Genomic DNA, 264,398 nt, shown 5'->3' on the forward strand with positions numbered 1-264,398 from the left:
AAAACTTTTAATTTAGACTTAATTGGTTAGTTTACTAAGGTCTCAAATGAGGAAGATAACACTGAAATGTATGGACACTATTTCTTCATATTGGAAGTTAGAAGGAAAACTTTGCCTCTCCTACCACTTGACTTTTTGGCTGTTAATGAAAAGTGGTTTAAGAACTAGACATTCTTATTCTAGAAACTGTACTTTTCAGAAGGGTTGAATGGCACTGTACTTTAGTCATGCTGAAATCATTAGAACTTTTTTTTTCTGTGCTCCTGTAATATAATTTTTCCATTCAGTGTATACGTAATTCTGAACAGGAGATTAAAAACATACACAAGAGGCACTTACATTAGTTTTAATGCTAAGTATTTGTTTTTAAGATGAAGGGAACAAATAGGTAAAGAAACTCTTACAGAAGACAAACTAGCTCGCAGGATATTTGTGCCTGTGTATCCTTTGTGCCAATATTTTAAAGGCATTTCTAGGAAATTGCCGAATAGTGTGATGATTTTAGTGTACTAGACTGAAAAATGCCTGTGAAAAGAGGAATTATGCTGTTGCAGGTAAAGTACAGATTGGGAATTGAAACAGGAGTTCTGTTCCTGTCTGTGCCACAGACTTCCTATATGGGATCTTGGGCTAGTCACCTATGCCCAAACTTCAAGTGACTATTAACTTTTTGTTTTTGTTCTTGAGTGACCCACCTGCAGGTCAGATGTGCTGAGCAACTGACTCTGCCTTTGACTTGCAAAATATATTTACAACATTTGATACTTTATATAAACTGTCCTAATTTGAGAGTGACCTATATTTAGCCTTACTCTCACACAGGGATTGCCTCAGGTGGCATCCTCATTTCTCAAGCATATATTGTGATTACTAAATTTTAAAAAGAGAAAACAATAACTGCATTTCAACATGACTATGAGTCTCGGAAAGAGTACAACACCCATGAGTGCCATGACTCAGTGAGCCAAAATTAACAGCTGGGAAACTTCAGGTTGATAATGGAAAAGGGACAATATGTCTGTGCAGTTTTTTTCTTGGCCTATCTTTTAAAGAGACTGTTTGCTTTTGCTCTCTCCACATAGATTTGAAAGGAGTTATGGGCCTATGTTTAAGGCTGCGTCTACATTTGACTTTGTTTCCTTCAGTTTGCCCATCACTGCTACCATTGGGTGTTCAGCTATTATTACCAAATTATCAGCATATGAATAACCATCTCAGCACAGGTCTAGCAACCTGATGGCTAAAAGCTTTGTGAATGCTGGCACCTACCTAATTTATGCTAACAACTGAGTCACTATTACCATTGAGGATAGCTATATAGACCAGTGCTTATTCTGATTTCTTTATTTAAAGGCTCCATGGTGACAGAGCCTTGGTCACATTCTCAACCTTTTCCCAGTCCTTTTTTAAAAAGAAGAGTTGTGAGTCTTTCATAGTCACTTGAGTCCAGGAGCTGTGACTTTAGAAAAACACCTATTGGCATGAAATAAAAGGGAAAGAGCTGGCAGGTGGCTAGCCTAGACAACACCATCCTAAGGTCTGGGCATGTTGTCCACATGTGGGGCTCTAGTTCTAGCTGGGCCTGCAATGAGTGGAAGTAGCACTAGGCCCAGAGTGCAGTGCGGAGTCCCAAGCTACGTCTACCCAACAGTGTTATTTTGAAATAACTGACATTATTCCGAAATAACAAAGCGCACAGCTACGTTACAAGCCTTTATTTCGAAATAATGGCGGGCTGGAGGCCGTCTTATAGCGAGGGCTGTACCCCTCAGTCAGCAGGAGTAAGGAAGTGGAGGGATGAGAGCTCTTCCTTCCACTCCTGCTGTGGGGACAGCGCCAAAGCCCCGTTAAGCTATTTCCACTTAAGCTGGGCAGTTGAGGTGGCTGAAGTTGTGTAACTTAATTGGACTTTAGCCCTGCTCTGCACAGGTACCATGGAGACCACGCCCCCGAGGCCCCACAGCAGCTACTGCTGCTAAAGCCACCACTTTCCCCCAGGCCAGCCGTGGGACCCCCTCTGCGTTCACCCCACCCGACTGCGCTGCGCTCAGCCAATCAGCGGCCGCCTTTGCCCCAGCGCGCTTTCTCTTCCTGCCTTTGCCTCCCCCCGCCCCTTTGCAGCCGGTGACAGCTCCGAGCGAAGTCTCGCGAGAGCAAAGCAGCGGGGGGGCCCCCACCCCCTCGCCCGCCCTCCCCGCCGAGCTCCTCCCCGCGCCCCTCCTGCCGCCGCGGCCGGATCTGTCTGTGGGGTGGGGGGGCGCTTGGCCCTGCGCACTGAGCGATGTTTGTCCGCCATCGCGGCGGAGGAGGGTGAAGGAAACGCCGCCGCCGCCGGAGACAGGGGCCTGCGCCGCCGCCGCCCGGAACCTCCCGTCGCCGCCTCTCTCCTCCCCGCCCCGCCGCCCCCGGGGCCGCCGCTCGGAGTGAAGGTCGCCTGGGGCCCCCGCCCGGGGTCTCCCCGCAGTCCCCCCCCCCCACCCCGCAGCAGGCTCCGCTCGAGCCGGGTCCGAAGATGTCGAACCTGAGCAAGGGGACGGGCAGCCGGAAGGACACCAAGATGCGGATCCGAGCCTTCCCCGTGAGTCCCCGGCCACCGGCTGCGCGCCAGGCCCCGGCCTCCGTCCGCCCGCAGGCCCCGCGGCCGCCCGGTCTGTCACCCGGCTGCCCGCGGGAGGCGGGCTGGGGAGCAGGGCTAGAAACTCCGGGCACGGGGTTGGGCTGGGGACGGGGGTGGGGGCTGGCGGGCGGGGGACACGCTCCGTGCCCCCATCTGTTACCAGCACAATGAAACCTGTCACCGCGGCCGAGCGGGGGAGGAAGCACCGGCGCGGGGGGCGGCGGCGCGGGCCCTTGCTGGGGTCTGGGACCGGCACTGGGGGGTGAGGGGGTGGCGTCGCCGGCGCGGGCACTGGCAGGCGGCTGGGTGAAGGGGAGGCAGTTTGGGCACTGACCGCGGTTTTGGGGGGATGGTTTACAGACACTGGGAACGGTGAGGGAACAGCTCGGGCACTTACTGTGGATCGGTACTGGGGAGGGTGCATTACAGCGAGTGGGGACCCTCCACAGCATGAAGCATGTGGAGGAACCCATACTGGTGGTAATTCTTCCCCCTCAGAAGCTGTGTGTTTATTATAGTCATATGTTCCGAAAATATATTTAATGCCATTTCCAATTAAAGGCTTTCAGACAAGAAGCTACAAATGCACATAAACAAAAAAAAAGGAGTCTTATAACTCTATCTCTAAGCTAGTTTTCCTGCATATGGGAGACTTTATTTTGCAGGTATTGTTGGTCAGATGGTAAAACGTCAGGTGACAGTGTAACTTTTCATAGGACTGCTAGGATATATCCAACTCTGAGATTGCCAGTCACTTTAGTTATTGAGCAAATAAGACAGATTATTAATTTACACTGCTGTAAAACTGTGCTGTGCTTTGACAGTTTCTTCAGTTGAAGCTTAGAACAAATGAATGTGAAGACTGCTGTTAATGGTTTCCAGTATTACAAGATGTGTGGAAACTTCAGTCATTTTTAGTGATTTCCTGCAAAAGTGTGTGTGTGTGTATATATATATAATATGTATATAATAAAAAGGAAATGCTCTATTGAGTCACTAGCCTTTAGTATTTATCTTAACTTTTTGTTACACCTGACCCAGCTAGCCAGTGGCAAACAATTATAATAGGTTGCTTTCATGAATAAACTGGACATACCTGTTCACATCTGTTCACCAGGACATAATATCAGGGAAGACCTGCTTAGCCAAAGCTCTTACCAATGAAGTTGAAAACTTTAACACTTCTTTAAATTGTTGGAAGTTATCTGTAGGTATTTGATTCAGCTGGATAGCTTCCCTCTTAAACTCTACTTCTAGTCAACAATAATTATTTATGTTGAAGGGAAAAAAAAAGTGTACTGTGAAGTAAAAGACTAGAAAGTTTTAAGTCAGGGTGGGTATCCAGTACATGGTTTGTTAGGGTTAGCTGCTGGTGGACTGCCAGATGCTTCGTTTACCTGAGTGTCCGCAGGCATAGAGCCCCCTGGCCCACTCCCAGTGGCCGCTGTTCCTGCTGTTCGCATTGGCAAGGAATAGTGAACTGCTGCCACTGGGAGCTGCCTGGCTTCATGATTGTGGATGCTCAGGTAAACAAAGCATCTGGCAACCTTCCAGTGGCTAACCCTGATGCACCTCATGTGGCCCAAAGGCTGGAGGTTCACCACCCCTGTTTTAAGTGGTGTGTGGCTGGTGATCTCCAACAGACATTATTGATTGTTAATAATACTCTTGTTCACAGCATAAACCTCATATTATTAGAACTTTTGGAGGGCAGTATAGCAAAAGAATAACTGATAACTTGTGTACTATAGTGGATTATCATAAACATTAACAATGACAAAAATGGTGTATCTGTTTTACAGCAAACTTCTTTTCTTATTAAATCTAAATTCTGGCAGTCTTTTAAATTTGGCTAATAGGATCCATGCAAAATCTCTTTACGTATGTAGATGATAAACTAAGAAGGGTTAAACAATGACTAGAATAAGTATTATTTTGCTTTTTATTTTTTGAAAGTTCTTGTAACTAAGCATATAAAATGCGGTTCGTGGGTGAAGAATGTTCATGTGGAGCTCTGCTTTCATAAGTGCTGAGAATGCTTGTTATTTTTTCACCCCTCAAAATGCTTCTTGTTAGCATTGTTTTAGTTTTTCCTTTTTTGGGTTGTTTAAAGAATGGATTACAATTATCTAATTTATCTAATTATCTTCCTTTAAAAAGTAACACTTTTAAGTATATATTGACATCAAGGCCTCTAAATGCCAAATAGAACCTAACATCTGTTTATAGTATTTTTTTTAAGTTTTGCGATTTTAAAATAAATGTCCTTTTTTGCAACCAAACACAGTAAAAAGTTCACAAAGGATTTTTAACTGAAAAAGGGCATGTTAATGAATGACAATTTTTCTCTCTCATAATTATTTGCATGATAGTAAAATCTTAAAAACTATCACTCTCTCCGAAACCTATAAACATTTAGGCACGTGTGTAATTTGATTGGTTCATTTCAATGGACTCTTCATGAAGCTATATTTGTTTGCAAGACTGGGACCTGTATTTAGTATTTCCACCTTTTTTTGGCTACTGTTTTCTCTTTTCACTTTCTCCAATTCTGATGCATTGTTCTGAGTTTTGAATTGTTGATGTTGCTAGTGTTATGTCATTTCTGTGCTGTCTGTTGAATGTCATCAGCTGTATTACATTTCCATTTCCTTCATTTTGTTTCAGTTTTTCATGTGGGAATACATATTTACTATTGGATTATCTGGAAAGGGGTAACCTTTTTGGACAAGTAAGATTCCTGAAATCTAACAATGTCATGATTAATTTCTAATGATGGCCATGGCCATTTCATATTTTGTATTTATCGATAACATTTTTGGCATTTTTCTAATAGAAATATGTACAATAGTTACTTTTTACAAATTATTTTGTTTTTGCTGTTCATGTATTAAGTGAAAAAGAGTGTGAACACAGTGTTAAATTGTTTCTCAATTCCAAATACTCTACCCATGAACTGTAATTTTATTGTAAAATTACTTTTCTCAGTGTGTTTTTTTTTTTTTTTTTTTTTTTAAAGTTTCTTTTAATTAAGGCCTGTAGAATCTAGGGATGTGAAAGTGTAACTGTGTACACTTGGGCTCATTGGTTAATCTTCACAGTTACACACATCCTCCTGGTACATGAGGGGAGGGTGAACCTGCTTAAAAGCTGGCATTCTGCACGCAGCAACTTCCAAGGAACCACTGGCCCCCTCTGCACTGCTGCCTATGTTTCAGAGGCAACAGAGCTGCATGCACCAACTCCAGGGAGCAACATGATTCTTCCCTCCCGCCTCCATGTGTAACCGCTGACATTTTGAATGGTTACATGGTTAATTAAATGTATTTTAACATCCCTAGTAGAAACACGCATAGGTGGTAAATGCCCCGCCAAAGAAATGTCCTTTAATACTATCTAGCTGCTGGTATACAGAATCTCACTGAGTGCTTTTTCTTCCCTCAAGGGCAGTGGCAGAGAATATGTCTACACTTCAATTAGAAACATACAGCTGGCCTGTGCCAGCAGATGTGGGCTTGGGTAAGGGTCTGTTTAATTGTCCTGTAGAGCCTAGGCTCCAGCGGAGCCCAGAAGTATAGGATTCTGTGAAGTGTGAATGTTCCAGAGCCCAGGCTGCAACCCCAACCTCTGTAATGCAATTAAACAGTCCCTATGTTTGCATTGCAGTTAGGTACTTATGACTGGCCTGAGTCAGCCTCACGGGGGTGTCCAAGGGGCTTTTTAATTGCAGCGTAGATACTCAGGCTGCAGCTTGAGTTCTGGGACCCGCCCTCTTCGAAGGGTCCTTGAATTTCCGCCCAAGCCCAAATGTCTACACAAAGGCCTGCTGGGAGTGTCTAATTGCAGGATAGAGTATCCTTAGAATACTTTAGAATTTACAATAGAAAGAAATGGGTTTGTGTGTCTGGTTTAACCCTACTATATTAAAAAAGGTGTTTATGCAACATTGTCTTGTTAAATATATATTAAAGTAGATGAGTGCGGCTAGATCGAGGGATTAGGCCAAAGAACAGATAGCGTAAATATTTTTTTAAGTATTATTCAAATAATACTTTCAAAGTTACTTGTCTAAAAAGGGTATTTAAATTAACTTCTTATCTTGTTACTAAAGTTTTGCCTATTTGCATTAGGTATGCAATGGTTACTTTAAGGTTGTGTAACAAAATTACCTTGTGTATGAACTTTCAGGAGTACAGAGTCTATCTAGAATAATGCCATTTTTATAAATATCACAAGAGAGTCTTAACACTTAAAATAAGTACTCATATATTCATTTCTAAATTTTTATAGGACAGTTACTTAAGCTGAAACAGGTGTAACTTGGCAGAGGGTTTAAACCAGAGGTGGGCAAATACTGACTTGGGGGCTAGATCCGGTTTGCCAAGGTTAGCCCCTGGCAGGCTGCTGCCACTATATTTACCTGTGCCTCTGCAGGTTTGGGCGACCACAGGTCTTGTGGGCCACGGCGCATCATTCCCAGCCAGTGAGGGCAGTGTCAGAACATAGGGTATAAGACAAATTATCCATACTATATGAAATTCTACAGCTTTCTTGTGAAAATACACGGTGGCTACGTCTACACTGGCACCTTTTTCCGGAAATGCTTAAAACGGAATACTATTCCGTTTTCAGTTTTTCCGGAAAAGGAGCGTCTACATTGGCAGGCTGCTTTTCCGGAAAAGCGTCTGTGGCCAATGTAGACGCACTTTTCCGGAAAAGAGCCTCGAGCGTCATTTTCGCGATCGGGGCTTTTTTCCGGAAAAGATTACTAGGCTGTCTACACTGGCCCTTTTCCGGAACAGTGTTCTGGAATAAGGACTTATGCCCGAGCGGGAGCAGAATAGTTTTTCCAGAGTAGCGGCTGATTTTGTACAGTAGATCGTCGTTGCTTTTCCAGAAAAGCAAGCGGCCAGTGTAGACAGTTCGCAGCTTATTCCGGAAAAGCGGCTGCTTTTCCGGAATAAGTGGCCCAGTGTAGACACAGCCGGTATGTGTAAATCAAGCTACCAAGAAGTTTTGTAAATTTACACAAATAACATGACTTTTAAGAACTGTTAGATGGACTCTCTCCGAGAATTCTTACTACTTTTATGAAAGGAATTTACAAGAAATTAGTTGGTTAGATCACTTTAATTTGAAGTGAGCTACTGTTATTTGTTAATGCATTATATTTTGTTGATGTTTTAGATCATCTTAGTTTCCTGTAGCCCCTACAAAATATTTTCCTGCTAACCCCAGAATGTAACCAGTTATTCCTGTCCACTTTTATTGCAACAGTAGATACAGGGTCAGAACTAGTGGCTACGTCTAGACTGGCATGATTTTCCGCAAATGCTTTTAACGGAAAACTTTTCCATTAAAAGCATTTGCGGAAAAGAGCGTCTAGATTGGCACGGACGCTTTTCCGCAAAAGCACTTTTTGTTGAAAAGCGTCTGTGCCAATCTAGACACGGTTTTGCGCAAGAAAGCCCCGATCACCATTTTCGCGATCGGGGCTTTTTTGCGCAAAACAATACCGCGTTGTCTACACTGGCCCTCTTGCACAAAAGCATTTGCGCAAGTGGGCTTTTGTCCGAATGGGAGCAGCATAGTATTTCCGCAAGAACACTGACAATCTTACATGAGATCGTCAGTGTTCTTGCGGAAATTCAAGTGGCCAGTGTAGACAGTTGGAAAGTTTTTCCGCAAAAGCAGTTGCTTTTGCGGAAAAACTTGCCAGTCTAGACACAGACAGTGTATTTTGGTGAGGATTAGTGTGATCCCGTACATTTATGCTATGTAAAATGAGTCTGTTTAAATATACATAAAATCATAAATTGATGCTTTTTATGTAGAATGGATAGGATAGTTATGTTAAACAAAAGGAGGCTGGACAAAGTGTAAGCCTAGCTGCTTGTTCCTTTCAATTCCGTAATCAGTTTACATTAGTTTACTCAGCATCAATAGTTTTGAAAACTTTAAAGAGAGAGTGATTTAATTTTTGTATTTTTTTTTCTTAAACAAGGCTGATGGTCTCGTTGCCACTCCTACATTCTCTAAATCAGAGTGGCTGGTAGTGGTGACCTTTAAATTCCTGAAAGAAACTTCTTCTTGAAGCATTTGGTGCTTTTTGTGCCATGTTTTGATCCTGGGAGTGGGGTGTACATGATATACCCTGAGGTAAAATTAAAATGGATACATGCATTATGCACTTTAATATACATCAACCATTAACAAAGTTGCTTTAACTTTTGTAGATTCACATGGATCATTCTGAGCAGAGATTTCAGAAAGAACCTGGAGAATGTGTTTGAACTACACTAAAGCTGAGAGTATTCAGGTGGTAGAAGCTGTTACTGACCTATTAACATTTAGGGTGCAGCAGTGTGTCTCCTATCAGCATAATAATACCTCCTCCATGAGGGGCAATAGTTAAGTCAGTGGGAGAAGTTCTCCTCTTGACATAGTGCCTGCTTGCACAGTACTTACATTAGTGTAACTTACGTAGCTCGGAAGGGTAGTTAATTTATGTTGCTCAGCATGCGTGAATAATGACGACGTATGTTGTAGAGTAAATGTAGCCTGATTAGATTCGTAGTACGTGTTCTGTGGTGTATATTTTGGGGTAAGATGAGGAGATAAAGGGAAAATAGTTTGTCACATGTTTATTCAGTTCCAAGTAAACCTTACTATGTATTTTAGAAATGTGTGTCTGTCCATCCGTCTGTAAGTCTGTTCAAATACTCCTAAATAGTAAGAGCTAGGACCACCAAGTTTGGTATACAGTTTCCTTATTTCATAACTTAAAGGAAGGTAAAGATTTGATTGTGCTTGGACAATGGGATATGCTGGTATTCGATTTTCTCATAAAATGGAAAGGGAGGAGACTAATAGCAGGAACGATTATGCTGTAGAATAACCACAGGGAGCAGCAAGTGGCCAGAGATAGGAATTGGGACAGCTATAACCCCACGGGGCCTAACATTTAAAAAGAATGTTAAATTTTGATTAATCAGCTAATCGAATAGTCTATGGAATTTCCATCTATTACTCGCATTAGTTGATAAGGAGAGTGCTTGCTATTGTGCTGTACCTCTCTTTGAAATGTACAAGAGCCACCGCAGCTCTTGTACATTTTAAAAGAGGTGCAGAGGGATTGTTTATGTACCTGGTCCTGTGCTTCTCCCTTTGAAATGTACAAGATCTGCAGGTCGCTCTTGTACATTTCAAAGAGAAAGGTGCAGCAGGAGGAATGTCTCTGCTTCCCCTGCACTCCTGTGAAGATAGTGCTGGGAGGAAACAGATTTTAAATGGTTCCCTTCTAGCACTTGCTCCTCCTCCCCTTTGCTGCCTCTTTCAGAGAGAGGCAGCTAGGGTTGAGGGGAAGTGACTAGTCGAGTTACTACTTAACTAGCTGATAAACTTATGCCTATTGGGTAGTTGACTAGTTGCTTACTTCCCTAATTGGGCCAATAGAGGGCAGGTATGAGAAAAGGACAGCTATCTATTATATATTTCAGAGTATTTGTGCGTCTTCCCCCCCTCCCCCTACCAAGGGACGTTCACCCCTCTCCATCTGTGCCTGCTGTAGTGACCAGGGACAGACACTTTTCATCTTAGCTCCAAGCTGCTTTGGTGAGAGAGGCCTGGGTTGTCCTCTTTCCTGGGAGCAGCCTGCATATTGAACTCCTTATCCCCAACCCCAACCTAGGACAATGATTTAAGTGAAGAAAAACAAAACTTATTTAAGTTTTCTAGTGAATTAATATAAACAGAATGTTTGGTAGTGTTCACTTCAGATCATATGGATAAATAAATATATTACATCAGTGCTTTTGTGAATATATATGCTGTATTTCACATTTCCAAGTAATATTTTTATAAAAGCAAATTAGCGTTGGGTCCATAAGATTTATTAATGAATGTGGCAATAAGTAGAATATTCCTCAGTAAAGTTCTATTATAATACATTTAGGGCTTTGAAATTTAAAAAAAGAGAAAGAAATGAGCATTTTAAATGGAAGTTTTCCAAAACAATGCTTTAAAATCTTTAATGTGAAAATGCACTTAAATTGTATCTAATTGTGAACATTTGAAGAACATGGCTGGATTTCAGATTAATGCTGTTAGAGTTGAACAGGTTGGACTCAAACTAGACTTTGGTTCATTTTCACCATGTTCTAGGTGTTTGAGTTAATAAAGTTGGTAAATTTTAGCAGAAGTTTTACAAGGAATTTCTTTCTAATTTTGTGACCATATTATGTCTGTCTATGTTGTCATCAGATCTTTCAAGCGAGGTAGTACTGAATGAAATGCCACAGCATGGTATTGGAAAGCACTTTGCTGCTAGAGATTACTACCATCTTTTAAGTGAGATGGAAAAACAAGTAATCTTGGTCACTTGTCATCGGTAAAAATTCATTGGGAGTCTTTGCGAGAGGAGACAACACTAGTGTTCAGATCAAATTCTAATTTTTCCAGTGGATTCGGTGGGATTTGATTTCTATTAAACTGTTTTGTAACTTCACTAATGTTAAGCAATGACCCCCTGTTTGTCCTAGGTATATTTGCATAAATGATGGGTGAATGAGTTAAAATAGCTTTACAACTTATGCAGGATAGAAGATACTATATACATTTCAAGACCTTTTAGGTGAAGGTAGCATATATTATTGGGTTCTCTGAAAAAATACTATTTTGTATGATCTATTAATTGCTTTCTTCCTATGATGCAGCCTAAAACATGTGCAGTAGTAATCTGTACATGCAAGAGTGTACGTTTCTAATTAGTTGAAGTGTCCATCTATGCTTTCTCAAAAGAGAGCAGGTGCCCTTTAGTAGTTTAAAATTCTATTTGCTTGAGGGACTTAATTTTTTTTTTAATAAAGTACAGTCAGTAGAGTAAAGACTGTCTTTACCTTTTTGAGTTTTGAAGATACAGGCAAGGAAGTGCTTGTTAAAACTGCAGTTTGGACCTGCTTTCCATGTTTTATCAGATTGTTAGTGACAGTCCTCCAGATTTTTTTTAATGGGAAAAGGATCTACAAATAGATGTAACTTTGGAGAATTTGAATATGTCTGGAAGAGGACCAAAGCCTCCTCTCTCTCTCTCTCAAAACTATATCAATAGTACCTTAATACATTTACGCTATAAAGGAGGCATGAACGCTGGAGAGAATGTGGAGGAATAGAGTCCTTCTGAATATGTGGCAGGGATTAAGCATGTTAATGGTTAACTCATAAGCCTCACTCTTAAGAGTTGAGACTTATCGATTATGGTTAACTGTTGGAGGCTGGAGCGGGGCCAGGCTGTAGTTCCTCCTGCCACCCTGTCCAATCAGTTAATCGCTTAAATGTAACAGTTAACCCATCAACTAATTAAATGGGAGTTGCCTAAAATAATCAAGCCTTTTTGGTACTTTGAGGGTAAAATAAGGTGAAATTAGTAGAGATGAAAGATGTAAATTGTTTATAGCTATGGTTAAGATTTATTATACTTATGTGGAAATATGTGTTTATGTGAATGTTAATAACAAACATCTGCATAATTTAAGTCTATATTAATGTGTGTTAAAGATATTCTTTAATTACATGAACTTCAGCTTTTTCATGAAAATATAACTATAGAATGAAGAGTGAAGCTTTACTGTTTGTAATCTTAGTTAAGATATGTCCAGTACAGAACCAAGAGCCTACTTTATGCCCCACATTGGTTTGAACCTAAAAGGGAGTTAATATAAGTCAGGGGTGGGGAACCTAATGCCCATCAACTTGTGAAGCTCCAGCTCCTGAGCTAGGAGCTCCCTCTGTATTGGGTAGCACGTGCTGGCTCTCCAGCCTCCCTACTGTCCATCCCACTGTGGGACTGGAGCACACACAATCTACTAGCCTGGGCTCCCCGAGGCTCTAGTGTGCAAAGGGAATGTGGGGAGTGTCTTTCTCCTTTTCAGTCAGGGCTTACGTCAAGGGGTTGGTTATTCTTTTTTGTTTCTCACTTGTGTGCAGCCCCAATTGATTTTTCTGTGGGTCAGTGGCCCCCTATCCAAAAAAGGTTACCCACCCATTGTTTAAGTACAGGAGGCCCCCGACTTGTGACGTGATTGGTTCCGGGGGAAGCGTTGCAAGTTGGGAGCATTATAACTCAAACCCTCATTTATAATAGGTGCTGTGCACTGTCGTAAATGCGGGCCAAGGACATATATCAGGGATTTTCGGCCCCTTCCACACTTACAAAAATGGTTGTAAGTGCGGGGGGTTGCAAGTCGGGGCCTGCTGTAATCCATTGCAGCTGTTCACATTCGCTCTTCCAATCCAGAGTGTTGAAATGCTAGACTTCTCTTCCCCCTTGCTATCGGTGCTTCCCCTCTCCCCCCAATTTTTTTCTTGTGGGCAGGCACTGGAGAAACAATGCTTGTGAATTTGGGGAAAAATAGGAACTCTGTTCAGTGAGTTTAGTGGTGGAAGATGCTCTGTAGACTTCCTTGTACAGCTGTTAATTCATTGCTTTCTTCCCGTGTTGTTCCAGTGTCAGGATTTTCCAGGCAATGGTTCCTTGTGTCCCAAAAATTATGGTAAAGATGTTAAATATATAAGAGAAAATAGAAGAAGTCTTTTACATCGTGCCCCAATATAGATTACCCATAAAATTTTAAATGCATTATAAGTTTCTTCAAACAGATTGGAAAAGTAGGCCTTTTTGTTCCTTTCTGGCCTCTTCAATAAAAATTCCATGCAATGGTGTGGCGGTATCACTAGGGGGAAAAAGTACCTTCAAGCCCAGAATGGGTTTAAAACCTTTCTTTTCCCTTATGTTTCTTCTTTTGCAACAAGTTCTAGAAAATCTCTTAACTCTTAAGTTTCTGAACACTTTATTTTGATGAATAATCTTAGAATCATCGAATCCTAGAACAGGAAAGGGCCTCGATAGGTCATCGAGTCCAGTCCCCGCCCTCACAGCAGGAATAAGCACTATCTAGATCAGGGCTACTCAATTTTGGAAGCTTTGGGGGACACAATGATACTCACAGCATGTTCCGAGGGCTGCAACTTAAGTGTGGTTGCATATATGTGCAAAAAGCTTCTTTCACAAAGTTTCATGTGAGACTATACAACATGCAGGCCCCATTTAAGTCAATTCTGCTAATATTAATAAAATGTAATATTTACCCGATTTTCACGCATATGACAGTACTCCTAATGAGCAATGACAGTTCAGGAATTTAAATACTAAAATGCATATCAACCATTATATTGACTTGCCATTGTGTAGCATATTCCCAGTGGAGGCCAAGTTCAAAGGATTCCTCCCTGCACCGCAGTCCGCAAACAAATGGGTAGCCTTGGTCTAGATCATTCCTGGTACATGTCTGTCCAATCTGCTCTTAAATATTTTCCAGTGCTGGCAATTCTACAACATCTCTAGGCAATTTATTCCAGTGTTGAACCACCCTGACAGGAAGTTTTTCCTAATGTCCAACTTAAACCTCCCTTGCTGCAATTTAAGCCCATTGCTTCTTGTCCTATCATCAAAGGCCAAGGAGAAAACCTTTTTCTTCCTCCTCCACTGGGGACTCTTGTACATTTCAGAGCTGGCATGCGGTGTGCAGCCCAGAGTCAGTGGGACTTCCTGCTGGCCCCAGGCTGCACACAGAATTCCTCATTGCTCCTTTGAAATGTATAAGGAGCCCCAGTGGGGGCTCTTGTACATTTCAAAGGAGGAATGCTGAAGTGCCTATCAACTAGTCGAGTAGTCAATGGAAATTCCGTTGACTACTCAACTAGTAAATTAACCATTACTTAACATCCTTTATATGGGATCGTTTCTGGTGGGGTTTAGATCAACATTGATATTGGGAAGGTATTGAGTATTATTGCTTAAGGAAACTGAATCAGAGCTGAAAGGCTAATGAATTAACAGATTGGTTTACATTGGGAAGATGGTACCTCTGAGTAGACCTTAGTGCCTTCCAGAGAAATTGGGGCATGAGAAGTAATTTTTCCTTTTCTTACTAGTTCAAACTAAGACTTTGGTAATAGAGCATCTGCATCATGCTCTAATGTGAGGGTTTTTTTGTTTTTGTTTTAATTCTGAGCTTTTTAGTAATCAATAGATATGAGCTGGCAAAAAGGAGAAATTAATGATCTCTGCCTTCTGTGTATAAAATCAGTTAGCTGTTTTTTTCTTAGTGGCTATTGTCTTTAAACATCTTTTAAAGAAAATTTGTCAGAACAGATCTTGAAATGTACAGAATCGTTTTATTTTAGGTTTGGATTCTTGCATAGGTTTGGGAAGCCCTACATCAGTGGCTTTCAACCCTTCTAAACTCCCCTTTTAGAACTATACTTTATCTCTTGTAATCCCAAGTTATACCTCATTTAAAAACTAGTTCCTTACAGAATTACACAAATGCAAGTGTCACAGCAGACTATTATTGAAAAATTGCTTATTTTCTCATTTTACTGTGTAATTATAAAATTAATTAATTAGAACTTGAGGTGAAAGTAAGTGGGTGCGCCCTGGTGCGCAGCTCCCGCAAGAGCTAACCTGTGGTGTGGCACAAGTTAGCATGGAGCTTTAAAGAGCCAGCAGGGACCTGGGTTGCAATAAGAAATTTTAAGCTACTGTCATCACTGATTGGAATATAAATATTGTACTTACATTTCAGTGTATAGTATAAACAGCAATATAAACAAGATGCCTGTATGAAATTTTAGTTTGTACTGACTTCACTAGTGCTTTTTATATAGTCTGTTGCAAAACTAGGCAAATATCTAGATACATTTATGTAACCCCCTCCCCCTGAACACATTTCTATGCCTGCAGGGGTATGTGTACCCTCATTGAGAAATACTGCTCTGCACAACCCTGTTGTATCAGCTAATTTCATTACATTATTTATTAAAAACATTGATTCTACAGCAGTTCTCCATCAGTGGCTCCCAGACTGACTTAGTATACTGCATCTACAACTCAAAAGTACTTTGTGTACCACCATCATAACTTTAATCAGTGTACTTATAATAGATTCCCATTTTAATATTATATTCAAGTGGGGATATATGGAAAGAGAAAACTACTGTTTTGTATATTTAGCATTAAATGGTATTACAGCTTGACTCTCTAGTCCGACATACTCTGGTTCAGCAACATCAATGGTCCAGCTTGATTTTAGCTAGCAGGATGTCCACTTACAGACAAAAAGTTTGTTTACAGCCATCAGCCCTAGTTTTCAGAGTTCTGTACTGCTGTTGAGCTTTAATTTACCCCTAAATGTCTTCTAACAGAGCAGTAAACAGTGGAAGTGTTGGTAATGCTGCTAGACAATATTGACCTCCCATGGTCAGGGTCTGAAGGTGTTGACTAGCGAGGTTCAACCTGTGGAAATATTTACCAAAGCTAGGATGGGGAGACACAGGTTCAGGTCCCCACTCTGCCTGATTCAGAGCACGTTGCTCCTCCCACCCCCTCAGTTGGCCTAAAGGCTGAAATGTAATGCCACTTATGTGAACAAACACACTTTATTTGTTATAATAATCACAGGAGAAGCTGTTGTATGAAATGTTATTTGAAACACTTTGAATCCTACACAAGGATTTTTGAAGGAGCCTAGGGGATTTAGGTATGCATACCCCATTGAGGTTGATGAATAATTCCAATAAGTAATTATTTTATATTAATGATTATTTATCATTAGGCTCTGATTGTCGTACAACACCTTACTCCATGAATAGTTCAAGTGACTTCAGTATAGCATAACATGGCACTGAGTGTAAGGTAAAGGTTATAATCCTTACTACTTATAATTAGTCAAAGGAATTCATAAATATCAGTAGTAAAAATAATCTTCAAAGCAGCTCATAAAATACTGTGCCTGTCACTGTTGCATAATATTTTTAGTGTATGAGGTTGATATTATCAGGTGGGGTTGACTTAACAACTGCACATAACGCTTATTTTGGAATTAGGGCTGTTAAATTTAAGTTTCCAGCAACCCAAAATCTCAATCGGATAAAAAAAACAGCGAAGTACATACAAACCGTATTGCAAGTACTTACTCTTATGTGCATATTGAATCTTGTTCCTATTGACTTCAGTGGCACAGGATCATGTCCTAACTCCGATTCATCCTGTCTGCCACCTCTGCCAGAATGACCAGTAATCTGTGACGACGTATTACGCATGTAAACATGTTTCAACATGTAAATGAACATGGACAGGAATCTTAATTTGTGATTGCAAATAAAATGAAATTAACCCTCTTTCCCATTAAAACATATTGAAGATGATTTTCAACATTATAAGGTGCATATATTAAAAATATTTAATGGGTTGTTTAAAAAGGTAAGATCAGTGTTAAGTTGTTTAAATGTAAAAATCTAAGTTACAAGCAACTTTGAAATTCACATTTCTAAGCTAATAGGAAAACTTTTTTATAAAAAGAGTCCTTGGTATCACTGAATCACCAAGGTGATGATTTTCCAGTTTGAGTGTATTATTATATTAAAGGTAAATCATTAAAATACTTAATTTGTAATTAGAAACTGTTTTTGGAACTGATGTTGGTGGCATGTGACAAAAGGACTTCCTTGCATGCTTTGTGTCAAATCTGAACTAGATTTCTCTTTCATAAATTAGTGTGCTGCAGTTTTTATTGTTTCTTGATGCCATTTTGTTCTATTTTGAGTGGAGGATGTGTAAGAGGAGTTAGATATCAGTGTTTGCATTTGTTCTCCCATTTCATTCAAGATGGATTAATTTTTTTACTCTGTAAATATGAGCTTTTGGTAAACTATTTGCTGTCACTTTAACAGATCATAAACAAGGCAATTTACTTGAATAGAAGAGGGAGGCATTGAGATGTGGCTCGTATATTAGCTAATTTACATTTGTATTGTAGATTGTAAGTTGGACCAGACAAAACAGACAGCTCTCCTTCCTGGATACAAAATATTTAATTCATCTCACACAGCTTTTTGTTAAGCAAGAATCCAAGGATAGTTTCTGATTGTTCATTCTTCCCAGCCCAAATTACCGTGAATACTAATACACCATTCACCAGCCTGACTGGATCGCTCTGTGCAGAGAAGTTTTCTAACCTGTTTTGAAACCAGTTTTATAAAACTGCTTAGGCTGTTTTAAACACCTGAATCTAGGTCTCTCAGCTTTGGCTCTAACCAAGTTTAAAATTAGGTAAGGTTGAGCTAGTTTTAAAATCAGTTAGAAAAAATTCTTCTATGTAGCCAGCTCTCTCTCTCTCTCTCTCTCTTTCTCTCTCTTGCCTAAAATGTTAGGGTCAGATGTTTTTGAAATAAGCACTTTCATTATGACCTCTCTGTAATATCTGCTAATCTTTTATGTCCCGAGACACTATGGAGGTGGAAATAGAAATGTGTCTAAATATTTTCAGCAATCTTTGGTTAATGTTATAGACAATGTCTGTATTTGGGTTGTATATGTTGTGAGCAAGACACACGAAGTCATTCTTCTGCTCTACTCTGCGCTGGTTAGGCCTCAGTTGGAATATTGTGTCCAGTTCTGGGCACCGCATTTCAAGAAAGATGTGGAGAAATTGGAGAGGCTCCAGAGAAGAGCAACAAGAATGATTAAAGGTCTAGAGAACATGACCTATGAAGGAAGGCTGAAAGAATTGGGTTCTTTTAGTTTAGAAAAGAGAAAATTGAGGGGGGACATGATAGCCGTTTTCAGGTATCTAAAAGGGTGTCATAAGGAGGAGGGAGAAAACTTGTTCATCTTGGCCTCTGAGGATAGAACAAGAAGCAATGGGCTTAAGCTACAGCAAGGGAGGCTTAGGTTGGACATTAGGAAAAAGTTCCTAACTGTCAGGGTAGTCAAACACTGGAATAAATTGCCCCGGGAGGTTGTGGAATCCCCCATCTCTGGAGATATTTAAGAGTAGGTTAGATAAATGTCTATCAGGGATGATCTAGACAGTATTTGGTCCTGCCATGGGGACTTGATGACCTCTCGAGGTCCCTTCCAGTCCTAGTATTCTATGATTCTATGCTGGTCTCAATCTTTCCGTACCTGGCTAGGGACCTTTTAGTTTACAATGATATTTCTGTTGGTCACAAATTTTTATTTTAAATATAAATTTAGTGATTGGAAAAGGAATTAATAGATGTGTACAGAAGTTGTCTTTATACACAGAACCAGGAAAACGTGGATAGTAGCATTCTGTGATTAGCTATTATTTATCAGAGCCTAAGAGCCAGCTAAAAATAGGGCCCCACTGTACTTCAGTAGTACAGAGTAGAAGACAGTCCCTGCCCTGAAGAGCTTACAGTCTAAATAGACAAGATAGAAGTGAGGCTGATGACAGCGGGGAGGGCGAGGGAGAAGGAGGAGATATGTAGAACACACAAGCAGAGTGAACAATGGGATGGCAGCAATTACTAGGAATTTTGGATGTCATTTTAAATATAAAGTTTAGGGATGTTAAGTAATGGTTAATAAGCTAATTGACTTAAGGGAGCGGGGGAGGGCTTGCTACTGCTGCTGCAACTCTGCATTTTAAATGTAGTAAGAGCTGCTGGGCTTTGCTCTTGGGGGCGGTGTGAGTCGGGGCTCTGGTACTGCTGCGGCTCTGTTTGGAACTGGCTTTTAAACTGCCCTCGCCCCCCCCCCCCCCAGCACCAGCTCCCCCTCCCTTTGCTGTCTCTGTATCAGAGCCAGTGGAGGGGGAAGCAAGTAGTTGAGTAGTCATTCTCAGCTACCCGATAAGCTTATGCCTGTTGGGTAGTCAACTACTCAACTAGTTGCTTACATCCCTAATAAAGTTATTAATTTTCAAGAATAAATTTTAAATTTATAAAGAGCTTTTATATAACTTTTATAGCTTTTATGTTAACTCTTTTTGTTTCTTAATTGCTCAAGAACCTGTGGCTGCTCTTGTGTACAGTCACAATTGAAACAAATCTGTGAAAACAGTTACTTTCCTAGGAATTCATAAGATGTGAAAATTGTGAGGGGCTGGGTGGTGAACACAGAAAAGCATAAAAATAAAACCTGAAATCCAGAATAACTAATTTCTTTATGAATGTGTGTCAATCTTATTCTGCTGGAGCAATTTCTAGAAGAGAAAGGATAGTTAAATTTGTGGTCATTGTTTAAATTTCTCAATCTCCAAAAATGGTCAAACACTGCTGGATCAAGATAAAGATAGTTTAAAGTCTATTTTATTTTAATAGTGCACTGAGTATTGTTAGGTGATGAAACTCCAGCAAGTCTGCATGTTATGGTCAGGGAAAGCAATTCTATATCTTGTTGCTGTTGCCCTTAATCGAGAGAGGACAGTTCTTCCCAATTTAGATTTATTAAAATATTACATTGTCATTGCAAATTGTTTTTGCAACGCAGCCTAGCCTTTTAATTTAAAAACTCATCTTCTTTCTGTCTTCCATCCTCCACCTGTGTCTAAGAATTGAGCTCTGAAATAGGTATGTAAAATCCTGTTTGATTAACCGATTAACAGATTAAAGTGGAGGGCGAGGGGGTCACACCAGCCCAAATAGTGGCCCACCTGCGACTGGGCTCGAGGAACCCCTCTCTGCCCCGGCAAAGGCTCCAGCAGCTGGACTGCTTTGATCTGTGGTGCCTGCCATGGACAGACTGCTCAAGCGGGCCAGGGTGTTGTGTAGACAGAGGCTGGTCAGAGCAATCAGGGTCCCTGCCCATGACAGGTGGGGAGCTATTCCAGCCCCTACTGGTTGAGGTTAACTGGTAAGCCCTCACTCTTTACTATTTAAACATTCACATCCCTACTCTGAAAAGCCCATGAATGCAGCAATGATTAATTTTTAATTTTTATTTTGGAAGTTAATATAGTGCAAGAATTGAACTCTACAAATGAACAGAAATTCATTATTTTAAAACATTTACAGCAGGTCTAAGTAAATCAGTAGCTACAACTCAAGAAATGAGCAAGGAAGAACATTTGGGAACTGACTATTCACCCAGAATTGCTAATATAGATCACTGAGCATCCTTTTTTTTGGTCCAGGGTGTTCTCATTGGTGCAGGGGTCCACTTTAGTGGCTCATACAGCAGAAACAGAGCTTTATTTTTGTAATAATACTTATGTCAACTGTTATCCAAGGATCTCAGTCTAGATCTCAGAAGTACATAAATGTTCTTATGACATCACAAACTAATTTTTGTGTCTTTTCATTATGATATTGGAATGTTCAGTATGTTTGTGTTTTTATGGCGACAGTTTTTGTTACAGCTATCTTCAGAAAAACATTTTAATTTTAAATATTTTCATTTGTGACTACATTACAAGCTAAACAATCCAGAGGTAACAGTTCATTGACATTCTTCCTTAATTTTGGCCAGGATAAGGTCCTACATATTTTGAGCAAATGTTTAAACAGACCTTTTTAAAAGAAGGGGATTAGGGGAAGAGACTAAAGGACTCTTGCAAGAGTGTATACTGTATAGGAGACTTATTTACTCCTGCAATACACATAGTCGTTTAAGTTTTATTAGAAAGCTTTGGCTTGCTAGAAAACAATTGCTGCAAAACAAGTAAACTATTTTTGATGTTTGAACAGGAGACAATGTTCCCTTAATTTGTCATGATAAAACTTCAGCAAACCCATTTCCTACAATTCATTTAAAAAAAAATTGAGTACCAACAGTGTTGCTGCTACTTGAGAGATAATTAATTGAAGGAGAATAGTGATATAAGTGACTAATTGACTAGTCGACTATACGATAAGCAAAACCTTATCAGATAGTCGACACGCTAGTCGACTAGTTGCTCCCCCGCCCCTTGCTGCCTCTATCCTAAAGAGGCAGCAAAGCGGGGGTGGGGGGGAGGAGGGAGGGTGCCGGAGGGAGCTGGCTTAAAAGCATTCCCCCCAGCTCCAAGTCCATGAGAGGGGGCAGAGGTGCAGTGGGGACTCTTGTATGTTTTAAAGTTGGAACACTGTGTGGAGCCCGGAGCCAGCGGGGAGTCCTTCTCTTTGAAATGTACAAGAACCCCAGTGGGAGTACTTGTGCATATCAAAGATTGAAACACCTGGTAAAACCTGGGGCCTGCTCAGGACTCTGAGTTCCCCCCTGGCCCCAGGCTCCACACAGCCTTTCAGTCTTTGAAATGCACAAGAACTCCTCCTGGGGCTCTTGTACATATCAAAGGTGGAACGTGGAAGTTCTTATTGACTAGTCAAATTGTTGATGGAAATCCCAGAATATGAAGCTACACTGAAAGATCAAATATTTAATATTAAAATATTAAAAGATAATATATTTCAAATATTCTTTGATAGCTTTGTAAAGTTGTTTTCTATAGCTTGGAATTTCCCTTTTGTTGTTTTTCTTCAGTTCTCTGAAGTTTACTTCATTGCCACTAGACTGTGTGTGTAGGGGTGGGTGGGTGGTTGGTCCTTAACTCAATTTTCGTTTTTTGGAAATGAAAATGTACATGCTTAATTAAAATCATTGTCCTGGGGTGGAGCTGGGGATTTGAGGTACAGTAGGCAGGCTGCCCTGGGGAGAGAGGACTATCTCAGCCCTCTCACTGCAGCAACTTGGGGCCAGGTGAGAAGAGTCTCGCCATAGCTGCTGCTGTGCCTGATGGAGCTGCAAGGAAGGGATGCGTGTCCCAGGCTGGGGCAGGTCCAGGTTAGGCTGGTTGGGTCCCCTGGAAAGACCATCTGTCCCCTGGCACTGGGAGCTGTTGGGCAGCTTTAGGTTGGGTGCCAAGCCTGGGGATGAGGTGCCCCCTCTTCTGGCCATAGTATGGAACAGATGCGTCTGGGGGTGCTAAGCACCCACTCTCACAGCCCCAGCACAGAGCTGCTACAGCTGGAGGGGACTGGCCCAATAAAGAATGGCTGTGCTTGGGCTGGTGGGGAAAAGATTACACCTGCAGTATTCACTCAGTTATGTCAATTTTGAGGACCGTATTTGATTTGGTGAGTCTGTCTTTTGTGTCTGGTTATTATGAGAAGCAATCCATTCCAAGTACATCTTCTTTTTTCTGGCAAAACCAAACCCCTTACTTTGCTTTGTTATGATAAGAGGAAGCTGAGCATCACATTAGATGGTCCTAGCTGTTACTGTTTAGGAGGAGTTCTTGAACAAACAGGCTCACTGAAGGACGGACAGTCAGATGGACGCACATTTCTAAAATATATAATATTAACATTTTGAAGATGGTGATGGAATCATAGCATTGGAAGAGACCTCAGGAGGTCATTGAGTACACTCCCCTGCTAAAAGCAGGACAAATCTCAATAAATTCATCCCAGCCAGGGCAGCATCAGTCCAGGTCTTAAAAAGCTTTAGGGATGGAGATTCCACCACCACCTACCTAGGTAACCCATTCCAGTGCTTTACCACCTTCCAACTGAAATAGTTTTTTCCTAATATTTAACCTAGACCTTCCCCACTGCAACTTGAGACTACTGCTTCTCTTTCTGTCATGTCAATCCTGAAAACTCCTTCAGGTAGTTGAAGGCTGCTACCAAATATCTCCCTCCCGCCCCTCCCCCCCTTCTTTAAAATACTGCCAGCTCTCCTGGACTCCTTTCCCTTTCATGTTAGCATCCCAGGGGATTCTGCTCATCAGGTCTCTGAGGGAGTCAAAGTCTGCTTTTCTAAAGTCCAGGGTGTGTATTTTACTACTCTTTTATTCTTTTGGTCAGGATCCTGAAATCTACCATCTCATGATCACTGCTTCCGAGTTTGTCACCCACCTCTACTTCCCCTATTAGTTCCTCCCTGTTTGTGAGCAGAAGGTCAAGCTGTGCATGGTCCCTGGTCAGATCCTTCAGCACTTGTACCAAGAAGTTATCCCCAACATTCTCCAAAAATTTCCTGGGTTGCCTGTGCACTGCCATATTGGTCTCATGGCTTTATCATCCTTGAGTTCTCCTTTATCATCTTATCGTCCAGTGGCCCCACAGATTATTTAGAGAGGTTCCTGCTTCTGATGTACTTTTTTTTTTTTTTTTTTTTTTTTTTTTTGGCTACAGCTTTTTGAGTTTTTGGCTAATTGTTCACATTCTTTTTTGACCTTCCTAATGATATTTTTACACTTAATTTCCCAGAGTTTATGCTCTTTTCCGTTCTCCAAACTAGGATTTAACTGCCACTTTTTAAATGATGCTTTTTTGTCTCCCACTGTTTCTTTTACTTGGTTAAGCCAAGCCATCATGGCACTTTTTTTAGTTCTTACCGTGTTTTTAAATTTGGGATATATATTTAAATTGAGCCTCTATAATGGTGTCTCTAAGTTTCCATACAGCTTATGGGAATTTCTGTACTTTTTTTTTCTTTTCTCATTTTTTGTGTAGTTCACCCTTTGGAATTAAATTCAACAGTGTTGAACTGCTCTGTTGTTTTTCCCTCCACAAGGATGTTACATTTATTTATATTATGATCACTGTTTCCAAGTAGTCCAGCTATATTCATCACTATATAGTCGCTCCTTGAGTTATGAACAAGTTATGGACCAACACGTGGTCCGTAACTCGAAGTGTTCATAACTCGGATCCCATAGAGTTACATGGCAACCATGCTGTTCATAAGCACGGCTCGCTGTTTGTAACTCGGATCCACATTTACGACAGCTTTGGTCATAAGTGCGGATGGTTGTAAGTGGAGGTGGTCGTATCTCAGGGAGCGGCTGTATTCACCTCTTGGACGTGGTGCTGCGTTCCCCCTAGGACTAAATCAAAAATTGCCTCTCTACGTGTGGGTTCCAGAATCAGGCTGCTCCAAGATGCTGCAGTCATTGATGGTGTCAAGGAACTTGATCTCTACATCCTGTCCTGAGGTGACATGTATCCAGTCAGTGTGGGATTCTTATAGCCTCTCAAATCTGCTTTAGCACTTCAGTCACTGTTACCATCCTGCGAGGTGGTTGGTGATACATTCCTCTAGGGATGTAAAATCCCAATTAATCCGTTAACCAGTTATACATTATGTTAACCAAATGTTTAACTTTTTAACCAATTAAGTGGGATCCCAGTCTCAGGGCTGTTGCTGCTGCCACCACTGCCAGCAGGAGTTCTCTCAGTCCTGGGGCTGCCACTACTGCCAGCAGGAGGCCCCTGGACCTAGTCCTGGGGCTGCCACTGGCTCCCAGTCCCACTACTGCAAGTGGGGGGAGGGGTCTGCTCTTGAGCACTGGTTAACTAGTGTAGCCAGTAAGTATCACCCAGTAACCGGTTACCCGTTCGCATCCCTAATTCTATATTTTTATTCTTATAACATGGAATGAATATCCATAGACATTCTGTGATACCGTTTGGTTTATTAAAGATTTTTATTTCATTTGATTCTACACTTTCTTTCACACGTAGTGCCACTCCCCCACTGGCATGACCTGTTCTGTCCTTCTGCTGTATTTTGTATGGTGGTATTACTGTGTCCCATTGATTACCCTAATTTCACCAAGTTTCTGTGATTCCTATTTTATTGATTTTTTTTTTTTTGTTTAATTCAAGGCACTCTGGTTAACCTACCTTATTTGGACTTCTGGGGTTCATATATATAAACACTTAAACTTTTCACCTGTCTGCCACTGATGTGAGTGAATGAGACTCTTTTTCATTTGACTGTTTCTCATCAGATTTTACCTGTATTTTATCATCTTCCAGCCTCTCTTCTTTATTAGCATATAGAGAATCTCTAATTATAGACCCTCTCCTAAGAGATGGCTCTGTCTGATCCATACCTGTCAGCTTTCACCCAGTACTTAGTTTAAAAACTGCTCTGCAGCCTTTTTCAATTTTAAATGCCAGAAATCTGGTTCCATTTTGGTTTAGTTGGAGCCTATCCTTCCTGTATAGGCTCCCCCTTTCACAATACTTTCCCAGTTCCTATTAAATCTGAATCTTCTCCTTCCTATACAGTTGTGTCATCTACACATTGAAACCGTGCAGCTTTGCCTGCCTGGCGCTGCATGTGAACTAGGAAGCATTTTGGATAATGCTACCAGGAGATCCTGGATTTAATCTCTTACCTAGCAGCCTAAGTTTGGCCTTTAAGACTTTTTTGTGGCTCCAGATCATTCCCTCATCTCATGAAAAGCTAAAGAAGAAACCTCATTTTAAAAGTTCGCTTTCTTCTGCTCTCTCTCCAGCTGCACTTGCCAAATATTGTTCTCTCTTAAAAGAAATTACTTGTTCTCTCTTACATGTGGACACCTCCAAGATTAAGGAGTCAGTTCAGCTGGAGAAGATTTCAGTACACCTAGGGCAGGAGGAACAGTCTCCTTCACAGTGAGGAAACTGCCTCCTCCTGGCAGCTGACAGTGATTCATCCCTACTTCTAACATAGCATCCATAAGGAGTAGGGATATAAAATCCCATTTAATTGGTTAACTGGTTAAACATTGTTTAACTGGTTAACCAATTAAATGGAGGCAGGCAGGGCTCCTCCCACCCGCTGTGGCTGAGCTGGAGCACCCCCTTTTGTGGCAGGCCCTTTGTGGCTGGAGTAGCCCCCTCCCCATGGCAGGCAGGGAACTTCTCCAGCCCCCACTGTTTAACTGTAATCAGTAAGCATCACTCAGTAAGGTAAATCAATTAACCATTCACATAGAGAAAAATAGTATGTTGCCTCATCAATGAAAAAGGAGGAATCTTCTCCCAAAGATGGAAGAGGAGAAGCCATATACCTCCAAGGCTGGGAGGAGTGTGGCCACCTTTCGCAAGAGGAAAGGAAACAAAACAAAACAAGTACAGTGACTCATTTCTAAGGGGAGCAGAGACATCTAACTGCAGGCCTCACATAGCCTCTCAAGAGGTGTGCTGTCTGCCAGGGCACCAATGTGACAAGGTACAGAGTGATTGCCAAGCACCATCTGGCCCTGTATCCCATATGATTGTGAGATAGGACCCTGAGTAGATCAGAAATGACAGCAGTGTTCTCAGGGTAAGGGGAAGGAGCTGGCGCACAGGTGTGTGTTCTCATCTGTCCTTCCCTTCAGTGCTAGGGGACCAGACAGAGACAGACATATGCTGCAAGTGAATGCCTGGCTGAATGGATGGTATTGCCGGGAGGGCTTCGGCATCTTGACTACACAATGTTTTTCAGGAAGGACTGCTGAGTAGAAGTGAGGTCCAGATATTTTCTTGATATTACTTTGTCTAGAAAAAATAATAAAATACTTGGTAGTATTAGAGTATCCCTACACCTTTAATAGGACTGATGGCTCCTGGAAACTGAGTTGCAACCCAGTTTACCATATGCTAACTTCAAGACAGAAGTCATCTACTGCAGTCTTTATTATTTAGTTAAACTACAGAACTTTGCTGCCCTCTCTCCTCTGGTCATTTTAGTGAAGTCTTTAAATAAACATTGTACCAAAAATATTTAAAATGTATTGTACTGTGTAGTTTGAACAGAAGACTGAATCAGTACCAGCTCTGCTGCTAACTCACTCTGTAGCCTTTGGCAAATCATGAAAGCTCTATTTCCTAATTGTGCAATGATTACATGTTCTGTAGCATTGCTGACCGTATTTAATGGTGGTTTGCAAAAAAAGTACTTCATCTGTTCTAAATACTTGTTCGTATAAATAAGTATTTCTTCAACACTCACCACTATTGCCCTAGGTGTGTTATACTAAATTAGAAACAAGTCTGCTTCTTCAAGACCGGTCCAACAATGAAAGTACACCATCGTCATCCCCTACAATAGCAGGGCCGCATGGGCCCGCAAAGGAGACGGGAGTGCCTGCACTGCCAACAGCTGCTCCCCCCTGCCCGTGAGGCCATTTTTGCCAGTGGTGGCACTAGGACTGAGGCGGCGGCAGGAGGAGGAGGTGCCTCGCTCCCTCCTTTCCTCTTGATAATAGCATCTCAGACGGGGCTCTGCACTCTGCCCACATGGCCACTTTTGCCAGCAGCAGTGCTGGAGCTGAGGTGGCAGCAGGAAGAGGCGCTTTCCTCCCTCCCTCCCTCCCTCCCTTGGTAATGATGGCCCGGCTGGGGCTCCACGCTTCTTCCTCTTAACCCATGGGGGCACAAGAAGCGCTTGGGGAAGGAGGGGGCGCAAAGGAGGAGAGAGCGTATGTGCTACCAACGGCTGCTCTCCTGTCTGCGTGGCAGTATCAGGCACACTTCCTAGAGGCAGCCTCACTCTGGGGAGTGTTGGGGTAGGGGGAGCAAAGGGGTGTTGAGTGAGGGTGTGGTGGGGTCACAAGGCAAGAGGATGCTGTCATGGGCTATAGGGGGAAGAGGTTAAAGGGTCAAAGCGCATGGGGCGTAAGGGTAGGGGTCAAAGGATGTTAGGCACTGGGGAGCAAGGGGCTGGGTTGAGGCTAGGTGGCCAAGTAATGTATTTATATATTTTCATATTTCTTATTTACATAAGGAATATGCAGATATTCAAATAACATGTTACAGGTCTGCTGAAACTTTGGGTTTGACTGGTCCCTGGCATAAAAAGGTTAGGAACCACTGACCTACAGTCCCCAGCTTAAAGCCCTCCAGTGCATCATTGACCATCTACAACCTATCCTGGAAAACAGTCCTTCATACTCACAAGCCTTGGGAGACAGGCCAGTCCTTGCCTACAGACAACCCCATAAGCTGAAGCAAATTCTTTCCAGCAGCCGCACATCACATCTCAGACATATACATCCAGGAACCTACCCCTGCAATGAACCCCATTACCAACTCTGTCCACACATCTATACAAGCAGCACCATCACAGAGCCTGACCACGTAAGCCACAACATCAGGGGCTTATATAACTGCTCATCCTCTAATGTGATCTATGCCATCAAGTGTCAGCAATGCCCCTCTGGCATGTATATTAGCCAAACTGGACAGTTTCTGCTGCAAAGAATAAGTAGTCACAAATCAGATATCAGAAATGGTAACGCACACAAACCTGTATCGGAACATTTTAACCTACTTGGGCACTCAGTCATGGATTTAAAAGTTGCCATTATTCTGCAAAAGAATTTCACAAGCCAACTACAGAGAGAGAGAGTGCAGAACTGACTTTCATTAGCAAATTTGACACTGTTTCCCTGGGCCTGAACAAAGACATTTACTGGATGGCCCATTATAAAACTAGCTTTCTTTACATTTAACACATCATTGCCATCAAAAACGTAAGTATAGTGCACTTCCAGCCCATTCAGTTTGACTCCTCAGCACTGGTACTACTTTTTTCCCCTCTCCCTTCTTTTTCTGTCATAAATTCTGAGCATTCCCCCTCCTTTTTTTCCACTCAAGGTCACCTGAAGACATGGGTTTTGCCTACAAAAGCCCATGATACTATATATGTTTTTGTTAGTCTCTAAGCTGTCACTGGATTACTCATGTTTAGAAACAACTTCTTTGGATCACTTCAGTAAAATCACTGCTTCTTATTTGTCACATGTGAAACCTGTACCTTTTTATGATGTATGTCAATTAAAATCTTAATTAAACAGGTGGGGTTTATACTATGACCTAAAATTTGACTGGGTGTTTGTTAGCATGGGTCAAAACAAGAGATTGGTGGTTATGTTTAGGGGGAAAACAAGAATTTTCTTCCTGTGAAATCAGGGTTGAATTCTATGAAAACTGTTTGTTTTGTTTTTGTTTTTGTTTTAAAGACCTTTTTCCTTCAAAAATACAAGCAATGCCATTGACTTGAAAAATCGTAGCAAATGCTGTCTTTGACCTAATGGAGTTCATCCTTATGAATCTTACCAAATCTGTTGTTCTGAGATGCTAATAAATGCCATATGTTTTGAATCAGAAAACAGAAGCCATCACTGCTGTTTTCAAATTCTAGTGGTTTCTAGCTAATTTTCTGGGAGAGACCGTTCTTAATTCAGCAAAATATTAATCTCTTTTCTTCAATATTGCAGATGACCATGGATGAGAAATATGTAAACAGCATTTGGGATCTCCTGAAAAATGCAATCCAAGAGATCCAGCGTAAGAACAACAGTGGTCTCAGCTTTGAGGAACTGTATAGGAATGCATATACCATGGTGTTACATAAACATGGAGAAAAATTGTACACCGGACTAAGAGAAGTTGTCACTGAGCATCTCATAAACAAGGTATGTAATTAAATGAAATTTAAGTCCGTATCCTCCTTATTGGTATGTAAGATGAACACCATATATGTGTGACTTGTGACAAAAATCCAAATTTTGATACATTGCTTTAAAACTAATGTTTTTACTTGGGATGTTGGAGTGTACATGACAAACTGTTTAATTGATAAAGAGATGCTTATTGATTAATGCAGTTGATTGCACTCAGCCTTCCAGGGAGGCGGCTTCACTGTGGCAGGGCAGCAAAGGCTCCTCCCCTGAAGTTGGGCAAGCCAGGGCCACTAGCTCTGCTCCCAGGGAGATTTCCCCGTGGGCTAGGGATGTAAAATTTTTATGATTTGGCTAATTGAATAGTCAATGCAATTTGCATTGACTAGTCGATTAGTCAGTAAAGGTGCTTCCATCTTTGAAGTGCAGCAACAGCCCCAGGGCTGTTGCTACACTTCAAAAGTGAAAATGCTGCGGGGAGCACATGGCCAGCGGGAGACTCAAGCAGTCCCCCACTGGCCCTGAACTCCCCATAGCGTTACAAAGCAGCAGCCCCATGCGGCGCCCAGGGTTGGACCCCAGGCTCCACATGGCACTGCCACTTTGAAGCACTCCCTCCTCATCCCCCCCTTCTCCCTGCTGCCTCTTTGTGATAGAGGCAGCGGTGGCGGGGAAAGCAACTAGTCGACTAGTCATTCATATCCCTACTGTGGGCTCTAAACTTTACACTGCAGAGCCCGCAGTGCATGTAACTACTGAAATTTTCAGTGGTTACAAGGTTACCATATTACACAGCTTTTAACTTTGTGTATATTTTACATTTTACTTGTATATAATCTCAGTGTAGGACCATAGGCGTGCGCAGCACATTTCATTAGAGTGTGCACCCATGGCATTTTTATTTTAAAGGCAGTCATTTATTGAATACTCAATCATAAAGGACATTATTTTTATTCATCAAACTAGAGAAACTAAAACTTAACTTTCTTTTTTTTTTAAATTAACAACTAAACTTTACTTAAAAAATGCAAACTTTTGCTTCACCCCCAGAATCACCTGGCACCTACACCTTCCCTTGGCCCTGCACCCTCCTGGTGCCTTCCCTTTGCCCTCTTTTTCCCTGATGCCCACCCCCACCATCCTCTGCCCCATTCCCCTCATGCCCCTGTGCCCTCACACATACCTTGCTCCATCCCCGCCTTCCTCATGCCCACCCCTTCTTTCAAGCCTTCTCCCAGCACCGCCTTCCCTCCCTCCCTCCCTCCCCCTAATCCCCAATGCCCTTACCCTCTCCTCTCCCAGCATTACCCTGTCCCCCCTCCCACTGACATGTCCCCTCCTGCCCTTTTCCTCATTGTCTCCACTTGGCCCCCTGGCATTTGTCTCCCTCCGCCACCCTGTCCCTTGGTGCCTTCCCTTTCTTCTCCCGACTTTCCCCCATGCCCTCAGCACAAGTCCCTTCCTCTCCCACCTTTTCCCCCTATCTTTCCCCTTCTCCTCCCCTACCTTACCTTTACCTTCGGCTTCTGCCTTCCAGTTTCCAGGGCTGGAGTCTGTGGTTGAACCCCAGAAGTCCCTGCAGCCCTGGCCCCAGCTGCTTCCGGGGCTCCAGACCACGTGCTGAGTCTGGAGCCGGGCCGCGAGGTGCCACGCTCGGGCATCTCCCCTCTCACCTGTTGCGCGGCGTTTGAGCACTCTACACACGCACTCCCTCGGCCCTGTAGTGGTTCGTAGATGGCCGGTGCGCGGCGCCAGGGAATTTAAAGTGCGGGGCTGTGGTGTTCCGTCACAAATCCCCCTCCTCCTCCAGCAGCCGCCAGCCAGCCCTTTGAGACATTACGGTGTGCCTGGGCACACCCAGCACACCCTGTGTGCACGTCTGTGTAGGGCTAATGTTGAGCATAAGATTCTCATATTAGAGGTACTGTTTGTTTAAACTACTAATGAATAATGAAAAATACAAATTTAAATGCTTATGAATTCAAGTTTGTGGCTGTTTGACAGCATTGAGTAGCTTTCTTGGATGAGCTCTGTTTCACTCACTAATATTGGTAACCCCATTTTTTAAATTGAGGATCTAACTACATCCCAGAATAATAATTTGCTTGTTATGGGGGGCTGTTCATGAACTAATGAAACATAGCAGAGCTGGGATTATATTATGTAGAAAGAATAAGGAGAGTATCATTCAATGCAGAAAATCAATTTGACAAAAAACATCCTGAACTGTCTGAGTCCTTAAATTTCAGTTTTTAAAATACACCTATTTAATTTAGCCGAAAATTGAAATTAACAATCCTTTTGATTCTGAAGAGAAGATGTAGGCATCACGTCTTGCCCCAAACCACTGACTGGATCTGTGTGGCTTTGTCTTGTGAGGAAAAGCAGTCACATTTAAATTTGGTATAGCTAGCTCATGTTAGCTAAGCCCAGGTTTGACTTGACTTTTTTCAGAGTTGAAATAAGACTTATTACTCTAAAGAGATCCAGAAATTGTGAGAGAATCTAAGATGCAGCTTGGAAAAAAATCTGTTTTCCCACTATGTCCATAATATGTAGTGACCCAGGCCCTCTAGTAGAATCATAGCATATCATGCCTTTACTTCACTCAAACTGTGCAGTAATCAGTGGACTGCTTCCCATTTTTGGTGGTCATTTCAGGTGAAGAAGTCTTAAAAACTGTGCTCCAGACCCCTTAAGTCTACAGTATGCTTTAGATACAGTATATATTTCTTACACTAAGTGACTGCAAGGACAGGTTGAGTGTAAAGTGACTAAAAGATTTTGCACATATGTCCTTTTATTTATCATATTAACATCTTAGGGACATTAATTGTCTAGACTAGTAACGATGTGGTAAATGTCTGAGACTTAGAACCATGTGCCTGTAAACACCTCTGCTGGATTAGCATCTGCTTAGTGGTGTTTACAGTCTACAATAGGAGCTTGTTTTTGCTACAGAGGGATTTACTAGGTCTATTGAAGACCTGCTAAATGGATCACAGATCACTCTCCTGTTAATTCCAGCCCTCCCTCATAAGGTAAGGTAAGTTGACAGGAAAATTTCTCTTTCTGGTTTCTCCTGTCAGCCCAGCACTGTGTAGTTACCTCCGTAACTTGACGTAAGCTACATTGACTCAAGCTACATTGTTTGTGTAGCTGAAATTGGTAACTTAGGTTGACTTAACCTCATCATGTAGATTTGCCCTTAGTAATGAAAGATTACTGTGCAGATGTGCACCTGGTTAGATAAGAGGTCAAAATAATTTTATTGTGGCAGTTCCATCTTTTCTGCTTATCATTTATATGTTGCTTAATATGAGTGGTTTTTGAAAAAGGAAACAAAAAACCTATACATGTTTAGGAAGGGCCAGTTGTGATAACTGCAAGTGACTCTAAATGGCAAAAGTTGAGTAGGGCTTAGGTATTATAGTGCAGCTATAAACTGTATAAACACACCGTTTTTACCTTGATATTTTTTCATACAATTAGTTTTTTAATCTGGTGCTTATGAGAGCTTTATACAAACTCACTTATGTCTGGTAGATTCATATTTTAAACAAGTAATGAAAAGGCCCCTGTATGGGCATGTGCTTGTGCTCACAGAAAAGTGTAAAGGTGATTTGAAAATTATCAATATTTGAGTCTGTATATACAATTGAAATACCTTCATAAAAAGTTGCTGAATTTTAATCTTTTTAAATTAGTTGGTTTTAAAATGGTCAAATATAGAAAACTAATAGGTGAGCCCCATTGTTGACCGGGAAAAGTCATTTCGCATAGATTACAATTATAGGAAAGTTCAAGAAATTAAATATATGTCATAGAATTTGTTAATTGCTTGCATAAGGGAAGTAAAAGAACAGCTTTAAATTTGTAGGATTTCAACTTGAAACTTTCTTCTTTTTATTGCATAATTATGATACATAGTAAATTTGAGTCACTCAAAGCTTCCAATACTCTTTCTGTAACTAATTTGAATTATTTTTTGATTTATAACAGTAAACATTTTCTTTGCACTAAAATGACAGTTGAATAGGTGACTTAATTTTAATTTTGTTGGCAAATCTTTTTTATGAACTCTAATCCTAATAGTCATGACTTTTTTCTGATGAAAACCAAAAATAACTATTTAAACTTTTCACCCAGCTGTTTTCTGGTATCATAAGTAGTGCATTTAGTGGCAGGATTGTTTACAAAGTTTGGTATCTATAGGTAATCACAAAGTATGACTTTATTTTCCACAGACAAATCACAAACAAACTCTTCAAAATATCTAATTTTTGTACACAAACTAGTTTCCCTATACTTAAAACCATTCACATGAAAAGTTGACTTCCCAGTAAAAGTGCAGAAAAATAACAATTGAATGCTAAGTCTTCTTGGTTGGCTTTGGGTCTCCTCCTCCCTCGCCCCCCGCCCCCCAGGTCTTCAATTTCAAAACCAATTCCTGTATTCCTTTATCTCTGACTTCCAGCTTCAGGATGTGACAGTGTGGTTATGTCCAGAAAATTGATTGTATGAAATGGAACTATCTTAGTAACTGAAATAAAAAATAGTATTTCAGGAACAGGTAGTAGATATAGGTTCAATTCTGAAATTAGAAATCTTTTTCATATACTTGTTGCAAGAACATGAAACAATTAATTAATTTTATCTGTGTAACAGCATTTTCATCAACTGAAAATGTAATGACAAAAAAATCTTCATTGGCTCCTTCCAATCCTCCTCCTTATGTTAGCATTTTAAACCTTAAGCATATACTTAAACACTCACTAGAATGAATTCTAGCCACATGTCGTCGCTTATCTACATATTCGAAGAACAAAGGGTGGATTCTAGGGCTGGTTGGAATAAATCTGATGAAATTTTTTTGCTAATTTGTCAAAATCAAAACGTTGTGTCTTGATTTGATGAAGTCCTAGAGAAACCTGCCTGGTTTCCTGCCAGCTCATCAGCTAGACTGCATTGGACAGAGGGATTACAGGGTCTGTGGATCTACGGCAGCCCCACTGAGTAGATGGCTTTGGAATTGGAATTCCATTCTTTTCTGCAAGACCTCAATTTTTTGATAATTTGAAATTGGAACAAAATTGTGGTTAATAGACACTGGCGATTAGTGAACTGCTACTCAGCTATTTGAAAACATTTTTTGTGGTTACCAGTTTGGGGGGCAAGTTTATTTTTCTTATGTGGTTAGGAACTTTTGCTCTGCTATATTTAATTGCTTATTGAAAGTTGTGTTAAAAAAAGTTTTTAGGAAAAAGTTACATAACTTTTTAAAAAGCAAAACCAACCTAACAAACAAAAAAGCCCCAAAACCAAACAAGAAACAAACCACCAGTAGGTGATGTATTTTTGCAATATATTTACAATCATTAATATTTGGACCTGTCACCTGCTGACCCCAATGCCACTTGTGAAGACTAGCACAAAAATTAAAATGTAACAAGTATAAAATTTAAATGGGATAAAATTAAACATAAAACCAGGTAGCGCCTAAAACCAGGTGGTATATTAACTTTAATACTTTTATCTAGCTATGCCACTCACACAGTTCATATATGACATAGGTCTGAATTGTTGTAGGCAGGGGAACCCTAGTTTTTTGTGTGTATTGAGTAGTTAATGAGATTGAAAATAGCTACTTGCAGTTACAGGCAGTCCCGGGGTTACGTACAAGATAGGGACTGTAGGTTTATTCTTAAGTTGAATTTGTATGTAAGTCGGAACTGGCGTCCAGATTCAGCCGCTGCTGAAACTGACCAGCGGCTGACTACAGGAAGCCCGAGGCAGAGCTGCTCTGCCCCGGGCTTCCTGGAATCAGACGCTGATCAGTTTCAACAGTGACTGAATCTGAACGCCTGGAACAGAGCAGCTGGGGCGCTGCCTGGTAGGTCCCCACAGCGTCGCACCTCGGTGCTGCGGGGACCAACCCGGCAGCACCCCAACTGCTCTACCCCAGGTGTTCCCAAGTCAGCTGCTGCTGAAACTGATCGACGACTGATTCCAGGAAGCCCAGGAGCGGCGTTGTGGGACCAACCCGGGAGCGCCCCAGCTGCTCTACCCCAGGCGTCCGCGCGAAAAGCCTGGTCTGCTGGGGGGGGCCCGCGTCATGCCGCCCGCGTCCTCCGCGGCGAGAAAAGCCGCGCACCCCAGCAGACCAGGGAGACGTGGAGCAAAGCCGCGGAGGACGCGAGCGGCGGGTAGAGCATACTAGAATGTGAATTCTAGTATGTGAATAATATAAAAGGCCGTAAATGTCTGCATTTCTAATCTGTTAGTTTGCAGATGACAGCAAGTTAACTTACTTTTGGGTGATGTTGGTTAATTATCATTTATCATATATATAGTAGCCCATTGTCTGTCACTCTGTAATGCTGAAACCCTGGCTGTTCCCTCTGGACAGCGCTGTTGCCTCCTGCCGTGGTGCTCAGCTGACTTCTGCGCCGCTTAGCTGGGCCGCTGCACGGGAGCAAGTGGTGCAAGCTGCTGTTTGGGCCCCACGTGCTCCCCATGCAGCCAGCTGAGCGGCGCAGAAGTTGGCCGAGCGCCATGGCGGGAGGCAACAGCACCACCCAGAGGGGACAGAGAGGGGGCGGGGCCTGGACGAGCGTGTGTCCCTGACGTCAGGAAAGGGTGCCGGATTCAAAAGGAGGAAAGTGGAGGAAACCGAGAGGAGAGGAGGCAGAGGACAGCGAGAGAGAGAGAGATGCAGGAGGAGGAGGAGGAGGAGAAGAGAAACTTAGTGAGAGGCGGGAGGGGGAGAAGAGAGAGAGAGAGAGAGAGGGCGAGGCAGTAGGAGGAGAAGAGAGAGGGAGGCCGTTTGCACTGCTTGCTCCCGCGCAGTGGCCCAGCTGAGTGGCGCAGAAGTCAGCCGAGCGCTACAGTGGGAGGCAAAGGGGGGGCGGGACGGTGATGTACGCGCCCGGGGGGGGCCTGGACAAGCATGCATCCCCGACGGAGACAGAGGAGAACGGAGAGAGAGTGAGAGGCAGGAGGGAGAGAAGAGAGAGAGACGGAGCGAGAGACCAAAGGCTCCGGAGAGAAGACCAACATGGAGAGACCTGAAAATTCCGTCTTATGATGGGCTAATTGGCTAGTTATGTAAGAAATAACAAGTAGTGTTCTTTATTCTATATTATTATGGTGTTGAGTGTGAATGGTTTGCATGTTGCAGGGTCACTGACATATATGCATCCAAGGTGAAACTCACCATAGAGTTAAAGATGCCATGCAGTGACTTCTGTCTCAGTTGTAAAGGGTATTGTATGGATTCATCCACTGTCCTTTGTCTAACAATGAGTAGTAACTCCTACATGTCTCAGGATACTACAACTCCAGTACCCTCAACTCACCTAACAACATTGTCAACCTATCCAACCACACTCTTGGCCCAGAAGAAGAATCTGTCCTATCTCTGGGACTCTCCTTCTGCCCCACCATCCCCACACACGTGATTCAGTTCTCAAATGACCTGGAAGCTTTTTTTTGCCTCCTCTGTTTGAAGGAATATTTCTAACACGCCACCGAACATCACACTACACCACAGGATCCTCCCTACCTACACCTCTATGTGGACCCCTCCTAATGGTCATAACAGGAGTCTGGACTTCTACATTGATTGCTTCCACAAACGTGCACAGACTGATGTTAACAAACAACATTGTGACACATAATCTCAGCCATGGAGAATGCAATACTATCCACAGCCTCCAACTCTAACATTATCATTAAGAGGCTGACAAAGGAGATGTTGTAGTCATCATGAACAGGGCAGATTACGAACAGGAGGCTGCCAGACAACTCACCAACACCACATTATACAAGGCTCTTCCCTCTGATCCAGCTGAGTAATACCAAAAGAAACTACACCATCTGCTCATGAAACTCCCTCCTACAACTCAAGATGAAATCTATACAAATACATCCTCAATGCTTCAACCTGGAGTATTCTATCTGCTATCCAAAATCCATAAACCTGGAAATCCCGGACATCCCATCATCTCAGGCATCAGCACATTTACAAGCAGCACACTTACAGCAGGATTATCCAGTTATGTTGACTCTCTCCTCAGTCCCTACGCTATCAGCACATCTAGCTATCTTTGAGACACCTCAGATTATGATGGATTATTAGCTGTCAGGAACATGATCCCTGATGATGCCACAGCACACCTGGTGACTAAGCTATGTGATTTTGTCCTCACTCACAGCTATTTCCAATTTGGGGACAATATATACCTTCAAGTCAGCAGCACTGCTATGAGAACCTGCGTAACCCCAGAATATGCCAACATTTTTATGGCTGGCCTCAAACAGCATTTCCTCAGCTCTCGTCCACTAGAACGCTTCCTCTGTTTACGCTATATTGACAACATCATCATCATGTTGGCCCCCTGGGAAGGAGATTCTTGAAGAATTCCACAGGGATTTTAACAACTTCCATTCCACCATCAACCTCAGTCTGGACCAGTCCACATGAGATCCACTTTCTTGACACTTCAGTACAATTAAATGATGGACACATTACTGTCATTCTATATGGAAACCTACTGACTGTTATTCATACCTATGTGTCTCTTGATTTCATCCAGGGCACATCACACAATCCATTGTTTATAGCCAGGCCCTAAGATACAACCGGATTTGCTCTAGTCCCACAGACAGAGACAAACACCTAAAAGATCTTTATAGGGCATTTTTGAAACTTAAATACCACTGGGGGAAGTGAAGAAACAAATTGACAGAGCCAGACGAGTACCCAGGAATCTGCTTTTTCAAGACGGGCCTAACAAGGAAAATAACATAACACCACCAGCCATCGCCTATTAACACATCTACCCTTTGAGGCTCTACTTTGCCTAGGCAGTTAGACCAGGAGCTGGCAGGCTTCTGGATGACCAAGAATGTTAAAACAGTCCCATGTGGAGATACGTGTTATGGGACTCTGAAACTGAGAAACAAAGACATCTACTGCTCTTTTGTTTAGTAATTTCAATTAAACTGTAAGTGATGATAAATTGAAGGGAAATTGTGCTGTATGGTGACTTTCAGCATATTCTGTATGGAACTGGATTGTTATTGGAACACAACAGCATTAGATGGTTTTGTTTTTCTCTTTTATAGTCCCATAACATTTATTGCTACTGCTAAAAGCAGGAGATTGACAGTTTTACTTAAAACTTTTTCCAATCTAAGTACCAGAGCCTTAATAAGAGAGCAAACTCTAAATAGCCTTAATTAGACACTGTGAATTTTTGAGTAATTGAATTATTCACACTGCCCTTGTGATTACAGAGATCTGAAATAGAACAGATTTCATCCCCTCCCACTTCTCACTGTCCCAAACCTTGCAACTCCTGTATAATTAGAAAATCCAATCATATGTTAACAGATGTTCAGGTTAACAGATCCTGGAACTGCAGCTCTGTAGAAGTACAAAACTTTTAAGAAAATTCACCCTTCACTACCTTCCTAAACACATGTACAAAATTTACAAATAGAAAATCCTCATTTTTGTAACAGTTTGTCTCTTCTGTTTCTCACTTCACAGGCTTAGCTTCTATTTTTAATTATATTTACTTTCTAACAAAGTGTTGCTGTTACATGAAATGGTGGTTATTACAAGTTGATTCTCCCTGGTCCAGCACCCCCGGGATCTGATTGGTTGGATTTTGCCGGACTAGGGGAGGTCATTTCTGGCCCTGTTGTTATAGGCCCCACCCTCTGTGCTGCCCCTCCCACCAGGATTCCCAACTGCAGTGGGCAGCCCAAGTGAGTCATACACGGGGCTTCCGGTCCCCCTTACCCTTTTGCAGCCCAGCTGAGACAAGCACTGGGCTTCCCTACCCCCACCTTGCTTCGCATCAGGCTCCTGCTCCCCCATTTCTCCACAGTGTGCTGGGACTCTCTGATCCTGGAACATCTGTGGTCCTGACAGACCAAGGGTGTTGCCGGATGAGAGAGTTCCAGTTTATAGAGGTGTAACCTGTAGATGTTCTAAGAAATGCTTATATTGTTTTATAACATTCACTGAATTATCCACTTTGTAGACTTAAAGTTGGAATTCTAGCTGCTTTTAAACAAGCATCAATTTTTCTTTCAGTTTGTATTGACCTTATTTTAATCATCACTCTTTTATGATTAAGCTTTTCTCATGATTTCTGCCCGAGGCTGTGTATAGATTCTAGGAATGCAGTTAATTCCTAGTCAGTGGTTAAGGTGTTCTGGACCATCTCCAGCTCTTGTTAGCTTTCCTCCTAGTGGTGGTGGAAGGAGGAATTCTGGCAGATCATAGGAAAGAAGTAATGGGAAGAAAGTGCACAGCAAGACCTGGAAGAGAAGAAAGCAGGGTTATGGAACAACATGCTTTATGAAAGTAAATGTTTTGCAAAACTGTATAAATAAACTGAGTCATTACTAACATTCCAATAATTAATTATTATTTAAACATTCAAACATTGCAACACAGTTGGTAGCTCATGAGAATTGGAACCTAAGATTGGCTAGTCTTGTTTGACTGGGTAAGCTTGAGTGCAACCATAGACAAACAGAATTTATGGTTAAAAATGAATTAATATCATAGGCAATGTTCCCTCTAGAATAACTTTTTTCCTGTACACTGAGGCATATGTGAATGTGCACCACTAATAGAAACACAAAACACATGTGTGGACTCTCTGCTAATCAGCTGGGGGGCACTAGAATTTCTCCTGAGTGGCTGCAAAAGCACACAGCTTACAGGGAACACTGATCATAGTTGGGAATTTGTTCATAAAATTTGTCATTCTTAACTTCTTTACTATACATTTCTGCCTACCAGCTCCCTAATCCTTTCTCTCTGCTGGAGTTCTGTTATTAGTGACTGCACAGCTACAATCTGGAGGAATCTGTCTTACTAGATGAATGCTTCTTTTAAAAATTCTTCTTTTGTAGCCAATTTCTCGGACTATCCCTTACTTTTTAAACTTTTCCATGTACAGTGACCCACCTAAACTCACTTCTGATTGTAGCACTTTACAGTGTATTTATTGTTTTGAATTGTTATGCAGTAGGAGTCATAATATTAATTCATTTCATAGAAGTCTTGTTTTCATTTTGATTTACCCTTTCCTTACAAAGGTACTGTACCGGCTATATGCAGCTAATACTCTTGCAGTATTAGCTAATCCTTTCCTTCGTATCTGTGACTAGTATATCTTCCTCTTCCTAGCTGTTTAATATTTGTATGATTAGTCCAAAACGTATGTGCCTGTGTGCTTTTTGTTTGTCTTAAAGATTAATCTTTTTCACAAATGAAACAATGCTTTTTATTTAAAGTACATGTAGTGAATGTCACCAGGACAAAATGAATTAAAATCTCCAAGAGTATTCATGTACTCTTGTTAAATGTATTAATTTAACACTGTATATTAGGCAAGCAAAGTAATAATACAGTAAACTTCCGATAATCTGGCACCTTTAGGATCCAGGGGGTGCCGGATTATCAGATATGCTGGACTATTGGAAGGAGGGACTATAAGGGGTGTGGGGTGGGAGGGATGTGGGGTGGGAGGGATGTATCCCCCCACCCCAGACCCCTCATAGCTCCCCCTTCCGATAGTCCTGCTCTTCCCCAGACGTCCCTGATTCAGCCGCTGTTGGTCAGTTTCAGCAGCGGCTGAATCGGGGACACCTAGGGCAGAGCAGCTGGCGTGCTGCCGGATTGGTCTGGTAACAGACCCTTGGCGTGGCGAGACCAACCTGGCAGCACCCCAGCTGCTCTTGGGGACGCCTGGATCAGAGCAGCTGGAGTGCTGCCGGGTTGGTCCCGCAGTGCCGCTCCTCGGCGCTACTGGACCAACCCGGCAGCACCCCAGCTGCTCTGCCCCAGGTGTCCTTAAGTCAGCCGCTGCTGATACTCATCAGCGGCTGACTCCAGGAAGCCCAAGGCAGAGCTGCTCTGCCCCTGGCTTCCTGGAGTCAGCCGCTGGTCAGTTTCAGCAGCGGCTGAATCAGGACGCCTGGGGCAGAGCAGCTGGGGGGCTGCCGGATTGGTCTCACAGTGCCGAGGAGCGGCTCTACTGGACCAACCCAGCAGCACTCCAGCTGCTCTGCCCCAGGTGTCCCCAAGTTTAAAAAAAAAAATGTTGAGCACCTCCAATTTCAGTTGAATTTGAATGGGAGCTGTTGGTCAACATTTAGGAAATTCAAGCCTGTAGTAGTTGACACTCTTGCCATAGTAGCACAGCAAATATGTATGTAGTAGCAGGCTTCAGACTTTAAGCAGAACTTTCTAAAAGCCAGGACCATCTGGTCCAGCAACATCTGTGGTCCAGCAGGGCCATGAATATTTCTGGACCAGAGAACTCTGGCTGTCAAGGGTCAGGAGGGTAGCCCAGTCAGGCTGTCTGCAGTGGGGCTTGTGTGGTGGAGAGCACAGTGGCAGCGAGGAGCGGAGCCCCAGCCCAATGGCCAGGTTGGCACCCTAGGGACGGGATAGATAGTTGGAAGGGGAGGCTTGACCTTCCCTGATCCAGCAAACTCCCTGGTTCAGGACTGTTGAGGCCCCAAGGGTGCCAGATCAGGGAGATTCAACATGTAATGACAAAACGAATTTTGGTAGTATGTCATTATCTTCCTATTTTGTTACAGGTGCGAGAAGATGTGTTAAATTCATTGAATAACAACTTTCTTCAAACATTAAACCAAGCATGGAATGATCATCAGACAGCAATGGTGATGATTAGAGACATTCTAATGTACATGGTAAGTAAAGGGGGTATTCCACTTTTCATCATTTACAGCCCTATCTTCAGAAATGTAAGCTGCTTTCCTTTTAGAACATCGCAGGGGAAGGAGGAATAATTAAGTTTTCATACATTACTTCTCTTGGAAAGCAGACTATTATCTCAAAAGTAAACTACCAGGAATCCATGAACAAGAAAATAGTGAGTTGGTCAGTGTATCATCTCATTATTTGGTAGACAGAACAGAGGTTATTGAAAGTGTTCATTTCTTTGTTTCTTGCTGTCACTCGTGCTTCAGGGATGGAAAATACTTTCGAAAGCAAAGTGAAAAGGGTATGGGTAATTGAATCAGAATATATGGTCTGTTTTGTTTTTCTTTGGGTAGTTCTGAATTGTTTCTCTCTCAATTGAAGGAGCTTTCACTTTCCTCAGACTTGTACCAATCTGATGTAGTAATCTGAAGCTGCCCATACGTTTACGTTGGCAGATTTCTGAGAGGTGCAATGAGGTTCCACTCTGATGTCCTAGATTAGGACATCTGTTATCACCTCCAAATTTGGCTTGGAGATTTACAAGCATACTGTGTAAATGCACAGCAAGTCCTGAAGATTATATAATCAGGGTGCTGTAAAATTACAGGCAGAATTTCTAAGTAATACTCATCATTTGTGTGATCTTCTGGCAACTAGCTGTGTAATAATGCATAAATCCAAAATGGCAGAGAGGCTTGAATTTTGTGTTGAGCAATATTTTTTTAGTCTTATTCTTTATTTTTATTTTTCTAAAGTTCACCTTTACAAATTTTAACAATATGCTTTTAACATCAAACAGAACTGCGAAAAGATATTTGGAGGGAAACAATTTAACTTTTTTTTAAAACAGAAGCAGCAGCACAGGAGGAAAGGGGATGAAGCGGCTCTGCAAGAGCCAGTATGCACCTCCAGATACAGCAGCACAGGGGAGGGGCTACGTATAACAGTGTACATGGATGGGTACATGTTCACATCCGTAGTAGGCATGTGCACTAGTCACTGAAAATCAGTTCGTATTCAAGGTATGAAGCCTTATGCCAGGGGTAGGGAACCTTTTTTGGTTTGGGGGACTGTTGACCAACAGAAAAGTCAGCTGGGGACTGCACACAAGTGAGAAGCAAGAAACAAAACAAAACACCCACCCACACACAAAAGTGAAGTGGCCCCCAACTGAGAAGCAGAAAGACACTCCCCACGTTCACCCTGCACACTAGAGCCTAGGTTGTGTGCTCCAGCCCTGTGAGGGAGCGGGGGGCAGGCTAGAGAGCCAGCGTTGGCTTTCCGATGCTGGTGGGGTTAACTCTGAGACTTGGGGGCCAGATCCAGGCATTCCGGGGGCTACATTTCGTCCCCGGGCCTTAGGTTCCCCACCCCTGCCTTAGGCCTTGCTTATACTACGAAGGGTTTGCTGGTGTATAGACAAGCACTCCTGGTGTAGATACAGTTTTTTATATTGGCAAGAGTTCTTTTGCTGGCATAGCTTATTATCTGTTCCCCCAATGAAATAAGATAAAGAGCAAAATGAATGTTTTGAGGATGTAACTATATTTACAGTAAGGCTTTTGGTGGCCTAGCTATTAGGGCACGTCTAAACTACATTCCTCTTTCGAAAAAGGAATATAAATGAAGCCGATTGAAAATTCAAATGAAGCACAGTTTTACAAATCTCACGTTTCATTTGCATAATCGCAGGAGCGCTTTTTCGAAAAAGGTTTTTCAAAAAAGAAACCGCAGTCTAGACGGGGCTCTTTTGGGGGGGGGGGGAGTAGAACCCTTTTTTGAAAGGGTTCTTTCGAAAGGATTTTTTCCCCAAAAGAACGCCTTCTGGACTGTGGTTTCTTTTTCAAAAAACCCTTTTTCAAAAAAGTGCTCTCAGGTGATTATGCAAATGAAGTGTGAAATTTGTAAATCCACACTTCATTTGAATTTTCGACTGGCCTCATTTACATTCCTCTTTTGAAAGAGGGAATGTAGTTTAGACATAGCCTTAGGGATCTGAAGGGTTAATTGGTGGAAGCTGGAGCAGCCTACCACCCACTGTGGTGCCAGATGTGGGCGAGGAGCTGCTCCAGCTCTGTGGTGCCAGATGTGGGCGAGGGGTGCTTCTGCCCAGCCACAAGAGCCCCATCCGCAGTGGGCCTGTCTCAGCATGCCACAAGCAGAGGTGCTTCAGTCTAGCTGTAACAGCCCTTGCTCACAGTGACAGGAGGGAGGGGCACTTCAGCCAACCCCTGTTGTTGAGTCAGGTGACCAACTATACATAAAAAAAGTGTTCCTTTTTTTGGGAGCACTTACCGCTTTCCCCTAGCCCTGGGAGCACTTGTGCTTCACCGGACGGAAGCCTTCTTGGGACACGCAGCAATTAAAGGGGCCATAACCACATTTTGGACTTTCAGCCCTGACCTCCCGTGTCTCCCCGGTTACTCCCCAGCGCGTTTTTTTTTTTTTTTTTTTTTTTTTACAAAAAATGCACTGGTTATAGGTATGATTTTTCACACTGACTGACATAACTATGCTGCCAAAATCTTAGTGTATATTAGAACTTTAATTCTGAATTTAAAACTTTAAACAGTCGGTTGGTGAAAAACACAAGGTGTAAAAGACCAAGTCAACCCCTTGTTTCTCCAGACATTGTAATTTAAGTACTTAGTGTTTTATTTACAAATTGCTATATAAACATTGTGGGTACGTCTATACAGCACGGCTAAAATCGAATTAAGCTATCCAATTTCGGCTACGTCAGTTGTGTAGCTGAAGTCGAAATAGCTTAATTCGGGTTTTGGTTCTGTCTACACAGCAGGAATCCGGAGGAAGAACACTCTTCCTTCGACTTCCCTTACTCCTCGTGAAATGAGAGTTACAGGAGTAAGATGTCCTCCAGCTCGACATTATTTTGAAGTTAGAGGCTTATAGTGTAGACGTGCTCTTTGTTATTTTGGAATAATGTCAGTTATTCTGAAATAATGTTGCTGTGTAGACACACCCTATAACTGATCTCCAAGACCGCTTCAGAAAAGTTAAGAAAAAATACTTTTTTTTACAGATTAGGCAGCGAGACCAAGGTTGTGATTCATATACTTCAGAGTTCATAAGGCTGAGATCCAGCACATTCTGCTAGACTGTGCTGTAATCTAACAGTGAAAGAACCACCATACCATACCCTCTAAGCCAAAGTATTGAGATATAAAGGAAGATGTCACAAAGCAACATGGATTTTAGAAAAATTTATTAATGTAAATGTGGGTTTAACACAATAAGTATATGGGTATACAGCTAAATTGGATCAGAAGTGACCAAAAAGCTTCTGTTTTGAGATATACGCTAATTCAACAAAACTAGTAATTGGACAGTGAAGCAAAATGGATTGTTTTTCATGTATTAAGTGTAACTCATAATGAACAATAATAAGATCAATGTCTTATATGTTCCTAAAGGGAGATGATTATGTCCAAATTTGTTAGCGATTATAACCAAATATTATGGACCAATGCAATGTGATCTACACAGTTGTCTCCACCACAACAGTAAAACCATGTGACTGATAGAAAAGACTGCCCCCAAGAAATTGCAGTTTCAACTGTGTGTTCATCAACTTCAAGTCAGAGATCTCTGACATGGCTATGTCAGATTACTGAAGAGTAATCAAGACTGCCAAGTGCAAACTAAACTAATAAGTCACTTTTTTGATGACCCCAGGCTCCACGTTGGGTGCCAGCATGGAAATGTACAAGAGTCCCCAGCAGGTGCTCTTGTGCATTTCAAAGCAGAAGTGCCTGCATGGAGCTCGGGGTCAGCTCTGGACTCCCCAGCTGATCCTGGGCTCCACATGGCATTTCCTCAAAACCTGGAATCAGCTGAGGAGTCCCAGCTGACTCCGGGTTGTGCGGAAGTGGCACATGGAACCTGGGGTCAGTTTGAGAATGCCCAGCTGATCCTGGGCTCTAGGCAGTGCTGTCGCTTTGAAGTATCTGATAGAAGCAGCAAAGATGGGGGGGGGGGGGGGAGAGGGAGCGACCTAGTCATTTGCTTATCAGATAGTTGACTATTCTTTAACATCCATAGTTCAGTCAAGAATCAAAGAATGTTTTCTGCATTCTAAATGAGGGGTATCCCTTGTACCATGTGCTCTGACTCACTCTGTTGGATAATTATTAAACATTTCAGAATTGCCAACAATGCGTACTGTGGCTTTCTTATTGTTGATGCTTCAGTGAATGTATTACTCTTATTAATATCCTCTTTATATGTTAGTTTTCTTCATTACACATGTATAGCTCACCACAGTCTAACAGTATGAGTCCTAAATTCAGCTGCTTCCTTGTGGAGTTTCTGATGTTTATGAACTCATTTGAATAGGAGACTCATTATTTGCTGAATTCAGATTTCTGTGGTTAATCAGCAGAAATGTATGCAGACTGCTGGTGAATAAATATTAAGGCATAAACTTTAACATATGATAAATTCCTTTGGGTAAAATGTTCATCCCTTGGAATGGTCAGATGGACAATGCCAAAAATGAAGAATCCTTATTTTTCAAAAAATCGGGTATTTATAATCCCACCATGCTGTGCCCCCAAGATGCCTCCAAGGCTCAGATCTACTCAGTTCTTTCAAACCATATTAGCCCCTTTTATTTTGAAAGAGCATTCTTATTAAAATGTGTATCAGAGTGGATTACTTGGTAGGTGCTCTTATACTCCATGAATGCAAGATCTGGACTGGATCTTTGCCCTGTGCTTCAAAGGACAGGACAGTCGTGATTCCTCCCTCATTTTCCCATTTATCACCTGTAGTGGTGAAATGGGACCTGGTATATGTGTGAAACTTATTAATTCATAGTTATAGCTAGATCTAAAAAAAAATCTTCAGAACTCCTCTAATCTATATTCAATTACTATACATGCAACCTGGCTGATTACCAATGAACAGTCCTTCTTTTGCAGCCTTCTTCCCAGTACAGAGCTTATCATTGTGGTGGATTTACTCTCAAAAAACAGTTCATTCTTGCTTGGCCGGTGCTAAAAATGTTCAAAAACCATATATGCATAGCTTGTTTACAGAATAACTTACAAAAGTCTTCCTAGTTTACCATGCAGTTTAATTGTTTTGTTATGGGTTTGAATCTATTCAAATCTTTCTCACATATAGATTAACACATTCCAAGAGCTGTTTTAATGTGAGCTGAAAGATAAATATGTAAAGTTGAAGGTTGTAGGGTAGATCAGTCTCTTATTTGTTATCCACCTAAGTGAAGAAAATAAGTAAAGGGTGCCAACTATGGCGATGGTTTTTATCAAATGTACTCAGTTCCACTAAAAACTGGAGCAAAGTTACTAATTTATTTCCTATAAGCCATTGGATATTGGTAATTCAGTTTCACTCCAAATTTGTTTTATAAAAATGCCTATTGAGATTATAGATAATTATATTTATATCCATTTGAGAAAAAACCCTTGGTGAATCTAAAGGTTGTACTTAACTGCATAGGCCACTTGTGGAACTCTGCATCCAAAGCATTGATAATCACCACCTTTCATTTTAAGCTAGGGGGTTGGTTGTTGGGCTGGCCAGAAGAAGAGAGAAATTCCTGATGGCTTGAGGGAGAGAGAATGTAAAATTGCTGGAGAAGGGACTAGGAATGAGAGGGTTTAAAAGATCAACCTGTGTTAGGACCCTCCCTTCTGATTCAAGGAGCAAGTTTGACAGTACTCACGCTACCTCCCCATTTTGGTGGTAAATATTCTAGGTTATTGGCTGTGTCTGCAGTGGGCATTATACTAGCAACCCCATTGAGGGGGGATATGAAGGATTTTTTCCTTTTCACCATATTGACTCAGGTGTAGTTGGGGTTTTTCGCCTTTCTCGCAGCAGGTTCAAGTGGGCCCTGTCCATGTGGAACATGACAAACGGGAAGCCATATGTTGCAACTCATTTACGTTGCAACCTATAGGGCTAATCTGCTTTGTTGGCTGTTAAGGATATGTTTGATTAACCATTTAAACGTGTATACTATGTGCCTGAGTCATTAACTTTCACAGTTACATGCAAGGTCCTCTCCTCATGCTGCTGCGTCTGTATCAGAGGTAGCAGCATGGTGAAGTGGGAAGCAGGTGGGAGTCAGTGCTCACAGGAGAGAGGCAGGGAGATAGAGGTAGCAGCATAGGTGTGGGGGAACAGGTGGCTCCTGTGAAGCCTGCGTGTAAACATGTAACTGCTGAATATTTCAGTGGTTATTGTCCTCCCGTCCTCCCCCGGCATACTCTTCCCCCCCCCCTCAAAAAAGAGCTTTTAATTATCTCTGTTGTCTATAGATAATTTGACCTCCTGAGGTCTCTTCCAGCCCTAGGATTCTATGACTCTATGGAAGATGTTGTAGTGAGTCACGTTTATGGTTTCAGTTGCCTGATCTGATCTTAAACACTTTCTGTCAATTATAGGACTTTGATAGTTTCGAGTTACAGCTGCTTTAAAGCAGAACTGCACTACCTTGGCCCGACCCTTCCCTTTGGTTCTGTCTTGCTTGAATGTTCCCTGACATCAATCTGAGTTTCATGTAGGGGTCCATTGTATAATAGTGCATGGGTCCGTGCCCTGTAATTGTTTCAAAGGCAGCATTGTCACTTGACATATTTCAGCTTTAGAATTGAATTTCTCTCATGTTTAGCTATGTCGTCTCTTGTATGTAAACAAGCTTTACTACTTTTGCATTATGCACTGTGTATATCACAGCAAGTGCCATATTGCATATAAGCAGAGATTCTTTCTAAATCTGAATGGAAAGGGAGATTTAATTAATGAGGGGATAGCTTATGACAGTAAGCTAGGAACCTACATTGAGTGTGGAGCTCTAACAAGTAGAGAACAGCACCTGTCAGATCTTCCCTGGAATGCATGTTCTCTGCTACCTTTTAAAGTGTGGTTTGTATGTGTTTCTATGCTGACTTGGGCATAGAGTGGAGGCTCATGGCCCTTCATCTTTCATTGGCATTAGTCTGCACTAATTCATAGAACTGTAAACTCCACCTCCCTGAGTACAGGGAACTCCCAGTATACCTGGCTCATGTGTGAGTGCAGGGAGAAGAAGCTCATTACTATTTACTTTTTATTATGGTATCAAGCCTCATTGGGTATGTGTCTACACTGCATTTTAAAACTCATAGCAGCAAGTCTCAGGGCTTGTCTTCTCTATAGGCTAAATCAGTGCTGCTGTGATCAGTGCAGCAGGCATCGATTTAGTGGGTCTGGTGAAGATGTTAAGTCAACAGAGGAGTGCCTCTCATCGACTTAGCATGGTGTAGATGGCACTATAAGTTACATTGACTTAAATTACATAACTTAAGTAACTTAAATCAACTTACAGGACCTCAGAGCCCAAGTCTACAAATACATGCTTACACAGCTCATGCAACAGCTTTAAAAACATCTATGTAGACTTTCAGGCTCAGGCTGGAGCTTGGGATCGAAAATTAGAAAGATAAGTGGTTTTGCTCCAGCCTAAGCCCGGGCATCTATACAGTTGTTTCTAGCATGATATCAAAACTCCAAATCTGGGTGACCAGGCTCTGATTCTCTCTGCCTTTGGTTTTAAAATGCAGTGCAGTCGTACCCATTGTGTTAAGCACGATACGAAAACATGACTGAAGACAGATCCAGCCCCCAGAGATCTCATCTTTATATCCGTCCATGTGTACCCATGGAGAGACAGGGAAAGTAGAATTAAAGGTTTTGGAAGGGACCTTGAGTGGCTATCTAGCCCAGTCTCCTAAACTCATGGCAGGACACAGTATTATCTAGACCGTCCCTAAAGGTGTATGTCTAACCTGATCTTAAATCTCCAGTGATGGAGATTGCACAACGCCCCTAAGCAATTTATTCCAGTGGTTACTGACAGGAAGTTTTCTTAATGTTCAACCTAAGCCTCTCTGGCTTCAATTTAAGCCCATTGCTGCTTTCCTATCCTCAGAAGTTAAGAAGAAAAATTCTTCTCCTTCCTGTTATTGTGTCCTCTCTCACTCTTCTCTTTTCCAGACTAAACAAACGCATTTTTGTTTCAGTATTCTCTCATAGGTCAGGTTTTCTAGACTTTTAATAATTTTTGTTGCACTTCTCTGGACTTTCTCCAGATTTCCCCCATCTTTACTGAACTGTGGCACCCAGAAATGGGCACAATACAGTAGCTGACTTAGAGTAGGTAATTTATTTTAGGTTATGTCCATAATCACTTCAGGAACTTCTTCTTGCTAACCCAGTCCTAGCTCCTGGGAGTCTGTTATCCTTTCAAGCACTTGGTGTTCTTCTTGGCAAAGTAAATGCTGCTCCCAGGCCTATAACCTTTATGTATTAAACCTGGTCCACATGGTCTTCAGTCCCACAGTTATTTCTAGTTTTTGAAAGCATCAAATAAAAAAAAAGTAATTTGTCTTCATTGGGTAAGCATATCTGCATCTTCAGAAGCAACATTATTGCTGTTCTAACAATGTAGCCTCACAGTTTCCCTGGAGTCTCCCCAATGCTAGCAGGGTGTCACAAGCCTCTGGATCCAGGCAAGCTGAGGGGCACCTCTGGCCCCTGAACCTTAGGTTTCCCACCCCTGTTACACAGATTACTCTCTTCCCTGCTTTTAATCTAATCAGTTGATACTTTATTTAAACTCTGTTTAAACTCTGTTGCTCGTACATTTTCTTTGGAGGTAGTATGCTCTATTTTCCCTCAAAGTTGCTTAGAATATTGGTTTTTTCGTTGCCCCCACTTTGCTAATTTTTTTTCCACAAAGTACACTTTATCTTGGTTTTATTCTAGCATCACAAGATAAGGACTAGAGTATATAAACAAGGCGGTGAAATAGATCACAGAATATCTCAAACTATCAGGAAAATCTGGTTAATGATAGTATCTTCTAATAACTGTTTTCATTCTGTGACATCAGGAGGGTGAGTTTGTTAGGCCAATTAGTATCAGTTGTTGCTCTGAGGAAAAACTGTGAAATGATTGATGTAAGTGCCATAGAGTGTTTCCCACCTGTTTGCATTTTAGTTTTTTATTTCTCTTCGTGAAGTTAGTACCTGTTAGTGCTATGCTGAATGTGAATTTCCTGAAAAAAATCTTATTCTCAATGAATTGAGTATAAAATGTTTCCATTCTGTTCTTCTGTCATGTAGAGGAAAGTCAAAGTAAAATAACTTACTTTGAGTCACTTTCCTCATTTCTACTTAAAAATGTTAAAAATAATCTTCTGAGTGTATGGAACTAGTTCCTCCTCAGTTTTTTCTAGTCACTTTTTACTTGTGGGAAAGCATGTTGTGAAATAATAATTTTAATCCGTTGTTTCCACGGAATGAAACATGAATTTATCCATGATCTGATTTCTAGGTGTTCATGATACAATAATTGTACACTTTAACTCCATGTAAAGTGAGGTGTTATAGAGTATCTAATATTAACACAATTAAGTGTTTGTATCACCAGTTCAGATGTTGACTTTCTCCTTCAGTTAATTTGTATGCACTGTGACATAAATAGCTATTCACGTCTCCATAATTTTTATATTGTACAAGCTAATAGGTATCAACTAGTACATTTTGAAACTAATATTAAAATTAATGAATATCCTGAGACCTTAAAAATGTCAGCATAGGAATGTTTTCAGTAAGTAACTGATTTACCATTTGGACTTGTGTAGCATAAAGGCAAAAACTGTTCCATTTTACAACAGAGCTACAGGTTGTACTTTCCTGAACCAGGACTCTGTGGTCCAGCAATATCCGTGGTACAGCAGAACCCCAGATGTTCCTGGACCAGAGAGCCCCCAGTAGTTAGGAGTCTGGCAGCTGGGAGTTTGGTGGGGCTAGCAGATGCCTGATGGGAGTTGTGGCTGGGGCCATGCAGGAGCCCGGCATGGGAGGCATGGCTGGGTCAAAAGTGAAGCCGGTGGGAAGGAGACTTCCCTTGGTCTGGACTAGGGATAATAGATAAAAGGGAAATAGAATAGTTGACTAACTGCATGAATTCTTAGTGATTAGTTGACTATTCTATAGTCCCCAAGGGAGGGGCCAGCAGCCAGTACAATCCAGCCCCACTCCTGGTGAGCCCCCTGCCACCCTGAACTTCTGCCTCTGTATCAGAGGCAGCATGAGGAGCCAGAGGGGAGCTGGTCCACAAGGGGAAACAGCTTAAAAACCAACTCCCCTTACAGATCAGCAGCCTGCTGGCCCGCGCTGCTACCTCTGATACAGAGTAAGCACCACAGGGTGGTGGCAGCCTATGTCCGCGGAAAGGAGCATCCGTCAGTGGGGAGCTTGGACCCCCACATAGAGGGGCTGCTGCCATGAAGCTGCCTCTGCCCGTGGCAGCCCAGGCTTGCTGCCTACAGAGGCTGCTCCATGGGATGCAGTAGGTGGAAGAATGTTTTGTAAGGATTTGTTGCCCATAATTGCAGTACATATTAGATAGTGGTATTGAATATGAGTTTGGTGGCCATTGTTTCAGATTGAACTGAAGCAAAGAGCTAGTAGGGAAATAAGATTTAGTGCTCACATTAAAGAAAATGTCGTAGCCATGTTGGGTCCACAATATAAGAGCAACAAAGCAAGAAATGTAATATTTTTATTAGACCGTTTTCTGTTTGTGGAAGGGACAAGATTTTGAGCTTCCAGAGCTCTTCTCTAGCTCACTTGCTATCAGCCCTTGTTCTCAAAGGAAATCTTCAAAGTTGTGCTTAGGAACTTAAATTCATAACTCTGGGGCACTAAAAATTGTGGTCTCAACAAAGAGGCTAGTTTTATGACTTATTTCAGCAATTTGTAACCTGCCAATCTTCCTTTGTCCTCTGAATGTAGAGGTGCTAATTGCTTACTTTATCATAGCTGGTTGCCACATGTGTTAACCCCTCGTGCTTAACAAACTGTCTCAACTTGTATTTTTAGCTTCAGCCATCTGGCTTCTACTCTGAACGTAGAAAGATTCTTTATTCTACCAACAGCAGTCGGTACAATAAAAGATATTACTTCACCCACCTTGTCTTCCGTAAAAAACAATTTGAAACTTTCATTTCCAGCTCTATTTTGATTCAGTAGATCTTTGTTACAGAATTAAAGTTGAAAATAAAGGTTTTATTATCGGGGAATTAAGGTTCAGATTTGAAATGTGCAGATTTGTGCAGTACTGAGCTTTTTTTCTTAGGGGAAACAGTTAAATTGGTTTGTTCCCTCTAGAAATAAAAAATGGTGCTGGAGAGAGTTCAGATCATAGAATTTGGGCATTTCTACGTATTATGGTGATTTTTTTCACCTATAAACAGCTGAAAAGTATAAAGGATACAGATTTGTCTTTACCAGGATTTTCTTCATACATTGTGTTGAGTAGTCTAGCCTTTTCTTTAAATCTGGGTAAACGACAATTTTGAAAGCTAAATATTGTGCTTATAAATATTAGCAATCTATGTTTATGTGGTAGGGTGGTGTAATTCAGTTTAATCTGTTTGCATGCAGTTTAAAACCATGAACAATCTCTTAAATACGTTTTGAATTATACAGGTGTGTGAGATAGACCTTGTATTGACATTTTATGTATTTTTGCCTTGTAGGATCGTGTATACGTACAGCAAAATAATGTGGAGAATGTCTATAACTTGGGGTTAATAATTTTTCGAGATCAAGTTGTACGTTATGGCTGTATAAGAGATCACCTACGACAAACTCTGTTGGATATGATCGCAAGAGAGCGGAAAGGAGAAGTTGTAGACAGGTATGATGGCTCTAACAGATTACTGTTGTATTTAATCTTTAAACATAGAGTGGTAAGTAGTATTTGCAACATAAAATATGTATTGCTCACTTGCTTTGAAAACCACCAATCAGTGTGTACTTTTGATCACAAGTATGCTGGAGAGTTGTTCTTTTGGGTAGATGTATCATGAAATGTTAAATGAACATGTCTGGATAACATAAAAGGTGTACTGCTAACAACACTGTTAAATAAGTATTTGATTTAACTACAATGGTTCAGTGATACATCTTGTAATATTCTTTCATATTTACTCCCTGATTTTTGTTGTTTTTTGTTTCAAGTCTTGCCCATTACTTTGCTGTCTAGGTTGCTCTGAAATTTGTGGTTGGGGTAGTTCCTTACCCATTGCTTCTCCTTTTTTCTTCTTTTGTTTGGACACTCCTAGTATGACTTCTTTGGACAGGAGAAGTTTTATTTTTCTCTCTTGTACTTTTCCCAAGTTTTAACTTAAATCTCTGTTAATTTGTTCCACTACAAATTCATTTCATACTCTTTTACAATTTTATCAGATGCTGAGTGCCATGCCAAATGCATGTTGCTGCACCTGAAGTAATTTGAAATTTGCAAGTTTTTTGAGCTTTTCCATTTTCAGGTCCTCTGTTATGCGTGAAGGCATGTAAACTGCATGCTGTTTTAATTTCAATAATGTCAATGGGATTGCCAAACAGGTATTTTAGGAAGAGATAATATCTGTCAGGAGCTATACACTGTCCCCTAGTGCCATACAGTGCGATTTTCCCCAACCTAACATCCTTTTCACTCTTCCATTAGCTTTATTGACATGTCTATGTGCTTAACAATGTTTTGACTTGTCTTTTGTCAATAATAAAAAAATTTGTATATTTTCACTGAGCTAGACCAGTGCTGCAATTTCAATTGTGGGACTCGTCTCGCTGAAATAAATGGTGCTCAGTTGGTCTCTTTCAACTTAGCCTTATTTAAAGCAAAAATACTTTTGGCTGTCCATTGTACTGTGGCTCTCCATTGTACAATATAAACAGAAATGGATTTAAAATCTATTTACACTTCTTGTCAGGCTACTTTCTTGCAGACGGGGCGGAGGGGAGAGACACAGACAGGTTTTCCTGCTTGGCGATAGAATATCAATCATGCTCTCTTGCTGCAAAAGCGGCTAGGACGGGGCGGTGAGCATAGTAAGCACGGGGTGCAGTCCGCTAGTTGTTTTTTGCTGATAGTGGACTTTTTTTTTCCCCCCAAAAACATTTGAGATTTGGGACATTGAGAGAAATCATCTTAACAATATTCATACTGTTTTATTAACGTACATTTTTCTTTTTTGCTCTGTGCCTTAAAAGCATGTATGAATCTCTAAATTGTTAATATCTTTTGGCAGAGGCGCAATAAGAAATGCTTGCCAGATGTTAATGATTTTAGGTCTTGAAGGAAGATCAGTCTATGAAGAAGACTTTGAGGCTCCATTTTTGGAGATGTCTGCAGAATTCTTTCAGGTACAGCAATGTTGCCACTTAAATTTGTATTTTAACTGGATGTGAATTAGAGCTAGTACACTTACAATTATGGATAAAATTTTGCCATGGTAAAATAAGCAAAATTCACAGACCAGTCTTGGAGGGAAGGGGGGCAGGAAAGGAGCCCTGCCGCCTGAAGCTGAAGAATTCACGGAAATTCATTAAAATCATAGAATTCATGACCAAATTGTATCCTTATTTATATTTTCCTGGATAGTGTAAGGAAAGAATAGGTAAGAATCCAAGCATATCATTCAATAATTGAATCTGGATGGATAAGGTTGGTGTTTTTGAGTGTGACTGTATAACAAAAGTTTTCAATTAATGTTAAGTCATATACTTTTATTGTGTCAGTACAAAAGTAAAGTTGTTTAGTGAGTTGTAGCTTATGGACTAATACCCAAATAAATTTGTCAGTCTTTAAAGTGCCACCGGACTTGTTATTTTTGCCTTATATGAGTGATTGAGTATTATAGAATTAATAATTTTGCAGGTCTAATTGTATAAAATTTAGATGGGGCCCTTGAATAATGAATTAGGAAAGTTTAACAAATTTCCTAGTTAAAACTTGGGTTGGGGAAAAATGAATTTTGTATCCTGAGAAATTACTAGAAATCAGCAACCATACCCATTATTATTTTTAAAAAGTTATTTTTTGAAAGTTTAAAAAGGAGTACAGGCAGTCCCCAAGATATGTGGATCCGACTTATGTCGGATCCGCAGTTACGAACGGGGATTTTCTCGCCCCGGAGGACTGGAGCGGCGGGACGCCTGGTCCCGCCACCCACCTCCTCCGGGGCGAGAAAAGCTGCTCCCCGTCTCCCTGGTCTGCTGGGGGAGCCAGCAGACCAGGGAGACGCTGAGCAAAGCGGCGGAGGACCCGGGCCGGACCACGGCGCTGATCTGGAAGCGCCGCGGTCCGGCCCGGGTCCTCCGCCGCTTTGCTCCGCGTCTCCCTGGTCTGCTGGGGGGGGACGCAGCTAGTGCCCCCCTCCCCCAGCAGACCAGGGAGACGTGGAGCAAAGCCCGGGGCCTGTGGTAGAGCAGGTAGGGCGCTGCCGGTTGGTCCCGCAGCACTGCTCCATGGCGCTACTGGACCAACCCGGCAGCACCCCAGCTGCTCTGCCCCAGGAGTCCTGATTCAGCTGTTGCTGATCAGTTTCAGCAGCGGCTGAATCAGGACGCCTGGGGCAGAGCAGCTGGGGTGCTGCTGGGTTGGTCCAGTAGCGCCGAGGAGCGGCCGCGCTACTGGACCAACCCAGCAGCACCCGAGCTGCTCTGCCCCAGTCGTCCCCAAGTCAGCCGCTGCTGAAACTGACCAGTGGCTGACTACAGGAAGCCCGAGGCAGAGTTGCTCTGCCCCGAGCTTCCTGGGATCAGCTGCTGATCAGTTTCAGCAGCAGCTGAATCTGGACGCCAGTTCCGACTTACATACAGATTCAACTTAAGAACAAACCTACAGTCCCTATCTTGTACGTAACCCGGGGACTGCCTGTATGTATCTCTGTATTATTAATATGTAGGTGTCCAAAATAGTCCAGAAAAATTCCAATAACCGAGTTTCCCTAATCTGAGAGAACTAAAGATGAGGTGCTAACAAATGTCAGAGGCAAAAATGTTTCATCATTGGTGAACTGCATGGTGAACCTATGTTGACTTCTTAAAACCTAATTGCCAAAAATAATTTTGGAAAGTAGACTGGAGAGCCTTAGTTCAATATTAGATATGTTTGTTAAAGAAAAATTATCAATGTAGGATTTCTGAGTTTTAAACTGCTAAAAAAGTTAGAAGTGGGCTATTTTCAAGAGTGAGAATTATTTATTTGAGGAAAAAAATTAGCAACATAGATAAAATAATGAAGAACTTTCTTTCAAAGGATTCTGGTAAAATTTCTTACTAGAAACTACTAAAGAAATTTTTCAGCTGTTTAAGAGTTACGTCTTTTAAGATCTTGTAGAGATAGAGGGGAGAAATAAATAGCCAATTCTCAATGTATCTGAGTTAAATAAAATGTGTTTAACGTGGTGTGGTTTTTTGCCTGTTTTCTGTTGTGATAAGTACAGTTATCTGCGCTGCATACACACTTTTATCTCATTATATGGCCCTGCGCATGTCCCATGGGCCACAGTTGTGTGCTGATTAAGCCAGTGGTTCTCAACCTGCAGCCCAAGTGATCAACACTAGGACTGGTGATGCTCACTGTACTAACTTTCTGGAAGTAGGGAATACAGCACAATGTGCTAGCAGTAATTTAGGCTAGTCAGTTCCCAAAATTGAATTCCATTAAAAGACCTATATTAATAAAATTAGGCAATTTCAGCATCATAGTGGCAAACAGAATTTAGCATAAGTTCAAGGTAAACTTTGTTGGAAGATTAAATTGAAATAAATCAGTGGAACAATTTGATTCCAATTCTTGTTTTCCATATGAATTCTAAATACCTCAGAGTAACTGTGCGCAACAGATTGAAGACGTTTGTTCGATGTGCATTTATGGTTATATGGTTTAAAGATGTTGGCAGTCTAACAAGAGAAACAAAAATATAATAATGACCAATTGAGATGAAAAAACAATTTGATATGAATTAGAATCCTAGAACTGGAAGCAAAGGAATCTTGAGAGGTCATCCAGTCTAGTCCCCTACACTCAGGCAGGATCAAATAGTACACTCTACAGTAAAATTAACTGGAATAATAAAGGCTGTGAATCCTCATCTCAAGTTTATCACCAGCAGCAGTTAAGACATTTCCATTGTTCTTTCCTTTCCTCTTTTGCCCCCATAGTTATAGTACTTTTACAGCTAGGTACACTATATTGGGGAAAGGGTTATGTTTTCCTCTGGATCATATGGCTATGGCTATTATTGGAAACTAGACACAGGATTTGCCAAGCCAAAAGAAACCTGTGTTGTTTTGTGTGCACCAGGCATGATCTTAACTTTGAGCTTATATAGTTTGAATTAAGTACATGTGCAAGTCTTTGTAGGTTCATAGGTATAGGGATTTCATATTTTTGTCATTTTTTCTATGTAATTAGCCCCTATTTATAAATGTGATTAATGCAGAATAAATTTCATAGAACTTTCCCATTTTTAATCACAGATGGAAAGTCAGAAATTTTTAGCTGAAAATAGTGCTTCCGTATATATAAAAAAAGTAGAAGCTAGAATTAATGAAGAAATAGAACGGGTGATGCACTGCCTTGATAAATCTACAGAAGAGCCAATTGTGAAAGTTGTTGAAAGGGAGCTTATATCTAAGCACATGAAGACAATAGTGGAAATGGAGAACTCTGGGCTTGTTCATATGCTGAAAAATGGAAAGACAGAAGGTAAGACACATCTCACTGGAATCAGACATGCTTGGAATGCTGCTGTAATTCTTGTAATCTTGTTTCTAAGTCTTAAAAGGGATTCTCTTTACATATTAATTCTGATGCTCCTTTGGACATCTAAATTAAACCCATTTTTTGTGAGTGTATTTGGGAAAGTTGCAACAACTTTAAAGGCATCTTAAGTTAATTAGGTCACAGTCACCTCAGGGAAGGGGACTGTAGCATACATGTCGCATACTTCTCCTTCGTACCAGATGTGCTGCTTTTCAGTGAAATATGAAAGCACCTTTTGAAAAAGATTGTGTATTATATTGTCATTATAGTGTTCCCTCCCTTTTGTGAATGACTGTAATGGTAACCTGCCACTTTTCTGATGCATTGATCTAAAGTGCATCTTTCTATGTCAGTGTCAGAAAGATTCCATGAACTAATTTTGACCAACAAACCACAGTTTGAGAACTGCTGGAGCAAGCCTTAGCTTAACAGTAGATTACCATGATGAGCACACTGAGGGAAGAGACTGAAAACTGCTTTGAAGAGAAGAATTATCTCAGTTCTCTTATTGAAATAAAACGCACGCGCACAATTTTTTATTTCCTCAATGTATCAATTTAAAAGGTGAAAAGAGACAGAAAATATTAGTTATAATTTCCTGCAGCAAGAGAGAACCTGAGTTTTCAGGATAGCTAAGGACACATCTGCATAGCAGGGCAAAAGTCAAATTGAGCCATGCAACTTCAGCTACGTCAGTGGCGAAGCTCAAGTCAAAATAGTTTAATTTGACTTTTGACACTATCTACACAGCAGGAAGTTGAAGGAAGAAGCTAGTGTGGTGTGAGTGGCTCTATTAGTATTCAGTACATATGCACTCATCCTCAGTCTTCTGAATTCTAGTACATTCAGGAATTGATACTTTTTGAAAGGGTGTGGGGGGGGACTAAAACTTTTATGACTTCAAAATTGTAATGTTAAAAGAATAGTCAATAAAAGAACCTTAGACCACTCACAGTGGAAACAGACCTTCAGTCATGTGGCTAAAGCACTATTTTAAAGTAGAGAAACTTAGAAGAATAAGGAAAGTGAGGAGAAAATGAAAAAGGAGGAAATCAAGAAAGTGAGTCAAATTCAGAGACTCGTATTAGAAAGAATATTAGTCACACAAGTTCTGTATTGATTTCTTCATCTGTTTAAAAAACATCTCATCATTTAATGGGGTTTTGCATTTACATTAAGGTAGAGCTTTTCAGAGGAGAAATGTTATAGAAATGCTAAGTAATGTATTAATTATTTCTCTGCAATAAACTGTATAGCTGTGTTCATACCACAACAGTAAGAACAGGAAGGCAATTGAGCTGTCTCATATGCAAGTGGTCCTTGTTCCGAAAGCAACTGTAGAAATTCTAGGAAGTCAGATAAAAGGTAACACACTAGATATTGACAGAAAGCCAAGGAGTAAGTACATAAGAGTATTAGCAGTGTGGAAAGAGACTATGCTTTAGAGGATATGGATGTATAAAGTAAAGTGGCTCTGAGGTTTCAGGCTGGTGAGATGAGTAGCTGAGTGCTCAGTGAAGGAGTATATGGAAATTTATCCTCCGATTTGGAAGCACATCTAGTTGGGGATAAGCAGGGATTCAAAGCTATATGAGTGATAACTCAAGGTAAGACTGAATAGAAGGGAAATATTTGGAGATGAAGTACTATGTTAGAAAATCATCTGCATAACTGGTGACTGAACTTATGGAAACGTGATGTCAAGAGTATGTGGAGAAAGGTATCTGGAACAGACACCAAAAACATGACACCAACAGAAAGGACAAAGTAGGAGTAGATGGTTGGTAAGAAGAGAGCCAATAGAAGGCTAAAGATGAAAGATTAGTCAGCAGAATCAAAAGCAGTGGGCAAAGAAGGGAGGGACAGAGATCAATGTTCCCTCCTAGCTGCACAGGAGCACAACCCCATAGCTGCTGGAGCCCTGCTCAGCCAGGGGCTCAGGGCTCTGGGCACAGAGTTGGTTGGCTGGGGGAGAACATGTCCTGGTAGGAACATGTCCCCTCCCTATGGCTGGGAGGGACTTGCTGCCCTGTCCTCAGTAGGGAGTTGCTGCCTTAGCTGAGGGAGAAGTGCCTCTCCCACAAATAGGTAGCTCCATGCGTGGAGCCTTAAGTCCTGCATTAAGCAGCTGCAGGCCATGCTGCATGCAGCTTACAGGAAACCTTGCAGAAGATTCTCATTAATTTAATAGTTTTTCCAGATCTAGAGAAGAAGAAGCCAAAGAAATAGGTGGCAAATACTAAGATTTTTTTTGGAGGCAAAGATAAGGAGGAAAAGAAGATGATAGTGAGAAAGGCAAGTGGGATAAGTGACTTTTTTCCCCAATATAAGAGCTTGCTTAAATGCAGAAGAAGCTAAAGATGGGAGAACCATTAAAGGTAAGCGGGGTGGGTAGGAACAAAATAGAGGGCTCATGACGATAGAGCAAGCACAAATCTAATGGCATAGGCACTGGTTAGAGGCAAGACCTCTGACACAGGAACAAGAGACAATGATGGACACACAGGCGCACAGAGAACCGAAGAAGGATGAGGTATAAGGGACTCAAGATAGGCATGGAGGCTAGAGCTGAAAATTGTTGTGCAGTTACAAAGATTAAGATTTTTATGTCCAGGATTAATTTGGGTCTGTTTTTAGCTAAAAATAACACATTTTTGATGGAACCTTACCAAATATTAGCAAAAACTATGAAGTTAATTAATTCATTTTTATTTTTAAGTATTTTCTTATACCCTTAAATAATGTGTGAGATCTTTGGGATGGCAATTTTGAAGACTACATTGTTAAGTAAAATGTATAGCGCATCCCCACTAATATGTATCTACAGAATTGTGATGCTGTATTGTTTTGTTCTGTTAGCAGAGAGGGTTTTTTTTTTAATCAGAGAGTCTGCTGCATGTGATTTTTCTAAGACAGAACTTTGCCCTCTTCATACCTTTGCTTATCTACTGAATGAGATGCATGCAAGTACAATACATGTTGGCTGTAGTTAACGATATTTCACTGTTTTGTTTTCAGACCTTGCTTGCATGTACAAGTTATTTAGCCGTGTGCCCAATGGCCTGAAGACAATGTGTGAATGTATGAGTTCGTATCTGAGGGAGCAAGGTAAAGCTCTAGTATCTGAAGAGGGAGAAGGAAAAAACCCCGTTGACTATATACAGGTAGATAAATCTTCTGATTGTCTTCTTTTCTGTCTCACAGGATAGCAAAGATGTTTGAGCAATGCCTTATTTGGGGGTTAAACCCCTAAACTGATGCAAAAATGGTTAACCTAAAATTTATATAGTTTTATTATTATTACAAACCTGTCTCTGGGGAATTTGGGAAATATTTTAATTACTTTCATATGTGTGATGCTTGGAGAATAATAGCTCAAATGTTTGTTTTTCATTGAATGAAATATATTCAGGCTAATTAAAGAGATTTCTAGAAATCTCTTTTTTTCTCCCAATAATTGACAGGCTCTAAAAATTTCAAGGAGAATACTTCCTTTTGACCAGAAAACTACACTTAGCGACTCCAGGTATATTGACTAGCAGATGTAGGTGGATGGACAGCACACCACATGGATGATTTATACTTTTAGACCACAACTTTATTCATTTTAACATAGAGGAAAGGAAGAGTATGGACTCCATACTATTCCTCTCCTCGGTGTTAAAATTAATAAAGTTGTGGTCTAAAATAGGGATGTTAAATATCGTTTAATTGAATAGTCAAGTAACCTCAAGAATTCGTATGATTAGTTGACTGTTGTATAGTCCCTGGGGGTGGGGCTGGCAGGCAGTGTGCTCCAGCCTCACCCCTGTATCAGAGGCAGCAGTGCAGGGTGCCAGGCAGGAGCTGGTCCACGAGGGGAGCCAGTTTTAAAAACAGCTCCCCTCGCGGACCGTCTGCTTGTTGCCCTGTGCTGCTACCTCTGATAAAGAGGCAGCAATGTGGGGTGGCAGCAGACTCTGTCTAGGGGCGGGAAGGTCTGAGCTCCCAGACCTGGTGCGACCCAGAACAGCCAGGCTGCCTGCCTGCCTAGCTCCTAATACACTTTAAATGCAGAACTGCAGGAGGAGTAGGTCCTGGACCTGTTTTAAGCCAGGACTGAGCCGGAATGCTGGCCAGCCTGCTAAAAAATGTACTGGCAAGCGTGTGTGGGGGAATGCATGTCGTCTATAGCATTAACCTATAAGCTTTTGCTTATCGGTTAATCGACTACACTATTGCATGGCAAGTATGGATCCATGCCCTGCTCCCATATATTAGGAGTGCAGAGTTACAAGACCACCACCATAAAACTAGCACTTGTGGGCTTACTCCTGAGACTTGCATCTGAATTCTCTTTGCCTGCTCTCCACCACATGAATGGGAAAGAGGCTGCCAAGAGGATTACCTTAGTACACAGATGTCAGATCCTACTTTCTCATTTAGATGCAGACTCCACCAGTTAAATCTCAGGTCTCCTTTATTTCAGGAGCTGGCCATCTTAATTTTTTCCTTGCTGGACAGTAGCCATAAATTGCAACAATGTAAACAGTCTTACCTTTCTTAATATTAAACTTTCACTTACTATTTCTTACCATTCAACTGTGTCACCATTAGTATACCTACACTGCACTTGGGAAGTGTGATTGCAGTATGTGTAGACTGACTTGAACTACATCAAAGCTAGCTTGAGGAACAATGGCAGTGAAGCTATGGCAGCGGGGACAGTTGCATAAGCAAGCCCCGCCCACCTGGGACCCTGACTATATGCTAGGGCAGCAATTGCTTTAATCTGCAGAGTAGAACCTTAGCGTTACAAACACCACAGTTGTTCATAACTGTGAAATGTTCCTACTTGACAGGGCTCGACAAATAATACAATCTACTCTCCCATGGGCGAGTAGATTGTAACCTGGAAGAGCCGGGTTCGGGCGATCTGCACATATGCAGAACCATCTGTGCATGCGCAGATCACCAGACAGCGTGGCTGGTGAGCGGGGATTGCCGTAGTTCAGCGAGCCCTGCTAATTGAACAAAACATAACGATTATGTTTTTTCAAAAGTTTACAATGGAATAATGATTTAAAACATCTTTGAAACTTTACTCTGCAGAAGAAAAATGCTGCTTTTAACTATCTTAATTGAAATTAAACAAGCACAAACATAGTTTTTTTATATTGCCCAATCTTTCTAAAACTTTTCCTTTTTATTTTTTTAGGGGTTTACATTTTAGCACAGCACTGTACTATAATTTCTTTGGGGGGGGGAGGGGGAGATTCTCTGCTGCTGCCCAACTGCATACTTCTGATTCTGAATGAGGTGTATGATTGATCGGTCAGTACACAATGCTGTCTTGGTTCCACTGTTGTTGTTACTCCAGTTAGCTTTGATTTAGTAGATGGAAGCTAGCTCAAGTATGATCAAAAGTGTTAGTCATGCCTCCCAATTGCAGTTTAGGCATACCCTATGACAAAGGTGAAAAAATCCACCAGACCTCTGCGAGTTTGATTTTTGGAAGGAAAAAATTCCTTCCTGATCCCAAAAATGACTATTGGTCTAATAACAGTATCCTAAAATCATAGTTTGTAAAGCAACATACTAAATATTCTTTGAGTAGTGACCCTGTGGGTGCTCCACTCTAGGTGAAGGGTTGCTCTGAGCCGCAGATCGGAGCTTTGTACAGCAGTTTCCCCCCGTTGAGCCACGCGTGCCCAGGAGGCGTCTCGAGCCCTTCCCGCCTCCTGAGGAGCACAGCTCAACCCCCTCCCTTTCAGTTCCTCTTTAACTGCCCTCATCAGCGGACGGAGCAAACAGGAGCTCCCTGTCAGACTCTCTGACTACTCTCCCTCTAGCTAGTTTAGGCATAATTGTTTCCCCTGTTATATTCCAAGTTAGCTTTTCCTTGTTTCTTTCTCCCCCTCAAAAAAAAAAAAAACCACACCCAACCCCTAGTAATAGGAATAATAGACTTAACAAAATCCCCCCTCAGGGGGGCTTGAACCTGCTTCAAACCGGGACTCTGATGAACCAGTGTTCTCCTGGCTGTTCAACACAGGAAAGAAAGAAAAGAGATTTAAAAACAAAAAAAACCAACACACGGAGACAGACGACAACAACAATAACAGATAAATAAATAAATAGAACAAGCTCAAGGAGGAGAGAACCAGCCATGTCCAGCTCCTCAGGCTTTAAAAAATGCGATCAATGCTGGGATCCTATGCCGGCTTCAGATGGCCATTCAAAGTGCATTCACTGTTTGGGGGAAACTCACTCTCCCCACAGCTGCACTCATTGCAATTCACTCACGGCGAGAACCAGAAAGGACCGAGAGCTCCGCCTGAGAATGATTTTATTCGAAAAGGCTTTACAGCCCGCTGGGGAACAGGCTACAGCGCGGCAAGAGCCTCCCCACCCTCCAGGAGTGAACTGAGAGGCAGACCCTCACCATGCCGCTGCCTTCCAGCCTCTTCCTCTCCAAAATATAGAGGAGACGCACACCACAGTGGGAGGACCCCCGCCACGAAGGCTTCAGGGCGATCCTCTCACTCCGCACCGGCATTGGGGCGCACTACAGCTGAGCGGCCCTGGGAGTGCTACAGGCAGCCGGCACAGCAAGAAAAGCTGGCGCCGATTCAAACCGTGGCGCTGCTTCAAGCCTCAGCAGCGCCGAAAGCCTCAGCACAGCTTAAAGCTGTGGTGCCGATTAAATCCACGGCGCCGCAGCAAAATGAGGTCCAGCCCGCTAAGCGGCTGGCACCAGCTACAGCTAAGCAGCATGATGCTGCACTGACGCTGCCAGCACAGCCAGACAAGCAGCCAGATGAGGCTGCTAGTGATCAGCCCTAGCAGGAAACTGACTAACACAGCAGGCATCACTGTCGGTGCCTGCCTTCTACGTCTTACTCCCCTGAGAGGTCTCCATCAAGGCAATCCCCTCCCAGGTCTATGTCACCTTTATCCTTTCAAGACACTCCTCTTCCTGAGGATGACCGTCACACGGTCTATTCCTCGCGACATGCATCACCTAGGAAGTCTCGCTCCCATCATTACAGGGCTCCACTACAACAAAGCCCATGGCACCCATACGGCCTTACCCACCCCCACCTTATTCACCACAATGGGGACCCTGGGAACACTGGGAGCCATACGGATGCTGCTCCACAGCTCGCTTCACTCCATCCCGGAGAAGCTTGCCTCGGCCACAGCCCCTACCTCCAGCAAGTCTTTCGGAGGAAGAGGCGGAACGAATCTCAGACAATGAATCAGACATTCATTCAATAAATGTCACACATCTGATGCCCTCGATGCACAACCAGATGATGCTGTAGTACCATCAGACTCTGGAGCAATTGACAATCTAAAACAGTTCCAGGAACTATTCAAGAGAGTATCGACAAGCCAGAACGTCTCCCTGCAAGAGGTGCAGAAGAAACAATACCAATTGCTAAAAAATCTCCATCCTACACTACATATCAAGATTGCCCTGCCTATAGATGAGGCAATAATGGAGACCTCGGAAGACCTGTGGAAAACACCCGCATCCATTCAACCAACTAATAAGAAAATCGACAGAAAGTACTTTGTCCCCTCAAAAGACGACGACTTTCTCTTCACACACCCACAACCTAATTCATTAGTCGTAGACTCAGCACAACAACGTGCAAAGCTCCCACAATACAGGATGGGCAACGCAGACAAAGACCACAAAAAGTTGGACTCCTTTGGCAAGAAAGTATACTACTCTTCCACCCTACAACTCAGAATATCGAATTACTCTGCTCTCTTAACAAATCATGACTTTGACAATTACTTGAAACTGGGAGAACTGATGCCACATCTCCCTGAGTCCAAAAGTTCCATTTTGAAAGCAATTGTTCATGAGGGCCATATGATTGCCCGCAGCGCTCTCCGAACCGCAATGGATGTTGCTGACACCGCAGCCTGAGTTACAACTACAGCGGTGGTGAAGTGTAGAGCTTCTTGGCTCCAGTTGTCTGGAGTTCCCCGCGAACTCCAGCCCAAAGTGGAAGACTTGCCATTTGACAAGCAAAAGCTATTTGCAGCTACTACGGACGAAATGCTCCATAACAGCAAAAATTTTAAGTCCACACTTCGCACGTTGGGCATGTACATGCCGCCCTACAAACGCACACGATACACCCCATATAACTCATTCAACCGATACCGATATGGGCAATACAATCAACCACAGAGGCCCTATAAGGACATCAGACCAAGACAATGAGGTCCCAGAAGGCGCCCCAACCAGGCCTGCCCACCAACTACCTAACCATCTAAGCAACAAATTTGAAGATTTGGTCGAGGGCCTGCAACACCTCTCTTACGATCTAGCACCAGTTCAACATGGCCATCTATTCACCCACCGTTTGCGGCCATTCCTTCCGCAATGGGAATCCATAACATCGGATCGCTGGGTTCTAGAGATAATTTGAGTGGGCTATTCCATCCCATTTACCTCTATTCCCCCTATCCTTCCCCCTATCCCGTCCCTCTTCAGGGACCACTCTCACGATACCCTTCTAAAACAAAAGATCGATCGACTTCTCATCATCGGAGCTATAGAAAGGGTATCCTGAGAGTTCCACAGGAGAGGGTTTTACTCAAACTATTTCTTAACCGAGAAACGAACAGGGAGTTGGAGACCTGTATTGGACCTCTGCAAACTGAACAAGTTTCTCAAGAAACAGCATTTCAAGATGGTCACTCTCTCCGCAGTCATTCCTGCGCTAGATCAAGGGGACTGGTTTGCAGCCCTCGACCTCCAAGATGCCTATTTCCATATAACCATCCACCCCTCCCACAGACGCTACCTACGCTTTGTGCTCGGACCAGACCACTTCCAGTACAAGGTTCTCCCTTTGTCTCATCAGCTCCGAGGGTATTTTTGAAGGTGGTACTGGCGATCGTAGCTGTGTATCTCAGATGGCAGAATGTCATCATATTCCCCTATCTGGATGACTGCCTTCTAAAGGGATCCTTTAGAAACCACCTCTATGATACATACGACCACAGCCCTCCTCAGTCATCTAGGCCTTCTAATCAACCAAGACAAATCAACTTTGCACCCGGTTCAAGATATAGAGATCATTGGCACACACCTGGACTCAGTTACAGCCCGAGCATACCTACCTCAGCAACGTTTTGCAACTATATAGGAAATAAGCGGGATGCTCAATTCCTACCACCACAGTACTTACTTGCCTCCGACTAATGGGATACATGACTTCCACCACCTACGTAGTCCACCATGCTTGCCTGCACTTTCGATGCTTTCAGCTCTGGGTGGCAACTGTTTACATCCCATCACGACACCCTCGAAACAAAACGGTTACTATCCCAACAAACGTGCTCGCATCCTTACGATGGTGGACAGTGCCAAACAATCTTCTGGCGGGGGTTCCATTCCAACAAATCGAACTCACTATCCAAATCACCACAGATGCTTCCCTGCTCAGCTGGGGGGCGCACATGGATGGTCGCGAAGTTCAAGGCAGATGGTCCCCAAATGAGACACTCTTACATATCAATCTCCTCGCACTGAGGGCAGTAAGGAATGCCTGTGCACGCTTTGCCTCTGACATCGCCAATCATACGGTCTGCATCCTAACGGACAACATCTGCACGATGTTCTACATAAACAGATAGGGCGGTGCCCACTCCCACTCTTTATGCCCGGAGGCTATTCGCCTGTGGAACTCGTGCATCCGCAACCAAGTCACCTTATAGCATCCTACCTGCCCAGGGTGAACAACACCAAAGCGAACTTCCTCAGTCGAAACTTCACCTTAGACCACGAATGGGAGTTACATACGGAGGTCACAAACTCAATTTTCCACCAATGGGGATGGCCATCTATAGACCTCTTTGCTTCTACCCAGAACACCAAATGTCCCCAATTTTGCTCACATGCGGGACTTGGCAAACACTCTCTGGGGGATGCTTTCCTAATCAAATGGACAGCCCCCCCCCCACACACACTATGCCTTTCCCGCCATACCGCTCATCCCAAGAGTTCTACGCAAGGTCCTGAGAGACAAAGCCCTAGTCATCTTGATTGTTCCATCATTGTCTCGCCAAACCTGGTACCCATACCTTCACAGGCTAGCGGTCCAGCCTCCCTACCCGCAACCATACCGGATAGACCTACTATCTCAAGATGATGGCGGAATACTGCATCCACAACTCAGTACCCTGCATCTTCAGGCATGGCTTCTCTCTGGTTCTCAGAGATAGAAGATCGCTGCTCCCAGCGAGTAAAAGACATCCTATCCTCCATAGCAGGAGGCAGTCTACTCAGAAAACTTACCAACAGAAATGGACACGATTCTGTCACTGCTGTCAGCGAGCCAAAGTGGAGCCCCGTGCCTCCCCACTAAATACCATCCTAGACTACATTCTGGACCTTAAAGCATCAGGACTGTCAATCTCCTCTCTAAGAGTACACCTCTCTGCAATAGCAGCATTTCATACCTCGGTGGATGGCTTCTCCATTTTTAACCATCCTAGCATGAAGAGATTCCTCAAGGGACTCCAGAATGTGTACCCACCATATAAGGCCCCACCCCCCTTTGTGAGACCTAAATCAGATTTTGGACTACCTCACCAGACCTCCTTTTGAACCATTGGCAACAGTACCACTTCCTTTCCTTTTTATGAAAGTCTGTTTCCTCTTAGCCATCACCTCCGTCAGGAGGGTGAGCAAACTCGGAGCATTAATGTCAGAACCTCCTTACACGGTTTTCACGAATGATAGGGTCATGCTTAGACCCCACCCGACGTTTTTGCCGAAGATTTGTACAGAATTCCATCTCAACAAACTGATTGTATTGCCTACCTTTTTCCCAAAACCGCATTCTTCACAGACGCCAGACTGTATACTCTGGACATCCGGAGGGCTCTGGCCTTCTTCCGAGAAAGAACAAAACTATTTTGTAAATCTGAAAGACTTTTTATCTCCATTGCTGAATGAGCCAAAGGGACACCAATATCATCTTAACGAATCTCAAAGTGGATATCAACATGCATAATTAAGTGCCACTCTCTGGACAATAGACCGCTACAGCGCCCACCACAAGCGCATTCCACTCGAGCCACGGCTGCTTCTACAGCCTTTCTGGGCAACGTCCCCTTAAGATACATTTACCGGGCAGCAACATGGTCTTCAGATCATACCTTTGCTAAACATTACGCTATCCTTCCACAGCTCAAGAGCGATTCAGCAGTTGCCACAGCAGAGCTCTCCACTGCCAAACACTGACTCCGGTTCCTTTCAGCCATATATTGAATACTGCTTTGTAGTCACCTAGAGTGGAGCACCCGCGGGGACACTACTCGAAGAAGAAAAGGAGTTACTCACCTCGTGCAGTAATGAGTGTTCTTCGAGATGTGTGTCCCCGTGGGTGCTCCACAACCCTCCCTGCTTCCCCTCTGCTCGGAGTCAAAATTACTCTGGAGGAGATGAGGAACTGAAAGGGAGGGGGTTGAGCCGTGCGCTTCAAGAGGAGGGAAAGGCTCGAGAGGCCTTCTGGGCATGCGTGGCTCAATGGGGGAAACTGCTGTACAAAGCTCCGATCTGCGGCTCAGGGCGACCCTTCACCTAGAGTGGAGCACCCACGGGGGGACACATCTCGAAGAACACTCGTTACTGCATGAGGTGAGTAACTCCCTTTTCATCTTAAACTAGAGGAAAGATAGGAAGTAATTGTAAATATCTGAGCCAGTGGGAAGGTGGCAGATCTGAATAGACATGTGGTAGCAATGCATGCATTTTCACTTCCTTGTCTGCCCAAAATACCCCTTCCATGAAGTGTTGCATCTCCCTATTAAGTGCAGGGGCTAAGGAAAGCAATTGCAAATGACTGAAATGCAGCTTTGTAACTTCAGTTTAGCTTTAATACCCCCTAGTTTTATGGGGTATTTGAAAGAGGACCTGAATGTTTATAATTACAACGTTTATCTTGTGTAGAGTTTTCAGTGGTAATTTTAAATGTGCGTTACAGGTGAAGCTACTTTGTCAAACGTAACAACTAACAAAAAAGCAGGACACATCACTCTGTTAAGGGATAAAATACTTTTTTTCCCTTCTAGGAGTTAAAGGAAAATTATGGGTAGCACTTACTTTAACAAGGCCTCACAAACTGAGCCAGAAGCATATTGTTACCCTTTCGTCTTTCTGTCCTCTCTTCATAGAGGAATAAAACCTCAATTTTAAATCCATACAAGTTATGGAAATGTTCGCATGAAAACTGATTTATTTTCTTTTATAAACCATCATTTATCTTTTTAAGGAAAATCTGTATTTGAGAGAGAGTAATGATTTACTACTTACCCCATGCTTTTGCTTTGAGTGAAAATTGAATTATTAAATTTGTGGATGTGGGAGGGATGATCGTTTGCAACTGTCTTCTATCTAAATGTTTACATTTAGATATAACTTTCTAATTATTGTTATACCTGCTTTACTTATCAACGTGGAATCAAATGGCCTTATTCCTGATTACTAGTAAAAGAAGCCATTTGAGTATAAAAATATTGATATTAATTGTGGAATTAGTTACATGGCAATGCTTCAGCAACTTCTTTACCAGATTCAAAGATAAGAGCCACTTTTCAAAGGTTTCAGAAGAAAATGCACTATTTGACAAGATGAGTTTAAAACTCTAAGAATTATTTTAAATTGTAAAGAAAAACAAAGCATATATTTAAAAAAAATACTTAAAGTAGGATTTTTTCAGAATTTCAGCTATTAAAACCCGATGGAACTAAAAGGATGTCTCAGAAAATGAACTGAATAAAAAGAGTTGAGACTGACTTTAATACCCTAAGAATTTCTTGGTACTAAGACAAAAGCAGTATAACCATAAAGTTGAATATTTACAGCTCAGTTGGGATATGCATTAGCAGATAGCATTTTCAGCTCATGAATATGCAACCAAAACCATCCCATGAAGGTGTTAAGCCAATAAAAGTGTGACAGCAGTTCATATTTGCGTTCTGCCATATCCCTGAAAGTGATGCCTCTTCCACCTTAAATGACAGGAGAAGAGTATCTGAACTGAGATGCCAACTCAGTATTCATCTCAACACACTTAAATATGCCTTAGTTGAATCATCTTGTATTTTTCAAGCATGCAAACAGCAACAAGACAAAGAAGCTGCAATATAACATCTAGAAGAAACAACTTAGTCCACCACTGCTTCTGCAACATGATACATCACTAGGATTCAGCATCATTGGTGAGATCTTTGCTAAAGCATTGCCAAAGGGTTAGACTTAAACTGTTGTTGTAATTGTAATGGGATCCTGAAATACTATTGTAATTTAACAACCCCGCCTGTTAATACTAGTTTTTCAGACTATGTACTCCTGAAAAGGAGACACAAATGAACATGGGTAAATAGAGAAATAGCATGATTTACTTTGTATTCAAAACTCTTAATATTCATTAATTTGCCTGTCTCAAGCCCGGTATTTAAATTAAATTGGTGGATTCATCAGAAATGTGCAATTTCATTTAGTTCATAAATGGCTTCTTTTAAGTAATTTAGTTTTAATACTGTCTTCAGTTTCAAAGGAATTTATTTATAATGGGCAACGGTAAGTCATAGAAGAGATGGCAGCTGAAGTTGTTGGTTTTTGTTTTTGTTTTCCCATCTTTTCCCTTTATCAATATATATTTGTAATTAGTGAGTTGCTTATTTGTGTGGGTTGTAGTGTTTCCTATGGCATGAGAACAAAATCATGTGACTAAAATAGTGTGTCACATCTCTGGACTGGCATTAAGAGAAACAGTTCAGATATATCTTATAATTTTTTCCTGTGTAGAATATATTCTTTCTTTGTAATTCTAAGGATAAAAGTACTTAGTGCCTGACATTTTATAACACTGTTTCCTGCCTAAGATATTGCTCTAGAGTGTTCCACTTTGGAGAATGAACAGGCAGTAGTATTAAAAAGCCACACTCCCCTAAAACAAGCAGCTCAATTTTAGAGAAAACTAGATTAAATCTATAATAATACTACTTTATTCAACAGCCTAATAAGATAACCACATCACCAATAAAACAGCAGTTTTAGTACATTTATTTGCCAGGGTTTCACTTGAGTCTGACCATTAATTTGAATTACAGCAACTAGAAACATAATTTTAAATCGAAGTAAAGATTCAGAATAATACTATAAAATGTGTAGTTAAAAGCTAAATTAGAAGAATTTCTGACTTTAACTATAGTCTTCAGAAATGCAATATTGGAGTGTAACTTTCTTATTAGCAGAATGATATCTCTAAAAATATAATGCTATGCTCTATTTTTCTTAAGGGTTTACTGGATTTGAAGAGTAGGTTTGATCGGTTTCTTCAAGAATCTTTCAATAATGACCGACTATTCAAACAAACTATTGCGGGTGACTTTGAATATTTCCTCAACCTCAACTCTAGGTCTCCAGAGTACCTCTCATTATTTATTGATGATAAACTGAAAAAAGGAGTCAAGGGAGTAAGTACAAGTTCAATTACAAGATTATACTGAATCCATGGAAAACAATAGCAAGTTAAACTAAGCTAGTTGACTGTTTTTACTTTGCACTAGAAGATTTACCTGGTGTTGATCGGGTCTTAATTCCATTAATTTTTGTCTTTCTTCATTTAAATCATTACCCTGGGGTATGGCTGGGGATGAAGAGTTCAGTATGTAGGCTACCCCAGAGAGAGAGGACCCCAGCCTTCTCTCACTGCAGCAGCTTGGGGCCCAGGTGAGAAGCTCCTCTCCATGTCCACTGCAACTCCAGTGGGCACAGTGGGAAAGAGGGTTCATGTCCCCTGGCTGAGGCAGGTTCAGGTTCATCTGTCCCCAGCGAGAGTGAGGAATATAGCAAACTTTGCACTTTTCCTTCACATCCTGTCAAAGGCGATACGAATCAGGAGTGGGGAATCTTCAGCACACCCTGCCTTCCCTAAAGGATGCCTAGAGGGTGGGAGGGTGGGGGGCTGGGGTAGTACCAGATGGGAGTGATGCACACCCACCCTCCGCCAGACCCTTTCACCTTCCTGATGATTCTGTTTCTTTTCTGTATTGCTTTGAGAAGGAATCCCATTCTAGGCACATCCGATTATCCTAGGACAACCAAACCCTTGCCTTGCTTTAAGTTATGATAACAGAGCCAAATTTAATGGTACATTTAGGAGGAATTATTGAACAAACGGACAGTTAAACTCTCTCAAATATATTGTAAATTATATGAATGTGCATGTAATTTAAAAATGCACTCTTATATAGTGTTTGTGTATGTAGTACTTTAAATATGTAAGTGAAAAAATTGCCTGTCACAAAAGTTAAATAGTTAAAATACAAAGGATGAGGAAAAAAAGTAGACTCAAGCATGACAAACAGTTGTTCATTTTCTATATATTTTTTGTCTTAAATTGCAATAAGAGCCAAATTAAAGCAATGCACTTTAGCATGGAAGTGGGGAGTTGTGAGCTAGAGATGGTTCGCAGACAGACTAGTCAAAAGAATTAAATTTGTAGGGTTTTTTTTTAAATTGTTGGTGGATCGTGATTAGAATTACTTTAATATACTATATTATGTAACATAAATATATAATAAACCAAGAGATTTTCCTTTTAAAAATTTACAGCGGACTGAAAGAATGGCCAGTTTTTCAATTTTGGCAGCTTTTTTTCTTCTTTGAAAGAAAATTAAAGCATGACAGTTTGCAAGATAAATCAGAATGGAAAGAAGCACTGACCAGTGTGATCATTTCCAAAGCAAGATGCCTGGATTTTGTAAAACATTTTTTTTCAGGAAATTTTTTATTAGAGCAGCATGTACAGGCAGTCCCCGAGTTACGCGGATCCGACTTATGTCGGATCCGCAGTTACGAACGGGGTTTGCTCCCCGTCTCTCTGGTCTTCTGGAGACCAGCAGACCAGGGAGATGGGGAGCAAAGCCTTTGAGGATGCTGGCAGCGGGACAGCCGCGGCGCGTCTGGGCTGTCCGCTGCCCGCGTGCTCCGCGGCTTTGCTCCACGTCTCCCCAGACCAGGGAGACGGGGAGCAAACCCCGTTTGTAACTGCGGATCCGACATAAGTCGGATCCACGTAACTCGGGGACTGCCTGTACATGCTGCTCTAATTAAAAATTTCCTGAAAAAAAATGTTTTACAAAATCCAGGCATCTTGCTTTGGATGCAACCAACCCAGCAGCACCCCAGTTGCTCTGCCCCGGGCTTCCTGGAATCAGCCGCTGATCAGTTTCAGCAGCAGCTGACTTGGGGATGCCTGGAGTTCTTAAGTTGAATCTGTATGTAAGTCGAAACTGGCGTCCAGATTCAGCCTGTTGAAACTGATCAGAGGCTGATTCCAGGAAGCCCGGGGCAGAGCAACTCTGCCTCGGGCTTCCTGTAGTCAGCCGCTGGTCAATTTCAGCAGCGGCTGAATCTGGACGCCAGTTCCGACTTACATACAGATTCAACTTAAGAACAAACCTGCAGTCCCTATCTTGTACATAACCCGGGGACTGCCTGTACTGAGTATTGCTGACGGCCTTGGTCAGAATGGCTTGCTTTTTATTGTAATAGTTTCCTTTAATGTGTGTTCAGATTCCAAGAAGATGTCAGAGATCCTTATAGTTTACATTTCTTCCAGTGCTTCAGAAATTAAATGATACACTCTGTGTATTATTTTATCCTATGAAATCTGAAAGTTCATGTTACAGTTTGAATCTGTCTTTTAATCCACTTTCTGTGCAATAGACTCAGCAAAATGAGTTGTGAAATAGGATTTCAGTCTTCAATTTAAGATGTCATTTCAGCACTACTGTTTACTTTGTTTGCCGCTTTCATAGATATTTGAATAAAGGATGAGGTTTTTTTACTGTATATATCGCAGTTTCCCCCTGTTGCCTTTTTTTCCCCACATTTTCACACTCCTGGGTTCTCCTCTTTGCATTATGAGACTGCCCTGCCCTTTAATGTTTTTGCTATTACTAGACTCCCATTTCTGCCAGTCTGCAAAAAGAGAGCCTTTAATTTGATAGTATCGTAAGTGTGTGGTGAGAAAATCCTCAAGCATGCAGTAGCTAAATCCAGTTAAGTCAGACATTTTAACATTAAAATGTCCATGTTTTATTGTGGGTTAAAAACTGATGTAAAGGCCTGTCTACACTTAAAACTTGAATGTGGACACTACAGATGCCATGCAGTGTAATTGTCCTTTGGAATAGGAATCCGTCTCCTTGGAAGGTGGAAGAATTCTTCCATTGACCTAGCACTTTGTTAGTAGAGCCTTGTGTCATCTTACCTGCACTGTGCAGGAGTGCATTTTTTATATACCTGCCCTATGTAGTTCAAGTGACAGTTTTTATTGTAGAGCAGGCCTAACTGTGTTCTGGGTACTTTCCTGGGTTGTTTCACAGTAAAATTTATTCTAACATGGGTTGGTTGAGAGTGCTGGCTGTAGATTACTTTTGTTTGTATAATAAACTTGTATGCAGAGACTAAATATAGCAAATTTAATTTTCTTTATAGCTAACAGAGCAAGAAGTAGAGACTATATTGGATAAGGCCATGGTTCTATTTAGGTTTATGCAAGAGAAAGATGTTTTTGAACGTTACTATAAACAGCACTTGGCAAGAAGGCTTCTTACAAATAAGAGTGTTTCAGATGACTCTGAGAAAAATATGATATCCAAATTAAAGGTAAGATGGCTACCTGCACACAACTTAATCTCCTTCAAACTGTTCTTAAATTGAGATTTAGTTCTTTATTTCTTTTTCTTTTAGTAATCCATTTTGTACCAACTAAATATTTATAATACATATTTTAAATGTCACTTTAGTGTTTTCTGTATTATAAACTTTAATCAGATTTATTTCTATATATTAAAGGGTATCTGTCAGATAAAAAAACAATACAAAGTAGTATTGAATGTCCCACATGCGATAAGGGGGCATTTTAGAATATTGAACTTTTTGGGGGATGGGATGTGGCTTTAAGAAAAACTGACTCCAGTAAGCCAATGTGATCTAGTGGTTTGAAACTAGGCGTTTCAATCTGATCCTACACCTAACTTTTCCACTGACATATTATGTAACTTTGCAAATGATGCTTATCATTTCTTTACCAAAATATCTTCATCTTTTAAATGGTAGTAATACTTAGCCATTGTCACGAGAGTGACGGAAGGGAAGTATATTAGAGTAAATCTCTGTTCCCAGGGTAAACTGGCAAGGGCTAGTCCAGAGCCAGCAGGAATGTGCAAGAATCAATCAGGGAAATTAAGCACCTCGCGCCAATTAAGTGGGTTTCTAGAGTCAAGTAAGCCAAGGCTATTTGGAACATCTGAGTCCAATTAAAGAACCAGTTGAGACTGATTAAAAAGAGCTTCTCTGTAGTTAGTTAGCACACAGGAAACTGAGAGGACAGAGGAAGTTCTGCAGAGGATCTAGGACTGTGGTCACCAACAGGTCGATTGCGAGGCCTTGACCAGTCGATCACGAGGCGTCCTGTGCGCCCTGCCCCCATTTCCCTCCCACCCTCGAAAAGCCCCACTACTTATCTCAAGTGAAAATGGAGGTAGTGTCGGCTTCCAGGGGATGGACAAAAGTCCCGCAGCTTAGCGCCACTTCTGGCGATTCCGGAAGTGCGCTAGCTGCTCTGCCGGGTGTACTGCAGGAGGGAGCATTAGCTCCCTGCACCGCACAGGAGGGGTGAGTCAGCCCTGGGAGAAGCATGCGCGGGGTGGGGGGAGGGGGTCAGCCCCGGGGCAGGTGCACGTGGGGTTTCCCTGCGCCCGGGGGGGGGGGGGCGGCGGCCCTGGGGCAGGTGTGCACAGGACTTCCCTGCACGGGGCGGCGGGGTTGGCGCTGGGGCAAGCATGCATGGGGCTTCCCTGCAATGGGGTGGGAGGTCTGCCCCGGCCAGGCATGTGTGTGCAAGGCTTCCCTGCGCGGGGGCAGGCCCCAGGGCAGGCGCGCACTGGTTTTGCTGGGGGAGGGGGGGGGAATCCTGGGAGGAGGCAGATGCAGGGGACTCTCTGCCTCCACTGGCACCCCACTCCCTAGCCTCCTGTCCCCAGCTACAGAACTCTGTCCCTATTCCCGTCCCCACTCTCTGAACTCTGTCCTCACTGGCACCCTTCCTCAGCTGCAAAACCCTGTCCTCTGCCCTCCCAGCACCCTGTTCCCTCTCCCCTGCCCCGCCACGCCACAAAACTCTGTTCCCACAAAATGTATAATTAATAAATGCTTAATTTTAGATTTAAATAGCATGAATAAAAAACAGACCATTTATTTCATAACTATAAACACATTATTTTAAATATCGTCTAATTTAAAAATAAACTGTTTATCAGAATGTGTAAGTAAGGGCTGGGGATAGCAAGTGATGGACAGGAGGAGAATAGAGAGGGTGGGGCTTCAAGGAAGGGGCGGGGTAGTAGATCTTTGCCTGTTCTGAGATTTAAAAAGTGATCTTGGGTGTAAAAAGGTTGGAGACCACTGATCTAGGAGGAGCAAGCACAAATGAGTAGTAGGAGGGAAGAGCCTGTGATAAGGAAGGTGCAGAGGAAGATGTGGGGAAGTAATCCAGGGGTTTTGTTGCTGTCTCGCCGCTGGTGTTGGAGGCTTTTACAGGCAGCTGTTTTTACCGGTTCCCCTGGGCTGGAACCCGGAGTAGACAGTGGGCTGGGTTTCCCCACCACCCACTTTCCTATCTTCATTCCATATTAGTGGGGAAAGAAAGGGGTTTAGACAGCCCTGTATCATTTTGGGGTCCATCAAGACTCAAGTTTGGTTTCCCTCTATATCTCATGCTGGGCAATGATGTAATTCAACAAACAGCAAGCTGATATCCTAGGTGTTGTGCCTAAATTGTGGGTTGCTGCAAGCCTCTGAGGCAGGTAATCACCTGAAAGCGCAGGACCCACCAAGTTTGAGTAAGAGCTTTGGCACCCTACCTAAAGCACTTTGAGGTCCTTTGGTGAAAGGTTCTCTGGTAAGTACAGAGTATTATTTCTTCTGTATTTATCCTCCTTTCACCCATATGTATTATAGAAGTGATACCACACTGATCTCTAAAAACAAACTTACCCTATAGTTTCCTTCACTTCCTTCACACTTATTAATACCATATTTTTTCTAATTTTTTCAATAATTGCACCATAACCTATAACATCCTTAAAAATCCTCCTAGCTCTAGAGCAAATGAACTTTTTGGATGGATGAATAACATGTTACAATTATGTTTATCAGTGTCACAGTAAATGATAGGTGAATGTTTTATGCTTATGCTGGTGAAGTTTCATGACAGCTTTACAGAACTGTCCTATAAGTTAAGAAATAAGGAAGTTCAAAAGAAGTATTTAGAAAAAGCACAGTAGTATACAGAGAGATGAGAAAAAGCAGACTTATTTATTTGGACAGGCTTCAGTCTTCACATGCAAAAGAGAATTGCTACTTGAAAATGGGCTGGGGTGTAACTAAGCTAAGAAAAGTATAGAACATTTTCTCTCCATGTTTGTCTGAGACAGTCAGTGTCTAACTCCAATGTTTTATGATTTAAGTGTTTGCAGATCCATTTTATAATTATAATAAAGCAAATAATTTCTTTTGGTAGACTGAATGTGGATGCCAATTCACATCTAAACTGGAAGGAATGTTCAGGGATATGAGCATCTCAAACACAACAATGGATGAATTCAGGCAACATCTACAGGCTACAGGGGTAAGGATCATTCATCTTTTTCTTGTGCTTCTATTTTTACCTATGAATGAAACTTACACTACAGCGATTCTGCATTTCTCTTTATTCCCTCACTTCTCTCAACAAAATCAAATTTTAACTTAAAATTTTAACCTTTCAACTTTTTCGTACTTATTCTGAAAATATTTTGATCGTTAGACTTGTTTGAAGCTTGACTGCTTACTTAAAGAATACTAGTTTCAGTGAATAAAGCCCTACTGAATCTTTTGTCAGTTTTCTTCTAAATAGTTGTATGTATTGTCTTACATAAGTAACCCAATTGCAAAACTCTAATTTATGACAAGACATAATGTAATAATTTAAATAAAATTCATTCAGGAATTCAGTTATACAGTGTATTTGCATAGACTAGTGCTCAATAAAAGTAGTAATAATTACAGTCAACATACTGTCTTGTTAATACAACAGTACGTGACAAGATTTGAAAAGCTTTGGAGTTAAACTTATGAACTGTTAAACTGCTTTACCAGCAGGTGGTGTACACTACTTATTAAAGCAAATAGCCAGTACATGCTTAATCATCAGTTAGTATTTGAGCTCTTGAGCTCAACCTTAATGTCAGAGCTTTGTACATCATTTTTAAAGAAATGTTTGTTCAACTCTGCCTACTCTCTTCCTACTGTCTATAAGTTCTTTTTAATTTTTTATGAATTATTTTTTTCAAGGTTTTTTTTTTATCAATGGGTCTTTTAGTTTGTCTCATTTTGGTCAAATTTCTCTCTCTCAGATTTTTGTTTGACTTTTTAATTGGTATGAAGTACCTTGATGTGTTTCAAGGCTACAGATTTGAGTTCCCTCTTGGGAGTCAAAATTTTATGAGCTCCATCTACTTTGGTGCACATCCAACAGAATTAGTTCTATGGCAGCACTTGGACAAACGTTTTTTCAATTTTTATGCAAAGATTTGATAGTACTGTGTTGGGTGTCGCACATAACATTGTTACTGTAGATAGTAGACAAGCACCAGCTCCCGCAAAGCTGCCTGCTCCCCCACCCAGTATGCTGATACCTATGATAGAGAGGCAGCAGCGTGAGAGATGAGAGGGGCAGGTAGGAGTTGGTACATGTGGGAAAGTGGCTTTCAGACTGGCTCATTCCCCACCCCCTTCCCCTCCTGCCTCTGATATAGATGCAGCTATGAGGGGGAGATGAGCTGGCTTTAAAACCCACTCTCTGCAAGCACTGGCTCCAGCTCCCAATCACCCCCCCCCCCAGCATGTAATGTGTAGTAGATAAAGATTTACACAAACACATTTTGACATCCTTCATCAGTACATTTATACATTATTAAAAAGCATTGCGGGCATTGTTCCGTTCATTTATTCACCTCAGCAAAATAAAAGGAGACACTCACTACAATATATCTCGCATAGTTCTGCAAATTCTCTGGTTCGGTACCGATCAGGTCCCGTTGGGTGGGTGTGTGTGTGTGTGTGTGTGTGTGTGTGTGTGTGTTAATGCCATATTGTTGCAGCCTCGTTTCTGTGTTACTGTAGATGAAGAGGTGAATTTAAATAGCTTGTGCCAAAGAATAACAGCAGCAATTAATTTAACTTTCCCCTGTAGCATAAATTTCCTGTGGATACTCCACAGGTGCTTCTGCGGTCTGAGATAAGTTTACTGTGTCTTGCCTCAATAGATCTTGCATTGCAAATAGCCTTTACTTATCTCAAGCACACATTTCATACGTAGCCCTGGTAGAACTTCCCCAGAGTGAACACTCACCAGCCTGCTGTTTTGAGCCTAGCACAGGGGACCTAAGCTTCTTGGGTCCCAGTAGACTGAACCCTTTTTTCTATTGACCTCTCTTGCATGTTTCCTAGGAACAGATTCTGTCTGCTATCCCTTCATGGAAGTGGGGCCTTGCAGCCCAGCTTTGCTATATTCTCAGGATCAGTGCTGATTCCTCAGATTCTTCAAGTGTTCCACTTTGGGTGTTTTCGGCACCACTACACCTTTAGTTGGAGATTTAAGACAGCAGTGCCCTTGGTCAGCTGCACACGTGAGCAGCCGGCACATACAATTTGTATTGGCTACTGCATGTGCGCAGCTAACCAACCCCTCAGTTCCTTCTCTGCCACTGTCAGCCATAGCTGAAACCTGCAGTTGCCCTGCATACTCTTTGAAAATGTTTTGAATGTATTAAGATAGATTAGTTCTGTAGTTAGTTATTTATAAGTTACAAGTTAGTAGGTAAGTGTTGCAGTTGTTCAAATAAAAGTTCTTTACGTAGTCAGCAAACCATTTTTTAATGTCGTCTAATGACATTTCTGGTTCACCAGGCTTTAAGCGGTGTCTGACATGTAGGTTGTCAATACCCATATTGGATAGCCGTGCTTAGTGTGTGCAGTGCCTCGGGCAGGGACACTCAACGGACAAGTGCCCTCACCGCAAGAAATTGACTGAGAGAACCAGAAAGGCCAAGAACCCAGCTTAAACTTATGTCAGTGATTAAAGTAGTACAGCCCACGTCCAACCCTGAACACTGCTCGCCACCCAGGCAGCTTTTGCCTGTTGTGAGCTCTGAGAAGTCAGCTTCCTTGGCGTGAGACCCTCAGATAATTTGGCTGATCAAACCAAAAAGTGCTCTCATTCAAACTCTAGGGGCGAGTCTCCTGAGGAAAAATCGCTCAAATTCAGAGAAATCAACCTCAGCACCTGTAGCACACAAGGCACCGAACAGCAAGGTTCCGGGTATGTCCAGTACTGAGACTGTCAAAGAGGCAAAAGACCAAACTCAGTGTAGGTCTAAGGGTATGTCTAGACTACAGGGTTTTGTCGACAGAAGTTTTGTCGACAGTTACTGTCGACAAAGCTTCTGTCGACAAAGAGCGTCTACACTACATTAAGTTCTGTCGACAAAGCAAGCTGCTTTGTCGACATAACATTGTAGACGCAAGGACAGTTTACATGCAATAACACCTTCTGTCGACAGAACTCTGTCGACAGAAGGCGTTATGCCTCGTAAAATGAGGTTTACCAGCGTCGACAAAACTGCTGAGTTCTGTCGACGTTATGTCAACAGAACTCAGTGGTAGTGTAGACGCAGGTATAGTTTTGTCGACAAAAGTCCACTTTTGTAGACAAAACTCTGTAGTCTAGACACACCCTTAGACCTCAGAACATTCCAAGCCAAAGTCAGCTCTGTCGGTACCGACAAAATCATTCATGGCACCAACAAAACAGAGGTCCGCGTCGGCACCGAGCACAGCGATGCTTCCTCCAACCACACCTTCAGTACAGAGTATGCAGTCAGCACCGCCTCCTCAGACCAAGCATTCCACCTTGCAGCCTCATGCTAAGCACACAGCACTGCCGGCGCTGAGAAAGCGGTTGGCTCAGTCAGCGAAGCCCCTGCCATAGACTGCTGGTGCCGGGGCCGGGGCTGGCATCAAGCACACAGGCACCAGATCAGTTCACCAGAGCTGTGAATCTCATAGTAACCTCTGTGCAGGGAAGGCCATTGTTAAACACTTCTAGTATGCCGAATACATCTAGTCTTTTCTTGCTTGTGACTCCATCAGGATTAGTCCCTCTGTTGCTGTCCAGTGATGATGACGATGACTCTATTACTGTACACCCACCAAGGCACTCATCACCAAAGTTGGTACAGCATCCCGCTCAGTGGCAACCACAACAGTGGTGACCACCACCTTTATAAGCCCCTTCCAACTGGCCATACTGGGACACTTGGGCTGCATATAGGCTACTGCAAGGCCAGCCTCAAAAGCAGAGAATCTCTGCATCAAGGTCCCAAATGTCTCCTGCACCCTCCACCACCTTCTCAAGACTAGAGGAGGAATCAGAGATAGGGGATGAGGAATCAACACCAGACTCTTCCCCCACCCACCCATATATCATCCTCATCACTAGACAATACAATAATGCTGCCACCCCCAACCTCTGGAGATGACTTCAAGTCATTCCACGAGCTGTACAGATGCATTGTGGATGCCCTGGACATATCGCTTGTTAACTTGTGCTGGCTTTCTTGCAAGTTAACAAACATTTTACATGCCTCCGTGACTGCTAAGCTGGTGTTACCTGTGAGTGCCATTCTCATGAACCTGGTGAGAACAATATGGCACATGCCTGCCACCATCCCACTGACCTGGAAAAGGTCTGAGGAAAAAATACTATATCGACCCACAAGAGGCAGACTTTATTCTCCCATCCAAAGCCCAGTTCCCTGGTGATACAGGCTGTCGATCAGAGGGGAAAGCAACAAGCTGCTCATACCACACTGTACAATGGAGAATGCTGTAAGCTTGATCTCCTAGGGAGAAAAGGCCTACTCCTCTCCTACTCTCCAACTGAGGATAGCCAATTTTACAAGGATTTCTTTTCTTCCCCATGCTCAGTTTGGGAACAGATTGCCGTTTTATCATCATGAGTGGTCAGACATCACCACAGACAAGTGGATTTTAGAAATAGTGCTCGATAATTACTGTATCCTGTTCCTATCTACACTGCCTTCTTACCTACCCCTCTTCAGGGACTTATTTCACCAGACTGTGCTTCTGCAAGATAGAGACCATTTTCTCCAGCTCAGCGCAATGGAACTCATACCAACACAACACAGGGAAAAGGAGTTTTACTCCCATTACTTACTTTCTCTCTCAAAAAAAAGAGTGGAGGATGGAGACCAGTCCCAGATTTATACAGTCTCAATCCATTTATCTGCACACAAGGCTTCAAAATTGTGACTCACCATGATAATTTCAGTCTTAGAGAAGGGAGACTGGATGTCTACCCTCAACCTACAGGATGCATATTTCCACATTTCGATACACTCAGCTCATAGACGCTTCCTATGATTTGCAGTGCACCACCACCACTTTCAATAGGTGGTGCTCCCCTGTGGGCTTTTCACAGCCCCAAGACGGTCCCCAGCAGACCAGAGGCACCGGGAGCAAAGCTGCAGCGGCGGCGGAGTCTCGCGCCTCCCTGGCTTTGCCAGAGCAAAGCCTCAGAGGCGCGGGACCCCTCCGCCTCCCCGGCTTTGCTCCAGGTGTCCCTAGTCTGCTGGAGACGGTCCCCAGCAGACCAGGGGCACCTGGAGCAGCTTTTCTCGCCCCGGAGGTCGAGGTGGCAGGACCGCTGCGCTCTGGGCGGGACCACTGCGCTCTGGGCGGGACCGCTGCCTGTGAGCTCCGGGGCGAGAGAGCCCCATTCGTAACTCGGGGACTGCCTGTACTTCTCAGGGATGCGGTGTCACTATTTATCTTGGAAGGCTTCTACAGTCCACTCTACTGTGATAGTGATTCTTTCTTTTTCAGAGGAAAAATATTACTTTTAACTCATGTTTTTGGAAGTATTAATCATACACTTTTATTAATCCACCTAATATTTCCCTAGAAACTGGCGATATAGTTAATGAGTTTGGCACTATGGAATTTAGTTGAGACTCTTTTTGACAGTTATTCCTTGATTGAATATAGACATGTGTCCCCTGTTGATGAGACCATTATAATAGCTTAGAACAGGGGTCTCCAAACTTTTCAGCCCGAGGGCCGCATTAACTATCAAACAGCAGTTCGGGGGCCGACTACACACTTGAGGTCCAAATAAAAAACAATCAAAACATGGATGTTGTTTTTAATTATTTATTTAATATTATTTTATTCAGTTATTATTTAATAACACATTCATACACTACACATGAACACCTGTATTAGTGTGAATGGTGAAATTGTTTCCTGGATGCCAAAATAGCAGACATTTCTGGCTTTAGATTTGTTGTCCCTAACATCAACAGTGACCTGAGATTATCATCGGACAAGTTTGTTCTCAAATTGTTCTTCACGTATTTCATTCTTGAAAATGTTTGTTCACACAGGTATGTTGTTCCAAAGATTGAAAGGTACCTTGATGCAAAAGTTTTGACATTAGGAAAGTCTTCCTTGGGCAAAAACTGGTAAAAACCCACCAGTCCTATTTTGAACTTGTCCCTAAGGAGGTCATTTGCTTGCAACTCAATGACTTCCAGCTGCAGTTCATCTGGGCAACTGGCCACATCTGCTTCAAATGGGTTTTGAAACAATCTCACTTCTTCTGCCTTTGAATCCAAAAAGGTCTCCACGGGCCGGATGAGAGGGCCTCGCGGGCCGCATCCGGCCCCCGGGCCGTAGTTTGGAGACCCCTGGCTTAGAACATCATCTTTAGACTGTACCAAGGCTGTATGAATACTGCTACTTTCAGAGAACAAGTGATCAAGCCACATAATTTTCTTAGATTGAGCAAGAAACCAATACTTTACATTAAACAATGGTAAAATTATACACAAAGGATTTCTGCTTTATAACTCCAGAGAAGGAATAGCAGGAAAAACTCCGTTGCTTAATGTTGAATATCAAACTGTTGCTTAAAGTTTTCTGCCAAAGGGCAAGTATAGAAAGTGTTGCTTTGCGATTCATATTCTTAACAACACAGCGTATTCTTTTTTTCCTAACCAGTCTGCAAACAGAACAAAAGCAGAAGACAAAAAATGACACATTTGATGCTGTGACGAATTTGACTGCGTGAAGCTGTGAATTTTAGAATTATCGTTTATTATCATGAATACATAGTACTTGATAGTACTACAGGTTGTACAGCCCTTAACCGGGACTTCCTGGTCCAGCAATATCCGTGGTCCGGTATGTTCCTGGACCACAGAGCCTAGAAAGACAGAGGTCCAGCGGTGGGGCAGGAGCATCATAAGGGCACTGGCAATTCAGCTGGGGACCCAGTGTGTGTGGGGGGGAGGGGTGGAAGTGGACAGCATGTCTGGGAGTTGTGGCACCAGTGGCTGGGGAGCTTTAGCTTAGCTGCAGCCGTGGAACTCCAGCCCCAATGGCAGCCAGGGAGCTCTGGCCCAGGCTGCAGAGTTCTGGTCCCATCCCTTTGCCCCAGCCACAGAGCCCAGCCCCAGCTGCAGAGCCAGGCAGCTTCAGAGTTCTACCCCAGCTGCACATCTCTGGTTGTGGCTCTCCAGCCCCAGCAGTAGCAGGGCCAGAAAGAGCTCCAGGAGCTGAGGCAGCAGCAGGTGCAGACTGGAGCCCTAGCCCAGTTGCAGTACAACCATGACCAAAGGGCTCCAGACCAGTGAGGTCCAACCTGTACTTTCATTGTCATCCTCTGTATAGTCTTAAATTGCTATGTGGGAACAATGTGAGCTGTTTGGCTCCTGCTCCAGCAACAATGAATATTTTGTCCGGTTCAGAAGAATGGCAAATACATTTTCTCCTTAGCCTGTGGAAAGTAAAACCAAAAAGGAAAAAAAAAAGTCTAATTATAATGTAGGAGAAAGGGAGAACTGTCCTGTTTTAAAACAGTGGATGTCTTCTTCCAATGTTGCTGTAGGTCTCATTAGGTGGTGTTGATCTCACAGTGCGGGTTCTCACAACAGGCTACTGGCCTACTCAGTCAGCCACACCAAAGTGCAACATCCCTCCAGCGCCCAGACATGCTTTTGAAGTATTTAGAAGGTATGTATTAAATCAGGCTTTGTATTTAGCAGTTGTAAATGAAAAGCTTTTAAACCATGGTTACAGTAAATATACTTTTAAGAGCATTAAAAGAATGTTAGAGGGCTACTTTGCTCTTTGAGGCAAACTAGAAAACCATCTACTCAGTACTTGGTTTTTCATTTCACTTAACCTCAGTTTAACTTTTTATTCAGTAATTGTTACACATTATGCTTAGTACTTCCATTCTGAAGAGTTCAAAATTATCTACTTACATTACATAAAGTGTGTTTTGGATCATCTAGACAAAATGTGCCATGTAAATAGCTGCGTTTTAATTTTAATTGTCTTTTTAGATTTTATTTAGCCAAGCATAGTGGTCGACAGTTGACACTCCAGCATCATATGGGTTCAGCAGATCTCAATGCCACCTTTTATGGACCTGTTAAAAAGGTAAATGTCTGTATTCTAAAAGTGTTATGGTTTAATTAAAAAAATGTAAACGTTAAAGATAAATTTGTAATCACATAAATTGTTAGATGTAAACTTTGGATTTTGTTAGACGTAAATGAAACTGCCAGGATAGGGCATGCTTACAAGTTGGGTAAAAAAATGATAAATGTATTTTTATAACTCTTACCTGGGCAGCAGTTTGGAATATGCTTACATACATACGTTCTATAACCCTGAGTCAAATTTGAAACTATCCAGCCTGTTGGTTTAATTAAATCATAGGATGATAATGGACTGATAGACTTTAAAGTCAGAAGGAACCATCACGATCATCTAGTTGACCTGCGCATTGCAGGCCGCAGAACCTCAGCCACTGACACCACTAGTAACTCAGCCAGAGTTTAGGACTCTATTAAGGAAGTCCTCTTTATTCTTGTGTCCACACTGGTGCTTAACTTAAATAACTCCTCATCAACTATGGTATATATCCCTCAGGTGTTTTTATAGAGAGCAATCACATCTCCCCTCTGCCTTTGTTTTGTTAGGCTAAGTTAAGTTTTGTATTCCTCTGAATCATCCTAATAGCCCTTCACTGCACTTGTCTCTGTTTTGAATTCCTCTTTAAACATGGAAGACCAGAATTGCACACAGTATTTCAGATGAGATCTCACAAGTATCTTGTATAATGTTACTATTAGTTCCCTATCTCTGCTGGAAATACCTGATGCATTCAAGGGCTTCATTGGCCTTTTTTTCACAACTGCATCACTTTGGCAGTTCAGTCATCATGTGATCAACCAGTACACTTTGTTTTCTTCTATTACTTCCATCTAGACACCCCCAGCGTGAAATAGAAATTCTCATGATTAGTCCCTAAATGCATGACCTTGCATTTTACACTATTGAATTGCATCCCATTTCTGTTACTTCAGTTTAAAAGGTCATTTAGACCATCTTGCGTGCTAGTCCAATCCTCTTTATTGGCAGTACCTCCTAAGTTTGTTTCATACTCAGATTTTCATACTCAGACATACTTTTTGTGCCAAGGACATTAATAAAAATGTTTAAATAAGATCTGTGACAAGACCAATCCAGCCTAACAGGTCACTTTTCAGTACAATCTGTTATAGTCTCTCCTTTAAACATCTCCTTATCCACCTTTCAGTGTTCATATTAATCCTCCTCTATTCCAATTTGATTAATAATTTCCCATACGGAAATTACTGAAATCCAGGTAGATAAGTTCTACTGCATTCCCTTGTATAAAAAAAAAATTATCATCTTTAAAGCAGGAAATTAGGTGGGTCTGGCATGATCTATCTTTTGTAAAATCATGTTGTATCTTATCCCACTTACCATTAGAAGTGAGAGGAAGACTAACGACAGGTTAGGCCCATTGCTCAGTGAAGAGGGAGAAACAATAGTAAAAAACATGAAAATGGCAGAGATGTTTAATGACTTCTTTGTTTCAGTTTTCACCAAGAAGATTGATGTTGATGGGATGCCTACCATAGTGAATGCTAGTGAAAATGGGGTAGGTTTAGAAGTTAAAATAAAAAAAGAACAAGTTAAAAATTATTTAGAAAAGTTAGATGTCCTCAAGTCACCAGGGCCTGATGAAATGCATCCTAGAATACTCAAGGAGCTAATAGAGGAGATATCTGAGCCTTTAGCTATAATCCTTGAAAAGTTCCAGAAGTTGGGAGAGATTCCAGAAGACTGGAAAAGGCCAAATATATATATATATATAAAAAGGGAAATAACAACGAAGGAAAGTATAGACAAGTCAGTTTAACTTCTGTGCCAAGGAAGATAATGGAGCAAGTAATTAAGGAATTCATCAGCAAACACCTGGAAGATAATAAGGTGATAGGTAACAGCCAGCATGGATTTGTAAAGAGCAAATCATGTCAAAAAATATGATAACTTTCTTTGACAGAATAACAAGTCTTGTGAATAAGGGAGAAGCGGTGGATGTGGTATACCTAGACTGTAGTAAAGCATTTGATGTGGTCTCGCATGACCACCTTACCAATAAACTAGGTAAATGCAAACTAGATGAGGCTACTATCCATTGAGGCCAGTGGATGCATAACTGGCTGGATAACCATTCTCAGAGAGTAGTTATTAATGGTTCACAGTCATTCTGGAAGAACATAACAAGTGGGTTTCTAGAGGGGTCTGTTTTGGGACCAGTTCTGTTCAATATCTTCTTCAATGATTTAGAGATGATGGCATAGAGAGTATGCTTATTAAGTTTTTAGATGATACCAAGCTGCAAGGGGTTGCAAGTTCTTTGGAGGATAGGGTCATAATTCAAAATGATCTGGACAAACTGGAGAAATGGTCTGAGGTAAACAGGATGAAGTTTAATAAGGACAAATGCAAAGTACTCCACTTAGGAAGGAACAGTCAGTTTCACACATACAGAATGGGAAGTGATTGTCTAGGAAGAAGTACTGCAGAAAGGGAAGTATGGGTCATAGTGGATCACAAGCTAAATATGCGTCAACAGTGTGACGCTTGCAAAAAAAGCAAACATGATTCTGGGATGCATTAACAGATGTTGTGAGCAAGACAGGAGAAGTCATTCTTCTGCTCTACTCTGTGCTGATTAGGTCTCAATTGGAGTATTATGTCCAGTTCTGGGCACCAGATTTCAAGAAAGATGTGGAGACATAGGAGAAGGTCCAGAGAAGAGCAACGGAAATGATTAAAGATCTAGAGAATTTGAGCTGTGAGGGAAGACTGAAAGAACTGGGCTGGTTTAGTTTAGAAGAGAGAAGACTGAGAAGGGGACATGATAGCAGCTTTCAAGTATCTAAAAGGGTGTTACAAGGAAGCGGGCGAAAAGTTGTTCTCCTTGGCTTCTGATGGTAGGACAAAAAGCAATGGGCTTAAATTACAGCTAGGGAGCCTAAGATTAGACATTATGAAGAAATTCCTTTCATCTGTCAGGGTGATTCAACACTGGAATAAATTGCCTAAGGAGATTGTGGAATCTCTGTCCTTTGAGATATTTAAGAGCAGGTTGGATAGACATCCATCAAGGATGATCTATCAGTGGTTCCCAAACTTTTCGGCATCACTCCCCTTTTTTGATTTTTGAAAAACCCTCAAACCCCCTATCTTCCCCTTCTTCCCCTCCCCCCCCCCCCCAAAAATAGCAAAACTTGTTAAGCAAAAATAAAAGGAACTGACCGGGGCAGCAAAACTTGATGGGGGCAGAGGGCTGGGTTGCTTCAGGCCCCCCCGCCCCCCCCCCCCCGAATTTCTTCACGCCTCCCCAAGTTTGGGAACCCATGATCTAGATGGTGCTTGATCCTGCTGGGAGGGCAGGAGACTGGACTTGATGATCTCTTGAGGTCCCTTCCAGTTCTATGATTCACCTCTGTCCTTAATCACTTTCTCTTTCAAAATTTATTCCACAACCTTGCACGCATTTTCGATCTAATTAACAGGCCTGTAGTTTCTCTGATCACTTTTTCCCTTTCTTAAAAATAGGAACTGTATTAGGAATTCTTGAGGCATTGGGTATTGCCCTTGGGTTTACAGATTCATTAAAAATCCTTGATACCGGGTTTGCAATTTCATGTGCCTTTAATATTCTTGGATGAAGATTAATTCGGGGAGCCCAAATTCAGTCACATTAACTTTGATTTGTGCTTCAGATGTGGCAGTTTCTACCTCCATGTCCTCATTCTCATTAACTACATTTTTATTAACCTTATGACAAGTGAAAGAGTATTTTTTGTAAGAGTATTTTTTGTAAGAGTTGGGCCATGCCAAGATTACCTTTAATCTCCATCCCATCCTCAGTGCGGATCAGTCCCCCTTCTTTCCATGTTTCCTTTTATTTATATGTCTATAAAACCTTTAACAATTGTTTTTAATTAGCTTTGCAAGGTCCAACTCTTTTTTGGCTCTTGGCAGTTCTCACTTTATCCCTATACTTTCTGCTTAGGTTATAGGCTTCAAATAATTTCAGCAACTTTGACTTAAAGTAAATTCTAGTCTTCTAGACATTCAGATCCTTGTTCTTCCGCCCACTTACCTAATTCTATTAACTTTTTTTAAGATAGTCCTTTTGAAATAAAGTACCCTACCTGCATGTCTATTTTCATTTTTTTCCCTTTAGTTTCAGCCAAATTAGATTATGATCATGCAAACCAAGGCTTTTCCCCTACCAGTTTTTCTGTAAAGTCCTCACTATTCACCAATATCAAATCTAAAATGGCATCACTACTTATTAGAACCAAGCGTAAGTACTCTGGGACTTGTGGATTTAGTTTCTCAAACTTAATATTCCTTAACCTTAGTTCTCCATTTACTACATGAAAAGCTTAATCAGGCAAAAAATGTACCTAAAATGGATTTCATAACTTCTTTTAAATTCATACAGGAAGATGGCTCAGAGGTTGGTGTAGGAGGTGCTCAAGTAACTGGCTCAAATACAAGAAAGCACATATTGCAAGTCTCCACTTTCCAGATGACAATACTAATGCTCTTTAACAACAGAGAAAAATACACATTTGAGGTATGATTTGTCTCATTCGAAGCTGACTTTAAATGTTAAAATCTGTTATGCAGATAGATGTAGATATGTAGATCTATGGTATCACACATCCTCACGTACTCTTTCAAAAGTCATGTAGGAAGTCTTGACCTATGAACACAGACTTTTTGGTGCCAAGAGAATAAACCTCATTTGCCCCAGCACATTATTTTCTTGATAGTGAGAGTTTGGATTCCACAATAATTTACTTGTACTATAAAAGTTAGAATGACTAACCATAGTCATTCTTTAGTCCAAAAACTCAGGACTGTAGAGTATATACCTTAGACCCTAGGGGAAATGAGATATATATATGGGGAAATTATATTCTGCACAGCATTGTAAAATACTGCTTTAAAACTGCTTCATATTAAAAGGCTTTCATTCAGTATAGCCAGCCATTGAAGAGGGGCCCTGAGTTGTTTAAGGTGCATTTATTTAGAAATCTCTCATCATGACTGAGGATTGACTTGTACTTAAAGAATTAAAAAGACTGATTCATTTTATTTGTGTCAGAGGGGCATACAAGTTAGTCTGTAACAGGAAAAATTAAACAACAAATAGTTTGGTAGCACTTTACCCCATCTATATGTTTTGTTAGTCTTTAAAGTGCTACCAGACTATTTGTTTAATTTTTTCATTTTATTTGGTCTTTTCTTTCCAAATAAAATATTTATTCTTGATACATGTTTCATAATCTGAGTTTATCAGACTCCAAATCAGAAAAATCTGTCTTTTATTGGATTGCTGAATAGTAGTTAGTGTTCAGCACCAGTAAAATACTAATGTTTTGTTCTGTTTGCCTCCTGATGTGCTATGGTGGCATGACTTTTTAGATAGTCAGTGGCATGCATTCACAAAAGCATAAGGTTTCCAGAACATAAACGCATCAGTGACATGTCAGTTCATGTGCAAAACACAAAGTTGATAGACTGACTTGATTTTTCCAGTTGCCTTTGCAACTGCACAACGTTTGCTATTCTTTTTCTGTTTCACACTGGTGCTGATTGGAGGTCAGCCAGGTAGAGATCACTACAGAAGCTAAAATGGCCAGTGAGTTATTGTCTTCTGTAGAAGGTTGACTTAATATTATCTCTACAAACAGTGGGCCACTATTGAGGCCCTGGGGATGCACAGGCATGTCCCCTGCCCATTGCTCAAGGCCTGTAAGTATAAAAGGGTTGAACAACCAAATCCAGGGAACAGCAGAAGAAAAAATACAGCCAGGATTGCAAGTGTCAGAGATGAAGTAAAGGATCCAGAGAGAATAGGGACACTGAGCAGAGAATCCCAGACAAGTGTACCCATTGTCCTTCAAGGCTAGCTAGGGAGGTCGTGGACACCACCCAGAAGACCTCTGCCTGGAGATGTGACTTAGAGGGATCAGAAGTAGGCCACATAGTCCCTGAGCATGCTCCTGCTTTTTGATGTGATGGATGCCAGATGGACAGTCCTTTCCTGATGTGATGGATGCCATCTTTACCAGTGTCAGGAGGAGGAGAACAAGGCTGTCTTGGTCTATAGATAGCCAGAGCCTAAAAGTGGGGATAGAGGCCATTGCAGTCTCTCACTTACAAGAAATCACTTCAAGTCAATCTATCTTTTGATGGGGTAGAAGATTTTTGCCCCTTCCAAAATAGCCATGAAATTGCTTGATATATGTAAAATCTTATTGGAATAAACTAGGCCTTCTTCTCAGCTTCCAATCATGCAATGCCACACTGTCTCCTTTAACAAGGCTTATTGTCCATACTAGAGATGTTTACATTTAGTCGACTACATGATTAACCGATAAGCCTGAGCTTATCAGTTAATCATGTTGATTTCACGAACTCCTGCTGCTGAAACTGACCAGGGGCTGACTTGGGGATGCCCGGGGCAGAGCAGCTGGGGTGCTGCCGGGTTGGTCCTGTAGCGCCGCCCCTCCACACTGCAGGACCAACCCGGCAGCACCCCAGCTGCTCTGCCCCAGATTTCCCCAAATCAGCTGCTGCTGAAACTGACCAGCGGCTGACACGTGGAAGCTCGGGGCAGAGCAGCTCCAATTGTCCGGCTGTCTGGAGCACTTCTGGGTTCCAGGTGCTGCCGGACTATCAGGAGTGCCAGACCACTGGATGCCGGACAGCTGGAGTTTTACTGTAATTGGCTAGTCAATGGAATTTCCGTCGATTAGTCAATAAGTGGGGGAGCCACAATGAAGTTAGTTCCTGGCCCTGGGAGCTAACCCTACTGTGGCTCTCCCTTTTAAATGTATTAAAAGCCATCAGACTCTTAATGCATTTAAAAAGCAGAGGTGCAGTGTCTGAAACTGGGTGCCTGCCAGGAATCAGCTGATTCCTTCCTGGCTCATGCCTGTTCCCCGCCACCACTCTGCCGCCCCTGCCCCCTCATGGAGACAGTGCTTGGGGGAACCAGCTTTTAAGCCAGCTGCCCCCAGCACCAGCTCTTGCTCCCCCCTGGAGAAGTGACTAGTCAAGGGATTCGTTGACTATCCGATAATCTTATGCTTATCGGATAGTCAACTAGTTGCTTACATCCCTAGTGCCTAATGACCCTATCAGGGTTTGGACTGGATGCAGAGAGAGCTGCTGGCTCTTAGTCAGTGTTGTGTACAATCAGCACACGCACCACTTCATGTGCCCTTGCTTTACCTGCATGTTACTGTAGTAATACCAGTAAGAAGAAAAACTATGCAGATGGAAACCAGTGGAATCTGGCAATCCTGAGCATGGGCAACAGTAAACAAATTGTGTTGTGTGTGGCCCATGAGAAGCCAAAGGGCTGCATGCATCCCATGGGCTGCAGGTTGCCCACCACTGCTAATAAGATCAGTACTGCAAAGGACGCAGAAGGACATTATAGCACCTAAGAAGTTAAACTACCCTCTGTGCTCCTCCTAAGTAGAGGCACCAACAAAGATGTCTTTGCAAAAGAGAAAGGAGTTTTGTCTAATCAGGCTTCTATTCCCAGTTCTGTCACCATTTTGGATAAGCAGTAACTAAGGCAAATACTTTCTCTTCTGTATCAAAGACAGCAGCTCAGGGCAGCAGGCAGGAGAGCAGGTCTGTGTGGGGAGCTCTCACAGACGGACTCCTGCTTGCCACCATGAGCTTGCTGCCTGTGGTACAGAGACATCTGTGTGAGGTGGCAGGTACTCTCTGGGAGTGAGGTCGGAAGCACATTGCCAGCCCCGCCCCCGGGGGCATCAAATAACCATCTAGCTGCTAAGTATTGTTGCGGTTACACATTTACTAAAATAAACTATTTCTAACATCGCTGTGTGAGTATTGGCAGGTGTAATGTGAAAATGTTTAGCAAACACAATCATAAAGCACACTGCAGTAGTTCAAAACTTCAGTATTCATGAGAGAGCTGTGCTGGCTCACTAGAAAATGAGAAGTGATGCCTCAGCTTCTTAATGACTCTCAGTAGAACTCTGAGGAACGCTGACTTTCTAAAAGAGGATCCAACTACGATTACATTTTTTTATGAAGAAGATGGCAAAAAATATCATAGCTTATGTTTCAGAAGTGACTCCAGGAGACATGAAAACTACAGAAGCACTTGATAGAAATTTCAGAGGGACAGATATGCTGATAATGCTGGTTTAGAAGACTGTGCAGAGAACTGCTGGGGTATATTTCTGTAGGAATTTTATGCTTTGTATGGGTTCTAACAGTGTTTGCACTTCTAATGTTTTAGTAGTCATCTTTCAAAAGTCTTCTGTTGTACTTGAGTTGATGTGAACAGCCTCAGCTGTCTGAGTTTTTAGGTGAAAACAAATAATCTGAAGCAGCTGTATAAATTAATAGGCGTATACTCTGCAGAAGGGTGCAAAAACGTGTGTGTGTGTGTGTGTGTGTGTGTGTGTGTAAAAGTGATGTCAGCATGAGACACTTATTTCTTCTAAGACTGTCAGCCTTTCATGTACTGTCTTTCCCAGTTAGATAAGGTACTTCTGATAGCTATTTGTCAGAAATTTCCTTGATTACTTTGTATACTTTTCATTGAATTGATGTTGAAAGTAACCTGAGTGTTCCTTAAAGCAGCATTGGAGACAATGGAAATAAACCCTTTCAGCTTTCTCAGGAGATAAATTGAGTGTTAAGTGTTAATTATTTATTTTGTTCCTTTTATCTCACTTGCAATTGATTACTTTAAATTATACTTTAAGAAATCCGCTTTCTTTATAGTAGCCATGATCATCAGAGGCCTTTTTGCATAGTACTTATTACACTATCACAAAATGAATTCTAACTTTTCAAGCATCTAAAGCAGGGTTTCCCAACCTATGGGTTGGTACCCAAATATGGGTTACCGTAACATTTCAAAAGGGTCACCAGGTGTCTCCCTAAGTGGCTCTTAAGGAGCCATTCACACATTTTTTGAATTGCCTGAGTCACCAAGTCTTCCTGAATTGTCAAAATGGGTCCCCATCAGGAAAAGGTTGGGAACCGCTGATTTAAAAAATCTAAATATCAGAAGTTAGTTTTGAAACAAGGATTATCTTTTTGAGCAATCAATACAAGGTGTATTTTCTCCCAAAATAAATTACCTAACATAGTCTGACGTTAATTATGAACTATTCATGTCATGATTTTTCATCAGGAAATTCAACAAGAAACTGATATCCCCGAAAGAGAGCTTGTTAGAGCCCTACAATCCCTCGCATGTGGTAAACCAACACAAAGAGTTCTCACAAAAGAGCCTAAATCAAAAGAAATAGAAAATGGCCATATATTTACGGTGAATGACCAGTTCACATCCAAACTGCACAGAGTCAAGATTCAAACGGGTAAGTCTGTTTTTATATTGAGCACTCATGTAGTCCAAACATAGTTTAAATTGTACAATGTTGGTATCTACATTTTTTCCCTAACACAGAATCAAGTTCTTTAGAACATCTATGATTTTGATTGCTTTTCTCCCTTGGAAGAGATTTCAGACAGTTCACTAGCTGTGCCTGTATCTCAGTTCACACACTCTACCACCACATTCTGAGGCTACTAGGCCACATGGCCTCCTGTATTTGTGACCCAGCTTGTCAAGATGTTCATGCACAAGCTTCATGGATGGCTAAAATCAGTCTGTTGACCAAAGAGACATTCCTTAAACAAGTTGGTCTATGTTCCTCCTTCTGTCTCAATGTCTTTAGAATGGTGGATAGATATAAAAAAAAAAAGTATGTGCGGGAGGTACTCTTGTCCCCTTCCATCCAAGAATGTCATCAATATGTCTGATAGGCAGCAACCTATGTGAGTGCCCCATCCTAAGCATTATGAACAGAAGACCAATCAACCCTTCATGTTTATATCCTCAAATTTTGGCCAGTTCACAAGGCTTGTTACGTTTTTCTCCCTTTTGTCAAGATTGCGTAGGTCCAGATACTGACAAACAATACAACCATTATGTACTACCCAAACAGATGAAGGGGTACATGGTCTAGTACAGTAAAACTCTGATGGTCCGGTATCTGACGGTCCGGCACTCCTGATGGTTCGGCACCATCAGGAACCCGGAAGTGCTCCGGGCAGCCGGACCATTGGAGCTGCTCTGCCCCCAGCTTCCCCGATTCAGCCGCTGCTAAAACTGACCAGCGCTGAATCCGGGAAGCAGGGGGCAGAACAGCTGGAGTGCTGCCGGGTAGGTCCAGTAGCACTGCCCCTCGGGGTTGCGGGACCAACCCAGCAGCACCCCAGCTGTCCCGGATTCAGCCGCTGCTGAAATTGACCAGCGGCTGACTCCAGGAAGCCCGAGACAGAGCTGCTCTGCCCCAGCTTCCTGGAATCAGCCGCTGGTCAATTTCAGCAGCAGCTGACTTGGGTACACCTGGGACAGAGCAGCTGTGGTGCTGCTGGGTTGGTCCTCGCAGCGCCGAGGTTTGGCGCTACCAGACCAACCCAGCAGCGCCCCAGCTGCTCTGTCCCAGGCATCCCGATTCAGCCGCTGCTGAAAATGACCAGGGCTGACTCCAGGAAGCCCGGGGCAGAGCAGCTCTGCCTCTGGCTTTCTGGAGTCAGCCGCTGATCAGTATCAGCAGCAGCTGACTTGGGGACACCTGGGACAGAGCAGCTGGGGTGCTGCTGGGTTGGTCCAGTAGTGCCGCTCCTCAGTGCTGTGGGACCAACCCAGCAGCCTTCCAGCTGCTCTGCCCCAGGCATCCTGATTCAGCCGCTGCTGAAACTGACCAGGGCTGACTCCAGAAAGCCCGGGGCAGAGCAGCTCTGTCTCGGGCTTTCTGGAATCAGCCGCTGATCAGTATCAGCAGCGGCTGACTTGGGGACACCTGGGGCAGAGTAGCTGGGGTGCTGCTGGGTTGGTCCAGTAGCGCCGAGGAGCGGCGCTGCGGGACCAACCTGTCAGCACCACAACTGCTCTGCCTCAGGCGTCCCCAAGAGCAGCTGGGGTGCTTACGGGTTGGTCTCGCGGCGCCAAAGGTCGGCACTACCGGACCAACCCAGCAGCACCCCAGCTGCTCTGCTGCAGGTGCCCCCGATTCAGCCGCTGCTGAAACTGACCAGCAGCGGCTGAATCGGGGACTCCTGGGGCAGAGCCGGACTATCAGAAGGGAGGGCTATGAGGGAGTCTGGGGTAGCATCTCCCCACCCCACCCCAGACCCCTCATAGCCCCCCCTTCTGATAGTCCGGCATATCTGATAATCCGGCACCCCCTGGGTCCTAAAGGTGCCGGATTATCGGAAGTTTACTGTACCATTAAAAGCGCATTACTCCTTTTACTTCCTGTTTACTGCTAAGCTCCCAATACCTTTTTGCCAATCATCTCTGGATCTTCCCAAAATCTTGACTAGTTGCTAAAAAGCATTTTTTCTGGGTTAGGCTATATACAGCCAGTCAGCCAATTTCAACAAAAGAAATGCCATCAGTTCTGTTCTTGAGTAGGTCACAGTCTTGGCTCATTAACCAACATGAATGAAGAGCAGAGTCTCACATTTGCGTTCCTCCTCCCTCCTTTCATCACATACATGAGCCCCAAAATGCAGCAAGACCATACCAAAATAATTCTAGTTCCAGTATGGAACTATGAAGACTATGCTCCTTGGATTTTCGAAACAGAGCTCTCAACTCCATATGCAGCTTCTTGCTATGAATCTGGTTTTCCCCACAACCAGGCTGTCGGTGGAAAACTTCATGTCAGAAGTCTGGGCAGTGCCTGGTGGGGCTGTGGTGCAGCTGCTAGGATTCCCCTGGACAGCATCCAGACTTCTAGCTGGAGCACCACCTCAGGTGACAGTTTGGCTTTCTTCTCACTATTATGACACACACAAATAACAGCCAGCAGCTGATATTAGTAATGCATACCTAATTTCCCTAACTATACTGGTATAAGCCCTACACCTCTCCTGGATTTGGAGTTGCTATGTCCTTTGTGACAAAGCTCCTACTCAGTCTTGGTGGGAGGTCCTGCGCTTTCAGATGTTTGCTTGCCTCAAGCTCTCACAGCAGCCCTTAATTTAGGTACCGCACCTAGGGCATCAGCTTGCTGTTTAACTACTCTCATCATTGGCCAGCATAACGGGGAAAACAAATTCCACAGTCTTGGTGGATCCCCCAAAAATCCAGGTCTGGGTAAACCCCTTTTTTTTCCCCAGCCAGTCTTTTCCCTGAAGGGAAATGGGAAGGTAGGTGTTATGGGGAAACCAGGGCTCACCCTCTATACTCTGGGTTCCAGCCCAGGGCCCTGTAATAGCAGCTGCCTATTAGTCTCCAACACCTGCTGTAAGACAGCTACAAAACCGGTGGGCTACTTCCCCAGCACCTTCCTTCTCTCAGGCTCTTCCTCCTAGTATCTGCTGGTACTTGTTCCTCCTAAACCTCCTGCAGCACTCCCTCCATCCTCTCGTCTCTTCATGTGCTAACTAACTTTCAGAGAAGCTCTTTTTATAATCAGTCTCAACTGGTTCTTTAATTGGCCCCGGGTGTTCCGAGTAGCCTTGGCTCACCTGACTGCAAACCCACTTAAGTAGCTCCAGGTGCTTAATTTCCCTGGTTGATACTCGGTATCCCTTGTCAGTTTACCCTGGGAACAGATATTAGCTCAGTCTGAGGCTAATATATTTGCCTTCCATTACTTTTTTGTATCCTCCTGGCCTGACTCCACCATGCCATGTAATACTTACTTCGGGTCATTACAACATTTTCTGATCCTTCCTTTCCTTCCTCATTGAGTAATGTGCCTACCCTATTGTTGGCCTTTGCCTTCTTCTTGCTTCTGATGTGTTTTTAAAATGTTTTCTTGTTAGCCTATATGTTGCTAGTGAGTTTAATCTTTTTTTGTATGTCTGTCTTGGCCTTTCTAATTTTGTCCCTACATTCTTGGTTGATTTTTAATACTTATTCTTCATAATTTGACTTGGTTTCCACGTTTTTAGGACTAGTTTTTGAGTTTCAGGTAGTTGAAGGTCTCTTGGATAAACTAGGGAAGTCTCTTACCATACTTACTATCTCTCTTGCACACTGAGATAGCTTGTCCTTGTGTCTTTAATAATGTCTCTTTAATAAAACTGTCTACTCTCCTGAACTTTTTTTTCTCCCCTTAGACCTGCTTCCCACAGCATCTTACCTACCAGTTCTCTGAGTTTGTAACGTCTGTCTGCTTGAATTATATCATCTTTATTCTGCTCTTTTCCCTTATACCATTCCCAGGACCCAGTACCATGTACTTCACAGGCTTTTTTTGAAGGACAGATCTGTGACAGGGTGCGGTCACAGAAAACCCCTTGGGGGTGCCTCGTCTTCCTGCTCTCTGGGGCTTCACCGCTCAGTTCTGCCGGGCCAGCTCCCTGGTCTCCCCCAGCCAAGGCACCAAACTGAATTCACTCTCCTCACTCCATCTCTCCCCTCCCCCGAGAAGCAGAACCGATACTGAATCTCTTTGGGGCCAAGGAAAATGCAGTTTTGGGCCTAGCTTTCTGGGATACCACTCCCCAAATAGGATCAGAACTCCAAATGAATTCTATAGGTAAGCCCCCTTCAAGAGTGAAAGGAGGAATGTACAAACCGATTGCTCCCCCAGGTAGTAATTTACATTGGGCTTGATAGAAAATAGAAGTTATTTTATTGTATTAAGTACAAGTAGTAGCGTTTAAGTGGTTAAGGGAGAACAAGGTGAGCAGATTACAAACTCAAAATAACAGAAAACGCTTAGCTAACTCTAACACTGAAACCTCAGTACACAAACTTATTAGAGACTCATCCTAAAACTGTTTCTTTTCCAGCTAAGCCTTCCAACTCAAGTGTTCTTTACTCGGGGTCTTTGGTTCCTTCCCTCGGGTGCACCAGCCAAAGACAAAACACTCTTACTTTCCTATTGTTTTTTAAAGATTCCTTTCTTGCAAGGGAAGTCACATCACCAGTCCCTACCAACCACTGCTAAGACTTAAGGACAAAGGGCTATTTGCATATAATTGCCTGGACATTGAGCCCTCCCAGCAGTGAAATCACCTTTGATGGTTTTTCTGATGGCACGTTTAAAATAATAAATCATTTCATATTCCATATATCTAACTTTACACGCAAGAACCATACATACACCAAAATAAGATAAACAGATGCAGAGGATTATGACATGAAGATTGATAGGTTACATGAGATAATTTGCCCAAAGCATCTTTGAGTTATGTATATTCGTGTCTCTATAAGACTATTTCATAAAGCATGGGGGTGAGCTGTGTCTATATCCATGCTGGATGTTTGTGGAGTTGCCACTCTGCCCTCAGTACATATCTTCACTCATCATTATGCTATGGCAGGGGTTGCCAGTCTTTTCAAACCAAAGAGTCAAACTACATCAAAATTCAAACATGTGGTCAACAAAAGAGCCATGTAAGAATGTCCATTTACATGACTGAAAGTATACAACTTAATATTACTAATAATTGACATAATGATTGATTGTAGCATAAATGAAACATACTCAAAGACTTTATTTAATGGAACTTCTGCTGCTACCTCTTTTCACACATTTCTTTGAAGTTTACATTATAACTGGTCAAATCCAGCTTCATGCACATATTCAGGCTGTCTTCTGTCAGTCTTGAGTGCAAATTACCTTTGATGTGATTCAAATGAAAGAAGGCCTGCTCTCACACCTAGGTGGAACCAAACATTAAAAATAAGGTCAGGCTGATATTCTGTTGGTGGCATATGCAGCAGGTGTTGTATGAAACAGGAAGTTCTTTCCAAGTTTGCAGAATCAGATTATCATCATGCTCCAATTTCTCCATGTCAGCCCATTTGTGCAGTTTTGCCAATTCTGCACATTGTCAAGCAAGGCATTCTAAATCAGAATTCAGCTTGATGAATTTTTCCACCCAGATATCCGACTCCTGGAAATCTATTTCCATTTCCAAATCACTGACTGAGATGTCTGGAACGACTGTCAAGTCCAGTTCTTCAACAGACGATTTATGTGGACAAATCATAAACTTAAACCTCTCTCTGATACGAATCACAAAATGTTCGTAATCTTTCAAAATGTGTCAGTCTGCCCATCTCAGTTTCTTAGATTAAGAAAATCAATTTTGACTCCAATCCATACACTGCCTGCTGCAGAGTCAGGAATGTATTTCCTTGCCCTTGTAGCTTAAAGTTCAACTCATTCAAATGACTGGTAATGTTGACGAGATAATAAAACTTTGAGCAGCCGGTCAATCTGAAAGCGCTGTGTGTTTGACACCCTTCATATTCAAAAATGATTTAATCTCATTAATGCTGAGGCAAAACAAGAGAAAACTTTGCCACAAGATAGCCAGTGAACATCATGCATTAGTAGATTGAGGTTTTTAGAATCTACTTCCTCGAGCAGTGACTGAAATTGACGGTGGTTAAGGGCTTGGGCATGAATCCAATTGACAATGTGAACAACCAGTCCCATTACATTTCCGAGTTCAGTTTCACAAGATTGTGCACAAAGTGCCTCCTGACACACAGTGAAAGTTCAAAAGTGGGCGATTCAACTGTTCTGACAAATAAGGAATCCCCTGTGTTGGCTGACCATGCTAGCTGCGCTGTTCGTACACATAGACACAAGATTATCCAATGGTATTTTTTTCTTATTTAAGTTACAAAGTTCATCCCAGTTTTAAGGATCTTTATCCCTTGTTTTATTTTTCATGATAATAGCTCAGTCATTTCTTCATGCACAGCATTTCCACAAATATATTGTCCCAGAATACTCAACTGATTAACGTCACGTGTGCTGGATGTCTTGTCTAAAACAAACTAAAAATAAGTAGCTGTACTCAAATTTTGCATTTGTTCCTTGTTGATTTGATGGGCCCTTTTCACAGCTCTGTCGCCAACTGTTTTTGCTGATAATGCCATGTCTTGAATTTTCTGTAAGATTTTGTTCTTTATTGTGAAACTCGTTAAATAGTTCATGACCCGTTTTTAGCATGCATCTCTTCATATAATTCTGTCAGTGAAAGACTTCCCCTCTTGAATAATGCTGTCTGAGCCTGCAAAACTTGCAGAGTTTAAAATCCCACCTTTTTTTGACCACGCCAACAGACTGTTTTGCCCAATGTTTATTTTTCACTGCAGGAACTCTCAGGCTTTTTTTGTGCATCACCCTCAGGGTATTTTGTAGGAAATTATGCAAGTTTTGTCATGAAATTCAGGGTTTTTTTGTTTGAGAACAGTCTCATTCTACAAATGAGACAGTGTGGAGATCCAGAGCTATCCAAAAAATGTATACAAGTCTATCCACTCATTTTGAAAACTTTGGTACTCATAATCTCTCTTTCTCTTGCCATTTTACTGCTTGCGGGTTACAGAGTTTGCCATCATGTATGATGATGGAAAGATTTCTTGACCAATCAAATAAAGAGAATATGCATGGCCCCCAATGAGTGGAGAGGATGGATGGTTGTTAAAATGAACAGTTAAAGGTGAAATGGACCAAAAAAAAATCATCTTGACTTGAGTAATACACGTTTTTAAAATTTTGTATTTTTCATTTTAATTTAAAAAGTTGTGTGTATTTTGGGAATGACAAAAGAGTCATATTTGGTTCCATACTGAGCCATATTTGGCTCTAAAGCCATAGGTTGCAGACCCTTGTGCTATGGTGACTGCTTTGAGATTGGATGCAAATTTTGGTAAGGCTGTATTGTAGTCACTATTAACAGGGCTCACCAAGCAGCGGTGATCCCCGCTCACCAGCTGCGTGGTTCTGAAAGTAGGGATAGAAATAAGAAATTGGTGATGGTAGAAAATACACAAAATCAAAGGAAGGAAAGAAAGAAGAAAAGTGACTATGTTGATTAGTATTTTTCTTTTGGAAAGTAAACTTGTAAATACAATTCTATACCTTCCTTGACTATACTACATTCCCCACAGTAATTGAAACATCACCTTAATTAAAACAGTCTCCAAATTAAATACAAGCCAACTACAGTCACTGACTTTTTTCTTTGATACTAACTCAAATTATGTGCAGCTTAATAAAAAAAAAACCCATATGTAACCCATAGCTCCAAAGGTTTTAGCAACATCTGTAGTTTTAAAGAAAAGAATCTTCAATTTGACAGTAGCCAAAAAAGTTTTGCAAACAAACTTTAGCACAGTTTGAAAAGCAGAGAAGTTTACTACATTAAATTTTAAACAGTAAATAGCAACTGACAAAATAGTAACACATTCCTACACATGCATTGATTGCTGTGTTTCTTCATGTGGCCACGTTTAATTAAACAACACACTTGAAAATGTCACAAACTAGGAAAATTAATTCCACTGTGGGTTAAGCTAAATTTTGTGCATGTTAATCTAATAGAAAGTAATTATTTTGAATTTGCTTAAAATATTTCATCTTCTCTTTTAGTTGCTGCCAAACAAGGGGAATCAGACCCAGAAAGAAAAGAAACAAGGCAGAAAGTAGATGACGACAGAAAACATGAGATAGAAGCTGCTATAGTGCGGATAATGAAATCTAGAAAGAAGATGCAGCACAACGTGCTAGTAGCAGAGGTAATATCACATATAGTGTTGACATGGTTAAGAGGATAAGAAGAGGGCACATCTTAGATTTTTGTCAATTCTTACTCTTCTGTTAATATAGCATAATTACAAGCCGTTATCCCCTGTTATATTTTTAAACTGATTCTAGAGAGATTTTATATTTTAGCTCATACCTCTAGAACCATAGTTTAATTTAATTGTTGATTCCTATTTTGTCAACCAGTTGATTACTGTCTTTTGTTATAAAACACTGTACTATAAGTTGACTAAAAAATTGATATCCAGTATTTAACTTGTAAATTGCTAAACAAGGTCTGATGGGCTGCCAAAAAGAGTGAGTTTCAAAGAGCAAACCTTTGGTAGGGAGAGTCTTGTCATGACACAGTAAAACTCCAATAGTCTGGCACCCAATTCTCCGGCACTCCTGATAGTCCGGCATCAAAATGGCAAGTGCTCCTGACGGAACCGGTACGGAACCCGGAACTGCTCAGGTCAGCCGCTCTCACGTGGGTTACAGCAGGGAGCAGAAGTGTTTGGCTCCAGAGAAGGGGAAAGGGAGGGGGATTGGGTTATTCATGACGTCCCAGCCAGCTGATTCGGGGGGGGGGGGGGAGGAGAGCTGAGAGATTGGGTTGGGAGTATGCAGTACCTCCTGACACAGTGGCACATCCGATAATCCAGCACCACAAAGGTGCCAGATTATTGGAAGTCTACTGTAGTTACTTGCTGTCTCTGCAGCCTTCAAATTTAGTATCTTCCAGCAGCTTCTAACTGCTGTGATGTGTGTAGGTAGAGAGGCTTTGTGATGAACAGAGTTGCACCAAGAAGTTAGAGAGCTGATGAGGAGGAAACTTTAGCACAGAGTTCATGCTTGTTATTATTGTGGCCATAAATTGATTGGCTGTTGGTGTGAGGAAGGATGTTCATGCCATATGTGTAACTGTTTAATTGCCTGCCCTTGTGTATTAATAGGTTTTTGTCTTTCTCTAAAATATCAGCTATTGAAAATAATGGAGGTAGAATATTGGAGGTGATGGACCAATGATACAGAACAATCAAATTTATTTTGATATGTATCAATCTAATTTCTATTATGAACTAAATTTTTATCAGTTAGTATCTGAAATTTGCAGATGACCTTGTAAACTTTCAAGGGTTTAGCAAACCTGTTTTAATGAATGTTTTTGATTATTTTAGTATACATTTGTGTGGTGCAGCTGAAAACATTAGCATCTGCAATATAGCATTCATTCTTGTTTTTATGTTATAGGTAACTCAGCAGCTGAAAGCCCGATTCTTACCAAGTCCAGTTGTTATTAAAAAACGTATTGAAGGACTTATTGAGAGAGAATATTTGGCACGAACACCTGAGGATCGCAAAGTATACACTTACGTAGCATAAAATGCGTTCAGCAAATTTGATTTATTCTTGGACTATACTCTTCGCATGAACTGGGAAGTTCTTTTAAATCATTAATATTAAAGACGACCATCTCTTCTATTAAATTACAATACATGTTCTAGACAATGCAGATCAAGCCTTTACTCTTTTTGAGAGTTTTCAACATCAGTTGATTGAGCGTCAGGCTTTTCAACGTTATCCCTGTAGAGATCATTCTTATAATTCCTCGGGAAAATGTGAACGTGCTGCGTTTGTTTTCAAAACTGTATGAAAACAGAAAAAAATAAAAACAAATTTAGAAAATACAGCTCATTAAAAATAAAATTGTTGGAATTTCATTTCCCCCAAATCTTCAGTGTTGATGTAAATGTGTTTCTGTAGTGTTGCTTAGCACTTTGCGCATTGTATAAGTTGGGTTTAAAAACAACACAACTGGTAATACAGATTTCCCAGTTATATTGCTCTGCTTCAGACATTTCTTTAACGAGCCATGTTTAATTTAAATATTTGGTAAATTTATAAAGACCCAACAATACAATTTTAGCATGCTTCACTCTTCCAGTTGCACTCATTATTGTTCTGGCAATATGATCAGGAACCTCTTTGGGGGGGTCAGTAAAGACCATAATAATTTTGGCTTTCCCTTCTGTAATTTGAGTTCTTCCAAATTAAGTTCTATATTAGGTTTGTTCTGGTTTCTTTATAGGAAAAAGGAAAAGGTTTTAGTGTGTATAAAACTGTATAATATTTTTTGCTGTTGTACTCACTGCTGATAGTGGATTGTACAGGGCGATGTTTTTATTTCACTTAATGTAGACACAATAAATTTAAAATAAATGGATTTAGTGTACATAAGCCACTAATTCAGTTGTTTTAGACCACAGACAGTACAATATGGTGAACCGAATACGGCCCCTTGAAGAAACACACCAAGGCTACACCTTGTTTGTTAATGTCATGACCAAGCAGAAGATTTCCCACGTGGCGTACATATTTCAGGAGATTAAAGTGAAGCCATTGTGCACTATTGTTTTAAAATGCAATCTGAAAATGCAATAAATATTCTTACTTTAATCTTAATGAAATCTTTAGTTCTTACAGCAAAACTTATTTCACATTTTATCACTATGTTTCAAACTGTAGATTTCAAAATTATGATTGATTGGCATCATTTTCTTTTGGATGTGTACTGTACTAAAGATTCTCTTGAAGATATAGTTTTGACTTTACAAATTATGTACTCTGCACAGCTTTTCTGCATTACTATGTTTTTCTCCACTTTTCATGAAATTCCTAGTTTTATTCTCAGTTTTCCTTAAATGTGCTTTTTCATGAGAGATTTAAAAAATGTAATTGGGACAGCCCGCTAATAATGTAGACACCAATTTAGAGTAAACCTGGTTGATTGTCATGAAACATTGGTTAACAACCTGACAAAGGTGTCTGTTCAAATATATGGTAAAGTATAGCAACATAATTTCAGTATAGATAAAGATGCCACATAGCTATTTCCATGGCATTTGGGGCAATGTTTTTTTTTTTCTGCATATGTATGAAGATTGGTTTTACTTTTGTTGCATTTGGCAGCTAAGAAGATATATTTCTATCTCCAACATATTGAATATTTTGTAATTTTTGCAACAATTTTCATTAGACTAGTTCTAAACGATCAGAGTGAAAGAAAACTCTCAGGCTTTGACATTTTCTTCGTGTCTGGCTAACTTCTATTTCAACAATGATACATGGCAAGCAGTCAGGCTTGGAAGGCTTTTGTGGTGTCAGTTATTAAATGCATGTATGTATATGACTAATTTACCTGAAGTAACAAAAGTGTTTATTTTCAGTAATGCTATGGATAGGTAAAAACTTTCCATATTATTTTCTAAATACAGTAACATACTAAATCAGGTGATTTCAGATTTATTTCAGAGTTCCTCTTTGGAATGTTGTGTCCTAACCTATTTAAAATTTTCCCAAAATATGTGCTTTGTCCCGTGTTTTGTAGAACTTACCTTGTACAAATGTCCATGATGGGGTTTCTTTTCAGATACCAGAAAGTCTTTATTTTTTTTAAAAAGGCATTCATGTTGTGGTAAAATATCAAAAGCTCTAGGTCTTCAAATTTTACACTACATATTCTGGGGGGGGGGGGGGTTTAGAAGAAGGGGGAAATGGAGGAGTAAAATTTGGATTCTATTGGAAGTCCATGGGAATTTCCTCGTTACTTCAGTGAGGACAAGTTAACATTATATGTTCTAGCTCTTGGCTGTCACACATCTAATGTCATGTGTAAACAATTTTGTGTAGTTGTGTAGCTAATGTTTTTGTAAACTACATAAGCATCATGTGCGAAAGAGTAGCTGGTAATTTAAACCTCTGTACGAAACAAGGAATTTCTTTTCCAGTTTAAAATTACTAGAATTTTAAAGAAACGGGGGCACAGTGGGATAATATCTCTTATTTGGACCAAGCTATGTTGGTGGCAGACACAAGCCTTCAAACTACACAGAGCTCTTGAAATCTGGGCAGTTCTGTGTAGCTCAAAAGCTTGTCTGTCACCGACTAAGTTGGTTCAATAAACAACTTCACCCATCTGTCTCTCCAGCATCCTGGGACCAACATGGGTGCAACAGCACTGCAACCAGTAGAATTTTAAAGACATTAATGATTTTCAAATTTGCTTGTGTGATCCTTTGAAAAAAATCTCACCCTTAAGCATTAAATATGAGGTAAAGAGGCAGACGATGCCTTAATATATGAAGATAAGCATATTCAAACTGAAGTCAGACGTGGAGAACAAAAGAACAGTTCCCTTTAAAGGTGAGTTTGGTACTGTATTTTTAGAATGTATATATGTGAATTTGAAATGTCTTGTGCAAACTGCAAATGTCCTTATCTGTTTTCACTTCTGATTTTCCTTTCTTGATGAGTTATCCGGTGAGCTTCCTGTTGAAATTTATTTAAATGGTTCATATAAGGTTTACAAAGCAGTCTGTATTGATGGAGACTATGAAACTTACCAGGTATTTTTAAGTACTGCTATGTGTAATTCTTTTTTAAACATTATTTTTCTGTACTGATCTAAGGCAGTGAAGTGAAAAATTAAATGAAAACATAACACTCCTTCCCCCCTCTCCCCCCAAACACACATACTTTCCTTGTAAAAACTCAGGGCAGTATTTCAAATTAACGGTGCCTAAAATAAAACTTCCAAATCCATATTTAGGTCTCTAAACAAACATGGCCAGACTTCAAGGTTTGCTGAGCATCTTTTGTTCCCATTCATATATAAACTGTTAATGTATGGTTATGGCTTCATGACTGCAACTCCAGCAACCACCATACACTTTACTTATTGCTTCCCCTTCTCAACCTCAACTAACTCCCTTCCCTTGCCACATCTCCACTCTGTGGTGTTTTTCTTTGTGAGCATCTTTGTAAATGCAAATTTTATACCATAATATCAGCAGAATGGGTTAGTGCAGTGGTCACCAATGTTTTTACCTGATCCTCCCCCCTTTTCCTCTATCCACATCCTATTCCCAAGCACAGGGGGGCACACAGATAAGGCTGGTGTTGCAGCTTAGGGTGGGGCCAGAATCAGAGTCAAGACCAGGAGTGGATCTAGGTGGCACTCCCTCCCGGTCCCCTGTGTGGACTGGTCTGGGCCCCAACTGCACTCACCTCAATATTCCTTTGTGTCCCTTAGTGGGGCATGCTGTACACATGAGACCTCTAGCTCAGTGGTTACAATACCAGGTTGGAAGTTAGGAGGCTTTGGTTTATGATCAGCTTCCCATTTGCTGTGTGCCTTGTATAATCCATCTGTTTAAATCTCCCAGGCTTACAAGAGTATGTGAGGTTAAGCTTAATATTTATAAAGCATATTCAGTGGCTTGGATGGGTACGTGCATAAGTTAAATGGTAATAGTTTTTTCCCTAGACTCTTTCCAGTTAAACAAGTCATTACAGCAATCTTGAACTTTCCTTTTCCTTTGTAAAAGTGAATTAAGTGCTGTGAAACCTGTTCAGACAGCCCAGAAATCTCTCTCAAATCTCTTTCTCATTCACTTCTAACTTATACTCAGATATTTTGATCAGGAAATCTGCAACTACACGGCACTAGTGTTGTGGACTTGCAGAATAACAGGGATAAGCTAAATGCATTGAAATGCCTTTTATCTATGGATTGAATCAGCTATTGCTATCATTTTCTAGAAGCCGTATATAAAATAGCAGTTTGGGGGAGGTGGATGTTGTACTATGGCATTGTTAATGTTGTTTCCTTTAATTGAATATTTCTTCATTGCCTCTACAGGAGAAACTTGAGTAATTTTACAGCCTTTACTGAGGAAGACTTGCTCAGAGTCTCATTCTGAACTCCAATTTTTGTGCATGGCACGTAAGGACCTTCCACCTTAAGGGTATGTCTACACTACCACCCTAGTTCGAACTAGGGTGGTTAATGTAGTCATTCGAACTTGCAAATGAAGCCCAGGATTTGAATTTCCCGGGCTTCATTTGCATGTTGCCGGGCGCCGCCATTTTTAAATGTCCGCTAGCGCGGACTCCGTGCCTGCGGCTACACACGGCACGAACTAGATAGTGGAACGAGGCGTACAGATAGTTCGGAATAGGCTTCCTATTATCTACTTTGTGCCGCATGTAGCCGTGGGCACGGAGTCCGCGCTAGCGGACATTTAAAAATGGCGGCGCCCGGCAACATGCAAATGAAGCCCGGGAAATTCAAATCCCGGACTTCATTTGCAAGTTCGTATGACTACATTAACCACCCTAGTTCGAACTAGGGTGGTAGTGTAGACATACCCTAAGTGACTAGTCCCTGATCATTTCATCATGGGCTCCAGCTACTATGACATTTCTGATGAATCAGGTTACAGGAGAGGTGGCCACTGACTGCTAAGCTTCAGTTCATTGCCAGTTTAAAGATTAGCATCAAAACCTTGAGAGAGGCCTGGAAGCACTCACTGTAAAGTGTGGCTCACTGGTGTGTGGTGTGCTCTTTGTCACTCTGCAATAGGCATGTATTATTGAGCTCTTAATTTTGGTTAACAGCTTTTACAATGATCCTGGGCAAGCAGTTGATCAGAATAATCAACATGCTTAGTATATTATGAATTAATACATCATAAGGAGAAAAGATTTTGAGAAACCATGTATATGTAAAGTAATTCATTGTTGGACACTGGGATATGGATTTGTAGCATAATTATTACAATTAGAATGGAATGCCCTGTGGAGCATTTGTAACATCTATGTATATATAAAGAGTTGGTTTGTCATAGGACAGTAAAATGTTACAAATATTTACTCAGTTTGAAAAGTGGCAACAGGTCTGTGGTATATTGTATGTTTAAATACTGTCATATTTGTCTCACTAAATGTTAGGTTTGTGATGCTTTGTGTTTTTTTCACATGAAGATAAGTTGCAGCTTTGGATACATGAGGCTATATACAAGGAACTCAGATTGAAATAGTGAACTTCTAAGAACTCTGAGAACTTTTACTGTTGATATTTATTACTGTAGTATGTATTTTCCCCAGAGAGAAGCATAAGTAGTTAGTGTGAAAACCATTATTTAAATAAGTGACAAATTGCTTTGCATTGATCGCAGTGTTACATAGTACTCAGTGTTATCAGTGATTGACTTCTTGCCCCTAAATCTACAGAAGAGCAGAGCAAGGTAACTCACAAGCACTGTGATATTAGAATGGCACAAACAGTGGTTTTCAATATCTGCTGGGGTAGCGTTTGTTTTCATTTTTCAGGTGCTTGATGGTTGGGGATGGAGCAGGAATGTCATTCCACGTTTCTGCAGTGATCCAAAACAAGTTGGAGGTGATGCAAGTAAGGAACCTCTTATCATGCGGTGCACCCAGCAAGATCTGAAGGACTGGGATGACAGCTGGCTGCTTGGGAAATGGATTACACCGAGTAAAGAAAGTTATGGATTTAGGATTGGGAGCAATGTGGCTTGTGTGTTTGCTGGGATGAGCAGCACTGTCATGTAGTTTGAACTTCTGATTCATGTTTCTAGAGCTAGCATTACTTTGGAAAGCACAGGAGGAAGTATTTTGGAAGGATGGGGTGTGAGGCTAGGAAGGGAGATGGTCCACAGGAGACTCTCCTCATACAAAGTGGTCAGCATAATAAAATAGTTGGAGGACCATTGATCTGCAGCTTCTGTCCAGTGTATTTAAGAACTTGGTGGACCTAATGCACAAATGTATTTATACTAGCAGACTTATCCTGCATTGCCCAGGTCCTTCAGGGCAAGGGACTGGTAGTATGGAGGATATAGGAGTCAGGGCAGGGCCTTGAGGATGTGTGGAGGTGCAAGAGTGATGGTTGGGTGAGGAGGGGCTCAGGGTGGGTAGGTCCCATCTGGCCTAGGCCTTTTCTCCCCCTCCCCCTCCGGCTGCCAGGGGCCTTTTCTTCCCCCTCTTCCCTTCCCCCAGCCGCCAGGGACCTTTTCTCTCCCCCATCTATGCCCCCTCATGGCTGCAACGGGCCTCCCACCCCGCACCCTTTTGGTGCTACAGCCAAGGGCAGGAGAGGGAGAAAGGTTTGAGGTGGGGGGCTACTCACTTGGTGTGCTAGCAAGCAGGATAGCAGAGTCCCAACCCTTTTGGCCAATCCCTTGGTTGTATGGGGGGATACTTATTAGCTAGGACAGGTAGGAATGGTGTTCCTAGTCTGTGTCAGAGGCTGGAAATGGATGACAGGGGAAATGACCTGTTCTGTTCGTTCCCTCCGCAGCATCTGGCATTGGCCACTGTCAGAAGACAGGATACTGGGCTAGATGAACCTTTGGTCTGACCCAGTATAGTTGTTCTTATGTATAGCTGCCCCCCAGTGGACACTGCAGGAGAGCTCTCCCCTGCAGGCTCGCTGCTTCCAGTAGCCACTCTCATATCACATCCCTCCAAACAGCAGCCTCTCCCTTTGCATGTTATGGAAAACAGTCCTTTTCCTAGGGCTTTTGGTTGTTCTGCACAGCCAAACCCTGACCTTGCTTTAAGTTATGAGAAGAGGAAGCTGACTATCAAATTTGGTGGCCCTAGTTCTTACCATTCTTGAGCAAACAGATTTGCCGGCAGGCACACAGACAGACACACTCTAAAAAACAGATACATTTTGAATCTCTACAAAGCAATTTCACTTTTGCTCTGGCCATCTATCTACTGTGGTAGAAATGATAAAATTAGGTGATACAGCTGTAGATGAAAGCAGCTAGTAGACTTTTAGCTAACACTAAACTCAGCACTGTACCAAATGACTGAGAAAACAGGGATGTATCAGTTCATTGTAAGTGGAGCACACAGTGGTTGACACATAGCAAAACCTATATAGCTGATGTAACCAGTCCAGTCCATTGGTTTAGTAGATGCCCTTAGTTTCTTTGGGAATTGCAAGTTTAGCCATTTTAAACTGGTTACAGAGATATGGTTATATATTTTGTTCTAACCTATTTACTAACCTTTGTTGTATTGATAGCAAGGTGAGCCAAATTTGGTGGTCCTTGTTTATAAGCAACTTCATTTCTTCCAAAGGCCTCTTACTGGAGCGACAATTTGGACTAGTCTTGAGTCCTTGATGTTAATGACATTTAATGCTATTAGTGAAACAAAAGTTTGTTCGTCTATTTCTAGTGACAGAGAAGGACCATATAGCCAAACTTGTTGCAGTGATGTTTTTATTGTTGATGCTTTGTTAATTTAAATTAAATCTACTATATATATTTTAGAGAGTTTGTCTGATCAAAAACTCCTCCAAAACATTAAGAGCCAGGACCACCAAATTCAGTATACAGCTTCCTCTTATCATAAGAAAGCTGGATTGAAAGCTGGTCTCTCTAACAGAAGTCGGTCCAATAAAAGCTATTACCTCATTCAACTTCTCTCTCTACTGTCCTAGGACTGACATGGCTAAAACTGCCTTGCATCCAGATAAAGAATGTCAGCTAGCGCTACTTAAAGTTAGGAAAGGTTAAATGAATGGGTAGCCGTCTTTAATACGGCATGAGAGCTGGAAAGGAAGAGGAACTATTACACTGGGCCAGGCTGCTCTGCAAGTGGTCTGTGGCTCACTGCTGGGCCATATCCTGCCGTTAGGGAGTCTGTTTTGGAGCTAGGGAAGAGATTGTTTAAGGGCAGAAATGCTGCTTCCTCTCTGACCTCTCTCCCTTCCCCTCTTTCCCCCCCCCCAATCTCCCCTTCCTGAGGCTTATAAATTGACTGTAAAATGTCCTTGGTTTGGCTGCAATGTTTTATGTCTCAAGTAGCTCCTCTGCCTCTTCCCCCTGGGTAAGTCACACAACCCTTTCCTGTTCTCTCCCTGCAGATATCTGCAGCAGCTGTCCCAGACTAGGATTTATTCTCTAGGCCTGGGCTTCTAGCTAGCAGCTGCTGGCTAGGGCAGGGGAGGAGCGAGTGGAGAGGAGGGAGGTGTGCGATACAGCAGGCTGGAGTGTGACTAGCAATTTGGAGCGGGGGTAGCGAGGGTCTTGCTGGCTCAGAGCACTGCAGCGAGAACTGCTTTGAAAGAACATGCTCCTGCTGCAGCATGAGGGCGAATGCTGCAGGGTAGGTGGGGTTGCTGCTGTTTCTGGGGAACTGTGTGGACGGGTAAACTGGTTGCTAAGGGGTTTGTAGTTAGGTATCTAGGTGGCAGAGCTCAGGCAGTCCTTTCTCTCTGACACTCACTCCTGCTGGTGTAGCTTTACATAACATGAGAATGGACATGCTTGGTCAGACTGTCTAGCCCAGTGTCCTGCCTTCTGACAGTGTCTGGTGCCAAGGGCTTCAAAGGGGCTGTACAGAACAGGGGAATTACCTACTGATCCATCCCCTGTGGTCTAGTCCCAGCTTCTGGCAAGCAGAGGTTTGGAAGTGGGCAGAGATGAGTACCTTGTACGCAGTATTGGAACAATGATTTCATGCAAGTGTGAATTTAATTCTCTCGGTACTTAAATGTCTTTCTTTGCAGAGGGGTGGGGTCAAGTGGGTGCTAGGTAGAACTAGGGAAGGGGGGGACAGATGCAGAACTGGATGTGGGGTGGAGTCTTTGTACTAATGGAACTGATTTCTAAAGCTTCCCCAGCCTCTCCCATTGCTAAAACCTGAGAGTGGGTAGGAGGAATGGAATCTGAGTCAGTAAGTTCTTCTTGCCTTGTTCTGTAGAGGGCCATGTTCACTTATGGTGCTCTGTAAAGTGACGACTGGGCAGGGGAATGAGAATTATTAGAACTCTCCAATTACTAAAGCTAATAAGAGTCTGGTGCCTGGCGCTGTCTCTGAATTGATCACAAAACATTCACAGACCAAGTCCTAGCCCAGCCTGTGAACCTTGTGTGGGGTGGGAGTGTATGTGTATGTATCTCCTCCCTCCACAAGCCCCATTGAAACTGCTTCTCATGGGAGAAATCCTAGCACACACAAGATCTTTCTAAATTTCTTCAGGCTTTACTTTTAAATCAACACGAAATACTTGTTTTTTGTTCTGTATTTTTAAAAATCAACTATTTTCTCTGTTCCACCCTTTCTCTAATACTTCAAAATGCAGGGACATTTTTTGCTGTTGTGGAAAAATTTGTCAGATCAACTAACTGTCTCAGAACCTGTAACAGGTTACCTTGGTAACTTGTTTATTCATTATCTTTCTTAGGAATTTGAAAAATGTGTCCTTTAAACTTGCGTTGAGCTTCGCTCCTCTCAGCCCAGCGCTGAGATGTGAGCAGCCCTACAATCTGCAGGTAAATGTAAAAACAAGGGATACAGCTCCTCGCTGATTTTTGTCATCCCTCTGGTTGTGAAAATGAGTTATGTATTGGAAGCCAGTGAAATAAATTAGTTTGCTTGTTTCTGCTCTCGCTGATGTCAAGTGCATAGTGTGGATTTGATTAATCCAATCAAAAATAAAGTCTGTGTTTTTGGAAGAAGTAAGTTTTGTGGTTCGACAGCAAAGCCAACAGGGGAGAGAACTTTATTATTCATGTGTTAAATTAGCAAATTATAAAGCACTGATTGCAACACAATGTAGCTGATGCTGAATACGTATACAATCTTTGATAGTAGGGGGTCACAAATGAAATTAATACTCAGCAGTTTTAAAACAAACAAAAGGAAGTTTGGGGTTTGCTTGTTTTTTCACACCATGTACAGTCAACCTGTGGAAATCCTTGCCAGAGGATGTTGTGAAGAACTACTTACCTAATTCAAAAAGCAACTAGATAAGTTCATGGAGGTTAGGTCCATCAATGGCTATAAGCCAGGATAGACAAGGATGGTGTCCCTAGCCTCTATTGGCCAGAACTGGGAATGAGCTACAAGGGATAGCTAACTTGATTAACTGTTCTATTCATTCCCACTGGGGGACCTGGCATTTGCCAGTGTTGGAAGACAGGATATTGGGCTAGATGGACCTTTGGTCTGACCCTGTGTGTCCATTCTTATGCTACTTGCTACACAGTTGCAGAATGGGATATTTCTGGGGCTAAACCCTCTTAATCTATTGAATCAGAGACCTTCTTATACACATGGCATTTATTAAAGAAAGTAACTAAAACTAGAGACCCAAACAGGTTTCCACAAAACTTCAGTTCCCACTTTGTTTACCAGCCACCATGCTTGTAAACTCTGTCCAGCACACAGAGATATCTATCACCTGAATAATATACTGCAAATAGACATTGCATTTCAAACCCTCTCCTCTATGAGTGCAGGAAGCCCTGTCTTCCATCTTTAGGAAGAGGAGAGGAAGGATTTTGAGAGCTTGTGCAGGAACAGCAGAACTCTGCTCTCAAGCAGCTATTGCTGAGGCTGACCAATAGCTCCTTGGGGATGAGATCAGTGTATCCAGCCCTCAGGCTAGAGTAGTGGCTTCAGAGATGTTCCATTCTTGCTCTATGGCCAGGTGAAAAGATCTCTGGCCCAGATGTATGGAAACAAGATTTAAAAGTAATCAAAAAAGAATATGATCCCTCATTCCTGCACCCACATGTGTGTGTGGACTTAAAGTTGCTCATACCAATATAGACTCAGGTCTGAGTCTGAGCAACGTACACAGTAGGACTCTAATCATCCTAAGGTTGACAAGTATCAGAGGGGTAGCCATGTTAGTCTAAATCTGCAAGAACGAGAAGTCCTGTGGCACCTTATAAACTAACAGATTTATTGGAGCATACATCTGACAAACTGGGTCTTTGCCTACGAAAGCTAATGCTCCAATAAATCTGTTAGTCTGTAAGGTGCCACAGGACTTCTAGTTGTGTATCCTAAGGTTGTTGCCCATAAAATGTGCTGAGGGAGCCAAGGACATATTTGTTTCATTCCAGAGGAAGCAAGTAATTATTACATGTTGACTGCAATAATGGGCTCTTCCTCTGAGGAAGGCATTGGCCAATAAAGGATGTGAACTTCTGTGAGGTTATTTTTCAGGAACTGCAATGTTTCACAACGGGCTTCTATTAAAATGCTCATATTCAGCTTATGTCCCCCTCTCATCAACCCTGTGCCCTAAGACAGGGAAGGGGAGCTGTGGGTGAATAGGATGACTGCATTGGCTACAACTGGGCCCCCTCTCTTCAGTGGAACAATGTTTCTAGTGCTGTGGACATTGCCAGGGTCATGCTGACTTATTTTCTTCCAGTAAAGGGAAGGTGGCCTTTCCTGTTGGGAGCATATGATCAACCTTTGTTTCCTCCCATCCATGCTAGTTTCTTCTTGCTAAAACCCAAAGTAATGTGCAGCCATATCCCTTGGGAATACCTTCTGAGGGGCTCATTGTACCTCACCTAAGTGACAATGATGACACTTTTTCATTATTTGTATTGCAATAGTGCCTAAAGGGCCCAATCAGGAACTAAGGCCCCATTGTGTTAGGCACTATCCACACGTAATAAAAAGAGGGTCCCAGCTCCCTGCTGCTTATAATCTTAGCATCTGGATAAGGCATCAAGAAATTACAACTAAATGGAGGTAAGGAAAGGCTAAGAGTAAAATGTTCAGGCTTAGTGTAATGAGCAAGAGTTGGAGCACACCTCCAGCTTAGTCATCGTCCAGTAGAAATCCCGACAGAAGTGAAATAAACTTCCCCAGGCCTGCTCTGATTTACAGAACAAGTGTGCTAGCTTCCGAGTTACACTATATGCACTTACTAATAGAATTCAAGACCAAAACTGAGTTGCTCGCATCCGTTTTTTATTAGTTGATGTTATTTCTCGTGAGTTTGTCAATCAGGACAGTGAGTAATCAGACACCTGCTCTTCAGCCATAATTACTGTAAAGGAATTGGCAAGCTGTGTTCTCTGTGTTTGTCAAGCTTATTAATCACATCAGCTGAAGCATTTGATTCCTGCCTAACAACTTTCCATGACCTTGCTCCATGCTTCCCCAGTTTCTCCACTATCCTGTAATTTGTTGCTAGCCCAGTTCTACCTTTAGATACATGAACACAGCTCTCACTAACTCCAGTGGGAGCAATGCTGTCCAGGTAGCTTAAGTGTGGCAGTCTGAGAAGTTAGAAATTGCCCACCAATCTGCCTTAAAATTCATGTGTGTGAAGAGAAACATGTTTCAGGGGATCAGTTGGACTAGATTAGAATTAAGTCTCCCCCAAGTATGGTCAAACTTGTAGGAGGATAGAAAAGTTACAAAAGGGGTTTCTTTGCTGGGGGACTGGATTCGTGCAGCAAGCTCTGCAAATCCATCCCTGTCCCTCCATTCAAAGGCAGTTACATAGATCATGTTGGAGCATTGTTCTTCCCTGCCAGCTCTGGGGAACTCATCGCTGTGTACAGCACCCTGGCAATACGACTCCAATGGAGTCATGTTTTAAAGGTTTCATTCACTGAGGGCAGCCCCTGGTCCCATCCGTGAGGGGACATTTTGCTGGGAAAAGGGTGGCTGTCAAAAGTTAATACAGCCTGTGAATGGAGGATGATTATATGTTTAAAGCATTGAACTAGGACTCAGAAGTCTGGGAATCCATTCCTGTCTCTGCTGCTGATTTCTGTGTAATCTTATTCAAGTCACCTTATTTCTCTGTGACTCAGTTTGCTATCTGTAAACAGGGTTAGTTGTACTTCCTTAGCTACAAGGGGCATTGGGAAAGGGGTGCTCAGCTCACTGGGGGATGTATAAGTATTTTGCAGTAGAGTGTGTACTAGGTACCAGGCTGGGGTCAAGGGAAGTAGTGCCACTGAGGCATCTGACACTCTTGTCACCCTTAAATTGAGGAATGATTTACACAGAGGAATTATTCTAAGTGACTGATCTCCCTCGCAGCAGTTCTGTGGAAGTGTTTTACATTAACTTTCCAGTCTAAATAGTGTCCTTTCTCGGCTTCCAATCATAAACTCAGAAAGAGAGAGAGTGAGAGAGAGCGAGACTAATATTGGTGGAGAAATATAGGTGGATATTTTGTGTAATGTGCTGTCCCCTGAAAATCTGTTTTACTGAACCCACTTGTGTAATATTTAATATTTTAGTGTTAGGAAATGAGTAGTAAGAGAGGTTAAGTTACTTAAAACATCAGAGCAAGTTGGTGGTAGACTGGAAATAGAATCTAGGAGTTCTAGATCTGTCTTATGGTTTCACTACAGGACATGCTGCCCTGTTTAATTATTATTATTATTATTTTATTATATATTCATTCGCTGACCTTATTTCTTACCATTCTTTAGCAGGTCATGAGTAAGAGATTTTGAAACTCCATAAAAAGTGTTCATGTTAATTGATTTAATGGGTGGCGATTATTTCCATCTGCTGTGACTTTCTCCCCTTTATGAAATTACAAGGTAACCATTCTGATGCAAAGCACAGAGCTGTATTGGCAGAAAACACTATTTTTGAGATGTGTAATGAACTTGGACCAGGATTAGGGAAGTGAAAGGAAGAGATGACAACAGACCTTGCAAATGGAGTCCAACTAAAACTGGTTGGAGTGTTTCAGGCTCAGTGCATTCCAACAGGTCATCTGGAGCAGTACAATATGCCTGCAGTCCAGAAGTTTCAGACTGTAGAAAGCTTCAGAAAGAAACATTTGACACTGAAGGCAGACTTTACTTTTCAAAATAAAATATTGCAGGAAAAATAGAAAGCAGGCAAAACTAGTGGTATCTTAAGAGTGTATAATGCAAGTGATTAACTTTAATAGTAGAGAGAACTGACTCATGCAGCTATAATTCATAATTTGAAGAAGGTTTTAATTTCAAACACAGTATTGGACAAAATTAGCACTGACACTTAATTTTGTTTTCACAGATCTCATTGCTGTGGAATGTCATCAACCTGCTGTAAGTAACTTTCCTCTCTAGTCAGTGTATTTGTTTATTGAATATATTTAAAACAAGGAGGAGAAAGCGATCAGTGCACAGAGGATCATACTAAAATACTTCTTCCAAGGTGAACTTTTTAGGAATCTTGCTCTATGTCCTTGGGCTGAGGACTGCACCATACCAAAGTTCAGTATACATATGGCTGTAATGCTAGCAATGAAACAAATACCATTTAAGTCTTCTGATGTGCTTTAATGTATGGGTCCAATCCTCAATTGTACAAACCATCTATTGGAAACAAAGTAAATTCAGCACAAGCCAGAACTGCACAATTTAGCTGTGGATTCCTACCAGAGAGGAATCTGTGTGTTAATAATTCCTCAGAAGGAATGTGTTAGTAGGAGAGCTGGTAATTAGTGTTCAGAAAACTGGCAAAACTTCCCCAAAAAATGAATACAACTTCTCCAACTCTGAGGTCATCTTGATTCAAATCTGCTAACAATATCTGAATAGAAACCAATGTGAAGAATTAGGGTTTGATTCTCCATTACTTTGCAACTTGCTTAGTATTTCAAAGGGCAAAGTGGGTGCAAAATACCAACCTGAATAACAGGAGCAATGTTTTAAATTCAGTGCTTGCAAGTGAAAATGAACCCAGAAAGTACAGGCCAACAGAGATCCAAACCCTAAGTTTTTACTAAGGGTTTGGAAGCATCCGGTAAATTCTTACATTATTGTGCTGCTGTGCTTTGTGCATTCAGCTCACTACTTTTAATGAGAATTGTGTAGAATTTGGCATATACCCTAGGAATGGTAACATCTTCTCTTTGCCATTATCTTCACTATGGTAGTTTCTTCCTCGTTTTTAATCACGATGATGTAATATTCGCATTACAGTAGCACCCATGGGCCCCCAACCATGACCCCTTTGTGGGAGGTGCTCTATGAAGAGAAGGGTAGCCATGGTTCCTACACAAAGCCGTTTACTGCTTGCCATTGTGTTGTCCATCCAATCTGAATTTCTTTGCTTTTACAGCATTTGACATTAGGCCAACTCTTTAAGGGTCAGCAAGAAATAGTGGCAGAGGGAATAATGCAGTGCCAGCCCAGCTGTGTTGTAAATTATCTATTGAGCAGGCTGCCAGACTCTCCTTTGCACTTGGACAAAATGTGTAATTAGTTATACACAGTCACAAGTGCAGCATAAAGCAAGATCTGGCTGCTTTGCACATATGTTTTCTAGTATGTGGAGTGTCTAATGCTTGCACAGGGTTCCTGGGATCAGGCCAATCATCCTGAGTCAGGAGCCCAACTGGTAAAAATGGTTAATTCTCACACGGTCGGCTGGGCAGAGGTAGTGAACTCCAGGGTTCTGAGTTTAGAATGTCTACCTAGCAGGAAGCAAGCTACTCCACATGTTTTGCACAGCGGTATAATATATTGGCCCAGTTCCTCCATCAAAAGTTGGAAGATCCCTGTCACGAGGGATTACTTACCTGTAGGACAGCCAAGTGTCTGGTTTTTGCCCCAAAAGTCTGGTAGAAAAGAGGACCTCACTGTCCAGTCAGTAGTACTGACCGGACACCAGAAGTCTAGTTACCTGAATAACCGTCCTCAATCGGCTTCCATTCCACTGCCGAGAGGGTGGGAAGAGCAGCTCTGCTGGGCCTGGAGGAGCCCTGAGGTACTGGTAGCTCTGGGATCCTGAATTGTGCTGGATTTGAGGAGCTGGCTGGGCTCGCTGCGATGGGATCATTCTGTGTTGTTTGTGCCTCTCCCCTGAGGTGCTGTCCTAAGTTCTGTCTAGGGCGCGTGCCTGGCTGGGTGTGCACAAAGAATTTGAAGCTCTCCCACCTCCTCAGCAGAGCCACACAGCAGCACTCACCTTCCTGGAAGGGAAGCTGCTGGTGGTGGACTTAATGGGAGAGTGGAGGGCCCACCAGGAGCCAGCTCTAGCCCTTCCACAGGGTTGGAGCTGTGGCTAGGCTGTCTGATTGCTCCCTGGGCAGGCCATGTGGCGGCTGCCCAAAGCTTGGAGCCAGGCTGTGGTATGGCTGCTCCTGAGGCTGGGGCTGCATCTCTCCGTTAGAGCCACTTGCACCCCAGCCCTCTGCTCTCCCCTCCCCCCACACTCCCCACATGTCACTGTCCCACCCCCAGCACCTCACTTCCTGCAAGCCCTGGGCACTGGCGGCAGCTTCCCTCTGCCCCAGGTGGGGGCTAACTGTCATCCCTGCGAGGAGCAGCCTGGACCAGTCCCTGCCCTGCACACAGGCTGCCCAGGAGCAGCGCTCTCTGGGGTGGGGCACATCTCATCTTCTCCCCATGAGATGGGGGGTGCTACCTGGGAGCAGGGCTTGGGGTCTGTTCTCTAGGAGAGTCTCTTGGGGAGCAGTGCCACTGGTGGGTGCCACAGTGATACACACCCAAACAAATGCACACGGCCTCATTGCTGGCGCACAAGACAAAACTTGCTCTGCTCATGGATGGAAAATCTTAGCGGGAACACTGGTGCTTTCTCTCCTCGTGCCCAATCTACGGAGCCTGGCTCCCCCTCTCCTGTGCTGTCCCAGTCACTTCCTCCCACCCTTGGAGTGCAGCTTCCTTTTGGATATCCTGCTCCAGTCACCCCTACACCGGTACAGCCCTGCTCAACTGCCAGAGGAAGGGAGGTGAAGAAAACCGTGAGTGACTGGAGTGATGAGAGGGGCAGGAAGAGGATCGGGGGGCAGGGCCTTGGTGGGGGGAAGAAACCAAAGGGTGGCAGGGGAGGTTCCAGCCCTCATTGTCTGGTTTACACAAATTAGAAAGTAGGTAGGGTGGCCAATCTGGCTCCTATGCCTCACACCCATCTCACTGCAACTCTTGGTGTAGAGTCTGTCAGGGGAGTGTGACTGGAGCCCTGCTGCAGGCCATCATTGCTGATGGAAGTGCTGGCCCCAGGGTCAATCGGCACAGCTCGAGCTAGTCCAGAGAATGTTCTCAAACGTGCTAAGAGCAGCTTCGAACTGGTCCGTCGGTCAGGGAACGCTGGTGGGCTCCACTGTATGCAATCTATACGAGGAAGTAGTTCATAAATTGTAATGCCGTAGGGGACACTGGTATTTTTACCTAGGACTGAATCAAGGCTGTGGCACTCTTGATATTCACTTAGGACTTCAGCTTCGGAGACCCCCTGATGATGACCAGAATCTTTGCTTTCATTTTAACAACAAAGTTCATCATGCCCTTATCCATTCAAAGAAACACTTGGAAATGTGATTGAAGTGTAACCAATGCAATGATGTCTGCCTGAGTTTCCAGAAGCCTGAAAGAATTGCTTTGAGAGGACTGAACTGCCCCATTCATCTTGAAAGGATAATAACTTTGAAACCTGGTGCTCTAAGAGAAAGAGATGCCGTGTGCAGGCAGTCTAGTTAGCACTTCTGGGCTGGTATGAACGGGACTACACAGAGTTATTTGCCTGGGCGGATCACAGCAGAGGAGCAGTGGTGAGGTTCCAGCCTGTGCTAAAAGGAGTCATGGTGGACTGCCTAGCAGATGGCATTTGTGTGAGTGCCACAAGAAGGGACAAGGCCCAGTCTTGACTTGAATTTGGGTCTTGGGAAAGGAAAAGGGCAGTTATTTGGCAAGCTGCAGTTGCTTAATTTGGGCCCTATTATTATGTAGTTCTTTCCAAACCTTTCTGTAGTGTCATGTGCTAAATTCCAGTGGGTTTTTTGTGTCTGCTGGAAAAGCCATTGTAGGACTCTGCAAGTCACTCCCCCAGGTGCTAATATTCAATGTGTATCTTGTGTTTCCTGGTTAGAAGCTGCCCCTTTTAAAATCCCCCTATAGTATCCTCTGTTGTGATGTTGCCTGATAAGTTATTTATTGCCAAGATCTTAAACTCCCACATAACACAAGATCCATGCCTAGTTTTTTTTCCCTTTTAGAATGGTAGGTCTATTGTTCACTGTCAGAAGGAATTGCCCTTGAGTCTCAGGTAGCCCCACTGCACCACCACCCAGGAGCCACCTGTGGTAAGCAATGTCCAGCTGGAGACTGCATCCTGAACCCCTGCTCCAGTCATAAACCACCTCCTGCACCCCAAGCTCCTGCTCTAGCCATGAGTCCCCCTATGCCCACATTTCCTTAAAAAGGTTGGAGATCCCTGATTTAGATTGATTGGAGAGCTCGCCATCTCCTGGTATTCTCATTAACACTTTCAGGGTGCTGTTTGCTTCAGCATCCGTTTATTGGCCTCTTCCAGAGGGAGGAAGAGTTCTGTGTGGGCCAATAAAATACATTTACCTCATCTACCTTGTCACTTTCATTGGCTTTTTAAGCATTTCTCTGTGAATTACCTTCAATGGAGTTAAACTGTGTCTAATTGAATTGATGAAATCCTGCATCCTACTATTTGACTTAGAGCTAGTTTGTTCCTCGAAGATTTTAAATTGCAGAATGATTTCTGTAAGTTCCCAAAGCTAAAATTTTCAAACATAAGGGAGTGCCTGCAGGTAGGCCCCTAAATCCATATTTAGGCAGTCTTAGTTTAAGAGATACTGATCACTCTCGGCTCCAGCTGGTTTCAGTCAGAGAAGTAAGAAGCAGATGTTTAAAATCTCTGCAAATCAAACCATTATTTAGGTGCTTAGATATGGATGTAAGTGTTTTGATTGCAATCCTGCCAGTGGATATGCTCAGTGCTTAGGCCAGCACTGAACCTATTGCCATCAGTGTGAGGCATAAAGATCTGCACTGGACCAAACAATTTGAAAATCTAACAGAAGCTCAGTTCCCATTTAGACACCAAATGAAGGCAGTGAGATTTCCAAACTGCTCTCATTCAGGATTCCCATTGTTTTCAGCTGGGAATGTGAGTGGGGATTCCCCATTCTTAATGGTTGCTCCAGAGTACTTGTGAAAATCTGACTATTGGGGCTAATGGAATTAATTTGTTTCTGCGAGAGAAATGTTCTGAACAGGTTACAATAGCCTGGTATAATTTTATTGTTTTATTTTTTCTCTGCATAGGAACAAAAGCCTTTATTTCCCAATCAATGAATAGCTGCTGAACACGGAGTTCTTCTTCATACTATTAACTCCTCCCCCACCAATAGTCAGTCTGGAACTGATATGGCAGTTCCCTTACAAATGTCCTTCATCTGTACTAAAGATGCATTATAATAATAGCAATACCACCTTACTCTGACATAGCACTCTTTATGTATAGCTCTCAAAGCAAATTACCAAAAAGATCATTGCCATTTTACAGGTGGGGAAACTGAGGCACAGAGCAGGGATGCGATATGCCCTCAAGCACTTAGCAGGTCTGTGGAAGAGCTGGGAATAGAATCCTGGTCTCTTGAATCACTTTCAATTGCTCGGTTCACACCACCACACTGCTTACTGTATTGTTGCGTTAAGAGAACAACAACTGGATGAAATTTTTTGAATGAGATATTTCACTAAAGAATGCGGGGGTCTTATTTATTTAAATAATTTAGTGGAAAATTTTGACTTTTTGAGGTGTTTCTTTTTTTTGTGATTTTTGGATGATATATTAAAGATTTTATTACGAATATCAAAAGTATTAAAGATTTTGTGTCCTTTACTAATAAAGGGGCTTAAAGAAAATGAAAATATTGATTAAAAGTCGTGAATATATTTTTTAAAAAATGAAAGGGCCTTACTGGAACTCTACAAAATGGAAAAAAAATCTGAAACTTCAAATTTTTTTGGATTTTTTTTTTTTTTTTTTTTAAATTCAACCACCTCTAGGTGGAAGGTGTTTTTCCCTCGGACTCAGGTTTCCTCACGCTCACCTGTTTAAGCTTCAACAAGACTGATTTACTGTCTAGTAGTTTATAGGTTTTAGGTACTTAACCTTTGATTAAAAAAAGTTAAGAAATCTTGGAGCTGGTTTAAGACTATCTTTCTGAAAAGGCCCCTCATCTTTCAGATAACATAAACCAGAATTCTTCAGAGCTCGTATATAAAATGGGAATGAAAACTGCTTTGATCAGTCTTCTAACGATTTGCCTACTTATGGCTACGATCAGGCTAGCACGTACTTTATAGTTACTCCTGCTTTGTTACTCGTAAAAGGCTAAAATGGGCAAATCACATTTTGCACCTTTAAAAAGTCATACAATGTGACCCCTCAGACCTGAGATCTGGGATTTTGAGCTGCTGGAAGCTGGTGCACATGAAATTTAGCATTCAGTCAGGACATAATAATTTGCTGGTGCTTGTGAGTACAGGAGTTCCCACAGAGTGTTTCTGCAAGTTCCCTGGGTGGCTTTCCACCATTCCTGCATCTTGAGGGTTTGGAAAGTGCATGTCAAGTGAGTAGTTCATTCGAAGAACTACAGAAATTTCTTCTTCACTTACTCCTTTCATGAAATTTTCACTTGGATATAGTTGATTGACTCTGAAAGGGGCAACTTTACGACTATGGCATCTGCAAAACCACACACATCCTGCTGTCTGAAAACATCTAGTAGTGGGGAGAGGGATTGATTCATTCACTGAGCTACAAACATTTTTTGTTCCTTTACGGCTCTTCAATCTAGCCACCATGTCTTATGCATTTAATAAAACAGCAGCTGATGAGTGGGAGGGCACAGCAGCATGGCTTATCAAAACTGTAGATGCCTAACAAAACCAGTCCTGCCAAGTGCAGGTGTGAGGCTCTCTCTCCTACCTCTCTCTCTAATGGCCTACCCCTTTATTTCTATAGAATTAGTTTGTTCTTGAGGGGCCTAGTACAAGCATATCAACAGAAACTCTCACTGATTACAGTGGGATTTGGATCAGACCTCACAAGATAATTATGAGGTCTGTACTCACCTCGTCCTCCATCTGGATAGTGGATTTTCTTTTTTGAACTGATTACTCAGACAGAATCTTTCCAGGCTGAAAAGATGGAAATATTGCCTCCCCACTGAAGCCAACAGGGGACTATCGAGTTTTGATGTCAACACACAGTTTCTTTCCAGTCTCTTTTCAGTCTCTTACACTGTCTTTGCTGGTGGGGAGTTTGTCAATTTTAGTGTTCCCTAGTGTGATAGGATGGGAGAGGAAATGCTCTGACTATTCTGCAGGTTTTATAGTCTGAGGCACCAGAATCTGCATGAGCAGCTCCCATTGACTTACAGGGATATACCCACACTGTGTGGGGAACTGGGAAACTTTTTATGACTTGTTGCTTCCTCTCCTCTTGCATACCTGCTGGGTGTGAAGGGTTGTTTTGAAATAAGGCAAGCCACATAGTGTCTGGAGAAAATAATCACACATCAAGAATTAAAATCCCTGGGTGAAGGTGATTTATGCAAATCCCTAGCCATGTAAACATGGCCCCAGAAGTATTATACCCATGGAACCTGAGTTTGTCAGATTCAAGAGGCCCAACAAAGCAAAGAACTGAGAATTGTATTAAGTGATAAACCTGGTATATGGAGGAGTCACTCTTAACCAGATCCAAGAACTGAAACATCAGTATGTCAAAGGAGATAAAGAATCTGCCAAAGGAGTTTGAAGGGCTTTGAAACTGGCCAGGATATCCATGAGAAAATGGGTGACGTGGTAAAGCAGGATGCACATAAGCGGCTTGTTGTTGTCAAGACTTTTTTTTCCTGTAATGCTTATGTTCTAAATAAGTGTTTTTGCTTTATGAAGGCTGGCTGGTCACTGGCTAACCCTGTCGTTCTTCCAGGGAGAACAACAAGATGTCAGGTACTAAACTGCAGTCAAACTCGCTATGGTGATCAGGGTAATTTGCAGGAGGAAATTGCAGCCTAAATCCCTGATCTGGACGAAAAGGGATGCAGGAGCCTACACCAAGAAAGGTGATGGCGAGAGGCCTGAATGTGGTGCCCTCAAGGAGATCATCATAAAGGGATCAGAGTGGCGGTTACCTCAGGAGCTGTGACATGCTTACCAGAGACCAGAATGTAGCCCTCAGCTGATCATTGCTCAAATCTGAAGGAGCCAGAAGCAGGGTAAGTGAATGATACCCCTTTAATTTTAAATGTATTAAAGTAACTATATTCCTATAGCATGAAATACGCAGCAAGCTCCATGTCCTGCTAGTGCACAAGTAACTGTTGGGACCACCATTGTATTATCCTTTCCAACAGTTTGTCAGAGAATGCTTCCTCTTGGGTTTGCCCTGACACTGACATACTTGGGGGATTGCAGTAGGATAAAACAAAAGACCTTTCCGGCCACGGCCACATGGGAGTTTGTGCTGTCCTTGCCAAGGAAAGGATAAAAGCATTAGAATTCTTTAATTTCAGAAAAGCTGACAGGAAGTAGCTTCCGCTGATTTAAATGCCCCCTAGACTCAGTATTTTGACTATTGTTAGTCATTTTCTTCCGAAATACAGACATTCGTTTAATTTTATATTGTCTCAGACAACCCGGATCTTCCTTTACAGAGCTGATGCAAACAAAAGGAAAACAAAGGTTGTTTCCAATCACAGATTGTGAAAGGGCTAGTGACCACAGCTCATATTCTCTGAAATCAGTCCCTATCAATCTCCTCCAGAGAAAACTCACATAAACTGTGTTACTGTGGCTTTCTTGCCTTCAAAATATTTAAATAGCAGCAGAGTATTTGAACAGGAGAACCAAACAGGAAATAGGGTTGCCAGGTGTCCGGTTTTGAACCAGACAGTCCAGTATTTGAGCTTTCTGTCCGAGAAACAAATTGAGAAAAAAACGGACATATAAATGTCTGGTATTTTCTAATTTTTATTATTATCATGAGTATCAGGTCATAGTTGCATGCTGCCTGGCTCATAGACATGCTCACGCTGCGCAACTACACAGTATAGAGGAGAAGGTCGGAGCGGAGCCAGCGGAGCCAGGGCAGGATGGAATCCCCGGAGCTGGACTCGCCCATGCTCCCCGCCAGGACCGTGCGCGGGATGGGCAGCACCACAGGATCTGCGTGCACCTGGGCCAGCCCCATTCCCCCACCAGCCGGTTCCCCTCTTCCCCCCCCCCCCCCAGCCAGCCCCACTCCCCCCAACCTCCTCCCGGCCAGCCCTGCTTCCCACTGGCCAGTTCTCTCCCCACCCCCCTCGATCTCTCCCGGCCAACCCCGCTCCCCCCAACCACCTCCCGGCCAGGCCTGCTTCCTTCCTGCCAGCCTGCTCCCTGCCAGCCGGTCCCCTTCTCAGCCGCCCCCATCCAGCCCTGCTTCCCCCAACTCCTTTGGGTGCATCTAGACTGGCAAGAATACTTGCGCAAGAGGGCTAGTGTAGACAGGCACATTAATTTTTTGCGCAAGAAAGCCCAATGGCTAAAATGGCCACCGGAGCTTTCTTGCGCAAAAGCGCATCTATACTGGGCACGGATGCAGGGTTTTGGAATGTGACCTAGAGTAGGAGGGGATTGTGATCTGGGGCAAGAGATTGGGGTGCCAGATCTGGGAGGAGGTATGGGGGCAGGAGGGGGCAGAGGGTTGGGGAAGGGAGGGGCTGGGGTGCCAGAGGCAGGCTCTGGCTGGGAGGCACTTACCAGCAGAAACCTGAGGCAGACTGTCTGCTGCAGGCTGTTCTGCGTTGCTCTGCTCTGGGCATGAGAGGAGAAGGGGTAAAGGGTTAAGAAGGAAGGGAGAAGGCTTCCTACACTGCCCCTGAGCCCAGCAAAAAATCTCAGCTCCTATTGGCCAGAAACTGAGAGCTTGGCCAGTGGAAGCTAAGAGATTTTGCTGGGGGGTGGGAACAGCATGAGAAGTCTCCCTCCTCCCTCCCCAGTTGTCTGGATTGGAAAACAGCTGGCTCTATAAAGTGTGAGCTGTTTTTCTGCCTAAAGGTTCTGGCGAGGCAGCCATGGGCCAGATCTGGTGTCTTGGTGATCAGGATCTGGCCTGCTGGCAGCTTCTTGCCCACCCCATTAAAGATTCTCACTAACTTCATGGGAATTTTGATGTAGACTTAATGCTGATATTTTTCTTGTAATAACTCCCCTGACCTTCCTTGCACAAATGTTAGCTTGTCAGACTTCCATGTAAAAAATTGATTTTTCTATATTGCTTTCAAGCATGAATCTCCTCCATCATATTTTTACATTCATGGGATGTTTACCCAGCCCAAGCTGTCATAGTGATCCAAGCAGAGGTGGAAACACTGTATTTTGTTTGCAAAGCAATAGCAATGAGGTTGATGTGACTCACAACAAGGAACTAGGGCAAACCCCTGCTCTCTGTTTACATCATGGAAATTAAGAGCTTGCCACCAAACTAGTAGATCAGCTCCTTCACTCCTGAGTGCGTGTGCTGTACTAGAGAAAGAGGAGACAACAGCAATTACTCGTAAGTGGACAATTCTTATGGTCCAACCCCTAACCCCCATTTAGAGACTTACTGGGACATGGTAGGGAATAGGTTTTCCCCAAACCTTAGCTGGAGGAATCCTCCTGTGCTACTTCTGCAGTGCATCTCATCTTCTCATGCTACTCATCTTCTCTCTAGCATGTTGATGCTGAATATGACCATGCCATTTTCCCTTTGGTTCTCTTGCTAGTACCATAGGGAAATGGTATATTTAGAAGTAGCAGCACAAGGGTGATCTTAGGAGGAGAAAGTAGGGCCAAGGGAGGGGAAAGATGCACACACAGACAAACACCTACCCATACATACAATGGGAATGAGGAGAGAGAGGGAGAGATACTTACATACAGTGGGAATTGGATGGTGTGAATCCCACAAATGGGAAGGTGGGGAGAAATGACTGCTTAGAGAAGTTTCCCAAGTAGTGGCTGATGAGTCCGATGTTGATAGAATGGTTTGTTCGAATAAAGAAATATTCCTGAATATCTTTTATGCTCTAATCAGCTACACTGGGGTTTGTTTGCTTCCTGACTTGCATCTTCATCATTATCCTCAATCAACCACAATAGATATAGTAAGTTTGATCATAAAACAATGGCTATAACAGTTTTCTTTTACATATGAGCATAATAGTTACCCAATAGCCTAACATCCTCTTCCAAGCTGCTTGGCTTAGCCACATCCTGCCTAGGAGAAATAGCAGTCATTTGCACAAATATTACTTGCTGAAGGCCAAACCCCCAAGTTCCTTCTTAGTTCTAATCAGCCCTCCTCACTCAGACAAATGACCCATTCACTTCACACAGAGGAAGCCAGCTGGCTCCTTTCCCCCTTTGATGGGATTCAAAGTTCAGCATACGTTAAACATTCCCTTCCCTTTGAGCTGACAAAGGTACATTAGAAAAACTGTTATTCAGGATTCAAGTTCAGGGGTATATCTGAAGCGTCAAACATTTGTTTTACTTGAAGTGCTATGTTTGGGTTCTGTTCTCTACATCTAATTCCTGTAATTGTCTTCAGTGTAATTCTCCACCCACCACACCCAGCATTTCATTGCAATTACTGTCCAGTAGCCAGGGCAGTAAGTCAAACAGATATTATATAAACCTCCCTCAAAGTTTATCTGGATCTAATCCATAATTCTAAATTGTATATTGGATTAACCCCCTGGTATGTACGAACCCACATTAGTTAAAACAAGACTGATTCTCTGCATGCATATAAATATATATATATTTTACAGTCAGTACAAAAGTGTGAGAAACCTAAACCACAACTTTGTTATTGGACCTTCCAGACTTTGACATTGTTCAGACCTGGTGTTTTAGTTCAGGCCATGATACAGAGAAGGATCAGCCATAACATTTGGATCCAGGTCAAAGTCTGGATAACACAATTACTTGAAAGACTAAGGATTTAATTAATCCAGGTGTTTGGAAATGCACACTAAACAACAGTAACGGTCATTTTGCGTATCCTGCTTGTTTGGAAAAATAAAAAGCAAAGTGACGCTAGAGAGAGCAAGATGTGTTTCCATAACATTTGTAGTCAGAAAATGCCAGAAATTGTAACCCTTGACCTAAATATATGCAAAAATAAAGAAAGTTTAGTAGGAAGAGTTGGGGTTTAACTTGCTTTGTGTAAACTGCTTCTAAATTGGCAACATAACTTGATGGGCAACAGTTTGTTTGTTTGTGCAGGGCCCCTAGAGAAAAGCTGGAAGAAGTAATGTTTTGAGCATTCTTTTTTAGTTGGGTGGAAACTATATCCCTCTCTAAAGGCAAAACAATAGTAATGATCTGCTTATGTGCATGAATAACACAAATATCCCAGTCTACAGCATAGCACTAGAAACACACTAAAATGGGGGGAAAACAGCACCAGGATTACTTTGGGATTAATATAATAAACAGGGCACTGAAATATTTCAATTAGAACCAAATGGCAGCCTGTTACCCATGCTGTGTAAAAAGACACAATGGCAAAACTAGGATTTAAGGCATTTCCCTAAACTCTCGTCTTTCCTTAAATTGATTCACATCTGCACTAATTGTTATCTGCATAGTTCACATTTGTTTTTCTTTTGTTAGCCTGTTTCCCTTTCTCAGTTTAAAGAATAGTTTATCTGCACTCCCTGGAAGGGTGTTACTCATAAAGTTCACAAGCTTTTAGATTAAGCAAAAACGCTGGCACGTTGACTGAAAGGACAAAGCTTGCTGAGGCTTGAAAACACAAGTACCGCGTTGCATTTGCACTGAGGCAGTAACTGTGTCTCTTGTTGTCGTTGCCAGGGTTCTGCGAGATCTCGGAGTATGCATTTCTATGGTCAAATGGCAAGTAGATTTTTAAGGTAATCTAAGCATTTGAGAATAACTGCTCTAGTATGTCAGTGTTCTTAATCCTTCCCATATTCCACTCTGACAAAAATTTTAGGACGTGGGGGTTTTGTTTTTTGTTGAGGGGGAATGTCAGATTTTTATGCATATTGGTTTGTGGGTAAAAGATCAGAACTGGAATCCTGAACCAAGAGAATTTTACTCCCAGCTCTCGCACTGTTTTTCTGTATGATGTTGGGCAAATTACATGTCTTCTCTGTGCTTTATCTTGTCTCCATAAATTCTAGGTACAAATATTTACTTCACAGGGATGGTGTGAGGCATATAAAGATCCTCAGATGGGAAGCAACAGAGAAATCCAAAGGCAAGTTGCTGATTTTTTCTTTTTAGTGTATGCAAAAGCACTAATTTGTCTTTGTTTTTATTTTCAAGGTGATTTTACAATGGAAGGAAGTGCAGACTCATTGGTGATGACTGTGCATCTTCTTGCCACCTCTGGACAGTCGTTACTCTTGCAGCAAACTCTTGATCGGCTTCTGAAGTGGATCTGCCTGGATGTTCGCCTCTTCCTTGTATCTGAACGTGTTACTCCTGTGAAATATTATGAGAAATATCACCAGAACAGTTCTGGGTTTCCTGGGATGTCCATTCTCCTTTTCCTGCATGAGGCTTTTGGAGAAGAACGGATTTTTCAGGTCCGTGACTTTTTCCAGCACCCACCTTGGCAGTGTTACCACATGCAACGTGCTAATGGGAAACTGTACCCTTGTGCATCTACTAGCCAGGAATTCTATAGTCTGGATGAACATATGCCTGTATGGGGTGTTCGGCAAGTTCATTATGGCACTGAAATTCTGCGTGTGACCCTCTACTGTAGCTTTGAGAACTATGATGATGCCATCCGACTTTATGAGATGATCCTACAGAAAGAAGCAACTCTGCAGAAGAATAACTTCTGTGTCTTTGCACTGTATGCAACACAAAGCATTGCTGTTCAACTCTGCTTGAAGCAGCTGCCCCCAGGGCTTTCTGTTGAACTGAAAGAATCTTCCGTGTTGCAATTCAAAGTACATGAAATTGGGCAGCTAGTACCACTTCTGCCTAATCCATGCGTTCCCATTAGTAGCACTCGGTGGCAAACTCAGGACTATGAAGGAAACAAAATTTTACTTCAGGTACTGTTTGTTTATGTGCTGTCTTTAATTTAGTAGGTCAGCAAGGGAGATCACAGGTTCTGATTAGGAGACTATTATTATTTATTTCTTCCTTTTAATTTATAAAATGTTGATAGCTGCCTATTCCATATCTGGATGCTTTCCCCATTAATAAAACCGCACAACGTTACATAAAAAGATTGCCAAATATTTTTGTAATGTCACCCTCTGGGCTGAAATGACATTGTGTAGTCAGGTTTGTTAAATTATCACCTGAGATGTCAATACAGAGCAGCCTGCAAAGTAGATGAAGTTTCAGCCTCCGATCAAATTACCGTGAGTGCCTGAATTATTTCTTTACGATAAGGGTTTAGAATGGAAATGCTTTCAGAAGCTGATGTCTAGTTGTGCTGTTGGGGGCCATGTGAGGAAGTATATGTTTGGATGTATCTGACAAAGTGGGTTCCAGCCCACAAAAACTTCTGCCCAAATAAATGTGAGTCTTTAAGGTGCACAGGACTCCTCATTGTTTTTGCTGGAACAAACTAACATGGCTACTCCTTTGAAACTTTAGGTGTATGGGATTGGTCACTTTTCACTAGCGTTTTGCAGTTAAACTGAGTAATGAAACTGTACTGCCTAGGGTGGAGTAAATGAATGAATGTGAACAAGGGCTTCTCTCCAGGATTTTTTCATATCTTTTGTTTTTTCAGTCTAAACTGACTTGTGTTTACATGACACAATTCTTTTTAGAATAACCTGGTGTCCTTTTGCAAGAGGTTAAATCCGTTTCAAGATGCATTATTCTGGAAAATGTTTCCAGTGGACATGCCCATATTTTGTATGAACTTCACCTCTGGCAGTCGTCCTCTTGCTGTCCCACAGTGCGTTGCTTTACATCTGACATGTCTGCCTATTTATGTGCACTCTACTGGTCTGAAAGTTGGGAATTTGCATTCACCATCCCTCAATATTTTCCTGGAAATCCCCTTCAAACATATTTTCCCAAAAGTCCATTCTTATTGAACAATATGCCCAACATAGTTCTGTTACATCCAGGCCTTTCCTTACATCTGTTACATCTCCTCCCTAGAGGTTATGTATGATCCCAGCTCACAATAATACATAAAACTTTGCATTTAGTACAATGGACCCCAAGGACACTTAATTCAGTAAGGTTTCTTTAAGGCTATGGCAGGCTGTTATACATATATATCACAGTTAGCATCCCCATTGTACGGATGGGAACTTGAAGGCAGAAATATTAAAAGCTTGATGTGTCTGAGGGCCTTGTGGGGAGCTGGAAATGAGCATTCCAGCACTAGAGGGAAGCATGTAACACTTGTCGTTATTGGGCTAAAGATTTAATTCAGTGGGTCTGATTCTCTACTCACTTGAAACCAGTTTAGGTCCCTTGACTTTAATGAACTAGTTCCTGATTTACACCCGTGTGAGGGAAAGAAGTAGGCCCAATAGCTTTTAGACCACAAGCTATTTGAGACAGGAACTGTCATTTACTACATGGATATATAGCACCATAGCAGGGCCTTCACCTGGTTGTAGGATCTTGGCATCTCTGTAATACAGTAATAATTACTAAATATTAGCCTTACAATGGCTTCATTTGCAAATGGTGGACAGGTGTAAGAGTTGTGAGAGAAGGCCCAGCGTTTGTTACACGTTTTTAAATCGATTGACCAGCAAATTTTAGAAATGTCAATTATGGGGTCAAAATTTTTCCACAATGAATGTTTGTTTTCCAAGCAGTTTATAGACTTAATAGATTTTTTAAAAAATTCAAAATATCAATGAAAACAAATTACTCAGGGTTTTCCATTTAAACATTTAATATCCTAGTATTTTCATTCATTTTCTTATACTTCTGTGTTCAATATAATTTGATTTACTTCAATAATTTGCAACAATCCTCTGTAATTTTAATTTTTCTCTCTTTTTTTGGCAAAGTGATTTCACCTTCATTTTTTCTCTTTCTATTCCTTCTCCAGATTATTTGGTAAAATTCCTGCTAAACCATCTGCATGGCTGATTTCTTCACTAATTTCTTTCTAATAATCCTCAATGCAGCTTTTGCTTTTATTTTTTCATTACTTTTCATTTTCTGTTTCTCTTCAAATTCAGTGGCTACTCACCTGATGTAGGCAAGGGCTTCACTTTGAGAGGCATTTGAATTCCCTAGCAGGAGAGGGTTAGGATTTGGGATTTGTCTGACTCCTCCTCCTCCTGTTAAGGGAAGTAGGAGCCAGTCTGAATTTGGGATTTATTTCGTTTTGTTGCTTCAATCAGCACAATGATATGATGACAGTTTGCCATGAGCATTCTTTGAGCAGATAGGATTTTCCATATACCCATGGAGGTAATAGCAGTCAAGGGCTATCAGTACCTTCCTGTATTGCATCTTTCATACTAAAAGAACCATAGTATCTCTGGTTTGCCAGTTAAGAAGAACGAACAAACCTTGACTAAGTCACAAAGGTTGATGTGATCCCTTGCTAATAGCCAAGTGGTATTATTTAGGGCATCTCCATGTTGAATGACTTTTTGGAAACTAATTGAATATTATTTAATAGTTCGTCTCTGTTAAGAGATCACTTGCCTCCTTTTCAGTCTGTCCTCAATACTGTAGAATGTGTCTTGGAAGGCTGTTGATCAGTTAGGGTGCGTCTACACAGGATCTTTACCTCGAACTAGCTCATTTTGAAATTTGGCACTTTCTAAAAAGCACCAAATTTTAAAATAAAGTGCTATTTCAACAAATCCCTTAACCCTTGTGGAATGAGGATTACAGGGATGATGGAATAGCGTGCCTATTATTTCTAAATATATTTCAAAATAACAGGCACATTTAAAGATGTGGTTTAAATCAATAGAGGGAGGGATAGCTCAGTGGTTTAAGCATTGGCCTGCTAAACCCAGTGTTGTGAGTTCAATCCTTGAGGGGGCCACTTAGGGACTTGGGGCAAATCTGCCAGGGATGGTACATGGTGCTGCTGTGAGGGCAGGGGAATGGACTCAATGATCTCTCAAGGTCCCTTCCAGATCTATGAGATAGTATTACTCCATAAATTATATTATAAAATGCAGAATAGCTATTTCTGGATACCAAATGTATCCTGAAATAGCTCCACTATGTAGAAATAGCCTCAGTGTATAAAATGTCCTTGGCGTATCACACATTTGTTACTCTCTGTCATCTTCAGAGAATCATACGTGAACATATTTCTGTAACAATAGGTGTCAGCAAGTGGTGCTGTTACACAAACCAGAGTAAAGCGCACTAGCTTGCCTTGCACTAAGAGGACCATGCTACCATGCACAGTTCTGCAGTGCATTTTGACACTAACAGCGGTGTGCCAAAGCACACTACATAGTCCTGGGGGAATTCTGCAATCGTTACCTTTTAGAACAGGGCAGGGGGGGGAACCTGTTTTGAGTTAGGGGCTGCTGCTGACCTGTAGAAATATCAGTCAGGTGAGGAGCAGTGGGTGCCAGTGCGGCTTCTCCAGTGCTGGGCGGGGAGGAGCTCTGAGCCCCAGGGGCTGGATTCAGGCACACCAGGGACTGCATCTGGTGCCTGGGCCTTAGGTTCCCCACCCCTGTTGTAGATCATGGTAATGTAGTTCACATGGCACCTGAGTAATTTGCCAAGCTCAAAGGCAAAAGTAAGCCGGTGTGCCCTGGTGCGGTGCATGGATAAGATTGGCCAAGTGGGGCAGGATTCTGGATGCTGCCAGCCAAGCTTCCTGTGCTGGGTGTGGGCTGCCCTCTCCTCCATTTCAGCTTCCCTCACCCACAGGAACCCAAATCACTGAGGCCCCCAGGCCTAGCACCACTTTCCTTCTCATCCTTTGGGGCTTATTTTCCTCCAGCAAATACATGATGCAAATTAGATTCCATTATTATGCTTATTTGGGTTGCTTATTATGGAATAACTAATGTATAGTTGACAAGAGACATGATATTTCACATGCTCGCACATCTTCAGAATTCAAGGTTTTCTTCCTTGAATTGTCTTTAGTTCCTTTCCTGTTCCATTCTCTGCCCTTCCCCTAAGGGTTATAGGTAATGCCTAATACTCATACTTTGCTGATATGACCGTAGAAATGTAGAGCTGTAAGAGAGCTCAAGAGGTCATCTGGTCCCTCCTTCCATATTAACGCAGGACCAAATGTACCTAGACCATCCCTGAAGTTTTTTCAGACAAAGGTAGACAATGATGCAGATTCCACAACGTTCCTTGGTTCTTATTCCAGGATTTAACTATTTTTATCATTAGAAAGTTTTCCCTAAAATCTAATCTAAAACTCCCTTGCTAAAGATTAATTCAGTTATTTTCTCTCCTATCTTCAGTGGACATAGAGGACAATTGAACCACCATCCTCTTTATAAAACATTCTTATGTATTTTAAGATGATCAGATCCTCCACAGCCTTCTTTTCTCAGACTTAAATGTTCCCAGTATTTTTAACTTCTGCACATAGCTCAGTTTTGATAACCCTTTTTTATCTCTTTTGGCTGTTCTACTCTAAGTTCTCTCCAATTTGTCCACGTCTTTCCTGAAGTGTGGCACTCAGCCAGAGAACTGTGTCTGTTTCTAAGGCCTCACTAGTACCATGCAAAAAGGGGTAATTTTTTCCATGTCTTCCACATGACCCTTCTGTTATAATGCACCACAGAACAGTAGTAATCTTTTCTGCACCCTTGTGAAACTGTTGGTTGTATTCAATTTTGTGATCCATGCTGTCGTGTAACTGTCTAGTCAGTCATTCTCTGTTTTGTAGTTGTGTATTTATGTGGGGGGAGGGGAATTCCTCCATAAAGGCAAATACAAATTACTACATTTATTGAATTTCATCTTAAGAGCACAGGGAATGCCATATTGGGTCAAACCAATTGTTGGTCTAGCCCAATATCCTGTCTTCAACAATGAGTTTCAGGGGGAGTCTACTGAATAAAGCAGTTGGAGAAATCTTTCCTGTCTTTCCCTGTCTCCTGGCAGTCATAGGTTAAGGCTGCCCTAAGAATCAGGTTGCACTCCTGGCCATCTTGGCTAGAAACCATTGAATGACCTATCTTCCATGAATTTATCTACCGTATTTTCCAGCGTATAAGGCTACTGGGCGTATAAGACGACCCCCTAATTTTTTAGTTAAAAGATAGGTTTTCGTCTTATACCCCAGCGCCCCTCCGCCTCCCCGGCTTTGCTCCCGGTGTCCCTGGTCTGCTGGAGACGGTCCCCAGCAGACCAGAGGCACCGGGAGCAAAGCCGCAGCAGCGGTGGGGTCCCGCGCTTCTGAGGCTTTCTCTTATTTTTAATCCCCCTTACTTGTCTCTTTGTTTAAAGCTGATCAGCCCTAATCTTTCTGGTCTCTCCTCTTAGGGAAGCCAGTCCATGCCCTTCATAATCTCTGTAGCCCTTCTCTCTGAACCTTGTTCAGTTCAGTTCTGCTTTTTGAGATGGGTGATGAGAACTGTGGGTGCGCCATGGGTTTACATAGAGATATTTACAGGCAGTCCCCGACTTACGCAGATCCGACTTATGTTGGATCCGCAGTTATGAACGGGGCTGCCCCAGAGTACACAGACTGCAGGACCTCGCGGTCCTGCCGCCCGTGTACTCTGGGGCTTCCCCGCGGCTTTGCAAAGCTGCGGTGGGGGGGGGGGGGCTCGGGCAGCGGGGCACCCCAGGCGTGCCTAGGCTGCTCCGCTGCTGGCTTCCCCGAGGCTTTGCAAAGTCTAGGGGGGGCTCGGGCAGCGGGGTACCCCAGGTGCGCCTGGGCTGCTCCGCTGCTGGCTTCCCCGAGGCTTTGCAAAGCGGCGGGGGGGCTCGGGCAGCGGGGCAACCCAGGCGCGCCTGGGCTGCTCCGCTGCCGGCTTCCCCGAGGCTTTGCAAAGCCACGGGGGAAGCCGGCAGTGGGACAGCCCAGACGCCCTGCGGCTGTCCCGCTGCCGGCGTCCTCAGAGGCTTTGCTCCCCATCTCCCTGGTCTGCTGGTCTCCAGCAGACCAGGGAGACTGGGAGCAAAGCCGTGGAGGACCCAGGCGGCGGGACCACGGTGCGTCTCGGTCTGCCGCCCGTGTCTTCCTGGTCTGCTGGGGTGGGGGGGGGAGCGCAGCTAGTACGCCCCCCCCCCTCGCCCCCACAGCAGACTAGGCTTTTCTCCGGACGCCTGTGGCTGAGCAGCTGGGGTGCTGCCGGTTGGTCCCGCAGCGCCGCTCTGGGCGCTACTGGTCCACCCAGCAGCACCCCAGCTGCCCTGGTCCTGATTCAGCTGCTGCTGGTCAGTTTCAGCAGCGGCTGAATCAGGACACTTGGGGCAGAGCAGATGGGGTGCTGCTGGGTTGGTCCAGTAGTGCCGAGGAGCGGAGCTACTGGAGCAACCCAGCAGCACCCCAGCTGCTCTGCCCCAGGCGTCCCCAAGTCAGCCGCTGCTGAAACTGACCAGCGCTGACTACAGGAAGCCCGAGGCAGAGTTGCTCTGCCCTGGGCTTCCTGGAATCAGCTGCTGATCAGTTTCAGCAGCAGCTGACTTGGGGACGCTTGGGGTTCTTAAGTTGATTCTGTATGTAAGTCAGAACTGGCGGTCAGTTTCAGCAGCGGCTGAATCTGGACGCCAGTTCCGACTTACATACAGATTCAACTTAAGAACAAACCTACAGTCCCTATCTTGTACGTAACCCGGGGACTGCCTGTACTGTTTTACAGTCCTGGGTTTGGACATCATCTCCACATTTGCATATTGTGCTGTAGGAGGAAATGGCCATTCCTGTGTGAGGTTCTGAGACATTTCACTGTCATCTTTTCCTTACATGGCCTGGCAAAGCCAGGTAGCTGATCTGTAGAATCTGCAATAAGATCTTGATTCTTAACCTTGCTATTTTTCCACAACCTCTGCTATTTGTCTTTTGGTTATGGTCCCAAGGTTTTAACAGCTTTGGCCACTAGTTAGAAAGGAATTCAGGATTTAAGTTGTTGTCTTGGAAGCTTGTGGAGATCTTCACAGAAATGTTAGTCTGGATTTGTTGTCACACAGTTGTTTTTATATCATTGCAAGCTACTAATAACTTGATATGGATTTTTCAAGAAGAAATCATGCCAAGCCAACTTAATTTCCTTCTTCAAAAGGCTTACTGGACTATTGGATCAGGGAAAAGCTGTTGGTGTAATACATCTTGATTTTAATAAGGCTTTGACACAATCACACATTATATTCTCATGAGCAAAATAAGGAAATGAGGTCTAGATTAAATTACTATCAAGTGGGTGCACAACTGTTGAAAAAAATCACACTATTATTTATCACTATTATTTTAGTGCTTCAAAATGGTTGTTTAAAAATTTGTTTCAGCATCTTTCCATATGTTGAAGGCAGGCTGACTGGTTTGTAATCCCCTAGGTTATTTTTGTTCCCTCTTTTAAAAATTGGTTCTATGCTTGCCCTTCTCCAGTCTTTTGGGACCTCCCCCATCATCCATGATCTCTTAGAGGTAATCCCTATCGATTCCTAGATTGCTTCCACTAATTCTTTAAGTAGCATCTAGTGAATTTAACCAGGGCTTGTCGACTTGAATACATCTAAATATTCTTTAGTTTGTTCTTCCCATGCTCTAGCTTGTGTTCCTTTCCCCTAGTTAATATTAATTGTGTTAAACATCTGGTTGCAAGTTCCTTTTTTAGGAAAGAGTGAAGCAAAATAGGCATCAGACACCTCTGTCTTCATGATGTCCTCCATTAGTAGCTCTCTCCCCTCACTATGTAATTGACCTAGCCTTTGCTTTCTTCTTTCTCTTATTTTTAATGTATTTATAGAGCCCCTTATTTCCTTTTATGTCCCTTGGAGATAACTGCTTTTGTGCCTTAGCTTTCTAATTTTGTCCCTATATACTTGTTTTAGTCTTTTGAACTCATCCTTAGCAAAGTCTCAGTGTTTTCACTTTTTATGGGATTCCAGGTGGTTAATGAGCTCCTAGAGGAGTCAAATTGGCCTCTTACTCTTCTTCCTATGTTGTCTTTGTGTCAGGATCATTTGCTGTTGGGCTTTCAACACTGTCTCTTTGAGAAACTGCCAGTTCTCCTGAACAATTTTTTCCCTTCTTTTATTCTCATGGGACCCTATCTATCCATTCTCTAAGGGTATGTCTACACTGCCACCCTAATTCGAACTAGGGTGGCTAATGTAGGCATTCGAAGTTGCAAATGAAGCCCGGGATTTAAATATCCCGGGCTTCATTTGCAGCTTGCTGGGCGCCGCCATTTTTAAATCCCCGTTAGTGCGGACTCCGTGCCCGCGGCTACACGCGGCATGGAGTAGGTAGTTTGAATTAGGCTCTCTAATTCGAACTACTGTTACGCCTCGTGGAACAAGGTGTACCGGTAGTTCGAATTAGAGAGCCTAATTCAAACTACCTACTCCGTGCCATGTGTAGCCGCGGGCACGGAGTCCGCACTAACGGGGATTTAAAAATGGCGGCGCCCGGCAAGATGCAAATGAAGCCCAGAATATTTAAATCCCGGGCTTCATTTGCAACTTTGAATGCCTACATTAGCCACCCTAGTTCGAACAAGGGTGGTAGTGTAGACATACCCTAAGTCTGTAGATGTCTGAGGGTTTTTTAAAGTCCATTGTCCTTATTTTGCTGCTCTCATTCTTTTCTTTCCTTAGACTCATGGAATCTGTCATTTCATGTTCACTTTCATCCAAGTTGTCCTCGGCTCCACAACCAGTCCCTTCCTCCATGTTAGTCAGAATCAAGTCTAAAGTCGCTGTCACCATAGTTACTGCTTCCACCTTTGGAAACAAGAACTTGTCCCCAACACACTTCAAGAACTTACAGAGCACCTTGTATTCCGAAGTGTTACTCTTTCCAAAAGATTTTAATCTTGAATCACACATGAAAAGTGTTTTAATACAAATGATATTGGATTCTTGGACTCTCCTAGAACTAAACCAGCAAACTGATTTAATCATCGCATTACTGCTCATCCATGAGAGAGGTAGTATAAATACATTGGGCCTGATTTTTCACCGCTTATCACCTTCTCCTAGTTATTTATAGCTGTTCCAAACAAGGTTTTTTAATAACTAGAGCAGGTATGAGGAAAAATCAGGCCTGTTTGTCAGTGTCGTAGCTCAATTTCCCATTGGTCTGCACTTCAAATCCTCAGTCTGATTGCTGTGATAAGGTTTAATCTGAAACTGCAACAGATTGAATTTACATGTGTGAATCAACAACAAATGTGTGTGACTTACAATATGATTTAAATTTATTACTCTAAGGGTGTCACTGAATCTTTGTTGTTGTTTTTCTTTATCAAAACAGTGAAGTTTGTGAACTGTGATTAGTAGCAAAGGAACATGATAAATAAATGTAATGTTATATTGAAATTAATAGATCATTTAATTCATACATTCTTTACCATGGGTCTCCACCTCTCAGCTGTGTAGCTGCCGAAGATAATAATGGAACCCATTACCATTATACATTGTAGATGATTTCAGCATGATAGCTGCAGATGGAGGACACAGTAGTCCCCTCATTGCTGCTTACCCAATGATTTAATGGTGCTCTTGTAAACCTCTCTTTAACAGGTTCAAGGCAACTCAAAACATAGTGAAAAAAATGGTGTGCTTTCCCGTCGGCACAACAATGCAAGTGAAGAACAGAGCCTGCAGAGTTCCACTCTAGCATCTTTCCCCACAAAGTGGATAAACCATAAACAGAAGAGCCGGAAGATGAGAATGAACTGTAAAATCAAATCAGAACATGGAATTATTTCTGGGAGCGCTAGTGGCACCCCACAGAGTAACTCCTGCTCTTCATCCCAGGCCAGCAGGCCAGCAGCTACTTCACAGTCTGATACCACCTCTTTCAGTACAAATACAGGCAACAAACTGCACATTGCTAGTCAAGGAAGACGATTTCAAAGGCAAGAAGAAGAGACCAATGTTGACACAGGATTTGCAGTAGTTCATTCTGAATGCAGTCCATCACCCCTTTCCCAGTTTGCAAAGGACTTGCAGGACAGCCTTCCTCAACCACCAGCACCAAAGTATTTATTAGATGCTGCTGGCTCTAGAATCAACTTGCTTTCTGAGAACAGAACCCATCTGTTGTCATTTGCGGTTCAAAGAAATAAAGGAGCAGGACAGACCGCTTCAGACTTTCACTTGCGAATATCAAGAGCAAGCTATGGAAATGGAAATGAAGAGGAGGAGGAGGAATTCTTCATTTGACTTGAAACACACATGTGCCTAACTGATTGACTTAAAAACGTATAGCTAAATGCTTTATTCTGGAGAGAGAGAGAAAGCGTTTTGAATGCTCTTTTACTCTGTGTTCATACAGACCCCAATGTGCCTAGGCTCCCTGTTCTGTTGTAAAAAGAGACTTCAGTGGGGTTTTGTTGCAGTAGAATCACTTTATGTACTAAAATACTAATGGGACAGAGGGCAAAACCATGAAAATAATCCTGGGCAGTTACACAGAGAGCTTGATTCTTTCCTACACAGAACACCCAGTCGGGTAATTGTGCAATGATGGGAATAAGCCATAGGGGTCCTCTTATGGTTTGTAAGTGTGAATCAGTAGCCCATGATACAGTGCACTAAAGGGCCGTGGCAGCAGGGCATGCTTCCCAGCTAAAAATAGCAATGTGGATATGGGAGGCATGGTGCAATTGTGTCAAGTATGTGCCATAGAGTTCAGGTGTGTAGAGCACTCTACTTACTTAGAACAGTATCCCACTGTCTACTCTATTTAGAGCCGTGTTACCTCAGCATGCAATGCCTGTACGCTACATGCTGCCGTAAGTAGGTGTACCTGAGGAGCTGGCAGGGTCACAGCATGTGAGCAGGCTTGCAGTGTCATTCTTTCTGTGTGCCCCCTCATTTCTCCTTCTGCCATCATGCAAACTTGAAACCTCTGAATGTGGTCATTTATAGGCATTTAAACAGGGGAAGAAAGTGTTTAACAGGAAGAAGCACAAGGAAGAAGGTGCCAACAGAGGACTCCTGACTCATATGGAGAAGGTCAGGCAATCAGTTAGTTATCTAAGTTGTCTGTACACGAACACAAGAAGCCTGGGGAACAGCTATGGGGACAGTTTCCTAGTGCAAGTGCTGAAGGACCCACGTGCAGCTTGACCTGCTGCTCACAAACAGAACATAAGAACGGCAATACTGAGTCAGACCAAAGGTCCATGCAGCCCAGTACTCTGTCTACCGACTGTGGCCAATACCAGGTGTCCCAGAGGGAGTGAACTGAACAGGTAATGATCAAGTGATCTCTCTCCTGCCATCCATCTCCACCCTCTAACAAACAGAAGGTAGGGACACCATTCCTTACCCATCCTGGCTAATAGCCATTAATGGACTTAACCTCCATTAATTTATCTAGTTCTCTTTTAAACCATTTATAGTCCTAGCCTTCACAACCTCCTCAGGCAAGGAGTTCCACAGATTGACTATGCGCTGTGTGAAGAGGAACTTTATTTTATTTGTTTTAAACCTGCTGCCCATTAGTTTCATTTGGTGGCCCCTAGTTCTTATATTATGAGAACAAGTAAATAGTTTTTCCTTATTCACTTTCTCCACACCACTCATGATTTTATATACCTCTATCAGAACTCCCCCGAGTTTTCCCTTTTCCATGCTGAAAAGTCCCAATCTCTCCTCATATGGGATCCATTCCAAACCCCTAATGATTTTAGTTAGCCTTCTCTGAATCTTTTCTAATGCCAGTATATCTTTTTTGAGATGAGGAGACCACATCTGTACACAGTATTTAAGATGTGGGTGTACCAGGGATTTATAGAAGGGCAATAAGATATTCTCCATCTTATCCATTTTTTAATGATTCCTAACATCCTGTTTGCTTTTTTGACTGCTGCTGCATACTGTATAGACGTCTTCAGAGAACTATCCATGATAACTCCAAGATCTCTTTCCTGATTAGTTGTAGCTAAATTAGCCTCCATCATATTATATGTATAGTTGGGGTTATTTTTTCCAATGTGCATTACTTTACATTTATCCACATTAAATTTCATTTGCCAATTTGTTGCCCAATCACTTAGTTTTGTGAGATCTTTTTGAAGTTCTTCACAGTCTGCTTTGGTCTTAACTACCTTGAGTAGTTTAGTATCATCTGCAAACTTTGCCACCTCACTGTTTACTCCTTTCTCGAGATCATTTATGAATAAGTTGAAGAGGATTGGTCCTAGGACTGACCTTGGGGAACACCACTAGTTACCCCTCTCCATTTTCAAAATTTACCATTTATTCCTGCCTTTGTTTCCTGTCTTTTAACCAGTTCTCAGTCCATGAAAGGATCTTCCCTCTTATTCCATGACAACTTAATTTACGTAAGAGCCTTTGGTGAGGGACCTTGTCAAAGGCTTCCTGGAAATCTAAGTACACTATATCTACTGGATCCTCCTTGTCCACAGGTTTGTTGGCCCCTTCAAAAAAACTCTAATAGATTAGTAAGACATGATTTCCCTTTACAGAAACCATGTTGACTTTTGCCCAACAAATTATGATCTTTTATGTGTCTGACAATTTTATTCTTACTATTGTTTCAACTAATTTTCCTGGTACTGACGTTAAACTTACCGGTCTGGAATTCCTGGGATCGCCTCTCGAACCGTTTTTAAATATTGGCGTTACATTATCTATCTTCCAGTCGTTGGGTACTGAAGCTGATTTAAAGGATAGGTTACAAACCATAGTTAATAGTGCCACAATTTCACATTTGAGTTCTTTCAGAACTCTTGGGTGAATGCCATCTGGTCCGGGTGACTTGTTACTGTTAAGTTTATCAGTTATTTCCAAAACCTCCTCTAATGACACCTCAATCAGTGACAAGTCCTCAGATTTGTCAGCTACAAAGGATGGGTCAGGTTTGAGAATCTCCCTAACATCCTCAGCTGTGAAGATTGAAGCAAAGAATTCATTTAGTTTTCCCGCAATGACTTTATCATCTTTAAGTGCTCCTTTTGTATCTTGATTGTCCAGGGGCCCCACTGGTTGTTTAGCAGGCTTGCTTCTGATGTACTTAAAAGGTAATATAAAATGTTTTTTTGAGTTTTTGGCTAGCTGTTCTTCAAACTCCCTTCAAACAGGGAGGAAAGAACTATGATTTGATTGGAATAACAGAGTTGGTGGGATGACTCACAAGACTGGAGCACTGTCATGGAAGGGTATAAACTATTCAGGAAGAACAGGCGCGGGAGAAAAGGTGGAGGAGTTGCACTATATGCTGACCTTTGTAAAGGGTTTTGAGTTACATGGATGAAAAGTGCGAGAGAAGAGCTAGATGATGATATAATTCAGTGTACTGACATTTATGAAATACTTTATTTTGTTAACAAGTGCCCCAACAACACGCTCCCCACAATTCAAAGTGACGGTTTTGTATCGCCATTTGAAACATCAGGTAATAATACACTGCTCATTCTGTTACAGGCTGCTAAAATTGCTAAATCCCTTCACCCTTCAGTACTCCAAGCAATGGAAAGAACTTCAATTTCCACAAGTAACCAGGGTGACAAGGAAGGCCTTGCAACATGAGCAGAAAATAATTATATCTAGTGTCCTAGTTCTCACTCTGCACATGGAGGGTATATTGGTGACATGCCCAGAGCTATAAGGGTATGTCTACACTACCCTGCTAGTTCGAACTAGCGGGGGTAATGTAGTCATCCGCAGTTGCAAATGAAGCCCGGGATTTGAATTTCCCGGGCTTCATTTGCATTAAGCCGGCCGGCGCCATTTTTAAATGCCAGCTAGTTCGAACCCCATGCCGCGTGGCTACACGCGGCACGGAGTAGCTAGTTCGGATTAGGCTTCTAATCCGAACTAGCTGTACTCCTCGTGGAACAGGCTTCATTTGCAACTGTGGATGACTACATTACCCCCGCTAGTTTGAACTAGCGGGGTAGTGTAGACATACCCTCAGTTATTGTCTGCTCATCAAGATCATAAACAGAGTCATGTAACTGAGAGCAGTCCAGAGGCTGCTCTAACTGATTCAAGGACCGAGTTCTCTCCTGGTTGCCCCAAAATATGACCAAAATGCATTTTCATGGTCCTCACTACTTGTTCCTTTCTCAAATTGAGGAATAAAATCATAAGGAATTGGGGTCAATATCCACCATCCCTCCCACAAAGAAAGAATTCAGCATTTCAGTAATGCACATGTAAAAGGAAAATTTCAGTGTCAAAATCTGAATGACCAAATCTCATCACATATTAAAGTAGTTTTCTTTCAGCCTGGGTCCTATTCCCATCTATGTGGGATCAGTGCCTTATCCATTCCAGTCTGTCTTGGAACAGTTCCCCAGAAACTCTGCAGCTAATCCAATCCTTTTTGTATGACACTCATATATTTTGGGGTCTTCCAACGCTTCTCATACTGTCCACTTCTAAGTTTAACTCCCAGTTTCCTATGCTGTCTTCTAATCTTTTCATATGCCCAAACATCTGAGCCTGAATCCCCTCAGGATTTCTATAGTTGGTCACACCTTTTCACTTCCCCTAATTTATTTGTTCCAAACATGTTCCATCCTCATAACTCCAAGCCTCTGTCATAATATTTTTATTACCATCATATTCAAAACCTGCTCTTGCTTAATGACATATAAAAGTCAAGTGCCAATTACTTTTAAAGACATTTAATGTTTATTTACAGCTATCAAGACTGTAGCTTGCTATTTACCAGGCTGGATCTAGTGCACAGTGTCCTTACAATGGTATTTTCCACAGAGATCGTTGACAATTATGGAGATAATGAAGCAGTATTGTATGAACTGTTCTGAATCATCACGTGCAATGGCTCTAGTAGTAAATAACTATTTCTCTAAGGTATTTTTATAACAAATCACTTCCCTTTTTCTTAGCCTTATTGGTCTAGATTTCTTGGAACTGCAAGTTTAAATCCCAGCAGGTTCATATCCTTTGTCCTTCTGAGACAGATGAACAAGAGTGTGAGCCTTCCTAATCTGACCCTTTGCCAAACAAGACTGTGTTGGCCCAGCGAGAGCCTCTGCTCAGGCATTTTTTGTAAAGGCAGAGAATGTCCTTCCTCTCTGTAGGAGGCTGTACACTCGTTGGCTACCAGCTCCCCAACCTGAGGTGTTTCGTTAGTGCTGTTTGTCTGCAGTTTTGTGAAGTACTTGGGGCTTTTTGGTACAAAAGGCCCTAAAGAAATGTTTATATCCTTGGCGCCTGGAGTCTTCAATCTATGGTTCCAGTGCAAGCCTGTCTCTGATATGAATGTGAATTGTGATTTCTTTTCAAAATGAACCGCAGTATCTTTTAAGTGATGTTCAAAGTGTCCCAAAGAGACACATGCAAGATAAGCTCCCGGGACCCTCTTTCCATTGAAGGCAAAGGCAAAATTCTTTTTGAGTTCAATGGAAAATTAGGGCCTTAGACCCTCTGAGCAATTTTAGGATAAAATAAAGACGTGTTTCTAAAATTATCCTACAAGCAGTTTAAGGTAAAACAGAGCAGCATTCAGTTCATAAAGCACATCAAGAGAAATGGAAAAGTTGATGGCTTGTTAGAGAAAACAAAAGTGTCCTAGCAGGATATTGAGGTAGGAAATACAGGCCTTGATTCTGCAATGTGATGGGCAAAGGGGCCCCCCATTTCCCCTTTGAGCCTTGTTGTACTCTGGGTCCATGCAGGTAGGTTGTCGAAGGGTTCACTGGAGCATTGCCTAAGGATTCACTCATTCATCAAACTACAAAATTGGATCTAGAACCAGGAAATAATGCTTCAAAGCAATTAAGGGTTTTTTTCAGCTCCTCAGAGTCTCAAGCTTTTCTCAAGGTTTTGGTGTTCAACTAACAGACATTTAGACCATGGCAGTATCTTAGTTATTTCTTTAAGTACCATGCAGCTTCCTGTAAGAGCAAATTGGTCATATGAGATCTCTCAGCCTTACATTCATATTTAATCATTTTACACTGAATAATTTAAACCTCTGTTTTTTCTATCACAAGTTAAATTCCGTAGCTCGCTGTAAGTTTCACCTTACTTGAATACTGGGCCACTTTGTTGCCAGTGTGCTAGTCTGTGTATCTCGCTAACTTCAGTTGAGTTACCTAAGGAATGAGTTTGGGCTCCCACTGTATACTCTTACTGCCTCCCACTGCCTTCAGAGGCATGAGTTGTTTCTCGTGAGTTATGGTCTCAGAGGGGTAGCCGTATGTGTTAGAGGTGCAAAATGTGAGCTCAGCACCGCACAAAGCATGGACTGAAGCCAATGTTTTCCCCAAGGAACTGCCAAACAAGATGGGGGCAAAGCAGCAAGTCCAGCAATTCAACTTGAGTTAGTTTGATTCCTTCTTGTGACCATCACAGATGGGTCTTTAGGATGGATTTGAATGTTGGAGATGGATAATTGGCAAATCAGACAGGGGAGGGCATTGTGTGGTAGATCCAAAGAGAGAGGTGGGATGGGATTGGATGGGATATACCACCCCTCTAGGTCTTGGAAAGGCCCCCCCAGGCATGTTGGCCAGAATCACCCGGAGGTAGAACTCAATGCCACAGACATGCCAGTTTTCTCAAACACGCCTGTAGTTATGTCAGGGTGGGGCTTAGGTAATAGCTGTAGCATATTAAATTCTGCGATCTGGATGTTACACATACATAGAGGGGAGGCAGAAGTAAGCCTGTCAAGCTTGCTGGCAACTTTTAGATCCCACCTACGGTGAAAGTAAGCCCATGTGCCCTGATGCAGCACACCAGTCAGAGACTGGCTGGCTGCGGACCAGGCTTTGGATGCAGCTGGGACACCCTGGGCTGCACTGCCACACTGCACACTGGCTGCGGGTCTGGTGTTTGGGCAGCTGGGCAGTGCAGTCCCTGCCACCCTGGGGATCCGGCAGCAGGGCAGTGTGGTCCCCATCACCCCAGCCAGCCCCAAGGATCTGGCAAGTGGGCAGTGTGGTGGCTGCACTCCCAGCCCCAAGCTGCCCCCCAATTCCTTGGCCTAAGCCCCCTTCATACTCCACTTCCCTGACTCCTGCACCTCCCCCCCACATACACCAGTCCTAAGCCCCCCCTCCTCCAGCCTTGACTCATGCACCTCACCCCCTGCTCTGACCCTCTCCCCCAAGGGGAGTTGCAGTAGGATAGTACGTGTAAGAAATGTATTAAGTTGACCCCTGGATCACACACAAGTCATGTATCTCGAGATGTTTGTGGGGACAGTTGATAAACGGAGTATATAGGTTGGCATAGCTGGCTGAACAGAAAAAAGACTGTTAGCCATTATCTTTAAACATAATCTTTGTTCTAAAGTCTCAGAGCAAAACAAGTAAGAATAATCATGCCTTTATTTGCAGCTGAATAATGATGCACAGTCTTCTGCCCCTAGCTGCTATGGAATAAAAAGCAGAAAAGAGAGGAAGAAGTCATTCATTGACTTGTGTTGATACAGAGCCTGAAATGATTCAGTTCCAGTCTGAATGACCCCTGAACCTTTCCACGGGCCAAATACTACATATCTGAGAGAGTTTGGTCTGAGAGTGTGTCTGACCTAAACGGTAAGTTAGGCGCAACAAATTCAATATGTAGCTTCCTATTACCATAACTTAAAGCAAGGTCAGGATTTGTCTGTGCCAGGAAAATGGGATGTGCCTGGAACGGGATTGCTTCTCATAAAACCATACAGGAAAAAAGATAAGAGGCATCAGGCAGGTAAAAGGAACTGGGTGAGGGTCCCCCACCCCAGGGCTTCCCTACCCCCAAGCTTCCCACCCCCAAGGTGCCCTTTAGGGAGAGCAAGGGAGGGCAGCTGAAGCTCATTTCCAGATTCATATAGGGATATCAGTGACTGTTTCCTTTTATCAGGGAGCAAGGGGAAAGTGCACAGTTTGTTGCATTCCTCGCTATGACTGGGGAGCACAAGAGGCAGACAAACCTGGACCTGCCTCACCCGGGGGCATGGACCCCTCCCCCAGCTATGCATGCTGGAGCTGCAGTGGCAATGGAGAGGTGTTTCTCACCTGGCCCCAAGCAGCTGTGGTGAGAGAGGGCTGGGGTTGTCCTCTCTTCCCAGGGCAGCCTGCATACAGAACCCCTCATCCCCATCCCCAGCCCCACCCCAGAACAGTGATTCAAGTGAAGCCTGGACATTTTCATTTTATGTTCCAAAACACTAAAATTGAGTTAAGGACCCGAGCAACACCAGGTACATCTTCTAGTGTGTCTATACATTGTGTCTTAATCTGGTGGTGCTGGTTGCTCTCCAGGGTGGTGCCATATTGTGTGTTATAGATCAGCAACCCAGACTATGCTGGCATATTGGGTCTGATTCTAAGCTTCCTTGGACTGCTATAAATCAGTAATAATCACACTGAGGCTACGTCTACACTGGCATGATTTTCCAGAAATATTTGGAAAAGCGCGTCTAGACTGGCAGGACGCTTTTCCGCAAAAGCACTTTTTGCGGAAAAGCGTCCGTGCCCAATCTAGACGCGCTTTTCTGCAAAAAAGCCCCAATCGCCATTTTCGCGATCAGGGCTTTTTTGCAGAGAAGAAATCTCTGCTGTCTACACTGGCCCTTTTGCGCAAAAGTCTTTCAGAAAAAGACTTTTCCCTGAATGGGAGCAGCATAGTATTTCCACAAGAACACTGACAATCTTACATGAGATCATCAGTGCTTTTGCAGAAATTCAAGCCACCAGTGTAGACAGCTGGCAAGTTTTTCCGCAAAAGCAGATGATTTTGCGGAAAAACTTGCCAGTCTAGACACAGTCTGACATTTCTGAGTATGACCATTTGTTTCTATTGTTGCTTTTCTTGCAACACCGATTTTGATGAGCTAAAACACATTAGTCTAGTAAAGCCCTGGCCCTACTATGAGTGTAACGGCCAGAAGGGTGAAAGTGCAGGCTGATGGTTTACAGAACAGCCTGGACTTAGGCTTCCATCTTGACTGACTGAAGGGGTGCAAAGACATGGGATCAGTTTCCCAACACCTGTACATTTGATGTGAGGGCTCTAGTCAGTCTTCAGATTTCACTGCCCTTCACCTGATGTTGATAATGGAACCAGGACTGGGAGCCAGTGACCTATGTGAAATGAATTTGGTTCTCTCAATCCAGTTCCCAGGAGGCAGGTAACCACATCACATCACATCACAACTGACAAACTTGTGAGTTTTCTCAGCAGAGAGGTCCAGGATTGACTGGGAGTGGGGAATGAAATAACCCTTGGCCTAACTGGGTGGTCCCTTTAGATTTAGTCTGAGGAAATATTGGCAGTTTAGCGGTCAGCGTGAGGAACCAAAATAAGATTCCAGTCTATAGAGCTGTCAGTCTGGAACTCTTTGTGGGGACTGCATTCACCGGCCCTACAAAACATTTCCAAGACAAGCATATCAAATTTGTTTTACCAGACCAAACAGAAATCTAATATGAAGGACAAATTCATTCCTGAACCAAGGTCAATAGCAGTATAATCTCTTAAGGGAAAATACTAGGAGCATGTTTTCTTTCTGTTATATCACATTAATATGCATCTGCTTTCATCCACCCTGCCAATTGAGCAAATCACCCATGGAACTTTTTTAAATGGTCTTCAAATTGTGATGGCTTTTGTAATGTCTAAGTTAGCAGAACCATTCTTGCCAAGCCATGCTGGAACTAGCTCAAAAGATCGCTTTAAGTGATGCCTAAATAATTAATTGGTCAGCCCTACTGAATACAAAAATCCTGCCAGTGCTTCATTGGGCAGAAGACTGGACCAAACATTGTTATCCTAAAGTAAAAGCATATTCTCTCCCTTGCTGACACCAAGTCAGATGGTGTCAGTAATAGGGAGGTGGTGAGTCTGGAGAAAAAAGAGGCCTGTCAGTCCGAGAGAGGAGCAAAATGAAGGTGGCAGTTGGGAAAAGAGGGGAGTGCTCGGTGGTTTCTACTTAATGCAAGCTACAGGCACCGCTGATGCTGTTGCTTTCATTTTCTAGCCCCTGGCTACAGTAACAGTGCCTTTTGTCTAGCTTGAAAGTAGCAGAATGGTATTTTCTGAAGCTCAGGGGATGAGTTGCCAGGGAGAGGGAGAGAGCAGCATTCCGTAGCATCCTAGCTGCAGAATAGAAAAAGCACTGGGCTTAATGCCCAGCACATATTGGCTTTGGGCCCAGGAATAAGATAGATATCATGGGATAAATTAACCCCTGGTATAACTCTATTGATGTTAATCGTTGTGATATGGATCGCTGTGGCCTCTTATATTGAAAATATTTGAAATGGAGGCCTAAAGGACTTGGGTGGAGAAGCAAATGCTGGATGACGGTCCCCTCAAGGGACTAAGGTGCATCTTTCGACATTTGGAGTCAAATTCTGCTCTCATTTATATCTCTGAATCTGGAGTGACATCAGTGAAGTTGCTTCAGAATTACACTGCTGAGGCTGCCACAGGAATTGGTCTCTCTCCCTTGTCTTGGCACTGGCGTGTTTGCTCCTGTCCTCGTGTGCTGACAGCCAAAACCATTAGGATTTGGCAGCAGTTTGTGTGGTGTGCAGCACATGGGAAATCCAGATAAGAGGATGGGCAGAAAGACAGGAAGAAACCTGTCACTGTAGATGAGCCCAAACAAGGAGGAACTTAGCAAATTTGTATTGCAACTAGCTGCTGTTCTCAGCCTCATGATGACCAATGAGATGGCTTATGACATAAGATTGCTGTTGGTATTTTAGCATATGTTGTATTTATACCCAGTATGTCATGTATTTAACTAATATAATTAAATGTACTGTTATAACCTCATTTAAACACATTGCATTGCTGGTAAAAAGTGCAAACTGGAAGACTTGAATGGAGCCCTCAGTTTATCCATAGCCAGGAACGGCAGCCACTATGAGCTTCCCCATGTTGCTTTGTCTCTGCCCAACCTACCTCTACAGTGTAACTCAAGCTTCAAGTCTTTGATCTTTGCTGAGTCTGGCAGACATTTTTTTTATGCTTTTATTGCCAGTCTACTGTGACCAGTCCACATGTCAATTCACTTCCTATGGGTCACTGAACAGCCATCAGCTGGTAATGACTTTCAATCTCAACTGAACTGGATCAAATTACCACCAGTGACCTAGACATGAAAGGCTGTGCAGCCCATTATCAATCTTCTCAGCCATCCAGCCTCCTTCACATTAACAGCTAAAAAATGAAAAAAGCCCTTTCCTCTAGAATTTTGGCTGCATAGGGTCTGTACATTGCCCCCCATTCAGATTAGAGCATTCGGTCATACAACTGAGTCTGCTGAACTTGCTGTAGCCCAGACAACAGGCAGACTCTAAACCAAAGGAAACAACAAGGTCCTTGAGTAGAGAAGTTTTGCTTTATTCTTAAGTACCTAATGCCAGTGGATGTGTCCCACTGGGTATGAACTCTGACCATTATGCCTTTGCTAAATGAGTGATACATCTCTGCCTTGAGCACAGGACTGCGTGCAATGGGAATGAGAGAGACAACGGAACGTACTCATTCGATCTGTGAAACCATATGGAATAGAGGTGAATTTTTATATCTGGATTGGAGGACAGACTTTGGAACGCTTTCCAATAGAGAGCAGGCTGGGATGTGGTGCTAAATTCTGCCTTCCTTTTAGTGGCGCAAAATGTGCATTGACTTTGATTAGGAACGGCAGCATCTGGCTGACACTCAGTTGATGAACGAGTCAAAGGGTTGTATTCTAGTCTGGTTCAAAGGACTTCAGTGGAGTTGCATTCACTACGGCCAAATGGAGTGGCCAGGACAGAAGCTGTTATGGTGTGTGTCATGATGTTTGGAGTGGCTTGTGACAGAGTGCCAACCTCAGTAGTCTTAGAATAGAGTCTCAGACAGCCCCCTTGGACACTGCAATATATCTTGCCATTAGGGCAAGTTATACTATCCAAGAAAGAAAGGATTGCCTGCACAAAAATCACACAATATTCATGCTACTCCCAGTCCCAAGAGACCAGTCACTTACCCCAGATCAATTTGTATCTTAGATCTCACACCAAAGACAGCATTGACAACCAACCCTGTAATAAATGAATTAAAGGTGCATTAAATATGAAAGTGAAATAAGTAATTTACAGGATAAGCAAGCAACATATACTCACAAGTGATTACAGTCTATGCTTTCAAAAGATGACCAAAATATAGTAACTGGTCAGCAATGAATGTCTGTTCAGGACTAACCCATGCCAAGCAGCATGGGATCTATATGCATTTGCGAAGGACCCCTTGCCCCTCCGATTATAGAAGCATAAAGAAGACTTCAATTTTCCTTCTCAGGGATTTTTATCCCCTCCCTCTACAGCCCAAAATCATTAGGATAAAGTCACATGTCGGGGTCTCCTTCCTGGAGGGAGCTAGGAATGCAGTCAATGAAGTCTCTGTTTAGTGGATCATCCTGGGTGCCTGATAAACACTTTACCTCAATCAATGCTTCTTTTCCTGTTAGTTGAATTACATACACTAGAGAGAGTCGCGGTGCAAATGCCCAATATAACTTTAAAACCATGGGCTCCAGAGATAAGTGAGATTAATACATGGAGCATCCTTCTAAGCAGTTTCCTGTAAGGGCACTTGCTATAGCATCAGATAGAAGAGACAGCAAAACAGATCTGTTGCAAAGAGAAGACCCCACAGTGCCAGGAGACAATAATCCACAGTCTTGCAGTGACCTACAAGGCAACTTAAAGGATCAGAAGCCAGCACCCAGAGACCCCCAAAATCTTCAGAAGGAGCACACCTGCCCTCCAGGATGCCTGCAGCCAGCTGGGTAAGTGTGTATTTCTACAGCAGGAACCTGGAAGCCAAGACTGAAAAGCAGATGCAGAATAGGAGACAGTCCTGTGTCATTAAGTTACTATTTTCTTCTACACTAAAAGCAATGGGTAAGAGAAGAAACTATCAAGGCTACACAGTATGCTGCCTACACCAAATGTTCCCAGTGCAGATTATTATTGTATTGTTGCATCTTTACTTGTATTATGTTAATAGCTCCAGTCAGGGACTGATGCTTCATTGTGCCAGGACTAGTCCAAACAGATCACACAAGATGGTACCTGCCCAGGGAGCTTACACTCTCCATCTAGGCAATGTTTGCATTGCAGAGCTTTCATCACAGTTGCTAATGCAATGTATGAGGAGCGTGACCTGTCTCAGGAGAGGGAACATGCTTGCACTGCTCCATACTTGTAATAACATCACCGCACAGGTGGAGCTGTCCCAGGCAAGCTCAGGTCCCAAGAATCTGTTGCACTGTATGTATGTATGTTTCTTTCTAAGTGTCATGGTGTTGCTGTAAAGAATACAATATATTCACACCTTGCTGGAAAAGTCGTGTGTGTGTGTGTGTGTGTGTGTGTGTATGTGTGTGTTGCTATCCTTATTAGATTGCTGGCTTTTCTAGCACAGTATAACAATTATTCATGCTACCGCTAATACGCCAGCTCCATCTTGTGGCCAGAAACAGCACCTTTTTCAGAGCATTTCAAGTCCCTTTAGTGACCTACTTTTCTCTCCTTGGAGGTTGATAATAGTTGCACTTCGCTGTTCCTTTTAATCTGGCTTGGGTTTTTTTTTTTAAAAGAACAGAACGTTCAGCAAGGAGCAGAGGCATGAGAATGGAATTCTGGCCAGAGCGCATGTGAATGCTAATGGTCTTGCTTGAAAAGGCCATGGTGGAAGGCAGGCAGGAAGCTCCTTTCTGTCTCTTCTCTACTAGCAAGGGAAATGCTGTGTCTCTACTAGCAAGGGAAATGCTGTGTCTCTACTAGCCTGTGTCTCTACTAGCAAGGGAAATGCTGAGAGAAAAGATAGCTGTTCTACATAGCACAGGGTCAATTCACTTGTGGGTTATGCCAGCATCTATCAACAAGATCCAGGACTCTGCAATGGCAAGTCTACCTAGAAAGTCAGTGAAAGATGCTTTCAACGTGCACCCTGCCATAGAGGGTATGTCGAGACTACATGGCTCCGTCGACGGAGCCATGTAAACTAGTTTACCCGGCATAGACAAAGAAGTGGGGATTTAAATAATATCCGTTTCATTAAAATGAACATGGCCTCCGTGCTGGGCCGACGATCAGCTGATCCAGCACAGCACGGTAGTCTAGACGCAGATCGGTTGGCTGGGGAAGCCTTTGCCGACCGATCCCTCATGCCTCATGAAAAAGGATGCCTCCATCGATGGAGCCATGTAGTCTAGACATACCCAGAGACTGCAGCTGGCCAGCATTGCTCCATGGCAGCAAATTGGCATTACATAGAGCATAGCCAAGGTAAATTAGGGACACCCTGATTGTAACTTAAAGCTGCACTTCTGTGGCAGAACTTCCACCCTACCCAATCGCTGAGTGTTCCCAGAGGGACACAGCAGGCTCAGAGGGTTGGTGGAAGTGCCGTTTGTGCCCACATTTTCTTAGTATGGGTGGGGAGGTAGAAACCAAGGACACTGGCAATTCCAGTCTTGGGTATAGCAACTATCAGGTGGAAGGTGGGTTCCCAGGTTCCCATAATTGATCACAGTGTCTTGGACCTTTGGCTGGATGCATATTTACTCCCATACTCATGACACTTACCACTGTAATGGGGCAGCCCTGGCTTTACAGCACCAGCTAAATGGTCGTGGTGACTCAAACTAGGGCCAGCTAGGCAATCCCTCCCCTTAGCAGCATCCACTGCCTCTTGCATCAGTTAAGTCATATTTGGTTCTTCTCTCTGGCAGGCTGATGAGCTCTGTAGTGTCTCACCAAACCTCTCATTTCTTTTCTGTCTCTGGAACTTTTCAGCCTCCTCCACTAAATATCTACCTCGAGGTCACATGAGCACAACTGCAATCCTCCCAGGCGGCAGGAGTTGCCATCATGTCACAGAAAAACACAGCACTGTTTTCTACTCGCTTTCAGTGCTGTTTCATCATCTAAAGGCCTCAGGACTCATTCCTTCTGCAAGTTCAGCAGATATTTCCACTGAGCTATTGAAAATACACACCTTGACTTTTATCCTCAGAGGATCCTGCTGGATCAGAACTCACTGGGATAAGTAAGACATCTTCCCTGTATGCAACACCTACTATTTCTTTCAACTGACATATCTGCCATCATAGATGATCTATGCTCCACTTGGAGTACAAGGGTTTAAGAAGAAGAAGAAGCCATCTTGCTGCCCAATTCACCTACTTCATCAGATCCTTCTAGTGTTTCTCATATGCCTATTTGGTTATCTCTGCCCCTTCTGAGCTTTCAGCCCCCACCTTCATTAACACAAAATTTGCCCTAAAATGTAAGGAAATAATACAAATTTAATTTTAAAAAAAGGTCAATTTATCCTTAACTAATGCATTTTCAAACCCCACAAACCACCCAGGCATTAAAGAGGATTATTATGTATGGGTCAGGGGAAAAATGCATTTCAAAAGTTTTGCCTTTTCTTGTAGTCTCAAATACAAAAACCATGTAATGCAATAAGCTGTTTCTAATTATATCCACTAGGTATGAGCATATGTGCATGCGCACACGTATATGCACACACATACACACACATATATGTGATTAGAAGATGGGAGCTAAAATGCCTATAACACTTACACTTTCCTAAAACCAGCACAACTTTTTCAACAAGTTATAGCAAAATTCACTAATTATGCTCCAACTAATGAGCACTAACATCAATTAATAGGAGACCAGGGATTTAAAAGGGTAAAGGTCTGCTATTTTTTTGAAGCAGTAAGAGCCAGAGACTGAATGCTTTGGGGTTCCAACTTTCCTTCATCCCCAGTCAAGTAACTGAGTGTTTATAACATTTAGCATTCACAGCATTGAGCCTCACAAACTGCACAGAAAAGGTGGGATCCAAGATTTTTGACTGATCTAGCATTCAGGAGTGAAGTCATTAAAATATATATGCTCCGGCCACTATTGTTTTGGGCCACCATCTGTGCCATCTCCAATGGCCCTCGCCATCACCTTCTACTGCCATGTGATACTGTGACCTTTGCAAGTCAGGTTCTTGAGGGTCCCTCCAGCTCTAACGCTCAGTGATTCAACTCTGAGTAGAGGAACCTCACTGTGATGCAGGCTGGGCTGCGGTGGGAGCCTAATTACCAGTGATTTCAGCTCTAGTGGTCACTCAACAAACCAAAAGGCTGTCTACGGGGCCTGATCAGCTCCATCTCTAAACAGGAGAGAGGGGCAAGTCAAATAGTGCCTGTAACTCTTAGCAAAACACTTCTTGCAGAACAGTGAACTCTGAAGTGTAGATATGGCTTTTCAGTATCTGTTTCATTATCCATGTTCTGTGTAGGAAAATGAAGACTTAAACAGGGCTATTCATTTCATCTTATTTGATCCATTTTTTTCTCTTGTCCTCCAGTAGCCCATGATCTAGCTCCCATGTTAGGGAAGTCAGCACCTTCCTTTGCTCTCAGAGGGTGTGGGCAGTGTCTTTGCAATCAAGCTTGCATGCTAATCACAGTTTGGCTATGACGCTCGCTCGTGGTGGGATGGACTAGCTCCCTGAATATTCCCCTAGGACTATACTCTGACAGCTGGCTCAGTTGCCGCTTGCACCAGCACAGCTATTTTTAGTGCATTATCTCAATCAAAAGTAGAGCACATACGTCTACCCGAGCTGGAAATTACAGAAGAAGTAGAGTCATAACCAGAGTTTCTGGGTGAACACTTAATCTCTGAGGGTATGTCTACACTACAACGTTAATTCGAACTAACTTAGTTCGAATTAATGGATCCAAACTAAAAAACTAGTTCGAATTAGCGTTTTGCTAATTCGAACTAGCATGTCCACATTAAGTGAACCCTGAACCGGGGTTAAGGATGGCCAGAAGCAGTGCCGGCAGGGCATCAGAGGAGGACTTAGAGGGTGGAGATGCTGTCTCAGGCTAGCTGAGGGCTGTGCTTAAAGGGTTCCGACCCCCACCCCGGACAGACAGTTCTAAGGGGTGCCCCGCTTGCAAAGCAGTCCTGGCTTGGAGTGCCCGGAGTACCCACACTGGGCACATCACAGCACTCGGCCATCAGCCCGGCTGCACTTGCCGCAGGCTGCCATCTGGGGAGAGGGGGCAATTGGGGGGCTGCAGGAGAGCTTCCACCCCCAGAAGCCCGCAGAGCCAGCCCAGTCCTCCCCATCAGGGGCTCGTGCCCCATTCCTCCCTCACCTCCTTCCACTTACCCTTCCCTAGCCCCTTTTCTTGATGTACAAAATAAAGATAACGTGTCTTCCAAAATAGAATCTGTCTTTATTGAACAAAACTGGGGAGACTGGGAAAAGGAGGTGGGAGAGGGGAAGAGAGAGGCTGGGAGAGGGGAGGGCAACTAAAATGATCAGGGGTTGGGAACAGGTCCCATATGAAGAGAGGCTAAAGAGACTGGGACTTTTCAGCTTAGAAAAGAGGAGACTGAGGGGGATCAGGATAGAGGTCTCTAAAAACAGGAGTTGGGTGAAGAGGGTGCATACAGAAAAGTTCTTCATTAGTTCCCATAAAGAAGAACTAGAGGACACCAAAGGAAAGGAATGGGTAGCAGGCTTCAAACTAGTAACAGAAAGTTCTTCACAAAGCAAAGAGTCAACCTGTGGAACTCCTTGCTGCAGGAGGCTGTGAAGGCTAGAACTAGAACAGAGTTTAAAGGGAAGTGAGATCAAGTCATGGAGGTTGGGTCCATGGAGTGGTATTAGCCAGGGGGTAGGAGTGGTATCCCTACCCAAGGTTTGTGGAAGGCTGGAGAGGGATGGCACGAGACAAATGGCTTGGTCACTGTCTTCGGTCCATCCCCTCCAGGGTCCCTAGGGTTGGCCGCTGTCGGCAGACAGGCTACTGGGCTAGATGGACCTTTGGTCTGACCCAGGACGGCCATTGTAAGCTCAGGGCTCAGGGTCGGGGGGCTCACTGGACCCCCTTGATTCTCTTGCACACCTGCTCCTGGGTGGCCAGGCTGGCAGCTCTCCTGCCCTAGCCAGCCACTTTCCTGTGCCTAGTGTGGAGATCGTGGATGAGGTCCACGATGTCTGCACTAGCCCAGGCGGGTGCCTGCCTCTTGCGGTCCCGGGCAAGCTCCCGGGAGCTGCCAGCCTGGTCCCGGGAAGAGGGGGAGGGCTGGGGGGCATCAGGTGGGTGGCTCGATCAGTGCCAGGTTCAGGGTCTGCTGGCTGGGTGCTGGCAGGCTTGCACCTGGTACAGGCACCGTAGCCAGCCCGTGCCCCTTGAAGGGGTCCGGGGCCGGGAGGGGGGCAGATGAGTTTCCCTGGTGTTGGCCAGAGTGGCCACCAGGGAAACCTGGGGAGGGCTAGCCTCCCACTAGTTCGAATTAAGGGGCTACACACCCCTTAATGCGAACTAGCTAGTTCGAACTAGGCTTAATCCTCGTAAAATGAGGTTTTCCTAGTTCGAACTACGTGCGCCGCTAGTTCGAATTAAGTTTGAACTAGCGGAGCTCTAGTGTAGCGCCTATGAAAGTTAGTTCGAACTAATGTCCGTTAGTTCGAACTAACTCTGTAGTGTAGACATATCCTGAGTTGCTCTCGTTAAGGCCCTGATCCAGCAGAGTACTTAAGTACAACACATGCCAACCTTGAAGAATGTGAATCATCTCAATGACTTAGAACTACTCTCACTTACAATGGGGCATGTATTTAAGTGCTTAGTGAGGTGGAGGCCTAAGCAATGAGATCTTTGAGAAGCCTGGTCAGGCAACACAATGAGATGTCTGAATCGAAGTGAGTGCATCACCCTGCCTTTACTAGGGAGCCAGGTTGATACAGGGATCCAATTTTGTTCAACTAAATGCTATAAGTATTGTATATTTTTATGTATTCGTATCTGCAACAAAGCTCTCTGGTCACTAATGTATTGATTGACCATATATTGTGCTTATATAGAGTACTGTCGGTCAAATATGCTCCAACTGGTTCTATTTATTCAAATCCTCTTTAAAATCAATAATTTGTTCAATTTAAAAATATAAATTAGCAAGAGATTAATTTTATATTGGTACAGTCAGACACTTTACAATACAACTAATTTTGCAATGCAGGAGCAGGTAACATGCCAACTCACTTTCCCTCCCCAAAGGTGTTCAGTAATTACTTATGACCCATGTTTTCAGGCATGACTAATATTGCTGTATCTCTGCTATTGAGTGAGTCCCAACTTTTTGAGACACTTGAAAGGAACCTGATTTTTGAAATCTGCTCATCACCTTTTACATACCTCAAGTTTGGTCCCCCAAAACATTAGTAACATTTGACTGTGGGACTGTGGTCTCTTCTCTCTCCTCCTCCTCTATAAACACATTACTAGGAATCCCAGTTTCTCAAAGATAGGAGGTGGCCTATTTAGCCATATAGAATGTTCCATGAAGAAGATTTGATTGAACAGCTTCAGCTGGTCTTAAAATTCCATTGTACAATATTTGAAATGGGGAAACTGGGGCATATGAAGGCTAAGCCTTGGGTGAGGTCCAAAAGTAAGTGAAGGGATGGTTCAAACCCAGATCTCCTAATCCTGATTCCTTGGTTTAGCTTGTAGACTATGCTGCTTCCCCATATTTCTACAGCATGTACTCTGTCCAGTTTTTCACTAGTCAGCTGTAGTAGAGGAAATTCTTACCTTAATTCTGGCTTGCATTGGCTGCAGTGCCATCCTGATCTTTAATTCTCACCATTTGAAAAGGGGGTCGAGAGCATGTCAGCTTCTGCGTAACATTTGCATTAAAACCCTGGGTCAGAATTCCAGCTCTGTTGTTAGTTATGGAAGGTATCTCATTTTTACAAGCAGGTGCTAATGTTCTTTAAAAGTCCCAAGGGCTTTCTGTTCTTTTGCACACACACACCCACCATGGGAAGCAAGACTGAAGGGAAAAACAACTGAGGAGAGTTGGAAGTATTTCAAAGGGACGTTGTTAAGGGCCCAAAAGCAAACAATTCCGCTGTGTAGGAAAGATAGAAAATATGGCAAAAGACCAGCTTGGCTTAACAAGGAGATCTTGCATGATCTCAAAATAAAAAAGGAGTCATATAAAAAATGGAAACTAGGACAACTAACAAGGAGGAATATAGGCAAGCAATACGGGAATGCAGGGGCAAGATTAGAAAGGCAAAGGCACAAAATGAGATCAAACTAGCTACAGGCATAAAGGGAAACAAGAAGACCTTTTATAAATACATTAAAAGCAAGAGAAAGACCAAGGACAGGGTAGGCCCACTGCTTAGTGAGGAGGGAGAAGCAGTAACAGGGAACTTGGAAATGGCGGAGATGCTCAATGACTTCTTTGTTTCGGTCTTCACCGAGAAGTCTGGAGGTGTGCCTAACGTAGTGAATACAAGCAGAGAGAGGGTAAGTATAGAAGATAGGATACACAAAGAACAAGTTAAAAATCACGTAGGAAAGTTAGATGTCAGCAAGTCACCAGGTCCTGATGAAATGCATCCCAGGATACTCAAGGAGCTGATAGAGGAGGTATCTGAGCCTTTAGCTATGATCTTTGAAAAATCATGGCAGACAGGGGAGATTCCAGAAGACTGGAAAAGGGCAAATATTGTGCCCATCTATAAAAAGGGGAATAAGAACAACCCAGGAAACTACAGACCGGTCAGTTTAATGTCTGTCCCAGGGAAGATAATGGAGCAGGTAATTAAGGAAATCATATGCAAACACTTGGAAGGTAATAAAGTGATAGGGAATAGCCAGCATGGGTTTGTGAAGAACAAGTCATGCCAAACTAATCTGATAGCTTTCTTTGATAAGATAACGAGCCTTGTGGATAAGGGAGAAGCGGTGGATGTCCTATACCTAGACTTTAGTAAGGCATTTGATATGGTCTCGCATGATATTCTTATTGATAAACTAGGCAAATATAACTTAGATAGGGCCACGATAAGGTGGGTGCATAATTGGCTGGATAACCGTAGTCAGAGAGTTGTTGTTAACGGTGCTAAATCCTGCTGGAAAGGGATAACAAGTGGAGTTTCTCAAGGGTCTGTTTTGGGACCCGTACTGTTCAATATCTTCATCAATGATGTAGATATTGGGATAGAGAGTACGCTTATTAAGTTTGCAGATGATACCAAACTGGGTGGGGTTGCAACTTCTTTGGAGGATAGGGACATAATTCAAAATGACCTTAGCAAGTTAGAGAAATGGTCAGAGGTAAACAGGATGAAGTTTAATAAAGAGAAATGCAAAGTGCTCCACTTAGGAAGGAACAATCAGTTCCATACATACAAGATGGGAAGCGACTGTCTAGGAAGGAGCATGGCAGAAAGGGATCTAGGGGTCATAGTGGACCACAAGTTGAATATGAGTCAGCAGTGTGATGCTGTTGCAAAAAAAGCAAATATGATTCTAGGTTGTATCAACAGGTGTGTTGTAAGCAAAACTCGTGAAGTCATTCTGCCGCTCTACTCTGCACTAATTAGGCCTCAGCTGGAGTACTGTGTCCAGTTCTGGGCGCCACATTTCAGGAAAGATGTGGAGAAATTGGAAAGGGTACAGAGAAGAGCGACAAGAATGATTAAAGGTTTAGAGAACATGACCTATGAAGCCAGGCTTCATGAACTGGGCTTGTTTAGTTTGGAAAAAGAAGATTAAGGGGGGACATGATAGCGGTTTTCAAATATCTAAAAGGGTGTCACAAGGAGGAAGGAGAAAATTTGTTCCTCTTGGTTTCTGAGGACAGGACAAGGAGTAATGGGCTTAAAGTGCAGCAGGGGAGGTTTAGATTGGACATTAGGAAAAAATTCCTAACTGTCAGGGTGGTCAAATATTGGAATAAATTGCCAAGGGAGGTGGTGGAATCTCCCTCTCTGGAGATATTTAAGAACAGGTTAGATAGACATCTGTCAGGGATGGTGTAGGTGGAGCTTGGTCCTGCCTTGAGGGCGGGGGGCTGGACTCGATGACCTCTTGAGGTCCCTTCCAGTCCTATTATTCTATGATTCTCTTCCCTCATCACCATAAAGCTGATAGTCTGGTTAAGATGGGACAGGCACATATGCAGGGTGTGTGTGCGCAAAAGCACCCCCCCCCCCATCTCCCAAGTAAGCATGCTCTGACCAGCTGGGGGAAGACTGGAGCTGACTTTGCTGCTTACTTGGGGGAGGCTTTCACACTCTTGAGGTCCACATTTACAAAACAAAAAACAAAAAAACCACAAATTCCTGGGCTTGTGGGAGATCATTAGATGTATAAATCTGCTCTATCAAACATGGTAGCAGCAATTTCCGCATCTCAGACAAGTACCTAAAATCAGTAAATGCCTTGCACAGAGTAGGTTTGATAGAAAGCAAAAGGGCATTTCCAGCTGTACGTTTTTATAACAAATCTATCGCTCTGGCATTTAAGTGAGGTTTAAAAATAGCCTGACAGCTGCGAGGCGGAAGGAAAATACTTCCGGTTTAATACTAACCTCATTCTGTTCTATGGCTGTAATTGAGCATTAAATGAAGGCGGGCGGGTGGGGGGGGGAGGTACAGGGGGAATGTTCCCTGCTGCCTCCTCTTGTCTTTCATGCATTTTCTCCTAGCCTAATTTGGATCTTAGTTACTGAGTCTGGCATGCAGGCAGCTTTCATCTGACCAGCAGAGGGGGTGCCATCCTTATGTTCCAGTTCTCCCATGCCAAGGGAGTCCCTATCCCATCAGCTGCATGAGGCACACACAGCACTTGTCATTCTGAACATGTGAGCGCGCTGTCCACGTGAGTGGTGCTCTGCTACCTCATCACTTGGCTCCCAGAGTGAGTTCCAGACAATCAAGTTACTTCTTTCCACACCATCTGTGTCACAATAGATCTCTTCAGTCCCGTAAGCTGTGACATCACTCCAACAATGGTGAATTATGTCCATTGACTGTTGAGGTATAACAGGAATGAGAAATTAGGTCTCTGGGCTGCTACTGAGCTCTGGGGGTAGGGAGCCTCTGACTCAAGGGTGGGCAATAATTTTTGGCCGGGGCCACTTCAAAAATTTTTGAAGTAGCTCCAGGCCACTCCGGAAGGGGTGGGGCCTAAACAGGAAGGGCGGGGCTACCCACCCCCAGATCTTACGCAAACCTCTCACCAGTGTTCCGATTAGGCTACATCTAGCTATCATTACACAAAGGGAATGTGTTGAGTATGTGGGTGAGCATGGAGAGTGGGTGAGATTCTGAAGATGGGGAAGCCTTAAGGGATCCCCCACACCCTTCCAGCTGATCTGGCATAAAGTGAGCATGAGCCATTGTCCACGTGAGGGAATGTCCCTGGCAGACATGGTACTGACGTAACCAACTTTATTCCCTGTCCCTTCCTACCGACAAAGTGAGTGACAGGGCAGAGAGAGAGCACAGTGTCCTGTGACTAGAGACTGGAGGGTTAGAATAGCCCTTGGGGATGCACTAAGATGCTTCAAAGGCCTCAACAGCCCATGTTTGTAGAGGCACAAGTTGCCGTGGCATGGACCTTGTCCTGTGATCAATCTCAGAGCCCTCTCTGGGCTGAATTTCCTCCTCTGCCTCCACTTGGTGCCTTTTTCTCAGTCAGGCTGAACTCTTGATTCTTCCTGGTGCTTACACTGCGCTGAGGCCTAATCTGGATTGAAGAGGCCAAAGTTCCCTGACTGAGGCGCCACGCAGCTCTGATTCAGGCCATCCTCTGATGTGATTGCACAGTGTAAATCGGCATTTAGTCACCTTACCAAAGCTACAGACCAATCCCATGCAATACACTAGTGCGTCACTGAACAGCACCAAGAGTGGCCTGTGAGAGCCCGGGGGCTTGACATAGGATGTTGTCTTTACAGCACATAAAAGAAAATGAAGACAAATATGGTAAGGTTATCTATTCCAGCATTGCCATTCCCCTGCTTTCTGCCCCACCCGTCCAGGTGTAGTCATTGCGATTGCATTTTTGTACTTATTAACCACACAAAAGCAGGCCTGGCTTGACGAATAGTAAATGTTAGTGTGCAGAGTGCTGCATGTGCATGCCTGTGTGCGTACAATGAAGCTTGTTAATAGCCACCAAAGGGATCCTTTCATGCTCGTTGTCCTGTAATTAGCACAGACGACTGTCCAGAGCAACTGAGATTTGACTGGCTGCTAGCAAAGGTAACAATCTATGGAGTGGCACATCCATGGGAAAAAAAGCTTTACTGTGCTTCCTCCTTCCTCTCTCCTCAGATGTAGTCACCTCTCCTCTTGCCATCCCTCAGTTGGGTGGCATGTTAGGAATCAGAAAGAGGAAAGAGCTGTGCTATCAGCATATATCTAATAGCCACAATTTTGCTGGTTGTTAATGGAGCAACTGACTTGGGCTCCTAACCTATAAATGATGGCATGCAGAAGCTCACTGCATGCTCAGTGAAGATGCTTTAACATCAATGGAGCTCTGTGCTGGTGCAGCAACCCAGCTGCCTGCTACATATCCAAGACCCTTCCCTTTAAAAAAAAAAAAAAAAAACTATTTAAATTTACTTGAGAATTTTTAATGTCAGCAGCACTCAGCCAGAAAAACAAAGCCGCTCTGGGAGACAGACCCATAGTCTCCTATAGACAACCACCTAACCTCAAGATGATTCTTACCAACAACCACAGGACATACCACACTAATACCAACCCTGGTACCTTCCCTTGCAACAAACCCCGTTGCCAGCTTTGTCCACATATTCATTCTGCTGATACCATTATTGGACCTAACCAAGTGAGTTATAAGATCAAGAACACATATTCCTGCGCATCCAGAAATATAATCTACGCTATCATGTGCCGAAAGTGTCCGTCTGCTATGTACATTGGACAAACGTCTCAGACACTTCGCCAAAGGATTAATGCCCACAAAACAGATATCAGACAGGATCACAAAGCAAAAACAGTTTCTTGCCATTTCAACCAGAAAGGACACTGTCTCAATGACTTAACTACCTGCATTCTGCTACAAAGACCTTTTACATCTGCACTTGAAAGGGAATCCTCTGAACTGTCATTCATGCTAAAATTCGACACTCTCAGGGGGGGATTGAACAAAGACACCAACTACCTTACCCATTACAAAGATAGCTTCCCCAATTATCACCTCTAATACCATTAGCTCACAGACATCTACCTTTCCCCTCCTCTAATATCATTAACTCTCAGACATTTACCTTCCTTCCCTCCTCCCCCGCATCCCCCTTCTGTTCTGAAATGTGATTTGTCCTTTTCATATGTGTTCTTTTTTTTTTTTAATTGTATCCTTTGGTATATATGGTTATGACTATTTTCTTCCACTATTTGATCTGAGGAAGTGGGTCTGGCCCACGAAAGCTCAACATCTAATAAACCATCTTGTTAGTCTTTAAAGTGCTACATAGTCCTGCATTTTGCTAAAGCAGCTACTGTTATTTCTTTGTGTTTAGGAAGTGCCCAGAACCCCCCACATCAGGATCAAGGTCCTCTGTGCTACCTTGTCTACTGTGATAGAGATGTAGCCGTGTTAGTCTGGGGTAGCTGAAGCAAAATGCAGGACAATGTAGTCTACTGTATATTTGTGAGTAAGTGAGCGAGTCTGCCTATCCGTCTGTCCATCCTAAACTCCTCCTAAACGGTAAGAGCTAGGACCACCACATTTCGTATGCAGCTTCCTCTTATCATAACATAGAGCAAGGTCAAGGTTTGGTTGAGGGGTGGGCAGGGACTGAAATTCTTCCCCTCCACCCTGTCCCTGATTTGTACAGGGATGTATAAAAATGGGATTCTTCTTATAAATGGTAAGAGCTAGAACCACCAAATTGAGTATGCAGTTTCCTCTTACCGTAACTTACAGCAAGGTCAGGGTTTGGTTGTGTGTGTGGGTTGGGGACTGAAACTCTCACCCCCCACCACCACCCCATGCATACAGGGAAACATAAAATTCTACAGTAAATAGACTATCAATGGGCAGGTGAAAGAGGTTAGTTGGGGGCTCTCCCCCCATTTAGAATTGCCCCCGGTCCCAAGCTTCCCACCCCCGGCACTCTTTAGGGAGGGAAAGAGAGGCTGCAGCTAGTCTCCCCACTTCTACAGGAACATTGCTGGCTGTTCCCCATGGTGAGGGAGCGAGAGGAAAGTGCACAGTTTGTTGAATTCCTCACTCTGGCTGGGGAGTGCAGGGGGCAGATGAACCTGGACCTGCCCCAACCTGGAGACATGCACCCCTCTCCTGGCTGTGCCCCAAGCTGCTGTGGTGAGAAAGGGCCGGGGTAGTCCTCTCTCCCTGGGGACATCCTGATTACTGAGACTCTCATCCCCCGCCCCCCCCCCCCCCCCAAGCAATGATTTAAATGGAGTAAAACAAAACTTAAGGGAGTTAAGGACCCACACAACACCAGGTAAATCTTCCAGTAACAAATACATAGATTGACATGGTCTGACCCACAGGGCTTATCATTTAATTTAAAACAAGATACATGAAAATCAATAGACAGACTACAGACTGAATGGAATCAGTCAATCCATGGGTAGGATCTAACTCTCAGACTTGGTGTCAACATCTCTAGCTCAGTCTTTTCATAGATACTTCTGCAATTTCGCTCTTGCCACACACAGGTTCAACTTCCTTTCCCGTGCCTGGCAGCACACGACGATTCTTTGGCTGAACACACTGAAACTTATAATTAAGCATTTGTCTGGTCTTGTGGGTCAATCTATCCTGTAGATGTGAACAAAGTAGGTTTATTCATCTTGCTTACTGCAAATTCAGAAAAAAGTACCAACGTTAAAAACGGTCTGAAAGTAACATAAGGTATCGCCTGTCTTTTTTTGGCCATCATCTCAGCTTGAGAGAGCCATGAGTGGTACAATACCAGGCATCCTTCTTCAGCTGAAAAGAGGTTAGCCTTGCTTAGCAAAGGTTTCTAGGCTCTCCAGACATTGATATTTCTTAGCCTGATGTACTCTTCACTGATACACAAAGGCTGGCATTGTCAAGGGACCTGACAGGAGGCAGGCACCCAAAACCCAAAGAAGCTGGGCACCTAACTCTGTCAGGCTGCTTTGAAAACTCCAGTATGTTAGGGTTTCATTATTATAGGAAGTGAAACTGCAACATTTTTAAAGTGACCTTAACTTAGAGCTGTCACATGTTTGACCTGAAAGCGAATCTGCATATTTATTGCTGTCCAAGGATTGGTTTAAATCATCCCCTGATGCTGAATCAAACTGGTGGTATTAGTTCAAAAGCAAACAAAAGGGTTTATATTTAGGAGATCTCCTAAGATGTTCTTTCCTGGGCACTACTTATAATGCAATGGTTGTTTCAATAGTCCTGTCCAAAGGAAATCAACTAATCTTCTTAGCCACTCCTCAGACTGCAAGTTCTGCTTTACAGCTTGATACTGAAAATAACAATTAGGGATAGTTGTGCTATGTCCCTTTTCTTACCCGGCATGTTGAATTTCCACTTTAGTTTGGAAATGCTTGAAGATGAGGACCATGCATTTGAATTGCTTCTAATGCAATGGGAAGTCTGTTCTCAAACCAAGATCTTTGGCCACTACTGCACTAGAAATCAATCACAATCATTGGATGAACTCTGAGGAGGAGAGACATGAATTCTAGCAGAGTCAGTGAGCATTACAAAATGTACCATACTCAGGGTCTGTTTTGGTTCCCGGTGAAGTGAGTAGGAGCCTTTTCATTGACTTCAATAGGCAATGGATCAAGTCCAGCATGTAGAATGTACGTATATTCTATTCTCAATCTAGCTCTTAAGGATGTAGGGTACATTTTTTTTCAAATGTGACTTAGGAGCCTAGGAGTTCAGTGGGTGTTGGGCACCTGATCTGCTTAGCTGCTTTTAAAAATCCTATCTGCATCATTAGGTGCCTAAATACCTTTAACAATCTGATCTCAAGTCACTTTTGAATATTGGACTTGGACTCCAAAGGCATTTTAGGTGCTTTTGAAAACGCTGTTTTGGGGGAGGGACTTTTACATCAGCTGTTTTGTACAGTGCAAAGCACACTGTCAGGGAACACTAATGATCATAATGGATTACAAGGATGGAGATTTTCCAGAATGCTTAACATTGACTCAGCTTTGCTCCCAGTCAAACTAATAGTTTGGGTTTTTGTTTTATTTTATTTTAGATTTGAATAGGTTTAGGTCTGGCACTGAACACCTGTGAAAGTTCCATGTTTAGTCTTCTTCCCAGACTCTATTTCTCTTTTTTCCCCACCTGTCCTCACTGATTTTTTTAAAAAATCCCTTTATTTTAATTCCTGCCATTTCTGGTGTAGCAGCTGGAAAGTCCTCTTTAAATTAATAGTTGGCAACTATTTGTAATCATTAAGTAACTAGCTGCCAAAGCTGAATCAGGCTACCATAAGTATGTGGTAAAAGATTTGAAAACTATCTTACTACAAGCCTTGTTATAGGAGCCCTTGTGTTTATACAGAACCCTTGCCTTCTGTGGTTTTCCTGATTTTTTCGAAATCACTTTCATAGAGGAGGCCTTTTTATGGTCCTAATCTGATCACAAACACTGTTCCAAGTGGGCAAGTCATTGTTTTAAATTCATACATAAATCCCAAATGCTTTGTTTCCTCCACTTCTATTGTGCTGCAATTGCTTGTACGTTATCCAGCACTTAGGGTTTTTTCTGTTGTGCCCTGTGTGACATGTAATGTAGCTGGGGATGGGTTGGCATTGTCTTGTGCTGTCTTTTTATGTGACACATGATGTGTGCATTTGATTAAACAGGAAATGTCTTTTCAATGACTCTAATTCAATGAGATTAAATTGGCCGTGGAATGTGTCAGAATCACTAGTACAGTCACATCTGCACCAAAGGCTGTTTTCTTTATTGTATCTTTTGTATTTGGTACCATATTTTGTGGGAGAAGAGACTGCTTGTATTCAGCACAGTTGCTGATAAACAGTCTCTTTATTTATCTGCCTAACTGTGGACTTAAACTAATCTTTAGGCACCTATTTTTTAAAAATCTTGGCTGTAACTTCCAGCTTTATAGTTCCAACTTTTCTGGGGTTAATGTGTAGCACTTTAAGAAATGCTGTGAGATTATTGTGAGCTGGAAACCCATCCGACCTAAAACAAGGCAGAATTGCTCGGGATGCTAGAAGGGACTGTCTACCCTTTATTATGAGAGATGGACCTTTAAAAGCAGTGTGGGAGGACTGAGAAAAACAGGGGTGTGAGAAGCTAGCAGAAGTTGTCGGTATCACTCAAATATGCCTATGAACTACTTACTGTGATTGTACCAGTAAAGACTCTCCCTTTTCGTCTGTGCACAATCCTAACAAAGCCTGTCTCTGTAGAATCCAGTTGGGAGAGTACAACATAAACACAGTGAAGCAAAAGTGAACTGTAAACAACAGGCAGCATATGGTACCTATGACCTATTAGCAGGTTCTTGGAATCCTATTTAAGGGTGGGGGCTGCTTAGTCACTGTAATGACATCAGCTAATAGTGATAAGTGTTGAAAATTCCAGACAGTGAGTGTCATTGGAAGGCCTTGTAATTCTGAATGCTTTTATTTTAAAAGGGTGGTCTACCCTAGCAGAACTTCCGTAGGCTGGGGATTACACAAAACGCAATGTTGCAATGCACGTCCCACACATTTACAAAAAGTCTGACTGATTTTTTTAACATATTGCAGTTGTGAAGTATTGTACCAGTTGAGCGACTTTTAGACATTTTTTCTTTCAATTATGTGATTTATGATAACTTGTCCAAAACCCACTTTCAATTGCAAGAATTTACATTCCACCCAACTGAGTCATGCACTTACTATTTTGTGGTTAACGAGGTAACATTTAAGAGTCTAACTGAAACCATAAAAACAAGGAAATTCCTTGAGTTAAGCCTGAAACTCTATCTCTGACCTACTCCATCACATCTCTGTATGGAAGTCTGCCTGCTAGAACTCTGCAGTACCTCGGTATTGTAGGGATCCGGCCCTCACTCAGTAACATGATTACATGGTTTAACTCAGTCCCTTATTACTTTTGTGTACATTTGAGATTTGACTAATTGTTTTGTTTTTTTTTTGCTGTGGGCTAAATGCTGCTGTTGCACCAAGAAAATCTAGCAATCTTCCAGCAAATCAATGAAATTTTTTACCCATAGGATTGAGAGGAGAGACTGTTCCTGAGCTATTGATGTAGGCAAGTAGATGGAGGATGAAATGCTTATTTCACATGATGTGAAAACTCTGGTCACATGGGAGATAAACTTTATAACATCAGCCCTGAAAACACAAGCCTCTGTAACCTGAGCTAAGGAGAATGACCTTTATATAATGAGTAGCTGGCTATGGCAGAGACAGCTACACCTGGAAGGTGATATCACGCTTGCTGGGCCAATGTATTATAACAGCATGGGATTTGACTTGCCTTCTGAATAATTTGAGTCTTTTCTTTAGTTCTAATGAATGGCTGATGAACTTTATGCACAATTACAAAGGCTGCTCTAGTTTCCATTTAATTTTTAATGTGCAATTACAGTGCACTCTTGGAGCTATTGTAGTGCATATTTATTAATTTGTTTAATTGGCTTCACATGCAAACATGATAACAGTTTCATATCACAATACATTCTTATGAATAGTACACTGTATTTTTATTATCGTGTATTAATCAGGGGCACTACCAGATGTTCTGGGGAGGCCATGTCTGACCTCTCACAGGGAATCTGTTGAAGTCCCATAAAACAAAAAAACAAAACCAACAAAAAACCACCACAGCCTGCTCCTGCACCCCCTATCCCTATCCTGCTCCTTGGCAGCCCCTTCCCATTCACTGAACCTCTCATTTTTGGCCCCAGTACAGAGCCTAGGGGTGTCCAAAAAATCTCTTAGCCTTGCGACCGCAGAAGACTTCATCTGGCCTGTGGGAAGCCCTGAACCTCTGTCCTCTCTTTCCCTCCCCGCCCTCCCCCATGGGGCTGAAGCAGGAGGAGAGTGAGACGTGTCAGTCAGACACCACATTATTGATGGCTACGGGTTTTTGTTGGCTTGGGTTTGTTTGTTTGTTTGTTTGTTTGTTTTGCTTGTAACTTTTGTGTGGCTCCCAAAAGATTTTTGTGTCTGTCAGTGGCCCCTGGCCCAAAATGGGTTCCCTACCCCTGCCATAAATGAAGACAATGTTTTTGTTTTGGACACAAATTAATATTTTACTTTTAAAACAAAGTTTGGTAAACTACCATGAAAGTTAAAGAGCTTACTCTGTTTAATGATTTTGATAATATTTCCTTTCTTACTGGTTCCATACTCCCCTTATGTTATAGCTGTGTATTTACCTTTTTTCTGCTTCAAGAACCTAATGTGAATAATTTAGAATTTAAGGCATCTAGAGATAAACAAAGACATTTTGTCATCATGGGTTGTTGGCAGGTGGTCCGCTGAAAGGTTTTCATTGGGCTGGGTGGGCCACCGGCCAAAAAGTTTGAAAGCCATCGTTTTAAGTTTTTGTATCTCTTTAATTATCTTCCATTCTCCTTCCTAGTTTGCGATCGTTTTGTCTTGATGGAACAAGCTCAGTAACTCCGGAGCTGGAGTTGGCCTAATGCCTTTCGAAAGTTTGTTCTCAAGTAATGTAGCTGGACCAGTGCCATCCGTGGAGTCTCTAATGGAAAGCATGTGACTACGATTTTAAACGGGATGTGATGGCTCCTTTCAAGCCCTGCTGTGAGTCATGTGGAAGGTGAAATGTTTGTGTAAGATAAATAAATATCCTTTTTTCAATAATCCGCTTTTACAGGAGAGTGGCAGCCCCGCCCACAGGAGCCGAAAGGATTGTTCAGAGCTGCCAGAGTGTTGTAATAGCGGCAGTGCCCAGGTCTCTTATACATAGCGATGCAGTGTTAGGGCACTCGACCCATTCCGCATGGGCTGGCCTGCAAACCAGCCTATTGTTAATAAATACAGTCACAATTCATGTTGCTACTATTAATGTGGGGCTAGTATGGACAGGCAGCTCCTTGTTGGTGTTCTCCAGGAACAAGAAATCATGTGGGATTTTGCAGAGGATTGGCAGTGTGCCAGAAGGTAGAACGATGCTGCCAGGAGATATTTGAGAGCCAAATGAAATAGTTCCACAATAACTTCCCATCCAAATACAAACAAATTTGAAGGAATGGAAATTGACAGAAGATTGTAAGCTCTTCAGGGCTGGGCTGTCTTTGTTATGTTTATACAGTGCTAGCACAATAGGAACCTGGCCTTAGCGCTACTACAATATAAATAATGATAATAGCCAAAATTAATACAAAAATGCTATCTTCTAATAATTGGAAGGCATCTTCAAGTTCTATATATCACATATTTATAGTTAACTCCATGAATATTTTTTTGCAGGATCAGAGCTGTAACCATTCATTTTGAATATACTGTCAGTTGCTCATTATTGTGGTGTCTGGATGGTGGGTTTTACCCACAAAAGTTCATGATACTGTATATTTTGTTTGTCTCTAAGGTGTCACAGGACTATTTGTTGGTTTGAAAGTTGCAGACTAACATGGCTACCCCTCTGAGACTTAGTGTTATGGTGAGTCTTTTTATATGGCAAGCTTTTAAAAGCAGAAGGATAAAATTGCTGGCATAAATACCACTTTTCATTTTGAATAACCTTTACCTAGCCCTCCGCAAAGATGGTTTCAAGTGTACCTTTTAACTATATGATTTAGAGCTCTACATTCTGTACAGTGCATTTTAAACTGTTGTTATTCATAATGGCTACGTCTAGACTGGCCACATAAGACGGAATAGGCATGCAAAGCAGGCAAGTCAGAACAGGGAAATCCGCGGGGGATTTAAATATCCCCCGCGGGATTTAAATAAACATGGCCACTGCTTTTTTTCCGGCTTGGGGAAAAGCCGGAAAAGAGCGTCTAGACTGGCGCGATCCTCCGGAATAAAGCCCTTTTCCAGAAGATCTCTTATTCCTACTCGCGCCAGTCTAGACGCTCTTCTCCGGCTTTTCCCCAAGCCGGAAAAAAAGCGGCGGCCATGTTTATTTAAATCCCGCGGGGGATATTTAAATCCCCCGCGGATTTCCCTATTCTGACTTGCCTGCTTTGCATGCCTATTCCGTCTTATGTGGCCAGTCTAGACGTAGCCCATTTGTATTTCTGTCATGTTAGGATCACCATATTTCCATTAAGCGAGGCACTGTACAAACACAGAATGCAAAGTTAGGGCCTGTCCCAAAGAGTCAAATTGCAGAAAGCTTAAAAAAAATACCATTAACACTTTCTCACAGAAATCCTTGGCAAATTATGACAGGTTTGTGATTCATTTCTTTGACTTTCCCTTCCCATTAGTCACAGAATTACTAAGAAATTCACAGGTTTTTGGTTTGCAAAAATGTGAGGCCAAAGTTTTCAAACCTGCATGCCTTAAAACAAGTCATAAGTTAATAAGAGTAGCTGAATTTTCAAGGGGCTGACTCTCTCTCCAGCCCAATGAACTCAGATTTGAAAATGAGGACCTAAATTTCTTGTAAATTTAGGTCCTGAGTGCATGACAATTACAACCATGACAAGTATCAGAGGGGTAGCCGTGTTAGTCTGAATCTGCAAAAGCAACGAGGAGTCCTGTGACACCTTATAGACTAACTGAAGTGTAGGAGTATAAGCTTTCGTGGGCAAAGACTCACTTTGTCAGATGCATGTAGTGGAAATTTCCAGAGGCAGGAATAAATATGCAGGCCAGGATCAGGCTGGAGATGACGACGTGGATCCAATCAAGGAAGATGAGGCCCACTTCTAGCAGCTGATCTGGAGGTGTGAATTCCAAGAGAGCAGAAGCTGCTTTTGTAGTTAGCGAGCCATTCACAGTCTTTGTTTAATCCAGAGTTGATTGTGTTGATTTTTGATTATATAGGCAGTACAATTTCTTGGAAAGTATCTGTTTGTATATTATTTGTGGCTCGCCTCTTTGTAGGCCGTTGGGAAATAAAGCTGATGGAAACAATAAATGAAGCCAGTAAACAGATTTGTATACAGTGAACTTAAAATTCCCTGTTTTATAGGAAATAACAATTGTACAGGGCCAACATCATAAACGTTCATCTCCGTATACTGCTGTTGACGCTGACAATGACCAGCTGTTCAGTGAAATCCTGTTTAACCTCTGTTTCACAACTTTGGATCCTTCCTGTCTTCCATTGACTTCAGCAGGCTTTGGATAAGACCTTTAGAGGTTTTCAAAAGCACTAAGGTTGGTCACAAAAATACTGGAAACAGTCTCAAACACGTCACCATGCTGTGAGCACTGTTTATGTGGGTGGGCCTTGCAATACACATCAAACCACACATTCATGGTAATGTGTAGGTGGAATCTAGCTAAGTGGACTGATCATCAGTATTAAAATGGTGTGGAAAAAGCTTGGTTCCCCCCCATGCTACCGAAAGAAACATTAATAGATTGCACAAGAGAAGGCCTGTATTCAGCACCAGTGACTTTGAATGAAAATGGATAGAAAATTAATTTAGGTCATTCAAATTCGTTCCCACCAAATCACATGCTATAAACTTTTCACTTAATGATGATTTGCCCTAGCTTTTAATTGCTAATCTTTGCACCTCCCTTCAGCCACTTGGCAATGGACTACAGTGGCATGTGACACACATAGTGTTAAAAGGCAACACAGAGTAAAAGAAGACTAAATATTTCAAAGCATTGTGTTATTCATATTGTATTTGCATATTAAGAAGCAAGCATAAAGAAAAGTGACACTCACTGAAATACACTATTTGGGTTAATGCTAAAAAGAAAATTATGTTCCTTTTGGTTCCATGAAAAGCAGAGTAGGGACCACGGAGTAGATATTTTGTCATATTTTGCTCCTTTGCCCTCAACATCTATGACTGGGTCATTTTTCATTTGTTATGTAGATGAGGATCGGCGCAATAAAATTAGTGAGGTCCCCATGGTAAGCCAGAAAGACACAGCGGGTGAATAAACAGCTGTCCATCAGAGAAAATTCAGAAGGGAAATGAATCATGAACTTGTCAATGATTCAACGTTTTTGTCTAACAAAATAAACAGTTTATTGCCAGTCTGGACAAACCACTACTTGTTCAGCATGGACTAGTTCCAAGCCAATGATGAGGGCATGTCTGGTACCAAACTGTTATAAAAAATACTACAGTCAAGCTCTTTTTTGGACTGCTCACTCATCTTCTGAGAACAGAAATAAAAGTAAATATTTTGTATCTTTCTGGTAAGACTTGACAGAACACGGTGATGCAGAACATTGATGACTGCACAAACACTTTAGGAATGTCTACACTAGCACTTTTGTCAGTGTAACTCATGTCACTTAGGGGTGTTGACAAAACACTCCTCTGAGCGAGATAAATTACAGCAAGAGAAGCCCTGGTGTGGTTAGCGCCATGTTGGTGGGAGAAGCTCTCATAGCTACTGCTGCTCATTAGAGGTGGCTTAATTATGTTGACGGGAGAGCTCTTTCCTATCATCAGAGATGGCTGCAAGAGGGATCAGACAGTAGCACAGCAGCACTAGTACAGCTAATGCAGGCCTGTATTTCAGATGGATTATTGATGTGGCTTGCTATGCAATGCTGGCAGTGCTGTTGTAGCCGATATTCAACCTGCTGGCAAAGTCTGGGTGGTCCTTTGGCGTTCTATTCCTAATTAAGGGTTAAATTACACTTTTTAGGAACAACGTGTTGTAAGGGGCAGGGCGGAGCCACAGTGCCCCAGAGGGAGGATCAGAATCATTTGATCCAATCACAGAAGGGATCCACCAGATCATCTTTGCTCATCTGTTGTATTAGCCTTCAGGAGACTAATCCATTGTTCGCCACAGGCAGAGAGCTGGACGGACCCCTGTGGTGAACCAATACCTGAGGGGCCCTGATGGCAGAGAGTATATATGGTGAGATATCACCAGATGATCACTAGAAAGTGACATGCATCCCCTGGTTCAGAAGAACACAACCCTGCCCACCAAGGTCACACCCTTGTTTGTCCCCTCCTACTCCTGGCCCCCTGCACAACTGACTCCGTTGGCTGGTTTAGACTAGAAGGAGGGATGGGATCCCTTTCCCCCTTCACTTATTCGCAGGTTGTCTCTGGATGTGGGAGAGGAGAGGGTTATTATGAAAACATGTTCTGAGGGAGCAATTTAGTGGCAGCCCCTGCACAGGCTATGTGAAGGTGGGGAAATAGTCCTTATTTTCCTCCAAAGTGCATCCTACTCCATGAGCACATAAAACCTGGTAATGAGCTAGGGCCCACACTTCCAGTGATTTTCTTTAACAATTAAGTATCTGCACTGCCGCAATAGTTGCAAAAAATAGAAACAGTTAGTGGGCTTTATCCTCACTAAGTTCAATTGAGGTTAGCACTGGTGGAGCTTTTATACCCCAAAGCTCTTAACGGAGCTGCCCTGTTTACCATAAAGGGTTGCCTTGTTCTTTTTTAAGCTGTTTAAAACAAGTTGATTTGGACACAGTTATTGAATAAAGGGGACTGTTGGTGTTTAAAATTTCACAATGATTGATCACATCTTAGAAGAAGGAAGATGGTGCTGTTAAGAATTACAGATCATTTCTATCTGGCATCTCCAGGGAGAACTTTAGTTTTATTATTTGGGGGATGGGGCTTTTAATTTTTCTTTTCTTTTCTGTTTTTTTTTTAAAATCCATGTTGGATTTAAAATGAAACCCTTCTGGCACATAAACAGTAAATCTAGATATTAGCTCTGTTTACAATAAACTGGGTTTGACTCCCTTTAGGGGTCTGGGCCAGAATTTAAAACCTCTTATTCAAACACCCCTGACCTCTGGGAAAGCTTGGAATGAGTTCACACATTGTGGCTTGGACTCACCTAGTTGGTTTCTCTCTCCTGCCTTCCCTCTGCCAGGCACACAGAATTAAATTGAGGATTTTCTCTCCAGAATGGGAATGCTATGGAACTGCAAACTTAGCGGGGTAGTTTTCCAAATCCTGTACAGCTCTGGGCTCAGTTTCATTCCTGAGTACACAGTGCCAGAAGTGAGGTTGCAGGCCTTTTGTAGGTAACAGCCAGCATGAGCTCCCTAAGTTCCTGATGCTCTCAATCCACTGAGGTGCCTAGCATTAGCCAAATGAGGCATCTATGGCCAGAGAGGACTTTGTCATCAGGGCACCCAGAAGTAGGGCCAATCAAAATCCAGATTTCCCCCTTTGTGGGAAAATTCAAAATTAAATAAAAGACTTCATTGGACTAAAATCTTGAAATTTCAAAATTTTCCATAGAGTGGGAATTCTGAAATGTCATTTAAAAAATGAGAGCATGTTTTTCTATTGACTTTTTGACACAAAACTTAGGCTCCTTGAGCATTCTGGTGACATGACAGCCCTATCTCTAGCCTCCTGCACCAGAACAAGGGCCCTGGTGTATCTCTAAATTGCCAAGAGAGAGAACAAGTTGATAGACTTGTGCCAGCAGGGCTCACAGTAGTGTGCTAAGCATAGTTCTATGCCCATTGTGGCAATGGCAGAGGCATCCCATGGGGCTAGCCTGAGTCTCCACCGAGGTTCTAGAGCTTTCAGGGCTCCCAAGCTAATTTGGATCAGCTGTTCCCAGGAAAGGCACAATTCTAGAACCTTGGCCCTTGCTAGAGTTGTGCTACCGTATCAGAACAGGTGAGGATAGTAATGGTGAATCCTGTTTCAAGGATTACGTGGTAGGGCAGTGTACAATGTGTACCCTTTGTATCAACAGGGATTGATTTAGTTCCAAGAGTTTAGGCTCTAGAATATCTCCTAGACATAGTAGCTAACTTATTTTCTAAATATTCTTATTGCATTAATGAGACCACATGCCAATAGGTCTGTAAGTTCAGTGCTGATCAACTGTCACATTTCCTAACATCTTTAACTTCTCTTTTAACATCTCTTGGTTCTTAAGCATGACATTTGATTTTTTTTCTCTTTTGAAAAATAAAAATCATTCGTGTGTTTAAAATAATTTCCAGTTCTGTTACTGAAAACCTTAGCTAGACTTGCTCTTCTGAAAACTGAACAGTTTAACGTGTATGTTTTCAATCTATAATATTGGGTCAGAAACAGGAAGAGGCTGAGTTTCACATTTCCCCTTGTGTTTTAACAAGTTTGAGAGAGAGGAAGGATAAGGAATAGCTCCCCTTTTATTTGTTGGATTTAGTTCATGAACTGCACATCCTGCATTCAGTGAAGGAGTTTGTTAGATTTTTTTCAGATGCAGTTTCTGGACTTTACAGAGTGATATGCAGCTTTAGCTTATGTCAGATGGCATCTTAATCTCTTTGCAAACGCCCCTTCTGGGTCACCCTTCTCAAAGCATCATACTAATCTATCAAGATATCAGCTTTGTGTCTTTCTGTGCTGTCTGGCCTGACCTTTTTCAATTAGGTAAGGCTTGTTGTAGGTTTAAAATGTTGCTTGCTTTGGCAGTATCCAAAATCTCTTCAAGCAAAGATGCCTGTTTATTGTTACGGCACCGTCTAACTACAACATGAAAAAAGTCCCTGGAGGTAGCAGGGCAAGTTTTGTTGAAGAAATCCTGTTGTTGGCTCTAATGACTTTGAATACAATTGAATTAAATTAGGTTAAATTAGGTTCTTTTTCTCCATAAATCCTTCCTTACAATTCTCATTATCCCTGTGTCAGCCTTTCCTCTGTCTTCTTAACACCACAAAGTAAGAGCATGGACAATAAGAAGAGAAAAAAGTACAAATATTGGGCAGAGTAGTAGTCAGGTTGGTGTTTCAGTTCTAATTAACCTGGCTAGGAAATCGGAGGAGATCCGAAGGAAACATCTGAAAAGCCTGAATACAAATGCCTGGATTTTGAACAATGAATTGGAGCAATTGGAACTACTGGTGCAGGTAGTCCAACCAGATAGTATAGGGATTATAGAAACCTGGTGGAATAGTACTCATGACTGGCCTACAAGTATTTAAGGGTATGTGTGACTATGGTAAAAGTGATGGGGGTGGGGACATTTGTACATGAATGAAGTGGTGAAAAGTAAAAAAACTAAGAAGTGATAGTATAGGCAAAACAGAATTTGCCAGGGTCAAACTCACTTTTGGGGAAGGATTGTAAGGGAGGTTCTATTAGGAGATAGTGTTATGGCTCCACTATAGAACTGCAAACAATTACAGCCCTGTTAGTCTGGCTTCAATAGTATACAGGGCTTTAAAATAAATTGTGGAGGAAAGAATAATTTAATCCATAGAGTTAAATTATATAGGAGATGAACTGGAACATGGGTTTACTAACATGTCAGATGAATCTGGCTTTCTCCTTTCAGAAAATAACTGATTCTTTTTCTAGATAGGGGAAGTGCTGTGGATCTACTGTAGTTTTCTTCAGTAAAGCATTTGACAGAACACCACATGGAATCGTTCTAATTAGATGAGGAAAGATTAGGATAAGTACAAACATTGGTGGATAAGGGACTGGCTAGAGGGTTGTTCTGAAAGGGGAATTATTGGACTGGAGAGAGGTTATTAGTGGAATTCTCAGGTCTTGGCCCAACTCGGATTCAACATTTTGATCAATGATCATGGCACAATAGCAAATGAAATGTGTTGCTGGCAAAGCTGGGCAGCAGCATCAATGCAGAGGAAGATCAGGATATCATATAGGAAGATCTTGACTGGAAAGATGGAAGTGACAGAAATGGGATGAAATTAACAGTACAAAATCATGAACATAGGGTCTAGTGGAAGAGAGAGATGGTGGCTGAATTCAATGTGACACAGCTGTGAAAAAGGCAAAAGCAATCCCAGAATGCATTTCCAATACAGACAGAAACATATTCATACGTTTTCTCTCTCAGGTGCTTGACTGCCTAGTTCTTGCTCATGTGCAGATTGCCCAGGTCAGATTGGTGAGGACTTTGGCGGGGGAGAGGGGAGGGTGTTCGCCTTCCTCTCCAGCATGTGGGTGTGGGGCACTTGCCAGTATTATCTGCCTATTTCTCCCCTCATCAATTCTCTGCCATTGGGCATTAGTACAACCCAGTGTCTCCTGACCTCTCACTGTGGTAAATAATAGCCTTGTCTGCTGTGTACCATATTTTTGGTAACTGGGTGAAGTGTGCAGGGCCTGTGAGGTGCTGGTGGCCTGTGGTGCACAGGAGGTCAGACTAGGTAATCTGATGCTCCCTTCTGGCCCTAAACCCAGTGACTCTGAATGCTGATAAACTGTTATAATGCAATAGATTTTCCTAACACAGTTCTCTGGGGAGAAATCCTGGCTCTGTTGAAATCGGTGGGAGGTTTGCCATTGAGATAGAGTTTAGCTGCTGAAATGTTTTGTGGTTGCAGAGGATTGTATGACAGTTAAAGACAGCAAATGCTAATCCAGCAATTCGCTTTCTGTGCCAGTCCCTGTATTTAAATGGCTGATTGCTCAGTGGTACCTCCAAGGATGGCATTGACTAGGTGAAGTGATTGAAGCGATATAGATCTAGAGAGAGGCACATCTATGTTCACCTGGTGTGAATCAATACTTTTCTGTAAATCCAGTAATGGAAATTCTGGCTCCACTGAAGTCAATGAGAAAGTTTTACCACTGATTTCTCTGGGCCACGATTTCACCCACTGTCCCTAAACTGTATGTTTCTTGCCATACTGTTTCAGATAAGAGGGTTCCCCTCATGTACTTTTCATCTATCAGCCTCAGTGTGGGGTGGGGATGCATGGTGAAACTGAGAAACAGAGAATTGCCACAAAGAAACTGACACCATTAGAAACATAGCCCAGCCCTTTTGGTTCCCAGATTCTTGTCAGCTGGCCAGGATGAGGGTGATCTAGCCCAGTTGTTGGAGTGGCATCAATCTGATACCAGAGCTAAGGTTCAAATGGGGAGGCAGGAACTGGGATATAGGAGCTGAGGGTCATGCTGGAATCTGTAATTGGAGGCCTGAGTCAAGGTGCAAGCTAGAAGTCAGGGCCTGGAGAGAGCAAGGCATCAGGGAAGGAGGGTTGGAGGCAAGGGCAGGACAGAACCAAGGCACTAGCAGCAGGACAGGGTAACCCAGGAACAGATACAATGGTGGGCATGAGCTTTGCAAAGCCAGCAATAGGTTCCTGTTGGTTGCTTAAGCTCCATCCTGCTGGTCCCTACAGCCAATCAGGAGGCATTGTACAGCTGAGGCTGCCTGGAGACTAGCTCTGCTGCAGACACTGATTCCTGACAGATTTTGCCTTAATTACAAGACCAGCCAGCCTCCAGCTGTGTTAATTTCCGTTAAAAACCCACTTTCCCAATGACTCTGTTCTCATCTCATCCCTCTCCATCTCTTATGCTGCCCTTTGGGTTTTAGGTAAGTTTTCTATGATCACAGTATTAGCAGGTATCCTGAAAGAGTCAGTGAGCAAGAGCAAAGCTGAATTACCAAAGCCTGAGGGATTTCCCTCCCTCTCCTTCCCTTGAGTAAGGGAGAAACTTCAGATCTGCCCAGCAGTCTTAGAAATCGGGACATTCAACAAAAGAAAAGAGCAGTGAAAGCAAATTCCCCAGTCTCTCTGCTCCTGAGTATAAACAGTAAGTGCTTTCTGGAAGGCTCATTTATTTATAGGTTCAGAGGTTAACAATAACCCGCAAGTGCTAGGCTGAATACTTCTTCATATTCCTCAAAATGATTGTTTTCCAAAGTTGACTCCCAGTACTTTAGCAACACTTTTGTTTCTTCCTGGATCTGGGAACTGGAGTAGGGTGGAGTGTAATTGGAAAGCTAACTCTTGGGCCACAATTAATGTGATGAGCATTTCGTTGTGCTGAATGTTAAGTATTGCTGCAGGCTAGAAAGTTTGCCAAACCAAACTTTGATTTTACTGCTTAGCTGCCTCTTAATTAAAACCTCATGGTCTGTTTTGTCAAGAAGATATTAACATATCAAAAAACCTGCAGAAGCAGATACATCATAACGTTTCCAACATATTTTTCATTCTAACAAATATTGTTTTACAATGAAGACAACTTTCAAAATAGCTTCTGTATTAACCAACACAAACGTTCTATTAGTGATTGCTGTGCATTTGTTAAGGTGTAGATTTAGATACAGTGGGGAGAATTGATAACCTATATAAAGAAAACAGCTGTGGCATTCCTGTTCTACTAACTTAGTTGCAAACTAAATTTGTCAGTGTTTTGTGGGCTATTAAGAATATTAAATAATTTAGATTCCAGCTAATGCAGATAGACTTGGAATAATGTCAGTAGGGCCTATAAAAACACTATAATCCATTCCTTAGAGAAAGGGCAGGGAACCCAAGGCCCAGGGGCCAGATGCAGCCCCTGGCTTTTTTTGGATCTGGCTCCCGAGGCGCGGCTCTTTCCCCCACCCTCCCAGCATTGGGGATCCTGCGCTGGTGCTCCAGTTCTCCCCACCTAAGCCACCCTAGGCTCTAGTCTTTGAAGGGAATATGGGAGCTGTCTTTCTCTTCAGTTGGAGACCTCTCCTTCTCAGTTGGAGGCCATGTCAGGTTATGTTTTGTGGGGGTTTTGTTTGTTTCTCACTTTTGTGCAGCTCCTGATTGATTTTTCTGTTGTTCAGTGGCCCCCAACCCAAAAAAGATTCCTCATCCCTGCCTTACAGACTCTCTCTTTTCTCCTCTTTTTCTGCTTTACTGTTGAGCATTCTTCTAGAATCTTCCATGTCTCCCCCCCCTTCTGTTATAATTTTTAATAATGTGCTTTCTCCACATTTTCCCTCCCTCCTTTTCATTTGTTAAACAAGAGTCAACAATAATTACAGAGCTGGATGAATTTCCAACACCATCACTCCTCCACATTTGATTGTCTTCTGGCCTGGAGGAAAGAAGGTTTCTCCTTGGTTGATTTTTCTTGGATTATCTCAAATCCCTGTTCTATAGGTCTATGACTTATCTCAGCAAGATTACTTTAATAAGGTCATGGTGTGATTAGCATTGTTACGATGGTTACGTGAGAGTTCGGCTGGGTTTGGAACCTGCCTATTTCTTCTGTAGTGAGCCTCTTGATCAAATAGGAGTGAAAGGGCATGTCTACACTACAGCATTATTTTAAAATAACACAGCAAACATCCACACAGCAAGCCCGTTATTTCAAAATTACACTCAGCCTGGAGTTTGCACAACAGTCTGTGCACATGAGTACACATGTAGCACAATTCTGGAGCAGACAGCCCCATGAGGTTGCCACACAGGAACCTGTCACTCCTACTCACAAGGTTCCTGCACAGGCCTACCCTTACTCCAGACTCTGTAATGGGACACATTCCCACCACAAGCCACCCTGAAGGAGGCTGGGATTATGGACACATACAGCAGTGCCTTAAACAGCACAGGCTCATGCCCACACTCCTGGTACAGCATCCACTCCTAGTCAAGCGCGGTGAGGCGGAGGACACCAAGCCCCTGCATAAGAACCTGCTGGGAAGAAGGAAGTGGCGGGGACCCCAGTACCACCCTCCCCAGCAAGTGGCATCTGCCACTCACACACACCTCCCCTAGCATCCTCCCCCTCTCCAGCAGGCAGGGATAGAAGTTCTCTCGCTATGGGATGCTGCCAGTGCCAGACCTGGCATGTGCACAACACGGAGGGAAGGTGAGTCACTCTGATCCCTCTTCCCACCTGCAGGCTCCTGGTCTGGCCAGCATCTCCTCATGCCTGCTTGTGTCTAGGACGTGGGGGTATCGAGGCTCCACTGTCTAGGCCATGGATGTCCTTGCTGGAAGCACATTGCCATAATCTGAACTGAGATCTTTTGCAGTTGGCTCAGAGATGAGAGCTAGGCTTCATGCACAGTGTCCTCTGGGGTGACTGCCCTTTTCTCTGTTTTTTACTGCTGGCCCAATTGTGAGTGGGGGTCGTCCAACATCTCCTGCACCATCCTCCCAACCCCACAAGAGCCACCAGCAGAGACAACCCTGTGAGTATCTAGAGCAGGAACATATGGTGTGCCTATGCTTGCGGTGTCTCAAGCAGGAGCAGCAGGGGCAAGATGCTGTCCCTGTAGTGCAAGACCCTGTGCAAAGCATATACTGCCACCATCGACTGACTGGTCACTGCCACTGAGCAGTCCAGAAGCCCCCACCCTGCACTCACTCCTTCCCAAGTCTCCCCCAGCACCCACCCCTGCCCCTCCGGCATCTACCCCTAAGCCCCTGGGGCCACTAAGGGCTGCACACATGAGGTGGTGAAAACTCTTGGGCAGCATCTCAACACACCTGAGGCAGGCTCCAGGCCCATCCTCCTCCCAGGTTCTTTCAGCAATCTCTACCCAGTTATATATTTCTCAAAGAAAAATAACAGAGAGTTCATTGTTTCAAACCAAAAAGTCTGGTTTATTTGGTCTGCAGGGGAGGGGAGGAAATGCACAGAAGGGCTATGCAGAGGCCTCCTGTGGGGAGGCCCAAGGGAAAGTGTCATAGCTGGCGTTGGCTGACACTCTCCCTCAAGACCTCCCAAATGAGCACAGCCCCCAATGGGCCTTCTGAATGGCAGCTGTGTGCGGCTGTTCAAAGGCCCTGTCAGAAACTTCACCCCCCTATTCCTACATAGGTTGTTCAGGACACAGCAGGCCACCACCACCTAAGAGATGTTCTGAGAAGGTCCAGGTGGGCGAGGATATGCTGGAACCTCCCGTTTAAGTGGCTGAAGGTGCCCTCCACCATGATGCGGCACCTGCTGAGCCTGGCGTTTAACTGTTTTTTCATGGGTCCAAGCATCCCATGTAGGGCTTCATCAGCCAAGGGATCAAGGGATAGGCTGTTTCACCCATGATGCAGATGGGCATGTCCAGCTTCTCTACCCTGATGGTGCATTCAGAGAAAAAAGTGCTGGCATACATCCTATGGAAGAAGCTGGAGTACCTAAAGACACAGGCATCATGCACCTTCCCCCACCACCCAACGTTAATGTCTGTGACCTAGCCTTGGTGGTCCATGAGAGCCTGCAGCACCACAGAAAAGTATCCCTTCTTGTTGATGTAATTGTAGGCCTAGTGGTCAGGGGCTCAGATGGGGATGTGGGTGCCATCAATGGCTCCCCCACAGTTGGGGAAGCCCATGCTGGCAAAGCCAGGGATGATTGGGTCCATGTTGCCCAGGGTGATGATCCTGCACTGCAGGATGGCATTGATGAACCTCACCACCTGTAGAAGGAGACAAACAGAGAATCACAGGGTTTCCAGAACCCTCAGGAGGTCCCTGAGTCCAACCCCTTCCCACGCCAGCACCAACCCCTACTTACCCCACCCTGGCAGGGCTTTGTGAAGGCAGACTGAAAAATCTCTAGGGTGGAAGAGTTCACTCCCTCCTCTTCCCCAGGGAACCCCATTTCAGTGTTTCACTGCCATCTTAGGACAATAGTAAGAGAGTCCAACCTGCATGAGCATGGCCCCAGTGGTTGATCTCCCAATGCCGAACTGGTTCCCCACAGAACAGTAGCTATCCAGTGTGGTGAGCTTCTAAATAGTGATGGCAAACCACTTCTGGAGGGGATGGCGGGTTGCATGTGGGTGTCCCATCTCCAAAGTGCAAGGGCGAGCCACTCACAGAGCACCAGGAAGGTGGCTCTCTACGTGCAGAAGTTCTGGAACCATGGCTGGTCATCCCACCGCTCTATGACAATCTGGTCCCACCAGTCAGAACTGGTGTCCCGGTGCCAGACATGGTAGTGGAATGAGGTGTAACAGTTAATCCGAACTAAGGACTTAGTTCAGATTAACTTTAAACTGTTGCGCGTAACCGCGGGCAGTTCGTTCGAACTAAGGGGGGTTTAAAAATGGCGACCGGACAGGAACATGCAAATAAAGCCCAGGATATTTAAATCCCAGGCTTCATTTGCAACTCCGGTTGCCTGATTTGCCTACCTAGCTCAAATTACGAGCTAGTGTAGACATACTCTTGGAGAGCTACTAATGAAAAGCACAATGTAAAAGGCAAGTGATATTATAATTGTTACATCTCCTGTGTACTTCCTTAAGGCAACTTGATCCAATGCAAACATGGGTACAAATGTACCCAGTAAGCTTCATTTATGGTAACTGAGATTTGACAGGAAGCAAGAGGAACTAACTTCACTATCCATGTGCTGTAAAGTTTCGCCTTGGTTTATTATGCGACAGATACTTGGCGATTTTTCTTCTGATGCTGAGCAATTTTGCCTGGTCACAAGATAACAGAAATACATTCAGGAAGTGACTAACCCATTCTGGGATAGGCCAGCATGAATGGCGATAACAGAATGCCCAGAAATCTATTTTTAGTCTTGTCTTTATTCCTTGGAGAAACTGGCATTTCCAGTTCTGTCTGGAAATGCCTGGTGTCTACTGATAATTTGAAACTTTCATTGCGGCTCACTTGGACACAGATGAGGAGTAACTTTCAGGCAGTACTGGTTCCTTTGACTTTTACAAGCACATGTTAATATGAAGAGTGGATATAACTATCTTTGTTTATATCCATACTACAGGCTAAGGGTAAGATTCCCCTTCTTGGGTACATATACCCTCTACAGCTCTCAGAGAGCTAGTGTGTGTAACTGGCCTCCTGGGCATTGGCAGCAGAGGCATCTCTTTGTCAGATTTCCTTTGTGCACCTCCTGCTGACACATAGCTACAAAATTAAAGTTCATATGTTAATCTTTTCAACACTCAAGACAATAGCCATTGTCCTTTTAACAAAGTCCTTTATAGATATTGTCATATTAAAAAATCCATATGATACTGAATACTGCACACTATGAAATGTACACAATGGCATATCTGTAGCTCCTCAATAAACAGATGTGTTGTTTATACCTGAACATAAGGCTACTAAGAAAGAATTGTGATTTATGGTGGATGCTATTTACTGGTTCTCTTAATACAAGAACAAGGGGGTATGTAATACATACTTTCACTTTCATGAATCATTTTTGTTGGCATGTTCCAGCCCAGTAAACTTACCTAACTAGCCAGAAGGCTGTTCCCAAGGCCTGATTGTATTATTCACAGATTTTGTCACCCCAGGGAACTGAGGGACTGTGTCCAGAAATGAAGTCTGACTGCTTGTGGCTTGCAAGCTACAAAACCATGATTAATAGCAGGACTGGTGTCTCCACATGTTGAGTTTTACTGTAATCTCTATAGTTGGAGTCAAAGAATGTACTGTAGGCTCTTCTGTGCTGATGTATCTGTCTCATTTCCCCATGCTGTTCTGCAGAATTTTGTTCAGAATGTAGCATCCAAATTCACATTCAGGGCGGGCAGCTTTGCTGGGAAGGGTTTGTGGCTCAGGTGGTGCCTCTCCTTGCCTCCATCATATGGCCTTGCAGGGAAACTGAAGAGGAGGAGCCAGCTAAAGGCTCCAGCCTGTAGGGACAGAATCAGCAAAGAAGGGATTGCTGCACTCTGTGGGCGGGGTGGGGCGAGGGCGGGACTGATCTGAGCTGCATACGCCAGTCAATGCTGTAAAATGTTCTTTCATCATCTCTGCCCTGTGCTAATTGGCTGTTTGTTCCAACCACCCTCCTCCCTTACAATCTCTTCACCTCTACTTCAGACCACACCTGCCCCTCTTTCCTTGCATCTCCTACACTGCCATCTCTTCACTTTTCTTTACATTTAACTAGCTCCCTCCTAAATCAAGTCTCCCCCCAAAACATAAAAAAGGCACGACACTAACATGCAATTTGCCATCATCACATTGTTCACTCTGCTGATGTGGTCTGCCCCTTCTCCCACCCTGTCTCTGTCTTGTCTGTTGAGACTGTAAGCTCTGTGGGATGGAGACCAGCTAACTCTGTTTGTACAGTACCTAGCACACTAAAGCCTCTTTCTTGGCTCTGGGCTCTACAACAACAAACATGGCTAGAAATAGTCATAAGGACTCTGACAATGACATGGAAGTGGATGAAAGGTTTTCTTAAAATCTCTTGTGTCCTACTCATTTCAACCATAGTTCATATAAAAGAGAAGCTTAACAAGTGGTTTAGGACATAATTCAAAATAATTAAGGGTGCCAGCTATCATAGCCACCCCTCGGAGTTAAGAGCAGAGGGTCAGGAGGACTGGCCACAGCTCCAGATAGTATTGGTGACCACTTGCCAATGGCATCTTTCCATCTCAGGAGGTGTGATTTCAATCCATACCAGTGTTTCTAACACATGCTAGGATTGGCCAGTGAGTTGTAGCAGATGGAATATGGTCTTTCTATGCTCCATCCTTCTCTGCAAAATTTGTCTGCTCTATGCCGGCGTTTGGATGGAACTGCACCCCTTGATCACTCTGCAGTTTAACAGGATGCTTGGGCATTAGCATTAGATGGAGGGAGATTTCACTGCTTAACAAGATGCTTGGGTAAGTAAATATGAGGAGTAAATAACATTTCCTAACTCATGAACTAGGAATCAATAAGTTCATTAATAAGTAGCAGATAACAAAAGGAAGTGGTTTTTTTTCTCACAACACTCAACCTGAGGAACTCCTTGAAAGAGGATGTTGTGAAGGCAAGACTATAGCAGGGTTTCAAAAAAGAATCAGATAACATTATAGCTCCATCAATGTCCATAACACTTAATAGCTCCATCAATAGCTATTAACCAGGATGGGTGGGGATGATATCCCTAGATTCTGTTTGCCAGAAGCTGGAAATGAGCTACAGAGGATGGATCATCTGATGGTTACCTGTTCTCTTAATTCCCTTTGGGGCACCTGGCATTCACCATTGTTGGAAGACAAAATACTGGACTAGATGGAACTTTGATCTGACCCAGTGAGGTTAGTTTTATGTTCTTATATGATGAGAGCATCAGAAGGAGAAGGACAACTGTGGCAGCACAGAGTAGTTGTTGCCCTCTCTTCATACCTACTACTGCTGGGGCAGATGCTAATAAGGCTTAAGCTTGACTGAAGGTGAAGGTTTAATAATGTTTCAGGTGGCAAGATTCCAATTTTGTTTCTCTCATCAGCCCCTTGATAGTCACAAGAACGTATTGACAAATGAGTGAAACAGAAGCAGACTTTCAGCACGCACAATTCAATGTACAGTAGTTTCAAACTGGAATTGTAAGAGTTAGCCTTTTCTCTTCAGGCATAAAGGGTTCAGAGGCACCTCACTTGCCCGTGCAGTGCAGAAGGCCAGTAAGAATATAGCAGGAAATATTTCTAGAACAGTCTAACAGAATTTCCAACTCTCAGGAATCAGGGGATATCAGTGATGCTGTACCATCTGATTATCGTGAAGGTAATTCTGAAATACGCCTTTCTGCCGCATTGCTTTTTTTATAACCTCACTCTTGGCAGTTTGGAAATTACTTAATTTAATATGTATAAATTACATCCCAACCCCTCCCACCACAAAATTTGAGTATTTATTAGCATGTTATACTAATGGAATAATTGTGAGTAGTAAAAGGCTGTTCTCTTCCATGGGGACCTGGCATTGGAAGGGGATGGAGGATGTCAGTGGGTTTTAGAGCTATTTGTTATCTAGCAAGCAAATGTTGACTGAGGAAGAGTGGTTTCAACTCCAGATTCGGTAAAGGAGACGGCTCTAGAGATTGCAGACTCTTCAGTCCCTTGCCCCATCTTCGCCCTGTCTCTTTCTGATCCTACCTCCTGTCTACTGCTCCTGACCCTGTACTGCTCCCCTCCCCCACCATAGTTATTCTTCACATCTCCTCCTTTTTCTTCCCTCTCTCCCTCTGATTCGACCCCCGCCCATGATTTCCCATCACTGGCTCCTGTCAGCCCCTCCTCCTAGCTGCCCCTCCTCCTAATCTCCCTAATACTTTCCCCTCTGCCACCTTTCTGCGGTGGAGTCAGGCTGCTTCCTTTCTTCCATGCTGCCTGGGAACCAGCAGCTGAAGTACAGGAGAGGCATCTTTTTTCAGTTTTGGTGCCTGGTGCCAAAGGAGCAATCTCAGGGAAAGTCCTGCTCAGGCCTTGTGTCCTGGGCTGGAACGTCAGCCTCTCCGAGGGGATGGTGCATGTGCATTCTGGTAGGCATGTAGGAAGGAGTTGTGAGGGATGTAACATGCTCAGTCCAGATGGAATCTTTAGGGAATTTAACTGCCAAATTCATCTAAGTCTCTACTAGTGTGGAGCGACAGATTTCAGGACTTATCACTTGGCCAATTTTGATTGCACAGAAAAAGCAAATTATCTATCCCTTATTCCAGGTCAATGACCTTGCCACATTATTAGCCTTTGCTGTAAACCTTAGAGGTGCTAGAGCATCTATGTGAAGCTGTTGTCCACATGTTTTTAACCTGGATGAAACAATGTATTTTCCTCCCTCTTGTTGTTGGAAATAACTGAACCATTTTAGCTGAAACTTTCCAAAAAGATTCACCCTGAAGGAGACACTTAGAATGGAAAATGTCAGCCTGAATGGTTACAGTTTTGCAAAGTAGTGAGCAAATTAAAATAGGGTTTTACAATGGAAAATGTCAGGCAACCTTCACTACAAGTGCTGCTACCTCCATTGCCTTGGTCTCATTAACCTGGTTATGCCAGTGGGTGCTTGTTGAGACCAGAGTCTTCCTCCCACAGGGCTACTTGCATACTAAAATACTACCTGATGTGAGCCAAAGGAATAGAATCTGAACCACTATAAGCTGCAGTCTTGTTTGGCTGTCTGGAATTTGAATCAAATCTAATTTTGCTGGCGACACATTGACATTACTCTTTCTAATACCTACTTTTAGGGGCAAATAAATATTTAGCAAATGGTATGCTGAGCATGTTTAGACCTTTTGAAAAATAGTCTTTCATACAACCTGGACAGGAAATAGGCCAACAGGAAAAATAATAAGTTATACTGTAAAAAAATGTACTAAGAGCTGCAGACATATACAAACGTAAGCATCGTACATAAGACCTCTTTACACATTCAAAGGTAGAAAAGATTTCCATTTTGTGTTTGTTTGTTTTTAATTAAATGAAACTTCCCAGTTGTTTAGATGTACATTCAGATTGCTACACAGTAATTACTGTTTCATGTAACTCGGAATATTATGTGAGGAGCATGAGCTCTAGCTAAAATAGCCAAATACTGAAATAGTTTTATTTGCTAAATGCGGATTGAACTAGAGACAGTACAGCATTCTGTCTTATAGATTAGATCATTCTAAAGGACTTTGTTTGTTCCAGTGTTTGTTAATGGAACCTTTTAAAAGAGGATTAATATAGCTAAAATTGACAAAGCCTTGTTCAAAGACATTAAGTGCTGGGTACCCTTCAGAAAATCAAAATCTGCAGCTTATGTTAATATGGTATTTGTAAAAGTCATCACCATGGTTTCAAAGTTAGAAGCCCACTAAATCCTTAAAACTTCAGTCATTAAAAATCAGACTTACAAACGTGCAACTCTTGCTGTTTCTGTTTTTCTAAATTATAGAACGTAAAGGTCTCTGGGGAGATAAAATTTTAGTAATAGCAACTTAACATCTTTTCAAAAAAACGCTTTGAGTATGGAATGGCTGAGATGTTAGCAAATCTTGACTTCTCAAAAAAAAAAAAGGTCATAAAAGTTTGAACTACACTAAACATTCCAATGTCAGATCTTTATGAATAAGCAAAATGGTTTAAGATAAATATATTGGCGTAGTTGTGTTGATGACATGCTTTTAAAAACTAGTATTACATGTCACTTCTTAGGCATAAAGGCTCTAATCTGACAGTTTCATCCTCTTCTCCAGCTGTCCTTCAGGAAGTTTCTCCCCCTCATTGGTTGAATGTCTATGCTCATGCTGTTTGATAGTGAAATGACTAAATTTTGCCCACTCTTCAGGGTCTGTAAAAGTTTAGTTGAACTTTGCTTGTAACAACACACTGACAGGAGAACATTTGAGGATGTTTCAAAATGTAACTATCTAGGACACATAGAACAAAATTACATGCTGGAAGGGTGAGAGTTGCAGACTTCTTGGTTTCTTTGCCAGAATGACATCTCAAGGGCCATAAAAAATATTGAATCTTGGTGTGCCAAATATAACTTTAAGCTGTGGAATGTGATGCCTTGGTCACCTGACAAAGGTCACAGTTAAAAAGATTAATTCCCCTGTCACGTGACACAAGTCAGTGTCTTTGGTAATTCTAACTCATATCGAGGTAGTAGAGGCCAAGAAATAAAGTTCAGCCTGTTATCAGCACACCTTAGTAGCGTGCCTTTGTTTTTTAAAAACTGTTTTAACCTTTTTCTTCTTTTGGGATCTTATGTATGTTTTAGGTTTTTGAAAAACCTTTTTGTATATTAAGTTAAGCATGTGCATACGTGTTTGTAGGATTGCCTTTAAAAAACACCCTTGTTTCAGGAGAAGAGGGGGACTTCTCACAACTATAAGCTCAGAAATCCTTTCCGTATCAGTCATGTTACTAGACACTTTTTCCCCCATTCTCTCCATTTTTCCCAACCCTGTCAAGGAAAAATAACCAAACTTTAGTTATTTTTTTACACTGTAGTTTATATAGGGATGGAATTAAATTTGTGGGCAATTTATTTTTCACATAACTTTAAGTACGATGGTCTTGTTTTAAAAACGTTAAAATCTGTAAGCAGATATCCTTTTTATATATTCTGGCATAAAATCAAAATAATGTGTATTGTGCATATATATTACTGTTAACATTTCTGTAGCCAATGCAAATTCCTATAGTGTTTGACATTCATAATTGTGGAAAATACTAGACAATTTTTTTTATTTGATTTTAAGGTGAATTGCGAAGCAAAAAAAAAAAAAAGAATTTGGGAAAAAAAATTTGCTATGGTGTTGGGCTGCTCTCCCCCCTGCAAAGGTTTTAAGAGCACCCAGTGACATAGTTAAGAGCTCCCATATTCAGGCAAAATTAGCAAATTTCATTCATTGGCTGAAACAATTTGTCAGCTGGTGACCTAGATATGAGATTTCTGATGCACATTAAAATTAGTATGCATGACATCAGTTTCTTTAATATCTGCCATAGTTCACACCATTTTTTTGACTCTTATAAAAAGAAAAGAAAGGGGGAAAACTGCACTTGAAACCATATTAATGTCAGTGGTAATTATGAATTGTACATTCTGTTTTTTTTTTTTTTTTTTTTTTTGAAAACCAAATACTTGTGTGATGGGCTTGCTGGTGGTGTCTCTTTAGACCTATGCTAAAATATGAATTATATGGAGTTCTCATTTTAGCACACAGAGAGGAATAAAATGTGCTTGCAGTTTAAAAGCTTCCCACAGGCATACTGCTTTGAAATTTGAATTTTGTGGGCAGCACTATATTTATAATGATTTCTCTAGTTAGTATGTGACAGAAGTTTATGCACAGTATGTTCAATAATTCATCCAAAATCACTGCTGTGGTATAACGCCATTAACCTATGCTCACCCCACGCAATGAAATGTCATAGAATGGAAGGTCCCTGTTATACAACAAAGCCACACTGTTCTACAAAAGTTGAACTTACAATGGCACAAGTAGTTTTAATAAAATGCAGCGGAGTTAGGCCTCAACTGTGTAACTGTCAGACCATGGGCAGTCAGACTGAAGTCAGCAGGGCTCTGCGTGGTTGGAGCTATGTGCTGTATATTATCAACTGCATATTTACCTTATATTGTAAATCCTTGCTCAGCATTTTTAAATACAACTCAGTCAGCCAGATGCCCCATTGCTATAAAATGATGTTGCTGCATTGACTTCAATGGAGCTATATCCCTTGATTCCAGCTGAGCATCTGGCCTATTCTATTTGTTCTATTCAGTCAGCAAACAGCAAAGACATTGAAGTAGCCTATACAGGTCACTTTTCCCACTGACGCTCCTGACTGGTTTCATGACAAGAGACTTTTCATTTTTCGCAGACATACGTATCCATTCCAGGTGTATAAACTCAATGCTGCTTACTGTAAATTTCCTTTTTGTCATGGAACTTCATTTGCCTGGGTTAAGTAGCAACAGGTCAGCATAGTTCAATCCAATCTCTTCAGAGAATGAGCAGGTGCTTACAGTGGATGGGCATGATGACAATTTTCTCTACAGTTGAATTGTCTAAATTATGTGTTCAATAACTTGATCTGTACTGAGCAGAACTCATGTCAAAGCCAAATAAGTTCAGGATCATAAGAAATATCTAAGTGCAAACAAAATTTAGGGAACATGTTTCATTCTTGCAACTTGACACTTTGCTCAGTTTATTTCAAACTAGGGCATATTATTCCATTTAAATAATTTGTATAATGCTGTCCAGAGGGACAGAAAATAGTTTTGTCTAGTGAAGTGATGATCAGACAAAATATTTAACAATGGGTAAGTTTATTTCTGGAGAATTCAATGTGCCTTTATTACCAATTAATTTGGTATAATTGTACTGAGATATATGGATCTGCAAAGGCATGGAAAAGAATCAGTTACCCAGGATCAGTCCGTAAGAGGTGACATACTGTGTAAAACCCATCTTATTCCAAATTACAAATCCAAAACACAAAAGAGTAATTCTTACAGAAGCGTGATTTATAAAGAACTGTAAGGGAAAGGAGAGAAGGGCATTAAATGTTCTCATTTCACCAAGTCATTTGTTTCATTGCCAAAACACAAAAATACTAAGTTGCCTTAACAAGTTTCTCTTGCCCCCTAAATCAATTCAGTAAGTTGGGTAGCAAAATAATCTGAATGTCAGTGTACTTAAAATAACTAGCACCACAGATTTATTTTTCATTAAATGATAAAATGTTCAATATGTGCTGGAAAACATAATTTTAAATATGTAGATGCCACCTGGAAGCTGAACATTGTACTGTAATTCATAGAGCAATTTTATAGCAATTAGAACCTAATTGTATCATATGATTCTATGGAACTTTTCTAAGGCAAGTTCATGTCCCTAAACTTATTCCTGGCTTTTCTGTCCCTTCATATCAAATTGCTGTCCAGGTGTGAGGCTGCAAAATTAAATCACCTTTTTAATGAGTTATGTCTGCCAATGTAATGTAATGTAACCTCGTGAATTGTGGGCCAATTTTTATGAATGGGATTTTATAAATGAAACCATGTTAACTACCTTTGGATTAATTTGCTAGTAACCTGTTAGGAATTGTCTTTGAAGAATCTGTTATTATTTTTAATACATTGTTACTAAAATGACCTACCTATGTTTTAACTGAAACCCCATTTTAAACTTTGTACTGCTTTAACTCTGTTTAAAGTTAGGGGTGCGTGTCTGTAATCTCATTTAAAAGTGTGAATTTGGATGTCTGTGGGTAAAGGGATCAGTTCTGGAAGCCAACCCATGTGAGTGACCAGCTGCCAGTACCACCTTTGATGGAAAAACAATACAGGTGAGCCCTGCAAAAGAATCCATCCAAGAAAGAGAGAGACAAAAGCCCTACCAAGAAAAGGTCAAAGTCATCCTGCCGTTAACTGATGACTCGTGTTCCCCTAAGACAGTGGGACAATCATCCTCCAGGCGCATCAGAGCACACTGACACAACCTAGCTCCTCTCCTCATGTCTAGACTGCCTGGCCAGTAGACTAGCATGAGCAATGGAGGCTGGTAATTATATCCCGTCCATGGAACTGCATGTACAAGTGTATGTGTGTGTGGTGGATACTTTTAATAGCTAGGGACAGTAAATGAATTCTGCATTCACAATAAACAGCATCTTGCCTTTTCCTCCAGACAAGATTCTGCTAGTTCTGTTTCTCTAAGTGTAACAAAGGGCCCACTGTAATGCTGGCTGTTTATGCTGTAAAACTTTTCCCAGAGTAGGATATATCCATGTAGCTAGGCATACCAAACCTGTACAGGTGAAACAGGGTTTAAGGAGGAGGTCTTGGCCCAAGAGGTCACACTTCCCACCCCGCCGGGCCTGTTTCCAATAGAGGGAGCATTCAAAAGTGAGCAGCTCAATTCAGGCAATGTCAGCCTAAGTTATGCACTTCCAGCTGCATGAGTAGCATAGCTGGAGCTGACGCGCCTTAGGTCGCGTTGCTACAGAGTCTCCACTACAGAAGGTTGATGGGAGAAATTCTCCCATTGACTTTCCTTACACGTCTCATTTTCATGGAGTACCAGAGTCAACAAGAGAGCAATCTGCGGTCAGTTTAATGGATCTTCACTAGACCTGCTAAATCAATCCCTGGGGAATTGATCACCACAGCGCCAATACCCGGAGGATCGATCACCACAGCACCAATCTCCGGGGAATCAAGCATCACAGCGCCAATCCTCTGGTACGTATAGACATGCCCTCAATCTGGGATGACTGAGAAGGAAAATGGTTCCTTTTTCCAGGAAGCTGTTAGGACTCCAAGCTACCACATGGGCCTCCTAGCTGCACCACATGAAGCCAGCTAGTCGTGGGAGCTGTTGCCAACTAAGGAGCTGCAAGACACACCCCACATCCAACCTCAGAAATGACACCAGAGTGAAAGGGACCAGTGTAGAATGTGGCCCAGGGAATGTGCCTCGGGTACTGGGACATGATCTCTGTGTCAGAGTACCTTGTTTCAAAGGGCCCTGGGCCAGAATCTGGTGAAGTAGGGTAGACCCAGGCTCCCCTAACCTCCCAGCTCTTGTTGCTAGTTGACTATCTCTGATAAAGTGCTGCTAGGCAGTGGAGCCCCTTTGAACTGTTACCAGCAGGTATTACACCCCAGAGTATCACCATTAAGCCAGACTGCCAGCCTGGAACACCCAGAGAGCCCTGATTGGTGTACAGTGACTCCTGTAATGTACAATGACTCAGTACTTCATCACTAGAAGCAGTCTTCCATCTTGTTTTTCTTCCTGAGTTGGTATTAATCCATTACGACTTTTGCAATTTAAAGTTAAAAAAGCTTGTCTGGAAATCATTTTGGGAAAGAAACACACAGCAACAATTTACTTGACCTTTCTTTCTCTCTCTGGTTCACATAGCTGGCTGAAGCACTGTTCTGTGGTCATTACACTCTGGGCATTTTTGGACCAAAGCCAGCTCTTTACAGCAGGGCTGGGTGTTTGGCGCATGGAAGAAAGAAACATTTATATCTGGCAATTTTTCTATATTCCCCTTTTACCCTGACTATTGAGGAATTCAAATGCCCTTGACAAGTTTCTGGAATTTGATACTTCACTCTTTTTGCAGATCATTTATCAAACTGCTAATAAATATTTGTGGATTTTAAAAATATATACTTTAAAAAGAAATTAATTAAAATGTTTTTAACACTGCTTACTGTTAGAAAGGTTGCCTCTGACTCTCCAATGAAAATCTTTGTACTGTACTCTCGAAATAACTATTAAAACTCATTGTATGAGGAGTAACAGTTATTTCGAGAGAAGGGTTTTCTCTCGAAATAATGCTGCTACACGGGGCGTTTTATTTTGCAAGAATGCAATTTCAAAATGGAGGCCAGATGCAGTTATGCTAATTAAGCACAGGATATTTAAATTCCGCTCTTCATTAGCAATTTCGGTACAATACATTTGTATGCCTAACTCGAGATGGGGAGCAAGTGTAGACATACTAATAGGGAATACAGGGGCAACTTGTGGAGAGCCATAGAGAAGAGTCTCAAAAGAAGCACAGTCAATCTCTGGAACTCCTTTCCAGAGGATGTGGTGAAGGCTAGGACTTTAACAGGGTTCAAAAAAGAGCTAGATAGCGTCATGGAGGTTAGAACCATCAATGGCCCCAGGATGGGTAGGAATGGTGTCCCTCGCCTTTGTTTCTCTGGTGGTGGGTGACATTGGAGGGAATCACGTAAAGATTACCTGTTGTGTTCCCTCCCTCTGAGGCATCTCGTATTGGCCACTGTCGGCAGACAGGATACTGGGCTGGATGGACCATTGGTCTGACCCAGTATGGCCATTCTTATGTTCTTACATTCTTTTGTTAAGCCTTGCATAAAACTGTCTTTCAAGGATTCTCTGATTTGCACTGCCCCTTGCTGTGCTCTCCTTATGGCATTGGTGTCTGGTTGCTCAAACTCTCAGGCTAGGCGCTCTGCCTCAGCTCCCCAGCCTGCCACAAAAGTTTCCCTTTGTTCTTGTACACAACAGGCTGACACCATAAAAGGTATGTTGCATTCACTGAGGTTGAAGCGGTTCAGGAGACTCCTAAACCTTCCCTTTAAACATCCAAAGACATATTCCACCACCATTCTGCGCCTTCTCAGCCTATTATTGATATCCTCCTTACTGGGATCCAGGCCGCCTGTGTAGGGCTTCATGAGCCACGAGAACAAGGGGTAGGCTGGGTCATGCATGATCACTATAGGCACATCCACCTCTCTGCTGTGCATCTTTTGGAAGGGGCAGGCATTGCAAAAGATGTGGGCATCACACACCTTTCCCAAGCATCCCACACTGGTGTCGGTGAGGCAGCCCTTGTGATCCACGAGTGCCTGCAGCAACATGGAGAAGTACCCTTGCAATTGATGTACTCTTAGGCATAGTGTCTGGGGACCAAGATGGGTTCATGTGTTCTATGGCACCACTTCAGTTAGGGAAGCCTATGGCAGGAAAGCCAGCCGCTATGTTGTCCACATACCCAAGTCACAACCCTCTGTAGCAGGATGTCACTTGTATGACAACAGCCCCCACTTTAGATTTCCCTACCCCAAACTGATTCCCCACTGACCGGTAGCTGTCTGGTGTGACAAACTTCCATAAGGCAATTGCCATGCTCTTGTCCATGGTCAGAGCAGGTCTTATACTGGGTATCCTGGTGCCTCAGGGCAGGGATGAGCCATTTGCAGAGTTCCAGGAACATGGCCTTGTGCATGCGGAAGTTCTGCAGCCACTGCTGATCACCACATGCCTGTATGACGATGCAGCTCAAGTCTGAGCTTGTCTCACAGTGCCAGAACTGGCACTCCAATGTGTCCAGAGAATTGACTGGTGTGTGCACTAGTATCAGCACCAGGCCTTGCTGGAACAGTATCTCCATGCCATGCCAAGCTTCGTCCTCATCCACTTCCTGATGGAGCAACATGTGTACACTCTCCACATACAGCACCATGAGGTGCACCATGACAGACATGAGTATGACAATGCTTTCCTGTACACCAGGCTCCATGATTACAATGCTCTGGCAACCAGGGCACAAAAAGGCGCGAGAACACTGCCTCCTCTTTCTCTTGTGCAAAGGGGAAGGAATTAGAGGAGTGCCTTATGGGACACAGCTGACCTGAGCCCCTCTAACCAACCACAGAAGAATTTTGAACTCAGCAGCCACTGGAAGTCCAGACTGCAAAGCTACCCATGGTGCCTCACTCCCTGAGTTGATGGTAGGCTCCTTAATGGGGATGTGCTACAGTGGACAACATTCAATTCTTCCCCCATAGTGAGGACACGGACCTTCAACTTCTCAAAATCAGGTGCTCAGAAATTGGCCATAGTAGATTTGACCTTCTCTCATAGGGTACGTCTACACTACATGCCTCTGTCGGCAGAGGCATGTAGATTTGTTTGTTCAGCAAAGGTAAATGAAGCCGCGATTTAAATGATCGCGGCTTCATTTACATTTACATGGCTGCCGCGCTGAGCCGACAAACAGCTGATCAGCTGTTTGTCGGCTCGCCGCTAGTCTGGACGTTCCCCCTGTCGACATCAAAGCCCTTTGTCGGCAGCCCCGGTAAACCTCATTCAACGAGGAATAACGGGGCTGCCGACAAAGGGCTTTGATGTCGACAGGGGGAACGTCCAGACTAGCGGCGAGCCGACAAACAGCTGATCAGCTGTTTGTCGGCTCAGCGCGGCAGCCATGTAAATGAAGCCGCGATCATTTAAATCGCGGCTTCATTTGCCTTTGCTGATCTGTCTAATCTACATGCCTCTGCCAACAGAGGCATGTAGTCTAGACACAGCCATAGTGTAGATGTGCCCTAATAGCCTTTGACCAACATAGCTACAACAGCACCAAATATATTAAACAACAGTTGGTTTTCGGATAAGCCCTAGTCTTTGGCCTCACGAAGGAGTTATTGGGTTGAAATACTGTTTCAGGAACATTCTTTTGCTAAGTCCTTGGCGAATCACTAAAATACTAGAATGTCTATGGACACCTTTTTTCTATAGGGTTTTCTTTTTTCCTAGTGGCAGTGACTTCAGCCAATGGAATGAAAAGTATTTCAGACCCCAGGGGCTTGATTCTCTCCCTCTTGGTTTTGGGTGATGAAGGAAGGTTATGAACCCAGTCACGATTACCCCCACCCTCCACCTTCATATCCATTCCGAAAAGGTCTTACCACTGAGTAGCTTGGATACCAAAGTCTAGCAACTACCTACATTAGAATTGCAATTAGAAGAGACCAAGTGTGAGATTTTCAAAGGCATATTGACTTTAAAAATGTCCATTTGTGTCTATGAAAATCTCACTTTCAGACTCTTCTGATAGAAGGTTGAACATTACATTACCATGTCTCTCTATTGTCTGACCTCCAGTCACTTTTTCTAGCAGTTAAATGTATTGTTTATTTTTTTGTACAGTGCCCAAATCACTGGGTGGCACTTTATGAACATAGCTTAATGCATCTTGGCAGACTTCAGTTCCAATGTTGTAGCATGACACACTATGTTAGACCATAGAATTTTACTCCTGGCTATTTTACTATGATCATCCAGAATAAGATCAGAATTGCTCTTTGTTGTTTGTGTTTTGTATTAAGACTATCCAGTTCTCTGCCTCCTTATGGATTATGAAATATCTATTTAAACAGTTATTTTTGCTTTAAGTTTGCAGTTAGATGGTGTCATCATCTCATTTGGCTACTATGTGTTGTGGTTTTCCTTTACAAAAATAAGGGTTACTCTTTAACAGTAATTTCTTTGATTCACTTTGGAGCAAAGAACTGCTATCTAGCATGGATTTTATCTGAAGGTATAAATTGTGATTGATTCATTCAGAAGTACATGCTTGTCTTCTCTGAAGAATCAAAGATACATACATATAGTTATCCCTGACAAACCTTAAGGGCTGCTACGCTCTTTCAGTGGGATCACAGTGTACCTCTTTCAGGTTTGAAGAAAGAGAGGTCACGAGGCCAAGTTGTAAAGATACTAGAGTTTTGGTCAGTGATTTGCTGGAAGCAGAGGCCCAAGAATGTGCTTCTCTGTAAGCAATGGGCCTGATCCAAAGCCCATAGAAATCAGTAGAAAAGTTCCCATTGATCTCAAGAAGAGGTCCTATGGCTTCAGATCAGGTACTAAATCCTAACTGGACAATTAAAGGTAAGCCATTATCTCTCTCAGCAGGCAGTCTCTGCTCTTACCCAGTTGTTTTATATATCATTACCATACAAAGCTTTCTTTCTGTCAATTCTTAAAGTATCATAATCCAAAAACAATTATTATTAAGGCTTCCAGATTATTTTAAAAAAATCTACAGTGATCAGAATGGGAGTAGGCATAGGGTGAGAGAGCTGAAGCTCAGTAATAGGGTTTGTTTGCCTTTCCATTTTTGTATGGATGTGTCTTCATTTTTAAAAGTGGAAAATCTGGGGGTGGTTCTTTCCTTTCCTGCCCCCTTGCAATTCCTGGAGTTAGCTAAATCCACAAAAATGCAGGGAAAATTGCTTAATACCACTAAATGCTGTCTTATTCACCTAACCATAGCCAAATGTAAATATTCTCTGACTTCAGGAAAATGCCTTGTAAAATATTCATTAGCTCTAAAATACACCTACTTTATTGCAAAATCAGTGTTCTCACAGCATAATATTTAAGACCGCAGGCAATAAGTTTAACAGGTTGAGAGAATTCAGTAAGCGAGGCATGATCTATCACAGTCTATATTATACATGGTATACATCCCACTCACACACTGCTTTGAAGCTAGTGTGGGAGCTAACTTCTCAATTCAAACACTCCTTTGCAATGTACATAAAATATTCTCCCATGCAGTGAGACAGCATGATGCCATTATGTATCTCAATGCTCATGTTTTATTTTGCCTTTGAATTCACTAGCCCCAATTTCAGTTTGCCAAGAAGCCTGCTATGCATTTTGTAATATCTCCTAGCTTGTTGTAATAGTTATTTCTCTAATTCTGTGCTGTTTCTCTCCATCCTTGCATGGTGCAAAGGAAAAATTGCTCAATACAATCTAAACTAAAAGCTCAGAAGAAACTGTTTCCTAGGTTCTTTTCAAACCTAAGCAATTGTTCCTTTACTTCTAAATTAACATAATTTATTTATTTTTTTTACTTATGCAAATAGTTCTGAAAAAATGGAATAAAAAAACCCTAAATGTAATACTTTGGAAACTTCTTTTAAAATGCACTAATTTGGTAAGAAGTGTCTGAAAAAACTAAGAATGAATATTAATTATCATTAATGCATACTTAATTTGTAAATGTACTATTAGCAAATGCTCATCTAATTTAGCAAAAGAACAATTCTATGCTTTTTCACAAATTTAAGTGAACATTTCATACTATTCCAAAATGGCAACTGTTCCATTCTTTTTCACTTCAACTTTTAACTCCTTTATAATTTTTTCTGGCCTTCTTCAGTACACTAATTCAAAAGTTGTAAGGATTTAATTAATTGTAACAGTTGGTCCACTAAGAGGCTATAATATCATAAATATACCTGATGTAAAATTCATTCTAGAATTATTCACCCACTTTAAGTTGAATAAAACAATTGTTAAAATTCTAATTCACTACATAAGACAATTGTTTGGTGTTCATTCCTGGGATGTGAAAAGTCTCTTGCCACAATCTTTTCAACCACCTTGACCATGAAGAGAAGATTTGACACCGGATAACGCTGGGCCAGCCAGAGTGTTAACAGATTGGTTTCTTGAGCATAGGCTGAGAGACACGTCTTGAAGAGAAGCTGGCACTTGCCTTTCTTCATGGATACAACCTTGATCTCCATGAGTACTCAGCCCAGTGCTCCCTCAATGGCCTTCATCAGCCAAAAAGACTTGGGTTCAAAGCACACGTTCTGGAATGAAGTTCCTTCAACTCCAGAGAGGTGCATCAGTGGCTGAAATTCAAGGAAAGAGAATGCAGCCATTGTCTCCTTAATGCAGCACACTGTTTTTATAGAAGAAGAAAGTTCAGTCTGGAATCTGATTGACTGTTGGTTATTTTTCAAAAACAATTTCCTGACAAAGAGGTGGCTGAATCAGCTGCTAAGTGAAGGGCGCAAAGAATGCCTAACTTACCCATGACTCAGAATAAAAATGGGGATTGAGTTCTCATGGATGCTGTAGTTCAAAAAATCTTCCTTCTCTCTTCATTTGTCATAGATCCTTTGAAACCCAAGGTAACTTGTGTGGCAACAGCCAGGGGAAAAAGGCACTTATGGGCCACCTCATCTGTGGCAATGACAATAAATTATTATAAAATCCCACTGAGTGGTGTGTCTCAGGTACAGAATTTGCCCCTAGATGCTTCTGGAAACATTGTATTAATTTCCCAGGGCAAACCATCAAAACAGTCCCTTTTCCTTAACAGAAAGTACTTGTACCACTTTCAAATCAAAGGAGGTTATAGTTATCCCACTTGCAATGACTAGACCAAGAGTGGGGCCAGCAATATTGTTTGAGCCAACAACAATATTAGGTAGCACCAAAGCTGTACAGAGACCATTACACCCAAACTGGATTTAGAAAACACATCATAAGTGTTTGTCACCTGGCACAGTTAGCATTGGTAATTCCAGCACCACCATGAGGAGGAATTTTTGTCACTCACAAAAGGAGTCCACAGTTCAGGGAGGCAAGTAGCAATGATCCTAGCACACCATCCTGTTGCTATCCTGGAAAATGCAGAGGCCTTATTTCTTACCAATTTGTGAATTGTTGTTACCTTTGATAACCAATCTCATGTTTTATACACAAGAAACCAAGGCTAATGTGCCACTCTCCTGATAGCCAGTTATCCTGAGAGAAAATAGCAGCTGAAATCAAAGGATTCATAATTCTCCAGTACAGAATAAAATATTTCATATTAATGCTGCAATTGCACACCAGCCTTAAGCTAAGAAATGAAACTGTGCCAAAAGCTTTGGCACATGTGTTGATATACCACACTATTAAAATAAAATAGATAAACTTATAAATTAGCAGTGTGTTCTCACTTAATTTAAATACCGTGCAATGGAGCCCAGAAAGGTAAAAATCTACTTTTCCTGATATGATTGGTTGACACAAAATAGGATTATATTCTAGGCCATATTCATGCTAACAGGGCACTCTAATACATTGTAAGTCTTTGTGCAGAAAGTTATGTAAGCAGAGAAAAAGCTTGCTAATTTGACAACAAAAACAATCAAAATTCCTCAAACATTAATTTTGCAGAATGGGTTTGAAGTCCAGCTGGCCTGTAGTGATGCTGGTGTTTTATATTCCATCAGATAGGAGGAATAGTTTGACAATCTTCTCTTTTATGATAATGAAATAAATCTTATGATTTCTAGAGTATAATCAGAGCAAGCTTGACCAATAAGAAAAGCTCTGTTCTACATCTAGGCCAAAAGAAAATGTATACATAGTATTAAATGAACAATATAATGTAGTTTTGGTCTCATGTCATGTGTTTAAATTCTTATATCAATTCTTTACCTTTTTTAGAGACTGTATAAAATGGGTAACACTTTCAGTAATAAAATGTGGGCTTTGCATTTCTCTCTGTTTTTCATATGCAAATACTTAGCTAATCTGAAGACTCTTGGAAGTTTGTCTAATGAGGTCTTGTGTTCTGCACAAAGAAGTGCCCTGTTCAAAAGAATGAAAGCAAGAATTTTTGTCTTAGAAATAATAATGCTAGTGTCAAGGTATGCAATGGAAACTTGCCTTTGTTAGCGCTGTGTGTGTGTGTGTGTGTGTGTGTGTGTGTGTGTATCTATTTCTCTCTCTCTTTCTCTCTCTTCTGGTTTGTGGCAGGCATCAGTACACCACTGTTACTTCTGATCTGGGAATTCAAAAAGTGAGAGTCTTCTAAATACAACTGTGCAAAGGAAAGTGTTCTCTCCTGGGCTTATGAAAAGGAAATCTTGCAACTATTGACTATAGCCAACATGGTAAAGTTTCTAGCTAATAGGGAGTGCAACAGAAACTTACTTTCCCTAACAAAGTGCAAAAGGGTAGAACCTGAAATTAGTCTTCATAGCCTGTAAAAGATGTCCCTTTCACAAGAGAATCCAAGTATTGCCTTAATGCAGGGACTGTAATTCCTTTGTCTAGTGCCTCATTTAAGAATGAGGCCATTGATCCAAGATGCCACTCCAGTCCACACATCCTTTCCGTGGTTGCTCTGTGAATCCATACCACCGAGGCGTTAAACAAGATACTGAGAACAATAAAAGGCTTAAGAGGTGAAAAGTCCTGAATGGAATATCTATGAAAGCACAGATTGTATTCAGATACCTTTAAGGTTTTTTAAAGTCACTTCCAGAAGCTTTTCATTCCTTTCAACAGATACTGAGGTACTATGATGAGGAGTATGGTATTAATGCCTAAATACAGAGCTTTGCAGCTAGTGCACTAATCATACCAAGGAATAATGGTACATTTTTTTGTTTCTGTTTCCAGTTTTTACTGTTAGGTCATAATGCTTTAGAACTATGAGAACTCATATCAGTAAATGGGAGTTAAGTCCCTAATTCCTATTAGTTGATCTTCTAATTGTCTTTTGATGTTGTATTGTACCAAAACTCGCCATTAATCAGCATAACGCTATTCATTCATACACTGAGGGTATGTTCCAGGCTGTATTGAAAGATAAAGACAGATTCCCTACCCTGAGAATCCTATTATCTAAGGAGACACTATGATGCAAATATTTTTCATACCTTTGGGGGCGTTACTTTACTTTACTTATAACCAGTGCTTTTTTTGTAAGAAAAAAGGGGGAGGTACTCCAGGCTCAAACTGGTTGAGGGGGGAAAAAAAGGGCCGAAATGCCGTCACGGCCCCTTTAAGTGCTGGGAAGAAAAAAAATACCTCACGTCCTGAGCAGGTTTCCGTCAGGAGATGAGCGGCACCAGGAAAACAGGTGTGTTGTATCAATAAAAGCAAGCAGGATCTTATGAGGGGGATAAGGCAAAAAGCCACATTTATTGTAAAGATAATAATAAAGAATAAAGAAAAGATAGAAGCAAACAACGTTGTTTAACTACTTATTCCTATCACTACTTAACCCTTATACACTTTATATATATATATATATATATATATATATATATAAACATTCATTTAATCATTCATCCATTCATTCAGGTTCTGTGTATTTGTTATAGTTACCAGCCTGGAAGTTGCTTGTGACAGAATACTGGCCAGGTATTCTGTACACAAGTGATGGTAGTGGGGAGCGAAGTCCTGATCAGATGCGCATCTGAAGCTCCTGGTAGGCTGGCAGCAGAACCTTGGACTCTGACTCCATAGTCTTTTAGTCTAGTTCTTATTGGAATTTCTTCCTATGCCAGTCTATGGGAATTGCTGCATCATGCTGATGTCCAGGGTGGCTGTCAGGTGCTCGTCAGTGATCTCATAGGGTGGACCTCCAGTACTTGGTTTTCTCCACTTGACACCTTTTGGTTGCACTGACACCTGACGCCTTCTTCAGCCCCTTGTTGCTGCATTCTCAGGCTGGCACCTCTCAAACTATTCATTCATTGTCCAAGCACTCTGTCTCTTACATACATTCCCTAATTAATGTTTCACATACAGTACAGTAAAACTCCGGTGGTCCGGCATCCAGTGGTCCGGTACGCCTGATGGTCCGGCACCAACTGCAACCCAGAAGTGCTCCGGCAGCTGCTTCAAGTTGTTAGGGTAATTGATTAACTGCGGCTGGATCCACAGCCGACACGCAGTTAATGTAACTTTCTACTGCCGGGGGGGGGGGGGGACAGGGAAAGGTAGGGGTCGGTGGGAGAGGGGGAGAGGGAGCAGGAGGGGGCGAGGGTGCGCCAAAGCAGCCGCATTCAGGACGTTCTGGTCAGTTACAGTCACTCCGGCTGGATCCACAGCCGACACGCAGTTAATGTAATTTTCCTCTCTACTGCCGGGAGGGGGGGGGAACAGGGGAAGGTAGGGGTCGGTGGGAGACCCCTCTGGAAAAATAGGTGATGGTACCGTCACAAAAAAGTACTGCTTATAACAATAAGAATAAAAAACCGTGGTGGCTTGAAACCTGGATGCCCAAATGTAGGCATCCAATGTGTGATTGGTACCTCTGGCTATTGTGTAAGTGGCCAGGCAACCGTGGTATAAGTGTGGAGGAAAGGAAACCATGTTATCATTTGTGAGTAAAGCATGCTAGTTAATAGGTGGAATCTGGGAGGAGGGGGTTTAACTTCAGGCTCATCTGCATCTCAAAGAGTGTCAGAGAAGACAACACTGAGGAAGGAGTGGTGGTCTCTTGTTGGAGGGTGGCCCTAGGAGGACAAATCTTTGCGGAATGAGGTAGGAGTCATTGCAGGCTTGAATTTTCATTGTGAATGTATTGGAGAGAGTCTCAGGATTTATCTCAGGCTGGAGAACTGGTCTGTATGCTAGCCATTACTGTGTCTTATAGCACAGACAACATGCTGGTTTCAAGAAAACTCTCCAGCTCTATCTAGATGTATCATACCATTTCTGCAGTGAGGGCATCCCTCCTGCCCCTCCACTGCAGGCTGTGTTCCAAAGGCTGCCCTCCACCGATCTCCCTGTAATGGGATCTGCTGGCCTTTCTATTTTGGGGGGGGGGGGGAGGAATCCAACTGGCTGCAAGCATTCTGGCTTGGAAATAAAATCTGTTACTCCTATTCCTACAGCAGGGATGCATTCAAGCCCTGCAGGGAACAAGAAGTTAAGCTTCTTGAGCTGACAGGTAGCCTTTGTGATGTTGTTTGTTAATGTAGTGGTCTATATTTCATCCAGTTCACCTCTTCTGGGAAGAGGCATCACAGATAAACCACAGAGCCTACAGTGGCTAGCTGGACCTGTGAGATTGTTTGCCTTTTTCTCCTGTAACATTTCAACTGAGACAGAGGCTGACTTGGGGTCTTGAGTAAAGAGGCCCTGTGGTTTTTGTGTGTGTGTTATTAATGGCCAAGTCAATAACACACTCCAGGAAAGACGGAGACTTTGCTGCCAACTGGACCCCAGAGTCTTTATGGCAGGGAAACCCAGGCAGCATTATACTTTCCCTCCCACAATAAAAGCAGATTTGTTACTGGACAGGGCAGGGCTGAGCACACAGCATTCACCCCTCTGTTTGTACTAGTGTGTTGTGTAACCCAAGCAGGCTGTGACTTTGGCTAGGATAGACAAAGCCTTCTGATAATGAGCCTAGTTCTAGCCAGCACACTCAGTACCTCACTTAGGATCAACAGATATTCTCTTTCTAAATAAATGTAGATTAAGTAGGCTCAATAACACTAGCTCATACTATCCCATTAAGGCCTATTGCATATCAAGCATATCTGAAATTGCTGTAACAATAAATAGTGGATGGCTTGGTGCCATTCTTTCTACACCCATCCTTTTAAACTGATCAATAGGAACAGCTATATGTTTATTGCTAAGAGGCCAAATTCATTAATTTCTATGAAGGCTTCAGAGTATGTACATTTTTATTATTTTCTTTTCAGGTGAATTCTTTTTTCACATATTTTTCATGTGTGAATTTAAATGCACTGGGAAAGCTTTTCTTATGTAGTCCTACACCATGTATTTATTTATGCAGATGGTAGGTCATTTATATTCAATACTATGCCACAGTAATAATTGATAGCTTCTAATACTTACAGATGTTGCTTTTTCAGGCCAACTTTAAGAGACCTAGGAAACAAATCTTATTACTACACACTAAAAACAAATAGCGGCCCAATTAAGAGAAGTAAAGAAAACAAGTTTTATCTCTGGGTACTAGCATTCTCCCAGATGTTCAGGTCTACATGCCATGACTTTTGTCTTTAGAGTAAGCTGAGGTTATAGGTACTACATACCAGCCAATTATTTTTACCTCTGCATCCCCACACTTTTTTGGTTCCTGGGCATAACAACAAAAAAGTAGTGACTGAGTCAAATTTTCTGCAGTTGTGAATAGGAACCGTTCATTAATGGATTATTGATTATTCACAGCAGCAGAGAATTTGACTCTATAGATAATATTAGCGTATTCATTAAAAAGATGGAGTTAAGTCCTTTTTAGCCACAGAACTATCTCAGATCAGACAGTGCAAACTTCTTAGTGTCCATGTGTGACGGCGTGTTGGGGGTCCCCCGTCTCCTGCACCCCTGAAATGGCACGAACAGACTCCGCCAGCCAGTAGAATAGAGGTGGTTTATTGCTCCCCCAGTATATAGCACAGCACAGATGTCATCAGGTTACAGGGCAGGCCTAGGATGCCTCAGCCCCCCTTGATATGGGGCAGGGATCTCGGCTTCTAAACCCCCCAGCCTTTGCTGAGGCTGCTTCCTCCATGCTCCCAGACAGAAACTAACTGAGGGTATGTCTACACTACAAAGTTAATTCAAACTAATGGACGTTAGTTTGAATTAACTTTAATAGGCGCTACACTAGCGCTCCGCTAGTTCGAATTTAAATCGAACTAGCGGAGCGCTTAGTTCGAACTAGGAAAACCTCATTTTATGAGGATTAAGCCTAGTTCGAATTAAGGGGTGTGTAGCCCCTTAATTCGAACTAGTGGGAGGCTAGCCCTCCCCAGGTTTCCCTGGTGGCCACTCTGGCCAACACCAGGGAAACTCATCTGCCCCCCTCCCTGCCCCGGACCCCTTAAAGGGGCACGGGCTGGCTACGGTGCCCGTGCCAGGTGCAAGCCTGCCAGCACCCAGCCAGCAGACCCTGCACCTGGCACGGATCGAGCCACCCACCTGATGCCCCCCAGCCCTCCCTCTCTTCCCGGGACCAGGCTGGCGGCTCCCGGGAGCTTGCCCAGGACTGCAAGAGGCGGGCACCCGCCTGGGCTAGTGCAGACATCGTGGACCTCGTCCACGATCTCTGCACTAGGCACAGGAAAGTGGCTGGCTAGGGCAGGAGAGCTGCCAGCCTGGCCACCCAGGAGCAGGTGTGTAAGAGAATCAAGGGGGTCCACTGAGACCCCCGACCCTGAGCCCTGAGCTTACAATGGCCGTCCTGGGTCAGACCAAAGGTCCATCTAGCCCAGTAGCCTGTCTGCTGACAGCGGCCAACCCTAGGGACCCTGGAGGGGATGGACCGAAGACAGTGACCAAGCCATTTGTCTCGTGCCATCCCCCTCCAGCCTTCCACAAACCTTGGGTAGGGACACCACTCCTACCCCCTGGCTAATACCACTCCATGGACCCAACCTCCATGACTTGATCTCACTTCCCTTTAAACTCTGTTCTAGTTCTAGCCTTCACAGCCTCCTGCAGCAAGGAGTTCCACAGGTTGACTCTTTGCTTTGTGAAGAAGAACTTTCTGTTACTAGTTTGAAGCCTGCTACCCATTCCTTTCCTTTGGTGTCCTCTAGTCCTTCTTTATGGGAACTAATGAAGAACTTTTCTGTATGCACCCTCTCCACCCAACTCCTGCTTTTAGAGACCTCTATCCTGTCCCCCCTCCGTCTCCTCTTTTCTAAGCTGAAAAGTCCCAGTCTCTTTAGCCTCTCTTCATATGGGACCTCTTCCAAACCTCTGATCATTGTAGTTGCCCTCCCCTCTCCCACCTCCTTTTCCCAGTCTCCCCCAGTTTTGTTCAATAAAGACAGATTCCATTTTGGAAGACACGTTATCTTTATGCTGTACATCAAGAGGGGCTAGGGAAGGGTAAGTGGAAGGAGGTGAGGGAGGAATGGGGCACGAGCCCCCGATGGGGAGGACTGGGCTGGCTCTGCGGGCTTCTGGGGGTGGAAGCTCTCCTGCAGCCCCCCAATTGCCCCCTCTCCCCAGATGGCAGCCTGCAGCAAGTGCAGCCGGGCTGATGGCCGAGTGGTGTGATGTGCCCAGTGTGGGTAGTCCGGGCAATCCAAGCCAGGACTGCTTTGCAAGCAGGGCACCCCTGAGAACTGTCTGTCCGGGGTGGGGGTCAGGACCCTTTAAGCAAAGTCCTCGGCTAGCCTGAGACAGCATCTCCACGCTCTAAGTCCTCCTCTGATGCCCTGCCGGCACTGCTTCTGGCCATCCTTAAGCCCGGTTCAGGGTCCACTTAATGTGGACATGCTAGTTCGAATTAGCAAAATGCTAATTTGAACTAGTTTTTTAGTCTGGATCCGTTAGTTCGAATTAGCTTAGTTCGAATTAACGTTGTAGTGTAGACATACCCTAACTCTCCTCCAGCCCTGCCCCCCAGCCAGGGCAGCATTCACCTTCCTTTATTCCTCTCCATGGGGGTTAGCTGGTTGGACCGGTTGAGAGATCCCTTTGCATAATGACCCATCCCTTGTCCTTCTGGGCTGTGTTACCGGCGGCAGCCAGTGGGGTTACCACAGACCCATACAAACCAGCAAGTTCCCCCCCACTACGTCACACCATGTAATGTAGTGATATCACTCATTAAGAAAGGTAGGGAGTACCAAAAGTGAGAATGCATTAGTATTACAGCCTAAGGTGAGAGGCACATATCTCATCATCCCCCAGATATCCTGTCCACATCTCCCTGCCTCCAAGTTTCACTTGTGCTTGAGAGGGTCACTCCATATTTTGGAAGGAATATTTCCAGAGGTAAGAGGATAGTGGTGTCCTTGACCATTTTATACCTTGGACATTTAGAGTTGATTCTGCCAACAAAGTTGTCAATTTTGATTCATGTTTAAAGTATTGTATACCTGAGGTGTCATTACCCAGCCCATGTAACATATACCAGTACTCATGAGTTCCATGACAGATGCAGACTCAGCAGAACACAAGGTTTAAAAGAAAATGAAATTTTTAGTCACTGAAATTATCTTTCTGGTTGTAAAGATAGCTGTCTCAAAGGGTATGTTTACACTACAGAGAAGATCGAAGCTGCCACTGTTGATCTTCTAGGGTTCAAATTAGTGGGTCTAGTGAAGACACATTAATTCGATCTGAGAGGGGCATTCCGGTAGATGCCAGTAGTCTTGCTTCCATAAAGAGTAAAGAAAGATGACGGGAGAGTGTGTTCCCTTTGGCTTCCTGTAGTGTGGGCAGTGCCAAGAGTCAAGTTAAGGTACTTTGACTTCAAATTAAAGTAGATGAAGTTGTGTATCTTAATTCGACCTTGTCCTGTAGTGTAGACATGCCCAAAATGAACTGATAGAGTATCCAAAAGAGCTAAACTATGTAGGGCAGTTTAATGTTAATTCTAGATCCTAATGATTACAGTGAACGGCCAGATTTTCAAGGTAACATAGCTGCTCAATTTGATACAAACTTTTCACCCCGCTGTATCATAATTATATGAGAAAATCAAAGATCTGCATCTGAAAATAGCCTAATAAACTAAGAACAGAAATAACAATGGTAGTAAAATTGCCCTGAGTCATCTTTTCCCCATCCAGTTATGCCAACAGTAACTGGTACTTCAATAATGACAAATAGTTTATTACTTAAACCCCATTTGTTACACTCTTATCCAATCTTTCTTTGGCATAAGCTGCTGTCTCATTTTAACTGCTATCACCCAAAGGAATTAAACTGGGATGAGAAATCATCTTGCAGAAAAATATCAGAGATTTAAATGGTTTTTTTAAAAATGTATTTGGACTGAGCATCTGTAAAGAGAACCAAATGAAACCAGATACATTTTGAAAGAACATTATTAATCATTTCTATTTTTGCCTTTTTATTGGCCTTGGATTTTAGTTCAAAGTTGTCACATAATCAGCAAAATTATTTTCTCACAGCTGTAATGGAAACACTTGCTGCCAGTAGACAAGGATGTGTTAATTAGGGTGAGAAAGATTATATTCATTCAAGCTCTGTTTGGTTTCTGTAGTTATAGTTAGAGACTGGTGCTTCTAATTTATAAAAATCTACAGCTCAGTAAACATCATTATTTTCAAACTATCAGGGCTCGTCTACACTGGCCCCTTTTCCGAAAGGGGCATGCTAATTTCACAGGTCGTAATAGGGAAATCCGCGGGGGAATTAAATATCCCCCGCGGCATTTAAATAAAAATGTCCGCCGCTTTTTTACGGCTTTTAGAAAAGCCGGAAAAGAGCATCTACACTGGCCCCGATCCTCCGGAAAAAGCCCTTTTCCGGAGGATCTCTTATTCCTACTTTGAAGGAATAAGAGATCCTCCAGAAAAGGGCTTTTTTCCGGAGGATCGGGGCCAGTGTAGACGCTCTTTTCCGGCTTTTCTAAAAGCCGTAAAAAAGCGGCGGACATTTTTATTTAAATGCCGCGGGGGATATTTAATTCCCCCGCGGATTTCCCTATTACGACCTGTGAAATTAGCATGCCCCTTTCGGAAAAGGGGCCAGTGTAGATGTAGCCTCAGTGTTTCCTAAAATGGAATGGATAGAAAAGGTGGCAGATTGTTTACTAAAGGGGCTGTTGATAAATGTTCATATGTGAAATTATTACCTATAATAAAAGTGACAAGAAATAGAACACATTATGTGACAGGTACAAAGCTATAGAGTACAAGTAAATCTGCATTACTGATCTCACTGACTGAATTTCTGTGAAAATAAAAGAAGTGGGTTGTGCCCACGAAAGCTCATGATACCATCTACATGTTTTGTTAGTCTTTAAGGTGCTGCAAGACTATTTGTTGTTTTTTAAGTTTTCCCAGTTACAGACTAACTCAGCTACCCCTCTGAAGCTTATAAAAGATCCAGTTTCAGCTGTAAGACATCTGCAAATGTAGCCTGTTTGTTTGTTGTTTTTTCTCATTACTTACCAGGTATGCTACATAATGTAAGAGCTAAATTTTCTGCTGGTGTTCTGAGAATCATAAAATGTAGGGCTGTGTTACCTAGGGGCAAGAGCAACTAAGAAAATAGAAATTAAAAAGTGAACCCTTGTATCAAGGGGGCCCCTGTTTCAGAGGATGCAGGTCCCTTTTCCTGCATCTATCATCAGTTGGAGTAACCTGTCAGAGCACCCTCGCAGTGTGATGTGTAAATAGAGAAGAATACTCTAAAATAAGATAACTAATGTATTAGGGAATTAAATTACAATAACTGGGGAAAATGGGGATTTCATATAAGAACCCAAACAATAACACAAATGCTAGTAAACATCCTTACTCAACTGTGAGTACACAACAGTAGATAGCAGTGTAGGGATTTCATCAGAGAGCCAATGTTCCCGTTGGTCAGGAGGAAAAGAAGAGAAGACAGGAAAGAACTCCCCAAAATAAACCCCTTTTACATTTAGAGGTGCAGGTGGTATTAGGCTAGATGGTACCATCCTGCCAAGGCCTGGGACCTACTACCCTCGAGCTAACTGAAAACTCCCAGAGAGGAGTTCCCGGAAGATCCCTGCAGAGAACTTCTGTGCTGGTGGTGCATCACTGATGGTAACTTTTCTCCCTTCCTCGTTACAGCTGTGGTGGTCTGTCTGATGCTGACAGGAGCACAGATGGAAAAAAGCCACACCCCTCAGCAGCTGCACAGGGCCTTAAGTCACTTCTGTGGGGATGGGTGGGAAAAACCATTTCTAACTGGTGTCTCCAGCTGCTGACAGGCATTCTGACCAAAATGGAGTCGTTGAGTCAAAAGTTCACTGCCTCCATTTTGAAAGGTTTAACTGAATTGTTTGAGTCCCAACAGCTGGAAGGAACATCAAGAGGTCAAGAAGTCTAGTGCCCTGTGGTGAGGAAGCACCAAGTAAGCCTAGACCATCCCTGCCAAGTGTTCATCTAACCTGTTTTTAAAAGTCTTTAGTGATGGGGATTCCACAACTTCCCTTGGAAGCCTATTTCAGAGCTTATTTACCTGTATAGTTAGAAAATGTTTTCTTAATATCAAATACTTCAATTTGCCTTGCTGCAGATTAAACCCATTACTTCTTGTCCTACCTTCTCAGAAAACAAACTGATCACCATTCTCTTTGTAACAGCCGTAACATATTTGAAAACTGTTATCAGATCTCCCGAGCCATCTTTTCTCAGGACTGAACATGCCCGGTTGTATTTAATCTTTCCACCTAGGTCAGGTTTTTAAACCTTTTGTTAGTTTTGTTGCTCAGCTCTGGATTGTACAATTTGTCCACCTCTTTCCTGAAGTGTGGTGCCCAGAATTAGACACAATACTTCAGTGAAGTCTCACCAGTGTCCAGTAGAATAGGACAGTTACTACCCATGTTTCACCACAGAATGATGTTAGCCTTTTTTGTAACTGCATTACAGTCTTGGCTCATGATCAGTTAGTGATCAACTACAATCCCAGACCTTTTTCAGGAGTACTACTACCTAATCTAGGGGTGGGCAAGATACATCTTACAGGTCGGATCCATCCTAACAAGCCCCCATATCCAGTCCATGGACCACACTTCCTGGACCCTCAGGCACACAGCAGCTGATGTTTTAAGCTCAGGACTGCTCCATGTGCCTCTCTGCTCTGGAGAGAGGGGGAGGCTTCAGGTGATCTCCCACCCCAACCCAATCCTCAGCTCCTATTGGCTAGAAACAACCAGCCAATAGGAACTGACCCAAGCGAATGTTTCAGTTCTTATTGGTTGGTTGTTTTTTGCCAATAGGAGCTGAGAGATTGGCTTGGGGGGCGGGGCAGGGCAAGCCTCTCCCCATTCCTGGAGCTGAGAGCAACATGGAAAGAGCAGCCTACATTTTCAAGCAGTCTGTGGTTGCAACAGGCAGGGAGCCTAGCTGTTTCTACTAGCTTGATGTCACATATTGTCTCAGATGTAGAATCGCCATGCAGGCTGAGGTGGTCTCTCAAGTAGCTGAGCTCCAAACCCTTTTCCATTGTTATGTTATATCACTGAACATTTTTACGCTTAATTCAGATTCCTCCACGTTCACCCGTGTATGTATTTATTCTGAGATTTGTTCCATTGGCAAGAGTAAGGGTGAGAAAAGCTGGTAGGATCAGACCCTAGAGAAAATCTTTATTGTGTTACACAATAGTCTAAAAACTGATTAGAAAGAAGTGTATATTGCTAAATGTGAGATATAAATGTTTGGGTTTTGGCAAAAAATTAATACTCAGAAAGCCAATTGCTATCTTGGTACTTGGCAAAGTGAAACAGTTCCCATCACAGAAGTATGTCAAAGTTGTAAAGATTTTTTTTAAAAATGAAGCTTTCATCTCATGCTTTTCATGTATTCCAAGGGATCTGCATTCACTTCCCAATACAGGTCTAATTTGAAGTAGTCCTTATTCTGCCACTCTTTCTCATATTGCAAGCAGTCTCATTCATTTCAAGCAACTAATCTCTCAGTGAGGTAACTGACTTCATCTGCTTAAAATTAGTCATGTCTTTCATCTCAGTAATCAAATGGGACCTCCTACTGGGAAATATCAGTAAAATGCAAGCTCTTGATAGAACAGTAGCGCACACAGTGTTATGCAGATATCAAAGCAGTGATGGGTGTTTCTAAATAGGACTCTGAACATTCATTTTTGTCATAGTATGCACTTAGAAATTTCTGGTTGGACCTTCTGAGTAGAACTACAATGAAATTATTATTATTAGTTTAAGATTTTTTTTTAAAGTTTTCCTTTAAGAGCAAATTAATGGCAGTTAAGAGTTTGTGCCTGAAGTGCTGAAATAAAGAGGGGCCCAGTGAGGATGGGGGAAAGCTGTGATGTGTGCTTTCTGGAGCTACAGAGATTAATCTGACACTCTGAGGGCATGTCTACACTAAGAAATTATTTCAAAATAACTAAATCTGATATAATAACTCCTGAATTAACAATCAAAATAGAGTGTCCCCACTATGGGGAAGCATCAAAATTAGTCAGAATTATTTTGAAATAGTATGTTCACAGTGATTGGAGCCTGCCTCAGACTTAGAGCCCCGGGAAGCACTTTGGGGAGGGCACCAGGAGGTGGAGATTTCCTGTGGCTGCTTGGTCAGGCAAGCTGTGATGTGTGCTTTCAGGGGCTCACTCTATGGCCGAATCTCACACGCCACTCCTCCACTGCCTCCCCCCTTGTGGGACACAAAATGGACGCAGTGGGCACGTGCCTTCTTGTGCTTTGGTTGTCCTTGCAGATGCCACAGACCTCACAGCAGGAAGCCACAGCTTCTGCAAAGCAGTGCTAGGCTCATGGGCCTTGTGTTGTGCCTTTGGCATAGTACTTCCACACTGCCCACATGCTGCTACAGCAGGACAAGGACCAACCTGGACCAGAAGCCTTGATCACCCAGGCTCTCCTGCTACACATGCTCCTCAATTCTCTGGACACCACTGAATGCCACCTTTGGTAGAGGGCGACCAGTTCGGACTGGTGGGTCTGCATCATCCTGCAGCAATGGGATGACCAACAGTGGTTCCAGAATTTCCATATGGGCAAGGCCACCTTCCTGAAGCTCTGCGAGTGGCTTGTCCCTGCCCTCATGAGACAGGAGACCTGCCAACCCCATGCAGAAGTGCGTCACCATCGTCCTGTGGAAACTTGCCATGCCAGACATTTACTGCTTTGTCGGGAACCAGTGCGGCATGAGGAAACGCACAGTCGAGGCTGGGCTCCTGCAGGTAGCTAAGGCCATCAACAAGGTGCTGCTTTGCAGGGTCATCATTCTGGGGAATGTGGACAACATCATTGATGGCTTTGCTGCCCTGGGCTCCCCTAACTCTGGGTGGAGGAAGAAGGCAATAGACAGCATGCACATCCCCATCCTGACCCCCAAACAATGTGCCTCAAACTACATAAACAGGAAGAGGTACTTCTCCATGGTGCTGCAGGCCCTCATGGACCACAAGGGATGCTTCACTGTGTTAGAGAAAAAACTGCCCCCCACAGTAAAAAGTTTGGCCAGGCCGCTTTTGTATAGTGGGCTGCAGTACTCCTTGGGAGAAACCGGCCGCACCCTTCCTGCATACCATTGCCTTTAGAAAAAGGGAAGGTGTGAAAAGGGGAAAATAGCCTCAGACTCTCCCACCCGTCACCTTGGCGTGAGAACTGCAGGGCTTACCTGGTCGCATGAAACCTGCACAGTTTCGGCCCAACCCCTGGGACACAGACCCCCAACTTGGTGACCATTGGGCCATATATGCAAGCACGGGAAAGCGATGTGCAGATTTGGGGATAAATACCCATCACACAGTTCGCTCGAGGAGGTCTTCGCAACACACGTACCACTGTGCGTGTGCCTTCCTGTATACTTCAAAGCGCTGCCGGCCTGATCAACCAACCAGCCACCTCCCCCGACTCTCGGGCGTAACCAAGGCCTTCGCAACCGAACTGATATCTTTGAAATGTTCCATGTGCTGTGTAAGTTGGTATGTATGATTTGATTTTCTTCGTTGTATAAGCTTAGTGTTGTAGTTGTTTTGGGTAGTACATAGAGTTTGTAGTTATCACTGTTATTTAATTAGTGTAGCTGGATATTTTTAGAATAGAGGCTATTCCCCTTGCCATTCCCATCCTTATATCTCTGACACATTTAACTAGGAATCGTAGAATAAATATAATAAATATTGTAAATTCATTGCTGACACAGTCAATTAAAAATCTTAGAATAAATACTATAAATTCATCACTGTCATAAATAAATATCTTTAATTTACTAAAATGGTCCACCTGGTTCTGTCCTTCCCCCCTTGGGTATGCATCATCAGACCTGTGATTCTCGCGACATACTGTCATTACCATCAGCTGGTCGGGGAAGGAGCACGATGCCTGCATCTTCTGGAACTCCTGCCTGTTCCGAAAGATGGATGCCAGCACTTTCTTCCCTGACTGCACCATCAGAGTCAGGGAGGTGGACATGTCCATTGTAATCCTAGGTGACGCAGCCTATCCCTTGCTCCCCTGGCTAATGAAGCTGTACATAGGCAGCCTGCACGCTGCCAAGGAGCACTTCAACGCCAGGCTGAGCAGATGCCGCATAGTGGTGGAGTGTGTGTTCAACCTTTTAAAGAGGAGGTTCAGGAGTCTCCTCACCTGCCTGAACTTCAGCAAGCACAATATCCCCTTTGTGATGGCAGCCTGCTGTGTTCTCCACAACCTGCGTGGATAGCAAGGGGGAAGCTTTTCTGCCAAGGTGGGAGAGCAGAGGCTGAATGACTGACCAGGGCTTATGAGTAGCCGGACTCCATGCATAACTCCATGCACTCCATTACTGGGTCAGTGGCCCACACCTGGCACTCCTCTGCGAACCCCTGGGCGAGGGATTGCAGGCATGCCATCTGCTCCTGCATCAGGTCCTTGCAGGTTCTTTCCCACCTGTGGGTCCTGTGGAGTTGTGCAGATGGCATGGAAGGTGAGGAATGCGCTAAGCTCACAGCTGGCCCAGTTGTGAAGAAAAGTGACAAGGGCAGTCATCCCAGAAGACACTGTATGAAGCTTAGTCTTAATCTCGGAAGGTCTTGGTTCAGACAATGGCAATGTGCTTTGAGCAAGGCCATATGTTGTCTAGACAGTGGGCACTTTCCAGCAGGGGCACACATGTCGCAGGGGAGCATCGCAACACCCACGGCCTGGGGGCAAGTAGGCATGGGAAGGTACTAACCAGGCCAGGAGCCTACAGGTGTGGTGGGGGGACAAGGTGGTTTGACTTCCTATTGTGTTCCACACATGCCAGGTCTGGCACTCACGGCATCCCATAGAGATAGAACTTCTATCCCTGACCACTGCAGGGTGTGTGTGTGTGTGTGTATGTGTGTGTGTGTTGGGGGAAGAGTGTGTGTCTGTGTGTGTCTGTGTCTGTGTGTTGGGGGAAGGGAGAGTGTGTGTGTGTGAGAGAGAGAGTGAGAGAGCAGCAGATGCCACTTGCCAGAGTGCTATTGGGTTCCCCACCAATTCCTCCGTCTAGCAGGTTCCCATGCCCGGGATCTGTCTCCTCTGCATTGCCTAGCTTGACTGGGAGCGAATGCTGCCTGAGTGTGGGCATGACCCTGTGCCATGTGCAGCACTTGTGTGTGGTTCCATGACCCCAGGCACCATTGTGGTAGCTTGTCATGGGAAGGTGTCCCACCACGGAGACTGGCCTCTCCAGGAGCCTTGTGAGAAGGACCAAGGGGTTCCTGTGTGAGAGCGTCATGGGGCTGAGTGCTCCAGACTGCACATGTGCACAGGCTATTATGCAATCCCTAGGCTGAGTAGACCGAGCAAGGGGCACGCAGCCACTCACAGCCCATTACTTGCCTTGTGTGTATAGGGAAAGTTAGGGTACGTCTACACTAGCTCGTTAGTTCGAGCTAGGCAGGGTAATTAGGGCAACCCGTCATAATCCATCTTCTTGACAAAAACTGAAACAAAGAAATCATTATTTCCTGTTTCCTGTTATTGTTTCTCTCTCTTCACTGAGCAATGGGCCTACCCTGTCCATGGTTTTCCTCTTGCTCCTAATATACTTGTAGAACATCTTCTTGCTACCCTTTATGCCTTTAGCTAGATTGAGCTCTTTTTGTGTTCTATTCTTGTCCCTGCATACCCGTGCTGTTTGCTTATATTCATCCTTTGTAATTTGACCTACTTTCTAGTTTTCAGACAACTCCTTTTTGATTTTTGGATCATATACGATCTCCCAGTTGATCCAAGGTGGTCTCCTGCCATACTTTCTATCTTTCCTATGCAGTAGAATAGTTTGCTTTTGGGCCCTTAATAATGTCCCTTTAAAAAAACTACCAACTCTCTTCAGTTGTTTTTCCTTTTAGTCTTGCTCCTCATGGGCACTTACCCACCAGCTCTCTGAATTTACTAAAATCTGCCTTTCTGAAATCCATTGTCTCTATTTTGCTCTTCTCCCTTTCATACTACCCTGTCTTAATTATTCCTTTATAACATTCCTTATATATCCATTCTGATTCATCCACTTTTATGCTCTAATGCATTTGTTTCCACTAAGCAGTCCTATGATGTGAAAAAAATTAACTTTTCCTATAACAACATTCATAAAAATGAAGTATGAAACTTGTTCAAAGTCTGCAGTTCATAAATTAAACAAAAAGCGGTGATGCTGATAATCTAGTATTGACTGCTAAGCTTAAAAAATATGTCACCCTAAAAAGCCCAAATAATTCCTTAAACTCTTTTTGGTCAGTAAGCCAAAAAAAGACAATGTTACATGGAGACTTTGTCCCTTATTCATTTAAACTTTTGTTTGTTTAATTATGTATTTTATAACTCTTCTAACTTACACAAATGGAAGCAATAAAAAATGTTTTATTACTTCCCTTCATGCTGTGGCACTAATACACACAAGCCTATCTTACCCTAGCAAAATATAAAAAAACATTTAGTTTTGTATTTATTATATATTTCTTGGACTCTTATTTTCCAAGACTCCAAGAAATCTTTCAAGTTTTTTCTGCTTCTTTATACAAAATCTTCTACTTCCTTTTGCTGGTATTAATTTGTGAGCCTTTTTTGAGGGAAGGAAGATTTTTTTTTTTAATTAAACAATACAAACTAAAACTTTAGAGCGGCCTTTATCAACCAAGAGGTAGAGAAGAAATTACAGTAGGAAGGTCTTCTGGACAAAAATGTCTTTGGTTTTACAAGTTTTATTTCTTGTTTTAACAACAACAATCTTTCGTCAGACAAATGTGGAGAGAGGCTAACTCTATTACTGCTTTTCAGAAACTTTTATGTAGTCCCTGATTCAGCAAAGCATATTGATGATTAGGGATGGTCTTCAGAATCTGATTAAAATTAAATATGTGCTTAAGCCTGAATTAATATCACATTGTATAGTTTGGGACAGTGTGCCGGTTTTAGAAAATAGCTATGGTGACGTAACATAAATATTTCTGTAAAAAAATCATTAAGATATGGCCTTTAATTTCAGTCTACTCTGTTCTGTTTAGTTTGACCATATGATGCTAGTAAGTAGTAGACATAGGTCACTGTTTAACCAGCCACTAGCTTTTCAATATCCTGTGCTATTTTTACTTTATTTAGTCAAAAGGCTTGTCACTTTATCAAGCAATTTCATGTTGAATACATTTCAGTTTGATGACATGATGCTGACCACAGTATAGAAGTCAAAATGGGGCAGAGTAAATCTTGCTGAGCATTATGGCAGCTAGTTGTGATTAAACTGGCCATGAAGGGATTAATCAATTTTACCTGATAGGATGTTAACACAGATTGCCCTGATAATTGATCACTAAATTAATCACAGTCAGCATCATGCCACTGAATTTGATTGTTCAGTCACATTGAAATATCATTTTGTGACATGCAGGCCTGCTGACAGGGGATGGGAAATAGTGGGCAACTGCCCTGGGGCCTGCCGATACAAAAGAGCCTGGAGCCCTGTGTCCTTTAGATTGCTGCTGGAGCACTGAGGGCTGCCTGGGAAAGGCATGGCTCGCTCCGGGTAGCCCTGAGGGCTGCCTAGCCCCACTCTTGCCTCTTCCCCTTGAGGCCCATCCAGAGAGCAGGCCTTTCCCCACCATGCCCAAGGGCCCTGTGAGGTTATTTCAAAATAACAGGCTTGGTAGCATGGATACTCGTCTTGTTATTTCAAAATAGCAAACTTTTGAAAATATATTTTCAAAATAACTCCCCAGTGGAGACATGGTCTCCGTGATTTTATTTTCTTTGCTCTTGTTCTCTCCCTCCCCTTCACTTCTGTTGTTGTCACATGTACTTATTGTTTCTTGTTTCAAATTAGATGTCACCTTTTTTCAGGGCAAGGACTATGCATGTGGATAGTGCCTAATGCAATCGCACTCTGATTCTGATGAGTCTTTTAGTGCTACTGCAATGCAAATAAAAATACAACAGTACAGTACTTTCCCACTGACAAAATAAATGGTTTAAAATCAACTTACTCTTTTGTGTACTTGGTTTTAACCTGTGCAGTTCTTTAGGTAAAAACTTTCCAAAAATTGTTATCAAAGCAAAAAGATGTTTGCTCAAGGTACTAACATGTCAGCAGAAAGGAACAGCCCTGTCGAAGTCATTTCCACTCATTCTGTGCAGGAAAAATCTTTCAGTCAGCATGTGACAACTGCTCCTGGCATGAATGTTGCAAATGTAGTGCACATGTTTTGTGCATAGAGGGTAGGGAGGAGGTTGGGCAGCGATGGAAAGATGAAAGTTCTGATGGTACTTGGGTGGGTAGCATATGCTGGGTGGTAGGAATGAGGTGGTATAGTGTGCTGTTTTTGTGGGGCTGAGAATATTTGGTAGTTAGCAGCAGAGGGAAGAAGGAATTGAGTCCTCTAAGTTCTACTGCTGGTGTAGAATGTACTGGAAAGGAGATCAGGATGGATAAAAGCAGCTGGAACAAGTTTCAGGGAAAAGATTGAGTGTACTTCCAGCTTCCACTGGTGCATTCTCAAAAAGTGGTGTTGTTTTTATATTCAGACATACACTATTTGCTACGGGTTATAGAGTGAATACTCATTTTTCTGTGAAATGAGACTTTTTCAGCCCTTAGTTTTACTTGGAGCCCTGGGTAAGGGGCAGCATGTAACTCCTCCTCCCCAGGAAGAGTCACAATTCCCTGGTCTCCCTTGCTCCTCTCTTGCTTCTGTAAAACAGTTATCTGCCATCAATAGATTTCTTTCCTTTGCACACTAGCTCAGATGTACTGGCTGGTGCTAAGGTTCTGTCTGTTCCTTGGCCTTTCTTCTTATTCTCCACCCACATATCTAAACCTGCTTTCCTTTATGCACTGGCTGGTGTCACTGGAAGGCTGTCCAGAATAGACCAGAATCTTTTCTTTCTTCATTATTTACATAGCACAGTAAGTGTAGAGAATGCTGTACCATAGTTGAACTGTTCCAAACACAATCCCAGGCCTTGAAGAGTTTACATACAGTGGACATAGAATTCCATATAGTCATTACAGATGGAATTCTGCATGGAATAATACTCATGCATTTACTCTCTCTGCAGCTAAGTAGTACTGCTTCCTCTACTATAAACACTGAGATCTATTTCTTTCAAATGCAGCACAGTTCTAAAAATGCAGCTTTATTTTCCACTCCATGGAAAATACCTGAGGCGGTGTTCAAAGATCACATAACAGCCCGATATTTTCTTTCTAATCTTTCTGCTCCACTCTTTAGAGTTACCATTAAAAGATTCTTGCTTCAATATCCTTTTTTAGTTTTGATCTGACCTTTTCCCCTCCTTTTTTGTTCTGTTTCCATTATAATACAGCTCTGCTCATAGTGCTGTTTCCTTCCTTCACCGACACTTAAAGCTGAAAAATGAGACAGCCCCACAGTCGGGCAGGTGGCCACCAAGTGCCCCTAAATCACAGCTGCTGATGGTATTTACAGAAGCTAACAATGAAAAGATTTTTTATATTAATGATAGTAGTGTATCAAGAACAGAAAGATAAACCATATAGCAAAAATATGTTTAACATTTTTTAAAAAGCCTTTTTTTAAATAGTGACATCAAAGGATGCCATTAGAGAGGGAACTACAAAGTTTTGCAGAACAATCAGATCTTTGGTACATACATTTTGCAGAGAAACCAGCAATAGTCAAAAGCCCTGTTGAGTAGCTAAAACTGGAATATAGAATTTTCTTAGAAGCTAAAACCTCACCAAACATCGAGGCTAAAGTGGAAAATCAAAGGCAGCGGGGTAGGGGGCGGGGTTGACTTCAAACAGACTGAGAAACTTAGATACTTTGCCTCTTTAAACTAATTCCTGACCTCAACAAGGATGAGAAAGGGAGTCAAGTGCTGTTGTGAAAGCTCACTTATGGGTCTCCTATAGTACTTGCCTTAATTAAATACATATTTAAATTAATAGGAGCTCAGTAATGAAAGTATCCTATAGCACTATTGTGTATTGTACTCCAGTGCTATAGAAACACTACTGAGGGAAACCCCTTTCCCATAAAATCACATATTCTAGGGAGAGACGGACACAGTAAAGGCATCCTTTGTGACTCTCCCATTACAGATTTGTTTGAGCTACTTTCTAAAGTCTCTGATGATTGACTGTGAAACAAGGGCCCAGTTGATGAAGGAATCGGATGACCTTGGCAGCAGAATGGAGAGCTTCGGTTTAAATTCAAGCTAGTTTCCATTTTTCTTAGTCCTTTCCATGTTTTTCTGCAAAATCCTTTCTGGTTTTAACCCATTGCTTTGCTTCTCTAAGTGATTGGGAAGATTTGGGTTTTGTCAATGTGATTTTATTTGTTAGAAACTTCTCATTATAATACAACATGCTACAAAAATGTTCATGTTTCATACCTCATCCTAGCCAATTTTTTTTTTAAACTTCAGTTCTTATTATCACTACAACAAGTCCACTGCACTAGATCAGTGGGAATTTTTCTTGAGTAAAGACTGCAGCATTTGGTGCTATTCCATGGTTCCACATTCGTAGCACTGAAATACACAGTTGTTCCTTTATTGCAGTTGCAGTTGTGGCCTTTCAAATGACAACATTTTGCCAACAGTTACTATAGTATTCTTCTGCTACAAAAGAATACTATAAGCATACCACTAGAATATAATAATATAATAGTTAAAACAGATATCACTATTCTTAGAACAGGAGAGAAGGGAAATCTGAGATTCAGTCCTGATAACCCCTGTCAAAGAATAATACTTTAACAACAGCTGCTGCATACAAGAACACTGCTCAAGTGAAAGCCTCGCTAATGTGTAATTGAGTAGGAGCAACCATTAGTTTCTGTAAACATAATTAGAGACATGAGTGATCTCTAGCATCCTTTCCTGCTGTTCTCACAGGGTACATCTACACAGCAGGAGTATTTTGGAATAACTGAAGTTATTCCGAAATAACATAGTGTGCGTAAACACTACAAGCCTTTATTTCAAAATAATGTCGAGCTGGAGGACTTCGTACTCTGACCCCTGTAAACCTCATTTCACAAGAGGGAAATCAAAGGAAAAGTGTTCTTCCTTCGACTTCCTGCTGTGTAGTCAGCGCCAAAAACCAAATTAAGCTATTTTGACTTAAGCTACACAATTAACATAGCTGAAGTTGTGTAGTTTAATTTGACTTTAGCCCTGCTGTGTAGACATTCCCACACAGACAAAATTCCTATTGACAAAAATGTTCATGTTTCATACCTCATCCTAGCCAATTTTTTTCAAAACTTCAGTTCTTATTATCACTACACCAAGTCCACTGGACTGGATCAGTGGGAATTTTTCTTGAGTAAAGATTGCAGCATTTGTCTGAGAGTAGAACTCCAGAGGCTGTATGCATTCTTAACACTTCAAACTGAGCTGTGCCATGAAGGAAGAGGTGTACCACTGAAATACAGCTGCCTGGAGGCATTTTTCCTTTAGAAAGCATAATTCTCCATTGACATTGAGAGAACAGAGAGAGGTGTCCCTTACTAGACCTGTTCAACAGCTTTATCAAGAGCTCCTTGAGCACAGGCATTCTGACATAAAAGGAGAGGCAGGGTGGTATCATGATCTGTGGAAATTGAGTTGGGGAGCCCATGTTCCCCGGGTGGACTGTTATTGAAGAGACACAAAGGAGTTAGACGAGAAGTGACAGAGCCACATGGACAGAGCAGTGCATGGGTAGAGTTGCTAACTTTCTAATTGCACAGAACCAAACATCTTTGCCCTGCCTCTTCCCTGAGAACCTGCTCGGCCCCACCACCACTCACTCTAGCCTCCCTGTCACTTTCCCTCACTCTCTCCCATCCTCACTGACTTTCACTGGGTTGGGGGCAAAGGCTTGGAATGTGGGAGGGGGGGCTCTGGCTGGGAGTATGGAATCAGTGGTGGGGTCAGAAATGAAGGGTCCAGAGTGCAGGAGGGGGCTCAGAACTGGGGCTGTGAGTTGGGGTGCAGAAGGGGATGAGAGTTCCAGCTGAAGGTGAGAGATTGGAGGTAGGGTTAAAGCTGAGGGGTTTGGGGTACAGGAGGAGACTCCAGGCTGAGAGGTTTGGGGTGTAAGAGAGGCTTCAGACAGGGGCCAAAGACTTCAGGGTATAGGAAGGGATGCAGGCTCTGGGAGGGATTTAGGGTGTGGAAGGGGGTTCCGACCTGGAGATGGAGGTTGAGTGGGGATTTGGGCTCCAGCTGGGCAATTCTTGCCTCAGGTGGCTCCCGGTCAGTGGAACAGCGAGAGTAAGGCAGGCTCCCTACCAACCCTGGCTCTGTGATGCCATTCAGAAGTGGCCAGCATGTCTGGCCCCTGTGAGGGACAGGTAGGCAGCTCTGTGCAGTGCACACTGCTCATGCCTGCAGGCAGGAACAGCTTGAGGCAGGCTGCGGCAGCTGGCGCCCCAGGTGGGATGCGCGATTGGCGCCCCCGCCTGCACAGCCATCAATGTACTGATGTCATCATCGGGCACCCCGGGTGCCCCGTGATGTCATCATCGGGCGCCCCGGGTGCCCCATTGAAGGTGGCACCCTAGGTGATGGCCGAGTCTGCCTATAGTCACACGCAACCCCTGCCTGCAGGTGTCACCTGTACAGCTCCCATTGGCTGCAGTTTCTGTCCAATGGGAGCTGCAGAGCTGCTGCTGGGGGAGGGGCAGTATGCAGAGCTTCAGTGTCTGCCCTTGAACCTAGAAGCTGCATGGGGTCAGGAGAGGATAGCTGCTTCAGGGACTGCACAGAGTCAGGACAGGCAGGGAACCTGTGTCTCTGAATGGACCTCTAATGTCCCGGTCAATAGTACTGACCACAGCTATTGAAAACTGGACACCTGGGAACGCTATGCACAGGATTTAATAAATTTGCACTTGTTTAACTTAACCTGCATTCAGCTTCACTCTCTATGAATTAAACACGGTGGCAGCATCTGAGCGGTGTGCTCTCTGCAGTGCAGCTGCTGGCTGTATGAGTCATAGAATTCAGTGTGATTTCCCTTGGAGGCTTGAGTTTTGCACACACAAACTTAGCCCAGTGATGGACTTCGTGAAGAGGGGAGTTAAAGCTGTGCAGAAACCTGGCCATGCAGGAAAATGCCAACAGCAGGAAAATAAAACTGTGACTTTACCACAAAGGGGTACAAGTCTGTGCTACTCTGAAGCTCATGTCTGCCGCAAGCCTCAGTCCTAGGAGCTCTGGAGACCTATAACTCCCCGAAGTGGAATGAAACTGTGGAGCAACTCAAGTTTTTCACTATAAACCAATCCAAAGAGATGTAGACCTCTAAGTTACTGCCTTATGCATGCTGCCTGCTAGCTGCAATTCCGGGGACTTGACACCCTTATTCAGGACAGGGTGGTCTTGCTGTGCCACTGACCTGGGGTCTCTATCTGCAGGAGTGATGTGGGAAGGCAGTTTCACATTGGAGAAAATACATAGACATGGAACGTGCAGTGGAAACCTGAAGAAAAAGGGTGAAATCCCTAGGCCTGGAACAACCTCTGAAATAGATGCAGTGAGAGCAAAGAAGAGCATGTAGCCAGGATTCCCTACTATAGGGAGATGTTCTTACTGTGGGAGACAGAGTGTGCAAGTAAAGAAGTACCCTGCACTAGGACAGCATTGTGAGAAATTGTGACAAGTTGAAACATTTCAGCAATATATGCAAAAGCCGAAGAAAGTCTGAGAAAAATTCAGTCTGACTTGTACAACAGGCGGACAGCACATCCGAGAGAAATGTTGACATTGTGACTCCCTTCTTGAGCTGCAGAGCATGTCTGTCAAGCTCTCAAGGCAGGGAAACCTGAACAAGGGACAATACTAACCTCCAGGCATGCAACAGTGTTAATAAGGAAATGGCCTGGGAGATTTCAGCTGAATAGCAGGGCCTCCTGCAATTTCATTCGTGGGGATGAATTGGATTTGAACACAACCATCCAAGTGCTGGAAGAACTGCCTGGAGTGAAAATAATTTCAGATGTAGCCTCATAGTAGGTAAAGGGAACAAACATACAGAAGCTGAATTAGATTATAACAGCGATAAAAGGACAGAACATAAAACTCAACTCATAAAATGTGACTCACCATGAGTGACATACACTGGACATCTGCTCACAGCAGAAGAACTGAAAGCAGATCCCAACAGGATGAAGGCAGTCAGATATGCTGACTCCATTGCATGGTGAAAGGTGTACAGCACTTCATAGGCATGGTACATTTTCTTTCAAAGTCCCATCCATAGCTGGCTGCACAGCAGAACCTATATGTGAGTTCACAGAGCAGGAGAGTAAGTGGGACTGGATAGATCCCCAGTAGCAAACATTTGGAATGCTGAAACAAATGACAATGGATGCCCTTGTCCAGAAGTACTGCCAATCAGCAGAGCCACTGACACTCCAGTGTGATGCAACAGAGCCAGGACTGGGCTCAGAGAAGCACACAGGTGCTTATGCCACCAGATCCTTTCAGAGACCAAACAACAGTAATGTCATATTTGGAATAGAATAGTTCTATCAGGACATCAGTTACTCAGTACTATCCCCCGGAGTTCATTATGGCAATGCCCCTTCTTAGTGCCCCAAAGAGATTGCAGTGCATGTTGATGCATCTTGGCACGACTAGACGAAGATCAGATATTGTTCAGGATGACTACTGGTATTAGCTGACACCCTGAGCAGGGCTTATCTAGTCAGCCCGAAGAAGTTGGAGACCAGAACATATTGCAGCACGTTAATGCATTCACTTTCAACAGTGAAGCGGATGGAAATCCAAGAGGCTCTGGAAAAGGACATCCAACTACAGGCAGTCAAGACAGCAATACTACCCGTGTGGCCAATTGAAAAGCCAAGTATCAGAAGGAGTAGAACTTATTTTCAATGTAACGATGAGGTGAATGTGCAGGATGGAATCATATTTCAAGGAGAGGTGTTGTCATACAAAAATTCATGCCTTAAACTGGGCACTGAGTGTGTGTTTACTGTTCAGGAATGAACACAGAATTGCACTCCTTGATAGAAGGCTGAAATACTTACGTGTCATACGATAACCATCAGCAGAAAGAGACTCTGTTACCAGTAATGGAAAAGGGCGAGAGCGGACTTATTTACCCTCAAGGAAAAACAGCACTTGATTACAATGGACTGCTATTGAAATTTCTGGGAGGTTGATGCTGCACTTGATACAAGAAGCAAGTCAGTGATTGTCAAACTGAGGGCCCACTTTGCATGATATGATGTTTCAGATATGGGTTTCACCAACAATGCACCCTAACTTGCCTGGGAAGAATTCAAGGAATTTGCAAACATATGGGAGTTAGCCCACCACACCTTCTCTCCAGCATATCTACAGAGAAATAGTAAGATGGAATCAACTGTGAAAACAACTAAAAGACTTTTACACAAGTATATTTCTTCTGATTCAGACCCACTGATAAGAGGTTTAACACACTGTAATATCCCATCACAGAGATACAAAAATAGTCCAGCACAGGAACTGGTGGGTCACAGGACTAAAAATCAGTTCTGTATGAGGGAAGACATGTTACAGTGAGAAGGTTGGAGACAGTGCTAAGAGGAAATGGCCAGCAATCTGAGAAAGCATGTAGTAGAGTATGACAGGTCAGTCAAGAACCTACAGGCCCTGGAAACAAGCACTTCTGTGAAGATCCAGCCATACGAGACACACCAGAGGAGAGGACTAAAGAAATCACAAGTAGTACAGTAGCACTCAGGTCACACAAGATGACTCTTCAAGAGAGACAAGTGATCTGAAGGAATAGGAGGAACTTGCAAGCCAGCAGACAACATACAAAGAAATAAGATTTATCTGTGTATTAGAACACTTACCGGACATTGCTCAGGTCCTTCAGGGCAGAGGGGTGGGGGCATGGGTGCTGCAGGAGTCAGGGCAGAGGCCTGGAGATGTTGGGGGTTCAGGGTAGGGGACTGGGGGTAGGAGGTATATGAGTCAGGGCAGGAAGCTGAAGGTGTGGGGGTACGGGAGTCAGAACCGGGGTGAGGAGGGGCTCAGAACAGCATGTGGGAGGTGCACCTCTATCATATCCCCCCTCAGTCTCCTCTTTTCTAAACTTTTCTAAACTGAAAAGTCCCAGTCGCTTTAACCTCTCTTCATATGGGACCTGTTCCAAACCCCTAATCATTTTAGTTGCCCTTTTCTGAACCCTTTCCAAGGCCAAAATATCTTTTTTGAGGTGAGGAGACCACATCTGTACACAATATTCAAGATGTGGGCGTACCATAGTTTTATACAGGGGCAGTAAGATGTTCTGTGTCTTATTTTCTATCCCTTTCTTAATAATTCCTAGCATCCTATTTGCCTTTTTGACTGCCGCTGCACACTGTGTGGAAGTTTTCAGAGAACTATCCATGATAACTCCAAGATCTCTTTCCTGATTTGTCGTAGCCAAATTAGCCCCCATCATACTGTATGTATAGCTTGCGTTATTTTTCCCGATGTGCATTACTTTACACTTATCTACATTAAATTTCATTTGCGATTTTGTTGCCCAGTCACTCAGTTTGGTGAGATCTTTTTGAAGTCCCTCAGAGTCTGCTTCTGTCTTGACTAACCTAAACAGTTTGGTATTATCCGCAAACTTTGCCACCTCACTACTTACCCCTTTCTCCAGATCATTTATGAATAAGTTGAACAGGATTGGTCCCAGGACTGACCTTTGGGGGACACCACTAGTTACCCCTCTCCATTCTGAAAATTTACCATTTATTCCTACCCTTTGTTTCCTGTCTTTTAACCAGTTCTCAATCCAAGAAAGGACCTTCCCTCTTATCCCATGGCAATGTAATTTACACAAGAGCCTTTGGTGAGGGACCTTGTCAAAGGCTTTCTGAAAATCTAAGTATACTATATCTACTGGATCCCCCTTGTCCACATGTTTGTTAACCTCTTCAAAGAATTCCAATAGATTAGTAAGACATGATTTTCCTGGGGCTGGTCCGGGACAGCAAAGACCACATGTCCTTCCTATCAACTACTCCTCATGGCTGGGGGCACTTGCCATCCCCCTGTGGTCATTTTGGGGTGTAACTGTTGCCTATACTTGCTGCGCTGCTGTGGTCATTTGTGAGTCTAAATGTCCCTGCTATCACACTCCTCCCTTTCCGTTTGATAATAAACCAATCACATTTTATGCATATTTCATTATCCTGGCACAACCAAACCCTGACCTTGCTCTAAGTTATGATAAGAGGAAACTGCCTACCAAATTTGGTGGTCCTAGTTCTTCCCATTTAGGGGGAGTTCTTGAACAAACAGACTCACAGACAGATAGAAAGAAATGCACAAACTCTGTCATATATATAGTAGGTCCCCTACTTGCGATGCGATTGGTTCTGGAGGAAGCATCGCAAGACAGGAGTGTTGTAACTCGAACCCGCATTTACAATAGGCGCCATGCGCCATCGTAAATGCTGGCCGAGGACGTAATTCGGGGGTTTCCGGCCCCTTCCACACTTACAAAAATGGTTGTAAATGTGGGAGGTTGGGACTTGGGCGGTCACATCTTGGGGGCCTCCTGTACATCTAATCTACAATTAAACTGGTACAGATATACGTGAGAAAAGTACACATTCAAAAATTGTTACCAGATATGGACAAAATCATTCCATAAGAGTGTTGCAATTTTGGACAACACTATTAGAATTGTGGTCGATACTATGTCACATAAAATGTGTAATGACTCTAAGAAAAGGAATTTTAAAAGGCTGTCTTCAGAAATAAAAATCTTCAAAGCCTCAGAGGAGCTAAGCTTTGACACTTCAAAGGATGTTGATCTACATATATGACAGTGATACAGTGAACTTACTATTAAATCAATACAGTAAACTGTCATAATTCCTAATTGTATAAAGACTTGAAAGTAGAATCCCTTATGTACTCTGACATTAGACCTAATAATGTATTCAAGAAAGTAAATGCAGGTGGGTGGGAAATGTAACTTTGATTGTATCTAGAGATAAGAGAACATTCAGACTTTCAAATTGTAGTGTCTGAGACACCCATGATTTTACCTGGTTTTGCCAACAGTAACAAATCTTATACTTAAGGCAGGTCTATGCTATGGGACTCCTCGTGGAATGAGGTGTACCAGTTGTTCGGAATAGGAAGCCTAATCCAAACTACCTACTCCGTGCCGCATGTAGCCGCGGGCACGGAGTCCGAACTAGCGAGGCTTTAAAAATGGCGGCGCCCGGCAAGATGCAAATGAAGCCCAGGAAATTCAAATCCCGGGCTTCACTTGCAACTTCAGTTGCCTACATTAACCACCCTAGTTCGAACTAGGGTGGTAGTGTAGACATACCCTGAGACACAATAAATCTACCCCGACTGGATTGATCACTGTTCCAGCAATCTGGCTTATAGTGAAGACATGGTCTTAGTGTAGAAAGAGCTGACACTGTGATAGAACACCTACATATTATTACAGTCATAGGTATTCTTGACCATCACCAGAGGAGTGGGGGGTTAGATAGAAAAGTCCACCATTATAATGAAATTAAATATAATACTATCATGTACCTAATCAAGCATTAGTGGCATTGCAAGACTAAATGGAAAAATTACTAGTGGTAACAAAAAGACAGAAATCTATACACTGGGAAGGCTCTTCTTGACCAGCTTGCGAGAGATGAACCAAAACTTTATCTTTACCTCAGACAAAGCAAAGCAATAAAGAAATTCAGATTTTCATTTGTCTCCTGGCATGCTTGGAGTAGTAGAACTACTGGTCCATATTTAACTGTGACTTCAGTGGAGTTCCACTAGAGATTAATTTGGCCTACTGCATTTGCAGTGCAAGGTGCTGGAAAAAAGAAACCTCAAAATATGTCAAATTAAACTTTCAGTTCAACTGGGTTTGCCTGCCTCAGATTGAGAAAATCAAAATCAAACTACACCACAATGTTGACAGCATAGAAAGCATAGTATATAATACTACATTTGTGATATTTTTGTTTGAGGAGCTAACAAACAAGTACATGATGCTAGGTTCAGGAGAATAATGGAAAGGTTAGGAAAGCAATTTGAGATTAACTAGAAATAAATCTTAGTCACACAAAGACCTAGCTCACAGATTTATCTGCAAGAGGAAGACTTGATGCTAGAGTATTATGATGTGCAAAGTACTTCACTTAAGAAGGAACAATCCGTTTCACACATACAGAATGGGAAGTGATGGTCTAGGAAGGAGTGCTGCAGAAAAGGATCTAGAAGTCATAGTGGACCACAAGCTAAACATGAGTCGCACTGTTGCAAAAAAGCAAACATGGTTGTGAGCATGACACGAGAAGTCATTCTTCCTCTCTACTCTGCACTGATTAGGCCTCAGCTGGAGTATTGTGTCCAGTTCTGAGCACCACATTTCAAGAAAGATGTGGAGGAATTGAAGAAGGTCCAGAGAACAGCAACAAAAATTATTCAAGATCTAGAAAACATGACTTATAAGGGAAGGCTGAAGGAATTGGGCTTGTTTAGTTTGGAAATGAAAAGACTGAGAGAGGACATGATAGAGGTTTTCAGGTATCTAAAAGGGTGTCACAGGGAGAGGAGGGAGAAATTGTTCTCCTTGGCCTCTGATGATAGGACAAGAAGCAATGGGCTTAAACTGCAGCAAGGGAGATTTAGGTCAGATATTAGGAAAATCTTCCTAATTGTCAAGGTGGTTAAACGCTGGAATAAATTGCCTAGAGAGGTTGTAGAATATCCATCACTGGAGACATTTAAGAGCAGATTGGACAGACATCTATCAGGGATGATATAGACCATGCTTAGTCCTGCCATGAGGGCAGGGGTCTGGACTTGTTGATCTCTCGAGGTCCCTTCCAGTTCTATGATTCTATATGGCAGCCATTACTGAACAATAAAGTAAATTGGCACAGGTTTTAAGAAATGGCAAATATGGAGGAAGATCTGGCTGGAATCTCTTGGCTCCAATCACATAACTGGGGGAACTGTGAAGCTGAGAGAACTGATTATCAAAAGCTTGTTTCTCTCATCCAAAGCTTGGTCCAATGAAAGATATTACCTCACCCACTTTTTCTCTCTGACCAGAAAAGACTTTGAGACATGGATTCCCTAGAGGTAAGGGAAATGTACAATGTTCTGAGTGAGTTAATAATAATATAATATGGATATATACCTATCTCACAGAGCTGGAAGGGACCTTGAGAGGTCATCAAGTCTAGTCCACTGCTCTTATGGCAGAACCAAGTACTATCCCTAAGGGTATGTCTACACTACCACCCTAGTTCGAACTAGGGTGGTAATGTAGGCATACCGCACTTGCAAATGAAGCCCGGGTTTTGAATTTCCTGGGCTTCATTTGCATAAGCTGGCTGGCGCCATTTTTAAATGCCGGCTTGTTCGAACCCCGTGCAGCGCGGCTACACGCGGCATGGGCTAGATAGTTCGAACTAGCAAGCCATTCCGAACTATCTGTATGCCTCGTTCCACAAGCCGGCATTTAAAAATGGTGCCGGCTGGCTTATGCAAATGAAGTCCAGGAAATTCAAATCCCGGGCTTCATTTGCAAGTGCGGTATGCCTACATTACCCTGGTAGTTTGAACTAGCGGGGTAGTGTAGACATACCCTAATAGATTTGCCCTAGCTCCTTAAATGGCACTGTCAAGGATTGAGCTCATAACCCTAAGTTTAGTGGGCCAATGCTCAAACCACTGAGCTATCCCTCCCCCCAAGCACCAAACTTCCTTGTGCAAGTCTTCTAGAGCCATACTGTAGCTGATATATATGAGTATTCAACAACCAGTGATGATTATTGTTAAACAAATTATCATTATTTAATGTAGACAGACAGACATTGAACAATAACACTAGTTTTCTTTTTTGGTTTCTGGTTCAAAGTAGGAGTTCACACTAAGAACAGTAGGGCTACATCTACTCTGAAGGCTTCTTGCGCAAGAACTCTTTTGTGGAAGAGTTCTTGTGCAAAAACTCTTCCAGAAGAGAGTGTCTACACTGGCATGTGCTTTTGCGCAAGAGATGTGCTTTTGCGCAAGAGCATCCATGCCAGTGTAGACGCTCTCTTGCTCAAGAAAGCTCTGATGGCCATTTTAACCATAGGGCTTTCTTGCACAAGAAATTCATGTTACCTGTCTACACTGGCCTCTTGCACAAGAACAGTTGCGCAAGACGGCTTATTCTTGAGCTGGAGCATCACAGTTCTTGCGCAAGAAGCCCTGATTTTATACAGTAGAATGTCAGTTTACTTGTGGAAGAACACATGGCCAATGTAGACAGGCAGCAAGTTTTTGCGCAAGAGCAGCCACTTTGGCGCAAGATCGTGCCAGTGTAGACACAGCCTAGGGGTGAATTGTGCAGTTCTGACTACCATTTGGGATACATTCCTGGGCCTGCTCAGGAACTGGTAGGTTGCCAAAATAGCATCTTCATGATGCTCCAGGACAATAGATGTTATATGATTATTCTGTGTACGTGTTGTGCTGCTTCACACATACCCTGTGGCTCATCATCAGTGATGAATCATTAGAACAGTCCTCAATGGAGAAACTTAAGTGCAGTCATTTGTAGCTTGGCATTTAAACATTCTTCTAAGGTGTCTGACCTGCACAGCACCCAAAATGATTTGCACCTGTCTGACTCACAATGTCATGACTAGATGGAACTTCCTTTATAGTCTACTGGAAAAAAAGTGGGCTCTCAATATCCTTTGTTCAAAAAACATTCTAGTGTAAGCCAGCTGTCTTCATTTCATTGGCGTTTCATGGAAACCAAAATCCAAGAATTTACATTTGAGGAGAATAACTCACAAGATAAGCTTAAAACAAATCACCATTTCTATGATGAGCTTCATTGCTTGCAGACTGACAGCTTTCCTGAACACTGTTGTCATAAAGGAAGGCCTTGGAGCCATAAGAGCAAACACATTAGAAGTGATTTCAGGGCTGTTCATCCACATCAAGTCTGAGCAGGGATATATTGTTACTACTCTGCTGGATTCCAGATTTTATGTATTTAGTTCTAGTGCAACCCACACTGCTAACAAAATGCCACCCAGAAAACAACAGGGCTACGTCTACATTGGCCCCTTTTCCGAAAGGGGCATGCTAATTTGACAGGTCGTAATAGGGAAATCCGCGGGGGATTTAAATATCCCCCGCGGCATTTAAATAAAAATGTCCGCCGCTTTTTTCCGGCTTTTAGAAAAGCCGGAAAAGAGCATCTACACTGACCCCGATCCTCCGGAAAAAAGCCCTGTTCCGGAGATCTCTTATTCCTACTTCAAAGTTGAGCACACACTAAAAGCCGGAAAAAAGCGGCGGACATTTTTATTTAAATGCCGCGGGGGATATTTAAATCCCCCACGGATTTCCCTATTACGACCTGTCAAATTAGCATGCCCCTTTCGGAAAAGGGGCCAATGTAGACGTAGCCCAGAAGAAAATAGGCAGAGGAAAGCCATAAACAGAGAGCACAAAATAAAAGATAGAAAGAAAGAAAATGTCATTCAGCCATCAGTTTAAAAGAGGAAAACTATGTGGGTAATACAAGTGTATTCGGCTGCTGGGAGCAGATTTTGCTCAAACACAAATGCTACGTCTACATTGGTGCAATCTTGTGCAAATACTCTTTAGCGCAAAAGTTTTTGCGTTAAGGTAGTTGTACAAGAGAGCGTCTATATTGGCCGGGACTCATCATCAGAGCGATGCGCTTTTGTACAAGAGAACGTCTACATTGGTGGGACACTCTTGCGCAAAAGCAGGAGCCCGGAACCATTTTGGAGAGGGCAAAAGGGCACAAGCCCGTTCCAGGGGCAGGGACTGGAGCTCCTTTGAGACACATGCTTAAAGGGATCTCCCTGGACAGCCATTTCTCTCCTGCTGCGAGCTTTAACACCTCTTGCAGAGACTGACAGCCGCAGCAGTTCTAGTTGTGGTTGCCCTCTACCTGGTTGGACACCACAGCTTGTGCCTTAGTGCCATTTGCTGATTTTTTTGACCTCAGCTCTTTTGTTGTGCCATGGAGCTAGGGGTTGCCTTGTGCCTGCTCTGGCCCCTTCTGGCCATTTTGGAGTGCCTGCAGCTGCTGCTCCATGCTACTGCACTCGTCTGCAGGTCGCTCTGGACTCCCTCACCAGGGAGGTGGTGGCATCCCTATGGCATCCCCACCCCACTATGGCGAGGCCCTTGTGGAGTCTGGACACCAGTACCGAGTGGTGGGACCGGCTGGTCCTGGGGCAATGGGACGACCAGCAATGTCTCGGGAACGTTTCCATGCGAAAGCAGACGTTCATGGAGCTATGTGCCTGGCTCGCCCCTGCGCTCCAGAGAACCACCACCTGGCTGCGAGCACCCATCCCTGTGGACAAGAGGGTCACCATCGCCATATGAAAGCTGGCCAGTTCGGGGTGGGCAGACCCACCGTCAGTGCTGTTGTCATGCAGGTAAGTCCTGGGGGGGGGGGGGCTGTATTCCATGCCCAGGGACAGGCAAGACTCCAGGCTGGGGCAATGGGGAATGCCCCGTCACCCAGGGGTTTGGGCCGTCCCTCCCTTGCACAGGCCTGCTGGTAGGGGGGCAGGTGGCCCATGGGGCAAGGGGGCCCTGGTGTGTGTGTGTGTGTGTGTGTGTGTGAGGACAGAGGGCATCATGGGGGGTGGTGGGAACCCCCCAAGGGAGCACACACTCACCCTGCCTTATGTGATGCGTTCCCCTGTGTTTCTGTGCACCCTTCTGCAGGTCATCCGTGCCATCAACAACGTCCTGCTCCAGCAAGTCATCCACCTGCGGGACGTGGAGGCTATGGTGACTGGCTTCACTGCCCTGGGGTTCCCCAATTGCAGGGGAGCCCTGAATGCAACCCACATTCCCGTCTGTGCCCCGGAGCATCGAGCGGCCCATTTCATAAACCGCAAGGGGTACTTCTCCATCGTACTTCAGGCCCTCGTGGACTACCGTGGCTGCTTCACGAACATTTATGCGGGCTGGTCCATCAGGGCACATGACGCCTGCATTCTCCGAAGCTCCAGCCTGTTTGGCAGGCTGGAGGCAGGTACTTTCTTCCTCCAGTGGGAATTTACTATTGGGGACGTGCCCATGACCACATGTATTGTGGGGGATGCGGCCTATCCCCTGCTGCCCTGGTTAATGTGGCCCTACACAGGGCGGACAGACCACAACCGGGCATGGTTCAACGACGGTCTCAACCGGGCCCGCAACCAGGTGGAGTGCGCCTTCAGCCATCTGAAAGCCCGGTTTCGCTGTTTGCTCACCCGTCTTGAGATGGGTAAGCGGAACATCCCCGAGGATGAAGCATCCCCACAGCATCATGAAGCGGAAGGGGGAGGCCTTCCCCCTGGCATGGATGGCAGCCGAAGGCTAGGCCTTTGAACAGCCAGTCTGGGCTCTCAGGGTATGTCTACACTACCCTCCTAGTTTGAACTAGGAGGGTAATGTATGCATACCGCACTTGCTAATGAAGCCCGGGATTTGAATTTCCCGGGCTTCATTAGCATAAGCGGGGAGCCACCATTTTTAAATCCCCGCTGCTTCGAACCCCATGCAGCGCGGCTACACGGGGCTCGAACTAGGTAGTTCGGACTAGGGTGCCTATTCCGAACTACCGGTACACCTCGTTTCACGAGGAGTAACGGTAGTTCGGAATAGGAACCTAGTCCGAACTACCTAGTTCGAGCCCCGTGTAGCCGCGCTGCACGGGGTTCGAAGCAGCGGGGATTTAAAAATGGCGGCTCCCCGCTTATGCTAATGAAGCCCGGGAAATTCAAATCCCGGGCTTCATTAGCAAGTGCGGTATGCATACATTACCCTCCTAGTTCGAACTAGGAGGGTAGTGTAGACATACCCTCAGATCCCCATCGCATGGATGTCTCCTGGACGGAACCAGGGGTGACTGGGGAGTGTACCATCCTTGCAGTGAAACTCAGGTGGCCTTAGGGCTGGCCGAGAGCTTCCCTCCTCCCCCTCCTGCTAGCCCTCACACACGTAGCCCAGGGACATGTGTGGCTGCAATGGGGACTTCCCTTGGGGGGGCCAGCCAAGGCACTGGGAGCAGGTGAGGGGCTCAGTGGGGGCCACGCTCACAGGGCTGTGTCACTGCGGTTTTCCCAAGAGCAGCTGGCTGTGCCGCACAACCAGGCATGGGACAGTGTTGCCGTTCTGTGTGCTGCACCCTTTGGGAGGTGCGGGCTCTGGCCTGAGCCCCTGGGGCCCTGGCTGGTTCCAGCCAGCATCCACCCTTCCCCCCTGGTCAGGATGTGTGTGAGCAGCATAGTCTCAGGCGTGCTCTGGAGCTGCCTGCCATGGCCACATGCCGCTCGGTCACCAGGCTGCACGTGGTTGCACGTGCTACATACTGGTATGGTACACAGCGTGCAGCTCATGCTGCCTGAGTGACACTTCCTCCCCCTCCTCCCCAGGCACCTGGCTCCCCCCGCCCTTGTGAGTGCAAAGTGCAACACTCACTAGTGGATCCTTCCCCACCTTCCAATGATGCACGGGAGACATCTGGGCTGCCTGAGAGGACCTTGAGCTGGAGGGTGACACTGCTCCCCTGGTCCTCGTCATCCTCCGATCCACTGGGCAGTTCTGCATCGATCTCTGCCTTGCTAGACCTGGTGATGGGGGGCACCTGCTGGTGTCAACTGGTAGCTGCTTCAACAGCTTTGCACTAGCTTTGGGTCCTCAATCCCAATAAACAGGGGTATGAGTTAATCAGACAGGGGTATGAGTTAATCCCTCATGCACTGGGGTTTGTGAAGCACCTTTCCACCATGTCACAGACCAATAGCATGTTGGGGTACCAAGTAGACACTGAGGCCCCACTGTGCTGGTTACTGTACAAATATATAACACAGATATTCCCTGTCCTCCCTCCCCCCTAGCTGTGACAGACATTGTAACCTCATGCAGTATCTTTGGGGGCTAGTGTATTACATTTATGAATGGTTGGTCTCTGATGTACTCCATAAGGGAAGGTTATCACAACTCCTCCAAAATCTTTAAAAATAGTGACAGGAGAGGGGGGCTAGGGCAAGTCACTTGAATTGAACAACTCTAGTGAAGCACCCACACCCCGCCCGGAAAGGTTTGGATAGACTGGTTCTAACTCACTTTTCCAGAGATTCAAAGAAAGGGTTTTGGGTATAAAAAGGCTCGGTTTAAATTGACATGGAGCCTTCTTTTGATTCAGCAAATAGACAGGGAGACCTTTGTGGAAGAGTTAGAAAGACTCTGGCTTACTAGGATTGATGGGTGGACCCCTGGTAAGCTTTTAGCATGGATACAGGAACCTTTATAAATAATGCCGTGGGGCTGACAGCCTCGCTGGGCTCCTGGGAAAGGCAGGTGGGTCCTATTCCACACTTCCAAAAGGGGCAGGGCTGGGCTAGGCAGCCTTCAAAGCCACTGGGAGAGCACTACACCTTCCCTAGGCAGCACTCAGTGCGGCCCAGAGAATGCTGCATAGTGCTCCAGCAGCGATTTAAAGGGCCTGGTACTCCTGCCAATAGCAGCAGCAGCAGCTTAGGAGCTCTTTTATATCTCTGGGCCTCAGGGCAGTTGTTCCCTTTGTCCCCCCCTTGGTGGGCTTGTGTATGTATATATAAGGCTTGTTGGTAGAAAGTTTATATAAAACCCTGAATATTGGGACTGTCTCTATAAAATCAGGACAACTGATCACTCTGTGGTGATGTATGGAACCTCCCGAATCTAAAAAAAATTGAATTGTCTCCTGTTTAGCTGTTACCACAGACTTCAAAGCTTTTGTCACAGGTTACTGTTGTATCTCAGAAAATAAGGACAATAAACTACAGTTTAACTTGACATTATTTAATAACTTTCTTCAAGAATGGGATTTAAATCATAAACTATTTAGTCCATTATTCCTTCAATCCAATGGATTCAAAAGCCCTCCAGGTTCCAGAAATGATTAAAAAAAGACCCTTATTTGGTCTTTTACACTTAGAACAATACACCTGATTACTTGCTTAACTCTCAAAGGGCAGAACACTAAGAACCATCCTATCCACACCGTTTCAGCTGTTACAGGCAGCACAAGGGTGTGCAAGGAGATGTCAAGATTAACTACAGGCAAGAGAGATCAAACTAAGACTTATGATGAAACACAAGAAAAACACATCCCATGCCCTAAAGAAAATGAGTAATAGTAACAGAATGCAGGAGAGAATGGAAACCTATAATGGTGTTATTGCTTCATAAATCTCTCATCACATTATGTGGAGATGGCAGAAGCAAAAATATATCAGAGCAATAGAAAAAGGAAACCCATACTCCTAAGTTCTAGTGAGGTCACATGCAACATGACTGGACAGGTGGCTGCAGTCCTACAATAAAAGTATTTTAAGTGAAGAGTCCTGTTGAGTAGCAAAGGAAGAAAACAGGCTATATAAGGGTATGTCTACACTACAAAGTTAATTCGAACTAACAGCCGTTAGTTCGAATTAACTTTCATAAGCGCTACAAATGCAAACCGCTAGTTCGAACTTAATTCGAACTAGCGGAGCGCTTAATTCGAACTAGGTAAACCTCATTCTTCGAGGATTAATGCCTAGTTCAAATTAAGTAATTCTAATTAAGTGCTGTGTAGCCACTTAATTCGAACTAGTGGGAGGCTAGCCCTCCCCAGCTTGCCCTGGTGGCCACTCTGGGCACCACCAGGGAAATTCTTCTGCCCTCCTTCCAGCCCCGGAGCCCTTAAAGGGGCACGGTCTGGCTACGGTGCCCGTGCCAGGTGCAAGCCTGCCAGCACCCAGCCAACAGACCCTACACCTGGCACGGCACGAGCCTGCCACCTGCTGCCACCCAGCCCTCCACCTCTTCCCGAGACCAGGCTGGCAGCTCTCAGGAACCTGCCCGGGGCTGCAAGAGGCGGGTGCCCACCTGGTTTAGTGAGGAGATCGTGGAACTCATCGAGGGTTGGGGGGAGGCCTCCAACGTCCACGACCTCCGCACTAGGCACAGGAAAGTGGCCATCTAGGGCAGGATAGCTGCCAGCCTGGCCACCAAAGGCCACATGCAAACCCAGGAGCAGGTTTGCATGAAAATCAAGGTGGTCCAGTGAGACCCCCAACCCTGAGCCCTGAGCTTAGAATATAAGAACATAAGAACGGCCGTACTGGGTAAGACCAAAGGTCCATCGAGCCCAGTAGCCTGTCTGCCGACAGTGGCCATCACCAGCTACCCCTGAGGGGATGGACCGAAGACAATGACCAAGTCATTTGTCTCGTTCCACCCATCTCCAGCCTTCCAAAACAGAGGCCAGGGACACTGTTCCTACCCCCTGGCTAATAGCACTCCATGGACACAACCTCCATGACTTTATCTAACTTCTCTTTAAACTCTATTATAGTTCTAGCTTTCACAGACTCCTGTGGCAAGGAGTTCCACAGGTTGACTATTTGCTTTGTGAAGAAGAACTTTCTGTTATTAGTTTGAAGCCTGCTACCCATTCATTTCATTTGGTGTCCTCTAGTCCTTCTATTATGGGAACTAATGAAGAACTTTTCTGTATGCACCCTCTCCACCCCACTCGTGCTTTTATAGACCTCTATTATATCCCCCCTCAGTCTCCTCTTTTCCAAACTGAAAAGTCCCAGTCACTTTAGCCTCTCCTCATATAGGACCTGTTCCAAACCCCTGATCATTTTAGTTGCCCATTTCAGAACCCTTTCCAAGTTCAAAATATCTTTTCTGGGGTGAGGAGATCACATCTGTACACAGTACTGAAGATGTGGGCGTACCATAGTGTTATACTTCCCCTCCTCCTTCTTCCCCTGGCTTCCCCCTTCCAGCTCCCTCCTCCTAGGTTTCCCCCTCCCATCTCCCACCCTCTCTCTTCCCCTCTCCCACCTCCTTTTCCCAGTCTCCCCAGAGGTTAATCTCCCTACCCCCCAGTTTTGTTAAATAAAGAGAGTTTCTATTTTTGAACACACGTGTCCTTTATTTTTTACATCAGGAAGGGGGGCTAGGAAGGGGTAAGTGGAAGGAGGTGAGGGAGGAATGGAGTATGAGCCCCCGATGGGGAGGACTGGGGTGGCTCTGCGGGCTCCTTGGGGTGGAAACTCTCCTGCAGCCCCCCGATTGATCCCTCCAGATGGCAGCCTGCTGCAAGTGCAGCCGGGCTAATGGCTGAGTGCTGTGATGTGCCGAGTGTGGGCATTCAGGGCACTCCAAGCCAGGACTGCTTTGCTGTCCCTCATCGAGGTAGACAAGCAAGCGGGGAACCCCTGAGAACTGTTTGTCCGGGGTGGGGGTCGGGTCCCTTTAAGCACAGCCCTCGGCTAGCCTGAGGCAGCAGCTCCACGCTCTAGGTCCTAACCTGATGCCCTGCCAGCACTGCTTCCAGCCAGCCTTAACTTCGGTTCAGGGTCCACTCAATGTGGACATGTTAGTTCGAATTAGCAAAATGCTAATTCGAACTAGTTTTTAGGTCTAGATGCACTAGTTCGAAATAGCTTAGTTTGAATTAACTAATTTGAATTAAGTTAGTTCAAATTAGTGCTGTAGTGTAGACATACCCTAAGGCACCTATCCGTGTGCTATAACAATTATGAAGGACAGAATAATAAAAATCTCTCAAAATATAGAAAGTAAAATAAAATGCCATTGACAGAAAATGTAATATAAAAGGCCTTTGAAGAAAAAACAAATAAAGACAGGAGATGGAAAAATAGAAATTTTAACATAAAAACTAAAGTTAGCTAATGAGTTGGCAGAGAGAAACTGTACAGAATGAAGACTAGAGAGAACTAAAGAACATGTGATGTTCTATCATTATCTGTATCCATGTGGCAAAGTAACAAACTAAATACATTTATAACCATCATGGAGAAAATGGAGCACCAATAGAAACAGGCAGCAGGTAGCGATGTTAGTCTAGTCTTGAGTTAACTGATCTATTAAACTCTTATGTAGGAACAGTGATCAAGGCTAGGTCAACATTAACTAACCTATGTAGGAGAAACATCTCATGGAATAAAGCCGAAATAGCCAGTTTTAGTGCCAGCTCCTCTCTTGGCACAATAAGAATTGTGTACGGGTGAGTGGCGGGTGTGTGTGTGGGGGGGAGCCACCCTGCTTTGACAATAAATGGCGATGTCTCCCTTAAACACAGTGCGGATCCCTTAAAAAGCAAAACCCAGGCCTGTCTCAAGTCTGGTGCACATAAGCATGCAGGCAAGGTCAAGGGAGAAGCTGTGAGAGGAAAGAATGTTTTGAATAACAATGCAGATTAAGCATGGTACGCGAGACCACATTAAGAACACAGGACAAGCAACTTTGAACTGGTACTCCTGTTTCTGATAACCACAAATTACAGATGCGGCCATACAACTGTCAACTACGCACACAGCAGCAACATCCTGAGTGACAGGATGTACTCAAAATAGGGTATTGAGCATTTTACATATCCTACACAATACGTAATCAATTGGTAAATATTATCAGAATGGCCAGTCTCACTTTGCTATAAAATGGGCTTAGTAAGAACAATTGATGGGAGGGAATGGGCAGGACTGACCCACAGGTCCTGCTCGATGTAACTAGAAGTAAATAGGCCCTTCACACCAGCGATCCAGCGCATGGCATTCCAATGCATGGGAAGAAAAGGAGCCACGACCTCCTGTCTGGTACTGTAGGTAGCATACAGGTGAAGTGTAAGTGAATTAGGCTTTATTATTGTATTATAGTAGGTCTTCTATTAATTGCTTTTGCATTGCTTTGCGCTGTATTCATTGCTTTAGAATTTATAGTATTTAAGGTTTAAATTATATAGTAATTGTTTTTAAGGCTTGTAAAACTTAAACAACTGTATTAACTATTTAAAGCTTGCAATAAATAAGAAAGTGGTTCAGTTTCCCTGGAATGTCCTGGTTTCCTTTGGATCTAAAATAAATCGAACCACATGACGGGGGGGAGCAGAGTTAGAGGCAGACTGGGAGTGCATAAGGGCATGATAGAGTGAAGCTCCTTTACACCTAATCCCTCACTGGCATAACTCTAGTAGTAGAAGTTAGAGCATCGGGTGATCAGGGAACAGCAGTTGGCTTCCTAAAGCCATCATTGTCCTCTACATCAGAAGCAGTTTGAATCTAGCATAGAGCCAACACCATAGCATTTATCAAGATACTGGTACTATAGGAGTAAATTTATACTTCAAGAATATTTGATCCTGGCTGAGTAGCCTGTACTATTTGGGGAGACAGGCATAGCCTGTTTAACCCAAAGAGGAAACTGTTCTAGCAACATACATGGGATAATATCAGAAACACCAACATTTGGTAAACCTCTGCATGCCTGTGAAAGGGTATATTTACTTTAATGGACTGAATTTTCTTGGACTGAATATTATTGTGTCTTTAGATCTGATTCTTTAGCACATCATTCTTGAAAGCTTCAAAAATTACTCAAACACAAACAGAAAACGTCTCATGGCGCAAATATTTAGTGGCAGAGCAGTAATCTCTGCAGGGAATATTAACTTCTGACTTTTTCATACCAGAAAAATGCAGAAAATATTTCTAACTGCCTCATCTCTGCAACTTCCCAATATTCATCATGAATAAAGGCTTTTTATTTAAAGCTAAACAAAAGAGGTGGTTGGCTCATAATCACTATATAACCAATGGGAGACAAGTTAAGCAAGCATTGACTTGGTTACCTGAGAGAGAAAAAGAATACAAGGACAGCCAAGGACAAACTGACAGAATACAATGACAGAGGATATTGTATGCTCTGGCATTATTTGGGAAATACCACAACCCTGCGCGATGCCTCAGTGCACCCCCTATGGTACATAAAGTGTCCCAAGAACCTACCCACAACTCACATAGAATCATAGAATCATAGAATAATAGGACTGGAAGGGACCTCGAGAGGTCATCGAGTCCAGCCCCCCGCCCTCAAGGCAGGATCAAGCTCCGTCTACACCATCCCACAAGTGAGTGTACTCAAGGAAGGGATGGGATTGCCCTATATCTGTCATAGGAGGAGCCTGTGGTGTGGTAAACAAGAGATAATACAAATATAGCACAACAGCTAGCAAGAGGAATACAAAATGTAGCAAATGCTGTTAATCCAAATTTAAGATACTTTTATGTATGCCATGGTAAACTAACTACCATGTGAAAAGACAGTAGGGTACAACGCATTAAATGCTGGTCAGATGTGAACATGTTGGTGAACCTGGAAAGATGGCTAATAAGAACACTCTATCTAGGGCAGGCCAAAAAGTATGTTTTGCAAAAAAATTAATTAAAAAAAATCAACAGAAACAGAACAAGTTCAGATTTTCTTTGCTCTACTTTTTTTCCTTTTTTCCACTTGCCTCTAACTGTAACTAAAAATAGAACAGCTCAGACAGAACAAAGAATTAAGCATGAATTTCTCAAAGAATGTATTGAGTAGCCATCAGTGACAAAAGGACATTGAAATTTTTATCAATAGCTCCTCTTGAATAAACTAGTTCATACGTTGTGCACTTTCCTCTTTTAGAACCTAATTCAAAGTCCTTCAGAAACTTCTTTGACTCCCGTGGGATCAGGTCCCAAATGATTCACTGACAGTTTATTTTGCTACACTATCTGGTGCAAATCCAGAGTCCATGCTCCCTGTTTTACTCATTCCTTATGTAGACAAAAATTTTATTGAATTAAAAGGTTTTCTTCTATGGTGTTTCATTTTTCATGCATTAGAACACTGTAATGTTCAGGAAGATGATTTTCCAGAACAGTACTGTTTCATTTGTGTGGTTCAGATTTAATATTCAGTAACATTTTTCCTTTATTGCAGACATCTTGTATGTCTTTAGGGCAGTGAGTCATTTTAGTAGTGGCACAGAACTAGATTTTTTTTAATGAAAAAAAAAACCCCATCCCATTCCCAACTGTGAAAATATCACTGAAAAGAATTAAAGTGCAATTGGCTTCAACTGGACGGCTGCCCTAACTTAAATCACATGTGAAAAAGCTTGGTTAGACAGTTTTGTTCTGCTTCTTTTCATCCGCTATTTTCTTTTTCTATCTTTGGTTCTTTTCCTTCATTTGCTATTGCTCTTTTTCAGTTTCTGTTTTGGACAGAAAGATGGTCTTGTGGTTAAGGTATTACTATAGGACTCAGAAGATCTGGAGTCTGTTCTCAGCTCCGTTACAGAGTTCTTGTGTAACCTTGGGCAAGTCGTCATTTAACCGCTCTCTAGAGTTCCTCGTGGTAAAATGGGAAGAATATTTCCCTACCTCGCACGTGTACTATAATGATATATCCATTAATGTATGTGACATACACAACTACTAAAGTGATGGGGTCATATAAATACTTTTACATGAATACTTAACAGAACGTATGTCTAATACCTTTTTTTCAGATTTCACCTGTAAGTGTAACTCACAGCATGTACTGCAGGGCTGTGTCTAGATTGGCCAGTTTTTCCGGAAAATCAGCCGCTTTTCCGGAAAAACTTGCCAGCTGTCTATACTGGCCGCTTGAATTTCCGCAAAAGCACTGATTTCCTATTGTAAGAAATCAGTGCTTTCTGCAGAAATACTATGTTGCTCCCATTCGGGCAAAAGTCCTTTTTGCGCAAAACTTTTGCGCAAAAGGGCCAGTGTAGACAGCTGAGATTTGTTTTCCGCAAAAAAGCCCCGATCGCAAAAATGGTGATCGGGGCTTTTTTGCGGAAAAGCGCGTCTAGATTGGCCACGGACGCTTTTCCACAGAAAGTGCTTTTGCGGAAAAGCGTCTGTACCAATCTAGACGCTCTGTTCCGAAAATGCTTTTAACGGAAAACTTTTCCATTAAAAGCATTTCTGGAAAATCATGCCAGTCTAGATGTAGCCCAGGTGTTTCCTTAAGAGTGATGCAAGGTGATTACTCAAGCATGCTGTCTTCATGCTGTTCCATTGTTGCTAGCAGTGTAGTTGTAGCCAGATTGGTCCTACAATATTAGATGGGGGCGACTGGTGAAGGGGAGGGCGGGTGGCCACTGGCCAGATGACTGTCCCCTCAGCCCAGGGAGATGAAGGGACAACCCCCTTCCACTCCAGGTCCTGTCTCTCTGCTCCACTTCTGCCCTGCTTCACCTTTTCCCCCACTGCCCTCCCCTGAGCTATGAGGACCAGGGGACTAGTGGGGCTGGGGGAGTTTATGCCACTCTCCAGCAGCAGCAGAGGAAGAGGAGCCATGTGGCCCCAGCTTGCTCTGCTCCTCCAGCCATGTCACTCTGCTTCCCACCAGTGAGCCAGGTGGCTGGGAGAGCAGCGAGAGCTGTAGCCACATTATTCTACTTCCCCAACTGCTGCTGGTGAGTGGTGAGAGAGGTCAGATCCCTGCTGCAGGCAGCAGGCCCGTCTTCGCTAGTCTCAGCGGATGTCCTGGGACTTTGGTCCCACTGATTGCTAGTTGGCCTACTGCCCCCTTGCCCATGGTGTTTGGAGGGGCATGTGCCCTTTTGTGCCCCACATATGTTGCCCAAACTGGCAAGGCGGAACAGTTATATCATGTGGCTGCTTAATTGCTCCTTAGAATGCAGATGAGAAAATCTTCATTTCTGTGGTCACCACTGATTGTCACTAAGAACTAAGCCAATGCAAGAATTTACAGTTGTATTATCCTTTATATAATCAAGGCTTAAATTGTTCAAGTTAATATTCCACCGTATATAATGACACTTAGAATGGTGTTTTTATGATGAAATGTGCTAAGTACTAGTTATTTTTATACTCCTGTGATATATGCAAGCAACTAGCTTACAAGGGGAAACCGAAACATAAAGAGAGTAGGTGGCTTTCTTACAGTCAGCCAGGAAGTCTGTGGCTGAGAATTCAGGAGCTCTTGGTTCCTCAAATTCCTGTTCTCAATCTACTAGGTCACTCTGGCTTTGTCTACATTGGCAGATGGAAAGTGCTGGCAGTTATAACACTGCTTCCAAGAGTGCAGCAGTGAAACCTCTGTGGTGTATTCACACTGTCAGCTGCCAGCACAGTAGCATGACCATATGAGCAGTGGAATTCAGAGTGGCGCACTCTGGGCAGATATCCCCCAGAGCTCCTCTTCCTCTTTGGCTGCAGAGGTTTGGAGGAGGCCAGAGCAGGGATTGTGGGGCATCTTGGGTCAAGTCCCAGGCCACATCTATACTTATGCGTAAGTTTGAATTAAGATATGGAACTCTGGCTATGTTAATTGTGTAGGTGGACATGACGTACCTTAATTTGAACTTTGGTGCCACTTCCACATTGGGAACTCGACAAGAGCAAATGCACCTGTCAACTTCCGTCACTCCTTGCAATTCGAGGAGTACCGTGCTAATGGGGGCACCCTCGGTTTTCAATTTAGCGGGTCTAGCAGCATTCGATTTAGTAGGTTCTTACTAGATCCACTAAATTGAGCTCTAGAAGATTGACCACTGCACAGTTGATTTGTGCATAAGAATAGACATGGCCCCAGTGTTCCATGGTCCATTGCTTGGCATCCCAGCACCTGCTGTACTTTCATCCACATTTGGCACCATTTTTCAATGTCTTTTGTGCTGTCTGCTCTGCCTCCTCAATTTGCAGGAATGGATCCTGAACTGTTGAAGACAATGCTGATAGGTCTCATGAGGAGTCAGATGCTGATCTAGCAGTTTCGTCACAATATTTCTTGTGGCATTCATGGCTGTGTTGACCACAGTGCAATGCCGCTTTTGGGACTTGAGAAACAAGCACTGAGTGGTGTGGTCAAAAGCAGTGGCTACAGCACTTTTGGATGAGGAAAGCCACTTTCATAGGACTGTGTGCTGAGCTTAACCCAATCCTGCTGCACAAGGACACAAGAATGAGAGCTGTCCTGCCGGTGAAGAAGCACATAGTGATTGCATGTAGAAGTCGGCTACGCCACACAGCAATCACCAATCAGTCTGCAGTGGGAAAGCTGATCGTTGGACTCAGGTTGATGGAAGTGTGCAGAGCCACCAACCACAGCCTGCTCCAAAAGTCCATGACTCTGGGCAACATGCGAGAAATTATGGATGGCTTAGCACAGATGGGATTCCCTAACTGAAGAGGGGCAATAAATAGCACATACATTCTAATTCTGACCTCCTACCATCTAGTCTCTGAGTACATTAACCAGTAGGGGTATTTCCCATGGTTCTCCAGGTGCTTGTGGATCACCGTGGGTGTTTCATGGACATTAACTCAGGCTGGTCTAGATAGGTGCATGACATCTCAGAACACTCACCTGTTCAGGAAGCTGCAAGCAAGAACGTTCTTCCTGGACCAGAAGGAGAAGTTTGAAATGCCAATTGTAATCTCGGGAGACCCCACCTAACTTTAATGCCATGTCTCATGAAGCCATACAATGGGGACCCTGACAACAGCAAGGAGTGGTTCAACAATGGGCTGAGCAGGTGCAGAATGACTGTAGAGTGTGCTTTTGGCCATTTAAAAGCACCGATGACAAGATCCCTATACTTATAACCTCACGTTGTAGCTTCCATAGTATTTACAAAGGGAAGGGGAAACGCTTTACTCAGGTCTGGACAGCTGAGGCTCAGTACCTGGAGGCTGAGTCTGAACAGCCTGAGACTGGGGCTATTAGAGGAACACAGTATGGCGCCAAAAGGATTAGGGATGCCTGGAGGCAGCAATTTTCTGCTGAAATTGAGTAATATTTGTCACCTTGCATAATGACTGCATTGCTAGTGGGTGACGGTGATTGATCCGTATGATGCACTTAGGACAAAAGTGCCTGTTGCTCTGCGAGGGTGTGCTTGCTTTCTTTTATGTAATGGAATAAAGATTGCTTTCAAACCCAGGAATTGCATGTATTAAAAACAGACATAGGACACACACACAGCATGACACATCTGCACTTGGGGGGAAAATGGGGAGAGGGAAAAGGTGAGGCCCTGGCATGTTTACAGATTTGTATGCATCCAGCTGTCATATGCAGCCCTGCCATATGATGTGTTGTGCAATGGGTGCTGCCGCTCAGCATTGTTAAACTGCATGGGGACAGGAATGCGTGCATTGGGTGCCTGGGGGAGTCTGCAGGGCTGAATGGTGAAGAGGCCCGTGTGAAATGAAGTAGATGCTGACTGAGGACAGAATGGTGGCCAAATTGTGCTGGCTGTGTGAGAGAGATGCATGGAAAACAGTCTTGGGACACTGGCTGTAGGGGAGGTGGTTGTAGAGCAGCTCCATCTGCAGTGCTAGCAGCGCCTGGAGTGCATCACCTTGGCATGCCATAATATTCAAGAGCTGCTCTGTAGCTTTGTTCTGGCACTCAACGTTCTCCTCCTGTTCTCGACTCTAATTGTCCCTCCACTCCTCTAATTCTTTCATTTCAGCAGCAGCCTGAAGCATACCCTCGCATGCATTGTGGGACAGGTACCAGTGACCTGTCATAGTGCTGTAGTACACCACAGATCCACATTGGCACCCCAGTGCTGTACACTGCGCAGCAAGCTCTATGCTTCTCCTCGAGGTGACTGTGGAGTTAGTGTGCACCAAGTGCCTTGCCAATGTGGAAGTTACAGTGCTGTGAACTGATTTGCTACGCTGTAACTTGTCCATGTAGACAAGGCCTCTGTTTCTTCCCCTATGTCTGTACAAAGCAGTTGAGATTGGCCAGGTTCCCTTACTCTCCATTATGTTGTCTGTCTGAAGTGAGGCAGGAGCAGGACCTTCTTACTTTCAGGACTCAGGCCAAGCTTTTTACAGCTTATTTAGGCATTGCTCCACCCAGCATTGCAAGGCCTAGGGCCCAGATGCTAAAACACACTTAACTGTGTAACTTCCATTGATTTTATGAGTACAGTATTAGGCATCTAAATACTTTTAAGGATATGGCCTAAGTCCCAGACGTAACAGAGACATTTTAGACGTAACAGAGACATTTAGGAACCTAAATCTCATTGTAAATTGGATTTAGACTCTTACTTCTAGATCATCAAAGGAATTTAGGTACCTAACTCCCACAAGTAGACATCAAAATACCATTGGAGGATCCTTTTGATAATGGAACATGGCCATTTAAGTAAGTTGGACCATTCAATACTGCACAGCAGCAGCGAAGTTATATGGCTATAATGTAGCCATGGTGGTGAACAGAATGGACTTCCATGTTGATCAGGCCCTAATAAGTCTTTTCCCTTAGTACAAGTCACTTTGGGAGACTTTAGGTTTTTTAATCCTTTAAAATTGCAACTTCCAATCTAATTCCTCATTCTCTATTTTCTTGAAGTTCAACTCTGTAAACCTCCTGCAAAAGGATTACTTTGTCTGTTGGACATGAATATTGCAGTTGTCTTGTTCTCAACTGCTGCAAGATTGCAACTTGCTGAGGTCGGCTAATTATCTCATTTGTGTCAAAATCAAACCAATGGGTATTAAAAATACACCATAAAACTTCTGACTCTGAAAACTGTTTTAATTTCCTCTTCTCATCTGTTTTAATTATCATGTTTCTGCTCCACATAAGAGCTGTCATCATCATATTGAAAAGTCACACCTTGGTTGTCATACAAACATCCTGCCATCCAAACAAATACCACAAAAGATGCTGAAATCCCACTGATGCAAGACCAATCCAGCATGTGACTTCTTCTGTTATAGAACCTCCTGCTGTCAATTGATTCCCCAGATATACAAAACTATTCAGCCATTCACTATCATTGTCATCTACTTGGAACACTGGCAAGTCATTCATTTCCTTTTTATAGAAAATAAACAACACTGGTTTTATCATTGCTGATCTTAATGCCCATTGATTCTGCAGTTTTTGCAGCTCTTTCAGCATTATTGGTAGTTGATCAGCAAGGATGTATCTTCCATGTGGTCAGGATCATTTAAAGATGAATCTTTAACTATTATATCTCCTACTGTGGCCTGAATCAGCTTTGTCCGCAGTCTATTAGAACATTAAATAACACAGATGAGAAAATATATCCCTCCTATATTCTTTGTTCTTCTGAAATCCAGTGTATAATAAAACCATTGGTCCTCAAACAGCTAAATATACAATTCCTCAACTAACAGCACACTAAGTCCTCCTGTAGCTTATGCTGGGTAGCAGTATTCACATTGTAGAGTCAAAAGCAGATGCAAAGTCTATAAACACAATGTTAACTTTTTTTTGTCAGTTTTCAGTGACATTCTGCAAAGTCTATATAACGTGGGTTGTAGATCGACCTGCACAGAAACCACACCGGTTGTTTCTTATCTCTGGTTTGAGATAGTATTTCAGTCGGTTTAGTAATATGATCATAAGCCCTTCCCTAAGTTTAACAGCAGTAATTCCCCTATAATTTGAGCAAGATGATTGCGCTCTTTTTTTTAAGGGATGATGCAGCCCCTTTTCCTACCTGGAATATAGCTGGTTTCCCAAACTTTTAAGACCACTCAAGGAAGCCAGTGTACTAAACCTGGACCTCCACTCCCTCAGGGTGTGTCTACACAGTACAATTATTTTGAAATAATTTTGAAATAATGGATGGCTTATTTTGAAAACTATAAACCTCATTCCACGAGGAATAACACTTATTCTGAAATAGCTATTTCGGAATAGCAGTAGTGTGGACGCTCCACTTCTGCTATTTCAAAATAGTTCCTCCCCAGTGCCATTCAGAGTAATGATTCCCCAGTGCCTCCTGGCGCTCTAAATCGAGGTAGCACATCCACATTAGGAAAGCCTGCCTCGGACTAATTTTGAGGCTTCCCTGTAGTGTGGACTAGCAAGTGATGCACAGTTGTACTGTCACTCAATACAGGCAGTCCCCGGGTTATGTACAAGATAGGGACTGTAGGTTTGTTCTTAAGTTGAATCTGTATGTAAGTCGGAACTGGCATCCAGATTCAGCCACTGAATATGGACACCAGTTCTGACTTACATACAGATTCAACTTAAGAACCCCAGGGTCCCCAAGTCAGCTGCTGCTGAAACTGATCAGCAGCTGATTCCAGGAAGCCCGGGGCAGAGCAACTCTGCTTCGGGCTTCCTGTAGTCAGCCGCTGGTCAGTTTCAGCAGTGGCTAACTTGGGGACGCCTGGGGCAGAGCAGCTCGGGTGCTGCTGGGTTGGTCCAGTAGTGCGGCCGTTCCTCGGCGCTACTGGACCAACCCAGCAGCACCCCAGCTGCTCTGCCCCAGGCGTCCTGATTCAGCCACTGCTCTACCACAGGCCCCGGGCTTTGCTCCACATCTCCCTGGTCTGCTGAGGGGGGCACTAGCTGCGTAGGACCCGGGACCGGACCCGCGGCCGCTTCCATATCAGCTGGAAGCGCCGCGGGTCTGGCCGGGTCCTGCGCGGCTTTGCTCAGCGTCTCCCTGGTCTGCAGACCAGAGAGACGCTGAGCAAAGCGGCGCAGGACCCGGGGCCGGACCCGCGGCCGCTTCCAGATCAGCTGGAAGTGCCGCGGGTCCGGCCCCGGGTCCTGCGCGGCTTTGCTCCGCGTCTCCCTGGTCTGCTGGCTCCCGCAGCAGACCAGGGAGACGGGGAGCAGCTTTTCTCGCCCCGGAGGAGGCGGGCGGCAGGACCAGGCGTCCCGCTGCTTCAGTCCTCCGGGGCGAGAAAATCCCCGTTCGTATCTGCGGATCCGACATAAGTCGGATCCGCGTAACTCGGGGACTGCCTGTACATGCTAAAATATATAATTTTGACAGTTTTGACTATTCTTGTGCTGAAACCAGATAGCTAGTAGAAGTAATCCATGTGCAGAAGCACATTCTAATAAACATGCGCCATTCTCTGCTCTCTCTTCTAGTAAGCTGCGTGACTCCTGCATCAGTTCAAATCCAGTTCATTAGTCTTCTCATTGTAACCACTGATACTTTTTTACTTTTATTTTTATGGTGAAGATAAGGGAGTTAAAGCATTTTTTACTTTAATAAAGAATTGATATCTGGTTCTAAATATAGCCTTGTAACACATTAGATATGAGCATGAAGTTTTCTATTATTTGTTTATGTAAAATTTTGGTGCACATAAGTATCTTTCATATGATTGAATTCAAATAACAAGATATATATTCAATTCAGACCTACATGCAAATTCAGGGCCAAATCTTGTCATCCTTTCTAAAGAAAACTTCTATTGAAGTCACTGGAGATTTTGCTTAAGTAAGGCCCGTAGGATATGGCTCATTAATTTTAGCTTACATGCAAAATCAATCAGTGCTAATACAAAATAAGTGACAGGAGTGATGCATGATATTTTCTTTACATGCCTGTACAAGTGTTAATAATTTACTTTATAATAGGTACTAGTACAATTATGTAAGACCATTAGTTTATTAGAAAAATAGTGATTACTTATCTGGGCTGGAGGCTGCTGCCCTCTGGTACCTGATCTTATATTGACTGTGCACTATGGCAACCAGAAAGGGGAAGGAACAAGGCTGCTTTCTAGCAGCATAATTCCAAGCCTTTGTTTACAGCAAGCAGCGTTATAAATACAACTTAAAACCATTTCAGGATAATTTGGTTGAAACACTCTTGGTTGTGTCAACAATCTGTATTTAAGCAGACCTCAAGTGTAAAATTTGGATTCCGATTCAAACTTTGCCAAAGGTTGAGAATATTTAAAGGTGCAGTTTTGGTTTGAGTCTTCAGAGAATAGGGGACGCTTCCTAATGGTCCATACAGCTGGTCAGTCACTTGGTTCTGGCTTCTTAGCCTTATTCCCAGAAGCTAAATCACATTAAAGTGTTGTTAAAAATACATTCCTAATATTAGGCTGTGTGTACACCAGAGGGTTTTTTTTGGAAGAATGGCTGTTTTCCTGACAAAACTTCACTTCTGTCCACACTGCAATTGTGTTCTTTCAAAAAAAAAAAATCGAAAGAACAGAGGGGTTTTTCCGACATTGGTAAACCCCTTTCCACGAGGAAGAGCTCTTTTGGAAAAAGGCGTGTGTGGACAGGGAAGAAGAGCTTCTTCCAAAAGAATAGGAAAGAGGAAAAAGCACAGGTGCCCTGATGGCCAATCCGTCCATAGTAATCACAGCTGGAATGCAAGATAGTGTCCATTCAGTGTGGACGCTATCTTTTGGACAAAGCTTTTCAGAAGATCTCTTCCAGAAAAGCTTCTTCCGAAAGAAGCTTGCAGTCTAGATGTAACCTTAGTTTTCTATGCTTGTCATATGTATGCTATGCAATCATGAATGGAAGATGAGGGGGATCACCCATGGAAGGAGGGAACGCATCCATGAATCAAACTTTACATTAACATTTGGTCTACATGAAAAAAGAGTTTGAGAATCACTGTATGACAAATGCCAAACTATTTGAAATTCAAGGGGTTTTAAAATTTTGCTTTAAACTCAAAAATGGGTCAATATTTGCAGACAATGTCACTAAAGTGTGCACATTTTTCAGAGGGGGAAGAGCATTTGTATTGAAAGCTTTCAAAAATACCCATTTTGGAAGATACTGCCAAAGCTAATAAAGCAAAACATTATGGAACATTATCTGTCCCCAACAGGGGGAGGTGAGGATTTTGTGGGGCCCAGGGCAGCACAATTTCTCGGGGCCCCCCTTTGACACGGCACATGCACGGTGACGCCACGGCACATGCGCGGGGCTTCTTGAAGCGTGGATCCCAGCACCGCTTGCCCTGCCCTATATCCGCTACTGGTCCCCAAATCCCAGTCCATATTGCCTTTCCACTGGCCATTTACTCAGTTGTTCTGGAACTGAGGGCACAACAGAGAGGGACAGGAAAATTCTCCATAGCGCACATTGCTGCAGAGATTCTGGGGTGCTCCAGATTGTGCAACAGTCCATGAGCTGCCCTGAGGAGGCTGCCATAAATTAAAGCATCCTCCTGGCTGTTGTAGTTTATGCAGGGTTGTGAATACAAAAACCCAATGGTGTAAAGATGGTTTACACCATTGTCCCTTTTTTGCTGGGCAGAATCTCCTTTGCTGTGCCTGCAAAATGAAAAAAAAAAGTGTAACTTTTAAACAGCTCTAATATGTAAACATGACTGCTACACTCTACCAGTCTCATAAAATGATTATTTGTTTAGCTTGCCAAAGACCCAAGTGGTATTAACAAGGCTGTCAAGCTCAACAGGGCTGTCAGCCAATGTTAAGATTAATGTGTGTTTCCCAGCATAATACTTCCTCCTTGTCATGGTGCCATAGATGGCATCACACTGTAAGAGAAAGGCCAAAGCCCCCTCAAAACAGAAAATCAGCCAGCTCCAGGTAGTGACAGTTGCCCCGTGACAGAAACACATGAGATTGAACATGCACCATACCCATACAAAGTGTATGTGTGCCCTAGTTTAGATTAGGGAGTTTATTTAGAAATAACTACCTTATTTTAAAATAACAAGTGGAACATTCACATTACCAAGACCGTTATTTCAAAATGGGCTGGTTATTTTGAAATAATAACTCCTGCTTTCCATGAGGAATAACACTTATTTTTAAACTTACAGACTAACTCAGCTGCCTCCTGAAACTTATTTTTAAATAATTATTTTGAAATAGTGGTAGTGTGGACACTCCACTTCTGCTACTTCAATAGTGGACACACTATTTTGAAATAGTTATTTTGGGAGTTACTATTTCAAAATAACTTATTTCGAAATTTCCTAGTGTAAATTTGAGATGAGGTGGGTGAGGCAATATCTTTTATTGGACCAACTTCTGTTGGTGAAAGACACAAGCTTTGGACTGTGCACAGAGCTCTTCTTCAGATCTGTTTTCAAACTGAGTAAACTCTACAGCTTGTCTTACCAACTGAAATTGGTCCAATAAAAATACTACCTCACCTACCTTGTCTAATAATCTGAGACTGACAAGACAACAGCAACAGTACATAGAAAATGTATGTGTGTGTGCTTCATTAATTTATTCACTGCTGGACTAAAAGGTGTGGGAGGGGAAATGATAATTTTACCTGCAAATAGAAGTAAGGGAGTTAATAAGGCAAGAGGGGAATAGTTGGGAACAATCCAACAGCAAGGAGGATTATCTGAGGCTGGAGATGGGGGAGTTTAGTACAGAAGTGGAGTGAGGAGTGTTTTCAGGTTGGAGTTCTCCTAGATAGGTGGACTGGTGAACCTGAGGTAAAGATGAGCAACCTTTCACACAGGCAAGACGGTGAAGAATGTGGAGCAGGGAATGAGGATTTTGGAAAAGATGGGTGGGTGTTCTCTGTATGACAAACCATGTCATGGGTAGGGGAGGAAAACAGACTAGGGCACTGATGAAGGTTTTACCTCCTAAAGTTTCTTCATTTTATTACAATTTATTTTCAAACTTTTCCTAGTAATTGTAAGGGATTTTTGAGGTTTAGATTGCAGAACTCCCATATTGCCCATGTGCTTAATCTCTCTGCCCCTTCTTACTATACTGTAAGAAGTACTGCACTACAACAACTGTCAAATGCCCCTGTGCGAGGCCACAGAGGTGACAAAAAGTGCAGGGCCACATGTGGACCAGATGAGACGGGCTGGGGCTGCGGGTGGGGTTTCCCTCAGAAGGGGGGGGCTAGGGTAGGCGAAAGACGGTTGGTTGGGGCAAGGCGTTGGGTTTTCAGAAGGACCGGATTGGGCGGGGTCTAGCAGGGAGGGCGTGGTTTGGGATGGGGCGGGCTCTCAGCGGGATTGGGTCTTCCCGAGAAGGCAGGATAGGGGCGGAGTTCCGCCAGGCGGGGAAGAGCTAGAGTTTGCTGAGGGGTGGACAAGGACATAGGGTTTTATGTTCTGAAACCCACTGGCTGCTCTAGTGTGGAGTAGAGCTGCTGCTGACTCCATATCGTGTTTCTATTTGAGTGATGTGAACTGGAACCTTCAAATGGGGTGTATGGATACCAAAGCCCTCCTACAGGTCAGATGTAGTCAGGTG

At 43.0% G+C, this 264,398-nt stretch overlaps 2 protein-coding genes across 9 annotated transcripts; both read left to right on the forward strand.

Annotated features, from left to right (window-relative positions):
• The first annotated feature begins 2,178 nt into the window (after positions 1-2,178).
• On the forward strand, positions 2,179-107,492 carry CUL3 (cullin 3). The gene is made up of 16 exons (XM_075937566.2): positions 2,179-2,578; positions 29,446-29,643; positions 42,265-42,378; positions 53,973-54,133; positions 55,530-55,644; positions 58,768-58,996; positions 62,072-62,217; positions 73,373-73,549; positions 76,581-76,751; positions 79,669-79,776; positions 87,160-87,284; positions 87,620-87,716; positions 92,119-92,253; positions 96,880-97,066; positions 105,113-105,258; positions 106,520-107,492. The coding sequence occupies exons 1-16, from the start codon at positions 2,513-2,515 to the stop codon at positions 106,649-106,651; spliced, it is 2,307 nt and encodes a 768-aa protein (XP_075793681.1). The 5' UTR covers positions 2,179-2,512; the 3' UTR covers positions 106,652-107,492.
• A 3,911-nt stretch (positions 107,493-111,403) lies between these two features.
• On the forward strand, positions 111,404-145,084 carry FAM124B (family with sequence similarity 124 member B). 8 transcript variants are annotated; one of them, XM_014577687.4, is made up of 6 exons: positions 111,404-115,258; positions 120,938-120,969; positions 128,654-128,939; positions 133,570-133,611; positions 134,047-134,789; positions 144,376-145,084. In XM_014577687.4, the coding sequence occupies exons 5-6, from the start codon at positions 134,058-134,060 to the stop codon at positions 145,018-145,020; spliced, it is 1,377 nt and encodes a 458-aa protein (XP_014433173.2). In that variant the 5' UTR covers positions 111,404-115,258; positions 120,938-120,969; positions 128,654-128,939; positions 133,570-133,611; positions 134,047-134,057; the 3' UTR covers positions 145,021-145,084. The 8 variants fall into 8 exon arrangements, with proteins under 8 accessions (XP_014433173.2, XP_006131458.2, XP_014433171.3 ...); XM_014577685.4 differs by adding an exon at positions 116,340-116,427 and having other exon boundaries at positions 111,405-115,258; positions 133,570-134,789; XM_014577684.4 differs by having other exon boundaries at positions 111,405-115,258; positions 133,570-133,628; positions 133,902-134,789.
• The last annotated feature ends 119,314 nt before the right edge of the window (positions 145,085-264,398 follow it).

The sequence above is a fragment of the Pelodiscus sinensis genome, chromosome 10 (assembly GCF_052426305.1).
Source record: "Pelodiscus sinensis isolate ZL-2025 chromosome 10, ASM5242630v1, whole genome shotgun sequence".
Classification (NCBI taxonomy): domain Eukaryota; kingdom Metazoa; phylum Chordata; order Testudines; family Trionychidae; genus Pelodiscus; species Pelodiscus sinensis.

Excerpts from the sequence above, each read along its gene's own strand:
- CUL3 (XM_075937566.2), top strand. The coding sequence starts at position 2,513 with ATGTCGAACCTGAGCAAGGGGACGGGCAGCCGGAAGGACACCAAGATG. Across the intron at positions 58,997-62,071 it reads GAAAAATGGAAAGACAGAAG|ACCTTGCTTGCATGTACAAG; the intron begins GTAAGACACATC and ends TTTTGTTTTCAG. Across the intron at positions 87,285-87,619 it reads GCTTTTGAAGTATTTAGAAG|ATTTTATTTAGCCAAGCATA; the intron begins GTATGTATTAAA and ends TTGTCTTTTTAG.
- FAM124B (XM_014577685.4), top strand. The coding sequence starts at position 133,953 with ATGGGAAGCAACAGAGAAATCCAAAGGCAAGTTGCTGATTTTTTCTTT. Across the intron at positions 134,790-144,375 it reads GAAACAAAATTTTACTTCAG|GTTCAAGGCAACTCAAAACA; the intron begins GTACTGTTTGTT and ends TCTCTTTAACAG.